The sequence below is a fragment of the Perissodus microlepis genome, chromosome 7, assembly GCF_051167445.1.
Source record: "Perissodus microlepis isolate ML-2025 ecotype Zambia chromosome 7, ASM5116744v1, whole genome shotgun sequence".
Lineage (NCBI taxonomy): Eukaryota > Metazoa > Chordata > Actinopteri > Cichliformes > Cichlidae > Perissodus > Perissodus microlepis.
In genome coordinates this window covers 48,015,366-48,303,723 of record NC_140467.1, presented here as the reverse complement: position 1 = coordinate 48,303,723, position 288,358 = coordinate 48,015,366, and the positions used below count along the sequence as shown (strand labels likewise).

Sequence of the window (288,358 nt, the reverse complement as noted above, 5' to 3'; positions counted from 1 at the left end):
ATAATGAATCCTGTTTGGCATATCTTTGGTTATTACACTGCGTTATTTATTTAGTTTATGTAAAGACACAGGGCTCAGCACTGATCAGTAAAATGAGGAGTTTTACTGATGAGGGTTTGACCTTTGATGTGGTGATGGGGCTACTGCTGAGACTAATATTGTTTTTCTGCATTTTTAATTAAAATAACTATGAAAAATACATATATACATGTCATGAATATGTGAAGAAGTATATTTAGTTGTTTAAAGACAGAATTTGACTTAATTCATTTACTAAAATATAAATTTTTTTGGTTTGCTGCCTCGGGCCAACTTTATGCTTTTATTACACTTTTCCTTGGGCAATAATGGTAAAGCCATGCTTGGTCCTCGGGGCTGCTTGCTTTAGGTTTTTGGGTGCTTACCTGGTTCAAAACACTTGATTCAAATGCACCGTGACATCAGGCAGAATCAACATTTAATGCTGAGTAAGTCATTTGATTTGTTGGAGCAAGGACCAGGATCACGAGGAGAACCTCTGTATGCAAACCAACAACTGACATGAAGTTGTACCAAATTACAGGAAATGGGCAAAATCATTGTTTTTATCGGAGGAAAGAATGTGATTGGTCAGTTAGGGTCACTCCCCCTAACAGTAACTTGATGACATACAGGCTAAAACATCACACACACACACACACACACACACACACACACACACACACACACACTTATTGGTTGTTATTTATCATTGGAATACATTTTTTAGTTTTCTCATGGATCTACTACATGAGTACAGACAGGAAACTGTGACATTTTGGTACCCTTATGGCACATTGTTGTGCCTGAGGCAGCAAACTAATTTCTGGTTAAGGGGGAAGGTGGGGACTGATATATCAACAGGGACACCCCCAAGCTCTCAAAAAGTAGGGTGATTTTTTTTTTTAAAGAAAAAGAAAATTCACACTACCGTGCAGGGGTGTCAAACTCATTTTTAAATAATGGGACATAAACAGTGGAAATGAAAGTATTTAATAAAGGCATAAATATGAAAAATTACAGAAAAAGTTCTGGTAGTTCAATGCCCAGACTGTCCTGTACATATAAAGTATATAAAGTTTTTTTGTTTTAGTTTTTTTCATTTTATTCATTTAAACATTTAATCATTAGTAAAGCCTAATGTATCACATTTGAGAAGTGTGTTATCGAGTTTTTGATGTTCAATAAAGATTCTATTTTTAAAAAATTCTAAATTTCTGGCAATTTTTTCATGGTTCAGGCTTTAAAGGGGTTTTACCTGTTTATGTGTTAGTTGATAACTCTGATGTAGTGTGATGGTGATTGGGTGGAGGTCTTTCTCAGTAGGAAAAACTATGAAACCTCAAAATCTATACACTCCTTCATGTTTTCTAAAGCAGTACACTGGGCCAGATTTGAGTCTTTGCAGGGCCAGTTCTGGCCCCCCAGCTTTATGTTTGACATCCCTGTACAGATGGTTAATTTATAGCACATTTCAGTACCTGTGTATCACATACAGATGAGAAAACTCCTAACATGTATCCATGATCCGCTGTGATGACATCTGTAATATATCCGGGTTAACTGCTGTGACTCTTCTCAAAACAAAAGATGTCTCTCTTGCTCACCCTCTGCTCTCCCTTTTGTTTCCTTGTTGCAGAGCTGTAACAACATTGTCACATTTTAACATATTGGTTGTGAGGAGAGTGGGTGGGAGCGCTGATTCTTCTTAAGAACTTTTTTTTTTTTATCCATCTATTTGTACGGTGATGTTTCTTCTCAGCGTGCTAATCTAGCAGTCAACAGTGGTAAAGCTGGAGCCGTGTATTTCACAGACCCGGGGATCTTTTGATCAGACCAGCGCTGCCTGCTGAGCCCCCCTTTCGCAACCCTACCGAGACTGGTTTGCAGCTGCACGCAGTGTGTGCACAGGCCGCTGCATCAGTAGATGCTCGCACACAAGGTTTCTCACTGTGTGCTTCTCACACACTCGCACACCTGTGTATTGATATTTCTCACGCACACAAAAAGGAAAACTTCCATATTCTGATTATAAAATATGTCCGGCACGTGCTAAACATACCGCGGTTTAGCTTTACCATGCTCTCTTTGTAGGGTTGACACACAGCTGTGAACACATACACACACATGTGCACACACACACATTAGGGCCCACTCACTGACACATGAAAGCAGACACAGAGACGAGCAGCCTCCGTGGGCCTCAGAGAGCTCTAATGGCCTTGTAGAGTGCAGTCAGGGAGAGTGAGGGTGAAGAGCAGAGCAAGGTGAAGACACACACATCCACTTCCAGATTAACACACACACATGCACGTGAACATCTGTGTGCTTAGATGCACTGCACACAAGCGCGGTGGAAAAAGTACAGCGATGAGAGAAAGCGCACAACTAACAAACATGCCACTACAAGCAGAATTCGGCGCATCACATACTCTGTTTCTCTCTCTGTCTCACACACACACACACATGCGCACACACACTGCATTGCTACAGTGAAGCAGCCCTGTCCTGATGAAGCTGCTGTTTCTAAAAGGAGCAGAACATGAATTATGCAGGTTCGCCTTCACATGAGGGGTTTTTTCTCCTTCTCCGCCGCATTCCTCTAAGCCAGCTGTTTTCTGTTTCTCCGCCACTCTCTCTTTCGCTCTTTTCAACTCGTCTTCTCATCTGAAACGCTTCTATCTTCTTTTTTCCCCCACTTTATATCATGTCTCCTGAAGAAAACTGTAAGTCTCCCCCTCTCTTCTCCTGCGTGCTGCCCCACCACCGCTAACATCACCCCAGCCCCCTCCCTCCCTCCCTCCTCGGGCTCCCCACGCTTCTCCTGCTCTGCTCTCTGCTGCACCCACTAACCCTTTTTCCATCTCTTTATCTTTGTCTTGATGTTACACACACGCACACAGACACACACTTCTCTCACTCTTTCTCTGTGTTTGTGCTCACTTTTTCCAGTGGATGGAGTGCTGAGCAGAGGAATGGGGGAGAAAAAAAAGGGGTCCGGTGCTGCTCCAGTGGTATTGGATTCACATAAGTGTGTGCAATAAGAGATGCGGAAGTATTGCTGTTTGTCATCTGCCCCCGCTACTCAAGTTTCCCCCATTAAAGAAGCCTATGACAAATGTCCAGAATAAGCTGTAACAATAAAACTGTGATTTGTGAGGGAGATGGTAGGATGTGATAGATTTTGTGTGTGTTTGTTAAGCCTCTTGGAACATTGAAAAATACATATAAAACTTTTCATGATTTTTCACGACATTTGTTGGGATTTTTAGACTAGCGGCAATACTTTTTTCTCCCACTTTGTGTTTAAGGCATAAGAAAATATCATCTGCAATCACAATAATGGACATAACCAAAAATAATGAGTGACTTTAAAAAAAATCCAATAATTTTTATGCTTTATTTATGCTTTTGCAGCCTTTAGTGGAGATAGTTTCCAAGTCGACTCTAGTTAAGTATTCTGCAGGCTTGAAAAGCTGGCATTTAGGGAGAGTGTTGATGAATGTGATGGATCAAGGGGGGGGGGGGGGGGGGAATAGTGGTTATGGTGACGTGGGAGCTGTAGTTTTTCACACTGACAAATTAATCATTGATTATCTTGTTAAATTTTCCCACTTGCTGTTATGGTTTACCAAAATAGCAATTCAAATGCAGAATTATGGACCAAAAGGGATTTAACAGGAAGTTTATTAAGCCTACAGAATGATAAAGAGAGGGCAAACTTTATAAGGAAGTATTCAATCAAAACAAGTCCTGGAAAGGTAGGAATGAGGAACATGAGACAGACAGGAAAGGAAAGGAAAGGAAAGTGTTTTCTCTCTTCCAAACCTGTGACTGAAGATAACTCACATGTAATAAGTCAATTTGTTAATTAATTGTAAATTATTAACAACGTGGTGCTCTATTGCGTTAAAATACATTGGGTCAACATAATTCACAGTGCCCTTATGTATCACACACTAAAAGGACAAAAGTATTGGGTCTTCTGCACTATGCATACAGATGTTTTTATGACATCCTCTTTAGATGCACAGGCATGAGTATGGAGTTGGTCCCCTCTTTGCAGCTATGACAGTTTCCACTCTTCTCAGAAGGCTTTCTACAAGATTTTAAAGTGTGTCTGTGGGATTTTTTTGCCCATTCATGCAGAAGAACACTTGTGAGGTCAGACACTGATGTTGGATGGGAGGTGCCTGACTCGCAGTCACCTTTCTAGTTCATCCCAAAGGTTTTGGATGGGGGTTGAGGGTCAGGGCTCTGTGTTGGCCATTCAAGTTCTTCTGTTCCAGCTCGGCTAACTCTGGCTTTATGGACCTTGCATTGTGCGCTGGGATAGAAAAGTGCTAAACTGTTCCCACAAAGTTAGAGCTGTCCAAAGTGGGAGGAACTATGGTGCCCAGGACAAAGCCCAGAAAAATGTTATCCCACCTGCACCGATGTGCCCCATTCCCTACAGGTGACAGCCATTGCCACTGCTCCAGAGCGGCATTGCATAAACTACTCTGTCCAATGCACTTGGTGATATAAGGCTTACATAAAGCTGTGTGTCCCTGGAAACCCATGCCACGACGCTCTTGGCGCACAGCTTTTGCACTGATGTTAATCCCAGAAGAGGTTTGGAGTTCTGCTGTCACTGAGTCAGCAGAGTGCTGGCGACTTGTATGCATTATGTGCCTCCGCCCTCGATGACCACGCTCTGTAATTCACTTTGCTGCTTTGTTGCTGAGTTGCTGTGGTTCCTAAATGCTTCCACTTTGCATTAATACCACTCATAGTTGATCTAGGAGGGGGGGAAACACTTCTCTCCATATAAGGAACCATGTCACCAGAGGAACACTGTGGTAGTCCTTGTTATCTTTGCTGGCTTTTGTTCCGTGTTGCACTTCCAGCCTACCTGTGTCTCATTCCCTAATCAGTCCTCTGTGTGTATTTAGTCTTTCTTTTTGTCTCTGTCAGATAATCTGTTTAACAGCCTCTATTTCCTCTGCTCCGGTTATTCCTAGTTTTCCCAGTGCTCCTCATTGTTTTTGGGACTCTTTACATTTCTGGACTAATCCTGCAATCCTATTAAGTGTGTTTTGCCTGCATTAGGGTCCTCATTTTTTGAACTGCTAACCATACCTATAAGGCGATATTTATATCACTACTTTTTAGACCACGCTGGGTGTCTATGGAGGTAACATCTGTGAGTAGTGGAAATTAATTATCCCTTAATTGCTGTAAGCAGTACAAAACAATGCCCCTTAACTTGACTGTAAAGAGTTAGAAATCTCAGAAGCTGCTAGAATCCAGAGACACACAAGGTCACCTACCTCTCCTGTAGTGTGCTGGGAAGTCACCTGCAGGCCAGTAACCAAGGCCATTTTCATCTCTCTCTTAAAGCATCTGCTTTGTCCTTGCGGGATCGATCCAGAGTGGCATTGTTCGCTGTGCTACTGTCAGCCGGGAATCCAGACGTTCCTAACAGCAGAACATTTCCCCAGCTTCTGTTTAGGGTCCCGCTCCAGGACGCATGTGATCCGGCCCAACTGCCACATCTTCAGCAACAGCAGCACACACGACGGCAGCAGCGAAGTCCCATTGGGTGACGGTGTGGGGATTCTCGCAGCCAGGGTTTATGACCTCGTTTGTTCCTCTGGGATGACAGAAGGCTCGTGCACTGGGGAGCTTTTTCATCACCGCTTGCAGCGAATAAGTTTACCCCTTTCGTTCTTCAAGGGCAATATTTGAGTTTAGCTAAGATTGACATTCTGCCTGTGTCGCTCGCGTTGTTGTTTTTAACAACACGGAGGTCTTTTGTACACAGAATGACAACGATGTTGAACAGAGAGCGTCGTGATGATCTGATTTTTGTGCAGCTTTCTTAAGCAGGGAGGGGGTTAAAAGGACAAAGAGATGAAAGACAAGTTAGAGACTGTTAAGATTTCTGCATTGTTAACCACACAGCGTTGTAGACGTGCTGCCTTACATTGATTCCCAAAATCTTACCAGACCCACTGGTGCCCCAAGAATGCTCAAGCTCAGACATTTCTCTAATGTATTTAGGCACAGGTTTGCAAAGTTATGTGCAAGGGTGTAGTGTGGGGTCTGTTTAGCTTTAAGTTTTCAATGTCACCGATATGGCTCTGTTTAAACCTGGCTTATGCTGCATATTTAACCTGCTCTGGAGAAGGTTATGATCAGATCTTTGGATTACAGTGAACGATATACAGCACCAGCATTAAGCCCTCCTTGATGATATTGTGTTTGAGTGATACAGATTCTTAGCTGCAGTAAGAAGTGTTGAAGTCCACATTAGCAGTGCTATAAAATGAAGCAGTACACGTAAACTAGATGAATAATGTCTGCCAGCGTTCTTTCTCAAACACACCCTTTTGTGAGATTTAGAAATCCTGGCTTAGCAATGAAAGTTGATGTTGAACCTTCTTCACAGGACACCCCCTCTAATTTACTGCTATAACCCTGTTTCACTCATCTTTTCCTCTCATTCTCACCCTCTGGTCTCCTCCCGGAGCAAAGCTTGTTGCGCAATGGACCGTAATTTTTTTTTTCCAGCTCGTGTTTGGACATCTTTTTGTGTTTAATCGTGGGAGATTGAAAGGATTAAGCAGGAGATTACGTATGGCGGGATTACACTGACCCCGATATCGTGTGGCCTCTGGGACGGGATGAGGGGGAAGGAGTGCAGAAAGGGAATCAGAGCAGCCATGGGACCTGTTGGGTTGGATGAAAGATAAGAACAAGAGAGAGAGATGGGAGGGGAAAAAACGAGAGGTTGAGATTTGGAACATAATGACTGAGAGATGTGTGAGGAATGGAAAAGATGGTGGATTGACGGAGGGAAAGACTTGTAAGACTTGGGTTCATGTGAAAGGAAAAGGAGGAAGGTGATACTGTTTTTTGGAGGGGTGACACATGGAGATGGCTAAAGGATAATTTTGGATTATGCTTTTACTTTTATATTTGGAGTTCTGGTCATTAATGCTGTCTGTATTAATGACCAGAACTCTGTAAAGTATAAACAGTATCTCTGCAGCACATGTTCAAAGATAAAACCCCAGCAGTAGAGAGAGATCCCTGAATAGAATTTTTTCTTAATATGATCATTAGTTAATAGAAAATGGAAATTAGAGCTCCTTTACCTTCAGTAATTTGTTCATAAGAGTCAAATGGAAAACGTGGACTGTCTTTTTCTTTTAATTAGCCCTTTACATAAGTCATAGATGGAAACCTGCTTATGGTTTGATGGATGGATTCAGTTTTTTTTGTAAGTCAATGTTCTTTTAATCGTTAGCCCCAGCTGTCATTAGTAGATCTTTTTTGTGAAACATGACAATGTTGTTTCTTTGTTTGTTTGTTTTTAAGTTTTGTTTGCTTGTTTTTTGTCCAAACCTATTTAAATGATAACCATATTACTTTAAGAGAACTAAATTAGATTTTCAAAACAGCGATGTGTGACAGTGGTGGAAGGTGCTGAAAAATGTTGCAGTTCTGCCAATACTAAACTGCTGTTGTTCAATGCCTGATGTTCTTGTTCTATTTTATAATATTTGGCATTTGAGAAAACAGTCACCTTGCGACAGACCTGTCCAGAGTGTACCCCACCTCTCACCCTATGGCAGCTGGGATAGGCTCCAATCCCTCACAGCAATCCCGAGTTGAACATTCTGTAGTAGATTTACTTTATATTTTAGAATCATCAAGTCTATAGTGATGCAGTCTCTGTAAGATATGATAAGATAAGTCTTTATTGTCATTGCACATTCATACTTATAGAATAGTACAACAAAATTGGAAACTGTCCCACTAAACACAAAACATAACATAACATAACACAGTCAACTTTAAAGTGGATAAAACGTGCAAAAAGGTATCAATAATAAATTAAAGAATAAATGTTCAGTGCACATTATTATGTAGTCAGACTGGATGACTCCACTCATACAGGCTTAGAGATACAGTTTTTCAGAGGACACTATGCAGTCCTTTGAAAAATTTAGTACATCCTTATTTATGTCACAGCCAGGTGTTGCTAATCAAATGTCCTTGATTAACTGCTCATCAGCAAGTGTGAGCACTCCTATAAAGGGAGTTTGCTAGTCTGGAGCATTCAAGTGTGTTAATACAATGTCACAACATTGCTCAGAGTGGACGTCCCAACAAATTCACCCCAAGGTGTGACCGCACAATGCTTGGAGCAACAGCAAAAAACCCAGATTCTGACTCTGCTCGCCTCAGTTAGCATGTTAAACTTTAAAGTTCATGACAGAACAGTTAGAAAAAGACAGAGAAGTGTGGATGTTTGGAAGGGTTGCCAGGAGAAAGCCTCTTCTTTGTAAAAAAGAACATGGCAGCGTGGTTTAGTTATGCAAAGTTGCATCACAACAAGCCACAAGACTTCTGGAACAATCTCCATTGGACAGACTAAAGCGGAGATGTTTGGTCATAATGCACAGCGTCATGCTTGAAAATCAAAACATAACAGATCAGCACAAACACCTCATACCAACTGTCTCCCCAGGGATGGAGGGGTGATGATTTAGGCTGGTTTTGCAACCACAGGACCCTGGCATCTTGCAGTCAGTGAGCTGACCATGAGGTCATCTGTATACAAGAGTATTCTAGAGTCAAGTGTGAGGCCATCTGTCTGACAGCTAAAGCTTGGCTCAGCCTGAGGCATGAATAGGACAATAATCCCAAGCATCGCAGCAAATCTACAACTGGATGGCTGAAAAAGAAAAGAATCAAGGTGTTGCAATGGTCCAGTCAAAGTCCAGACCTCAACCTGACTGAAATGTTGTGGTAGGACCTCAAGAGAGTGGTGCATAAAACAAACCTCAATGAACTGAAGCAATGTTACAAAGAAGAGCGAGTGCAATTCCTCCAGAAAGCTGTGAGACTGATAAAGTCACACAGAACACAATTACTTCAAGTTATTGCTGCTAAAGGGGTTCTACAAGCTATTGAATCATAAGGTGTACTTCAAGTCCTGTGATGATCTTTCATATTCGCCTAACTGTACTTAGACTACTACACTAAATATTCTTTCTTTGCTAGTGCTTCTCATATCTTTATTTCTTCCATCACATTTTCCCAGTCATAATTACATCACACCAAAACACACATTAGAATTAGCAAAATGCTTTAAGTCATCACATTTCACATTAAAAGTTACACTACAGTCGGCGAACTTTTGCATGCTAACACTTTCCGCTTCTCACATGCACAGGCACTTGCACATGCACACACGAACACATATGCCCATACAGAGTGGTTCATTACAAATATCCCATATTGTGGGATTTATTCATCAGATTCTGTGTCATCTCTGCTTATCCATGTTTCATTCATTTAGAGCTGCCAGTTTTGGTTTAACTGGAAGTCAGAACAGATTTAACAGCGTGTCATTATAATGTGTGTGAGTACAGAGGGAGAAAGTGAGAGAACGGAAGCAAATGGGTAGACACTACAGTGGTAGTGGATGGAGACCTTGAGCCATCACCATCATTCACTCACATCAACAGTCATTGACGATGAGTAAGAGCATATTCATAAAAGTGGCACTTAAACTATCTATTGTTTCTCTCGTAGGTGGTAGATTGATAACACTTCATGTTAAAGTTTAGTCTTTCATGCAGAAAATAAAACATTTCTTTTACAATCATCTGTCATGTGAAATATGTCGCAGTTATGAAAATGTGAATAAAGAATACAGAAATCCATATGGGCAGGAGTGACAGGCGCATCCTTTCCTACTTGTTTACTCTGAAGGCTCTCTTTCGCATTGGCTACAATACTTTGATGTCACCCATCGATTGTCAGCAGTTGGAAAGGCGGTGCAGTGCCCTGATTAGCATACAATTAGGACTGACCTGCTGCCCCTGGGACTGGACGTGGCGAGGGATAGATGGAGGTCTTTCGAGGAAGGGAGGGACAGAGGCAAGAGCAGCCTGACACAGTGACTTCTGTTTCTGCTGACACACACAGGACAGTCGTGGGGTCTCAGAGGGCACCGCGGGCCAAGGTGTGTCAAACCTGTATTGACGTTTGGGAGAGGTGTCTCGGCCTCGCTGACAGACGCGACTATGAGGGCTTAATGACTGTCCCACCCAAGGATGTATAAATGTATGTGTGCCTTTAGCACTCTGCTGTGTGACTCTTAGAGAGAGGAAAAGAAGGAGAAATCCCGCATCATTTTTGGAAACTGTTATTTGGATCTAAAGGTAAATGCGATGTAGGCATGCCAATCAGTTGGTACAGCACACTGACACACAGACGTCAAGTCAATAGTCTTGCTGATGGTTAAATCTCTCAAGTAAAAATACATCAAATGTTTTCTTTGTTCTGTTCCTTGGATTATTTAAAGTAAATAGAAATAGTAAATAGAAAAATAAAGTAAATAGAAATGACATAGAAATAAAAGTAATTCATGTCAGTCTAAACTCTTTTTGTTTGAGGCTTAGCTCAGAGCTTAGCTTAGCTTGTTAGCGTCTTTCCAAACTGAGATTGGAAGCTGTCTGCAGGCCCCAGTCACATAGGTCTGGAGACAAGTTGATGACTGCCTGTCAATTGCTGGTTACAAGGGGAAAATGTGTATACCACTTGCAAGTGGTTACGATCAGCCACTGTGAAATTGATTGCTAAAGTCCTGTTCACACCAGAAACCTCCTTGCAATTGCTTTGGTTGCTACCAGATTGCCACAGTGTCTCCAAATACTTGCCAGTGACTCACTAGCTGGTAGTAAAACTATAAAAGCCCTTTTGAAATATGTTGGTTTCAGCAGCAAGGCGCAATTTCCATTTAAGAGGCAACATTCTCTGTTTCTGGTTTGCACTTTTTATTAGTTTCACTGCCACTGTGGTTATTTAGACAGTTTTTTCCACGCAAGCTAAAGGTTACTGCAGACACAGCACATTCTTTATTTCAGTGACAGACAACAAATGTTGCCAACCAGTCAAAGAATACACGTTTTTACATTTGTTGAATGGTATCTAGGTCTGTGTGACTGAATCCTAAGAAGACCACGGTGAGGTCAGACATGTGAGAAGGGTGGCACTTCACAAGGAGATGACCTTGGATGCACTACAGCCAAATTTAAATGAGGTAGTTTGTAGCAGAATATTTTAACCACACCTTTTATACATTATATGATGTGTTAGGCAATGTTCCCTCTAAGCTACGCCCGTGCGCAATCGCACACTCCTGGCACGGTCTCTGCGCACAGAAAATCTGCGTTGCACACAAAAGAAAAAATCTAACCTGAATTGAATTAAAATAAATATCTTAACGATTCCTTCTGTTTTGCAGTGTGAGTCAGTAAGTGACCGGTGGCTGGCTGCTCCAGTCAATGATGCAATTCACATTCATATACACGCAGCTAATCAACATCGTTGACAGGCTATGACAGCGTCCTTATGTGCCGACACCGGTGTTTTAGCTAGCAAAGCGGCGTGGCTGATGTGGAGTGAATCCACGTTAATGACGACGTGTACAACCATTGGAGATGTGAGCAGGACAGACGGAACAATTGATGGAAAAAGTGTGGACTTTATACCAGTTTTTACATTGTGTTGGTAGGTCACATAAAACCAGAGTTATGATAAAAATATCTGCAGTGTTTGTTTGTTTTTCTTATATTTACTGCAGGAAGAAACAGTAAGAATGGCATTTAATAAGGAAAACGCTCAAAAGCACTCTCTGCCTGTGAGCAAAAACAAAACCAATAAAAAACCCACCCTTTCCTATTGGTGTAAAAAATGGACCAGGTCGACCAATCAAAAAATGATATGGCAACGTGGCATTTAGTTGTTTAGGAAGAGGGGGGAGTTTTAGGAGTGACAGCGGTGTTTTGAGATGTGAGAGATTTGCAACGTTTAGCGCAAATCTTGTGTAGTTAGTGTGTAGTCAATAGTTTTGTTGTGTGTGTCAGAACAATGAGGCGACTGCTGAATGTTACAGGTGTTACCGGAGTGATACATCTCCTGTTGTCAGGCCTGCAGGTATCAGGCTGTCGTTCTCCTTTATCTCATAGTGGACAGAAATTATTTTTTTGGAGTGGCACAAATAATTTGTGTGGCATCAAATTTGATGCAGAACAGCTGACTGTTCCTTAAATAGTTTGAAATGTTTATTTTAAAAGCTGCCTTGGCTGCATTTTTAGGTAAACAGCTGAAAAGAACTTTATTGTTTGCAAAACTCAGTAACTTTTTTTGAAGAAGTAACTATATAATTAATTGCCCAACATTGGTCATTATATACTGTATTTTGCAGACAGGACTCTCTCCCAGACCACAGACTCAGACTCATAATACAAGTCAGAGCTTTATTTTTATTTTTTTAAAGAAAGTTGTGTTTTCAAAATTGGAGTTATTTTTACTTCCAATAGTGTTAACATACTACACAAGATCATGAACAAGATTTTTTTAAATTTTCATTGTGAGTGGGCTAAAGCAGTTAATTAAAAGTAGTCTAACATAAATGTAAATGCTGTAATTTGATTATTTTAATAAACCATGTAACTTGGATGGATTCGATGCTGCCGTGACCACAGTGCACACGTCTGCTGTTGCTCACAGTGGTCCACGAGATCGCTCAGGGAGTTTGTGTGTTTTCTCAGACACATGAAAAATTACAGGGAACATTGGTGTTAGGTGACATTTTTTGCCCCAGTCTTGTTGTTGTGTCCCAATCAGCACATTTAAAAGTAACAAACCGGATTTGTTACAATCCTGTGTTTGGATTCTCTCACCCACAGAGGTTTTACAAATCTCTTTATTTCCGCTTTCACAAAAGAAAAAATTGGCTGGAAATATTTATAGCCCCCATGCCATTAATTAACCACCTGTACCAGTAGAACACCATCACTCTAATTTCTAATATCTGTCATAATTGTTAAATGGCAAAAAGATAGCCAGTGATTAATCTGCAGAGCTCTTACTGAAGTGTACTTTACAGCAATTCTGCATTAAAGGAAAAGTTCATTAACAGAGAAGTTATGGCTTGAATGTAAATTAAAGGAATAAGCTGTATTGCTTATAAATAATTTAAAATGCAGCTTATAAATGCAAGTTACATTTTACAGAATCGTGTAGACTGCAAATTAATGACACAATCTGTAAAACTGAAAAACAACTCCAACTCAACTCAACTTTATTTATGTGGCAACTTTCCTGTATGCATGCAGTCCCAAATGCTTCACAGACAGAATATAATACAGAAAAATGAAAAATAATTCAATAGCAGTTAAAAATTTATAGATTATGCCAAACTTTGACAACAATAAAAGGGTAAATAGTTAAAAATGTTAGCAAACACAAACAAGGGATAACTGGACAGTTATATCGCTCACCTTATATTTGCACATTAATGATGGCTACTCTGTTTAGTCTAGAGGGCATACAGAGTGGGGAATGATCATTAGATCCTTTGCTGGATTTGTCAACTTCCAAAAAATGAACAGTCTTTAATTACTCTGTTGAGAAAAATATCAACAAAAAAATCTAAGGGGAAAAAATGCATTACATAAAATTGACCGGGTGCCACTGATTAGCTGTATGCCCATGTGGGACACAGGTTACAATCACTCAATCAATTAGAGGTCTTCCTGATTTCAACTCGATATGTATATAAAACACACCTGTCCACAGAAACAATTTCTTCCATTCCAACCTCTCCATGTGCAAGACCAAAGATCTCTCAAACGATGTCAGGGATAAGATTGTAGACATGCACAAAGCTGGAATGGGCTACAAGACCATCGCCAAGAGGCTTGGTGAGAAGGTGACAACTGTTGGTGTGGTTATTTAGAAATGAAAGAAGGATAAAATGACAATCAGTTGCCCTTGAACTGGAGCTCTATGCAAGATTTTGCCACATAGGGTGAGGAGGCTCATGGGAACGGTGGTGGATATGCCCAAAACTACACAGGAAGAGCTTGTTATTGATCTGAAGGCAGCTGGGACCACAATCACCAAGAACACCATTGGTAACACTCTACACCGTAATGGATTGATATGTTGCTGTGCCCGCAAGGTCACCCTAGTAAGAGAAGGCTTGTCTTAAGTTGGCCAATGAACTTCTTTTGAAGGGTTGAAAGAAAGTGCTGTGGTTAAATTAAACCAAGATTGAGCTCTTTGGCATTATCTCAACCCGCCATGTTTGGGGCGATCGTGGCTCAACAGTTGGGTGTTTGTCTTGTAATCAGAAGGTTGCCGGTTCGAGCCCCGGCTCGGGCAGTCTTGGTCGTTGTGTCCTTGGGCAAGACACTTCACCTACCGCCTACTGGTGATGGCCAGAGGGGCCGATGGCGCGATATGGCAGCCTCGCTTCTGTCAGTCTGCCCCAGGGCAGCTGTGGCTACAACTGTAGTTTGCCTTCACCAGTGTATGAATGTGAGAGTGACTGAATAGTGGTATTGTAAAGCGCTTTGAGGGGTCCCGAAAAGCGCTATATAAATGCAATCCATTATTATTAAAGGAAGAAAAATGGTAAATGTGGCCCAAAGAACACCATCCCCACAGTCAAGCATGGAAGGGGAAACATTTGTGGGGCTCTTTTTCTGCTGAGGATACAGAATGACTTCAGTGTACGGAGTAGCCAGAGGATGGGGCCATAAAATCTTGGATGATAACCTCCTTCCCTCTGTCAGAACACTGAAGATAGGTCATTAATAGGTCTTCCGGCTTGCCAGTGGCCAAAAACAAACCGCCAAGGCAAAAAAGCGTGGTTAAAGAACAAGCGCATTGAGGTCAGGGAGTAGCCTAGCCAGTCTCCAGACCTCAGTCTGATAGAAAATATGTGGTGGGAGCCAAACCTTTAAGTTGCAAAGCAGCAGCCAAGAAACCTAAAGGATTTAAAGAGTTTCTGTAAAGAGTAGTGGGCCAAAATCCTTCTTGAGATGTGAGAAACCTGGTGACCAACTGCAAGAAATGTCTTACCGCTGTGCTTACCAACAAGGGTTTCTCCACCAAGTACTAAGTCATGTTTTGAGGATCAAATACTTATTTTACTCAGTGACATGTAAATAAATTTATGATATTCATGTAACGTGTTTTTTCTGGATGTTTATTTGATATTCTGTCTCTCTCCATTAAAATGAAACCACCATAAAAATGAGAGACTGTTCATTTCTTTGGAAATGAGCAAACAAACTCAGCAGGGAACCAAATAATTATTTCCGCTACTGTATGTGTAGGCTTACCTTTAACATTCAGCTGTATCACTCTGCACTGCCTGTTGGTATCAAAATTAATATTAAAATAAATTAAATTTGCTGACAGCATACTCCGCGTGTATCTGAGTAACCTCCCACAGTCCACTGACATGTATGTTGTAGGTTAAATTAACCTACAACATTTCTCTCTTTGTTAGCTCTCAGATCGACTGGTGGCCTGTCTATATCTATATCCATCCATCTTCTGGTACTATATCTAATCGAGGGTCATTTGGGGTATCTATACCCATCGTGACCTTATTGGATAAAAGGTTAAATGATGTTTTCCATTATTTGTTCATCAGAAGTCTGCATTCCCAACCAAAGTCAAATGAAGTAAACTATTGTCCCGTCACCTGGACAAAAGACTTGTGCCTATGCAAGTAAAAGGAGAGATATTTGTCCAAATAACCCGTGTTTTAAAAAGTTAATGTGGAGCCCTGTAGTGCAGCATGACTTTATCCACTCAGTGCGATGAAAAACACTCAGATTATCTAATATATACGGCTGAAATTGAATTTTTGACCATTAGCTTTCAAAGTAGGTGCTCTATGATCGAAGCTTGCTCCTGTTTTTGCGAGTGCATGTTTAGTGAGTCACTGCAGTGAGGATATGCAGCAGTGATTTTGGTTAACTGTCCATGAATTCGTATGAGCAGAGGTTACTAAAATATAAAAAAAAATCCACTGAAAAGAAGAATTGCCTTGGAAAACTTTTGTAAATCTCTCAGTGGCATCTTAATAACTTCACAAAACATGCCCGTGCTCGTCCGTTTGAAGATTTAACCTGCCATGCGTTGTCATCTCCCTCTTTCCCACTCTCCTCTCTTTTCCTTGTCCTCACCTGACACACCCACAGCCAGGGACGGCTGCTCGGTAGCTGCAATACAGAAGCCCTAATCAGCGGTGAGTATCAATACTATTGAACCCAGAAATCTCTGTGTCCTATGGCATTTGTTCTGATGCATTGATGTGCTATTGATAGAAACAGGATGGTTAGCAGTGACAAATTAAAATGTCAGTGATGGCAAAGGTGAGCCTTGCCTCTCCTCTCCTCGCCACGTCCTTAAGGTGGTGGTGGTGGGGGGTGGGGGGTGACAAGCCACTCGCTGAACGATTACTGATAAAATGCTGACACCTCACTCGTGCACACATGCACACACCAACAAGGACATCGGTGACAAGGGGAGTTGCATATTGAAAGGAAATGAGTCAGGTGAGAGGACAAGTAAGGGGATAGACTGTGACATAATGGTTTAATGGTAAAAATTCCCGCCGAGTGCTTTTTAACCATCATCGAGCTAAAACTCTCAGAGTGCCCATTTTATAAAAGGGGCTCCAGATTCAGTCATTACAGCATGAGCTACAGTATCAGTTATTTAGCCACTTCTTTGCATCTCAATAAAATATGATTAAAGGCTGTTGATGAATGCTGTAATTACACAAATGAGAGCGTTTTCCAAGAATCAGACAAATTGTGCTGCTGGTTTGTCATTAGGCACGAGTAGGCCTTATGCGCATTGATTTCATGCAGTGTGTTTGGAGGAGTGAGCTGAAATGAAGACAGAGTGACGGAGGACACGAGCACTAGGCATGCTGTCAACATTTAAATATCATCAGGTCTGTGCGTTCACACCCACATCCACCCACACACACACGACACACAGAGTATGATAAATGCAAAGGGGAAAAAAAAATCTCTGATCAACCTCTGAAAAAACTTAAGCGTCCGTGTCCTTACTGGCTCTCTGACTATTTCGACACTCTGTCTGGATGTAATTGTGGCTACTTATAATGTAAGTGCAGGTGCATTAATCTGTCAGTGTCATTCTCCTGATGTTCCAGCTGTTCTTTGTTTGTAATGCTGCCCCACGGTTGATGAGCACAGTTCTGACAGCCAACTGTCCAACTAGCCCAGGACGGCCACCGCAGCCTGGCCTCTGGAGAAACCTCGTCAACCAACTAGGGTCAAGGACCGCCACTGATTGACAGGTCAGTTTGAGTAAGATGTAATACGTTCAGTCATTGTGTTTACATGACATGCATGCTAACTTTGAGGGACTAACGAGTGCCTCAACTCGTGAGGGTTTCTGGTTGCCCAGGCCTGAAGATTACTCTAATGTCTTACTGCTGTAAGTAATGGATGGAGGGAGTGGTGCTGTCGGTATCAGATTTGTTTTATTCATGTTCTCTGTTGCAATATTAAGCCTGCTATCGAGCCATCCTTGACTGACCCATACTGGTGGGAGCGTCTGCAGTATGAGCACACCATCTCTTTGCCTCGCTCCTGTGAGTAGCCCAGATTCTGTCTGATCAACTTCTGCTGTAGTCTAATTTATGCACCAGCATGCGTCTTACACAACAACCATTAGCATAGCATCTGTCAACACAGTACTGTACATCATGGGTAAAATGTTTGTCCTACAAGTATAAATCTGTTTCCTCTTAAATATAACTTGTGGTCTCCAATTCAAAAATGCAGCAAAAGACAAACAGGTTAGCTCTTTCGCCCCCGAACCACCTTCAGTCTCCCTTACTCAGTCTTTGATAGGCACATGTTTTTGTTGTTTGTCATCTCCTAAAAGAGAATAGTCAGTCTGACTCAGGCATGCTTTAAACAAATCAATATTTTACTATTATAATTTAGTCAATAGGCTGCAGCATATACAAACTGCGTTATCAGCATGTAAAGAAGAGTTCATTTTCTTTTCATTCAGTCTGGTTGCATCAACTTTGGCTGAAACAAATGGTGACTGTTTAATGATTCAGTTTAAAGTGACTCATCCATTCATCCATTAGTGATATGCCATTTATCAGGTCCAGGTTGTGAGAACAGCAGTCTAAGTGGAGACGCCCAGACCTTCCCCTGTTCTCAGCCACCCTTTGAGGATGACATTTAGGCACATAATCTCTCGAATGTGTGCTGGGTCTACCCTGGGGCCTCCTCCCACTTGGACATGCCTCAAATATTGTATAATGTGGATTGGGTAGTGGTCGGTGGTAGAGTCCTTGGCGGTCCAGCCGCTGCTTGCTAAAGTGACTCGTATTTGTGATCAAAGCAAATAATTTTGATTGAATTGTTGTAATTTCTTCTCAGAGTGAAAGGAGCTTGTAAAGAAAAGCGTCTGGACTTCTTTAAGTTGCTTGAAGACGTTTCACCTCTCATCCGAGAAGCTTCTTCAGTTCTTCAGTCCAGACGCTTTTCTTTACAAGCTCCTTTGACTACGATGACCTGGATGACTGAGAACCTTCACAGACATATTCTCAGAGTGAAGTAACTCAAGGTCACACTTTTTTAGGATTTCTACTGCTTTTGACCAGCGAAGACTTTTAAAGCAGCAGGAAACTAAATTTTTAATAAAAGCAGTTATTGTAGCTCATCAGCCCTTTTTTTTTAATGTGATACTGGATTGCCACAGGTGTGCAAAATGAAGCACCTAGGCATGCGGCATGACTGATTCAACAAACATTTTTCAAAAAATGGCTCACTCTCAGGAACTCAGTGAATTCCGTCGTGGTGCCATGATCAGCTGTGCAGTCCAGTCGTCACATTTCCTCACTACTAAATATTCCGCAGTCAGCTGTTAGTGGTATTATAACAAAGTGGACATTATGAAGCGGTAGGCCAGTCAATATCTGCAGACCTCCAAACTTCCAATCATCTCAAGAGTGCATAGAGAGTTTCATGAGATGGGTTTTCATGGCTCAGCAGCTGTATCCAAGCCAAACACTTTGCAAAGCTTTAGATGCAATGGTTTAAAGCACGCCACCACTCGCAGTTTTCAGGAGAACAATACTTGACTAATTTCAATATGCCAAGTGTAAAGTTTGGTGGAGGTGGGATTATGATATGGTTGTTCTTCAGAAGTTGGACTCAGTTCTTAGTTCCAGTCAAAGGAACACTTAATGATTTAGCATACCAAGATATTTTAGATGATTTAATGCTCACAACTTTGAGGGAACGGTTTGAGGATGGCACCTTCCTGTTCCAGCATGACTGCGCACCAGTGCACAAAGCAAGGTCTATACAGGGAGTGCAGAATTATTAGGCAAATGAGTATTTTGTCCACTTCATCCTCTTCATGCATGTTGTCTTACTCCAAGCTGTATAGGCTCGAAAGCCTACTACCAATTAAGCATATTAGGTGATGTGCATCGCTGTAATGAGAAGGGGTGTGGTCTAATGACATCAACACCCTATATCAGGTGTGCATAATTATTAGGCAACGTCCTTTCCTTTGGCAAAATGGGTCAAAAGAAGGACTTGACAGGCTCAGAAAAGTCAAAAATAGTGAGATATCTTGCAGAGGGATGCAGCAATCTCAAAATTGCAAAGCTTCTGAAGCGTGATCATCGAACAATCAAGCGTTTCATTCAAAATAGTCAACAGGGTCGCAAGAAGCGTGTGGAAAAACCAAGGCGCAAAATAACTGCCCATGAACTGAGAAAAGTCAAGCGTGCAGCTGCCAAGATGCCACTTGCCACCAGCTTGGCCATATTTCAGAGCTGCAACATCACTGGAGTGCCCAAAAGCACAAGGTGTGCAATACTCAGAGACATGGCCAAGGTAAGAAAGGCTGAAAGACGACCACCACTGAACAAGACACACAAGCTGAAACGTCAAGACTGGGCCAAGAAATATCTCAAGACTGATTTTTCTAAGGTTTTATGGACTGATGAAATGAGAGTGAGTCTTGATGGGCCAGATGGATGGGCCCGTGGCTGGATTGGTAAAGGGCAGAGAGCTCCAGTCCGACTCAGACGCCAGCAAGGTGGAGGTGGAGTACTGGTTTGGGCTGGTATCATCAAAGATGAGCTTGTGGGGCCTTTTCGGGTTGAGAATGGAGTCAAGCTCAACTCCCAGTCCTACTGCCAGTTTCTGGAAGACACCTTCTTCAAGCAGTGGTACAGGAAGAAGTCTGCATCCTTCAGGAAAAACATGATTTTCATGCAGGACAATGCTCCATCACACGCGTCCAAGTACTCCACAGCGTGGCTGGCAAGAAAGGGTATAAAAGAAGAAAAACTAATGACATGGCCTCCTTGTTCACCTGATCTGAACCCCATTGAGAACCTGTGGTCCATCATCAAATGTGAGATTTACAAGGAGGGAAAACAGTACACCTCTCTGAACAGTGTCTGGGAGGCTGTGGTTGCTGCTGCACGCAATGTTGATGGTGAACAGATCAAAACACTGACAGAATCCATGGATGGCAGGCTTTTGAGTGTCCTTGCAAAGAAAGGTGGCTATATTGGTCGCTGATTTGTTTTTGTTTAGTTTTTGAATGTCAGAAATGTATATTTGTGAATGTGGAGATGTTATATTGGTTTCACTGGTAAAAATAAATCATTGAAATGGGTATATATTTGTTTTTTGTTAAGTTGCCTAATAATTATGCACAGTAATAGTCACCTGCACACACAGATATCCCCCTAAAATAGCTAAAACTAAAAACAAACTAAAAACTACTTCCAAAAACATTCAGCTTTGATATTAATGAGTTTTTTGGGTTCATTGAGAACATGGTTGTTGTTCAATAATAAAATTATTCCTCAAAAATACAACTTGCCTAATAATTCTGCACTCCCTGTAAAGACATGGATGAGCGAGTTTGGTGTGGAAGAACTTGACTGGCCTGCACAGAGTCTTGACCTCAAATGCGAACACCTTTGGGATAAATTAGAGCGGACACTGCAAGCCAGACGTTGTTGTCTAACATCACTGTCTGACCTCACAAATACAGTTCTGGAAGAATAGTCAAAAATTTCACTAACACACTCCTAAACCTTGTGGAAAGCCTTCCCAGAGGACTTGAAGTTTTTATAGCTCCAATAAGTGGGCCGATATAATATTAAACCCTATGGATTTAGAACAGGATCTGTGTGTCTGCGTATCATATCTCACACGCATATGAACTCAAATTCATATGCGTGTGAGATAAGTGAATGCTTTTGACAGTTCAATGTATATATTAGACCTGCGATAGACTGTCAACCTGTCTAGAGAAGTGAGGTGTACACCACTTCTTGTGTACACCACCTCTGAACCCTCACAGCCCTCAGTTAGATAAGCGGCAGAAAATTGATGGAAGGATGGATAGATATCGATAGATTTGTCTTAGTGGCTTGTGTAACATAAATTTAAACATGCAACCTAATATGATCAAGATTTACAAGACTGGTGGAGTGTGAAATGATGGTCAGATTAAGTTTCAGGTCATGTTAAAAAAGTTCTCAGTTTCTTGAGTTTCTCCTCTTTTGACAACAAAACAAAACAAATCAGTAAATTAGTGCTCACTGAACAAGAAGCAAGTGAGTCATTGTTTTCCAAAAGCTCCATTCGCCACAGCCAAAAATCCGACCACACACATTTTTATCTGGATATGTTTGAGAAATGCTAGCATAGTGCGGCCAAAACAGAGAAACAATCAGGCTCATTGTACCAAACTGGAGGTACACAGGTGCCACTGATACATTCACATGCCCGTTTCTTTTTCACTTGCACAAACATATTCAGGCTTCTGTTTTTAGTAAATGTGTGTTTAGCTTGTAACTTTAGCTTGTAACTAAACAGGACATTATTCACTAAGGTTATTACATCTCCAGCAGATTCACATATTCTTTGATTTCAGCCACCTGTAAGTTTCAGTCCAGTATTTAACTTCATTTGGATCTTTTTTTGATCTCTGTTACACTCAGCAAAAAATGTCTGACTCTTAAGCTACTCAAGGAGCCACTTCTAATGTTTTATGCTGCAAAGGAAAGGTACAGTGGGTTTTAGAGCATTTTAGCTTAAAAAAGTGGCTTATTGTGGTTGAAGCTAGTGGGAGCCTCAGAGGCTATAAAAATGAAGAAAGTCTGTCCCCATAGACTGATGTTAAAATGCTGAACTTTAAAGTGGAATTAAACTCTATATTATACTACTGTTAGCTAACTTCACTGTAGCCATTTGTAATAACTGTATCGGGGTGACTTTTTGGAGAAAACATCTATTGAAATGTTGTATTGTTAGAAGTCTTTTAAATGTTTTCTCTTTTTTTTTCATGTTTGTTTTTCATTTGTAACATAATTATCTTCACGGTATGTAACCTGACACGCTCCTTGACATGTGCAAAAATGGGGGGGGTAGAGGAAGAACATTATATATATATAGTATATACATGAATGTGCAGTAGTAGCAGCAAGCAGGTGAATTCTGTACATTAATAAGAATAGACATCTGACTATTTTACAGAGTAGACAATTTAAACATATTTAAAATTAAAGGAATTTGAAATGTACATTGTGCCTGGGTTTAGAGTGTCTGGAAGAGAGTCCTGTCTCAGTCAATTATAGATGATGTAAGAGGGCGGGTGTGTGTGTGTTTATCTGATGAATAATGTGGTTTGCTTTATGGTTAATTAATTAACTAATAGCACAATTTCTATTTTCCAGTTTTGTTGTTGCTGTTATTTGCTTTCCCTTTATCTTTTACCTCGGTCACAAAAAACAAGATTGTCAAAGCCATAAAGTTAAGGCCTTAAAATTTGATTTTACAAACCAGTGGATGACGTCTCAGGTGGGATAAATCCATCAGAGCAATGAAACCAAACTTTTCACTATGAACAACTTCCTTTACACCAATGTTTCTAACAGTTTGATATGTTTGTTAACAGAAATATCTCATCACCTAATCACACGGCAGAAACGCGACGCATTGAGGTATGCAAACATGGCCAAGATGACATGCTGAAGTTCAAACTGAGCATCAGAATGGGGTAGAAATGTTATTTAAGTTGGTTTGAGTGTGACATGATTGTTGGCATCCAACGGGAAAGTCTGATTCTTTCAGAATCTGCTAACCTGCTGGGGGCAAATGGTGTAAATGTGAATGAAAATGATCATCTGTCTCTCAGTGTTAGCCCTGTGATAGATCACCCAGGGTGTATCCTGCCTCTTGTCCTATGGTAGATATGATAGGGTCCAGGTACCCTAGATGGATGCTGGTATTTTCCCACACAGCCATCTCTGGGGTTTATAGAGAATGACCTGAAAAAGCAATTCACAGTGAGCGGCAGGTCTCTAATCAAAGATGCTTTGTTGATGCCGGATTGGCTTTGAGCTGATTGGAAGGCAATAGTAACTCAAATAACCACTTATTACAATCAAGGTATGCAGAAGAGCATCTCTGAACACACATCAAACCTTAAAGCCTATGGCAGCAGAAGACCACATTGGGTACCACTGTGGTACAAGAGTTTGCACGGGCTCACCAAAATTAGGCAATAGGAAATTATAGAAAAATGTCACCTTGTCTGATGAATCTCAATTTCTGCTTCCACTTTAGGATTGTAGGGTCAGAATTTGGTGTAAACAACATGAAAGCATTGATCCATCCTGCTTTGTTTCAACAATTGAGGCTGCTGGTGCAGGGGATATTTTCTTGCCACACTGCAGACTTCTTTGTACCAACTGACCATTGTTTAATGTCATAGCTTACCTGAGTATTGTTGCAGACCATGTTCATCCCTTTACAACTGCAGTGTACCATCTTCTCATAGCTTCTTCGAGTAATATAATGTGGCATGTCACATGAGTTCATCATACTCAAATGTCTTCGACAGTCACCAGATCTCAATCCAAAAGAACACCTGTGGGATGTGGTTGAATGACAGGCATGGATGGATTCATATGTGTGCAGTGGATGCGATGACATCAATTTGGACCAAAACTCTCTGAGGAATGTTTTTAGCACTTTGTCGAATCTGTGTAATGAATAATTAAGGCAGTACTGAAGGCAAAAGGTGGTTGAACCCTGTATTAGAAAGTTTTAACTAATAAAGTATGCAGTGAATCTGCAGTGAATCTGTGTAATATTTGGGTTACTAGCTTTAAAAGTCATATCATTCACCAGTCCTAGTGACCAATAAAATAAACGAGACAGCAAACATATAATTCTGTTGACCTATATTACATGCTATGTGTGACCTGTCTTCTAAATATTTCTGTTCTGTACACATGAAGTTTACCACTACATTGTGGAGACCTAAATGGTATGTTAAATAGAATTACACTCACATTCACACTACATAATTTGCAGTGAAGCCTTTCATCGGCGCTTAGTCTGAGACCATCTCCTCAGTGTCACAACAAAGTCTGCTCTCAGCCTTGTTACAGAAAGTAATTCCTGGCTTATTCCCCTTCATCTCCATCATCTCTCATCTTTACCATCTTTCTCTCTTGCTTTTCTCCCTGCCTTGTCTTCATTAGCCCCTCCCTCCTTTGCAGATTCGCTCTCTCTCATTTATATCTTTAGCTCTCCACCTGCCTTTCCTCGCTGTCTTCCTGGTGGTTGGAGGTACGGCCCAGACCAAGCAGTCACGGGGTTCCAGATGGTCCGACTGGCAGAAGGTTCGGAACTGACACCTCGGCAGCTGATCCCATCCTACCTGTAAACCCCGGGGGGTCTGGGAGGGAACATGTGCATCAAGAAACATGAGAGGGGAAAGGACAGGAGAGGGACTGGGGGGGTGAGGGGAGGGGCATTACATAACAGCCGAACCTGTCATTTACTGCAACTCATCCTCAAACAGTGCAAGGCTGTTTCTTTGAAAGTGCCTGCACTTCGGAGTTGTTTGAAGCACAGGCATACACACTTTGCTATCACTCAAGTGCTGCGCAACGAAAAAAAAAACTGACTTGAATAGTTGAGGGAGGGAGACGGGGAGGAAAAATAACAGACAGATCATATTACAGATAGAAATGTGAGGAAGAATTCAAGACAATGAGGGAGGGAGAATGGAAAGGAAGACTCAGCGAGGCATGGATGACAGCTTGTGACGCCGCATTAGTCACTGTGCAAGAAGACAGAGGTGTCTACACGGCCTCTTTAGCACTGTCTCCTCTAATGGCTGTGTGTGTGTGCGCCGTGTGAGGAGGTGCAGTGCCCACAGTCTACATGGCACGTCCCGCCAATGCTGCGTGTGTTTAGACAGCGGCTGCAGCAGTGTTGATGGAAACACACAAGGGAGGGAGGGGCGCTGACGGGGAGGAGAGCAGGACAGTGCTAATTGGGACAGAAGATCGGGGTCAGGAAGAAAGGAGGAGGAGAAGGGAAGAGGAGCAGAGGAGAGACGGGGAGTCCTCAAGCCCTCCGGTGGCCCACTCTGCTTAATGATGCGTCTCTCTCGTAATTAGCAGACGGTAATTAACGCTCGGATCACCTGGGTCTCCGTGGGTCACTTTCTCCCTCTCCGCCACTCCACGCTCCACTCCTCACTTACAAACTCAACAGCCGCACTCCCCGAGGTCCAAACCCCCGAGACCTCCCAGCAGTAACCCTCCCCAGCAGCTCAGACGGAGCCAATAAAAGCACTCTTTCCATATGGGACGCGCACTTTATGGGTAAATCTATGGCTTCCTCTGTCTAAACCAGCTTGTGTTTATTCTTGATTGTACGTGTTTGTCTGTCTCAGCACTGCTGCTGCTGGCGTGTGCGCGTGCGTGCGTGCTAAGCGAGTTTGTATGGGAGGCAGCCAGTGTTTTGTACACACGGTCTGTCAGGCTGCGTTAAAGCGGGCCTCACCTCCAGGCTGGTTTAAATATTAAGACCGAGTGGTGGCTCAACATGCATATTTTAATACGGGGCCCTTGTGTGGAAGCACGAAGTGGCACATGACCAGTTTTTCGGCACCACAAAACTTTGCGCTCCAACTTTGTGATTGATCCGAAGCAGCCACTTACCTGACCTCAATGAGCCGAGCGTGGCGAACGACGGAAACAGGCGCACGTACACACACACACACACACACACACACACACAAACACAAACACATGCAAATAAAAGATGCACACAGATGGTGGCGCAAGACACAATATGCTTTTGCTGGCTCGCTCCGAGACAGTTAATAAAACATGGAGTTGGTAAGAAATTCATCCCAGCCAAACCCATCTCCAAACAAATGTGGTTAATAATACAGATATGAATTTATCCGTTTCTTTTCATTCCCATCCCCTGGGATCGGACCACGTTGACTTTAGTCCAGCACACCCCCACCAGCCGTCCACGGGTGGTGACAGCTCATGGGATGTTCGCTTTGTTATTAATTGAATTTTAAAGTAACCTTGCCATGATATTGATCTGCATTCGACGAAACCCCACACAGTCACTCACACGGGAAGCGTGGTGCACGCACATCCATCGCGCCTCGTGCATCCTTTGCAAGCTCAAGGTTAGCGCGGCAGCGAAAAGTAAGCAGCAAGCGAGAGTGCTTCGTTGTGTGGAATATTTGTCAGAGTTTGAACAGCTGAAGTTTGGGAGTTGTGCTGAGGCGTGCAATAAAGGCGGGGAGGGGCCTTCTAAAGAGATGAGAGAGGAGAAGAAGGTGGAAGAAGGAGGCGAAACGGAGTGTGAGGAGGAGAGGTAGGAAGGGGGGTGGTGGGTGGGGGAGCAGGACGTGGCCTGTACAAAAAAACGGCAATGTGAAGTTGGCTGGGCAAAAAATGGCGAAGAGGGAGAAGAGAAAACAAACAGTGTTACTGTTTTACTGGATTTACAGGACAAGAGAAAGCAAGCCAGGTGTGTGAGGGAGAAAGATTTCACTGACCTATTTTACTGAGTTTGGATGCTGCTTGGCCCCAGCTTCCCCCACTAGCAGCTCCCTCTTCTGGTCCAAAACCAGAAATACCACCAGAAACTAGCTCTATTAAGTGTTTTCATTCCTCATTAGCTGCAGTGAAAGTCAGTTTTTTTTACAAATTGCTTGCTTCTGAACACACTCATCCATCACTTTGCCCATTAACAGCAGCTGTCAGGCTGAATTTAACTTTTCAGACTGAAGCCCACGGAAGCTGCTGATGACTCTGATTGCAGGAAATGGTTCAGAGATGCTCTCAATCGTGACAAAGATCAGATTTTTTTTTTCTGGGTTTTTTTCCCACCTTTTTAACGCCACGATTCTGTTGGATCACATCCTAAAACATCACTTGTTGCATGTATCAGTGTCACACCCGCCAATGTGAGAATGATCCAGCAACTGTGTGTGTGGGTGTGTGTGGCCGTGCGTGGGTGTGCGCTCGCCTGTCTGTATGGGCAATGCAAGGGTGTGAATGCTGGAACGCTCCAGCTTCGTATCTAATTTGACTTCCACTCCTTTCCTTTATGTTTGCCTCCTGTTTCGAGAATGTTTTGCTCTATGCAATCAAGCTTTGCTTTTTGCTTTTTTTAAATGTCATAATGTGCTATTAGTCAGGCCAGACATGGGAGTCAGGTTAAACACACTGAATCACAGATTTAAGCTTGGTGACATTTCAGAGACAGAAGGTAGTTAAAAAGCCTCCAGTAATTTCAAGCATTCATCACACAAACTGTCGCTGATGCTTAACTGGTACACTCAGGGGTTAATGGCAATTGATTGCTCGCCGTTAATCACCGTGGTTTTGTGATTACCTGGCAGGGTCGTATCGATTGCTCATTGATCAGCGCATTTCTGCCGCTTTCCCCACTCTGTCTGTGAGCTCACTGTCATTTAGCGCTTTGCCGGTGCAATATTGTCATTATGACACCCCAGGCGTCGGTGCTGCTCAATGACTCCCTGGTGGCAAATGTCTGCTGAGTTACAGAAGAGACCAGCCGGTCAGCCAAACTTTGATTTACGCGGATGTGGCACGGAAAAGTGACAAACTTGGAGATAACGTATCTGAGCTACAGGCGATGTGTTTGCCCCGCGGCCTCCAGGCGCTCACCCCTGGCTCATCACAGTTAAACGAGTTGTTTCTAAACTCCCTCATACGAATCAGGGCTGTGGTCAATTCAAGCGAGGGCGCTGTGTGAATGAAGAATAAAAGTTTACACCTCTCTCTTGCCTCTGCCTTTGTCCCCCATCTCATTCATTTCTGTACCTTAGTGTGTCTGGCTCTTGCCTCCATTAAAAGCCTTGTCCAAAGTAATGAGTTTAAAGTCAGAGTGCCTGTGTCAGGAAGGCAATAGAAACAGTGATTGTGTGTGTGTGTGTGTGTGTGTGTGTGTGTGTGTGTGTGTGTGTGTGTGTGTGTGTGTGTGTGTGTTGCTGCACACCAAGGATTTTGAGAATAACTGCATGTGTTTGTGTGTATATGTGCTCACGTAGGCTTTGAGGTACGCTTTGACAGCTGCGGATTTAATAAGCAAATGTTAAAGGTAGGAGTTGAGGGGTGTGGGGTGGGTGTGGGGGAGTATGGATGGGGCTTTGCTTATAAAATATGAATGACTGTTTCTGCATCTTCTTCAGCAGGCTTCATAACTCCGGTTTGCATTTCCCCACGCTCCACTCAGAACAGAAATGCACAGTCCAGCAGAGCTCTGAGAGAAGATGTTGAATTCTATATAGATATCGTCCCTCAGCCTGACAAAGTGAGCTGCGCAGTTTTAATAGGCTGTGTCATGTGTTAAGCTGAAGCGGTATTTCTCTTTGGTGGAGGACTTTTACCTTTTAGCATGCGTGCCCCGGTGTGGCCGTGTTGAGTAAGTCACCAATACTATGTTGCCTCAAATCGATGCCACACACTTTGTCCCATCATGAAAGTCTGCATTAAGATGAGAAGTCAGCTAAAAGCAAGACGACAAGGACAAGCTTTGTCCTGCGCGACAACTATTACAACAGGAAGGTGTTTCTGTCACATAAAACAAACGTGGCATTAATTGTTTCCTATTAGAGGAAGCAGAAGATTCAAAATTCTTCAGTGAATACCTTAGAGATCGCGTGTTACACTGTGGCATTGTGGTGGAATTAAGTATAAGATTTGTAGAAAAGAGAAAAAAAGTTTTACAAAAATCTTTTGAAAACTGTCTGAACAGATGGTGTCTAGCATCCAGGGATTGTGATGGTGTCAGCTGCATCACTTTTATGATTTTTTTATGGAAAAGAGAATAACAGAGGGTGCAGCATGGTTGAAATTTGTAATCATTTAGTACGGAGGGCTATTCTTCACCATTGTAGCAATCCATTTTTGGAAAGTTAGGAATCATAAAAGGATGGATACAATTTGTTTGACAGTTCCTGGTAATGATTTTGATATTGATATTATCCATTTTCTTCTGTTGTTGGCTACAGGTTTTGGATACTTGTGAATCGTTACCAGCGTAACAACTCTGTGATCGTCACGTCACACCTGAGCAAACACACTATCGCAGATTCTTTCTCTGTCTCTCTCTGGCCGACAAACTACTGTGTAAGACGCCAAAAAACAAATCGTCACATAGTCATCATCAACACGCCGGCATTCATTTTTCTACAAATGACAGAGAGCAAGGTCAGGAAGTACAAATGATATCAGAATAAGCAGCGGGGTGTAAAATCATTGAGTAAATGTTTGCAGTTCGAATTCAGCTGACAAGAATAATGGATATTGCATTAATACAGATGGGTTTTGTTTCACTGTGACTTAAATATATAGTGAAACTCTCTCCAACTATAAATAAATGTAGTGAACACATGCATGCTGTTTAATGCATTTAATGCAGGTGATTTTATAAGTTAGGTTTGTCTTTGTTGTGGTATGTCAGTGTGGCTGCTGTCAAATGAGGCTCATAGAGCATAAATTTACATAGATTTCAAGCACTGAAGTGAAAGGGGGAAAATTAGCTCCCAGATTTAATGAAATCGACAAAATATATTGTAAAATCTATAATTGATAGTGACAAAAATGACCCACAAATGAGGAAAACGGAAACTGTATATGTAAAGGTATACTACTGAAAGATAGGAAATTGTAGTTACATTATTTTCCAACAGTTGGAGTTAACAGAGTATATCGTTGCTCATCTTATATGTCTTCTTATGGAATATTAATGTAATTAGACCTACACATACATGAGTTCATATTTGAACAAATATGCATGGGTAAATGTATCAGTCAGTGAAAGTGAAGTTAGCAGATATGTCTTGTATTTTTTTTAGTGTTAGTGTTTGCTTTCTTTCATGTGTGTTTGTTGTTTTTTCATCTTTCTTTTTCAAAAAGATTTAAAGATTATTTTGATATTTTCCCCCATGAAGCGTAAATGTGAATGCAATGTGCGTATGAGAGTAGCTTTGATAAAAACAAAAACTGCAGGTGGGTAAATTTAGCTCATATTCCAAGTGTATAGTATTTCCAGATACAATCTTAGTGGCTTTAAGGTCCAACAGTACTAAATCCTACATTTCCCATAATGCCAGTCACTGCGGCTTCTATTTTTAGGGCTTCACTGCCTGGTATATGAATGTCTTCCAAACTTGACAACATCATAACAACATGATTTAATTACATATATTAATTAATTCATTAATTAATAACAATAGTAATAGTAGTAGTAGTGGGTGGTCTGAAATGCCCCTTAATTCCTTTATTTTCTAAGACTTGACACCTGCAGCATAAAATAAATCTTTATACAAATGTTTTTACAGGCTAAGTATTCCTCTATATTACTAATAAAATGACAGTAATTTAGAAAACAGCCATAATTAATGACAAATGAATGTGCTGATTCAAGTGTTACTCATGTAGAGTGCAAAATAAAATTAAAAATACAAGAAAAGCTACAGTATGTATAAGATCGGCCTTTAAAAAGTACCTTTAGATACAGAATACATTAATATAGTCTGCTGACTTTTGTATCACATGATAATCAAGTTTGTAGCATAAAAAGAAACTTTAATGACTTGTTTTTTTTTCCCCGAATGTTTTTCTAAATGGAGCCTTATCTAATATGGATAAAGTTTTAGATTGCAAAACTGCAAGATTGCGCCTACTTTTCTACACCTAAATGTAATAACCTAATGGTATCCCCGCTCTTTTTTCTTTCTTGCCTCTAACTGCACCCCGGCTCTTTCTGCGAGAGTTCGGTTTGTTATAATATCTTTAGAAAATAAGCTTATGGAGTACGCACAAACAAGCCTGCATAAATTCTGGCTGTCCTGCTAACAGCTCGGTTCTGTTCAGTAAGCTCGCACTGACTGGATATTTATTCAAAAGCACAGAAATACACCAAAGGATGCTTCTCTTTTTGGTGGTGCTGGGAGACTACAAAGAGCAGGGAAATTTTAATACAAGGAAACATTTGTTGAAAATATTTTCAGGGTGTTCTGCAGATCACGCTAAGAGTGCAAACTACAAAGGTAAAACATTCCTTCAGAATACATTTCAGGAACCGAAGCATGATGACCCAACTCTCTGAATCATATTCAGTGAGAAGGAACACATCAGATCAACAATGATCATACTGAGACCAGCACCAAAATTATTATTATGATATTGTTTAGCTGGTGAGCTGATAAAACATATCTGCTTCTTGAAGCCTGATGAATCTGCTGTGACATATGCTGTGTCAGCACAAAAGATTGGACAAAGGTTTAGAGCTGAGGAGCTTTCTCTAAACAAGTGAAACCACTTATTCTCATTCTTTGGACTTCAAACACTGCCGTTTTATAATAAATAAGTCGCTGGTGCACTGAGTTCATGGAACACAATTCATTATTTTTGGATGCTTGTAAAAATTTTTAAAAAATGTTGCATTGCTTTTAAACCCAGTTGGTTAGCTTAAATTTTAGTGTGTTTAATGTTGGGAAAGTATCTCTTTGAATCAGTTGGTGCAAAATGCAAACCAAACAGTGTCAGTCTGCTAGCTTACGAAGAATTCTGCTTTACTGGACAGTTGCTTTTAATGTAAGGTTTCACTTTACTACAAAGAAGTCATTCCAGAACTTGCTAGTTAGCTACTGTCCTCCACAGCACGGCCTAGCTAAGGGAGTGCTAACCCAAATATACGGTGGCCCTGAAAGATCAAACACACTGCAACTTAAGAAAACTCCAGCAAATAGAACAATGCTGTAAAAGAACACAAAACACAACAAAAGTTGAATAAAACTCAACAGAAGTAGAAAAGACACTGAAAAAGCTAAAACAAAACACAACTGAAGTGTTTTTGGGGAGACGTTCAGTTGCGGAAGTGACAAGCTAACAATAGACGGCTATTAGCAACCATAAAAAACTAAAAACAGTATTAAATCATGCAATTAGAACACACATTACCTTACATTTTTTCCTCTCTCACAAAACCAAAGTATCCTCCACTTCTTTTAAGCGTGTCTCAGTGCTCACATTTTGGTTTCAGCTGTTCGTTTCAGCTAATGTGTCCCCAAAAAACACTTCCGGTGTGTTTTGTGAGATTTTTTTTCTACTTCCGTAGTGTTTTAGTCATTTTTCATTGTGTTTTGTGTGCTTTGCAATACTTTTCTATTTGCTGTCATTTTTTCTTGCATTGCAGAGTGTTTGATATCCTTTACCTGTTTTTCCACATAGTTTTGATAGTGCCTCCTGGTGACAGTAAATAGCTAGTTTGTAGGAACAGTGTACAACCATGCCAGTCCCTTTACTCTCCTAATCTGGAGTCTTCAAAGGAGGTCCTGTACGGCCAGTGCGTCAAGGCAGAGCCAACAAAGGACAGCTTGTGTGTATCGCACACAGTCAGCTCCTGACAGAACAGCAGTTTGACACCTTGGGACGAAGAGGTGTTGCTTACACTGTGAAACTGTACAATAGCCTTATCAATGTATTGTGAGGGCTGTGTCAGACATTTACAGTCTCAGTAACACAGGAGGCGGGACTGAGGTTTCAAAGTAGAGTTCGTCTTTAAGCACTTTATCTGTACAAGTGAAGTAAAGACAAACAAGGTCATGGGACAATTAACTTCCTTTTATTTCAATTTCTATTCCCCCCATTTCCAATGCATATTAATTCCACCCCCTCATCCTTAAGATGAGATGCCTTTGTCCCAGCAGAGGGGTCCTCTCCTCCCTCTGTGCACTATAGCTCTAAAAAGATGATGAAATGGAAAAGAAAGGGGCAAAGAATAAGAGCCAAGTCTCTGTTTCTGTGCATGACTGTGCAGAGAGAAAAGCCTTCCCTCATCCTTTCTCCCAGATGTCATGGTTCTCCATAGTGTTTAGTTTAACCTCACTATCCCTCTTACTCAACACTAATCACACACACACACACACACACACACACACACACACACACACACACACACACACACACACTCTTTGATAACTTCCACAGTTGCAGAGAACTGCCTGTGTGCTCACAAGGCTCAATAGGCTGAAACTGATGGTGTTATAAGCACATACAACTGCTCTCATTAGTAATCTCACTGATAATGTGGCGATGAAAAGATCCTGCACCCTTGTGTGTCCTGTTCTGTTTTGTACTGGCTGAGAATGTGTATCACTGAAGCTTTGAGAGACACACATCAGTAATTATGCAATTGTTTTGAACTGCAGTCCATCCGGGAGAGAACACTTTGGTTTCCTTTAGGACAGTGTATGACTGGAACAAACAGCCTTGTCTTTGTCTCGTTAGTGTATTTGAATTATCACACTACTGCACCAACCAATATATAATTATTACATCAAATTTTGTATTTTCCTATGGTTTAATTTATTATTAGTAGTATTAGTAGTAGTAGTATTGTTATTATTGCTCTAGAACACGAAGCTGTGACCAACTATTTTCTATGGCAACAATTTGCTGAATATTTTGATGTTTTTGTCTAGACAATGCAGGAAAACTCCTAAAAAATCTGCATTTGTTTTTGTCCTCATACTATACAATAAAATACTACAAAACATGGATGTTCTTTTACTTAAAAAAAATAAAAATCAGTCTCAGTGACTCTTCTTCTGCTGTGTAAAGGGCAAGTAGCACTCTAAAGACTTCAAGTCACATGTGTGACTTCAATGAAGCCTCTAGAGAGGCAGAGAGTCAGCTGACAGTGTTGAATATCCCATCACACGCACGTCAACACAAAATATATGGACATCTTTCAAATGGACCAGGCATTCCACTGTTTACACAAACCGTGTTATTAGTTTAAGACTCCCTATCTCATGAGATTTGTGGTAAACACAACAATGAATAAAAAGAATAAGGCTAGATATTCTTACTTCAATTTTTAAAAGCTGCAAAAAGAAATGATCATCATTAGTGTGCCACACACTAATGATGATCATTTCTCTTTTGCTAGTGCAAACAAGCAAATTAAACAGCAATAAAATGGCGCTGAATAACTAATTATAAGTAAACAAATTTAAGCTGAATAACAAAGAAACTACTCACATCTCAGCAAACACAAAGATCTTCCAAAAGTGACAGAAAAAAATCACAACTCTGAAAAAAAAAACTAAATACTGACTTTGCTGTTTATCATGGAGCCCTGCAAGGGACATGGGAGAAACAAAAAATTAAGATGAACCTTTGCGAGATCTCGCAGATGTTTGGGACACATCCTTCGGAGGCCGCCAGCTTGAAGCCAACAAGGCACGATGTGCCGGGAGTGCGGTGTTCCCCCCAGCTGTAGTGGGCCTCGACCTCTCGTTAGCTTCGAGATGGTTGGTAACAGACGTCTCCAAAAACTTCATAGAACTTTTGCAAATATGTGATGTCTTGATAAAACGAGCAGATATTTGAAGTTTACACAGCCACATTCACGCCCGAAAATATCTTAAAAATGTATTTTGTGACCCAGAAAGAGTAATATTAAAACTAAGTAGCTGCCACCATTGTTAGAAACGAATTGGCTGGGCCGCGCTATGAATTCTGGGATAAGTTGGGCCATGAAGGATACACCTGACCCATCCTTAAAATCTGGGGAAAAGGAGGACGCATTTGTTGGCCGCATATGGAGGAGTCTTCGAATTTGGACAGCCGTCGCGTCGCTGTCAAGTAATCAGCCTACAAATGCGGCCTCAGGAGGATGCAGCCTCTGAATTTGGACACAGCTTTTGTTGTACAGAATAGGAGATGTCACCACGGCAACCTGGATTTTTTTTTTTTTAAAGAGTAGCAATCATGGTGTTTAAAGTCAAACCACTATTTTTTTTAAACCTGATAATAATAATTAACAACGTGCTTAACAGCCACACAAATTATATGTATGACTCAAATATGGGTCATGAAATTCTGATGTAGAGCTGCGTTCAGGGGCATAAAATAAGGTTGTGAAACCCTGGTTATCCAGCATATCCACTCCAGCAACATGAATCAATAAATTAAAGGTTGTGATTATATCACAAACTGCCTGTGAGACCAGGTTGTAATATTGGCCCCACCAATAAATCATTGTGACTGTACAAGTAAACATCATGCTGTTTATAGGCAATACAACACTGCTGGAGCAGTTTCATGGCTTAGATCAGTTAAATCGTATAACAAAAATTAAATTGTTACACTGGAAAGTAGGAGGTTCTTGGAACGGGCCAACATGCAACAATTCATGTTTGGATTCTTGATCCAATTTGGAAGTGTTGCACTGTATTATATTGAGAAATCTAAAATTAAATTCAACACCATTTTGGTTTGTGTCCCTGACCAGCATTTATTCAGAGGTTTATGAATTTTTACTTGTCCACCATGCCAAAATGACAGAAGGAATATGATTTCTGTATAGTTTTCCTTCCTGAAGATCTTTCTTAGATTAATTTTATTTTCTTTGAAGATTTTAAAAGCCACTGTGGTGCTGATGTGATGTACTTCCTCTTTGGTAGAGAGTTACCCTTCATAATCACCACTGCTGAGGATCTTGGTATGCAGATTTTTTAGATGTGGGTAGGATTGTGTGTATGTGTATTTGAATACATTGATCTATTTATATACGTATATGTGTGGGGGTATGTAATTCATACAGGAACAGCACTGTGCAGGCAGGCATTTATTTAATACAGTATTGTAATTTTGCACAGTTTACTAAATTAAAAAAAAATAACCCAATGGACAAATGGACTGAGGGGGAAAAAAAGTACAAATCCCTTAAAGTCCTAATATTGAACATTTTAAGTAATGCAGTGCTGAATGGCACATTTGGGTGTGTTTTATATTTTTGGTCCCTTTCAAAGCCTTCCCTGGATGTGGGTGGAAAGCGCTTGATCTTCCCTTGTTCATATTAAATAAGTCAGATTCCAGCCCCCACCTCAAAAACCTATACTCACATTTACACTTGGGCTTATTAGATGTGAATATGAGCCTGTGTGTAGCTTTCCTTTTAGCTCAGGCCAGAGAGTTTGAGTCCTTTTGAACAGGCAGTAACATGAGGCAACTATGACAGGCAGGACGACCCTTGATCACTGTTAATTATCTAAGTGGACGTGAAGCTCCCAAACCACCAGAGCGATGCAGCTATAGCACTCTACATCAGGGAGGTTCTGCATATTTGCTTCCAGATCAGTGTGGGTGTACTTGTGTATTCATGTGCATCTGTGCCTTACCATCATCGATACCATGTGACATGTTGCCCTTCAAGTGCACGTCATGGTCGCATGAAGGCAAGCGTGTTCTTCATCGTCCTTCAAAAGCAAAGCTGAGTTCGTCAAACCTGTCAAACACAACAGCGCACCAAGGAACTCTTGAATAGCATGTCTTTAATGAACCAGGGGCCATTTAAGATTTATGAAAGAGTTTTAAAAATCCAACTACAATGGACTGTCATTACACTTGAATTCAAAATAGTTGCATCATCTCTTAGGAAGTGATCTGTACTTGCATTATGAAGCTGATGCACTGAATTCCCCGGTGATTAAAAGTAAAGAACAGGAATGGTGTGATATCAGTTTTATTCATGCTCAGAACTATTACTACGTTTTTAGATCTTGTGACATGAAAAGGAAGGAAACTTATAACTAACTTGATCTAAAAAAAAAGTTCCTCACACCAACTTTAAAAGTGTCCTCAGTCCATTAAATCATTTATATAATGAGTCAATATTATGTGTTAGTGAGCAATGACAGTTCAGTCTCTCCAAGCACGAGACTATTGTTCTCAAAATGACCTCAGAAATATTGACTGCATTAGCAACATAGCACTGATAGACTAATTACAATCTTTTTTTTAATTGTTTGCTAATAAAATAAAATAAAAACCACTGTGGGCAATTACTGTACATGTTTTATTGTTTTGCCAATACTACTACTCTATTCTATTCTATTCTATTCTAACAACGCAGCATTTATTTGTGCTTACTTGTGTTATTTTAATATGTTAAATCCACACAGCACTATATTATAAGCTACATCTTAAGCAGACAAACACACAATTTAATCTAAATAAAACCCTAGAGAAAATGTCCTCCTTAAAGTATCAGCCTCCTTTTTGGCTTCCTTTGGCAAAAAGTCATTGATCAAGTCTTCAAAGTACAACTGCCAAATAGTACTGCTTCAGTGTTCATAAGTGACAGCCTGTTCAAGGGACTCGGTGTTATCCTTAGTTTATTTCCAACATCCTGGACACTTATTTAAAAAAGTCACAGATGATAACATGAAGCATAAAAACCTTTCTATAATCCTAAATCAGTCATTGTTTTCCTCCACACAAAATATCAGCCAGCACAGTCAATTGTCTAAACTATCTAAGTTCAAACAGTTTGTTTTTTTTTTTTTTTTAAATGGAAATAGCTGCTTAACATATTTGGGCCTCATAATAAAGTTGCTGTGTCCTATTAAATATAAATTAGTCTCTTAACATTCCCAGTAGGTGTAAATCATTAAGATCTAAAGATGTGACTACTCCGCAGTGGGCTATTTGTGATGGTTATGTACTTTTAACTTATAATTCCATGTCTCTGCTGCATTTATGAATTTATAGAATTAAAATAATGAAAATACTTTATGCTAATACGAACAATACAGAACAATTATCATGTGGACGAAGAAAATATTGTCTTAGCATGTTTGTGCCTACATTCAAAGAGTAGCCTCCTAGCTATACATGTTTACAATTAGATCAAATTAACAACCCATATGGCAACGATAAACTAAAACTGAAACTTTGTTTTCTTGCATGTTCATATTGAAGACACGGGGAGATCCTGGAGATGTGCAAAAGAGTCACAAATTCAACTTATTCTAAAAACTTTTCAGTGAACTTAATGATCAAATAGTAGATTATTTTAAAATCTGCCATCATCATGTGCTAGCTTTACCTATATAATATTTATCTATATAATATTTCTATGTCAGAAACTTTTATCAAGAGATGATGACAGGAAACGATTTAAAAAAAATGTTTTAATGCTATCAGTTTTAATCTCGTTAAAATGACGTTAACGCCATAACCGCATTAACACTACAAATCTCTGTTAGCGAGTTAGCGTGGGGCTGCAATACGTCAACACGTTAGCGTGGTTAGCTCATTAACGCATTAGCGCAGTGCAGCCCAACACACAGGGCGATCCGCTCTAACTGGCTAACTGAGATAACCGCATTAACGTCATTTTAACAAGATTAACGTTGACAGCACTAATTTTTTTCACAGCTTGCTGCTAGCCTGGCACCTGCTACCTCATTTGTTGCTGATACGGTCTGTCTGTAGCTTTTTATGCAAAAACATTTTTTTATGTTGTATAAGAATAATTGCTGTGTTTTTGATTTTCTGCAACATTGTCAATAAATGAGCCACAGTTCATGTTACCTGGTTAACTTACCTAGCTAAGATTAGCATAGCGTAGCAAAACTGTTACCTTTACTTCAAGTTAAGAACTGATCCTTTAAACAAAATATTTAACTTGTATATATGAATTTATAGCATTAAATATACATTAAATAACATTAGATCTATTGTTTAATAGGGCTTTGGGTTTGGATGTTAGCATTTATTTTCTTTTAACAATTTTGTCGGTTCTATCTGTTTTTTTAAACACAAAGGGAGAGTGAGAGCATTTTCAAATGTCTATATGGTAGCAATAGTGGCACTAATATGATTCGATAAACTTGTACACATTTGAAAACTTATGCAAAAATAAGTAAGTATAAAAGTGATTAGAAAAAGTCACTCGGCTATTTCAAATATGTATATTAAGTAACAGGATTTCACAATACCATCATTCCCAATATACATTTGAAATGTGAAAGAAGTTTTAACACGTACTGCAAGTTGTTTAGTCAGTTCTACACCCAAACAGTAGTTTAACAAGTGGGAATTTCCTGTCAGGTGCTTCTATGCATTATACGCCAGGCTGTCTGACTTGGAGATAAAAAGTCTGGATGTCTTTAGATCCCCTAAAAGATGTACTGTGTCGAGACCAGAGTAAACAGAAGTGCTCCGTGACAACGACATCTGTGCAGACAATTCTGAGGCAACTTGTGAAAAAACTATGGCTAAGGGAAAATTACATCATGCCCATGGACTTGCATCTTTTCTTTTTTGCGGGAAAGAAAGAGCTTACTGTGCCAAAGGCCCAGAGCTTTAGTTACAGCAGAGCTCAGATTCTCATGCTGGCATGTGGTACAAAGGCTTCTGCAACCTTTAAAAAATTGTGTAATCCACAAATGTTATTGTAACATCAAATTTGTGGAGTTAATATGTATAATAACGCTTTGGGTTTCATGTGAACCTCATTAGGTTTCCTTTCAAATGATACATTAAAGGGTTCTGTCCCTTCCTAGAAGGTCGTGCTTATTATTAAGCATTATAGTATACTTGTGTAATCGCACCATTGGCCAAATTTGTTTGTCAGTTACACTGTGTGTGGAAAGAAGGAAAAGGCAAGTGAGAGATAGAGGGAGAGAGATGCTCGGGGAGAGCAGAAAACAACACTATCAAAGGAGGGCTTCAAAGACTATCAGCTACGTCTCCTGGGTAATTTGCGATCCTGCATTCTTTCGACTTCAAAGGGCCGCTGTGTGTTGGAATACTGCAAGTGGGAGAGTGAAGGGGGGAGACGAGGGAACGGAGGAGGGGGAGAATCTGATTTCTCTAATAAATGCTGACACCAGGCCTGTTTGATATTAGATTCAGGGAACAGTTTGATTTGTTATCGCCTTTGAAACTCTTCGGCTGTCCTTCAGAGAGGCAGGATGGCTACCACCGCATCCCGAGTGCGAAAGGGGAGAGCAGTGAGTGCCAGGCTGCGAGGACAATGGTCCTGCTATAAAGATGACCATTAAAGGGCTATTGATTAGGAGTCTCTCTGTCTGACTTTTTGTCTGTCTCTCTGCCAGGACTCATTCTGTATACACCTTAATACACTACAGCAACTCGATGCGCCTGGAAAAAAAAAAAAAACATTAGAAGAAGCCGATTAGTCTGACTTATACTAAAGCGGTGTGTTGGACAGTGCGGGGTGGTCACAGGTCACTCTCCTTTTTGAAGCACTCACGGTATACTTTGAAAAATCCACTGAAAATAGGAAAAATAAATAAAATATTCAGAGCCCTCAAGAGATTTTTCTGACCATGCAGAGCTGTAAGTGAGCAGCAGGGTGGAATATTTTGATGCCCACCACTGACTGCAGGTGAAGAGTGGAAGAGGAACCTCCCAGGGGTAGCCTGGAAAGTACTTCTAATGGGTTAGTTCACAGCTGCAGTTTTTTGCATATCTGCAAACTTTAAGACATTTTCTGAAGTGATCTTACTGCGTGCCTGCAGATTTGGTGCAGTGTTAACCAACTGTCCATCATTAAAGGTTTTTTTGAATGGGCAGGTGAAGAAATAGAGTGCTGGAAAATAGCTGTTTTTATTCAATAATTTGTGGAAAGACATCTAAAGGGAGCCTGCTTATTATTGCCCTAGGTCCCAAATCACACTGAAAGGGTTACAATAATAATTTTTTATCGGTTTTCAGAATAATGCTATGAAGGGAAGAGAGCCTGATGTTCTCACACATGGTGAGCCACGTAGCATAAAAGATGTCAGATTTGAATACCAGATTGCTTCTTTTTAGAAGAATAACATCAAATGTCAGATGTGGATAAGCTGGAATAGAAAGGTTTTTTGTGTTTTTTTAAGTCACTGAACAAGCAGTTCTGATGGTATACTAGCCCACCTGCAGGAAGTGAGAAAATCCATACGGCAGTCATACTTTAATAAACATTAGGCTTGACCCATTCTGACATTCAGACATTTCTCTCATAGACGTTGGCTGTTTTTCTTTTTTTCTTTCATAAAAGGCCCCGAAGTCACCCTTATTAGACTTCTCACATCATTATCACTTTGACATTGGAACTGTAGACACAGATGGAGAGGGGCATGCGAGACACAGTGAACTTGGTCACCACGCCAAGTTCAGACAACTCCCAGAAGAGGTTATGAATAATATTTTCACTGCATGGGGCCTGCATGGGTGATTTCTAACTTACTGGCGCTCACTGGTTCTAGTCGCATTGCATACTGCATGTACAGTTATCTACATCAGTTCTACAGATAACAGACACAGTGAATGAACCGGGAAGCTGAAATCAGCGTGATCTAGCAGAAAAATCCCAATTTTTGCAAAAGACTCCGGCAGTTTTGAAAGTTGTTTTCTTTCATTGAAACATTTGTGGTGTTTGATCTTTGCTATATTGTTATATCTCTGGCTTGTGACGATAAATCTGCTGGCACTCCCTCACTTATAAGGCCATCTTTAAGCAGCTTCCATTACATCTGTCCTCATATTTACTTCCACCCCCAGTGTCAGGCTACAGCCTGTGCTCTCGAAGCTCTCTGCTCTTATCTTTACCAAGGGTCCATTCAGAGCTTAGTGAAAGGGCTTTTATGTGGGCAGCTCCATCTGTTTGGACTGAACTACAAAAATTTGTTAATTTATTAGACACAAAATTACAAATATTTCAAGGAGTGAGATGGGGAAAGTGTTTATTTATACTTTTCGGTTCTTCATTGAGAACCAATGTGTTAAATGCCCTTTTGGCCTCCTTTCCTTAATGTTTATCTAACTGTAAATTCTGGGTTTTTGTGTTGGTCTCTGTAACCTAATTATTTTTGTACAGAGAATTGCTTTTAAAAAAGACGAGCCATAGTGCCTCAGTGAAGGTTCATTTATCACGTGCAGTTTAAAAAAGTTATTTTTCTTCTCTTTCTTTATTTCTTCAGATATGTCTTTAAATTAGTTTATGTGTGGAGTGTGAAACGCAGACGCTCTAAAGCGTTGACCTCTGAGTAGGATTTTGGCACCGTTCTATCACCTCGGTCACAGAAGTCACATTTGTATATTGTTATCTTCAGACCTGTACAACACAGTCTTGACAAAGCCATTATTACCTGAGGCTTACAAGACTTTATTTGTTCAGGTCTGTTTGAAATCAAGATCTTATTTTAAGTATCATCATGAAAACATTCAGTTACACAAAACAGCCGTCACATGTGAACTAAACAGTCACATCGCACAGTAAAACACTAAAGTCTGACAGAGGAATGAGTTTGTCTTGCTTCAGCATGTGATTTGAGCTTCATCCCAGTACCTTTGTCGACAGTTAAATAGTGTGAACTCAGTTGTTGAATTTAAAAGAAAAATGTGGGGTTTCACAAAACACTTTATTCTATAGTGTATTATTGAAGGTGTACATTTCCTATGCATTCAGATTCTGCATACTTTATTTTTATGTATTGTAAAGTCCCATCGTCATATAAAGTGTCTTGCCTATTAGAAAGGAAGTAGGAATCAGGTGATAACTGACTCATCAAAAGTGTTATCCTTCTTAAGTTTCTTACGTAACATCATGTGCATGCTTGAGGCTTGTCTGCCATTTTGGATGTGATACAGTCACTGATTGGGAGGAAGCAATGATTATCCCCAAACTGGTTGGTAAATGGTTACTAGAGGTTACCAGCTGCCACTGATGTGTTCACAAAGAGAGTGAAGCTCCAAAAACTTTCTTGTGATGATTTTTGTCCTTAGCAGGCTGCCATAGTCGCCCATAGTTTGCATGCAGGACACTGTCCTGCTAACTACTAGCCAAGTTGTGATAAAACTCTTAAACTGTGATGCAAACAGGAAACGGGGAATGGTCAAAGTTGTGCATCAGGACTGTAGCTAACATGCTTTAAAAGGCAAAACCTTTGCTTTGAAGGTGAACGTACCAGTTTGCGTTTTACTTTCTTTACCGTTTCACTACGCAGAGAGCTTACAACGGTTTGCAGACAAGTTGTTACATTTTCCCGCACAACCAATGGATGCCAGGTGGACATGGACCAGCCTTTAGGCCAGTGTGTGACTGGGGCCTTAGTCACTTCACCCTACAATGTCACACATCCAAAATGGCAGACAAGTTGACATCATATGATTAGAGGTCATGTGACTGCTAACCTCAATAGCCTTTAAGATGGTTAAGGTTATATAAATACTTAAGCTCATGTAGTGTAGTAACGTTAGTAGAGTACCTGGCAACCATCCTAACATTTCAGTCTGTGTCGTATTAACAAAATACAGTGGAACCCCGACTTACGAATACCACATTTAACGAAAAATTCAAGTTACGAAGGCACTTAACGACAATATTTCTGCCCGAGTAACGAAATCCGCTGGCTCTGACTGGCTGATCCCAGAATGCCTACAATGCCCACAATGCCTTCCGAATAATGTGACAACCCCCTTGGCTTTCGTACTTGCGCTTCGCTGTTCCACTTGAATGACGTATTGTTGTTGCAGTTAGTGATTAGCCTATAGCCTATCGTTCACTCAAAAGGCACGATCGGTGCTTCAACTTACGAAAATTTTCGACTTACGAAAGACCCTCGAGAACGAATTAATTTCGTAAGTTGGGGTTCCACTGTATAATGTTTTAAATGAATGGTCTGACTGAAGTCTAACTACAGACTTTATGTTTAAGTACTGTTATCATTTTGTTATGGTATTAAATTTGGTATCAAGAGTCACGTAATTCTATTGTTATCAGTTATCCAACTGCTGTATTTTTGGTATTTTGTCATTCCTACTATACCCCTCAAAGTGAGTTCCATTATATGTTTATTAGTTACACTTTTTTTTATAAGATTTAAGCAATAAAATTGACTGTATTTTCACTTTGTATATCCATATCATATCTCTGTAAATTAGAAAAGATAGCCATATAAGAAAGTAAGTAAGGGCTGTTTCATACCATCGACTCTTTCTCTCTTCCACAGAAGTGTCTCACATCTTAGTTTTTAACTCCAGTTATCATTCATCATTGACTATTTATTAGGTTTACTCAAGGTCACTCTCAAGTCTTACATCTGAGTTCAAGCAAGGATTTTTTTGTCAGTTTTAGCAAAAATATCTACAGTAAATATACTTGCTGCATATCCACCCCACCCAAAGCACCTACACACACTCTCATACAGTAACTCATCAAAGTGGATGTAAGCAGAAAACACCTGCGGTGTCATCCACTTTCCCCACATCCACAGTATTCACTGACCCAGGGGAGAGCCATGCTGTTTGATTATTCTGCAGGGTGATTGATGTGTCGCACACCACTGTGGTTTGTATTCATAAGAAAGCACGCATCACCATTGATCTATTGATGCACGGCATTGTGTAATGAATATGCAAAACTGCACTGTACTGCTGTACATCCGAGCGATTGGCTGTCAGTGACATCATCTCCAAGTCGCAAGTCTTTGATTCGTGCTGCCCAGATAGGATGCCGGAGAATTGTAAATGAGATGTAATCAGTACTAACAATCCTGAATCTGTGCCAGCTGAACCCCCCCCCCCCCCCCCTCCCCCCCCAACCCAAAAAGAAATCCTCGCCCCTCCTTGTTGCCCCTGCCAGAGTCCCTCCTCTCCTTTTCCATCTCTCTATCTTCTCATTAGTGCTGGGTTTGGAACAAAGAGCCATCTGAGCATGGCTACCTGCCAGCTCAGGTGGGCCTTTACACATACAAGACAGCTTCTCTTCAACATCTGTCTGCCAAGATCAAAGACATCTCTGTTTACCCCCTAAACTCCCCCTCTTGTGTTTCTCTCTCTGCCTCTCTCTGCTTCTCCTTCCCTTCTCTACCTCTCATTTTCTAATTTCCGCAAAAAGTTCACATACATTAGAAAGGAAGTAGACTAAATGCGGCACCCTCCTCCCCCTTAATGTCTCTCTCCGCCTCTTTGTCACTTCGCAGCTCCTCTTTTTCGCCCTCAGGGTGTCATGCAGTCTCCCAGACTGCTTTGTTTTGTGTTTTCAGCTTTTTTTAGGTAATTGTTTTCCTGTGTATATGCTGTGGGAGACATAATTTTTGAAAATTCTCTGCGCTTTGCATCTCAGCAGTCACTTTACAAATATATCAAGCTTTTTTAAATGTTTTTTCCCCTGTAATTGTCGACTCCCGGTAGCCTTGGGCTTTAGGTGCAAACATTCAGAAGGAGAAACAAGTACTTCTCAGCTCTCACAGAAACTTCTCACATTAGCAGCTAAAAGTAGAGGTGCCATTTTTATGGCCCTTTGTGCAAAGTATCATAATGTCCACCAAGATCGATAAACATGCTGAGCTATGCGTGCTGATGGTAAAAAAAAAAAAGATTTACAGCTTGTAATCAGATGCAGATGGGTCCCTAGTCCTTCTGTGACTGCACTTTATATCATGGAAAGTATTGATCACGGGTTTCAAACATGAGGCCCAGGGGTCAGAATTGGCCTGGTAAATATTACAATCCGGCCCACTGTATGAAAATGTGAAGTAGGGTGTAAATTAGTAATTTTTTTAACTGTTTTTTATCAGTAGGAAAGGTTTTACAGCTTTAAGACCCCCCTCCCCCAAGTGTCCAGAAACGTTTCCTTATTTTACACATTTAAGTCTCACAATTTTTAAACCAAAGAGTCGTGCTGACAAACTTCTTTCATTTATCCAGCAGCATTTCTTTATCATATTTAAAACCCAAGACTTCCTGCTCAAATCGCCATTCTTTTTACTTGTACTGAAATATCTCAGGGATTAAATGCCTAGTTAAACTTCTTTCCTTGGTATTGATGGTTGTTTTGTTTTTGTTTTTTCACTTTCAGAAAGACAACACTGGCTGCTTTTGCTGTAGGTAACCCCTCCGTGGTTACAAGATGGTGTATTCAGCTGCTCCGGCATTGTAGATACAGGGATCAGGGAAAGTGTTATCCTTTAAGCCAGGTGCTGCTGTTCAACACAGCTAGTTCCTGCTGACTGAAAACCTTCCCCGCACGCTTCCGTCTGCTCGTCTGACTATTCTCTCACAGGTTCAGTGTGCATGTGAAGAGGTTAGTCAGGCCCTCCGTGTCAGCTATGAGCGAGTGTGCACAGTATGAATGCGGTGGCGGTGTTTAAGCACTGATACAGCCTCATCGGTGCTGGGCTGGTGTTGCTGCTGTTTTTCTGTTGATTTTTTTTTTTTGTTTGGTTTGTTTGTTTTTAAGCCCTTTGCTCAGAACTAATAAAGATTGATTAGTCTTCCGTTCAAGATCAATTGCAACACTATTTTAGCTATGCCTGTTTGCCAGGATGCATTCTGATCAATGGCAAAGCTATTTTTTGTGTCAAGGACAGAGCCCAGTTTACTTCAGGCAGGATGAGAGAGAAAGGCTTGACTGATGGACCATTCATAGACAGAAAAGGTCCCTCCTCCTCCTTCTCCTCCTCCTCCTGTCCCCCTGAATAGCATCCTTTTCTGAAAGTGTTGATAGTGAATTCATTTTGAGAGATTTCACATGCTCTGTGTCGCCCGCATTACCAGCAGGGACAATTACATCACTGTCAGATTACAACTTGCCACCCACTGTTCTACCAGTTCATAAAAAAGAAAGAAAAAGAAAACACTTCTTGGAGCCCCAGGCTGGAATGTCACATGTACTACCCTCCACGCCCACCTTCACCTCCACTTCCACCTCCACCCCCTACCAACCTCCCTCCCTACCACTTCTCAAGCAGAGGTTTTTCTGCCGCATTTTCTTGGATCTGTGGGTCTAGGGGGTGGCGGTGGGGTCATTGTCCGTTTTTCCCCGGCACGATGTTCAGCAGGAGACAGCTAACTGGAGCGTAAAACAAGGCTGCAGTCTGCAGGTAGCCACCAGCTAAGCTCACCTGCTGCTAAATTCACTCTGACGGGTGAGATCACAGCCTCGTGGCAGGGCACCGGGCCCCTACAGGGAGGCGAGAAACATGTGGGTGTGGGAGCTCTGCCTTACAAGACCCTGCCTTTGCGCTACTGCTCAAAGGAGCAAGATAGTTAATAGAGAGAAACATGTCATGGATTACGAAGCTCTCTCTCTGCAGAATGAAAATAATAACGCCTCACCCCTGCTATCAGCGAGGTAGGTTATTGGCCAGATTGTCCACGGAGTTACTTTTGAAAAGGGAATCGCACTGCATCAATAAAAGATTATGAGTTTCATTAAAGGTAGCTCGCTCAACACAAGCATGAAGCACACTGTAAAAGTAGAAGGGAGGAACTTAATGAGTTTGACCCATCCTGGTTACATGGGATAATATGTCACGCAGAATATGACGGGTGTTAGAATTATAAAATTAACCTGCCTGTTTTAAATGATGTCCCTCTGTGCGCTCTTAATTAACAACAAGGCATCGCGCATGAGGTACAAGCTGTTTTTTTAGTGTAAATATGATTTTGTCTGAAGGGGTCTTTAATCTTTCATGACCCAGGGGAAGCTAAAGCCTTCTGGTCCGAACGAGATAGGAATTAAGGTAAAGATAGGCTGGATTTTAGGGTCATAGCTATTTGTTCGCCAGCAGGGGCGTCACAGCACAGTGACCACACTTCATTTCATGGACAGAGCAGAAGTGCTAGTTTCATGTCAAACATCTTTTCCCCAGTGATAGCAGATTATTTTTATGTTGAGTATTTTATTTATTTATTTGTTTGTTTGTTTGTTTTTGGTCGGATGGATCTGAAGTGAAAAAATCCAGGAGTTCCTTTAGAAATGGCTTCCTCTTAAAGTTTGCAGGGCTTGAAACAATAGTGTTTTGCAGTACACTGGTGTGTGTGTGTGTGTGTGTGTGTGTGTGTGTGTGTGTGTGTGTGTGTGTGTCACATTTCTCTGTTGCCAGAGTGTTTTTATTTGTTTCATTCAGGTGCAAAACACACCACAAGGAAAGCGCACCCCTACACACACACACACACACACACACACACACACACACACAATTCTCTCGACTCGAACTTATCCCAGCTCCACAGCTGCAACTCAGCAAATGTGCCGGGCAGGGTTTAATTTTCTGGCCCCCCACCTCATGCATTTTTCATCACAACCGTCCTGTTCCCACCCAGCCACTCCCGCTGCACAATGCTATTGATTGGTGATTAAGCCATCAAACTCTTATAAAGAGCTTAATATTTTAAAGCTGTTACACCTTTCCACCCTTCTTACATTGTGTACCCTGTACTACAGTTGCCAGTGAGGGTTTTTTTTTTTTCAAGTTTCCGCTCTTATGCAATACCAGGTTATGAATGTTTGATGTAATGCAGACGACAGTAGGTTTTTTTTCCCAGCACTCCCACACAATGCATGCTCCGGCACGGAAGCAGTGTGTTCGATCAGCTGACTGCGCCAAAGGTCGAGGGGAGCAGCGTCAGTCAGCACAGAGACTGGGTTGGGACATATTCTGCTACTCACACGTGGGATATGTCCTCTTGCTGACCAATTTGTTTATGGTAATTCTAATAGATCTCTTGAGGGGGCTGGTCTTGCCTAGCAATATTGAGGGTTCAGTGTTAATTGTGACCACCAGGCAAAAGAATCTGCAGTTTCATCCTATTCTAGCAACTGATAAGCATCTTATGAGTTATTTTAAGGTGTCACGAAGAATTGCATGTATTCAAAATGCTTAACAATATCTGCCATTGTACATGAACCCATCACTGTGTCATTGCCACCCGTCATGTTCCAATTATGCTGATTTTTAACAGACTGCCAACTGCATGTTACTTAACATGATGTTAATTTCATACAAATGGGTCGTCGGTTTTTCACCAGTTTTAATCGACTTCAAATTTGACAGGTTAATGTGCCAAAACACTTATCTGTTTTTAACAGCTGAATTTATTTTTTCTTTTACTTTTTCTGTCTGTTTACCCGAAGCTTTCAGTCACTTTTGAGTGAGCGCAATCTTAATTATTTTAAATGGGAGAACAATAGGATGTATATAAAAGATGGGCACACTGTAACCTCACGGTTGAAGAGTGGTGTGGTGACAAAAAATTAAATACATTTTTTAAAAATCTGACTATATAGAAGACTATAACAAAACAACCCTGCTCACATTATCTGTAAATATTTGTAGAAACTTTGAGTTTATGGTCTCAAACTGAATACAGCATGGTGTTTATTTTGTGAGTCAAGGTTCCATTTATGTAAAATACACAATAAAGATGGATATATTTTAGGGGTTGACGAACATGCAGCCAGTTTTGTGGTCATTACTTAAAAAATGCAGGACAAAGTAGTTTGTTACACCACTGGTACTTTATTGTTACAATGCAACGTGACCTGAATTGCATTGTCACAAAATTACCAGTTAACAATATAAACCTGAGGTTACTGTTCCACGCACCAACATAAAACCCTATACTGATGACGACAAGCATAGAATCGTTGTTTTAGTATTTACCTATGAACACAAAGCCGACAACACAAAGCAAAGTTGAAAACCAGCTTAAAGACGCTTCAGTGCGATCGCCACGGTGATTCTACTGTAGAAACATGAACAGGTAGAAATGGAGGCTGCAGCCTGACTGCTCATCACTGCCTTTGTGACCTGTTAAGATTCAGGCTCTGGCTGCTGGGCTGGGGTCAGCATACACTTAGCTTTAGCATAACTCTGGGCCCTTGGCTAGCTTTGTGTTAGCATACTGTCTGTGCAGATGTTGCAGTATAATGCAGTATTTCTGTCCTGGATGCAGTTCCCTTTTTACCAACATGCTCTTGTCCTTTTGTGCAGTAAAAATAAAAGTAATGTCCATGTCTGTGCCCCTGAAAGCTGCAGACATTTACCTACTCCTGCACAGTAACTGAAATCAGCTGACTGTAGCAGTGTGGTACTCATGATTGTTTGTGATTTGTTTGCTTTTTAGTCAACAAAACTAGTGTGCTTGAGAGAAAAGCGAGGTAGTGAAACAAGGACTGCCATGGGTGTTAGTCTAGCAGGATCCACTCCAGTAGTATAGGTTTGGGGACTTCAGGGCAAGAATACAGGTGAGCACAGAGGGGAAAGCAGCATGCCACAGTTGCGCAAATGAAAGACTTTTGAGTGCAGTCTTTCACTTTGACTCCGGGCCAAGGTCAGGTTTCATGTGCAATGCCTCTAAACTGACACAACTACTTACCGTCCACTAGCCTAAATGCACTCATTTGATATGCGGCCTCTCAGCATGTCAGTCATTTCTTGCTCCGCTTGACAGTGCAGACAAGTGACTCATATAATAAGAGCGGTACTCTCCATTAGTGCCAGTCAGTTTGTGCTGTTTAAGTCCTCATGGTGCTGTCCTCCAGTGCTAAGCTGGATAACACGCTTGAGCTGTGTCCCAATCACGGTGATCACCTGTGACAAACCACACCAAGACCCAATCAATACATTACTCTCCCGGGGGGCGGAGGCAGTCAAGGAATTAATGTAACTCGGCTGCCCCACGTTCCTGTGTGTGAGGGTGTGCACACACAGGAACGCATGTGTTCAATGCATGTGTGTGTTCACTGCACCAAAATATATATAAAGATTATGAGATTTATCAGTAAAAAGAAACATTAAGACATATCAGAACGATACAAGTAGACATAGCAAACAATGAATAAGAAAATAAGGATGAAAGCTTAAGAAATGAGTGAAAGAGACTCAAAGGAAAGCAGTGTGTGGGAGATGCGGCACAGGCGGAGGGGAAACAGAGCTCAGTCAGTGGCTCCTGAGGGAGAGTATATACGGCTATATCAGTACAACACAGAGGGGGTAGTCAGAGAAGCTTTGTTTGTGTAGGGCGAAATTAACACGCCCTTACCATCATAACAGTCATGTCATTATAGAAGGAGGGTGAAGAGCCTGATGAGTGTTTATGTCAATGTTTTTTCTCGCGCTTAATGAGCTGGGTTTCCCCCCTGCAAATAAATTAGTTGATGAGACTTTAGAGTTGTTAGTGAGGTAGAGAGTTTGAGGGGGTTTTGTGTGTGTGTGTGCTCTTTCATTCCTTTGGTCTAAGAGTAAGTCTGACATACACGGTTAAAACAAACACACACGCGCACAAATGTACACAATGTACCAGATGTCCAGCTGTTCTCTGTCTTCATTAATCTGTTGCGAGTTGTGTTTCTTTTCTTTTTTCTTTTTTCTTTTTTTTCTGACACTTGTCCGCCACATTTTGGTTCTGCTCTTTGTTCCATCCTTTCCTTTCTCTTGGTCTTTATTTCCTCCACCTTCCTCACGGCTCATGTTGAACCTCCTGCTGCGGTTGCCTCCAAACGCCATCCACCCACCGCCACTACCCCCATGCCTGCAAGAGTTTGTCTCTCATTATCGGTCGTTACCGCACCCCAACCAGCCTACCCACCCAGCATGGTGTCATAGCTTCAGTACAGTATTGTCTCATTATCTTCCTAGACACCAGAGAAGCAGACCAATATGGGACATTAAGACACTCCCCCTCGGTTAGAGGCCCAAGGGCCACTGACAGCGCCGGCAGGTGATTAAGACGGGCCAAAAGTCTTATCTGCCCTTATCAATACAGCTAAAGTGGAAGCTGAACAAGCACTTTGCAGCTGACTGGCTCATCTGCAACTGGTTATTAATTCAAAATAAGTCTGCAATCAAAATAAACGGGTACAAAATGATTAAAAGAGAAAAACTGATTTACTAGTGAATGTCCAAAAATTTGAATAGTGCGAAAAAGTTTTTTTTTTCTACTTTGATTTTTTTTTTAAGTAAAATTTGATAAATTGTACACTGCTCAAAAAAATAAAGGGAACACTTAAACAATACAATGAAACTCCAAGTCAATCACACTCAATCAAACTGTTCACTTAGGAAGCAACACTGATTGACAATCAATTTCACATGCTGTTGTGCAAATGGAATAGACAGCAGGTGGAAGTTATAGGCAATTAGCAAGACATCCTCAATAAAGGAATGTTTCTGCAGGTGGTGACCACAGACCACTTCTCAGTATCTATGCTTTCTGGCTGATGTTTTGGTCACTTTTGAATGCTGGCAGTGATTTCACTCTGGTGGTAGCATGAAACGGAGTCTACAACCCACACAAGTGGCTCAGGTAGTGCAGCTTATCCAGGATGTCACATCAATGCGAGATGTGGCAATAAGGTTTGCTGTGTCTGTCCGCGTAGTGTCGAGAACATGGAGGGGCCACCAGGAGAAATGACCTCCTGCAGGCTACAAATGTGCATGTGTCTGCTCAAACAGTCAGAAAAAGACTCCACAGACCCCACATCCACAGGTGGGGGTTGTGCTTACAGCCCAATACTGTGCAGGATGTTTGGCGTTGTTTGAACATTCTGCTGCCTGCAACATCCTCCAGCATGACCGGTTTGGCATTGGGTCAGTGGGGTGGCATTTCTTTGGGGGACCGTACCTCACCAGAGGCAGCCTGATTGCCATTAGGTACCGAGATGAGATCCTCAGACCCCTTTTGAGACCATATGCTGGTGCAGTTGGCCCTGGGTTCCTCCTGATGCAAGACAATGCTAGACCTCATGTGGCTGGAGTGTGTCAGCAGTTGCTGCAAGACAAATGCATTGATGCTACACTTGAGTCGCTTGAATCCAATTGAGCACATCTGGGACATCATGTCTCACTCCATCCACCAACGCCACATTCCACCACAGACTGTCCAGGAGCTGTCGAATGCTTTAGTCCAGGTCTGGGAGGAGATCTCTCAGGAGACCATCCGCCACCTCATCGGGAGCATGCCCAGGCATTGTAGGGAGGTCATACAGTCACGTGGAGGCCACACACACTACTGAGCCTCATTTTGACGTGTTTTAAGGACATTACATCAAAGTTGGATCAGCCTGTAGTGTGTTTTTCCACTTTAATTTTGAGTGTGACTCCAAATCCAGACCTCGATGGGTTGTTACATTTGATTTCCATTGATAATTTTTGTGTGATTTTTGTTGTCAGCACATTCAGCTATTTAAAGAAGAAAGTATTTAATAAGAATGTTTTATTCATTTAGATCTGGGAAGTCTTATTTATGTGCTCCCTTTATTTTTTTTGAGCAGTGTATATTCATTGCATATCAAGTAAAATATTTCAAATCCTTTTTTGTTGTTTTTGTTCTAATTGTGTCAATTATGGCTTATAAGCTCATGAAAATCCAAAATGAAGTGTCTTGAATTCAGAGGATTTTATAGCAAAGTCAATTCAAAACCTTGGGAGGGCTTCCCGATGAGTGGACTGAGGCTGATTTTGGTGAATCAAGAGCCACAGATGTCTTCAGGAAAGGAGCTAAAACTAATATCAGCCCAGTCCTGAACCAGAGACAATGTTAGAAGCATATTACCTAGGCCAAGGGGAAAAAAGAGCTGGACTATTGCTCAGTGGTCCAAAGTCTAAATATTTTTGCATTTCATTTGGAAATCAACTTCCTACAGTCTGGATGAAGAGTGGAGAGACACCAAATTCAAGCTGTTTTAAGTCCAGTGTGACGTTTCTGCAGTCTCTGATGATTTGGGGTGTCATGTTATCTTCTGGTGTTGCTCGTGATTGGTGCACCACGTTTTATCAAGTCCAAAGTCAACAAAGCCTGCTACCAGGAGATTTTACAGCACTTCATCCTTCCATCTGCTGACTGGCCTTATGGAGATGCTGACTTCTTTTTCCTCATAGGACTTAGCACCTGCCCACAGTGTTAAAACTGCTACCAAATGGTTTACAGGCCATGGTATTACTGCGCTCGGTTGGCCAGCTAACTCACTTGACTTGACCATGATGAGGAAGATGATAAATACCCAACCCAAAAATAGCTAGAGCTAGCTAGAGATAACGCCTCGTGTCACTGAATGTCACTGAACACCTCCATGCCGTGCTACACTGACACAGTAAGTCATGGTAAAGGAGGACCAACCAAATAATAAATGTATGTAGGTATAGATTTGATTGAACTCAGGAAGCATTAATAATTTGCGATACTGGACTTCTGAAACCAAAATCTTTTTTTAAAAAAAGGCTTTAAATACGGACGGACCGACGGATGGACAGATAGATAGATTTCGCTTCTCAATGGCAGCTCTAATGTATCCCATCAGACAGTAAAACTGGTTGGGAGTCGCTCAAAGAGCCTGAGGCAAGAAGTGGCCTCCAAACACACCAATATCAATGTGCAATTGAATATAGATAGAACGCGCTTCAACGAGTCTGACCTACATGTGCCCCACTCTGTGACCCACAGTACCCTAAGAATCCACAGCCACTCTGTGTTCACAGGTTAGAGCTGTTTTTGGAAGCGTGAGGGAAGCATACACAATATTAGACAGGTGGTTTTCATATTCTCTGCCTGTTTTGTTTGCTTGTGTTTTTTTCACAGCTCCAACGTCTACATTTAGCTTTAGCTATTCAAAACAAATGTAATATTTCTGCATGGAAACCACCAACCTGAAAAGTTCACAGTTTACAAGCAGTAAGGCGAGCTCGACTTTGCTTCAAGCATACTGATGTAAGGAGCAGATTTATCATGAACTGACATGTATGACACTGAATACATTCATCAGTTTCGTTTCATATGAACAGATGGTGCTAAGGTTCAGAGCGATGCAGTGCAACAGTGAGGTGTGCTGGACAAAATATATGAGATGAAATCATTTATATTATGCAACTGGGTTTTGTAACAAACTGCGGTAATTTGTTTAAATTCTGTCCTCCCCCTCCTCTGTGTCACCTGCAAACCCTTTCCAAAGATGCTATAGGTCCAGATTATCTAAAGAAAACTGTGGAATCATAAATAAATCTTTGCTCCATCCTCTTGATGTATGGCAGTAAAAGCACTTGGCTCCTCGTCTCCTCCTTGAGTCATCGCTCCAAATTCCTTCTGTCTTCCCGGAGCTTCAAAATGCAACACGTAACGGCCGTGTTTGGCCTGTTATTTCTTTATTTTTTAATTTTTTTTCTCTTTTTTTTGGTTTCAGGATGGGGGTGGCGTGGCAGAAGAGCGGGGCTGGCGAGGACACAGCGCTAAGAAGAAGGAAGGAGAGGGGGTTGTCTGTCCTAGGAGACAGATGGCGCGGGGGGCTGGTCCATGATGGGCTGGTGCTGGACAGGCTCCATGTGCTGTAGTGGGTAACTGGGGCCCAGGGTGGAACGTAGGCGGCACTCTGATCCTCAGCGCCACAGTATTCCTCAGGCACAGGAGTCCACTTCCCCCGCCCATCTGTTCCTTCCATCGCAGCTATGGCAGACGTTCCTGTGCACACATGCAGGCACATGAAAATATACACAGGCGAGCATACACACACGCTCGCGTTCACACGCATACGTCAGAAACTGCCCCCCTGCTAATCGGCAGCTTTGGGTTCAGTTACAGTGCATCATCAGCTCTTCCCCCAACATCCCTCATCCCCATCTTATAAAATTAGCCTCCACGTTTGACCAGATCCCACCAGCTTCCGCTCCCATTTCCATGTCACGCAGTGAGTGTATCTGCTGCTGAAACTTCAAGGTCTCCTGCTTGAGCGTTTGTGTGTGCTACCACTTAATATTAGACTAGTCCCACACGTGCTTGCTGATGCCCACAACCTTTGCTGTAAAGTAATCCTGGCATCAGGGAATTAATTGCTTCTCTATCACCTGTAAGTGGGGGCGGGCGGTGTTTAATGGCAGGAGGGAGCAACTAAGACTGGGAGACAGAAGCCAGACGAGGAAAAAGGAAAAAAAGAAAAAGCTGGCATGGTTTTAAATGACAGAAATGTTGCCATAAGGTCTGCAGCGCAGGCAGTGCCATGATGTGTTGCTGTGACTGATACATGTCCTCAGAGAATTTTTTCACAAATCATAAATGTTTTCATAATCAGCCGGGATAATAAACATGCCAACACATGTGCAGCAGATAATGACTTGAATGGGAAGTTTGACATCAGAGTCATGGTCAAAAGGCTGTTGGTTAGTCAAGGTCAGATGGAGGCGGCGTGCAAGATGTTTCTGTGTTTCTGCAAGCTGGAGGGCCTGTGATTATCAAGCGTTGCACTGGGGTTTTTTTCTTCTTTTTTTGTTTTTTGTTTTTTTAATCGGCGCTCCAGGATGAATGAGCAGTGATACTGTAAATGGTGAGTCATTTGTTAATTGTCTTCCTCCGGTTCTTCCTTTTACCAGATTGTGCTGTTTAGACAGCTGGGAAACACCCTTGAACAGGTTGCCACTATTATCGGTTCAACAAAGGCACACAGTCACTTATGATCATGTTTATACATACAGTGCAGAGCAATTTGGAGTCCATGTGGCCTGTATGTGCTTTATTGGAAGAAAACAGAGCAGCTGGTGGAAATTCTCAAAGAGAAATCACAAATTTCCAAAAAAGAAAGGCCACATAATTCAACTGTACATTTCCTGTGAGTCGATACTGCTGTAACTACCAGGCTATTTTGCACTGCTAATGTGACTGCCCCTATACTCAACCAGGTTTTCCCTGCCGTCTCATGTTTCAAAAGGAAGCTCAGACATTATAGCATGGGCCTGCATATCCACATAAGTGATTATATATCCAGATATAGAATACATGATGGAGATCATGCCTCACGTGTTAAAGTGCGCCTTTCTGTATTTAAGTTACCTTCAAAGTGTACACAATGATTTATCCATTAAAGCTGTATTTTGGTTGTTGATGTTGTGTTTTTTATTCGCACTGAAATTGCACAGAACAGAGAGAAGGATGGGAAAAGTGTTCTTTTACATGTGAAAACATAGTTTGACATTAAAGCAAGAGGGAAAACAGTCATAAAGTCTTGGAACTGAGTATTTTCTTAAAGCTTGGCTAACGATAGCTCCCATGTGCTATTGGTCATACCCAGACGACAACTTGGGTGGGACTGAAAAAAGCTGTCGAAGTTCTAAAAATCCTAAGTCAAAGGCCAGTAGTGGGTGGTTCCAAAAGCAAGTCACTACCCATAGACTCCTATGTTAAATGACAACTAGTTTGGCGTTATGCTTCACTAGGTGCATGGTCACTTTGAGTGACAGATGGATGCTGTTTTATCATTTAGTTTTATTAAGAAACTCACTTAAGGACTGGCTGTTTCTCTCATGGTTGCGGTTTGTTTAGCCACAAAATTAGCATCCAAGTTAATGCACCCCAGGGAACTGTAGATGCATTGTTAACCAAGCTAGCTAAATGACAGCTACCTTCTTGGCCAACCTGGAAAGTCAGTGACATAGTGGCTCATTCATAACATAATCCATTACAAATCCACAGGTTATGATAGCGTGTGAAGTACAGCAAGACAGTTATAAGCTTTATTGTCATTGGTTGGCTGCACTGCAAAAACTAATGACGACAGACTTTCCACAACAAATGAATCTCATTTCATTCAGATCTCCCCGATGTTCTATGACCGGGGTGTCAAACTTATGGCTGGGGGACCAGCCTTCAACCCGCCCATCGATGGCGCTGTGGAGGAAGGCATATATTTTGGAAGTTTAACTGTATTTTCATACGTTTTCCAGCTTTAGCTACCGACATTGCCATTCATACAACACTGCAATATCTAAGTAATAGAAAAACATTTAAATAGCATGACATGTTTTTTCATCATCTGCAATAGACATTTCTATTATTTATGGTGGGTCCATTGTTTGTTTCATTCAATCAATCACTGAATGAAATAAAATAATAATAATAATAATTTTGCCCATTTATTTCTTATAATTTGGGAAATTAAAAAAAAAAAAAGCTGTGCTGTCTAAATTGCATTTGTTTTTTCTAATGCTCAGATATGTGAAGTATTCAATGTGAAAAAGGAAACACATCTATTAAACTATAGATTTGATCTCAACCATACGTATAGTTTGAGTGAAGACCAATTAGGTGATCATTGTGTGCAACTCTAACCAATACTTTAGGAGGAGTAGTGATTCTTATGAACTGAATGAAGTGACGCTTCATTATCGCATAAGCTCATCTTTCCTTTGGCTGGGTGAGCTAAAAATCATGAAGGCAAAAGAAAAAAGGCATTAATTACACTTATTTGTTCATCATAAATATACGGTGGCAGTTACCTTTTATGTCTTCAAGTAATCTTTAAATAGTTTCATACACATGAGCCAATTAGATAAATTGCATATAGTATATATGAACCAACATGTATGACATTCCACTGAGTACTGAGCCTGACATGCTTTTAGAAAGAGCCTCTTAGCCAGCTGTCTGAATGCCAGTTAGGGAAACATTAGACTTTAAATATTAATGCTGTAATATGGCATTGTTGGAATGCTTACTGAGCTGTGGGTTCCAGGCCTGCTGGGTTATTTGTCACACTCCAGAAAACTCACAGCAGCCAGAAGAGAAACCTCCATGATAGGACATGAGCTTACACTGCCTTTTGTACCTTTTAAATTTCCTGATTTATTTATTTAAAAAAAAGCTTTAAAGTTGTCATCCTTTTCCCTTCCCCTTTGCTCCTGGACTAATACCACATTTATCGATCTTCTACAGTTCTCTTTCTTTTAAAGCAATAAATTCAACCAACACAAACGAATGCAATGTTTGGCTTCAGACTGAATCAAACGGAGATTTTACAAATCAAAAACAGGTACAAACTGCATTACGCTCAATAGTCAAAGGAGCCCTCCCCTCTTCTTTCTCTCCCTGTGTGAATCTTCCAGCAACAGATGGCCAATGGAGAAATCAGCAACACATTTATTTTCTGTGTCCTTTATTTTAACAAATATGTGTCATAATTGGATGGCTACCCGAACGCACATATTTTAGTATATATTGGTTCTGTTCCAGCTGAGATATTTAAATCTGACATCATTCAGAGGACTAGGCGAGGCTTTGGGAGTAAGTCACTTTTTAATAACAACTGTTTTGGAACATTTGGTCTTTTTTGAAATCTAAACATCCAAATATGAATAGAATATTACTCATAGTCACCAAACTCACAGAGTTAACTTTGGAGTAGCAATGATACATTAAACTCAGCAAGATGTGAGGAGATGAAATGGATGAAGATACATTAACAGGTGTAGTTTAACCTCCTAGAAACAGTGAGATCAGTTTGGAGTGTATATGTATTTGCAGAACTATGCGCACGTGTCTGCGTGTGTTTATTTGCACCTGAGGTTATGGTGGAGCTCGACATCTGCCTAATTGGATATGTAAAGAAATGCAAATATAAAATCCGGGCTATGATACTGGCACAAGCTTGCACCTCGGAAGAAGGTACTGTGCATAGTGTGGAAAGGTCGGGGACACGGGTGGTGGGGTCGGGGAAAAGGGGGCACTTGAGGTGAGGGAAGGGGCGGGGTCACTGATGTGAATTCCATCGATCGCAGGCTTCATGACAAGTGTTCAGTGATTTCCTGTCCCTGGCAGAAATATTGTGCTTGTTAATCCATTTGAGTCAGAGTAGCAAGGGGCCTTGGTAAAAGAGACTGAGCGTGTGTGTGTGTGTGCTGGTAGGAAATGGTGGTGTTAGTGGGTGAGTGGGGGGAGGGGGTCAACGCAAACAGGATGCTAATGAGCCTGCGCTAATCAATGTGTGCTTAATCAGCTATTCAGCTGTGAGTGGCCACGGGAAGACTAGAGGAGCCGAGGGAGCGGAGAGAGAGTGTTGGGAGGAGTTCATGAGAAAGTGCAGGCCCAACCTCTGATTCACTCCCTTTGTTGAGAACACTGGTTCTCACCAACTCCTTGATGAATGCACATTTACTTTCCTTCAGACAGCGGAGCAGCCAGTGTGTTGTTAAGTTTATGAATCAGCAGAGCTCCTGATTCACACTCCTAATTTAATGATACGCAGTGTAAAAGATGATGACGTTGTGATTTATATCAACCGAGGACATTAAAATAAAATATTATCTAATATGTAGCTCTCTATGGTGTGAATTTTGTTCATTTATGTACTTATTTCATTATTATTATTATTATTATTATTATTATTATCAGGATGTGGTTGCATCTAAGGAGGTAGAGGAGATTGTCTACTAATCAGAAGGGTGGTGGTTCAATGCCTGGCTGCTTCAATCTCCTGGAGCAAGATACTGAACCCCAAGTACCAGACAATCAAATGCACTTGATTAATTGGCCATCAGCATGTGTGAGCACCTCTATGAAAGCCGGGGTTTTAGCAATTTGCTGGACTGGAGCGTTCAAATGTTTGTTAACACAATGCCAAGGAGGATCAGCATTGTTGTTGTTGGGCAATAACAATTAGAGAAGTACTTGGTGTTGCCTGGAAAAGACCATTAAAAAAATGGAAATCAGCCTAGAGTCATAAAGAGTATTTACAGTGTCTATTTATGTCTGTCTCCACGTTGGGTGAATGTTGAGTAATTGCATATGAGAGCATGAGGGTGGGAATGGATGTTTGTATCTGTGTGTGCCTGTTTGTCTGTGTCTATATGTCAGGTTGGGTATCAGATGCCACCTCTCTAGGGACATCCCAGGTCCTCCAAGGTATGGAGGCCTATCTCCCCCCACCACTTCCCCTGCCAGTGGCAGACGCCCTCAGACATCGGTGCGTTGGTGGTTCTTTGTGTCCGGGGGTGGGCGTCCAGGTACCCACCGGCTCACTCCCGGTGGCTGCTTGTCGGGGATAGTGGCGCGGCTGCCCCTCTGTTGGTCTTCCTTGGTCTCTTGTGCTCTGAGGGCCTCTGGATGTCTGGAGTTTTGATCTCCTCCATACCTGCTTCAAGCCCTGGAGGACGGGGCTGTGGCTCCCCACACCCTCTAGCAGATCATTACATGTAGGAACCTTTTAATACAAGCGCGCTCACGCTCACAGGTGTACACACGGGTGCTCACACACACAAACGACACCCTTTTTGGCTCCTACCTCAAAGCACACTGTGTGCTGTCGATCTTACGTGTTGCACAATAATGTTTAATATTTAGTATTTACTGTTATATTCCCATAGATCATCGTAATGATGTTGTTTATTATATTGCTCTTTTTTTCTGCTTGTTTTCTCTTTTTTTCTTTCTCAACAGGTGATCCAGGTGATTGATTTATGTATTTTTTGTCTGCTTAATTTGTTGGTTTTTGTTTTTTTGCCCTTTATCCCCGTCCCTCTTCCCCGCTGTTTTTCTTTCCCTCTTTCTTTCTCCCCTTTCTTTTCCCCAGTAAAGTCTGTCCCGTATTTAGCAAGTGAAAATAAAATAAACAATAAAAGGCGAATCAAATAGACCAATACAGCAAGGCTGGGTTGGTCGATTTGGTAAAGTAAATCCGTTGGGCATCTTTCTTCGCCTTTAGACAACAATTCTGATTCAAAAGAGCCAAACGGGAAAGGCCAAAAAAAAAAAAAAAAAAAAGAGTACTTACAAGTAGAAAACATTCAAACAATCTTTCCAGAAGTGGCTGTCACTGAAAATTTAAACCTTAGTCAAACCAGAGAAAAACACTGAACAAGTCAGGCCTGTTTGTAAGTCTTACCAGCAGAGGGCCTATTCTCTCTGAAAAGAATATGGCAGCAAGGCTTAGGTTTGCAAAGATGTATCTGAGCAAACCACAAGACATCCAGAATAATATCCTTTGGACACCAAAGTGGAAATGTTTGGCTATAATTTACAGTGGCACATTTGATGAAAATCAAAGAAACGACATCAATTTCATCTTAAGCACGGTGGTGGAGGGGTAATGATTCAGGCTGTGGCTGAAAAACAAGCAGTCATACCAAAGTATTCTAGAGTAAAATGTGAGGCGAATTATGGGGTGTGCTTTGTTTTTCACAGGCCTGTATGATTGACCATTAACTGACGTCTGACCTCCCAACTCTTTGTCAAACTTCATTCTGGGGTTCTCTCTTCCTCACTGTCACTCTCAACATGTGTACTGTCCTCACTGTCAGAGGGAATGACTCTATCTGCCTATAAGATAGAACAAGTCCATCACATCTAATTCAGATGATCAGCAAAGGTTGGAGTAATAACCAACAATGTGATTTATTGCAAGACAGCAGCAATCCTCTTAACCATCTACAGGTTAGAAGGAATATATTTCCTTAAAAATGATACCTCACCACATGCCTTGTCTCGGAACTTGATGTAATTATGCATTTATTGCATTTTGTCTCTGGCCTTGAACTGCCTCAGAGAACAGTGCAAGAAATGTGTTAACCTGTTGCTTGTCAATATGGTTTAGCTATAACTGTAACTGTGTTAGCTGTAAAGTGCTTACTATTAAAGGTAATGTTAGCCCCGTTAATTGGCTGAAAATGCTTTACATTTCAACATTTTTCAATTTTAACAATATAGGCTTTTAGGATGAAGAATAACCAACATGTTTGCCAAACACAGGTTCATTAACGAAGTGCTAGATAGTAATTTATTGCTCCCACGTGGCACTTTGCTCTTTATTTGGTTTTGGAAAGGCTATGAAAATACACCACCCTATAAACTTTTAACATGCAGACCATCGCTTTTAGCAAATTAAAAGTAAAGTAAATTGCCAAGTAAGTAGCCAGGCATTGTTTTTGTGCTATTATTGAACGAGTAAGGCAACCAGCTGACCAAAAGATGAAGTTGTTGTCTTTTTCTCATAGATCAAGTAAAGTAAACTTTGTACTGTAAAACATAATTGCACATATGTTTAGCATGGACACACATATCATCCATAATCATAATCAAATAATCAAAACTTGCAAAACATTTTTTTTCTTTTGAATAACTCTACACAAAATAAGAATGACATATTTATTTTTCTTTCCTGGTATTGATAGAAGACAATTTTAACCAGCTTGTTCTCCCCACCCCTAAAAATACAATTTCACTACGAACTTTTATTCTTTTATGTATGCTCACAACCTTCTGCATCCTGCTCACTTTTCTGGCTGATTAAAAACACAATTATTTCTATAGTTATTATCAAAATATGTAACATTAACTGACAATGATGATTACTAGGAAATTTTTTTTGTATATTATTCAACCATAAAATCAGTAAAAGTAGAAATACCATACTATCGAAAGACATCACTACACATAAAGTGGTAGGTTGGCAAATTGTCCATATAGTTGTAAAAGTGAAAGTATTTGTTCTGAAGAAAGAAGTTTCCCGTCAGTGTTGTACAGATCAATACTGTTGCATATGTTTAAGGTTGAGCTCATTTTAAATAATTTATATCCTGCCGGTTGAGTAAAGCATCATATACTGTAAATCACATGTTTGCCCTGGCTGTACTGTATGGACCACCATCTCTGAACAACAGCTTTTAATGAGCTCAGAAAAAAACAGACTCGGGCCCCTAAAAATCCCAGCTAAAATAAAAGGCTTGAGCATTATGCAACATAATCTGTAAGCAGCTGCATTATTAACAAAATACCAGTCAAAAATTGACGTGGTGTGTTGTTGACAAATCATCTGATGAAACTTCATGACAGATTTAGGAGATATGGTCAATCAAATTATCTCTCGTGGATGCTAATCTGAAAGTGATGGTGGAACCTGAACCTTTTCAGCTTGACCGTTTAATAACCGACAAAGACAGGAGTCAACACCTTCCCCCGTCATGGCTTTCCTTAATAAATAAATGGCTAAATAAACGACTTATTAAAACTGTATTTACACTACAGTCTAACTTCGCTACATCGCACGTGCTGGCCAAGGTGGTTAGTAAGAGAAAACTTAGCTGTTAAGAGTGCTCATTAACTTGCTAATGCTAGCTTCATTTCCACACAACATGGCAGCAGTAGCTTATCTAGCATGATGGCCTTTCATCAGTTTTCTGTCAAAGATCACAGGTTTATCCACCATGCACATGCAGAAAAAAAATGCTGCTGGCTTCACAGCTTGCTAAGCTACAGCCATTATTAATGGACACAGACATCAAAACAACACAGTAGATTCCAATGAAACTGGAGTCAAGAAGAGTTAATCCTCCTTCCAGAGATAACTGCAACCACAAGATGGCAGTAATTTAAAAGATGAGTGTCAAAAGGTAAGAAGCTTCATGATACAATACAATGTGAGAGAGAAATGAATTTTAATTGATGGCAACTTTTAGATTTCACTGGACAAGCACTGCTTGTCTTGCTTACTCTGATGAAAATATGCAAACTGCCCATCCAACCATCCATCCGTTTGCTGAACTGATTACCCAGTTCAGACTTGATTATTAAATGTGCCAAAGTGAGTTTTCACTTTTAAACTTTCTGTCTGGATCAATACCAGTTTAATACCTAGTTCCCTAGTTAGCAAACAGTTGCTACAATTGGTACTGCAAAGCCAACATGTAGAGCAGACTGCAAAGTTTTCCAGAGCCAATGCATCAGATGAAGACAGTGATACTCGCAGCTCATCAGAAGGACATCATACCTGAGTTCTATAAAACACGGTTAAACGTAATGTTAACTTCCAGCCGATCAAGTAGAAACTTCTGCATCTGTCTTGGGGTATCACCACTCACCACTGCAGGAAAGCTTTGCCTTCTCTTATTCACACAGTTTTAGATTCTTAGATTCTTTTAGTTTCTTTCTTCTTTGAGTGGCATGAGGCTGCAGAGCACTGTTGCTTCACAGGAAGCAGGTCGTGGCTTAGAATTCAGTCTAGGTCTTTTCTGTGTGCATGTTTTCCCTGTTTGTGCTTAGGTACTCTGGCTTCCTCCCACAGTCTAAAGTCATGCATGGGGTTAATTTGTAATTATAAATTGAGTTTATGCATGAATGTAAGCATGAATTGTTGACTGTTTCTCTGTGTTAGCCTTGCAATAAATAGTCAACCAGTTGGACTCCAACCCAGTGTGACCCCCTGAACTGGATAAGCAAAAGAAAAGGGATGGATGGAAGACCTTCTACTCTTTGGCTTTTTTCTCCTCAGTCATCTTTTCTTCTTGCCAACGCACTTAAGTTGTGGAGTTTTGCACATCAGTGCCAGATTCACTGTCCCTCTTATTCCCAAAGCTCCATTTTCTCTATCCCCCATCCACCTGTCCTATGCATGAGCACAAACGCCCCCTGTTGCTCACCGAGTGGAATAGTGGTGTGTGGATCAGTCTGAGCCAGGGCTTTGTACAAACACCAGAATCTTTTTTTTTCAGTGACTGCTCAGAATGAACTGCTGGCAGACGTTGAGGATTGCTGAATTTGAAAAATCCCGTAGAACAAAAGCTTAGTCCTGGTTTCAGTACTTGTTCATGCAATCACATCATTCCAATGATCATTTATTCATTTTTAAAAGGTTGCACAGGTTTTTTCATGCGCTTGCATTCCCTTGAATAGGTGCCCATCATAAAGAATTAATAATATAGTTCTTTTGTTTATACACCTTCATTATTTAACCCTCTCCCACAGGACATTTTCGCAGCTTTTATTTTGTCTTTTTTTTTTTCCAACGTGCTGTTTTCGAGAGTTCTGCATTAATCCTGTTCTTTACCCACTCAGAAAAAGGCCACAACTCAATCAGTCTCCCGTCCTGTGGAACAGCAGCCTTTAAAAAATGACTCTATACCCTGAGTTGACAGCCCAAAGATGGGAAGAGAGGAATTAATCTCACAGAAAGACCCGGAATAAAAAATAAGGAGGGGAAAGTGGAGGGGGCTAAAAAAGGTTTGGGGTGGGGGTGACAAGTCACGCAATTGGTGAATGTGGGAGTGCTCAAAAAATTGTACACAAATTCTGGAACACACGATGTAGGTGTGCACAAACGCACACACACATACGCACACAAATGGAGGATGTGTGTGAGCGAGTAGAGGCTGGTGGAGGGAGGGAGAGGGAGCAGGGATCAATCCATATTTAGGTCTAATCTGTATCACCCTGGGCTGCTGCAGACGTAGAGTTTTCGGGGACTTTATGAAGTCTTGTCAACATGATGTCATTCCAATTGGAGCTAGCCCAGGAAAACAGGGCCACTGCATTGGTTGTTAATATTATAAAGCAGACCGGGCCAGATTAACCATAGGACACATTATTCGGTTGCCACGAGGATGTGAAGAGTTGTGCACAGGGTGAAGATGCACTTAGAAGCAAATAAGCAGAGAAGTGCTCTTTCCCAGCAGTGGTTAATGTTGATGCCCACATGGAGTGTGTTTGCACTGGTGTGCGAACTGTATCCGAGTTTTTTGGATGGATAACAGAGGCAAACAGGCAGGCAGATTTCGAGGGGGATAAATGGAGAAGAAGATAGATCGCAAAGGACCATGCCAGAATCTCAAGGCTTTGGAAGGGGAACGTCTCTCTGAGGCCATCCATTGTGAATCACGGATGCCAGTAAATTTATCACATCACAGCACTGCAACACTCCTCATTTTATTCCATTGCTCCTCTTGATCATTCAAACCATTCATCCTGTGAGACGGTGTGTGGGGTGTGATGTCCATTTGATTTACTGTTCTGGAAAAATGCGCATTAACATAGCTAACAGTTGTCACATGCTAAATCTATGACTGTAATTTAAACGGCTCAGGCCTGATGGGGTGTCATTCAGCTTATGCTAGGGAATATTTGATAAGGCTACATCATTACAAACCCCCCTATCTATCTATGTATCTGTTCGCGTAAATGAGCAATGGCTCTCGTTTGAGCCGGAAAGCCGAGCTGTCATTAGTCTGTCTCCAAATACACCCACTAGCTCTAATGATGCAAAAACATGCCTGGTTATGCTTGAGCACGAGCCGTTTGAAGAGTATGAAAAAAAAATGAAATAAAGAAGATTTGAAGAAAGATGGATGTAGCAACGTGTATGTCTTCAGGTGGAGACAGTATTTCACCATAGAGACATGGGGTGGGGTGGGGGGGTGGGATCTTTTCGTTGGGTGTGGATCCGCGCGTGCGCCTGTGTTTCAGTGTTATTTTCTTTTTAAAGGGGAATGGGCTTTTAACATGCAACTCAGAATCTGTCTGTCTGTCAACCACTCTTTGATGTCCTGCCGCCTTTGAGAGGGCTCGGGTATCATTAAGCACTTCCAATGAGTCCCACGTAGAGAGATGACTGGATGCGTAAAGTTTTTCATCATCAGTAAAAATAAAAAGCCTGCCTCTCCTCTAACTGGGAACTTCAATCAACTTTAATTCATTTATTTGTCCATAAATAACCTGCCTGTGATTAGTCAATGATATTTTTTAAGCGTTGTTAGAAAACGCCGCCGCTGCCCTCCCTTTCTTTTTTCCAGGGCTGTTTCATCACAGCAAGGTCGGGTATGTGCTTTCTAATGACGTGCAGGTCCACCGTGCTGAAGTGTTATGAGGCTAATATGTGGAGAGTTAATATATGCCTGTCACCAGTAAAGAACGAGCACGAGCGCTCCAGAGTGCGCCGCATGCTGAATCTGAACGAGGGGGAAAGACATTAAATATTCTTTTTGATTGCATATCCAGTTGCATATTCTCACAGAGGGATTTTGCTTTTAACTGAATGTGCTGTACACAAGCACTTTGCAGTTTAACAAATATTTTTCCCCTGGCAATGTCTCAGCCCACCGGTGGTTTAGTACTTAATCCTTCCCAACAAATCCAACTACTAGCTCTACCCAGGGGTGGGCGGGGAGCTGCCATCTCTACAAAGGGAATTATTGACATTATTAAGCTATCTGTTTACACTAGAAAAAAATATTTTGCATTATAAACAAATGTATAATATCAATCCCTGTAAGCCCTTTGTGGGCTATATAACTTAGCTCATAATGATGAAAGTGACCTTGCTCTGGAGAGTCGGGTAGGCAGGTTTTACTAACATAGCGGGGAATACTTAGGGGAATACTAATGTTAGCTGAAGTAACATCTTAGGCCTGCTTATAGTTGTTCACACCCCAGGTTTCGGTTTCCCCCCAGCATCCGCTGCCCTTTTTGAAAAAAAAAAAAAAAAGAGCCTATCTTCTCATCTCTGGCTCTGTTCTGAAAACTCATTAGGACCAGAGATCAAAGAGTAGGGCAGCCGGCCTGTGAACTGGGCACTGTGGGCTAGTTCCATCTATTTATCACTCATACGGCTATTTTGGCCCTCACTGGAGGTGATCTGAATCCAGATCGCACCACAACTTTCCTCAGTAAGCGTGCCATTTTGGTGACATCCAGCCGCAGCTATGCAGAGTTCTCCGAACCGAATGCCTGCCCCCAACAAATGCTGCCCTGCATATGAAATGCTTATTCACAACTTCAAGTGACAAAATAGCTTTAACCATTTCCATATTAGAAGAAAACCTAGAAGAATGCACAGAATAATAGCGCAGATCCACACAAGGCAAGTGCAAAAATGGCCTTGCACCTAAATTACCATCCAGCCTTATACTTTTTGGATATTACCAACTGCAAACAACCGTATACACATTTTACCTCTATTTGACAAGATTTAGGGAAAGATCAAGATTTGGGAGAAAAGTGAGGATGTCCTTAAAAAGCTAAGGGTATTGAAACTGTAACTGTGCCTCAATCCAGTCCAAATACTTGTATCGTGAAATAACATACGAATTTTTTGTTGCTTTTTTGCATGACATTTAACATCAAAAATGACTAATGTAAGATTTGTAGACAAGACGCTTGCCTAAATCCATACTGTAGATGTATAACTTCACTTCCTACATTTTATCAAAGTCATTGTGACCAAGGATTGTGTCTTATTTATTTTCTTCTTTGTCTTTGTAATTGAATTTCTCTGCAGGCTGTGGTTTTTAAAGTTAATTGCATTAATGCTGAGCCATTAGATTGTTAAACCGCATTCTGCAACATTAGTGACATTAAAATTGTATGATCTTGTCAAGGCGATCTCATTTACTGGAACAGAGGTGTACTGGGCTTGATACAGATTGCTAACATTTAACTCATCATTCTCCTCTAACTCCCTCAATACTTCATGTCTTGTATATCCACTAAAAGACAGTACAATGTATTTCATGCTTCAAAAGTATTGGACCACCATAAACTTGAGAGACTTACAATAATGCAGTGCTCCTTTCATTAGGCTCTCCCTGCCAACCACAGGCTCAACATCCTCAGTTTGCATTAAACCTCTCTCTAACGCGCTCCCTGATGATATAAACATGATGACATTGAGGGGGTTATTTTCTCAAACCTGACAAAGCTCCTACAGAGCCGCTAAACCCATAAATGACTAATGACTGTGTTTAGCTTGTTGAGGAAAACTCCCTGAAGATTTTTTTTAGAGGTGGAAAAACAAAATTTGCTCTGGAAACTGTCAAAATATGTAGACATTTAAAAAAAATAAGATGTGTTATATATTTATCACGCCTTAATTGGTGTTGAAACATTAATGGTGTTTAAATAGCTAAAAACTACAACAAAGTGTCATATTTGTTTGTTGTGCTCAGACAACACATTATTGTGAATTAAAGTCTTTTGAATCCAGGGCTACAAAGCTTCTGATGAAACGATTAAGCAATGTCTGTTCAGTCATTAGTAACACAGGGTTAGTCGTGTCACAGGCATCGTGGAGATGGGGTCTCTTATGATCTCAAGCCAGAAGGAAAAGACAAAACATGCACTCAGTGACCAGATTTACTCAAGTAAGCATTAATTATGTAATTGACATTTATGGAGAAATAATAATGGCGTCTCTATGACCATAAGTTTCCATACATTTCATAATGAAATTACACAATCCTTCTATAGACAATAATGAATTAAGTCGTCATAGAGCTATTTCCATAAACTGATCTCATTACAATGTGTCATCTGTCCTTTGACTTTTCCATTTAGTTTAGACAGTGATGTTGGCCTTTCTGCTTGCTTTTCACCGGTTTCCGCTTTGTGGAGCGTTATTTACCTCCGCCTCGGACTGGATTCCAAGTGGGTAATTTGATCAGCTGAGGATGACGAGGGCAAGGACAAACAACGCGCTTCCTGTCCCAACCTGTTTCCTGCTTTGTCAACGGCAGGCCATCGCACCGACAAACGTACATGAGCTTAAGCACACATTTGTTCAATAAATGACCTCAGACAGCCCAGAGCAGGTGATGAACAGGACAAGCGGACCATCTGTCTCCTTTTACAGTTGTTTAACTGTGACGCTGCACCACCACAGAGTGGAAAAGCACCGTGACGAAAAGCGACTGGTATTATTCGTTTACTGATCCTGTCCCTGAGTGCTGAAATTATTGTGAATACAAGAAGTTGTAAGATTTGTAATCTTAAACTGTTTCCATACGTTGGGTTTATAGTTTCCGTTTCACAACCAAACAAACTCAGAAGGGGAAAAATAAATAAATCAGGGTTATATAGAGGGTGGCACAGTGGTTAGCACTGTTGCAAGAAGGCCCTGAGTTCAATTCCACTATTCTGTGTGGATCGTGGGTTCTCTCCGGGTACTCTGGCTTCCTCTCACAGTGCAAAGACATGCAGTTAGTGGGGATAGGTTAATTGGTAACTCTGAATTGCCCATAGGTGTAAATGTGAGTGCTAATGGTTGTCTGTCTCTATGTTCTAGACTGGCGACCTGTCCAGGGTGTACCCTGCCCTTTGTCCTAAAACAGCTGGGATAGGGTCCTGACAAGGATAAGTGGAAGAGGATGGATTATATGGAGAGATGGACAAGCCATAAGGGAGAGTGTGTAATAGCAATAGTATCGATACCAAAGCAGGTATTGGTATTGGATTGATACTAGCATGATAGGATAAATACTTTGTTTCTGTCCTCTAAGATTTTTTATTCATTTTTATGAAAAACTCTGAAAATGTCTGAACATTTTTTTTGTTTTGACCCTCATGTCTTTTTTGTTTATAGCATATACCACAACAGAAGTTGGCCCAAAGCGCTTTGGAGGCATCTACATTTTGGTGTGTTATTTTGTTTTAATTACTGTGATTTTGTGGTCATTAAATGTCTTCAGAATTCGCAGATTAATGATGAATAATCTCAGATGTCATGTCACACTTTTCCTGCCTTTACAGATTAAAAATACCAGTATTGGTACCAGCAATAGTTGTCCTGTATTTACATGGTATCGGACAGATACCAACATTTGCAGTATTGCACAGCACTGATATGTATTTGTGTTCTCTCCTTAATGCCACAACGATACAGTGCAGGAGCAAGTGTTGTTGCTCTCAAAAGCTGTCCAGGTATTTCTGTCACTGAAGGCCTGTCTCAGTTTTTCTGCCTTTTACGGTACAGTTTGTGTTTATCCTTTTCTTCTTTTAAAGAAGCTGTTCATTTGCTACATACCTCCGAGAGACTGAGACAGAGCGTGTGAAAGAATGGAGACAAAAAGGCACTGACTATGTGTCTATCAGATTCAGTGTGTGTTTGTGTCTGCATTTGCAAAATTTGTTTTTGCCAATTAAACACACACTCATATCCATCACAATGCCTGAGCTGAGGAGCTGAGGGGCTCCGGGGTTTCAGGTCTCTGTCTTTGCAGCATGCAGAGCAAACTAGGTTACTGTGTACATAAAAAAAAAGTTGACTGCAGCACATCAGAGCAAAAGGAGCCTGAACAACCCAATGGTTGTCGTTGGAGCTCAACAGATGTAGCTTCCTTCACTAAATCAGCTCTTGGAAAGTTGTTAACACAGCTCTGCCAGAACTGCTGCCTCTCTTCTTCCTGTCTGTTATAGTTGCCTTTTTTCTCTTTGCCTCGGTGTTTAGTGTTTGCTGACTGACTGTAGGAGAAATAATGAGGAGGGTATTCTTTCTTTTTGTCCCCATGTCCATGTCCTCCTTTTTCACGGCAACACAAGAAAACACACTTCACAGGATTATTGTATTATGTTTGACTAGTCTAAGTGTCTATGTGCAGTAATGCAGAGGAACGAAGTTGGGCGAGGAATGTGTAACACACCTTGGAACTGTGCGGTGGATCAAAATCTGACAGTGCTTTTGTGTGTTCATGATTATATCGGTCTTAACTAAATCTCCAACACCTCTGACCGAAATGCTGCTCCAAACCATGACAGAGCCTCCACTGTGTTTGAGAGATGACTGCAAAACTCACACTCAAATTGTTGTTCCTCTCTCTTTATCTTCTCTCTATATATTGACAGTGATAAAACCAAAAATTTCACATTGTAAGGAATTGAAAGAAATGTGTGTTTTTGCCACGCGCTGCTAGTAACAAAGTGCCTAATACAATACAATTTCAAATGGTTTCTATGCTGAGTTGTCAGCTTCTCTGCTTAGGTGATGTTTTTTTCTTCATATTATTCATGGGCCAGTGTTAAGTGGCTTAAAAAAACAAAAATCATTCCTCTGAAAATAATCAGGTACAAAGACGGGACTGAAAGTGAGTGAGAGAAAGTAGCCAATAATAATTTTGTGTTATTGAATTAATACATGATAGTCTAGCTCCTTGGAAAGAAAATAGGGGTAAAAAATGAGGAATGGAGGGATAGAAGACTTTTGCACAGAATTGTATGTATACTGCATCAGTGGTGGATGCTTATTAAACATGGCCAAAGATTCAGTTAATGAGGTCAGCATATATATATATATATAAGTCATCCTTACAATGCTTGAGTCCAAGAATAAAAATATGGAGGTTGAAATACACTTATTCTGTCACTTGTAAAGTGACATTAAATGTTACCAAATCAGCAGACACGGGGCAGCATTTGCATTCATTTACAATCACGTTTTTGTCCACCCAACATATGTAGCTCCAGTATTCACTCCAAATTTAGGCCTTTGCTTGCCTCCATCAAGACTTGATTCAACTATCCTGTTGTTTAGTTGCCAGTCCTCCACCATGTTCATTGTTAGCCTGTCATTAGCTGTATCTTTCTGCCATTTGCCATTTGCTGGGCAGGTAGTACACAATAGGTTTATCTGAGACTTTTCTCTGAAAACAGCTGCCTGTTTCAGCTGGAATAATAGAAGTGTGATAAATGTAGCGAGAGTGCACCAAAACAATAAAGCTGGGTCATAAAACCTAAACAGTTAAACAGAGTTGAAAGACTGTGAAAAGCTCAATAACATTTGAGTGTTTTTTTCTCCCACAGCATACCAGGTCTGGACCTCTAATGTATTAAACATTTTGAGTGCTTTTCACCCGACTGAGTGCAGGGCAGACTAACATAATATGATGTTATCCAGTGGAAGTAAAACAATAGAAAAAATGAAAGCACATTTACAGAGTGAAAATACTTTTTCACATGTTCTGCCTGAAGTAGGATTCTGGTCATATTTGAATGTCTAGTAAAAATATATATATATATCTATGTCAACAGGTTAGTAATGGGCGGTATGAGGATCGATGCAGGCAATTAACTTTATGTTAAAACCAACATTAACAAAGCTCAAAATGGGATTGAACCTGTAGGAATCGATGGCAGAGGGTGGCACTTGGTAGGCGACCTCACTACTCGAGGTCCTAGGGTTGATCTTGAGCGAGTGGTGCATTCTGTGTTTGCTCTCTCTCTCTGTTCATGCGAGTTTCTTCGAGATACCCTGGCTTCCTCCCACAGCCCACAGACTCAGAATCAGGTGGATTAGGGAGTCTAAATTTCCCACAGGAAAGAATGGGAGTGTGTGTGTTTATCTGTCAATCTGTGTTAGCTCTGTGATAGACTGGCAACATGTCGAGGGCTTTCCCTGCCTTCTGTAGTATGTGCTGGTATACGATATAAGCCTGCTCCATTATTAGCCCGGAAGAAAATATGTAAGGAAATAGTGAGTCTACCCATGAGAGGCAACATTTGGGTCTTAAGTAAGTGAGTTAGATGTTAACGGGGTGTATGTGGGATGTGTGCATTCGCATGTGTTTAGAAACAGGGCTGGTCTACTTTAATAATGGCTTGTTACAGTGTATTGCTGACGCGGAGGCAGCAATTAGACCTTACCGACGTTGTTTTTACAGCTAGCGTTGAAGCTTTGTACAGATAATAATTCAACTCTGTCGGTCATTGATCTCGGTGTGCCGCTTCCAATTTCAAATTTGTAATCATAACAAGCAGAACGCGACATACTTCCCCAAACCTTTAATTCTAATTTAATACTCACGAAGCTGTTACCATCATCCAGGATTTAGGCTTTGCCATCTGTGACCTCCAGTACTGTGCAACTCATAATCATCAAGCGTGTATAAACTGATATTTCTGAGTATCACAGTTTTTTGGTGTAAACATTGCTAGTTACCGTGTGGAACTGGGAGCTTTATTGTCAGTGCATTTCAGGCCGCACAATCACAACACAGCCTTTTGATCGCGTACTTTGCATACAAACAACCAACTTAAACTGCTCTCCTGTGCTTTCCATCAAAGGTAAATGTGGTTTTAACTTCATTGGATGGCGAACTCTATCGAATTATCTACATTGTGCATAAATATGCATGCTAAGAGTCCTAAATGTAGATAAGGAGAACCGAATAGTGTGACAAATTGATGCCAATGGTCATTTATTTATTGAAGAAAATGTTAAACATATATCAACTCTTGTTTTGAGTATCTGGTATGATCCCTTGTAGAAATATCTCCACTATAAATGTTTTTCATCACCGTTAATCAGCCCCGCACATCAGCTTGGGGGAATTTGTGGCCCATTTGTACAGAACAGCCTGAAGTCTGACATGACAACTGCTCATTTTAGGTTCTTCCACAAGATTTCTGCTTGGTTTGTGTGTGTGTGTGTGTGTGTGTTGTTGTTGTCCTAAACATTTTTATTCTTCTTTTAGCATTCTTTTGTAGAAAAGCTTAGGTGTTGTTGTTGTTGTTGTTGTTGTTTTTAAATTGTGAACATTTGCATGTGATCTTACCCAGTATCCTATCCCTAATATCCATTTCCCTTCAAAGAGGGCAAAAAGCACCACTGTGAAACAAAACACTTAAACAAGGACAGAGATATGAACTGAAACTACAGGCAATGTGGTGATTTATGCTGCGAGGACCCCCCCTGCTCCCATCAAGTTCACCAGAGCCCAAACAGCAGAGCATAGAGCAGTGAATAGAACTCACATGACCCCAGAAACTAACAGCAAAGAGCAAGCTGCAGTGGACATCAGTGTGCCAAGCCACAAACATTCAGGAAGGTCTCCACTGGTGCCTGGGGCCCCCACTGAGACCCAACAGAGGCCTGACAGCACATCCTGGTCCCACCCAGAAAGAGGAGCCCACTACACAAGCCAAGGAACAGCAAACAGACCCAAAGCTCAGGAAGGACACCAGCCACGATAACCAGGGCACCGGGGCTCACCCACAACAACACAGGACGACCCAGCCATCCCTCCATCCCAAGACAGAGCAAAAGGTGCCCCACCCCAGAGGCACCGGGCTCACAGGAAGGGCCCAGGACCCACACCACGCAAACTACCATATGCAGGGAGGCAAAACAAGGGATAGAGATGGGAAGGAAACTGAACGGCACGTCACTCCGAGAACGGACTGGAAAAATGGAAGTCAAAGAAAACACTTAGTTACATTTAGTTAAACTAAAATGTTCTATTGGTATATCACTCAAGCAGCCTTCTGACTTGACCACATGTTCTTTAGCAAATTGTATATAGGCACCAATGTGCAACCACTTGAGGGTAGCAGTGCCCTTAAATTTCCTTAATTTGTACATAAGTATGTCTGTCTGTGGATTATTAGAGTACAAAATGTTCAAAAGAAAAAAAAAATCCTGTAACAAATGGAGCGAAGCCTGTGAGGTAGTTCAGGCTGGAATCCTGAGCTGCACTGCAGCTGTATGTCTCACACCCCTCATATATACCAAACACATCGCAGCTCTGACATGTCAGTACCTCTGCTGCCTGTCATCGCTGCCTGTCGTTTCAACACCTCCACTACCCGAGAGTCCACCTGTAGACTCCGGGGTCATATGTGTCATGTTCACGGAGAGTGATGAGCTTGGAGTGTGCTGCTGTAATAAATCAATCCTTTCAAACGGGGGTGTTTGGAGAGAATTCTTTCTCAAGTCCTCAGACATCTGCTTTGTTTTTGCCGTAAGACACTTCCACAAACAAGGACAGTGAAGAAGATAAGACGCTGACAGATGGCTGCTCTTGAAACAAAAATGGGTCGCCTATTCACACCTGTTTGTGAACCCACTCATCGGAAACACGTGACCAAATTTCATCTTCTTGTTAGCTTGAGGTTCACATACTCTTAACTGTCACAGATATCCAAATAGTTGATCATTTTCCCGTCTATAAAATCAAAAGTTTTATTGAAATCTAATGTCGTTATATACATTTTTCAAGATTTTTAAAGTTTGTATGATGATAGATACAAAAAACAGTTTGAGCTTGTTTAATTTTGGTGAAAAGTGATTCAAGGTACACACACAGTAAAATGTGAAAATCAGCAAAAGTTTTTTATTACCCGCAATTTTTTATGGCTCATCTTCAAACTTCACAACAACATACTAGGTCTTGGGGGACATGAGTACCTAGGCTGGTTAAGCATTTAACCTTGACCTTCATTAATAGCATCCAAGGTCAAAGTTGACAATTGGGAAAAAAAAATCAAGAAGCCATATCAAGTTATATATCATATGAAAGGACATGAAGAGAGCTGTACAACACACCTTTTAGTTTTTAAATACAACACCCTATGACGTCAAATTGACGCCATAACAGACGGACCTCTGTATGCTGTAATAAAAATATCATAAAGTTTTAGTGTAGTGTAGGTGCAGTTTCCGAGTGCTGTTGTCTTAGCTGCATTGTCATAGTTATGCATGACCCATCAGTGATTATACTTCTTATTTTTCAAAGGTGTATTTAAATACAGCAACATGTGCTCACAAGGTTTTCAATAAACTTGACCTCTGACCTTGACCTTGAGGTCAGAATAGAACTCATCTGACATCTTTAGTAAAAACATCTATGGTATCAGCTTGAATATCCTACATTCTTCAGTTATGTTCACAAAGTCGGGTGTCCCCACTGCCTGCCTGCTTAAACACAAACTTACACAGCTCACTGTATCCAAGTCTCAGTGTAGCAGCTTTAACTTCAGGCGGAAAACACCTAATTCGATTAATGAGTTTTAACCACTGATCCTGTTAAATGGCCCTTGTGTGGATTGTAAAGTTGGATAGCGATGCAGCTCAGCCATGTTGCAGACTCTTCAGGCTTTTAACAGTAACCCCCTCACGCAGTGTGATACCCACAGACCAGACTGTCTCACTCTGTGCCTAGCTTATAATAACTGCTACTGTGAAAACTAGGCCAAACCAGCAGGAGTAGACATTGACGCATCCCGCTCAACTGCTAATATCCACTGATAACACTTGCCAGTGTAAGGTTGACCAGTATTATGCATGAAAATGGCGCGATGGCTTGTGTGAAGAGGCGGCCGCTCAAATGGCAGATTTTCAACTTAAAACGCACAAAAATGGGTGCGTGGTGAAACTGGAATGTTACAAAACCACACGGTACGTTTACAGGGTACACACAAGTATGATAGATCTTATTAGATAAGATTTGCAGGGGGAAAAAAGTAAAAAATAAATGCTGGCAATATCCTCAAAGATCCCTGAAATGCCTCTGACCTGCTGAGCAAAATAAAGGGAAGGATAAACGCTGACATTTAGCCTTCTAAAGGAGAAAGCATAAGAAGTAAAGAAGGCCAAGCCTCACTGCAAAGATGATCATCTGAAGAACCGTAATTGTTCTCTGCATCGTTACATCTCATCCCGACCTCTTTGTGCTTTCACACTAAGGAACTGTGAGCTCACCTCTCAGGCTGAGGGCCGCCTGCAGTTCCCCCAGGGGACTTCAGCGACTAATGGAGGTGGGCGACGGGGGGGGTGAGAAAGGGAGTGGTCAAGTCTCGGTATGCACCCCCACGGCCGTTCTCATTTCATGCTCTTTGGCCCTCTTTACCCTATCGTCGGACTTAAATGTCAATCAGGAGCACTGGAAGGCCTGGTACAGAGGGCGAGGGAGGGTCCCACCTCGAAGATAGGTCGACCCCTCTATTTAAAAGTGCCACAGAAAATAGGGAGAGGAGGGGGTGAGTTTAGACAGTAAGACCTTCTCTGCCATAGTGACAGGACGGAGTGATCTTGAAAGGCGAGCAGCTGGGCTTTCTAAGAGCCAGGCCCGCTGTCCCGTGGAGCTCTAAAGAGCAGCTCGACAATGCCTGCCTCAGCACATAAATAATTTCTCTGTGTTTATAGCGTGGCTGCATCCACGAATGTTTGCAACAGTTACTGTATATGTGTGCGTTATATACTGTGGGAAGCAAATCTCAATTTTAAGTCTGAATATGCAGTTTTAGTGCAAAGATTTAATGCAGCACTGTTTGTTTTACCATGACAACTGTTGATGGCCCCCTCTCTTCACCATCTGATTTCTCCTAACCTTGTCGACATCTCTCAGTGTGTTTGTTTGTGGCAGTGACAGATTGTTCTATTCTCATGCAGTATTGAGTAGGTTATGACCCAGACACCTTGTCCTCTTTGTTCGACGCTTCTCCATCTTCTCCACCTCCCACCCCCGGCCCACCGTTTTAATCCTATCATGAAAACCTCTCTTGAAAATCACTGTACGTTAACAGAGGTCCAAAGACAGAGGACCCTGATTGTTGTCAAGGTAGGCCTTCCCCCCGCTCCCTCTCAATTAAAATGCATTTCACTCATATAAGCCTCGCTGATCCCCTCCTTCTTTCTCCAACTCTCAGATGCGAGACAGACAGAACGGTGCGACCGCTGGCCAAGGTTAACCAAGTCTTAAACTGTGTTTGAGCACTGCACCACCGCGAAGATCAAACCCCATCTCAAAGCTCTCGCTGACAACTCTCAGCTAACAAAACTCTCCTGCCTCTCCTTTCTTTGCCCCGTCTAACGGTGAACTGCATCCAGCGCACAGCTGACCTGATCTTGCTGCAAGCCCAGAGTGGAAATTTCCCAGTGTGAACCAGTATAAAGCTTCCCACATTCATCAGAGGTATCGACCCTGAATATCTGAGCGTGGTGATGGATTAACCTGCTTGCTATTTCCAAACATTTGTCTTCATTAAGGGGAGTAGTTATAACTTTAAACAGTGGAATTAATTTGTGGATTTTTTTTTTTAACTATTTGGTGACTTATTAAGATGATCATACAGATTTATTTTTTTAATTCCTGCCCTCAGTGAAGCTCATCAAAGAGCTTTATCATTGTATTACCATATTCTGTGACATTTACCCGCATGTACAGCACATTACTAGAAGTGTACCACCACGGGGTCGTGAGGCTGAGCTCCAGCATACAAGTATGATCGGTGGACCAAGAGCACCACTCTGTGGCATAAAGCGGCGTGACTCGGTGTGCTTGGTTTACTACGCAGCCAACGGATGTCAGCAAAGGGCTGCGCTGAGGCTTAAGTGACATTTAATGAAAAAAAGTGAAAATGATATGAAAGAAAACAAAGACAAATGTGAGTCATGTGACAAAGCAGTAAGATGTAGAAGACTCCTCTAGTTATTGCTGTGTATATTTTAAAGTCTTGTCTCGTTAGTAGAGCCAGCAATCAGTTGTCACTCGTGGCAGAGAGGCTTTACGCTGCCTTGTGAAGCTGAAATTTCAAGCCCCAAATTGAACGTGGTCATTAGATGAGACAGCTGCTTGGATGTTTCTGTGGGAGACTGAATGCAGGCTGTCAGGAAAACACCAAGACGCTCTAAAACAGACCAACTCTGACTGCGCTGTGAGGCCCTATCCTGCCCTGACAAGTCTGGCATTGCTTGGCAGATCATTGTCTTCCCTCTGTGACTTTATCATAGCCTCGGGGAACGTATTCCACTCCTTCCCCTCCTCCACACACACACACCCACACACCTCTCCCTAGCACAAACACACAAAGCAAGCACTTTGCACTTCTTATATGGGTGTGGCTTCTGCTGCGCAAGCAAGAGCACAAGGGAGCAGGCATAATGACTGCCAGTGTAAATATGAATCCTTGACACTCAAGGCCTTTCTCTGATAAGCGATTAAATCGGTCGCTGATGAGGTGAGCGGCACCAAAGCTCAGAAGAAGCTGCCAACAGTGTGTAATGAACTCCTTATCTCAGTAGTTTAATGCATGCCTCTGCGTTCACGGGCGCACTGCGAGTGTATGAGCTGACCCACATCACTCACGGAATGTAGATCACTCTGTCAGTCAGATCAATTATTCATAAAAAGTTGATATGGCATGCTCGCTTCGTCTTGGTACACTCAAGACATAATCTAGATGGTTGCACTTTAATAGAGAGGATAATGTGAAGCACTAAGTGAGCAAAAGCCATAGTCAGCAGTTGAAACGAGCATCAAATTAGAGCCATGCTTCCCCTTTCTTCTTCTACTCGGCCTTTAATTTTCCTGTCACATGCAGTACATGAATGGTAACAGGGAGAAAATAAGAAAAATGTAGTTGTAGTATATGCATCTAAGCAAGGTTTTAGCGTTCCCAACAGGGGGCTGTGTGCTTCCATTTAACTTGTAAATGGTTCAAACTACTCTGTAATTACAAAGCAGACGTTAATATATCCTCCCGAGAACCGAGGAACAGTGAATCTTTCCACTTTTTTGTGATTTCCTTCCTTTTGGAGCTAAAAGACGCCCCCAAACACATGAGATATCAATGGAAAGCCCACGATGTCCTCTATTTGGTACATCAGGACTTATTAGGATAGCTCAAATGAGCCAAAAGATATCGACAAAAAACAAATGTCTATGACAGAAGACATAGATATTATTGAAATATTACAATTTTCAACTACCACTTTTAAAATCACAATTCTTGCTTATTTAAAAGAACTTCTGTGAATGCTGTTATTTACTGGCATTTGATTAGAGATCAAATGTGGAAAAAATGACAGGTTCTCCTCTAGATATACAAACTAGAGCTGATGCTAAATGTTCAAACGGCCAGTAGTGATTCAAAACACTCGAAGCATAAATCACCTCTGCTATGTATAAAACATTTATGGGGGAAAAATCTAATTAAGAGTTACTCTGGCTGTTTTCCGTACCATTATCTTTTGACTTAATTGATTGGAGGATGAGATGCAGCCAAGATGTGTGGGTCTTGCCAGGCTGGTTTCCTGGTCAAAACACTGCACACACTGAACTCTAGGCAAGTATGCTAAATGATAAGCAAAAATACAAGAAATCCTGTGCTGTGTTTTCAGAGTAAGAGCTGCCCTGAAAGTGCCTTAGAGAGGAAAAATGTGTTCCGAAATACACTAACCTTAACTGTAACCGCCTAATACTAGAGGATATGGAAAGTAAAGACCCTACAGTACTACAGAGAAACCCCTCCAACCAGAGACCCTGTGAGCAAGCACTTGGCGACAGCGGAAAAGAAAAACCCTCTTTTAACAGGAAGAAATGCAAACTAGTGTATAAACACGCAGAGTAAAAAGACATGTGCAAAGAAAAAAATGCAAACCAGTTACACTTCCAGAAAAAAGCTGAGAAGTGTCCATGCATTTTCTAGCGCTCACAAGTCTTTTTAGATAGGTTCCTTCATTTAACCAGGTATTGTACTTTTAATCGTTATGTGCTTTTCAACTTTATTCCAAAACATGTGAATAACATAGATATTAACAAGAAAAAAGAACCAAATGTCTGTGAGTAAAGCTTTAAACCTTTAGATCCCTTGCAATCTAAACATCAGTGGCGATGTAATCTTTTTAATTTGCTGAAACTGATTATTAACCTTATATTAATTATTATATAGAGACCCATTGCTTTGTTTTGATGATCACACCGATCAACACCCCTGATCTATCTTTTTGTGCAACACTTGATTTCTTCAGGAGCTTTTACTAGTTTTTAAGACTTGTTCTGTCTTTTCGGCCATGATGCTGGTTTTGAACCGAGCTGCTGAAATGGCTGTTTGAAGCCTGCGCACTCAATCATTTCATTAGCCTTCTGCTGCTAAAATTGATGAGGTTAAAAAAAATCGCTACCGTCCAGGCTACTCTGCATTTTTTCCATCTGCGATAGATTGATATATGGGTGAATGGATGATTGGTGAATTTCCACATTATTATTATTTAATTGCATGACTTAATTTATGAGACTGTGTGCAACAGCACTTGCAAAATCAGTATGGATTACATTCGTGGCTTGCTTTAACTTTGAACTGAAATCGAAACACGCCCATGCTCTTGTTGACAGATGGCGTGGCTAATTCCTGACGCAAGGGGGCGCTGTTGCACTGGATGATAGCCTACCCTAGCCGAGTCTCCGCTCAAGGCATTAACGTGAGCGTAGTGTGTGTGTGTATCCAGTGAAAATTACCCGGAGACGGACGGAGGCAGTTTATAACCGTACCAATGTCTGTGGCCTATAAATATATTATATTAACCGGGGCGGAATCATCTCGTGGACACAACAACATATCGAAAATGAGGGAATAATCCGAGGAGAGGCACGGCGAGGCTCGTCTGCAGCTACGGTTTTGTTGAACTGCGAGTGGGATCACAGCTGCTGGCTACGAAAATGTCGAGAAAAATAGAGAGCAAGCAAGGTAAGTCCTGCCCGGCTAGACTGAACCTCACCGCTCCACCTTCGGGATACTGTATAACGGTCTCCCTTACACGGGGCTCGGATGGATCAAATTATGGGGGTCTGTTGACCAACACATACGCCAACAAAAAAGGGGGTGCTCCAGATAAAGCTTGGATGAGTGTGTTGGGTGTAAATGGTGGTTTAATTGGGCCTCACGGATTGTTCTTTTTCTCGGCTATCCAGTTAAAATAAAGCGTCTGCTAGCTGGTAGCGGCTAATGATATTTTCATATTTTTGTCCCGTTTTTAAACCAAAAGGCTGACTTAAGGAGAGCTGGTTAACTAATCCATTAGTTAAAATAATACAGCTTCTCGTGTTCAAAACAGTTTAGCGAGCTAGTCCGGGGAAATAGGTTTTTTTTTTTTTTTTTTTAGAAAAATCGTGCTGGCTTTTCTTCCATGGTACTACACCGGCATTTCTCCATTCACTCTCGGCACGGGGGTCGTAAATACACCATCCCGGTTTGATTGTTTGCGAGCGTCGCTAACCATCTCGGGACAAATCTCTGAATTTCACTCAAGAGGAAACACGTGTGTTTCGCCTTTTTCCCCTTTGGAAGACGCGTAAATGAATGAATATATCGTGTGACATTTTTCTCCTGCTTCCCAATTGGCCGTCCGCGAACATTTAAAGACGGGTTTAGCTAGCAGCAGCTCAAGGTTAGCTTTTACTGGCTAAGGCTAGCTGCCTTGTTACCCCTGGAATGGGATTGCGTTCACGCGCTGGGCTGCTGGGTGTGTATTTGTGTTGATTTTCACTATTGTGCACGTGGCATTTTTTTGTTGTTGGTTTGACCCGTATTTTTATTTGTATTTTTTTTCATTTTGTCTACTCGTGTCGCTCACTTTCTCACTTTCACTCTCACTGCGGAGCACAATCACTACGGGAGGAAACGCAGTAGTGTTGGGGTATGGATGGGATTTTGGGAAGGAAACTTTATACCCGTCAGCTACACTTGCATCCCATTCCAGCAGCTGTCTCCTTGCTTCGCTCCACATAGTGTCCTGCCCAGTGTTGCCTGCAGTAAGTGGGCGAAAAGGCGAACACACACACTGAGAGCCCCCAGTAACAGGAGGGGAGGGAGTGTCATCCACCACTAGCTCAGTCATTCTTCATAGGCGTAAAAGTTTCCGATTCCTTTCGTGTCTTGCGGACAGATGACTACATATGGTCACAACTAAATGAAAAGTCAGAGGCAATGCAAGAGTTTTTTATTTTGTTTTCTTTTTTTGTAGACTCGTTGCTTAACTGATAACTTAAAAGCAAGTACCCAAACCATCACTTCTCCCCTGCTTCCATTCTTCCCAGTTGTGTTTACTTGTTGGTCTGTTCTCATCTGCCTATTGATCCCAAATATGTCCCCAAGGACACACTGTGGTGGTTGCTAGTGTAATGGAAACAGGGAAGGGCGAGACTTGGGACTCAGAACAGAAAACTCTGCAGTAGGCAGTGCTTGAGTGTGAGAGAAAGTGTGAAAGGCTTCTCTGGAGACTGGATAGAAACAGGGTGACAGTTTTAGTCGCTGGCAGAATGGTGCCTTGAGGAGCAAACACATGGACACCAAATTCACTAGCTGCATCAACATACTCCTCCGATTACCGGGGATGGTATCACCCAGTCACTAATTTGCCCTTCCCGCGGGAAGCAAAAGCGAACCTCATGTGCGGTGGAGCCCAGGCGTGTCACCTCTGATGAAATCAGATGGATGGTTCATGCACTGAATCCCATTCTCTACGTACTCACCGACATGACTTCATCACTCAAGCAGCCCAAAACTGAAATCCATAAACAGATTCAGTGTGTTGCGGTGTTTGTCCCCCAAAAAACGTAACAGCAGCCAGACAGCCGAAGCTGTTTCTTAATGCTTTTCTCAGAAGGCTTAAAAGCTTTGAGTCTGTGTAATCACATTTTGGTGTAAGCTAAAACTTGAAGATGCTGTCAGGTAGCCTGCCTTAATAATAGTACATGATGTGAGCTGAATGACTAGGTTGGTGTGCAGTGTCAGCACATATTAATAGCTCCAAGGCATCTTTTTTTTTTTTTTCTTCTCTTTTTCCTGTCTTTCAGTGCATTAAGCAATTTAAGTTTTCCGAGTGTTGCTAAATGAGCTCATGATTAGTAGTATAAATAGTTGTGGGGGTGCTGACATTGATCAAAAGTTAAAAATACTTCTCATCCACTGCTTATCACTGGTGAACGATGCATTGTTGACGGGAATTATTTCTGGCTGGTTTTGAGAGTGCTGCACTGTGACTTGCAGACTCTGCTCAGACACATTCTAATCCCGCAGCGTTTTATGTAGGTACCGTATGTTTACTTGTTGGATGTCATACTTTAAATGACCCACTTAGAATGATTCCACTGTTGCAGTTAAATTAAGATGTGAAACATTTAGCGCAGCAGTCCTGAAATGGGATTTGTTGTTGCCAAGATGGCCTAATTTTTGAAATGAAGGCGATACAAAATTTTAAGAAAGAAAACCCATTTAGCGTCACTTTGAAGAACCAACCCAGAATCCACTTTTCAGGAAGATCTTCCACATAAAAACAGAGACACATCACCTGGGATGAGTTTTCCTTCGTTCGACTTCCTTCGTTCGTATTTCCATTCTTGTTTTGTCTACATGTGTATGAAGCCTTCATTCACACAAACCATTCTAAAACTGCACGGGTCAATAAAAATCTGTTCTAACTGCTCCCCGTTGCCAGGATATGTGCCCTTTGTACACTTTAAAGATTGTTATTTTGCTCAAACCTCAGAGTTCCACTGCTCTTTTCACCGGTGTCTTTTTCTAATAATAGCAGTCATAATAATAACTAGTTTTCATGCACTGTCTCAGTGACAGTACAATCAAAGGTGATGTGAGAGACAGTGCAGCTTTTCGATATCTTTTAGTATTTGTTTTTGTTTTTAGGTAAGTTAGCTACATTAATGCATTAACATTACTACTTCTTCAGCAGCAGAGAACAGCATCTGTTCTTTAGCCACTGCTTTCTAAAACACCATACCAGCTCTGGGTTGAGTTATTGTAGTCACTTGGCCGGCGTTAGTGCAAAGTTTTGTAACATGTTTTTGTGGTGGGGGTGCGTGTGTGTGTGTGTGTGGGGGGGGGGGGCGGCTAGCTGGGCTTGTTTGTCAGTGCTTAATTTATTCATTTCAGTCTGCTAACATTAGCCTGTTAATGATATACAAAATACTGAGAGATGTCTTTTTTTTTTTTTTTTTTTTTTTAAACAAACATTTTTATTATAATATCAGGTGATCACGACTAAGATGTGCTGTATTGCTTTTTTTGGCTTGAGGTTTTTTTTTAAAGATGAACTACAAGACTATATTTCTATCCCATGAGCAGCATTTATTTCAAAGATGCACGTAGTCATTTGTGAATTAAATAGAAAATTTATAATTTAATAAAATTAATTTAATAAAAAATAAATAAAAATGAAGTAAAAAGAAGAACAGTTCTTTTTTTCTCCCACTCGCATTAGGCTTGGATGCTGTGCACACTTTACAGCTCAAAACACACATTTAAACACACCAGAAAAGCTGCTTATGAAAAGATCATTGAGATTTTCACGGTTGCAAAAATTTCCCTCATGCAGACTGGGGTTGTGACACGACACATTTTGGCACACCAGTGTTGGTAAGAAAGTCGTGAGAGCAGCAGTGCAGTGTTTTAAAATTAGCTTGCGGACTCTTCTGTTACTGGACAGTCAATGGTAGTAGCCAGTCGCAGCGGCAGAACTGATCCATCAGTTCCTTATTTTAGACTCCCTGCACCCCCCTCGCTGCATAGTGTGGCAGTGCGCATCTGTGGTTCACCCTTTGAAAGGGTCTTAGCTGCACTGTTTACTGTCAGGCATTACAAGAGCTAAAACTAAAGTGTGTGTGTGAAACTTCGATGGCCCTCGTTTGCTAAGCGGTTAGCTCGTTGCTTCAGACTTAAAATAGCTTCTTTTTCCTAATGTCCGTAAATGCCGAGCTCTGCATGCCTGGGTCAAAAAAACTCTGAGCAAGAGCTAAAGTAGTCCTGATTACAAAAGGGTTCCCCGGGATAACTCGGTCTGCCCACATTGCTGATGAGTGATCCCACTGTTGCACAGAGCAAGCTATGAGCACTGGTTTGTCATGCTGCAATTTTGAGGTTTGATGGCAGCAAGCATTTCACCCTCCCTCTACCACAGAATGAGAGGCTTGCTTTTCCCATATAGGTTTAGCTGTGTTGTAATTACATTTTTTATTTATTTTTTTGGTGCCGTGTATGGGAAAGCAAAAAGAGGGAGGGAAAAGAGCTTGGGAAGAGAAAGGGAGAGGGTGGATAAAGTCTGTGAGCAGAGAGTGAATCGGATAGAGAAATGGATGGATTACATGTGGCGTAATGGCTGGACCAGGGCAATCGATGAGAAGCGAAGGGAAGTCTGGGTTTTTGTAACATGAACATTTTTAAGGTGCTTTCATCACCTTCCAGGTGGAGCGAAAGACTGCAGTTGAGATAATTTTCAGTGGTCTCACGTGTAATTCAGTGCAGCAGTATGTCACTGGCGGGTCATATTCCCCATCTCTCAACTTCCACGTGTGTTTTTGAGAGACTTTGTTGAGGTGTTGAATCTATCTCAAAAGGATAGAAAGAAGATGCTTCCCCTGAGTTCACTGCTGCGTGTTGGCCTACATGCCAGAGAGCAGGTCGTTTATTCCCGCAGGTGGCCGTCTCATTTCCTTATTACTGTTGAGTGCATTCTCCATTCCAGATAACTGTGGAGTGTTGGACTCTCTCCAGGACCAGTGACGACACCCACTCAGACATCCTTCCAGGATTACTTAAGTCAAGATTTATAAGAATATGAATATAAAACACATTGGATTTGGGAAAAGCACAATGCTTCTGGACTCCTCCTGACTTGTGTCACTGCTATATGTGGCTCTTCCTCTGAAGTCCTGTGTAACGTGGCTGAGTCAAGTGAGGATGATCATGAGGCTAAGTTAGTTATGACTAACTCTCAGCAGTGCCTTTGTGAGAGAGAGCTCTAAAAAATGCCACTGTGACCTACGACACAGTATACAAAGGGCGTAAGCATCAGTATCACCTGGACTAGTCGCTGCGTGGACTGTTGGATGGGCAATATAAGCTGGAGGAGCCAGGCCTCCTCAGAGGACACAGACTCCTCTCTGCAGGGTGATTTAGATGAAGACACAGGTAAAGACAGCACACAGCACTTTTGCTGGTGATCAGTTGTACATTTGTTTTACTGGAGAAACAAGCATGTTGGGTATTTTAACTTATAATAACTTCGAATACCCAAAGAAGAAACTAGACAAGGACATTTACTTTAGCAGATGAGCATTACTAGAAATGTGAAGTGTGGTTTTTTTTTTTTTGGTTTTTTTGTTTTTCCCTCATCAGGTTTCAAAAGTTTTAATGGCGTTACACTCATTCTGCAGTTTATGTTAAAATAAACGCATACACGCATTGCTTTTTGTGACGATTATTTGTCTGAGTCTGCGGTGGCAAGCTGTGGAGCCTTAATGTAAAGTAGGCTCTGCTGGTGGAATAAAATGCAGGGGACATTCCTCTCTGTGCTTTTTGTGTCGTGTGGCTTTATGGAAGGTGCTCATTTGCTTTGCTGAAGCTTTGGGTGGACCCAGTTTGAGGAGGCAGCTCTGCGGGGCCACAGCCTTCAATCACAGGCTTCCTCTTTGCCTTATTTACCCCCCCCCCCCCAAAAAAAAAAAAAAAAAAATGTAGCCATAACTGCTCTAATCCTGGCTCATCAGGTTAGGATCTGATACTGTGCCTGCATGCTTTGGTCTTAATCCTATTACACAATACAGAAAATGTGCGCCATGGAGCTGTAATCTTGGTATTTTAACTCCAAGCTGCCTGCCTCGCCTCACCTTGGTAACTGGGTATGTTTGCTGACCCACATGTTGGGGGTTAACCCTGTTTGATTTTTTTTCTTTCCTCCTGCTAAAGCTGCGTGAACAGATCCACCCTGATGAGCTGGTATAACATAGAGGCTCCATAATTAAGGTAGCCGAGTCTATCACTGTGTAATTACACAGTGCCGAGTGCCATAATACCTTGTTTTGAAAACACACAGTCTGTGGTGCGCTCAGCCTAATAAATCTATGTATTTCAACCCAGCAGGCAACAATAGTCAGTGTTCACTGTGTGTATTTTGTCTGTGTACCCTGAGCTGCCCAGTCCCTGTAGTCATGATGGCCCTCTGCAGAGACCGTAGCGTGAGTAATGTGTTTCAAACAGATGCACAGAGGCCAAACACAAATAGCTGGTCATACTGCAGAAGGACAATATTTTGTAGTTATTCATCTATTAGCTGCTGATTTGACTACAGAGGCTTTAATTTCAAAATAAACAGTTTCTGGATCTTATTGTTTATGTTGTTTTTTGGTTTTCACTTGGTTTGCACACTGCCTAAAAGTCTTTTTTTGCTGCTTCAATTCGCTCGTCTAAATCCAAATCTTTGTTATCCGAACGATCGCATCGTATTAAATGGTCTTTATAACCCATCTGCCAGAACCCACAGCATCCTCTCTCAGACTCCTGGTGTTTGTGATGAGATTGTAGAAGTAAAAGCGGTGTGACAGAGAACCACTACTGAAACTCCAAATGTGTCCAATGATGATGTCTTTCAGTTCTTGTTTCGGACTGAGTTACAATAGCGCTCTAACGCACTATTGTAACGCTTTGTAACTCTAACACTTTGATATTATGGAAATTTGATTGAAGGGAACAGGGTATTTCGTGTTTTGTGTATCCACACAGGGGACTGCACTGTGTGTGTTGCAGATACAGTACTGACCATTGCAAGGATGAAGGAAAGAAAAGAAAAATCTGTCTATGTTGAGTTTTCTATTGAAGAAAAGTGAGCAGCAGGGACACAGAGAGAGAAAAGGCGAGTGGCATTGGTGTGCCTGAAAGCAGCAATCTCAAAGGCGGAAAATGTAGAAATCTATTTAAAGGCGGGGGGGTGGGTTCTGTCAAGCTGCGCCTTAGTGTGCATGTGTGTGCGTGCCTTCCTGCGTTCAGTGTGTCAAATCATGTAGACCCCAGGGTGGCATGGCTGGGTCAGGGAGCTGGCATACAATGAAGGGGACGTCCCACAGTTGCTGCCAGTTTCCGACACCAGTCTAAATCAGGAATGGTAAGCGAGAGAAGTTGACATTGCTTGCAAACAAGTCAGCCTTGTTGTCAAGGTGCATGTGGGTGTGTGTGTTTTTTGTTTGGTTGTAGATGAATGTGAATCCTTGGTTTGATTTCTTTATATTAATCCCAGAGTGTAGATGAAATGCATGCAAACACGCACAATCTTGACTTCGCCAGTGACTGAATGAGTTTGTAGCCCTGTGGACAAAATCCAGGAATTTGTGTTTGTTTGTTTCAGTGTTCGCTGACCCACTTCTGCTTGGATGTTCATTCTTATACAACCTGAATGTGTGAATATGCTTTTAAAACAGCAATGATGAACAGAAATAAATGGAATGTTTCTGAGGTTAAAGGCAAAATAATCACATAATTAATCAGCTTTGGCCTGAGAAGACTTTGAGTTGTTATTTGACCTGTTTCTCTTCATATGACTGATATCTCACAGCAAATAATGAGTTAAATTTCACTGATTCTTTTTTCCCCTTAAATTCTGTTACAAAAGCCTCAGCATCCAAAATGCTTGTCTTTAGACTTGTCCATGCTGATTCTATCTTTGGAAGCGTTCTGCCTAATTTTCTATTATTTAAAACATAAACATAAAATGAAGATATCATTTTATAGCGTCAGATGTATTGTAAAGGGCCCACCATACTATTTTTGGAAGTGCAGTCATGCTGTCTGCTGCAGTGTGTCTGCATACTGAGGAAGAACAGACGACAAAAATAACAGCACATCAATAAAACCCTGGAAGGTGATATGCAGTTATGTAGAGGCAACTTTCCTCATTCATCTGAAACAGTAATATGTAGCTTTTTCTTTTTACCCGTGGAATGTCAGATAAGTGGACAGACATCAGCTGAGCAAGTAAACTGGTACAGATGACAAGAATGAGCTAATAATAGCCTGCTTAACAGTTCAAATAAAAAAATAAAATAACAGTTGTAGCTTTTGTCTGGTTTAAAAAAAACTAAAAAACAAAACAAATCTCAGACACTTAGAGGCAGCTGACACTGACATAAACGATTATGCGCGTTGGGAAGTAACTAGGAAGTGACTATTAACATAAATTTTTGCCAGACTACATTTCACTCATTAAAAACGGTGATTCCTACGATGCCCTTTCAAAACCCCCATAAAAACATGTATAAAAGCCTGCAGCTAATCACTGACTGACAATATTTATATCCCGTGGCCCAACCTTAGCATGTAGACTACAGATCGATCTCTGTTTTCCAAAAATAATATAAAATTGTGTCATCTTTTTCCACAGTTGGAAAAAGATGACACAAAAATGTGTTATTACGGATTAATATAGAAGTAATTACAAAGTTGCATTTAATTTTCTTTTTGTGTATGAGTGATTCAAATCTCTCTAGTACAGTTTAGACGACCGCTGCCTAATTATAAGTGTCTATACGTGGGCAAGTCTTGTCTTTGTAAAGGACACGTCTGTCATCCAAGGCTATTTTTAAGAAGCTACATTTGGACATTTTTCGGAAAGTTTGGTTTGCCAGGGTGCATTTGATCTGTAAGTTTAGATATATTATGTGGCATCTCTCTTTCAGTCTCATCCAGTGCTGTGTTTGTGCACAAAGTGTCAAGTGGATGACGAGTGGCCCGCTGCACAGACAAGATCGGCTTTGTGCGGCTCTCTAACATGGAGAGCGTGGTACCACTCCTTGCTGTTGAGGCCATTTACTGTTTCCTGTGCTTCTCTGCCTCTCTGTATCTGTCTCTGTCTTGTGCTCAACAGTGAAGTGATCGGTTCTCTTGTGGCTGTTTGTCTGTGTGTAGGATCGTTCTCGTATCTCAAGTGCTTTATAGTGCCTGTTTGGCAAGAGGCAAACAGCTGCCGTTCTCTGAGAACTCTGAATTCATTCTCAGCAGATCACAGGGGTTTTTTAGCTGTTGCAGTGTCTCTGTTCTGGTGCTGCTTGATGTTAGAGATACTGACAAGCTGAGTATTTATAGCACTTTGTGCTTCTTAGTCTATCGGTTTCACCCCAGGTGAACCTGCTGCCTGCCACACGGTCTGTCTCACTTTACTGAAAGAATCGGTTCAGAAAGCTAGCTTTAAATGGATCGCTAAAAAATGCAGTAAATTGCTGCAGCCCGAAGGTCAATTGAAGGATCAGGCTGATTTGAGCATGTTTGTGTTGGGTGGTTGTGTATCGCAGTGAGCTGCTTTGTGTCGTGTGGGTTTGTGTAAATGTGTGTGTCTGTTAGTGATGTGCTATTAGGCACCACCTATTTTTATAAGGTAAGTTGTTATGTGGGGGTTAGTTACAGAGTCCAGGCTGCTCTGTGCTGTGAAGAGGGGAGGGAGTGAGGGAGACGAGGGACAGGAAATCATACCAGTGACTTAGGCGTCAGCGGGGAAGGAACAGGAGGGGTACCCAGGATGGTGTGTAAGTGTATGTTGTGTGAATTCCGCTCCCCCACCCCGCTATTAACCCTTTCCATCATACTGACTGCCCCTGCCCTCCAGTAAAGATTTAGCGTGCTGCTCTGTGGCCTCGTTTGCCTCTCACATCACATTAATGGAATCATTAGCTAATACTGCTATGGATTCCTAGATGACAAAACCATCAATATCACAATTAGGTGCTAAACTAATGATTTTTTTTTCCCGTTGTAGATTAATCTGCTGATTATTTTCTCAGATAATCGTTTGTCCTTCTGGAAATGGGGGAAAAATGACATCATGAAGAAATCAACTTGTAGTTGAAAAACGGTTGCTCTAAAACTCCAAGGAAACATTGTTCTCTGTTACTGAAGACAAACAAAAAGATGAGTTCATCACTGTCAAGAAGGTGGAATGAGCAAATGATTGGTCATTTTTGTTTTAGCAGGAAGATGACTCGCATTACAAACTAGATCTTAAAATAGCTGCATATGTAAATAAAAAGGAAAGCTACACAGTAGCCAGAGAACAATTCTGAAACCTGGTTTTGTATATTTTTCAGTTTCAGCACTGTGTTATGTGATGTGCTGATGTCCTCTGGTCTTAACACAGTGTGCACGAGATGTGAGCCCTATTTGTCTTTCCTGAGTTTGTTTTTCCCTCCTCTCAGTCATGCACATGGCAGCTTTTAACATGACGTTTCTAGATTTTGTAGCTAATTTCTGTTTTGCAATAATTGGCAATATTGCCGTAACTCTTTTGGGGGGGGGATAAGGATAAATCAATCCTTATACTGCTTCATGAACGTCCTGCTCCCCCCGTGCTTCACACTGCTCTCTCTCCGGTATTAAGGCTGTGCACTGGCTGAGATGAGATTGCTTCTCTTCAGGATGTTTGCCGGCTGGCTATCCTTTGTCCACCATGCTGCCGTCTGTTTGCAAAACGTTACACCTCCCAGTGCATCTAATGAACATCGTGCTAACTACATCACTACCGATCATGCTTTTGCTTTGTACGTGAAAAGCTGGACAGTTTAAACAGTGCGATAATTTATTTATTTATTCAAGCCCTTTGTCCCCTTTTGTCACCATTTTCCCTTTTTTAAATTAACAATTGGGTCAGCAGAAGCTTCCAGCATGTTTTTTCTGTGCGTCGATGATGCTGTTGAAAATCAGACCTTAAGGCATCCCCTCTGCAACCCTTTGTTGCTCATGGTTGAATAGTTTGGAGAACCTTTGTGTTTGTGACTGTGGATGCTGGTGTGGGTTCCTGCGCTCTGACACAGAGGACAATTGAGTCAACTAGACCTTAGGGCTCACTCCATAGCTTTCAGTACAACCTCTATGAAATTCTCTGCCAAGCGCTTCCATCAAATAGCTCCATTAGCTCATCCCCTGCCTGCCATTAATACACAGACCCATACTGAAAGCATCCAAGAGTGAGGATTATACTCATAATATTGCATAGCCAGTGCAGTATGGTATTATCCTTGAAGCATATACAGTGTATTGCAATAATTGTTTTTAAATGAATCATACTATTGTGAAGGAAGCGAGTCAAAGGGAGTGAAGAGGATAAATGAGTGTGTAGCGTTAGTCATAGATCTACAGAGTGTGGAAACACAGACAAACAATGTGACAGACATTATCAGCACAAAGTAAGTAGAGAAGAAGAAATGCTATCAGTAATGAACCACCTTCCTATTGCAGCAGCAGAGGGGAAAAGGTTGTGTTAGCTCCAGAAACACAGAGCTTTGGAAGATTGAGTTCTGCTGGCTTTATAGTTAAACAGAGGAGGCATTGAGGCTCGAGACTTGTAAATGTTTATGCCACCACACAATACGCGGGCCTAATGGTCCCACCCTCTTCTGAAACGCCACCATCGAGGCCACCAGGCTACACAGGACCTGCATCAGTTGAATAGTATACGGCCTGAAAATCCATCCAGCGTCTAATCAAAATGATCAAACATTCCTTAAAAACTACTTAACCAGAGCAGTTAATGGAATGACTCACTTTTGACTCATGCTGTGTTAATAGCTTCATTTACAGAAAAAAAGACTTCCTTGAGCGTATCTGCAGTGAAGTCGGGATCGTGGTGGCGTTGCAAGTCTTAAAGATCTGTCGCTCTTGCATCCACAGTATGCAAGGGTTAGACACCATTACTGTGACATGTATCGCTTATAAAACTAAGAAAAAAAAACTGTTTTACGTGCTGCAAAATATACAGTTATTACCAGTCTTTAAACAAAGAGCGCTGCATGAATGAACTCACTGACTTGCAGCATGCCAGCATATCCAGAGCTCCACACTGACCCACTACCCTGAATAATGTTACACATCATCTACCGCATCTCATCTGCAAGCTGTGTAATTATGGAAGCGTGCATAGTCTACTCTAACCTCAGTAGCCTTAAATGTAGATGTGTTAAATTAAGATGTGTAAATTTAAGACTTTTGTTTTGAGACTATACCACTTTGTTTCCCATCATTGTTCTGTTTCAGAGCGTGTGTGTGTGTGTGTGTGTGTGTGTGTGTGTGTGTGTGTGTGTGTGTGTGTGTGTGTGTGTGTGTGTGTGTGTGTGTGTGTGTGTGTAAAATACTGCCTCTGAACATTGCTTCAAGCTACTTTTCCATGAAGGATGATGGATCGAGAAGTCAGTGAATAGCAGATTACTATCTGCTTCAAAGTGGGTTTAAGATGCACAGCTCATTTCAGATCACAAACAAACAGACTCAAGAATGCAATGTGTCACCAAGAGATTAGGCTGGATTTTTCTGTTTCTTTTTGTGGCCTAATGTGACATATTTTCCTCCCCTCTCTGATAATTATAGTTTCAGGTTACTTTGTAGATTCTTCACACCTTTTCTTTTCTTTCTTTCTTTCTTTTTTTTTTTTGCCATTGTTTGTCATATTGGGAATCAGATCGTATCTGCATGTTCAGTGTTATCCTACGCCTTTTCTAGGCTGCCGTAACTCCAAAGTGACAAAAAAAGGCGAGAAAGTGGGAGAAGGTGCTTTTGATATCCTTTTGTCTCTGCAATCTTGTGACTCATAAGGGTAATGATGCCTCTCTTGCAAAGCAGGAGTTTCCCTTTATAGATACCGATTCAGATATAGATAGTATTCTTAATCATAAGCCTATTGTGTGCTGTCTGCTTAGATCTGAAAGCAAATTGCACAAACAGTCAGGAAACAGGAAAGAGACTGTCTTTTTCTCTTTTTTTGTTATTGTTGCCCTGCTGTCTGTTGTTCACTTGCTCATCTTCATGTCGCATACAGATGACCAGCCACAACCTCTCTAAACAGTTATGGATCTGATTAGCTTTTTTGTGTTATAGATGTGCTTTATAGATTGCCTGTGTTTGTGCGGTCACGCTCTGTTAGCCACGGTTGACCAGGCCTTCTGTTACCATGCAACGCAGCACCCAGAGCACCTCCATCACCACACTGATATTTGCTCCTGACCAGTGACCCATGGCTGGTGGGGTTTGCGTTCCTGGTCACTGACATACTGAAGGGCATGCTTATGCAAGTATCGGCTGAGGCGGGCTTTATTGAAACAGAGATTGACTTGGGAGGGGATAAAAATAAGCGTGTACTTTTGTGTGCTTAGAAATGAAACGTGATAAATGCTTTGCTTTGGTAAAACGAATGTGATGTAATGTGAGAAACCCATTTGAGTTTTGTCGCTCCAGTTTTTGTGGAGTAATTGAATTCTACAAATGAGCTGGAAATGTATCACTTGAGCAAAGTATTCATTTAAATATAAATTAACTTTGAAAGTGTCTCATCAGTCTGTCAGCTGCAAATTAGTTGTAGTTGGTAGTAATTCTTTTTTGTAACTGTTCTTATGCCAGTTCAATTTTTTTTTTCTTGCCCGTTACCTTTTACTTTGCACTTCAGAATTCGGTTGAGAATTGAATGGCCAAAGAAATTTGTCATTTATAATTGCATTGCACAAGCAGAAACCATCTCCCATGTCTCTTATGCTCATTTGTTAAGTGGACTGCAATAGATAGTAAATGGACTCAAGCACTTAGTATCTGTATCTCATTTACTTACTGGTTGAGTGGATTTGATGATCTCGGCCTCACTGTGGCTCCTCGTCGTTGAACTTCATGCTCAAACAGCACAGCTGGTTAACTATGGACTCCACCATTGCACTTCCTCTGTTACTTTTAAGTTAGCTGTTAGCCAGTGCCTCATTACTGTACTGTGCAAAAATTCCTCATTTCTTTCTATTTTGCTTCCAGGTGGACTTGAGCAACAGTTCTCCAGGCATTCTGAGGGTCTTTCAGAGTTTTTCTTTGACTGTTTGGTCTTCTTTGCTAATTTTCTGTCCAGTCCAGTTAAGCCACATGACAGACAACTTGACAAAAAACAATTTTAACTGTCTTTAGGCTGCTAGCAACAGAGTATCTATTGCAACAACACATAATGTATTCCTTTATATTTAGTTTAATCTATTAAAAATGCCAAAGATAAGAGTTTGATAGGCATAAAACAGTATTTTTTGCAAGAAGGTGTTTCCAGAAGAGCTATCAGTGAAAAACATGGCATAACTCAGCATGACATTCAGTGTCCTTAAAAACAAGTGGAGGACAAAAGAAGATGTGGAAGGCCTAAATAACTATCTAGAGCAGATGAACAGCATCTGAGCATCAAGTCTTTAAAAAATAGAAGACAAAGAAAACAGCAAAGACCTGAAACAGGACCCGAGATCTGGCTATTCAGTTCATCCACCTGCTTTCCTCATCAGAATTGGTGTCAGTGAAAGTGTGGCTGTCAAGATGGAACGAGGAGAAAAGACTGGGGAATGCCAACTTATGCAAGAACTGGAATAAAACTCAGTGGAAGCACATCGTATAGAGTGATGAATCCATATTTGAAATGTTTGGTTCAAGTCATTGTCAGTATGTAAGAGGAGGTTAGGAGAGAGGTGCAACATAAGCACGTACTGCCATCTGTAGAATATGGTGGAGGCTCTGTCATGTTTAGGAGCTGCTTTTCAGCCAGTGGTGTTGCGGACCGTGTCAAATTGCTGCAACACCATCTGGAAAGCATTTGATTGGCAGCAGCTTCATTTTTCAACATGACAGTGATTTCAAACATGCTGCCAATGCAGTAAAACCATACCTGGATAGAAGAACAGACAATGGAACACATCAGTCAGAGCCCGAACCTCAACACTGTTAAACCAGTGTGGGATCATTTTGATAACAACACAATCCAAAGAGCTTAGTGTGTCCTTCAAGGAGTCTGGAGAACTATTCCTGAAGACTACTTAAAGAAGTGGCAAGAAAGCTGTCTAAGAGAGTTCCTGTTGTGTTGAAGAATATAGGTGCTCATAACTAATGTGAACTTAAAGTTCATTAGAATTATATAAATTCTGTTTTTGCCTTATATATAGTATTTTTGTGCATCTTTAAACAATAAATAAATCACTGCATTTACTTCCCATTTTCCAAGCAAAATATGAAGAGACTGAGAGGTAGCTCAGACTTTGTCACAGCACATACCAGACCTTCCTACCTTCGTCATCCTTGGACTGTGGCTTGACCTGCAACACACCCACCCACATACACACGCATACACACACGGAGCCTGTGGTTTCCTATAGCGCTGCATATTAACTGTGGATATAAAGAGGATTCCTATTGAAAACTGAACACCGCCAGCAGGAAATAACCACTACAATTGAGAGAATAAATAATTCACTAAGCACTTAAATATTTCCTGTTGAATTTTTCTCTTTCCTCTCCATTTTTTTCTCCCTGCTGTTCATCTTATGTGCCTCAGGCTAGCATCCCCCCCACCCTTTGCTCCACAGCAGGTCTTACTTCTTGTTCCACAGTGTAACAGACAGCAGTTAACACTGTTGTCATTTTCATAGGCAAATAAGAGCTCAATGTAAGCAGAGTCGCTTATAAACAATGACATGGCTATTTACGTGTATCCCATATGGTGGGTTTCTGCTTAAGTGTGCCAGATTCTTTGTCTTTATTTAAAGAAGGCTGCGTAAACAGTAACAGCTATAGCTTAAAAGGAAAGTGGGATTAATGTGCATCAATTTGTAGAGGCTCTTTTTTTTAAATCGAGCAAATTTGTGGCTGTGTGCATTTTTATATTTATGTGGGTGAGAGGAACATACCTATGTTAGATCTACAACCCCATCTAATGCATCTTTGTAAAAGGGCACTTCTTATAGAGAACTCATTTATTTACATCCAATGCAGGGGTAATGTCGTGCTTCCATGTGACTTAACTTTTTAAAAATCATTTTAAGGTATTTATGGGCTTTTTTAACTTTTATTATGGCATGACAATTTAGAGTTGACACAACAGCTAGGAGAGAGCATAAGGGAACATACACAGCAAATGAACTGGGGTAGAGTTGAACCATTTCCAGTCTGCATTGCAACTTTTTAGATAGTGCAAAACAGCTGCAATGCTGTTTAGCAAGTATTTAGCGACTTTTTTCCACACAATTTGCCATCTTCTATATACATTACTGAGCGCTGCAATCTGCTAGTGACCCAAACAATTGCAAGGAGGCTTTCAGTGCAGTGCTTCATACCTCTGTGTGACAGTTTCACCTAGCAACTGCAAGCAGCCTCCTACAACTATTTGCCAACCAGCTGGGGAATACACCTTTTTCCCAAGTGACCAACGGTTACTAGGGGGTCTATAGACCAGTTGCTACTGGTGTTTAGCGATCAATTTGACAATGACTGGTAGCAATTTCCAGCAACTGCTCATAACTGTTCAAGGATTTTACATTTTACTTTAGTGACTGGTGGTTACCATGCTAATGCCAGCTGGTTTTTATGCCTGTGATTGGGGCCATAAGAACATGGATCCACACCAACCAGTTTTCGGACATGATGACAGAGTAAAGGTTTACTAAACTGAAACATAAAGTAAGCTGACAGTCACGATTAGGTGTTAGTAATGGCACAGTTCTTAAAGCCTGTTTGATGTAACGCTATAACCGGTGACAGTTTGGTCAGATGACAGCTTATTGAGTTTATTAAGACTGTCCCAGACAGATGAAAAGATGCCCCAGCTAGCAAATCAAGTTAACATTGCTGGTACTGTGGGTCTTTGCTTCAAAATGTGTGCAACAGAAATGCCGTTATAAACTCAAAAGCATATTAACACACTGATGGACTGAATGAGTCCAGTGTGAAGGCTATGTATACATATACTTGTAGGTTTTATCTCTCAAGGAGTCTGAGTAAAGCAGAAAAAGAACTCATTTTTGCAGTTCATTCATCCTCTAAACATTTTCTATGCACACTTTCAGATCAGTTTTCCCCCCCACTTACCTTTTTCGTATCCTGAACAGCTGCCACAGTGACCTTTGTGACTCTCGTAGCGGTCTTCTAACAGGCTAAACACGTCCGCAGAGGCAGGGTTTGGGGACACTTTCACTGAGAAGGTCCTCGCTGAAGGGGTTCAGCAGGAGGTGACAGCTGTGCATGTAACTTTAAGCACAGCCTCATCTCTGCCTTTCCACCCTGTTTCGTCTTACTCTAAGCCTACAGGGCCAGTGAGAAGGGAAGAGGCCACCAGCTGTCCTGTATAGATCACACCTGTACTGAACAGGAACCACATCAATCTGCCAGCCCGTCACACCCCGACAAACACATATGGCACCAGTCGTCATGATCAGCAATACAGAACGGGTTTTTTTTTCTAATTTGGAAAATAGATAAATAAGATAAGTACAATTAAGAAACAAGTTGTTCCATAAATTGCAGTTTTTCACACTACACAGACTGCCATTAATAGCAGGGGTGGAATTAACCTCCTCCCACTCAGAGATACTGTATTATAAATAGAAAGGGGAGAGAGGAAAAAAACCCTCCTAATTCAATAATATTCAGTTTATGAGGAAGCAGCATTTCAAACACCTTCAGGTATGTCTTTTTGTCTGACAGCCTGTCAGGATTCCAAATAAAACTCTGTTTATTAAAAAACCATTTGCCTTGCGATTTGGGAGGGTCATGAGTTCAAGGAAGTTTTTCAAGATATTAATCACACTGATACAGAATCATGTTAGCCTGGAGGGATTGTGCTCGTAGCTATGGTTCATGTGGTGAGGCTGACAAAACCCTAGACTGGCTGCCTTTCCAGGTGGAATACTAAATAAACTATTTCTTATTCTAAATGAAATGTTCCTGGACAGCAGGTGTCTGTGGATTGCCTTAGGGCAGCAGAATTAAATGCAGAGGTCTTTTCAGGCTCCAGCAAATAAAAAGCGAAATATACACAAAATTAATTTGCGGTATATTGCATCCACTTACCTCTTTTTGCCAGAAGCATCCATAAATTTACACCCTATGTGTGTGTGTGTGTGTTTTTTTTCTGTTTGCTTATTGTGTAACAAAGCCTTCAGACAATTCAGCAGCTAGAAAGCTCCCAGGGAATCTGTTAACACAGCAGAGCTGGATGAGAACTCTCCCAGGCTTTGTTGAAGAGTTGTTCAGACTCAAGTGTTTGCTTTAAATGTCCCCAAGGCCTTTAAGAGCAGCAAAGTGTCTGCAGAGTTTAAAAGCCTCCAAAAAATATGTTTACTTGTTAAATCCTTCGCTATTTAGTCTTAACAATGTCAGTTATAGTCATTTTTTCACATATCCTACAGACTTGGATTTTTGCTACCAGTACTAACACGAACCGATTGTCATAAGGTTTTACCACCGTGGCGTTCACATGAACTGTGAACTCATCGCACTGGGGATTTTTTTGCGGGAGGTTTACGCGTAATTGAGAGTTTGCAGTGTGACGTGAGGGTTTGGGGGTTGTTTGGTTTCAGTTCTTCATGGGACTGAAGCATTTTACAATGTAAGAGATAAACCAAGATTTTTTTTTTTTTTTATGGAAGCCTAACCCACTTTGATGTTTGTCAGTTAGGCTCTGCTGTTTTATTTTTTCAAGTTTTTACTTTTCACTAAAATGAATATGGAAGCCACAAATAGAAATCAACAAAGGCAAGGCATCACATATTAAATCTTCAAATTAATTCTTCTTCTTTTATCCCCTTGGTCTCTCAAAGCAGTTTTAAAGTAGTAAAAACACAAGTATTGGCTTTGAAGTAACATTTGAAATGGTGTAAAGCTGCGTAGATTGATATGTTGAAGACTGGAACCAAATTGTGGCTTTTAAAAATTGTTTAAAGCCTTCAGTATAGCGGTTGCACCAATTACTTTGATCCGCAAAATGGGGTCCTGGGTCCCCAAGGTTGGGAACAAGGTTGGTTTTATAGTTGTTGAGACATAATCCAAGTCCCAGTTTGGCCACTTATGTGCTCATCATAAATATGCCTAAAAACCTGAGAAAATAGAGGCTGGAAAATGTGTTGCATTTTATGTAAAAAGTAAAAACTGGCAGAAACTCTAATAAGGTGGATCATGGGATGCTTTGAAGTCTTTTTAGTGACGGTAATCTAACAGTGCCTCAGGTTGTTCAAGAGTTAAGTGCATAAATGTGCTTCCATTTGGACTTATTCATGGCGCTTGAGTGTTCGAGGTGCAGAAATGAATAGTCTCCAGTCTCAGTTTGGCACTGAGACAGTTTTACTGTTCTCCAGGCTGCCAGAATCTACTGGTAGCAGACGACAACAGTATTAGCGCCTACACAACTTCCAATTTTATCCCACCCCAAAACGGTTTAACTGTAAAGTTTCTTTCACTGTTTTGTTTCGTCGATGACTCGTCAGATCTGTCTGAGACATTACAACCAATGACATCATAATTCTGGCCAGCAGCAGGCAGGAAGCTGAGGAGAGGACCTGGCTGCGCACTCTCTCACAGAGGAGGGGAGGGTGGATACTTAAGGGGGGGCTGCATGACTATAACAGAGCACTTCACTGTGTTCTCCCTCTCTCTCTCGTGCTTGCTGACTTTAACAGTGTCCATTTCTTTCTGTTGATGATGTCATTTTCATGCTGAGCCAGACTTCCAGTTCTTTCTGCTCCCAAGAACTAAAGAGGAAAAAAAAGACTGGGTTGAGAAGTGAATAGGGGAGCGGAGGATTGATGGAACCAGCCCTGTGCGCCTGATAAACAGCTGAGCCTCGGGACCGCGATGTGGCGTCTGAGGTCACCAGCTGTATCGATCGTATGCACTCATTGTGCTCGTGTCATTGCTTCTCAGCTCTGGGGCTGGGACGATGCTGAGTTGCAGCTGTAAACGCGGACACAGCTCTGTGTAAGCTGCAGTTGAGTGAGAGGGTGCAGCGTTTTTGTGATGTCCGACACAATCCCCTGTGCACGCTCCCAGATTAAGGGGATTCTGGGGGGAGGTGCTGAATTTATATGAAGGCTGATGTGCAATCAAAAACATACTCACTACTCTACATGTAGTCTGTGACTCTGTAAAGCGAAGTCCAGCCAGGAGAGTGTCTTGGCTTGTGACAAAACTGACTTAACACTGTATGTACAGCCTCGGGGTGTAAAATAATCTCTCATGCTCTTCTGGAGCTCTGAAGGACTACATCATCCCCTGCGGCGCGACTACAAAGTGTAGATCCAGACAGCAGTGCAGATGAGAAGGTTGTCTCTTCCTGCAGGGTCTTCATCACACCGAGTGACTGCTCTGTCTTCTTTGATAAACTTGTCTTCCTTCTCCTTAAATCCTGCCCAGCTGACTAGACGTTGTTATTTCTTTACTCCACTGACTGTGTGAAATGAAGAGGCACAGCATACCAATAAAATATGCTATCTCTGTCACACGGTGGCATGAATTTACTCTCTCCCTGGAAACAACCGCTCATGAAGTTACATTTGAGTTAGTTTGTTTTTACCCCAGCAAAGCAAACACGTTGAAACATCTATATGTGATTGATTCAACCGATTTGGATATTAGAAACTGGGTCAAATTCAGATTAAAATTGATGAGCAGTCATGAAAGAGATTTCCAGCAACTCTGCGTTTTGCTCAATCCTCTCTCTCTGCGACACGAATAACTTACTAATGCTTGCCCCATCCCGAAAAAAAAAATTCACCTGGAGTTTTTCTTTTCTTTTTCTTTTTTTTTGTGCGTGAAGCTGGGATAAAAATTTTAAAAAATCTGCATAAGAACAAGAGACGAGGGGTCACGCATGCCTAATCTCAGGAAATGCTACGGCAGCCGTTCTCACCAACATTTTTAATGAGAACACGAGGCCGTCCTTGGCCGTCTTGGCGAACTTTGGCTTTGCGCTGGGTGTAAAGGATGATGGGGATTAGAGATAGAACAGTGGGGTGGATGCTTGCGTGTCGTGTCGATCAATGGTGCAGATGAAAGCACGGCCCCACTGGAAGTCTGATTTGTGGCTCTTTCCTGCTGTTGATTGCTATTCTGCAGTCTTTTTGGTTGTTTTCCTTCACGCTGATGGCCCCAGAATGCCACATCCCGCCGTTGCGGCGGAGATTAAAGCAGATAAAGGTGTCATTTTGTCGCTGATAAAAACCCACACTCGTCCTGTCAGCTCCCACTGCTCTTATTAGTATTTATTTCCTGGTTCAGCTTCAGATAGGAGGGGAGAGACAAAGAGGTGAAAGGACAACATGAGGGAGCACCTTATTTATTTTAAGGCTCTGTTAATCCTGGGATCAACTAAACCCTCACTGCTATGAACTAGTTGGAATTCTGCTAAATAACTCATCTATTATGAAGCTGCTGTCTCTGTAATCCTGTAAAGTCATTTTCATCTCTGCACTAACTAGCAGAGGCACACTCGTCTGCTTTGGCCTCGTCTCCCTCACATCTGTACAAATAATGAGCTGCTAGATGAGCTTGAGCAGCAGATTTGCGTTAGCATGAAAGACTCCAGTTTTCCTTTTTGGAGTTTTGCTGGTGCTCAACTCCTGACTTGAGCACCACTGTGTGATAGTGATATCAGCACTTCACTGAGCTTGTGCCATCTGCTTGCATCTAATTTCTATCCTCAAACCCCCTTCCTCACCCCCCACCTCCCCCTTGAGAATCTCTCCTCCGTAACTGACCGTTCAACTTCCTGTGTTTTCCCTCTCTCGTCCACAGACTCGCAACGGTCCCATCTGTCCACTATCACCATGATCCTGAAGGACAAGTTCCACTCTCCCAAGATCAAGAGGACTCCATCCAAGAAGGGCAAGCAACTGCAGCCCGAGACAGCAGCCAAGAGTACTGAGAAACCTACTAACAAGGTGTGTGTGTTTGTGTGCGCCAGCAGACATGTGTGTATTGTGGGAAATCCAACGCTTTCCCGCCTATTCCGTGTATTTGTTTGCCTCCTTGCGAGGCGATTGTTTTCCTGTCAGATGTTTTGTGCTCCTCTATTCCATTGTGTCCGCACGTGGGTTTCCCTGCTGGTTCCCACAGCCTCACAGTCGCTGTGGCGGCTGGCTGTGCTTCAGCAGGTGTCTAAACCTATAAAGGCGCGAATGGAACCGCGCTGCGTCGTGAATGAACTCTGTTAGCTCTTAAAGGCTTTTGGTGTAATGAGTATATTCCTCAGCAGTCCCGCTGTGAAAGACTAGAGAGGCTCAAAGAGCTCTTTGCAGGAGCACCAAGATCACTCAAAGCCACATCACTTGATAGATGATGCTTTGAACTGTGAGCAAACCACAGGAGTAGCAGACCCAATGCACAGAGCCCAGACTAAATAGTAACTATTTACTTCTCTTATAAAAATGAACTTTGCAGTCTAATCCTGAGACACTGTTTTGTGGTTGTGGGGTTTTTTTTTTAGAAGGTTAGTAGGCTGGAGGAGCAGGAGAAAGAAGTGGTCAGTGCCCTGCGCTACTTCAAGACAATCGTGGACAAAATGGTTGTGGAGAAGAAGGTTCTGGAGATGCTTCCAGGCTCGGCCAGCAAGGTGCTTGAAGCAATCTTGCCTCTGGTGCAGGTAGAGGCACGGATACAGCACAGGTGGGTAATAGAAAATGTAGGTCAGTGTTATAATATTCTTTCTGCAGTCTTTTTCCCCACTTTAGATTTATATTAGTGACACTGTATCACTTCTCAGTTTATTCTTATTATTCTTGCCTCTCGAAGCAGCTTGTAAAGTAGCTCGGTCACATGTTCAGACTAGAAAGACGCTGGCTTCCTGTCAGCGAGGAGCTTGTGAAGATTGATAAGTTCGCAGGCTCCCCTCGAGGCTCCCCCGATTCGAAATCTGAAGTTGCATAAGCTCACATCACTCGCTGCTCTCTCTCTCTCCATTAACACATTTCTTTTCGTGGAACAGAAATTAATTTCAGCTTTGAGATATATCAGCCCGTAGCACGAGTCAGTTTGCTTTATTTCCCCTGTGTGTTTGTTGTTGTTGTTTTTTTAAAGTAAGCCCGGCTGCAGTTTTTTGTGGACAGCTTTTGCCAGGACATGTTGGAACTTCTCTGTCTTTGTCTTTGTGCCTTTTTTCTCACCCATCGTTACAGATGAAGTACGGAGGTCAAAGGTCAGAGCACTGTGTTTAGAAGCAGTTGATGGATTGTTGCTGGAAAACTGAGCAGCAGCCATATTTTAAGATTTGAACTCAATCTTACCGAGTCCAAATCTCGATAGATCGCAGTAAAAGTTTACATTATAGTTACTTTACAGCTCTAAGTTGAATGTCTTTTGGCAAATAAGCTACAGTAAGTAAATATTGTTTCATAATATTATCTTTTAAGTTTCCATTTTAGCGATTAAAACCGTTTTTCCGTTGGCTACATGTGCGGTGTATTTGGTTTCAGGGATTTAATTTAATTTGAGTCAAATAGATGTAACTCCAGTGAGAGTTAAGTAGAGAGCTTATTTGCTAAAACTGTATTAGTATATACAAAGTCTAGTCAGCCACATGAATTATAATCACTCTAGATCTCCTCAGCTCTAGCGTGATCTACGTCCCATACTTGTCCAATCCACCATCTCCCTACTTCTATAGCTTCAGTTCTCTCCCACTCGCTTAAGGACTAAGCCGTGCAGAGACATTGGAAGGATATTCCTGCACTGTGAATCAGTCGCTGCGTGTTGGTACAGGCCATTGCCACACCTTAGTGTTAAGTCTCAAAGTATGATTTGCTAAATGGTGAAACAACACCCACTTCCCTACATTCTCCTGTGAGCTCTAGCAGCCTTATTCCTAGCCTCAAGCTTGTAGCCTAAGCAATTCCAACCAATCCCCCCCAAAAATGTTTGTTGATAGACAGTAGATAGAATGTGTCTTATTTCTGTGATTTTTCTCACTTGCAGCCTAACATGTTCCCCCTCCCCTCCTCCTTCTCCTTCTTCACGCCTTGCTGTTGTGCCCTCTTGGATCATTCTCCTTCCTCACTTTTGCTCTCCCCTACTGTGCATGATGTGCTTCATATCTGTACTGTACACCACCAACCCCCCCTCCGAATTCCTCTTCTCGTCAAACAGTTCGGCGCTGTCATCTTGCCACAGCCGCGTATATCAGAGTTTGGCCAACCTTATCCGCTGGGCCGACCAGGTGATGCTTGACGGGATTGACTTGGACGATAAGGAAAATGTGGCTTCTGTCACCAATGTCATCAAAGCGGTGCTGGATGGAGTAAAGGTATGGGCCCTGTGCTGAAAATGATGTGGCAGTGTGCTAAAGTGGAGTTTTCAGAGGAGACTGAGACTGGCTGCGTTGTCTGTCTGTGAGCAGGAGCTGGTGAAGCTGACCATAGAGAAGCAGGAACAGCCGTCACCTACCACACCTAATAAACCAGCAGCACCTGCTGTCACAGCCGAGAGGTGAGCGCAGAGCACACTCGCAGGATTACGAAGATTCAGGCGCTCCGAGTACGTCCCGTCACTCAATCTGCTTTTTTTCTTCACGTACGCAGCAGCGTGTCAGCAGAGATGCCCCTGATAGATCGGGAGCAGGAGGTCTCGAGTAAGCCGGCTCTGGCAGCCGCTCCTGTGGAAGCTGCCCCTGAAGTACCAGATGTGGAAGTAGCACCTCCCAAACCCCCACTACCAGAAGCCAAAATGGCTGAGCTCAGGTGAGGGTGAAAGCGCTCCAGCTGCGGGTGTGATATTGCGGCTTCTCTGTGTTTAAGTGAGCAGGGCTACAGTATCAATACTTCTCCCAGCTGAGCAGACGTTGCTGAAGCGTTCGCTGTGGCGATAAAGTCCGTAGAAACCAAAGGATTTCCTGTCGCCTTATTTTTGTTTGGTGGCTTTGAGGCTGTGCGGTCAGAGGTCACCGAAACTATTTTGTGACCATTTGTACCGTCGCCACAAAGCATTTATTCGTTGCAGCTGTTTCAGTGTAACTTGTCTTTTTTCTCAAGTTGTTTCACGAGTAACAAATAAGGAGTAAAGGAAGCTTTTGTGGTATGGAATTCAAAGGGGTTTTCTTTGAGGTTTGAACTATTAAGACTTTTTATACTCGAGCCTTAAAAATCTGAATCAGTAGTTTGTTTGTTGCTCTTCCTTCCTTACTCTCTCTGCTGTGTCTGTCATTTTTTTTGTATTTATTTATTTCTTTTCCCATTTTTTGGATTCTGGGAACAGAGCACAGTTGAGTGCCGAGGCTGGCCAAAGGAGACCCTCTCAGAAGGAGAAGTATGTTAGCCCCATAGGATCATCTGTCTCCATAATAACATCCCACCCCTCCCCCCTTCCCCATAAAACTTCTGGATTGGATGAAAGTGCTTTTTGATTTGCATGGTCGCGTTGTTTTAAAGTTTGTGTCATCCTGGGTATTCCCTGAAGACCTTCCCATCCAATCAGAAGACCGCCCAGTGCATGAGAGTGTATGACTGACCCTATGAAGTGTCCTTTTTCGCTGGCCTCCATGTCATGGTCGCTTCTGTTCGCTCGTCGCCTCATTTGGATGATATTAACTCACTGAGAGAATTTAGGTTTGACAAGCAGGAGAGAGCCTAACATGAAACACTCTCACTTTTCATCTCACTGTCCAGAGGAGGGATGATAATGTGTGTGTGTTCATGTATATATACATCTTTTTGTTGTTGTTGTTTTTTATGTGTGTGTGTGTGTGCGCATACATGTCAGGAACCGCGTGTTCTGCGTGCTTGCCTGATTGACCTCTTTTTAACTTTGAGACAAAACGCTCATTGTTCCTGTTTTGCTTTCTTTCTTTTTTTTATTCTGCTGTTCTCCATTTATCCGTCTGTAGTCCTCCACCAGCTCTTCCTCCTAAGAAGCGACAGTCAGCCCCTTCACCTACACCAGTGGCAGTGGTCGCCCCGATGAGCCGTGGCTCCAGCCTCCCGTGTAGTGACCACAGACAGGTGAGGCTTTAACGTCCAGTGACCTACAGTACTGTGCAAAACTCTTGAGTCACCCCTCATTTCCTTATATTTTGCTTCCAAGGCACCTGAATTTCTTGTCATTTTGAGCATTAGTTCTCCAGACTTCCATGGCTGTTTTTTCACTCTTTTTCAATCCAGTCCTTGTACCTGACCATTTCAATATGAATAGTTTTTTGTTTTGTTTTGCTCCGTTTTTTAAGGCATAAAATAGAATTTTTGTTTTTTCACCAACAAGGTGAGTCCAAATATCTATTAGTTGAAAACCTGGTGTGGAGTATCTGAAAGTCGTGTCCTTAAGAAATAAGAAAGAATCCAGTAAAGACCTGAAACAGTACCCTGCCATTCAGTTCATCGGTCTGCTTTGCTGAAGCCTCATCACAAATGGTCTCAGTGGAAGGATGGTTTTCAAGATGCCATTTATAATGAAGGAGGACAGGGAGAAATGGATGCCACGTTACACAAGAAATGGACTGAAAATTAGTGGTAACATGTCAAATGGGGTGATTAATCCAAATTTGAAATTATGTATTCCAGTCGTCATTGGTATGTACATGAGAGAAGGTCACAAGAGGTGAGGGTCTACAGCCGTCTGCAAAACATGTTACTGCCATCTGTAATGGTTTGGGGCTGCATTTGAGCCAGTGGTGTTAGAGATCTTGTCAAAGCGGATGGAATTATGAACGCAGAAAAGTGCAGTCAGATTCTGATCCATCAAACAACACCATCTGGAAAGCATCTGATTGGCAGCAGCTTCATTTTCAGCATAACAACGATCCCAAACACACTATCAGTCATGGAGTCCAGACTTCAACTTTATTAAAGCAGTGTGGGATCAACCTGACTGAGAATGCAACAAAAGGCAGCCAACATCCAAAGAAGAGCTTTGAATGTCCTTTGAGAAGCCTGGAGAACTATTCCTGAAGACTACTTAAAGAAATCAGAAGGAAACTTTGCCAAAGAGAGTTCAGGCTGTGATCAAGTATATCAAGTCATATTATATATACTTGTTCAAATGGTACAACCTCCATTTTTGCTTTGTGTACTGTATTTTCATGTATGTTTGCACGTTTCAATAAATCACTGCACCTGTTTCCCATTTTCCTACAAAATACCAATAGAAAATAATGGCTCAGGACTTTTGCACAGCACTGTATTATAGCATCCCATTAGTTTACTTTAAAACCCTAAATGCAGTAGGTATTTGTAGGAAGTAAACTAACCTTTCAGTGTCTCTGCAACAACAGGAGTATGAACAGGAGTTCCTTCAGAGGCGTTTCTCTGGGGGAAGCCACTCGTACGGTGGCGACTCTCCCCGTCTTTCACCATGCAGCAGCATGGGAAAACTCAGCAAATCCGATGAACAGCTTTCTTCCATAGAGCAGGACAGCGGGCAGTGTTCTCGGAACACCAGCTGTGAGACGCTCGGTAAGAAGTCCAGCTATTCAGCGCTGAATTGCTTATTTTATTTCTTATGCTGGTCAAATTGCTTGCACAAAATACTAAAGATGGGTGCATATTTAAATGTTAACAATGTACAAAATCAGGAAAAATCTGTGCATTTTTTTGCACAAATAGTTGACAGAAAAGTAAAAAAAACAGTCAAAAGTTCAACTGTGAGGTAATTATGCTGTGTTGGCTCCTGCTATTATAATTGACTAAAGGGGGTGGGTTCCTTAATATTTTCATCACTAGTTGTTGATGAAATATGAAGAACTAAATAAAAAAAATAAAATGTAATGTAAATAAAAATCATCTTCTCTTTATCTTTGCAGACAACACAGATCACTACGACCCAGATTATGACTTCCTCCACCAGGACTTGTCAGCTGGGGAAAACCTGCCCCCAATACCAGTTGGGGGGTGCCTCAGCCCCCTGCCCGAGTCTCACAGCGAGTCCTCTTCCCCCGTTCCTGGACAGCACCCCTCGCATCCACGCTTCAGCGCTCCCCCACCCCAGCACCAAGATTACTGGACCTCCCAGCCCAATCAGTCCTCCCGCATCAGCGCACCCCCTGCCCTGCCGATGAAGAAGCGGCGCAGCACCCAAACGTCGTCCTTCTCCGACAGTGGGTCCAGGGTGCTGTACGAGCGATTCCCCTCGCAGTACGACAACCTGTCGGAAGAGGAACTTCATCCCACGCCACCGTTCCCCCTTTTCACACCCATCTCACCCATGCCCCAAACAAATGGGGGCGTGTTTGTTTCCCAGTACGTTGCCAGTGAGAATGCAGATGTCCCCGCCAGCCCACCGCCACTGCCAGAAAAGAAAAGCAAACACAGTAAGTGAGGGGGGAAGAAAAGGGGCAGGAGACATTATGATGCAGAGGTTAGGTCTAGAAAGAAGGACGACCTTTAAATGAGTAAAGTAAGATTAAAGGTTAAAGACTGAAGTCGAGATTTGGAAAAGGACGCTCAGTGCACTTTGTCATCCACTTGTTGCACCGCAGTTTATGTCAAGGAAATATTCCTCTGTGAATAGAGGCAGGAAGTGAACACCAGGATGTGCTACAATGGGTTCGGCTCCAGGGGCACAGAGGGCAGTGGATGGTCACTTCCTCGCCCGACTGCTACATCACTTCCTCTCATGCTACTGTATTATGTCATTCCCAGCAGCAGACTGCCCTTCCTGCTTTTTTAATCACATTCCAGAGTCCTGGTTGATGTAAAGCGCAGTATATGCACACTACTGTTAACCCAGTGAGAATCACTGTATAATAAGGTTTGTGTCATTCGAGGAGCTTTGTTAAACCCAGGAAAATAACTGATGATGTCATAGTGATGCATTCATGGGCTTTAGGACATTTTTAGCAAAATGTCTGAATCACCAGGGTGTTAACCACGCAGACGGAGTTTAATGAAAAATGTTATTGTGTGGTTGCTCAACACTTCGCTGTGACACGCTTACGTTTTTTTTCCTTTTTAGATCTCTTGTATTTTATATCTCCCATCTTGCATGAGCAATACTGATTATTTACACTTGTTGTAGACGTCAAGGTTAATTTCAAATTGCTTTCAAATTGTATTACTTTACAGTAATACAGAGAAAATCACAACAGTCAAATGACCCCCTATGAGAACGCTCTTGGCAACAGCTGGAAGGAAAAACTCTGTTTTAACAGGAAGGAACCTCAAGCAGAAAGAGGCCTATGGTGGGGCAGCCAGCTGCTGTGACTGGTTGGGGAGAGGAAGATGAGACAAAAGACACACTTTGGAAGAGAGCGAGAGAATAATAATAACTATTTTTTCTTAAAGTTGGAACCTTACGCAAAATAAACAACGCATGTTTCCTAATCGAATCAATCTCTTTCCTCTAGTCCTTCAATACATGCAGTTTGTGGAAGACTACTCGGAGCCACAGCCCTCTGTCTTCTACCAGATGCCGCAGAGCGAAAGCATCTATGAACAGCGCAACAAGCGCTTCCAGGAGGTCTACGGCTTCAACGACTCCTTCAGCAGCACCGACTCAGTGCACGAGCCGGTGCAGCCCCCGGCTTTGCCACCAAAGCAAAGACAACTGGTAAGAGACCTCTGTACTTCAAAGGGCCGCGACCCCGAGCTCCTTTAATATTTCGCCACATCTCATAAATTCTCAAGGCCTGAAGCAGATAAAATAGCCGGGTTTGCTCATTTTGGCCGGGTGAGCAAAGCTGTAATTTAAATTCCTGGAATCATTCAGTTCCGTCTAGAGCAAAACTTTGAAGCGGTGAAGTGTTCGTTGATGAAACTGCAATTTATGAAATTACACCTTGAATTGCTAAAAAGCGTCGCGAGCCCGTGTGAAGAATACAAACAAGCCGTCTGCAGCGGTGGTGGTCCCTGCCGGCAGGAAGCAAAGAGTAGCTGCAAGTGCATTCCAGCGGTAATCCTCATCAATTTTCTCTCAAGCCTCCTCTTCTCTTGTTATCTCCCTCACCTATTCGACTCCCTCTCTTTCTTCTCTCTCCATTTCTGTAACCGCAGCAGACATCTGCACATACGTGGAGGTGTTTGGTTGTTAGTTGGAGATAAGACCGGCCTTTATCAGATCCAGACCACTTATCTTAATCTGGGTCGGCGTCTGGGTTAATTGAGACAACCGTCTGACAATGAGTCAGTGGGGAGAGAGTGGAGGAGACACACACCAGGATAAGTCGCAGCAAAAGAAGGGCACACTGCTATCAAGCAATGCGTTCTCACACTAGCACATTATATACTACCAAACCTGGAACATTATTGGTTACTTTCCGTGTGATCTTAGTTATTTTCTCTGTGCTTCTCTAACGACTTTAAATTGAGGGGCTTTTTGTGCACCAGTCACACTTTAACAGCTTTTGGATTGTAGTTTAATGGCAGTTATGAGGTGGGGAACACACAGTCCTAGTGAAGCAGATCAGCTGAGTTTTTGGCGCCTTCATTTTTATGTAGTGGTGAAAATGTTTTGATTTTTAAAACAAGGGTTTTTTGGGGGCCTTTAATGTTACTTTTATTAAATGTTTAACGATCACCACTAGAGAGCTTTATAAATATTTTGTGTTCACGGTAGATGATCCGCATTTTGCCACATTTCCAGAAACACAATCGTCTTTTGTCCACAAATATGACTGCGCATTTGTGGACAGTAAGCAGATGACATGCTTCTCCGGGATACAGTACAAATTCACAGAGAGAGAAACAGACTTTGTGGCTGAATGGCTGCCTACACAGACCCACCACCTTCATCCGCTGTCCCCTTTCTGCCATCGACCCCTGTGTATGAGCCAGGCGCCCAGCTTTTATTTTTATCACTCTTTTGTCTGAGCATACAGTCAGGCCGCGCTCATCTCTGCCTTCCTGCCTCCTAGGCCTAATCTGGCCTCGTGTTTTGGACTTGATGAGCTCGTGGCCCAGTGGACTAAGCCTGTTTGCCTCCTCCATAAACCCATGTTCCAGGCTTTACACGCTTTGGCAACTTTACAGGGCTTTGCAAAAAAAAAAAAAGAGTCAATTCAGCCGCTGTGTGGATAAGGAAATGGGTGGGGAAAAAAAAAAAACTAGAGCGGATCATATTGGCTCTGTTTAGAGCGTGTTGCAGCTGGCCTGGTTTCTGTAAAGCTCTTAAAGCTCAGGACATCAAAAGGTGTAGTGGGCTGTCAGAGTCTATATAAATGCGTGTAACCTGAACACGTCACGTGTGCTGCAGTAATTAAGGTTTTCCAGGAAAACACAATAGAGAAGATTCATAATCAGACACATTTTCCCTTCTCTTGTATTTCCATCTGCAGCCAATGAGCTGATGCTTCTCAGCTGTACTAGAAAAACCTCCTACGCTTTTACCACTTAACTTCACTGCTCCACTGCTGACCTTTGATTAAATCTGCTCTAATACAGTCTCGCTTCCTAGTGTAATCAACTGTCCCCTCTTCTCTTTTTCTCTTTTAACACCCTTTTTTCTCCACATCTGCACCTCTCCTCAACCCCGTCTTATTCTCACTCCTTCTTTCTTCCTTTCTTTCTTTCTTTCTTTGTCTTCGTTTCCCTCTCAGGCCTCCCACTCCTCTTCCCCTTCTTCTTCCTCCTCCTCCTCTCTCTCCTGCCACCTCCAGCCGTCTGTGGCGGCAATGGAGGAGGCGGGCTCTGGGCTGGGCCTCAGCATATCGGTTTCTAACTCCTACCTGATTGGCCAGGCGTCCATGACCACACCCACGGTAAGTCTCCCCCCCCCTTCCCTTCCCTCCTTCACCCCGTGCATTTGAACTCTCCATTCTCCACTCTGGCTGGGTGCTGTGTCCAGGGGTGGCTTGACCCTGTGTGTGTGCTCCATATGTAAATACAGTCTTGTTCATCTACGCCTGCACCATTGACGTTCCCGACGACGCCCTCGGGCGTTTGTGATTTGTTTGCTGTGCAGTTAGATTTGCTGCTCCACCCATCCATGCGTGCATTTGTTTTAACTGTGTGATTTTTGTTGTTGCTTTAAAAAATATATATTGTTTATTATTGTGTGCTTTGCGTGGTAATGAGTCTGTGGAGTAATTTGTTGTAGTTGAGTGCAGCTTCTTGCTAGCAAAGCTTGTGAGTTTGTGTGCAAAGCCTTCCTCTACAGGTTGTATTTGATCCTTTTCTTCTTTTCAGTGTGCCTCAGTTATTGAGTTGTAGGTACAAAGCAGCCCATCGGAACATCACATGAGAGTGTGTCAGGTCGTTTTTTGTTTCATTTCAACCATCAGCTTCTTCTTTAAGGGTTAGCTTGAGGCTAATCAGTGCTGTGTTCAAGTAAGCACTTTGTAGTAGATTTGGGATGTGTGTTACAGCCTTCCGGTCAGTATTTTTTGGAGGGTTGACCCATGGTGACCCCTCAGTGTGTGAGGCACGCTGAGACATGGTGTGGGTCTCCCTCAGGGTATGTCCAATGGAATGCAGCAGCAGATGGATCTGATGGAAAACACATTCCCTCCATTTCGACTGCTCTTCCTTCCACTCCTCCTACTTCACCCTCCACCGTGAAGCCTCTCGACTACTAACCCCGTCCCTCTCACCTCCGTGCTGGGAGCGCCTTTCGCTCTCCTAAACACATGCACACTTCCACATCTCCCATTTGCCAGTTTCTGTGGAATGTTTGCATTCCTCAAATCGTCAGGGCATGATGGTTTTTGGGGGAATGTCAAGGGGGGAGGAGAGCCTTCCAGGAAAGCAGCTTTGCATATGTCGAGAGGGATGACGTGTTAAAGGAGCGGAGAGGAATTTCACACTTTTGGGAGGATTTTCGAGATTTGCGTTGCAAAGTAAAAGAAGAATGAGATTCTTCGGTTCCGGTTTCTGTTCGGCTGTGCATGAGCGTGCCATTTCATTTGTCTGCGTGTTTGCCAGTGATCTATGTGTTTGCACCACTCTGTGCTGGTATGCTGAGACAGGGCTGCTATGTGCAACATGTTAGAACAAGTTACTGCTCCCTCCCTGCTGCCAGGCATCTATTTAGTGGCCACATGAACCACCAAACATTTAGACATCGCTTGTCGAAACATAGATGCACACTGAGAGCTGATGCTGGCTTATCCGTGTCCTTGTTAAGCCAAGCCCTTTTTATAGCTTCCATGTTACCCCTCTGGAAATGTTTATGTTGTATTTAGTTTAGGTGTGTGTGTGTGTGTGTGCATGTGTGCGCGCAATTCATGTTCAGGCACATCACTCCCATAGTCAAAGGCTAATGGAAGTTTTGGAGGTATGAGGTGAACACGCCCCCCTCCCTCGCTGTCTTTTTCCCTTTGTGCAGAATCTTTTTCTACCTGCTCTGCCTCCTTCTTTCTGATCTCTTAGACCTGTCTTTTTCTTTTTTTTCCTTTTCATTTTTTTTTGTCTTCTTTCTTGCTTTCATTCTTTTCCACCAATCACAGAGCTTGGACCAGGTTGCCTTGACCAATGCCACCATTCTGGATGGCAGCGGGGGCGGGCCCAACGGTTCCCTGGCTGGCTCAGTGGGTTCTATGGCTGTCTGTCTTCCTTCTGAGTCTTCTCTCACTGACTCTCTCCACACCTCAGCGGTGAGCGTACAAAAAAAGGACAGATGTTGGAAGCTCAAGCAGGAATACTTTTGAACCAGCTCTGTGAAACAGATTTAAAAGGGGGGAAAAAAATGTGATGCTGGATCCCTTCCCCTGGCAGATTGGTATTAGATCACAGCTGTTTGGCGTACAGTATTGTTGCTCATATAATAATAACGCAGTGACTCATTCTCTTAGTGGTATCTTGTTGTCATTATCACTGCTCACAAGCTGTCTGCTGTCTGATTATTGGTCCTTAAAAGAATCCCAGTGGAGCATGTTGCACTGCATGTTCTTCTTGCCAGTAAATATTATTACCTGTTTGTATCTAACGCACTCCAGCGCCACCTGGTGGTCACAAGCAAGCAGAACTGGAAAGCACATCACTCTGTAGAGCGCCAGACCTCGACTAGACTGCTATCTCTCCTCCTTAGCCACACATTCTCACTCGGCGTCTGCTCCACCCTTAGCGAACACTCTCTGCCGCCCTCACACCTCGGTTTGTGTCCCTCCTCTCTTCCCATAGAGCGAGAGCGCGAACGACGAGGGCGGGGAGGGGGAGTATGTCAACTTGTACTCATCCAGCCAGGCCAATGGGGAGCTGCCTCACTCCCTCGGAGTAAGTAGCTGACCGGCACGGGGTGGGGAGGTGAAAGGTCAATTCCATTTGCACATCCCCATCACTTCAGGGGTATGAATCAATTGGAGGGATTTCGAGCGACGGTCGGCAGATGTCAGTCTCACATCTGTTGCGCGCCGAGCAGCTTTTATTGATTCACCTCCTGGAGCGATGGCGAAGAGATGGAATGTGAACATGGCCAAACCTGACTGAGCATGACTTGAGGTTCACAGGGTTTTGCCTGCAAGGGACTCGTGTGCTCCGGCTGGTGTCTGTGGGGGGAAAAAAAAGATGTCCATGTTGTGTATGTTGTTATGAATGCCTGGCTGCTGATTGCCACCCCCCTCTCTCTCTCTCTCTCACTGGCTGCGCTTTAACTGTAACAAGCGTTTAACCATGTTCAAATCTAACACCTAACATGTCGCTGCTGAGGGATTCTCAATGGCTTCCAGTAACACTTCTCATAACAGTTGTTGTGCACCTGTGCATGTGCGACAAGTGTATGTGCGTGCGTGTACAGTGGTGTTTGTATTCCTTTGGGGCAGCTTGTGCATTTGGGATTTTAAGGCATGTTGGGGTGAGGTGAGAAAGAGAGAGGGAGAGAGAACAAAGGATTAGGATGATGTATGGAAGTGTGGTTGTGTTTGTGGTTCTACATTTGGTGCTTCTACCCTGTGGTGTTGTTCTGGTTTGGGTATCATGTGTCGGGTTTTTCCTTACTCACAACGAAGGAAAGCTTCATTATTTGACCCCCCCAGCTCATTACACCATATCTGCATCAGCACTAATGGGGACAACATCCTTTGTAAACCTTGAGATAAACCATTCGCCATTTCTGCTCTGCCAACATGTTGCATGAGGTCCTAGTGGTCCCTCTGATGCCATCAACAGCCACGCAGCCTCCTGTTGCTGCGTGGGGGTCATTCATCAGTGATGATGTTACAGATGCTTATTTAATTATTTATTTTCCCCCCCTTTCCACAAATAGGACACAATCGTGGCTGATGATGTCCTTCAAGACCCCACCCCTCAGATGCCATCCACCAATAACAAAGAGGATAAGGAAAGGTATTGCAGAACGGATGTTCTTCACATTTGATGAGCTAGTTAGCACAACTGTGAAATATAATGTTTTGCAAAATAATCAGTTGTTTCCACTCTAGCACACACTGTGAATTTTGAACATGTTTAATGATGGCTGTGTGTGTGTGTGTGTGTGTGTGTGTGTGTGCGTGTGTGTGCGTGTGTGTGTGTGTGTGTGTGTGGTTTTTCAGAAGGCAAAAGGCAACTGATTCAGCTGGGAGCGATGAAGAAGATGTGGACGAGCTCGCCCTCATAGACCACAAGGAGATCATGAGCAGGATAACACTAAAACAAGAAGTAAGGGGACAGCTGTTTGAGGCCTGAGTGCTGTTTTTAGAAATCCACCAACAACAGAAGTGTGCAGCAGCACCAGCGTACAAAGCACGCTTCATCCTGTTAGTCCAGCTCAGGGTAAAAGGTCGCCGCGAGTCATTCAAATGTGAAATCAGATCCCGAGAGCAGCCGTGGCTGCCCTCTGGAGTTCAATCTCCAAAACTGCAGATCTAAAAATTGACTACTCTGCTGCTGCTCCATCCTCCTCCTTTGTCCTGTGTGGTGCAGTGTGGGGGTTAGATACAGAGATACAGATGTGTGAAAATGCTGTTGGCCACTCTGCAAGGTTAGGGCCAGTGTGACAGCAATGCTTTAATAAAGGAGACGGGGAGCGATCAGAAATGTAAGGAGGAAAGGTGTAAAGCTTTGCTGAGATTTAGAGATGTTGTGCAAGAAATATCGCAGCAGAGGCGATCTTTGTCACGCACAGATCGAGACTTTTTCTCCGTCATCAATTAGGGAGCTGGTGCAGGACAGGAGGGGTCGGGGAGGGGGAAGGAAATGTGCGTGCTTCATTTTGGGCTAGACTGCATCACTCCATCCCAAGTCTAACCACTCTTTTCTTCTTCTCCTCCTCCTTTCACTCTCACCACCTCTCCGTATTTCTCTGCCGCACCTCGCCCGCTACTTAATATTCGCAGAATGACGACGGCCCCGACGTCCGCGCCGGATCAGGGGACATCCTATTAGTCCACGCTACAGAAACAGACCGCAAAGGTACAGTACAGCACACGCAAAGCATCGCAGTCGTTATGTTGTGCAGTGTGTCACTGTGCTTCTGGGTCACTGGCACAGATTTGTTTTGCCAGCTTTGACAGCTGTGCGTTTACATTAGAGTCAAAGACAGATTTATGTGTACTTGTTTAAATTCGACTGCTGTGTTATTATTTTTCCTCTGAACGGTGTTTTAAATAGCTTTCTGTCTCTTTGCGGTTCAGTTTTTTGCAGCGTGTCAGCCCTTCACGTTTGATGTGCTGTCAGCTTTAATTAAGTAACTGAAAACACTGGCTGCACATCGACTGAAACACGCTGCCTTTTTCCCTCTGTTCTTGCTCGACAGATCTCGTTTTGTACTGTGAAGCCTTTCTGACTACATATAGGACTTTTATAACCCCAGAGGACCTCATTAAGAAGCTACACTACAGATATCCTTTTCAAATAACTCTACATGTCACTCTGACCTTTTTTTTGTTTGGTTGTTGTTGTTGACAGAGTGCTCTTTCTCTCACTTTAATCCTTATTTACCAAGGAGACCCTTGTTCATCCTGCTTGCTCATTTTAGAGCTTTCACTTAAATTATATTCATACTTTTTTCCTATATTTTATTTCTTTATTTTTTATTAATTTTTATTATTATTTTTAATGATTAAAAAAACTGAGACATTAGGGGCAGTGTGGGTTCTCTCAGGTTAACTAGTGATTCTAAATTGGCCATAGGAGTGAATGTGAGTGAGAATGGTTGTCCGTCTCTTTGTGTTGCTCCTGCAACAAATTAGCGACCTGTCCAGCCCTGTGGTACCTCGGACAGGGTCCAGCCCACCTCCTCCAACCCTGAACCGGACAAGTGGAAGAGGACGGATGGATGGATTTTAGACATCACATGTATTGGACTTAATATTTAGCACTCCACTGAAGACTAAACACATTACTTCTGCAGTGTTTCATCATTAACTTTATATGGCCAAACTTATTATTTGGACAAATTAGGAGATGCTTTAACAAATCATTCTTAATCATGTGTGTTGCAGACTTGCGTCACTGCAAACCTACTCGGGGAAATTTTGATAAGCTGTATTTTGTCCCGATGTCTTAATGACTAGACAGTTAATCAACTGATTGAGCATATCATCAGTGGAATATCTGATAATAAGTTAGTCACAGCTCTATTGTTTTTACTGCAGGAATTAATTAGCAACGCGGTAATGACAGTGATTACTGCCTAATGACGATCATTGTTTATACAAGACACTGAGGCTCACAGAAAGCTAAAGGGAACAGGCAAAAACAGTCTTGTGTCAAACACACATGCCTTTGAATTTTAGAGAAAATGTGTATTTGTTATGCCATTGTGATGTAGTCACATGATGCATGTCTATGTAGACATAAAGCGGTCCCATTACACTGTCTAATCAGTTACTTTGTTTGTTGTGTTTTCTGAGTTCAGACAGGACAAGTCAAAAAAAATCATCACTTACATCTGCAGAACTTAAGCAAAGCTCCAGGTTGAGTTCAAAAAGGTGTTTGTTTTTTTTTCTAAGCATGGTGGATATGGGGAGGCTTGCTTTGCATTAGCTGGCCTGCCAGAACCTAAAACTCCAGTGGGAGATCGTAAGTGTCACAATGGTGGTTATCAGCTTTGTGTGTTAACCCAGGCTTTCTGCTTCAGGCTCCTGTAAAAGGGATGTTTGAAGTGTTGTTTGACTCTTTCTCCACAAAATGGATCATAAGACTGTCCTGAAGACCGGAGAGTAATGCTGCAGAAAATTGCACATTTCATGATTTGTTCAACACAAGCGCACAGAGGGGAAATATAAATATGTTAATATATTTATATTACTGCTCTGTGTGCTGCTGTAACTGCTGCACATCAGAGCTCTGAAACTTAAAGGCATAAGCCTTAAAGGCAGATCGATGTGTTCAGCTCTGACTCCGTCTCATAGCCTTATTGACTAAATAGGAATTCTTGATGATACATAACCAATAAAATCTATGTGGTCAGTTTTCTGATCTGTCTTCTAGAAGCTGCAATTCCAGCAGCATAAGGAAAAAAAATCAACTTTATTTAAATAGAACCTTTGAAAGATCGAAGTTATAAAGTGCATCACAAGACAAACAGAGATAAAAGTGAAACGGTGATAGGTGTAAGAATACTGGCAGCACAAGGAGATTAAAAGTGAGCAATAAAGAAAATTAAAAATAGAAAACAGGTAAATTAAAAGCAAATATAAAATAATTAAAACATCATTGCTGGGGAAAGATGATACACTTTGGTGTACACTTTGTAACCCACAGCACAATATAAGTTAACACAATTATAAGTTAGTGTTTTAGAATTAGCTGAAGAGAAGCTAAAACAGGGGTGATGTGTTCGCTTTTTGTGTCGTTTTAGTAAAGAAGTCTGGCCACTGCATTTTAGTCCAGCTGTGCTCTGTAAACGTTGTTTCCACAAACAAGTGTATAACAAACTGCAATAATCTAACCTAAAGGAGATCAAAGCGTCTATACTTTTGGATAAAATTGATCTGACCTTGCTGGGACTCCTAAGCTGCATAAAACAAGACTCGACAAATTATTCAGGCTCAGGCGATTGTCAGAAATGATGATGAGGTCTTTACAATATTGGCTCAACTTTATAGACAAAGAGCAGTTGTCAATAAAACCGTTAAAAGCTCTGCAGGTATTCTGGCCATGTGTTGAGGCTAATGACTCTGCAAAAACGCCCTGCACCATAGTTCAGCATTCAGAGTGGGACACTAATTAATAAAAGCAGAGTGTGGGAGACTGTTCAGCAGATTAGGACCAAACATAACAAGAAATTAAAGAATTTCTGTATTGCAAATTCCAGGAAAAAATGCGATGCATGGTTTCCACTGCTGTAACTTCAAAGCTGGGCCTCATGGTTGCATGTATACATATTCCTTGTGTAGACTTACAGGATGCTGTTTGAAATAACAGAGAAAATGTGGCACCCACAGTCAATTTTTAAGCCAAAAAGCTGAACACACAAGTTACCTTGGTGATCTAGACAGGTACCCATTATTCTCACCTCACAGTACAACTCTTAGAGCAGGAATCAAGGAAAACAAGAGAAGCTGAAGTGGAGGTGGGTATCAAAGTGGCTTACAGCTCTGCAGTTACAGAAGTCGAGCTGAAGCAAACAGCACTCTTCATATAAGATTTGCCAGCTGATTGAGTAGAAGGTTCTTTATCCAAAGCTTGGCTCAGTGGCCTGTCTGAACTAAGGTGACTCTTGATTTCTTCAATGTACATAACATACCTTTGATGCCGATTAATAAGCAAATTATTTTGAATTTATTTACTACATAAATGGAAAAGAATGTGACTGTAAAGGGAAAACCACACCAAAGCTGGAAAAACATCTGCAAACATGACTTCAGTTCTATTTAGGAATCCTTACACAAAATAGTGGGAGCATTATCTATCTGTAAGTATCCCTACAGTACACTGCTGTTGCCATGACAGTTTTTTGTAAAGTGCTCTTCACTCCTGACTTTGTCCTTATACTTAAATATTAAAGAAAGATGTTGTGTATGTACTCCTTGGTGGGATAGGGCTAGATATGTGGGCGTGTGTGATTACTCTGCACCGTGATGTTGCAGAGTAATGCAGAAGTGATATAACAAGCAGTGTAACTGATTGAAGTAAATGAGTGAAGAAATGCATTGTTTTTTAAAAGGGAAAACATGTAATATGTTATGTATTCATAGTTCACTTATTTTGGGTAAAAACCGTACTGGGACAAGTCCCTGATGAATTGATGATTCATTCATCTGCCACTTCTTGGAAGTATCATGAAGTATCAAGCTTTTTCTTTTTTTAATTCCACATTAAACACTGTTGTCACTGTCCTTAACCACAAAGCACATATACCACGTTCTGCCATAGTCCAGACACCTTCAAGAAACGAGTCAGCAAGAACACGTTCTTCGTGCTGGTTCGTGTGGTAGATGAGCTGTGGTGAGTAGTTATTGTTCCCCGTTGTCCTTCTTTTGTTACCTTTTGACTGCTTTATTGAGCTGACAGATTTCTTTTGTCCCTTCTGTGTCTTCCAGCCTGGTAGAGCTGACCGAGGACATTTTGAAACAGCTCATGGACCTGGTGTTCACACTAGTGTGTAATGGCGAACTCAGTCTCGCCCGTGTGCTCCGCAAGAATATCCTGGATAAGGTGGAGCAAAAGAAGCTGCTGCGTTACACTAACTCACTCAAGCCCCTCGCGGCACGAGGGGTCTCTGCAAGGTACTGTGGGAGTTTCAAGTCAAGTCTTTTTGAGGCGTGCATGGGGATGGGGATGACGGAAAAATGCAGTGCTTCTCTTATAGCTCTGTACCTTTAAGGATAACAAGCAGGGCTGGATTCAGTGCCTGGCAGACTTGCAATCAGAAACCACAAGACTGCAGTCATAGAATCTTAAACCAATTTAATGATTCCCAGATGATATCATGGCTGCAGTTAAACATTTGGGGAGTAAAGCGTTGTGTACTGAGATGTATCTTAATATCAGATTCCATTTTAACTTCATTAAGCAGCTATTTTATCGACACAGGGTGCTGTATTAAAATAATTTCTCTGTACTAATTAATAATCAGTCAACCAGTTTGAGGTAATATAAGAAATAGCTTAGTAATTCTGATGAAAGTGAAGATGATCAGACAGTCCAGGTAAATGAATTCTAATGAGCAGTGGAAGGTTGAAGCACTGACAGTTTGGCACAGGATAGGTGAACGGTGACAGCGCTAACAGGAGTGAAGCCAGGCGGGGACGATCAAGGACACAAATAAAAATCGGAAAGCGGTGCACAGTTTTTCTGTGGTTTCTGGATTAAACAACGTGTCCCTCAAGTGGTGTGAAAGATTGTGCAATGGCTTGTTTTCTCTCATTTGGTAGCTGTATCAAAAGGGTTACCCAATCAGCAGCTATGTGTGCACTATGTATCAATCCGCTATATTAAAAAGGCAGAGTTAGTGGCTCAGCTGTGTGCCACAACAGTGCACCATAGTTTCCATTTAAATTGTTTTGTAAAGTGTTTTGGAATGAATTGAACCATAGCCTGTATATAAATGATGGACATAGCCGCAGTGAGGTCACCCATTGATTCTGGACTCTGCAGTAACACTGAGGCAAAGTTGAACCCAGGAACCCTGCAACAGTCTTCAGTTCAGTTTTATTTTATTCATACAGCACCTGAAGGCGCTTTATATTGTAAGGTACAGACCCTACAATAATACAGGGAAAGTCACAACAATCAGGTGACCCCCTATGAGCAAGTACTTGGTGACAATAGGAAGGAAAAACTCCCTTTAAACAGGAAGAAACCTCCAGCAGAAACAGACTCAGGTTCAGGGAGGGCTGCCATTATGTGGATGGTCTACCACTCATCCACACGACGTATAGCAGCACCCACTACATCCATGTTTTATGCTAGAACTACAGTTTTGGCGGTTCTGCTTTGTGTGTGTTGTATATTTGCCACCCTGTCACCTGTCAATCATTGGTATCCTGCGATCTAATTGGCAGCCATTTCAACTATCCCCCTTGAAGTTGAGGAAAGTTTCATTTGGTACCCACCCACTACACGTGACACGTAGTGTTTTTTTGCCTGTGGACATGTGAATGTCATTGACTTTCTTTTGTCTCTGCTAGTCACTTCCTGTGGGGATGTGCCTTGACATATAGCAATGGCCATAAATGCAGTTTCTTCCAGTTAAAAGGGAGTTTTTCCTTCCCGCTGTCACCAAGAGTTTGGTCAAAGTGGTTGTCTGATTGTTGGGTCTTTACCTTACAACATAAAGCACCTCGAGATGACTGTTGTTGTGTTTGTAAGGCTTTTTTGCTCTTCGGGACAGATGGGAAAGTAGGAGGTTGTGTCGCTTCAGTTTCAGACTCCATCTAATGATTTGTGTGTTTTTCATCAGGCCTGGAACTCTTCACGACTTTCGCAGTCACGAGATCGCCGATCAGCTCACACTTCTCGACGCTGAACTTTTTTATAAAATTGAGGTACGGTGCCTTCGTTGCTGCGTTAAATCTTTCACCGATCTGCCGCTTATTTGTGGTTTGACACATAATCAATCCCAACCTTGTGCTCTGCTCTCCTCTGTGTTTTCCTTCAGATTCCCGAAGTTCTACTTTGGGCCAAGGAGCAGAATGAGGAGAAGAGTCCGAACCTGACTCAGTTCACAGAGCACTTTAACAACATGAGCTATTGGTATGACAAAAAAAAAACTAAACACAAACCTCATCAGACACTGTAACGCTTAACTCAACATCTCCTCCCCTATAATTAAATTCTGTGGCTTTCCTCTCATACCATCTCGCCTCAATAAACGCCGACACCCCACCGTGTCTCTCTCTTTCTCCTTGCAGGGTTCGCTCTTTGATAATTCAGCAAGAGAAAGCTCAAGACAGAGAAAAGCTGCTTCTCAAGTTCATTAAGATAATGAAGGTTGGTTTAAGTCTTACAAACCGTACAAATCATCAGGAGTTTCCCTGTTTAACAGCATTTAACAGTCATATTTATTTTTATTACAGCACTTAAGAAAGTTGAATAACTTCAACTCCTACTTGGCAATACTGTCTGCTTTGGACTCGGCCCCCATCAGGAGGTTGGAGTGGCAGAAGCAGACCTCAGAGGTGAGACGATTGCGAATTTAGGAAGAGAAATTAAAAATCTCCTCAGGTATCAGAACTGTTATTTAATTTAATAAACATCCCCAAATCTTCTCCCTCAGGGATTGGAGGAGTATTGCACGCTGATCGACAGCTCCTCCTCCTTCAGGGCATACAGAGCTGCACTGGCTGAAGTGGAGCCCCCGTGCATCCCTTACTTGTGAGTAAATGTGCATGACTCATCGAGATGGGCGTCTACCCACGACTGGTTCATTTATTCCTTCCACTCTTCTCCACAGGGGTCTCATCCTCCAGGACCTGACCTTCGTCCACCTGGGGAACCCTGACCTGATCGACGGGAAGGTCAATTTCTCCAAACGCTGGCAGCAGTTCAACATTCTGGACAGTATGCGGCGCTTCCAACAAGTGTAGGTCCATCGGAATAAGTAGGATTTAATAAGAAGCCACTGAACACATCAATCGCAGCAATAAATGTCATCATCGTTTGCCACTGGAAGGAACGCTAATGTGTTCCTGCTTTGTTCTCCATTAAATTTTAATGTCATAAAACATGGCTGTCATCTTCACACAGACTGCTTTGCTTTCTCAGTAATGAATTACCTCTTCTCATCTCAGGCATTATGAGCTGAAGCGCAACGAAGACATCGTCTCGTTCTTCAACGACTTCAGCGATCACCTGGCCGAGGAGGCCCTCTGGGAGCTGTCGCTGAAGATAAAACCCAGAAACATCTCGAGACGCAAGACGGACCGCGAGGAGAAGACCTAGGGCCCGCGGAGGGGAGGAGGGCCTCCAACACTGACCTCCAACTGTGCTTCATGACACTAACTCCACTTTACTACAGACTGAAAGAGAGACGAACGGAAGCTACCCGCCGAGGCTGATGGGAGACTCATTGTGGGTGGGGGGAGGGGGTTGAGAACAAACTACAGACAACTGAAGCGTCATCGAGGTTTACAAAGAGCTCTACTGCTCGGGGAGATTATAATTGGGATTATTGAAGACATTCTGTGGCTGCGGCGAGACAACAGGTAGACCGGTGCCAAGGAGGGGAAGAATCACAGGGAGACACTACGGAAATGACCAAAGTCTGCTCCCTGGGCTTTCTGTTTTAGAGTGGAGCTGCTGCGCGAGTGTGTGTGCGCGCGCGCGCATGTGAGTGTGTGTGTGCGCGTGCGCATGTGAGTGTGTGAGCTGAATGGTCCATTACTCTCAAGCCGCTCCTTCCTCTTCCTCATGTATGTGCCATCTATTGGTTTTCTTCAGCCCTCTCCCTACTCGAGTTCCCCTCAAACGGCAGCCTGACACAAACTGTGACATCTACGGGCGGGCTGCAGACCCCCGAGGGCTCGCTGTGGGCACGTGGCTGGGAGGTGGGAGATTTGGACTTGGAGGAGAGGATGGCCATGATAGACTGGAAACCTATGTTTTGCAACATTTTTGTGTAAGAATCATGTATGGTTATGAAATGTATTATATACAGTGCTCCTTTTGTTCTTAAAAAGGATGTTTATGCTTATGAGAAGAGCTCTGCTTCTCCCAAGTGCCATACACGTGCACTTGAAAGAAAAAAAAAAAAAAGATAAGCAAAGCAAAAACACAAAAAGATAAATAACTAAAGATGCTGTGATCTGTGTACATCATTCTGAATCATCGAGTGCCGTGTTCAAGTGTAGAGAAACCATCAGGCAATCACAGTCACGTCCCGGTCATGTTAGTGTGTGAAAGCGGCGCCTGTGTGTGACTGAAGTCCTCTGTGACTTGTGTGTGTGTGTGTGTGTGTCATTCCAAAAATGTGCTGTAGTAAAATCATTTTTTTTATTCCTTTTTGGGGATAAAACCAACACATCACACTGTGCTCTCAAACTCCAATAAAGCAAACGGCTCTTTCTATACACACTGTGTTGGTCACAAGATCCACCACCCCCATTCCACCCCACCCTCCTTTTCTCAAATCGACTGACACTTGAATAAAGTTTAACAGTTTCCGTTTATTGTCGTACACAAATGACGAGTGGAAGTAAACAAATTAAGGCATAGATCCATTATTAAATAATTAAGGATGTGCTCGATATGAAACTAGGTGCAACACATCTGGCTCTGACTTGATTTAAAAGAGAAACGTACAAGACATCTGCATTATTTCAATATATTAATCTGAAAGCAATAAAGACGCGTGACTCAGTTTAACAGTAGGGCCACTCCAAGTGCAAAAGCGTGACTATAGGTCAGCATCTACTGTACAGAAACACTTCCTACCCTCAATTATAAGACCTCCAGTCTCAGACACAGGTCACATGACTGGACTTAACACTGAAAAAAAACAAAAAACAAATTAAAGCATCATGGAAGACTGCTTGTTTAAAAACAAAAAACATATTCAAGAGTTTGGTAATGCACCAATAACTGCAGTTAAATGGGAAAGACGTTGCAGCACTAAATCCCTGCAACATGTGATTATGGGTAATATTTTAAAATAATGCAGAGCGTGTCCGACACACTTCACATTTAGAAAAAAGAAAAAAAAATTAAATACAATCTGTAGCAGCGATTAAAGCTCAAAGCCAATCGATTCAAATCTATACAGTCTCAGTGAGGCCGACTGCTGGGCTCCAGGAGGACCCTCTTTCCTGGGGCGTTAGCGGATCCGTTCTGTAGGTCACCTTGCTCAGACAGGACCCGTTTAAGAGCACGTGCTTGGCCGTTCACGGATCCACGCTGCCATTTGCAGATTTCGCCATTTAAAATATCTTGGATATGCTGCACAATGAGGTTAATGGCCACTGATGGATATAAAAAAAAAAAAAAACGAGTTGGGGTTTTTCTGGTTTTTGACTCTACAGAGAGCAAGAAAATGCTGAAATGTATTTATTTTCTTAAGGAAAAAGCACTCACCCATATTGTCGACTCCTCTTGGAATGATGACATCTGCATACTTCTTAGTCTGGGAAGAACAAAATGTCTTTAGAAACAAATGTAACGCGTGTCTGCTTAACAGAATAGGATGCTGAACAAATAAGCGCATAATCGGGGCTGACCACCACACTTACAGGCAAACAAAACTCTTCAAAAGCTGGCTTCACAAATGTTGTATACTGACTGAGAATCTGCTCAAGGTCTCTCCCTCTGCTCATGTCTCGCAGAACTACAGGAGGAGAAAAAAAAAAGAAAAAAGTAGGATATGAAGTAATATCAACTGTAAAAATGTGACGCAGCATATAAAGATTAGACCAAAAACAGAATCCCAAAGACAAGTGATGATGACTTTCCCATATTTGTGTTCTCTTCATTTCACTGTCTGTAATATCTATTAATATTACTATGGTACAAAATTTGAGAGTCATCCTCAGTTTCTTTATATTTTGCTAGAAAAAAAATAGGAAATGGGTACAGTAATTTATTCAAACTTGCATGGAAATACCCGTATATAAAGAAAAATTGAGTTCTAGTGATTTGGAATATTAGTTCTGATGAACACAGGTCTCGCTCTTGTAATTTCTGTAAGTAGCCTGCAGGAATAGTGCTCCAGGCTTCTTTGGGTGTTGGCTGCCTTTTGTTCTGCTCTCTGTGAGGAGGATCCCACAATGCTTCAGTAATGTCCAGATCACTGGGGAGGCCAATCCATGACCTATAATGTTCCATTGTATGATTGTTTTTTAATCCATCTGTGTTTTTGCTGCATTAATAGTTTGTTTGAGATCATCGTCATGATAAAAACTCAAGCTGCTTCATATCACACATTTTCCAGATGGTTCTGTATGTTCGATCAATTTCTGACCGCAACTTTCTGTGTTCATAATTCCTTCAATTTTGACAAGATCCCCAAAGCCACTGGTCGAAATGCAGCCTTAAACCATGACAGAGCCTCCGCTGTGATGGGCAGATGGCTAAACGCTCTCCTGACCTCCTCTGTATATAGACAGCCATCTAAACCTAAAATTTAGAAATTCAGATTCATCGTGCCTTAAGACCTGTTGCCACTGATTTACAGTGTAGTTTTTCTGTTATTTGGTATACCTCAGCCTTTTCTTCCTGTTTCCCCTCCTTAACAACGGCTTCTTGACAGCCACCCTTCCACTGAGACCATTTCTGATGAAGCTTCAGTGACAGATCTATTGAAGGGCCAGATCCTGTGTCTGGCTTTTGTTGGATCTTTTCGCCCCATTTCTTTAGGACATGACTTTCAAATACTGTTCACTGCACCACAGCAAGATATGCCAGCTTTTCAGCTAATTGATTCTGATGTAAGGGTTGAATGCTCAGCCAAATACACCTTTGGGCATGACCTGGCCAGTCAGCCAACAAAATGAGCCCCCTTAGTTCTGCTGGCAAGTTTTCCATTTTTGGCCTCTGATGATAAAGCTTTTTATGGATTAGATCATCGTATTGTTACCAAACCACAATAATCCCAACAAACAGCACAGTTTGACATCTTAAACTTAAAAATTAATAGAAAATCAACAAAGACTGGTAAATGAAAGTTATTTTGTTCATGTTATTTTGAAAGTTTTGAAATCTTAGGAAACATAAAAAAGTTGTTTTGTTTTTGTTTTTTTTAAATAACAAATTTTTGGTCTGGTTTTCACATGTGTAAGGGAGTCACCGATACCTCTGCGAGACAGTCTGACGTCTGAATCTGTATCCACAAACAACTTCATGTGAAACATGTCGCGCACTTTCTGTGGGTAGAAAACGAGGATCCCCTCAAAGAGGACTACGTCCGCCGGGTAAACTGTGATCCTCTCTTCCTGCCTATAAACACAATAAATGAGGTGAGGACAGAGGACTTTATTTTTTTATAAAGAATATCAGGGCTTAGAACCACGAAGAGTTTCCTTCCTACCTGGAATGGGTGACAAAGTCATATGTCGGCACTTCGACTACCCTCCCCTCCACGATATCCTTCAACGTTTGGTACATTAACTCATTGTCAAATGCCTCTGAAAGACATTAAACCGAAACACTGAAGGACTAGCCTTATGTGTCTAATTCACTGTATAAAACAGCAAAAACATGATTAAATCAATAAATATGTGAAGTACATAATACGAGGCATGTAAGGAGCATAATTTCACAAAGCCCATCTTCAGCATTACCCACTAAACCCACACGTGTTAACACAAGTGTACTTAACTAAAGCACTGCTTCCAGCCCATATATTGTCACCTGCTCAGAAATAGCAACCCCAAACTCTAAATAAAATTAAGCATTGCAATTCATCATGTCAGACTTTGAATTTTCTGTTTCTGTGGTTTTTTGCTCATGATTTTGTTTTACTTTTTTTTTTCCTCCACAGGACTTTTATATTTACTACAGATGTTAGATCATCCAGTAACAATATCTGGATGTCTTTTATAATTAACAACACCCTTAATACAGCATAACAAAATATATATGCATGTTATTTTACAATACAGGTAGGTCTTTAACTCTCCTATACCTCTATTAGAGTGATCTTACAAATACACTGACTGGGTCTGTCGTGATCAGATTTGGCAGAGGGGAAAAATATCCTACTTGTAGCATGAGCCTACCTGGGTGATCGAAGTTGTACTGGCCTTTGATCGCTTTGGCTTTTTGATCTGGAGTCAGGACCCTGTAGAAGCAGTCCTGGCTTATAATTGCCACCTTCCTCTGGCGGTGGTCCACCTTGTTCTGACCCAGGAGCTCCATGATCTTTGCACAGACGGTCGACTGTAAATAAATAAATACAAATCTACTATTGTTGTCGGTAATGCCTTTGATTGTATTAAAGCACAATATTAAATTCTATTTTAGGTGATGTCCTGAGCAACAGTCTGAAGTGAAACGTTGTATAAGTGACCTCGGTATTTATTAGCTGACTCCTGGTCTATAAAGAACTGACAGTTTCATTACAGCGGCTAGTTAGCTGGACAAGACTTGGGCGCCACCAGGTCACAAATATAGTATGAACACAGCAGACATGTAATTATGACCAACATACGTATTTCCCGGGTAAGTGAGTGTGACATTTGTTTTTGTCAGGTTGATAAACGCTAATATTGGCGCCAATAGCAGAGTACGCAAAGCTAGCCGGGATGCTAAATCACATACAAGCCCTAAACATGACGGACCTTGCCGCTGGCCGTTCCTCCGCTGACCCCGATCAGGAAAGGCCGATGGCGGGGCCTGTCCGCCTCGTCCTGGGCTCCTGCAGTGTCCATTGCAGTCAATTCTATAGACTGCAAAATATAGCTAGCTTAGCTGAGAACTACTTGTCATATATGTTTACACGTTTACTGTACGCGACAATGCGAGATGTCGCGAGATTAGTCGTTCCCAACGGAACGCCCACAGGGTCATTTGGAGCGGAATAATGTTTTAAAAAAATAAATAACAACAACAACAAAAATAATAATAATAATTTCGATGTTTTCCTATACACACATTACAGTTCGGGATAGTTAATTTATTATTTAATTAAAAACTATTCTTGCTTCAACTACAGTTAGTTGTTGGATTTATACTTCCAGCACCTTCTTTTGAAAGCTTATCATGTACACTAAAATGATCAAAATGCACGATGAAAAAATAAAAGCAATTTCAAAAAATGCGATTTTATTAATAAATCAAATATAGCAATTTTACAGTATAAACATTACAGTACAAGCAGAGCGTTATCATTTTTCTGGATCACTGCTAGACTCCTCTGTGTCTTCAGCACACTGTGGCTTGTCTTCTGTGGACTGATCCATCACTATCTCCAGAGCAGCACTTCCTTCAACCCTCTTCACTGTCTCTCCTTTGGCAGCGAGGATTTCCTCAATGTTTCTGAAGCAAAAGACCAACACTGAAAATTATACTGAAATATACTGCAGCAGCAGTCGTTGGCTGAAACAGAGACATCGATTACCTGCTGCGATTCAGACACGTCTCAGATATTATATTATGATGTTGCTGTTATGTTAAACAACACGTAAGAGTCGGTATTAAAAGTTTAAAAAAAAATCAGACATTACTAATTACTGACTGATAAACTCGCCAGGTTAAACTAATAGTTTTACAATTATATTGGTGTTTATACATACCACTAAAGTAATATAAGGCGATACAGTCATGCAGTTAATACTGATTCATGGTGCTTTTTCATGCAGACAAATGATTGTCAGGTACTGGCTCTATATACAGTAACTCCAAGGAATAGTAGATATTAATAGATGGATGCTTCTCAAGTGGTTCCTACAGCGGACGGATCCACATATTTGATTTGGCACAGATTTTGTGCTGGATGCCCTTCCCTCCACCAACAGAGCCACTCTGAGGCTCTGTTTGTCTGTCCTCCAGCATCTTATACATGTAAGGCAAATTATTTAACCACTACACAACAGAGCCACTCCAGGGAGAAAACTAAATCTTTTCAACTGATTTGTTTTGAATTATTATTTTACACTCACTTTGTATGGAATCTTATACATATTTGTCTGTACCAAAAAAATCTTTACTGCACACAAGAAAATAACTTGATATTAAAAACGTTCAAATTACCCTACAGAGACTTTGTACTGTACACTGTTGGGCAAAAAACATCAAGAATTTCATTCATGTTTAAGGCTAAGTTAAATCATTCCCCCCTTCTTGCAGCAGAGAAGACTGCTTTAAAATTATTCTGGGATGCTTATCATTGTTTTATTATTAGATCAGACGCTCTAATCACATGAACCGCAAATACTGCCATATTAAAGGACCCAATACACTCTCGGGATGTTGTTTTGAATCAGTGAGGAGTCCACGGCACTACCAACCTTTTCCCTTCCAAGTCGGTGAACCATTTGAGGTTATCGGCTATGATGTGGTGATTCTTGCATCCTGAACACGTGACTATGACGACACCTTTGTGGTAAGCCAGCTTAGAGATCTTCTGCATGGATCTGGTGGAGCAAACCTGCGAACAGGACACAGTCTGCGTGTCATATACATGACTTTAAAAGAAAAAATAATCAAAAACTACCTCAACACTGTGCGTGTGCGTGCGCTACCTTGCACGTGTAAACGAGGTGATAGTGTGTTGACTGAATTTGCCCCAATGCCTCACTGCTGACACTCCGAGAAATTGAGAGTCCTCGGTAACTACTAAGATGAGGTGTGCACCTGTAAGCGGGTGACAGAAGACGAAAACCTATGTTGTCCTGTGAAGAGAGCAGCCCTGCCCCGCCTGTCCTGGCTGTGGTTGGACAGTGAGCCACAGCACAGAGTCTGCGCAAAACTGAACGGTTACAGTGAGACCAAAGAGAGCGGCTGACCGCTCGCGCAGTGCTCGAAGAATAACTGAGTGTCAGACACTTCTGTAAAAACAACATTTTCACGGCTGTGTTCAAACGGTAAAAGTCCATTTTCAGTCGCAGATGAAATTGCTAATGATTTCATCAACGTGGATGTTGTCGCACTCTGATGACATCACGCACCTACATTTTCAAAATAAAATGCATTAAATTATTTATTTTTCCTACAAAGGCAAACATATTCCCAAATGAAAGCAGTAACGTGAATTTCTTTTGGAGACATCTCAGTTATGTTTGAGATGTGTTTAGTGTGTTTCTTTGTTTTTTATTTACAATAAACATCTAAGCTGACAACAATGTTCACAATCTGGTCATCTACAGGTATTTTTGTGTAACTATTATGCTAATTCAGTTCAGGTCAACTCAGTTTTATTATTTATCAACAAATCACAACAGCGAGGCCCTTTTTACGTTAAGGACCGTGGGAAGGAAAAACTTCTCTTTAACAGGGAAAAACGCAGAACCAGGCTCAGGGAGAGGCAGCCATGTGCCAGTTGGGGATGAGAAGAAACAAAGCAAAACAAGGACATATTCATTATTTTAAAGAAAAAACAACCTAAGCTATTAGTTTTAGCCAAAATACATGGGACACAAAAAAAATTCCATAGAAAAACGGAAATTGTCCTGGCAATTTTCTGCCAGTAGATTATCCATTTTTTCTGATCTATTTTATTGTCTTTCCATAAACCCATATCCATATCCATATTTTTATAGTTTATCTTCTCTACCATTTACTTGAAGTTCTGTAAATCTTTAAGCAAAAAATTCACCATATCCCAAGAATTTCATTAATTGAGTTTGAACCAAAATGTTAAACTAAAGATACAAGTGATCTATGGAATTATTTTTCTATCAGTTTGAGAAAATAATTTCATTTCTGACTTTTGCATTTCCACGCTCATGTAGCATCTTGCAGTTTTTGCTTACAATGACCTTGACCTTTGACCACGGAATTATAATCACTCAATCCAGCAGTTGGTGTCCTACAGATATTGTGGTCATATTGTGAGACTGGGACATATGGACATCCACACCTCAACCTGCAAGGAGGAGACATAAAGAAGTATTTACTATAAACAAGACGTTTGTTTAAAATAACCAAATATTAAGATGCATATGCATTAAAAACATTGAACATTAAACAGCTGCAAATGAGCTGTAAATATAAGTAACACTTCTGAAACACAATGAATTTGTGATATGGTCTATGTCCACACCTTACTTCCTGATAGACCTTCGTCAGTCAGTATAAGCAAATACTGATTCTTGCGGATTTCATGAGCATGATGCATTACTATATAATAAACATCTCAGATGTCTATATAGTTATTCAAACTACCCCAAGCTGGACCACCTAGCAGGTTCAAATTCTGTTTGCATACACTGAAGGAAATTCTAACAAAGTTCAGCTTCTCTGGCTAAGGAGCTAAACCTGCCAAAAACCTACCGCAAAGCCCTCCACAGCAAAGGTTGTTGTTCATTTATGACAGAAAAAATAAAGTTTGAATTGCATTGATTATCTGGAGAGGTCAGGCATTTCTGTGGAGTCACTCACATGAGGGTCAATACAGTCTTGAATGTCTCAGATTCAGATTCTGCACCTCTGGGATGGCCATTGTTTCACAAATCCAGAATCATATATCATATTATTAGCATTAACTGAGTAGTTCACAGACACTTTTCATCACCTCATTGTTTCCCAAGGCTTTAGTGGGAATTGAAGTGGTAAGGACACAATGTATAACAAAACTTTTTACAATGTTCCAGTAGGTTGTGGCCAAGGCTGCTGCAGGCCTGTGGAGGTTAATTGAATGGCAATAAGCACAAATGACCAATGCACTGAGCCGTGTTGGTTAAGGGAAAGGTATGGATGTCTTAAAAGTGGAACTCGGTGGCACACTATCTCTGTGATGGGTCCATGTGCAGTTTCTGGGTATTATAATTCTTTGTTACTGTGACAGAGCAAGCACAGGGCTCACTTGTATGACTTGTGATACAGATGAACTAAATAAACACATTTCTAAACTAGAAGGTTTTAGTGCTGTGAAAATTTCTTATTTCATACTTGTCACATTTGTCACAAGCTAAGTTCAGTTTCGTTAACTTCACCTAGGCCTGCCAGACCTGTTGAATCAAAAAACCACTTAATAGTAATTGTCTGACAAAGTGAAGTAGGCTAAATAATCTCAAAACCCAACACGTTATGCCACGACCTAAAGAAACTCAAGGGCAGCTGAGAAAGTCATTCTCAGCCTGGAAATGGATACAAAGCCATTCAAAAATTGAATTTTGTATTGTCTCAAGTTATCTTTGTCTGATATTAAAATTTGTTTGATGATCTGAAATATAAGCCTGACAAATATGCAAAAAAAAAAACCCCTAACAAATCAGAAAGGGGGCAAATACCTTTTCACAGCAAGTATTTACACCTTAAAATATGTTATCTCTAAATGCTGTTTGTTTATTAACATGTTATGGACTGTACTATATGATATTCTGCACAAATGATCATTACAGGGAGGATTCATACCTTATTCATAAGCCCTCACTTTAGGCAAACATGTATTATTCAGTGGGAACAGTTCCATCTAAAGTTTGATTTGAAGGCTTTTTGCATCTGTTCTGAAGTGAATATATAATGCTTGGAATGAGGTTGAGCACATTTCCGATAATATTTAGACTTGAGGTGCCCCAAAGTCAATCTGGGATGTGGATGAACAGACACAAGCAGCCCAGTCAGCTTAAAAATTGAAGAAATGTGACAAGTTCATCTAAAATTTTTGGAATGAACTACCTAAACTACCATAAATTTATGTGCAAGTGTACCAATGAAATTAGATGCTGTATGTGGGATAGTTATTAAAAATGTATGCACAGTTCCACCGTGCAATCACTGCAGAGATTTGTGGAAGAGCCGAAAGAAGAAATTGCTGGTGAATCAAGATGAGTGTGATTTTTTATTGTTGTTGCTATTTTTAAACCCTTAAAGTTACTGTAAATGTAAAAAAAAAAAAAAAAAAAAAGGGGGGGGGGGGTTAGATCGCGTAAAGTATTGATTTGAATTATTTCACTGTTTACATTTTTTTTTAACACATTTATAACTTATTCAGTTGTGTTTTGTTTGTCAATTAGCAAAACCCTTCTCTTTTATAATTACAGGACATTCTGACCAATGAGCAATGTGTAATTTTACACATTTATTTCCTACAATTTACAAGCCCAAACAAATGGACTGACAGCGTTTTTTCATGTACCAAAGGAGCCCTTCTTTATCATGTAGAAAAACTGAGGTGAATTGCACTTTTTATTCTTATCTTAAGATATGTTAAGTGTGTAATTACAATTCTTTACACTTACAGAAATGCAGACTTTCACTGGCCCACTTAAGTTTAAAGAGGGCTGTAGTTCAGTTCAGTTCCGTTGTATTTAATTTTATTTCTATTCAATTCAATTCAATTTTTCAATTCAATTTTATTTATATAGCCCCAAATCACAACATTTGTCTCACAGACTTTATATTGTAAGGTAAGTGTGGGAAGAAACCTTTTGACAGGAAGAAACCTCCAGTAGAACCAGTCTCAGAAGGGGCAGCCATCTGCCGCGACCGACTGGGAGTAGATATATATCTAACCTATTTATCTAATTTAATAAAACTTAAAAAGGAAAGCTAAAAGAAAATAGGGAAAAACAGAAGTGAGAGAGACAGAGCGAGAGTGAGATGAGAGGGTTGTGCTTTTATTTTGAAAAACGGTATAATTTCGTACTTTCCCCCGTCCCTGCTCGGACAGAGTTCTTTGTGGGAGCCGACGGTCCCGCACCGCTCTAGCCTTCTTGCGGGTTTCTTCTACCGTAGCAGCATAACGGGGCTCCGGCCTGATGTCCGAGCTGCCTCAGCTTCTGAAGCCTGTTTGAGAAATGTTTCACCAGAGTGCGGAGGAGGCGAGAGACACCAGCTTTAGCAAAACAGGTGGGTCTTTTGTTATTTTTCAGGGTGTTTGATATATAACCAGTTAGCTGCCGCAGACTGCTAACTGAGCACCGACATGAGACATCGTTTCCCGTCCCTGCTCTGCTGACTCTTGCTGTGGAGAGGACCACCTAACTAAAGGTCGCTCTGGGGGGTTGGATTACATGTAATTTTATCTGACTGTGTTACCGCCTCGGATTGATTTTTTTAAGCTAATGAAATATTCTCGGTCCTGTTTAAAGGCATTTTTGTCCACAGCTGAAGGCCAGGCGAGGTGTTCTGGGATTTTTAGCGCAAACAGTTTTTTGCTGATAAAACACTGAAGCTATAAACAGCAGATTAAAACACGGAAGTTTTCCCATCAGCAGCCGCAAAGCATGTGCATGCAGTGGAAAACAGGAGAGCTCTGTTTTGTAACTCGATGTTTCTCGGATATTAAGTTCACAATGAGCTGTTCTTCTTCTCATTTTTATTACTACAGAGTCACAATATACATGTAAGAGCTCTTGTGATTTTATCGCATTGCTGTAGTAATATTGCCATTGGCAGGCTAGGCACACAAATGTGGTTACAATGATTAATTTATAAGATCAGGATATGTCTTTATAAAGTAGTTTTAAACGGTTTATGTCTCAGACCTCTCATTACTGTGAACATGTGTGAGAGCATGACATCACTGGTGTACATTCTTTGTGAGTCAGCAGTTGTTAGACCTTGTCCTCTCCATCCCTTGATTTGATGCCCCAGGGCTGGGCAGATGGGCTGAGATCGGAAGCTGTGATAATTCTGCTTTGTACAAATGGGCTGTGAAGAACGATCTCAACTTTTTGGCCTGAATTTCTTTTCTTTTCATTTTCTTTTCCGCGTTCTAGGCAACAGTTTTGTGGTCAAGGACCTCTTTATAAAGTGTGAGTGGATCCATCAGTGGATTGTGGCTTTAGAAAACACTGTCACTGCTAATATGTAGTGCTGATGTAGACTAGCAACTCAACTGCCCCATAACAGCCTTATGTAGACTTTTATCAGGATTTACTAAATATTAGCTAAAATGGAAAAATAATAACGGGAAACTAATCAATGTCTTTGACTTGCTGGATCCAGATCACATAGTTATGTAGTTATTGCCACATAGTGCTGGGAAGTGCTGGAAAAATTGTTAAGTGCAGGGATCCTCCTTTGAAAAGCTAGGATCGGACCAAGGTAGGATTAGTCGGAGCAATCGTGGCTCAAGAATTGGGAGTTTTCCTTGTAATCGGAAGGTTTCTGGTTTGAGCCCCGGCTTGGACAGTCTCGGTCGTTGTGTCCTTGGGCAAGACACTTCACCCGTTGCCTACTAGTTGTGGTCAGAAGGCCCGGTGGCGCCAGTGTCCGGCAGCCTCGCCTCTGTCAGTGCGCCCGAGGGTGGCTGTGGCTACAATGTAGCTTGCCATCACCAGTGTGTGAATGGGTGGATGACTGGTTGTGTAAAGCGCTTTGGGGTCCTTAAGGACTAGGACAGCGCTATACAAATACAGGCCATTTACCATTTAGTCTTTTCATATATGATTTCTCACCTCATTATCTTCAAATGATACATTATTTGTACCACACAGTGTCAAAATATGGTGGAAAAAAGCTGATTTTTGTCGCTTAAAATTGATATTCAACTCCAGCACATTTGGAGCATCAAGCCTGGACTGGATGCTGTTGACACAACCCTGAGATCTGGGTGTAATACTTTCAACAACTGTGAACTGATGAAGGGATCCAAAACACGCTGTTCCTTAGTCATCTCTGCTGTATGGTACGTGATAACAGGGCGTAGAAGACGTTAGTAAAGTGATGCTCTCTGTTGCTTTGGAGGTCCTATAAATGTTTGCGGCACTTAAATGGAAATTTGTGAAGTAGTTGCCAAGGGAATATTGAGAGATGTTTCAAACACAGAGGAGTTTATAGCGTGTATCAATCTAAGTGAATGTAATAAAACTTCCTGCCTGCAATAAGTGCTGGCAGCACTGATATCTGTCCATCTTTCTGTCCACATGTGTACAGTTGCAAGAAAAAGTGCTGACCTTTCAGAATTAACCAGAATTAATTAGTTGTGATGTGGTCTTCTGCTAAGTTACGCTAATAGGCCGTCATAATCTTAACTGGAAAGACACAGTCATGAGTGAGATGTCATTACTGTGCAAGTGTTGAACCACACTTCATTTCTTTAGGGGTGGCTTCTAATGATCTTGAAAGTCAATATTTGGTATGACTACCTTTGTTCTTCAACACTGCCTGAACTCTCATAGGTAGCTTTCTTGTAATTTCTATGGGTAGTCTTCAGGAATAGTTCTTCTGGAATTACATGCAAAGCTCTTCTACGATGTTTGCTGGTATTGCATCATGGATCAAAATCTAGGGGCACTTTTGTGCTTTCATAATTCCATTAGTTTTGATAATATTCCCAACACCCCTTGTTAAAATTCAACCCCAAACCATGACTGAGCCTCCACCGTGTTTTGGCTGTACATACTCCCAGTTGTACCTCTCTCCTGACCTCCTCCTATGACACTTTGACCCCAAAGCTTCAAATTCATCACTCCATAAGACCAGCTGTCGCTGATTTTTAGCTGAGCTCATATCTACCTCAGCTTTTTCTCCCTGTTTCCCTTCCTTAAAAATGGCTTCTTTGCTGCATTTTTTTTTTCATTTTCATATACTGCAAAATTATTTTTATGCCTGAAACTTCTACTTTTGTCCTCCGCTTGTGCAATTTCTTCATGCTGATGTATGCCAAGTTTTTAGCTAATGGATATTTGGCAATCAACTTGGAGCAAAAATAGTAACGAACTGTCGAAAGATGCAATTTAAAATGAGTTTGTTGCTAAGTTGTCTGCTATGTGTAGACACAACACTCGTTCATCCCTTGAGTTAGGTGTCTTGTTTATGCTTGAGTGGGTCAGTGTTAAGTGAAGTAAATAAACAAATAAATGAAAATAATTTCTCTAAAAATACTCGGATACTCAATCAATCAAAAAGCAGCCAGTTAGTTAAGAAAAAAGTTTTGAAAAACGTTCAGAAAGCCTGGAGAATTGTTGCTCATGACCACTTTAAACAGTTACAATAAAGTCTGGCTCCTTGGAAGCAACATTTAAAGAAATTCGTGGTGGCTTGAGACATGGGCTTATCTTTATTTTTTTTATATGTTTTGAATCAGTGTCCTGTTGTATGACCCAGCCTTTCAAAATCTTCTGCTCGTAGACTGCTGAATTAAACACAAAAATTAAATTCAGTGTTTTCGATTGGAAAGTCTTCTGAACTTGCAAAACAGCTCCAACCCATAATGCTGCCTCCACCCTGCTTCAAGGTTTGGATTAACAGGCATTTCTAATCAAATATAATATTCTACAAAGACGTCCTTCCAACATACTCCTCTCTGATGACTGTTGTATAGTTGTGGCAGACTTGTGATATGCTAGCTTTGCTGCATTATTTTTTAAGTTCTATTTGAAGGTTTTTGACAGCTCTCACTGTATTTGGCTTTGCATGTGCATTACCATCCCTTTTGGGTGATAGTAGTGTATTATATCCTTGCAAATGCCAGTAAAAAAAAACCAAGGAATTATTAAGGCATAAAGTATCTCATTTTTTAATTACTATTTGAATATTCAAAAATCATATCAGTTTTTAAATATCCAGCCTAGTTGAGTTGAGCTTTTAGCCTTAGTATAGAGTGCCCTTTTCCCTCAAAGCATGTTGTTTATCTTTGCCAACAAGTTCAACTTTGTCTCTTCTGTCTACTAAAAGTTTCTCCCAAAGGTGTCATGTGCACATTCAGTGGGCTTCAAATCACATTGGAGACATGCTGTCCGTCGTTAACACCATCTTGTTCAGTGTTTTCTCATCATGGACACATAACAAAGATTATAGCACGTTTTTCTTTTTCCTTTTCTTTTTATTTTGTTATCATTTTGGGGTTTTTCTCATCTCTTTCACGATTGCATGCTGTGCTCTGATCTTTGCACTACGCACACTCTTGTCCTGCGCTGCCTGTATGTGTACATTGATGATGACCTTAAGTCCTTAGAAAGTCCTTCAGTCCTTTATTTTTTTAAGGTCTTTGAAAAGTTGTTGGTATTAAAGTATGCCTACCACCAAAAATCTATCCTAAGGAGCAGTAGGGAGTGGCACCCATACGAACCTGCGACTTATTCCTGTGGGATTTTAAGTTTAAGCCCCACAGGAAGAGGGTTTTTTTCCCCTCACTGGAGTTCATTTAGTTTTTGGAGATTAGCTGTCAGATATCACTTAAAGCTACTTGGGGTTGCTTGGGGTTATTTTAAAGGAAAGTCCATTATATACTGCAAAAGAGGCATGTCCATTTGTTTTTGTGACAAACCAAATGGACACTAGTGTCCTTGAGGGAAATTATTTCTGGCTCTGTAATACACTGGCTGTTTCGGTGGTCAGGTTCACCTGCACTTCGCCTGCACAAAGGCATCTCTGTTTGAGAAAGAAAATCAGGAGAAATGTACTGCGGTGACATAGCAAACAAGAAAGAACACAGTCACTATATTATCCTGTCTTGACCTTTTTTATTTTACACCAGGGATAGTGACAGGAAGTCCTTAGTTCCTCAGAGAAGTCCTTGGTTGAAATTATTAGAGGGATGATTTTGGAGAAGTGTAGGGTGGTTCAAGGTAAGCTGCTTGCAGACTGGTGTTTATTTTCCTGTGCCAGGATGAAGTGAAACAAACCTCGGATGTTCTTTTGAATTAAAGATATTAGTGGCACATTGTGACCTTACCGGATCATCCATTATTATTGTTAGGGTTATTTCAGAGCCTGGTGTGAAATTCTTGGAAGATCTTGGCAATTAGTTTATGTTACATGGAACTTGGAGTTTATACTAGCTTATTGTGGCAAACTTGTGATCTAAGCGACACACCAATGACTTCAAGACACGAAAGTGAAAATATGCAGCAGTTTCACTGTATTGCAAAACCAGAATTTCCATCTGTCACATTTTAAAGTTGAGCATGTCAAATGCTTTTGGGTTTGTCATGAATCTGTTGTGGTACAGGGAAGTGTACACTGCATTGGAGTCAAAGATAGCCTGTTGTGGAATAACACCATCTGACTGGTTACAGTTAAGGGTATTGTGGCAGCTGTTGGGGTCTCAGTGTGCTGTAATTTCTGTGTTAAAGCAAAGCAGAGGCCTAACGAAGGAGGCCAACAGCGACTCCGCTGCCATTCTGGTTTGAACTGGATAAAAAACAATGCTTTTTTTGTGAGGACTTGCACAGCTATCTTCTTTCACAAGGTAGGGGGTGGTTGAACAAACAGGGAGATGCAGTTTTTGTTGTTTTTGATTCTTCCTTACTGTTATAAGAAGAAAAATAAGTAGTACTATTACAGTTGATTTGTTTTTTCTTCTACTATCAGATTTGTGTCCACATGAAACTGTATTTCTGTGTAGGAGGTTATACTTGGGCTAATATGATCCTTTAAAACATCTTGAATTGTGAAAAAAAAGCTGCTTTGACTGCTCTATTTTTTTATTGTTCACTCTATTGTTATTTACTGTTTGAAAAAGATGCCTGATTGTGGTTTTTACACACATACTCAAGCCTCAGGAGTTTTTCACTTTGGGGGATTTGTGTTTTCGTGTGATCAGCAGCAGCTTTGTGTTCAGTAATGGGTTTAGCATCCATTTTCAAGTTGTTTTTCTTGATTTTAATTTAAGTATTCCTGCTTGTTCGGATTGTTCACTTTTTGGGGGAAAACAATCAGGAAATTTGTTGGTTTTGCAGGATTTTACATAGCTTCTTGGGAGAATACATTCCTTCGTGGCCCTTTCTGTAAGGAGTAACATGTTAAAACGTATTCATTCTGAGAAAGGGCTACGTAGCAGTACAGGTGGAGACACCGAGTCTGTATGAACATGCCTGCTTCGGGGTCTGTGCTGCTATTGCCTCTGCAATGTGCTGTGTCCCATGCAAGATGCTCAGAGGATCTTTTGTTTAGTTGTAGGACAAATAGCTATCAGAACTATCGTGTTTTGTGTGTTTCTAGTCTGGTAACCTCCACTTCTTTGCTCATAGGTGCTTGTTGGGCTACATCAGGATAAAAGGCAAATTGTAAGTTAGTGCTACTTGTGTGTGTGGCATTTATTAATTTGCTGTCTGACTTTTTAAAATATTCACATCAATATTGACATAACATAAGAGCAAGAAGGCAAGACTAAAGCAAGCTTCCTTCTAATTGTGCAGTGTAAAATGAAAGGATTGTGTTTATCCTGCTATATGAAATGGTGATGTTATTATGGTATCCATTTAGTACTATTTTCAGTGCTGTGATATTCTCCAAGACACATTGTGGCAAATATGTTTGATTGCTGTTGGGAATATGGGTTTCCACTGTATAGATGGTTTAATAATTTGAATCATATTTCATGCAAAAAAACAAGACATCCAAACATTTGCTTCTCCAGTGCACCATCAGACTCTCTCTGGTTTATGTATTTGTAAATTGACTGTGTCATAGTTTTGGAGTGTAATTTGTAAATGTATCCTTTCAGGAAACCGTAGTGGACATTCTTCACTATTTCATGGCATTTTAGAAATAATGAATGAGGAAATAATTAGAGGATTAATTCCTAATGAAAACAATGGTTGGCTTAATCCCAGAAACTGGCATAGAAGCTATTAAAGAAAAACAGAGCTATTCAGCTGGATTTCATAAGGAAAAAGCTTAAAATATTCACAACCAGCTGCCACAGTCAGCTGCCAACAGGCAGGAATAATATTTTGAGTGTAATTTATGTAAAGTTTTGCCCCAAAGCATTAAGGTTTTCAAAACACAGTTTAACCTAACATGTCATGAACTAATCCTCTGTTGTCTCTGCTTTTTTAGATAAACCATCATGATTCCCGTCACAGAGCTCCGATACTTTGCTGACACCCAGCCAGCGTACCGCATCCTGAAGCCATGGTGGGACGTTTTCACAGACTACATCTCAATCGTCATGCTGATGATTGCGGTGTTCGGCGGGACGCTGCAGGTCACACAGGACAAGATGATCTGCTTGCCTTGCAAGTGGGTCGTTAATGACTCGTGCGAAGTCATGCCCATGCCGAATCTGACCACCCACTACGCACCGGAACCCAAAGGCATTCAGTATGACCTCGACCGACATCAGTATAACTATGTAGACGCAGTCTGCTATGAGAAAAAACTACACTGGTTTGCCAAATATTTCCCCTATCTGGTGCTACTCCACACTCTAATCTTCCTGGCCTGCAGCAACTTCTGGTTTAAGTTCCCCCGCACGAGCTCTAAAGTGGAGCATTTTGTCTCCATCCTCCTCAAGTGCTTCGACTCCCCGTGGACAACGAGAGCTTTGTCTGAGACCGTGGTGGAGGAGAGCGACCCCAAGCCTGTGGGGAAAATGAACGGTTCGATGGACAAGAAGGCCTCAAGCGTGAGCGAGGATGTTGAGGCCAGTGTGCCCATGCTTCAACGAACAAAGACCAGAATTGAACAAGGAATTGTTGATCGCTCTGAAACTGGAGTTTTAGATAAAAAGGAAGGGGAGCAGGCCAAGGCCCTTTTTGAAAAGGTTAAAAAGTTCAGAATACATGTAGAGGAGGGTGATATAGTGTACCGCCTTTACATACGTCAGACCATTATCAAGGTAATAAAGTTTATACTGATATTTGGCTACACAGCCCACTATGTAAAACACATCAGCTTCAATGTGCTGTGCACAGAGAATATTCAGAATCTAACCGGGTACAGCTCGTTCCATTGCGCTCATCCGTTAGCAACTCTTTTCAGGATTTTGGCCTGTTTCTACATCTCCCTGGTGGTGGTTTATGGACTCATCTGCATGTACACTCTTTGTTGGATGCTCAGCCGCTCCCTGAAACGATACTCCTTTGAAGCAATCCGCGAGGAAAGCAGTTACAGTGACATCCCAGATGTAAAGAACGACTTTGCCTTCATGCTGCACATGATAGATCAGTATGACCCTCTTTACTCCAAGCGCTTCGCTGTGTTTCTGTCAGAGGTGAGTGAAAACAAGCTGAGGCAACTCAACCTGAACAATGAGTGGACACTGGAGAAGCTACGGCAGCGTATCACCAAGAACTCCCAGGAGAAGCTGGAGCTGCACCTCTTCATGCTCAGCGGGATTCCAGACACGGTGTTTGATCTGATTGAACTAGAGGTGCTCAAGCTGGAACTTATTCCAGATGTTACTATCCCTCCAATCATCGCCCAGCTTTCCAACCTAAAAGAAATGTGGCTCTATCACACCCCGGCTAAAATTGAGGCTCCAGCTCTGGCCTTTCTAAGAGAGAATCTGAAGTCCCTCCACATTAAGTTCACTGATATCAAGGAGATCCCCTTGTGGATCTACAGCCTGAAGAATCTCAGAGAGCTGCATTTAACCGGGAACCTGAGTGCTGAGAATAATCGTTACATTGTCATCGATGGGCTCCGAGAGCTCAAAAGTCTCAAAGTGCTACGGCTTAAGAGCAACCTCACTAAGCTTCCCCAGGTGGTAACGGATGTGGGTGTGCACCTTCAGAAGCTCTCCATCAACAATGAGGGCACCAAACTAATGGTGCTCAACAGCCTGAAGAAAATGGTCAACCTGACTGAGCTGGAGCTCATTCGTTGCGATCTCGAACGTATTCCGCACTCCATCTTTAGCTTGCACAACCTGCAGGAAATCGACCTGAAGGACAACAATCTGAAGACGATAGAGGAGATCATCAGCTTCCAGCACCTGCACCGCCTCGTGTGCCTGAAGCTGTGGTACAACCAGATTGCCTATATCCCCATTCAGATCGGAACACTCACCAACCTGGAAAGGCTCTATTTGAATAGGAACAAGATAGAGAGGATCCCCAGCCAGCTTTTCTTCTGCCGCAAGTTGCGCTTCTTAGACCTGAGCCACAACAATCTGACCAGCATCCACCCAGATGTGGGCTTCCTCCAGAACCTGCAGTATTTTGCAGTGACAGCAAACAGGGTGAGTAGCGAAGAATTTCTTAAATTATTCATTGTAGTAAAAGTTCTCAAGTTCTCTCATTCTGCAGTCATGTTTCCACCCCTTTATCTTTCTCATAGATGTCAGTAAGGTTAGCTTAAAAACCCGATAAGTTGTTGACGAAGGTCAGCCATTATAAATATCTACATGTTCCTGGTGTAGAATTATGCCTTTGAAGATAACAGTAGGACTGTAGTGCTTCCCATACAAAGACTTTACTTAGGTGGACCACCCAGGTATATTGACAGCTGTCCAAGTCTTTGTCTAAGGGTGTTTTTATAGTTTGTTTACGCTGGTCTAAATTAGTTGATGAATTTGTAAACTTGTAGCTTTTTCCTGTGGTTTGGCTTCTTTTCACACACAAAAAAATCCAAGTGAACTCCAAGCGGACCAAAATGTGTCATTGCTATGTATTTATTACAAAGTGTATATGGTATTATTTGTATAATGTGTCGCTTTTCTCCACAAATCTAGCCTCCCTCACTGTGTTAAGGTGGCAGATTATCATAAACTTGGTTATTTTTCATTAACATGTTCAATCTTGCTAAAAATTCACAGTTGGATTGAAGCCTGTGGTTTCTGGTGAAGGAGATCATTTAAGCCTTAACTCAGTTATTTGCTTTGGGGCATTTCATTCACATTTGTTTACTGTGAGAATTTAAAGAAACACTTGGTGAATTCTCCTGATAATACTGTTTTGAACACTGAGCATGCATACAGCATCATGTGTTTTTCAGTAAAGGTTATTATTACTGCTGTTTTACTAGACTTTCTACTGCGCTTGCATGCTGAAAATAGCTTCCAGCAGGTTTGTGTGCGGCTACAAATAGCTCCATTAAATGGGGTCCTTTTGATGTTTCGGGCTCTCGGGGCCTCTTTTCCTTAAAATCCTCTTTAAACTTCCAGCACATTATCTATCCAAATAAAAAAAAAAAAGGTTTTTAATGTTTAGAAGTTTTTAACAGAGTGTGACTGCATTGTTGTTTTCAAACAGAGGTTCATGGTACACAAAGTAAACTCAAGTCCTAAATGTGTTCAAACCTTTAAGTCTTTAGCAGACATGCACAAATTGTGAAATTCTTTGCCTGTATCACATTCTGGTGGTTACATCGCAAACCCACTGTTATTTTATTGTTCTAAATATCACATTTGAGTGAGATTAAATTCCAGTTTTACGTAGTATTGGGTGTTTGCTCCATAGTGTAAGTCGCTGGGTCAATTCAGAATGGAGACTAGCCTCTTTATGGGGTTGTGTCAGGAAGGGCATCCTGCGTAAAATTCGTAATCAGATGTAAAATTGTTCTGTCAACCCGTAGCTTTATTGTTGAGTGCAAAACCCATGACGTGGGAATGTTTCTTTTAGCTAAGCTTCGAAAAACCTGGTTGCATACATTGATTGGTCAAACACATGAATGTAGTATCGCTTTAAAAAATCCGGTAAGATTTGAATAAAACATCAGCTGTCTAAACATCACCTGTCCTCTGCTCGGTTGATCCTGAGTAATAGGACAAGTTTCTTTGTTAATAGCTAGCACTCCAGCTACCTAAACTAAGCTGGTTAAAAATGCACACAGTAGTTATATTTAGTAGAATTGTGTAATAAGGCTTTAACAAAAGATTACAAGTAATCTAAAATGATGCCTAGATTCTGTTTACTGGTGTGATACTCAACTCTCAGAGCCGGCATCCAAGAACAGCTGAAATTAACCAAACCTGGCAAAACATTTGAACCAATCAAGTCACATTTAACTCAATGCTGTTTTGGAGGTGGCAGCAAGAGATTCCTTGTCAGTCGCCATTACAGATGCTTTATTTTATGGTTATCATAATTAAAATAACCCAGCTGTTTAAAAGTCTTTTATCTCGTTATTAACCGTCTTTAAGTTGCTATAGTAAATGTTGGATCTGCTCATAGCAGTCACCAAAGTCGATACTGGCCTACACCGTGTTCACCCATATATAACTGCAGGCCTAGATTTAACCTAGTTTTGATTTTGTTCCTGTGATCCTGCCTGTTTGTCGTAGTTTTAATTGGTTAGCATCTGAAATTAATGTGATCTACAACTGAGCTGCTTATTATGTGAAACATGTTTTGCTTAGTAACTGCCTCAGCAGGCCAGGGTAACTGCAACCTCCTCCTTTCCTCTCCATTTCAGATTGAGACGTTGCCCCCAGAGCTGTTCCAGTGTAAGAAACTTCGTACTCTGAATCTGGGGAACAACTGCTTGCAGACTCTACCATCACGTTTTGGGGAACTGACCGGGCTGACTCAGCTGGAGCTGCGAGGGAACCGTCTGGAGTGTCTTCCGGTGGAGCTCGGCGAGTGCCGACTGTTGAAGAAGAGCAGCCTGGTGGTGGAGGAGGACCTGTTCAACACGCTTCCCTCAGAAGTGAAAGAGCAGCTGTGGAGGGCCGATAAGGAACAAGCCTGAGCCGAACCACTGTGGACAGCTGCAGAGGGGAGAAGTTTGATCAGAGGAATGAAGAAGCAGTGAAATTTTGTGAAACTTTGAAGGAGATGCAGCAGTTCTGGCCCAACAGGCACAGGAAAGTGATGGCTTTTGGAATTGTCTCATGCCTGCCAGTGGAATAATCTCATAACCTAGCTTGGCGATGAAAGGTGGTTTGGTATTGTGGCCTTTCAGTGTTTCATCCAGGTGATGTTGAGTATGCATGCCACAATAGGAACTGTCCAAAGCAAACCCGTTTATTTAAACTTGCACGATTCAACCTTGCCAGTGATCTACATGTGCTGATTATCACTACTTTACTATCAACAGGAAATATGCACAGAAGAGTGTTAGCCTGACGTTCTCTGGCCTCGAGACTGAAAATCACTTTTGAGTTTTATACGGTTATATCTGCAGATGAGGTGCAGCGTGCCTCACTGTGCTAGCAGATGTAATCGAACAAATTACAGCGCAACTGATAGCCGATGTGTTGAGGCATGAAGCTTCGCCGTGTTGTTTTTCCTTCTGGCTTTCTTTATGCTCGACTTACTCTGAGGCATTTTTTTTACTTAGACAAAATGACTTGATGAAGATTAGCAAATCATCTCACGGGTGATCTCACAGCTTAGGCCTTAGCTCAGAAGACGAACTTCAAAGAAACAAAGCTGTCAAATATTCAGTGGAAACAAATGGGAACACACGCTACAGTTCAATGTCTAAATACCCTGCAGTTGTTAAACTATAACATCAGTCTGTGAGGCAGGCTGTTTGTTAACTGCATGGGAAGCTATGGTGGAGAAATCCATCTTCTTTCTTTGAATCTTTCTGTTTCAACGAGCATTATAATTTTTTTTGAGTGTGTTACTTTATCAGATTTAATATGACACCTTGTAATGTGTTGGGAAAAGGCCAAGAATTTATTTTGGTGTACTTTTAAATTGTACCATACATTAGCATTATGTTTGGGCCTGTGAGAAGGGCTGTTTTATTGTGAATAATGGAATGCAATGTTATGCACAATAGACGTGTAGTTTTGGTTTTGCATTTATTTTAAAAAGAAATTGTCAAAGCTATACCCATATTATTGTTATTTTCTTTGCTATGTTGTAATTACATGTAATTATGTGAGGTTAGCTGTCCTTGCATTACAAGTCACAGCGGATTTCTTTTGGTTTTGTTTTGTTTTGGGTTTTTTAGTTAAAATATATGGAGCATAGATACTGCTAATCGCACATCGAGTAGATAATACACTTAAAAAATGAACAAGAATGAAGGTACTTCTTTCTTCTTTTCTTTATTCCTCTTTTTTAAATGCGCCATATGATTTATGAAGCTTTAGTCAAGCTTTACATGTGTGGGACTCCCAAAGGAAATGAACTTCAGATGTGATAATGGAAAGTTTAGATACTTCCTGTTTGAGAAGAGTTGAGTCAGGCTTCAAAAGCAGACACTTATATGTAATCTGTTTATCTAAGTGACAGATGAGGACAAACAGGAAATGGAAGAATGGAGAAACATTTAGATCAGACAACAGAAGGGAAACATTTGCAGACAGAGGGAGAGAGAAACCGAACATGCAATATGTGATTCCCACCATCTATGGACCAAATTAATGTAACATGCGTGGTTAGCTTGAAACACTTTTCTTATTAAGGCCTTTGGTTTTAATAGCATCATTTGGACTAATTCTGCCATGTTTACCCCAGCCAAGCATCTCTTGCAGCTAATATGGCCTTAGATTTTACAAGCTTTATACCCCAGGAATGATTGCAAACATCACAATCTTGGCTCGTTTTTTATTTCTTGTGCTGTAAAATGTATAGCTGAAATATTTAATGTGTTTGTTTCATGTGTACCGTATTCTTCCTACCTGCTGTTTTTCTCTTTTGATTCAAGCTTTTTAAAGGAAGGTTAACTCTAATGATACAATTATACCTTTGTTCACGGTATATTTTGTTTACTGAGGCCTTGACTGAATCCAAATGTCCTTGTAGGGGGAACTAGTAAAGCGCTCCCATGCGGTATTAAAAGGCACAAATAGGAGCTTTAGCTTTATGTGAGCTGACGAGCAACTAGTGCTAACATTGCAACAGAGATTGCAGATGGAAGCAAAAAGGGAATAATGCCAGAGAAACAGATTCATCCACAGGAAATCTCAGCTTTCCTGGAAAGGATTGAATGCTTAAATTGAATTTCTTGCATACTGCGGGATAAACGTGAGCAGTGCCAAGTATGCGGATAGGGACTGTTGGCCTGCCGGCCTGCCAATCAATCCACAAAAATAGGCAAGTAAATAATGTAGTAACATAGAAATGTGTATGATGTTGGGCTATAACTGGCAGTTTACTCTGAGTTAGCCCATCTAGTCTGATTATTGATTGTTATTATTTTTTTTAAAACAATGTATCATGTTGTTCTTCATTGTTGCCAATACGTAGCGTTCCTGTTATTGCTAATTAAGGTTTTTATTTCAGGAAAGTGTCACTTTCAAAGCACTAATAACTGGCCTTAGTCAACTTTAGGTTGTCTGTAAAGCTTTCTGTTTGCACACAGCACTTAAGCAGTGTACAGTGGTACTAATGGTAGACAGGGCCCGACCGATATTGATACCGATATTTGGTGACTTAAAAAGCCAATACTCCGATATTTTTCTTTTCTCTTTCAAACGCACTAAACATAAACAAATTCTCCTGATGTATTTTATGTGTCGTTATTTATTCACCTCCACTCTGCTGGGATCAGGCGGCTGTTGTGTTTGCGTCGTTCCAAACACGCGTTGATGAAAGGGAAGTTGCAGACTGCCCTCTGGTGGACAATCTATGCAACATCAACACTCATGACATGGTTGAAGGATGTTTCTCCTGTCTCTTCTTTTTTAAAGTTTTCATTTATCAACAACACTGTTGTAAATGCCAATACCGATACATTGGCGAATAGCTAATATCGGGCAATAATATTGTTGTGTTTTAATGGCAGACTTTAGATTTACAAAGCACTGGTTGCTTGATTTGAGCCCAAGGATAACAACTGTATGCACATTTTTTGTTATAAAATTTTAGCCTTAACATGTGGGTCACATCATTAGTTCTGGGAGTTCAGACATATATAAAAACCTAAATTATTTCCTAGTAGAGCCTGTATAGTCAGTATAACTCGCGAAGATGGATGGTGCTCATTCGCACTCTCTCACACTACTTTGTCAAAATTCCCATGAATATGTTTTTATCTGGTGGTTTGTTTGTTTTTCGTGCGTATGTTTAGACACATACGCACAAATATTATGATGACGAGTTGCCTTGGTCATTTTTGTTCTGTCCTTCGAGCTGTGACTCAGCTCTACAGTCCTTCACCGTCATGTCCCTCTGAGTCATGCGTCTAATTTTCAGCCCACTCCCTTTTCTGTTAGTGAATCAGGTGAATGTCCGAGGAAAAGGTCAGTCAGACATTCCCACGAAACCAAAAGGAGGAAGTTTTGATGACTCATACGTGCTCCTTGGTTACAAGAAAACTCTAGCAGTTTCAGATATAGTCTCAGCCCATTTTCACCCAAACACATTAAGTCAGTGCGTCTAAAAGCTTTTCTTGTTTTTGTTCTTCTTCTTTTTTGTTATTTTCCAGCTTTTCCCAATTCCTTTTGTGTGTTTCTAAATTATGTATCACTTAAGCAATGTTTGTGTGAAGCAGCGTGACTAGTCAGTTTATTCTTGCTCATAATCATCATTCATATTGCTGCTGGTTTCCCTTTGGACATTGCTGTTTTTGAATAAACAAAACAGGACTTCACAACTGAGCAGAAACGACTCTCGACAATCTTGACTTACTGTAAATGGAGGTGAGCTCACCCTCCAGCGTGGGCATTGTGTACATCAGTATATCATCTGTTAATATTTCCCAAGATTGTACATTTCCAGACAGTTTCATTTCCTTTTCATCGCCCTAGATTTTTCTTAAACTGCCATGGTTGCATTATATTTCTGCCTGTGTATGGAACATAAATCATGATTGTATTTGCTCTGTACAATTCATCTCTGTATTCTGATGCCTGTAGATCAGGGAAAACGGTTCATTTCCATCCATTTCATTTGAAACCATGTGTGCGTTGATACTGGAAGGAATGCTTTTAAACCTAAGCAGCGATCACGTTAAATGTAAACTAAAAGTTGGATGGACGGACTTGTTTCACTCAGCACTGTCTGTATCACAAGGCCTTTTACTAATTGTTGCCAAGTGGACTGAACACTGGCTTTTTAAGTGGGACGTCTGTAACAATGGACAACTGAACTTTGCCTAATGTTCAGGCTCTCCTTTTGTACCATTACAATATATGAAAATAAAATAAAGTTAAAATTCTGTTTCTTGAGTGCGTTGATGATTGTTGGTCAAGTCCTGAGCGCTATGTTTGTTAGACCTTTGCTACTACTGACATCTGACTTGCCTTTCTCTTCCTCGGAAGTGGAACATCCAGAGTATGCAAAATCATTTTTAGCAGCACACTGTGCACCCACTGACTAAGAGAAGGACAATTTGTTGTCAGTGTTCGCCCTTTGCTGCACTTCTTGTAGGAGAGGTTGAGATGACCCTTGTTTGTATCCACTCTTACTGAACAGTTTTTTCCTTCTCTGATATTTTTTAGCACATTGTAAGTACAGATTATAGTAGTTTTCTACTTTCCAGTCCTGTTAATCATCTTGTGATTCTTTTAGAGAGATGTATTAGAGTAGAGTAGTTGTTCTCAGTTTATTAAGTAGAATTACGGTTACATGCGTACATGGCTATATTCAGCAGTGTGGGAATCACCACACACCCCATGATACTTCACTTATGATACAGTATTTTGCAGTTTGCAAAGTATTGCAGTAACATATAAATTGTCTTCAAAGTTAAACTTTTTCAATATCTGTTTTATTTAATTAAAATGTTTTAATTCATTTTACATTTTTTATTTTAAAAATGTAAAATGAGACAGTCAAGCACACCGACACTAACAAAAAAACAAATGTCGCCATATGTAGGAGTCAGTCGGCGAACAAGTTGAATGAGGTCAAGTTGGCAATTGCGTGAAATGTTGATATTGTGATAAATCATCAAAGCTCACATTTCATTTGCTGTCTAATTCATATTTAACTAATTTATTAAATTTTCGCTCAGCAGTCTTTCTGTTCTAAAGGAATACAAGCAGCTGGCAGCCAGCTTGACAAAGGGCCATTCAGACTGATGGCGACATGCTGGTAATCTGTCTGCATTCAGAAATAAGACAGCAATTATTTTCAAAACTTCAAAAATTTGTCTGAGAGTAATTGCACACAGTCCAAGTCAGACTGCAGTTGTTAAATGAAATGCAATCATCAGGCAGCCACCAAAGTGTTTTTTATAGATGGAAGGAGGCTCATGTCCTACTCGTGTGACTGAACCGTCTGCTTGCGCTGAGTTAGGAGGCAGCTTTGTAACCCGTACCTTGACATTATTGAACAAGTGTGGGATCATCTTGACAGAGATTGGAAAAAGAAAACAGTCATCATCCAAAGAAGAGCTTTAAATGTCCTGCAAGGAACCTAGAGAAATATTCCAGAAGAGTATTTAAAGAAATTAGAAGAAAAGGATAAATGTGGTCATACCAAATATTGAATTTCAAACTTGTTAGAACAGTACAAACTGTGTTTCCTTTATATAGTGTATTTCCATGTGTATTTGTACATATTTCAGTAAACAGCAGAACTGTGTGTTCAAAGCATTTATTAAAGCATTTATTCTTTTAATAATCATCTAAAATTCACCATTTCTCAGATACTTCTGGTGAATAATCATGATGCAATACATTGAAGTATAGTAGGTAGAAATCTGCTCATGCATCTGTAATAACAATAAGAAAATGACTGTTGGTGGCTGCTTTGCTATTTTTACTGAAGTAAAATCTATAAGTAGGCCTCCTTCTTTCACCTCTACTTGCAACCCCCTAAAGCAAGTCCCGACTTGGTGATTGGACAAAATGAGGACATCTATTCTGTCTGACAAGACAGCAAGGGATGGAAGCTCTTTCAGTATGTAATGTACACTGTATCTGCTCTGGTCGGATGCTTTTATTTGAACTTTATTCACATGACTGTTCTTAGCATATCATTAGATTTAACCAGTAGTACTTAATCATATGAAGTACAAAGGGAAATGTTTGGGAAATATATTTTAATATAATTAGCAATAGTGTTATATAAGAGTACTCTATTGTAAGCATTGCAAGTTTACTTTTAATTGTTGTATTGTTGTTTTGTTAATGCATATAGCACGAAGGGCCGCCAGTCGGCGCTGTGATTCACATGTTCGTTTAGATCAGTGACATGAGCGACACATAGTGGTCATTCCATGTTACTACGGCGCAGTGTAAGAGTTATTGGCTGTATCCCAATTCAGGGTCTGCAGCCTTAACGGTCCACAAGGGCCGCGTACTCAAAGACCGCTAAGACCGGAAGTGAGAGGCTTGTGAAATGGGACGGTCTAGCCTCGGTCGCGCTGCCCAGGTTGCCTAGCAACCATGATACTAACCGCTGGAAACGTTTCATACAGCTTTGTTTGACAGAAATGAAGGAGAAATTTTGTTCATTTGTTTGTTTGTTCTTACATGAGCTTTGTTTGATTTGTTGAGTATCTGAGGCTGAAAAACATGATTGTTGGGCTTCATTTCTGTACTGAACAGTCATTTTAAGATTAGTTAGTAAATAACAATTAGCTAATGTTGTTCATGAGACTAAAGTCATCTCACTTTGGTAATGTAAATATAATATGGCCAATATATTTATTACTATATTAATCATTATTAGTTATTACAGCAGTGAGCTTGAACTCTGTGTCATTCACTGAGCCTCAGTAAAGATTCAAGTTGCATTTATTCAAATTTCCTATCACCTTAAATCTTCACTTAAAGACAAGTATCTTTGACAGTGTATATATAGATGTATTATATATAAGAGACAAATATTGTTCGTTTAATATGTTGGCATTACTAAATTTGGCTCAATGCTTACATATATGTGTAAGAAGAAAATGTACGAGCTGTGAAAACTGTTTCTGATAGAATAAAGAATAGACTGATATATTAAATATTCCTTTATCGGGTGAGAAAATCAGACCATGTCATAACTCCTTATGTCATACAGAATAGATATCAGAGCCTTAAACAGGCTGACTTCTGCTAAATGGAACAAACTGGGCAGAAAGTATACAAACACATAACATCCTTATAAAATATGATGTAACACTATAGATCAACTTACCTCAGAATATATAAAGCATATAAACAATTACAGCAATATGATGCAACAAACACAGCAGTGCTACTAATCCAAAATACTCAAAGCTTCATAGAACTGAAACAAACACTTATTTTTAGGTCCATTCTGCTGCTGATACATACTTTAGGTTTCTGAATATTAAACTTGTTGCTGCCTTTCATAGTGTGTAACCTGAAGGCCCTGAGTACTTTCTCCCACACTGAAAACACTGGAATGATAAAATGATTTGAACATTACCCAATAAGACTGATTCAGGACAGACAATTAGTTATGTTAAACTTTTCTAGCAGTCCTTCACAAACAGGGAACAGTCTGTCTATTCTCTCCATCTGTCAGCTGCTGCTGGCTCTTCCTCCTCCTCTTCCTCACACACTGCTGAGTTTGTCCTGGTGGATCATCAGGGGTGCAAAGCCTCACAGATGATGTGCAGCAGTGGGTCCCTCAGTCTGTCCTCACACATGGAAATCAAATGTGTGATAAGCTGCAGGATTCAAACACAAGTGTAACTTATAAATACATGTTCATACTTTTATTACACAATCAGAGAGAAAGAAAAAGAGAGAGTGCAGGACAGACAGACAGGTGACAGTCTCAGGTGTACACACTGCTACAAAACAGCACAAGAGAAGGAGGATTTAGTGTTTGTGTTATTACGAGTGCTAAACAAGAAGAGTTCCCAGATGGTACAGTGGACACATGTGTGACTGCTGTGATTAAAGCATCTTTCTTTCAGCTTAACGAGTGAACCGTCAGCTCGTTCAAACACACGTTCAAGTCCGTTTGGCTCGACACCACCGAACAGAAGCAGCAATATAACATAGCTAACATTAACAGTGCAGTGAATCCTGCTTGTGCCGTGATATTCAGGACTGCAAACCGAGCAGCATCACTGACTTTCAGCTTGTTGTGTTTGTGGATATATGACTGCAGGGGCGATTTTAGCCCATTTTTGGGGGTGCTTCAGCACCCCCAAAATGAATCAAAGCACCCCCAAAGATTTCTTACTTTTTTTGAAAATATTTGCTGTTTGTGGGACACACTACTAAAAATACAAAAAGCATACAGTACTTAATTGAGATGGAACATTTTAACAACAAAAGTATAGATACCCCCCTCCCAAAATGGTTTGTTCCAGCTCGCCTCTCCCCTGCTCTGGCTCTAGCGCTGTTGCTGCCAGAGCAATGGTGGCTGAGACGCAGCGGAGCGGAGGTGTAAGTGCCTGGCTTAAAACAGGACCTTGTTAGCTGCCTTTAACCTTCAGTTACTCTTTATATAGTTAGGTAGGAGTTGGTAGGATGTTTCTTTTTAGCTGAAAAACATTACACCAGGTAACCTGCAGTGTTGAAAACTTGTTTTCCGACGATGTTTGTTACCCTACAATCCGTCCTGCTCTGTCGTAAAATCAGCGACATTTGACCGTCCTGTTAATCTCATTGAAATGTATACAGCCTATTTAAAACCTAAAACTTAACATTGTCCTTAGTCTGCTGTTGTCACCACTGTTGCTACAACGGTTTGAAATGTAATGAGAGAAACTGGTTATTTTGTCATATGTGCCGATATTAAACCCAAGGTACTAACTAGCTAACTGACTGGATTCCCATTAACCTTATAACTGCTGGTGTGTGTGTGTGTGTGTGTGTGTGTGTGTGTGTGTGTGTGTGTGTGTGTGTGTGTTTGTGTACAGAGAGACAGCCAGGGTCATAATGGATATGAAGAAGTTTTTTCAAAAAAAAGGAGCCACATTCAGGTAAAAGTGTAAAATCAAATGATCCATCAATGAAGGATAATGTTGGATCAGTGTTTCAGTATTTATATCTTTTATGTGGTTTGGTTATTTGCCTTTTGGTTGAAAGTACACTGAGAGAGGACTTTTTTATTAGTGATCTTAATAGTATTTTTTTTTAATCTAATTGAATACAATCTATTTGTGTATGATTGTCTTGTCAGTCCAAAGAGGGAGAGAGGAAAGAGGGGAAAGTACAAGGTCAGGAAGAACCAGGTATAAGAAAACAGGCAGGGAACAGTGACAGGCACAACAGAAACTGTTAAACTGGCAAAGAAAAAAAACAAAACTAATTTTACTCGTACAATCTGGAAGTTGTGTTCTCCCTATATTAAAGCTGCTATACAGAGTCTGCAAAACAAACTGGGTTGTCAGCCCTGGCACTGCATTACCATGTTGAACTTCAGTCAGAGGAAGTCACGGTTGCCAAAGACTTTTTGAAGCTCAAGAGTGAGGCTGGTGCCATCCCAGATATGTTAACATTGTACAATCTTCTGGATAATCAGATCTTCCCCACACTGAAAACTGTTATTCAGGTTGCCCTAACAAACCCAGTTAGCAGCTGTAGCTGTGAGAGGTCTTTTAGTGTCTTGAGTCAGCTCCATACCTGGCTGAGAAGGACCATGGGTCAAAGCAGACTCCAGCACCTGGCTGTGATGTCAGTTGAGAAAGAGATGCTTGAGAGACTTGACCACCAAAATGTGATAGACAGATTTACCAACCTCAAGGTGACATAGGATAAAAGAAAAGAAAAAATCTGCAGAGCCATAGTAGTATCTGCACTAAACATCTTTTTATACATTGTATACATTGTACCAAAGGCCAAGGTGTGTCATTTTTTTAAAAAAATTTTTAATAATATTTTGTATATTTCAAGGACTCTATTTTTGGAGCGTATTTTTTTCTGTATTATATTATACATACACTTTAAAAGTGAATCTCTGTCCAAAAAATGCACTCAGTTTACTTTTTACTCACTATGAGAATCATTTTCATCATCAGTTTTTGTTTTTGTTTTTTTCAAATTCCAATCCATTCTTCTTTAGCAGCATTTAAATAACCTTTATCAGATTTGATGGTTTTGTTACAGACTGGTCAAAAAAGTGTTTTGCTTTTCTTGCACAAATGTGGGATTAAATTGTGTTAAAATGTACAAAACAGTGATGTCATGTTTTGTGACGAGGACCCAGGCACAGAGAGACTTGATGAATTTAAGAATCTTATGATTTAATAAAGAAATTTGCAGACTTGCACAGAGATGGTAAAATTACGATGACTGATAATGGAGATGAAGACAACAGAGGATGAGGACAGGGAGGAACAGAGGGAACTCGGGACAACTGGAGACATTTAGGGATGCAGGGACTGACAGAGACAGGGAAGAAGGCTCATCGTGATGAATAAAGTTTACCTTGCCTGGCTGGGCAGCTCTCTGGGTGCTCAGCACCCCCAAAGCTCTGATCCTAGAATCGCCCCTGTATGACTGACTTTAATTATCCACAAAATCATCAGATTCCCTGTAAGATTAAGGTCAACTATCGAACGGCGTATAAAGTAAAGGCTTTAAAACCAAGTAAACGCTGAAAGTACAAACATCGCTAATGTCACATAACTTTGCCGACATGTGGCCAACAGTAATGTTTTAATGTTCTTCATTATTAAACATTTGCACACAAATAAGTGGCATAATATTCAGTACTTACTTTTGAAAGTTTACTCCTTGGCCGCTCCGCTTCCACCGTTTTTTTCGGCAAAATTATCCACAGCCACCGCCGCACTATGAAGTCTGGAATATGTTGGGCCATGAAGTCTACACCGCTACATCCTTAAAATTCAAGGAAATGAAGGACGCATTTGAGGGACGCATTTCGAGCAGCCTGTCAGTGTGCTCTTGTGTCACTACACAGCCTCTGAATTGGGACAGCCTTCGTCGCGTCGCTGTGACGTAATCGGCCTTAAACTGTGGCCTCTAAGGCTGCAAACCCTGAATTGGGATACAGCCAAAGGTCCAGAAATCCTATTACGGTCTCTGTATGATAACGCTTTAATTTAAGTAGACACGTCACGTGGTCGGATGCGGACATGCTGTGCTTCAACCAGGGGGAGAGACGCAGGCGCATCGGTCCCGTGCAGTGGATTTCTCCCAGCGGAACGCCATGGACTTTATGACAGATCAGGATGTGCAGAGGGTGAGGATTACTTTCACATACCGATGAAAATGACATGGAAGTGCAGTTTATAGTTAAATTACCAATGCTCAGTTAAATAATTAGCAATTTGATCACTGTTTGCTTCGAACAGAAAACAGTTTTACTTTTGCAATGTCAGTTGTGCATCAGAAGCCTCTTCCGTATTATATATGGTAATACGATTGTATTTTGTCGCTGTATTCAAATGAAATGCACATTTCAAGTTCATTGCACAACACCCTGCAGCCACAAGTGGTCCACTGACGTCAGCAAACGGCCCCTGTTTCAGCTAGGAAAACACCATATGTGCCCTCAGGAGTAAATTCCCCATTTTCCAACACTTACTCTGTTCTTGTAAGCTACAGAAAGGCAGGAACTAACCGAGGCCATGCTGTAGTCTTGTAATCTTGCCGTAGTTTGCAAGATTATAAGAGAATATTTATAAAATATATATGTACTTAAACTATCCGATGGCAACTATTTTTCAACACATTCTCTCCGGTTGGGTTAAATCCTACGCAGCAGAAAACAGAACAATGCTGCAGGGCGGACAACAATTAAAACATGGGTTTTTTTCCTCTTGTTGGATTATGATGCAGCTGTCATCCTTAAGAAATCAGTAACATAAGACACTCATTAGCCAAGAATAAAAAAAACAAAACTCACATATTTTATGCAGCTGTTTTAATGTAATTATGCAATTTTAAACTGGGAACCGGCCTTAATATGTAGCATGTGTTTCACGTCTCATGGCTGTGAATTAAACTCTGGGTGTGACTTCAGTTTGAAATGTGAAAGAGACCTTTGTGTGAAAAGCAGGCATGAAAGGTCATTAGGACGAGCCTCGGTGCTTCAGTTATTGCTCCTTCTGTTCTGTAAACGGCTCAAACTGAATTTCCTTCGGCTTGACAGTACCAGGAGGATGGATACGTGATTCTGGACGGGCTGCTGACCTCCCAGGAGTGTGATGAACTGAGGCAGAGGATGGCAGAGATTGTGGAGCGGATGGATGTCCCTGAACACTGCCGTACCACCTTCTCCACCTACCATGATGAGCAGCTAAAAAAGCAGGTGACCCAATGACCAACGCTGCACAGGATCTTTAACACTGTCAGCTTTCCTTTGAACAATGTTTCTTTCACATGCTTCCAATGACATCACCATTTGCAGATGCAGGTAAGGCAGCTGAGGGCGCACCCTCCTTAGTGATCACACCCATGTAGTCTTTCTATAAGTTAGCTTCACATTTACAGTTATTTGCCTCGACCTCTTTGACCCTGCAAGCAGACTCTTATGTCAACAGTGTAGTCAGTGTCGGTGTCTTTCCCCTCTGACCTGCAGGGAAATGCTGACTATTTCATCACAAGTGGAGATAAGATCCGATTCTTCTTTGAGAAAGGGGTTTTTGATGACAAAGGTGAGTTCCAGTGAAATTCTTTCTACACTGTCTTTCATTTCTCATGCTGTGAAACTCCAAAATGAGATGATGATTTTCTCACCTTGCAGGGGAGTTTATTGTACCCAAGCAGCGGTCACTAAATAAAGTTGGACATGGTGAGCTTTTGGGGTTTTCCAACAACACGTAGCCTATAAACTGTTGCATAAAAATCTCCTAACTGCTAGTTTTTTTTTCTTTTAGCACTGCATGCCTATGAGCCGTTGTACGAAAAGGTTACACATTCGCCCAAAGTCCAGGTGAGCTAACAGGTTGACGGAGTGAAAGAATGATTTACTGAGTCACAGAATAACTAACTGTCCAATGAAATGTCATTCTCCTAGGGCATAGCTAAAAAGCTGGGCCTAGTGAGTCCTGTGATTCTCCAAAGTATGTTCATATTTAAGGTAAATGGCCTTATACTGCTAGACAATGCTACATAATGACTTATTAAAACGTAAAGATTGAAATAAGAACCTTATCTTTTACAGCAACCAGGCATCGGTGGGGAAGGTAAGAAAATTCAGCAGAATATTTTTGTCAGTAATGAGTACACATTTCCCATCACATTTTTTAACCAAAGATCCCTTCTTATCCTTATTTCTGTCTCATATTAAAGACACTCAAATTTGGTATAAAAACACGAAAGTAAAAGCAAAAAAACTGACATAAAAACCTTGTAAATAATGGAATATTTGCACCTTGGCCACATTATTAGGAATACCGGTAAAATCTGTTTTGCCATGAATTCCACCTTTTGTGAAACTTACATCTTTTTGCCTTTTGTTGATGGTAGTTTATGTTAACGGGGTGCCAAAATACTGCCATGACATTTCATTCTACTGAAAGTGAGGCATGAAAGCGACTAGCCTAAACACAGGTTAGCATTATTCTAAATCCCATCAATATTTGTTTTGTAATGAAGCTGAATTTAAGTTGCAGTTGGAACCTTGTTAAAGTTTAAAAGGTTCAGTGTTTTCCAGATGCTGTATAATATGACCTATTTTTCGGGAGGCCATCCCATGACTGAAAATGTTTAATTTTGAAATGTAGCCCTAAACAATGACAGAGCATCCACCATGTTTTACAGCTGGTTATGCGCACAGATTTTAGGTCTGCCACTTCTTTCTGTCCAGTTTCCTCAAATTCTTTAAGGACACACTGCACACTTTTGGCTGATAGCTGATTGGGAATTACAGTGTCACTGACAAAATACAGTTTTATGGAAAGGAAATTAGAGATTTATTTTATGTCAGGCTTCTATTAACAAAGTAAATACGGTTATAATTTTAAATTATATCCATAGCAGATTCTCATGTGTTTCTTAGTGACTCCACACCAAGATGCTACATTTCTGTACACGGAGCCCCTGGGCAGAGTTATGGGGGTGTGGATTGCCCTGGAAGATGCTACTATTAACAATGGCTGTCTGTGGTTTATCCCAGGATCACACAACAGTAAGTATCTACCAGAATGTCTTTATAAAGTGTATATGTTATCCAGCTACTGCTCTGCCACATATTTCTGAAATAGTTTTTAAGGTTTATTTATTGCATGTTATAATTTTATATTTTCTCTTTTTGCCCCAGGCGGTATCACTAGACGTATGGTGCGTACTCCAAAGGGCACCTTTCCCCTGACCGACTTTATCGGTAGAGAGCAGACATACGATGACGAGAAGTTTGTTGCCGCACCAGTGAAAAAAGGTCTAAATTTAGTCGGTGATTGATGGACACATTTTTGAATTTTGTGACATTTTGCAACTGAAATTGTAAAAAAAAAATGTTGTTGCTTATAAAGAAACTTTTGACCGTCGACAGCTCAGGACAGTTCACCTTAGATTAAATGCCTTGAGTTTTTTTCTTTTTCTGCACCGTTATAAAAATAATACACACCAACCACCATATTGACACTTTTTTTTTTGTTTAAATTAACAAAAAAAAGTGACTTATCAAACTCTGGAGGTTCTGGTAGTTTAAATTAGATTTTTTTACATTTGGAGTCTTTATGCTAAGCTAAGCTAACTGGCTAGCTGCTTTAAACATGCTAAGAATTGCATTAATCTTTATATTCTCTACCTAGTAAACTAAGTTCAGTTCAATTAAATGTTATTTATATAACCAAGTCACAACAATGTGCTTTATAGTGTAAGGTAAAGAAACTACAATATTAGAGAGAAAACCCCAACAATCAGATAACATCCTGTGAGCAACGCCCTTTGCGGCAGCGGGAAGAAAAAACTCCCTTATAACAGGAAGAAACCTCCAGGAGAAGGAGCCGTCTGCTGCGACCTGCAAAATGTTTTCAGGTCTTCAAGTCTGAGGAAATGCTGAAACAAAAACATGACTGTTAGAATAATTGGTCATAAAAGTAGAGTTAGCACTGCATTACTGAAATAAAACTGTTCAAGTTGGTCAGCTGTTGCTCATTCCCTTGTTCAGGTGGTGTTATCCTGATCCACGGACAGGTGGTGCATCGAAGTGCTGAAAACACCTCTGAAGAGTCTCGTCATGTCTACACCTTCCACATCATGGAAGCCCAGCAGACCCGCTGGAGCCCTGACAACTGGTGAGACTTTGTGGGCTGGCCTTGTGATATTTCTTTTATTTGACTACATATTTCTGGCAAGTGATTGTCTCAGTTAACATGTAGTCAAATAGAGATGTTCCTCATTAATTTGTTTAATGTCAGTTTTGTGTTGATGCACACGTCAAGTAAACTTCAAATAAGCACAGATTTGTTTAGAGCAGCCCTTCTTTGTTTTCATACAACATATCTAGATTTGTATATGTCAGCATTTAGTTTTGTATGGAAAATCAGTGTTCTCTCATTAATGCAAACTTTATGAAACAAGATGCTCCAAAGAAATTTCCCAAGCCTGACCTGTCCATCTTATTTCTATCTCTTTGGTCCTGTAAGGTTGCAGCCCACTGAAGACCTCCCTTTCCCACCTCTCTACACTTGAAGGATTCTTTGGCATCCGGTGCTGCTCCCAAAGAATAACCAGAATCTATGATATTTTCATCAAGGAAAAAAAAATCAGATAATACTGTTTCATTAACTTCCCAAAGAATGGCTGTGCTTGCAATATTCTTCTGATAAGGGTAAAAGGATCTTATTACACAAGAAAACAATAGGCTGAATCCTGAGCTCAGGCAAAAAATAGACATGTATAAATAAGATATACTACCAGTCAAAAGTTTGGACACACCTTCTGATTTAATGGTTTGTCTTTATTTTTATGGCTGTTTACATTGTAGATTCTCACTGAAGGCATTACAACTGTGAATGAACACACATGGAATTATGTAGTTAACAAAAAAAAAAAAGTGAAATACCTCAAAACATGTTTTATATTTTACATTCTTCAACATAGCCACCCTTTGCTTTGATTGCTGCTTTGCACACTCTTGGCAGTCTCTCAATGAGCTTCATGAGGTTATCACCTGAAATGGTTTGTGTCCAAACTTTTGACTGGTAATGTAAATCCATCCATTTCTCTAAACTTGAACAATTTGGAGTCACTGGGCTACTGAGAGGTGGCTACACCCTGGACAGGTTCACAGTCTATTGCGGTCTATTCACACCCATGGTCAATTTAGAACCACCAGTTAACCTAACTTACGTGTTTTTGGAGTGTGGGAAGAAGCCGGATTACCTGGAGATCACTCACATAGGCACAGGGAGAATAGACAAACTCCACAGAGGTGGTCCCCAACCCCAATCATAAACCCTGTGCTGTGCTGTCTGCAAAACATTTTTGTTAATATCTTAAACTTCCAGAATAGTTCTTCTGGGGGACATTCAAAATGAATGTTTTGATATGCTTTGCCACTCAATTCAATTCTGTTTATAAAGCACTAAATCAGTTTTATATTTATATAAAATATAGATTATATTTTAGGGTAAAGACCCTACAATAATGAAGAGAAAATCCCAACAATCTGATGACTCCCTATGAGTGAGTACTTGGCAACAGTGAGAAGGAAAAACTCCCTCTTAACAGGAAGAAAGCTTCAGAATTACCAGGAGCAGGGAGGGAATGCCACGACCTTTAGGAAGTGAGGGAAGGAAGACCCAGTTGAGCATTTCTTTGAAATGGTGTACATCTGGGAAAGAGGGTTTGAGATACATTTTTTTCCTTGGTCATGTCAAAAGTGACACATGCTCATCACGTGTATAGTAACCATATATTTAAAGGAAGTCCAGGCCATGGATTAGCTGCTGTGTTCTCTGCAGGTTTCAGGCTGTTAACAGCAGCAGGTTTGCAGTTGAAAGACTACACCTAAACTTTCTTGCATGCCTCAAGAAAACAGCTCAACACCAGACTGATTTTGCAGCATGCAGCATTATAATTATGTTAACACTTGAAACCATGTTTTAATAACATTGTAATAAGTCTGTTAACTCCATATTTAACCAGCTTTCCTTCCTGGCTTTAAATAGACTTTATTGATATTGCACTTTTTCAGTCAAAACACTTAAAGCACACACACACACATTCATAGGATTTTTTTTTTTAAATTACATACTGTACAGCGCGTTTTCGATCACAGTCTCACACGCTGCTGATTTGGCTGCAGCAGTGTTGCTTTCATCCGATATACTGTGTTTGAAATTTTTGCATTTTTGTGCCGTTTTGATTTGATCATCCTTGGGAAAATATACTGTTCTGCTGCCAGTATTCCGGTTTGACGAATTCAGTCTGTGCATCTGCTTAGCCAGTCTGCTTATGTTAAGTTATCACAAAAAGAGGGTAAGAGAAGAATTAAACTAGTTTTATAAGAAAAAAAAAAAAAATCGCAAGCTTGGCCAATCTCTGGTTCCTTACTAACCAGCATTTAGACTAATAATTTTTTCTAACTTAATTATAAATTTGCTGGAAAAGTGTTTTAAATTGTGGCTGAAATTTTTTTTTTTTTAAATAAACATTTTTTTGATCAAGTCTCCATGGAGATTTCACTGTGCAACTGACATTTCCACCCACCTTTATTAAGCATTTCTTCATCAGCATTGTCAACAGCTTTATTCTTGTGCAAGATCTTTTTAAATGATTTGTGCCCAAATAAGACAATGAATTCCTCCATTTATAGACAACAGCGAGCATCTCTGCTTTCAAGTATGTTCATTTTAAGACCCAACTTAAAATGAAAAAGACAAAGCTTTATGTACGTGTAATTATTAAGCGCAGCATTCAAACTCCTCGTGTTAGTGTCACAAATCAAAGTGAAAAAGTGAAGGGATAATCTTTGTGTTGTTAAAATACAGTCGCTCACATAGGTCCTACATCTCAATCCTCAAAAAAACAAACAAAAAAAACAACAACAACAACCCCCCCCCCCCAAAAAAAACCAAACAAAAGCTTTGTTTGTTCTCAGATGTTCTGAAACATGCAATACTAAATTTTCTTTCAAAATGTAAGAATGTTGGAAAAAGAAACACACCAGCAGGATCAGGCTAATAAACATCATCAGAACATTAAAAACAAACAAACAAAAAAGAAACACTTGAGAATTTTTACAGATGAACTGAAACCAGCTCCATTTCCTTATCTACAAATGACGAGATCAAACCCAATAAAAATTAGAGTATATTGCTATAAAGCATATAAAACAATAATTTAGAAGTAACTCTTGCTGTAAAAGTTGCCAAAACGTAAAGGCCTGTGTGCATGGGTGTGGCCCAAAAGCATATCTACAATGTCCAAAAAACCCCCAAAACACTAAAGGCTCAGTATTACAAGGAAATGTAGATATTTAAGGGGTGCAGGGTCCCATTAAACCACAAACCGGTAAGCAAAGTTGATTTATCTGACAAAAATATATGCGGTAGGACAACCGGCATACACATTACAGTACTGCATTATCACATCAGTCTCATGCAGGAGCATAGTGTGTTTCTACCATATATAAGTATAAATCAGCCCTTTAAATAAGAGTTGAAATGGGCTGCCATGCTAGCGTCTACAGCTTCTATTATGGTAGGTTGTGTGTGATAGAAAATAGACTTCTTAAGGCAAGTATTTTCAGAAGAAACTTCTTCATATTGCCATCAGGGAGGCAAACATAATAATAAAGATGTGAGAAAGTTGATTAAAAGACATATCAATAATTTAAAGTTAACTTATGTTCTTCGAAAGGCAATACAAGGCATGTATCTGTTTACAAAATAAAAACGACAGGACATTTTGTGTATTTCTTGCCGATTATAAAAAATGCATCCAGGATTTCTATTTAAGAAACCCTTTTTTCCCCCTCCACACTCTGCTAAACTGAGTCTCCCGTTGCATAATTTAGGAGCTGTTGGTGTCGGTGGCAGAGAAAACATACGCCACCTCTGTCGCAAGGCTCAGACTTGATCTAAAATGTTCTACTGGTTATTGGAAAGGATACTGAAAATGATCTAAAGACAACAGACTGTCATGCCAACACTGTCGCATGTAAAGGTTTGTCGATATCCTGGTCGGTTAATCTGACTGCTTTCAATCGCATTGTGCTGGTCAAAAATAACTACCGATCATCTCCACAGACTACGAAAGACAGCTTTTTTTTTTTTGTCCCAAGTTCACCACCAGAAATGGCTGAGAAACAGGCAGTGGATCTGCTTGTTTGTATGATTGGTCCATTCAAAGCAACAGGAGGATGAAGAGGTAGAGTGGAAGCAGCAGGTTGTCTATTTGGGAGGTGTAGGCTTCCAGCATGGCCACCAGAGTGATGGAGCCAACAATCCATGAGTAGGTAGTGTTCAGATTGATGCTGCTGTCAAAGATGAGAAACATGGCCACGGCGATGATCTGGGCGAACACAGATGTCGCAGTCCCCTCTAAGGTTTTCTTGGTGCCGGGCCAATGGATCTCCCCCATGGTACTGCCAAACACAGAGGCCACAGTGTCTCCAACTCCCACCGCGAGCACACCTGCATAGGGCACCAGGCCACCCGCCCCTGGAAGTATTCCCTTAGGGGCACAGGGTCCAGGAAACAGCCAAATGGGCAAAGACATGCCCAGTAGCAGGTAAATGTGGGTGAGGATGAGAGGCCCAGAGTCCCGCTCGTCCAGGAACAGAGTGAGCAACTGCCTGAGCAGCTGACCGAGAGGCCTGATTCGAAAGTAACGCACATACTCCAAGAACAAGAAAACCGCCAGGCAACCCACAGATGCCACGTGGAGCAGCTGCCTGTCGTAGATCAACCCTGGAATGTAGGTGGCCACTACAATCAGATGGAAGTACTTCCTGACGATGGTCGACGCCTGGTGCTTCTTGGAACCCGACTGGCGCTGATAGTTCTGATGTAGCACAACGCAACTTGCCACGACAGACAGAAACACCCAGTACGCCAGCAGGCAGAGTCTCCTGTCATTCAACGTGATGAAGTCCAACAACCACATGAGGGGGTGGCGACCGATGAACAAAGACAGCCAGGGCATCAAGATCCCCAGACCCAGAACGGCTGTCATCATGTGAAAGAAGAGCGATGACCCCCAGCTCTCAGACTCCATGAAACAAAAGAGCAGGGCAAAGAAAACGCCCAGCAGCAGCGAGCCCACCACTAACACCGGGAGGAAATAGTTCACCGGGTCACCTTTGACCTCCGCCAGGTTCAGGGAGCGCTTGATGAGCTGGTTCACGATGAAGCTGATCCCACCGACAATGAGGAGCGCCTCTCCGGGCGTGAAGCAGCGTGGCAGCAGATAAAGCACAATCAGGCTGAGATAGACAAAGATCAGCAGCACCTCCAAGACCTCTATGACCTCAGACACCGTCAGGGTCTGCTTTGTGGTGTAGAGAATTGCGCTGCCGGCCATCCCTGCAATCACACAAGTGTTGGTGGGAACAGGTCTTGTGATTCCCAGTGCAATCAGGGAGAGGAACAGGGCTAGCATCATGCCTGTGATGGTGACCACCATGGAGAAGCGCTCAAAGTAGACATTCCCTGAGGCAGAGCACTTTTCTCTCAGTGCCAGGCCCAACAAAGGCATCACCATAGAGGCCGGAACGATGCCGCTGTTCGCTGAAGGGCGAAACTGGAACACAGCACCCCCAGACCTGAGCAGACGGTCCCATTTATGCTGCACATAGAAAGCCTGTATCACCAGGGCTATGCTGCACCAGGAGTGCTGGTTCCAGACCGCCATGTGGACACATAGTACCACTGCCAAAACTACAGTGGACTCCACGTGCACCGGGTTGATTTGCATGGCTGCAGGGTGGGCGCTCACAAAGAGGGAGGAGGGTTGATCTGAACAGATGGTGTGCAGCAATGAAGGCCTTCTTCTGTCACTTCCTCTCTCTCACAGGCTTCATCATTTGGAAGGTAACTTCCTTTGCTATGGATGTCCGAGGAAAAAGGGGAAAAAGTGTTAGCATTTAAGAGAAAAAAAAATACAGATCACAACAAACAGAATAATGTGAAAAAAATTACAGATTCAAATGCTACTGTACTGAATGCTGAGTCTTTTCTTGCTTATTCTAACTCTGAACCTTGATCATGCTTTATCTGCTTCCTGCCATGAACTATGACCACACTGAAAATTCACCCCGTCAGTGAGAAATTCACACAGTTCAGATAGCACGAGTTAAAGGCCACACATGAAACACATGTTCTTTCCACATCAGCTGCAACCTTTTGTTCCTGTGGGGGTCGGAGTTTGAGCTGTCTGTGTAGTGTGAGTTCTGTGTCAGCTATGGAGGCTATGCTTAACAAATGGTTATGAAAGCTGAAGGATATTTTAGGGAAAGAAAATCAAAACAATAAAACTCCAGTTTATTTCATTCATTCATACAGCCCAATGGGGCCAGATAATTCTCCCTACACCGAGGAACGCGTCTCTCTGGCAGCCGAGGATGCTTTAACCTCTGACGGCATCAAGCTAACGGCAGATTAACAAGCACACTGTACAGAGCTAGCAAAACGCCAGCAGTAACTGCTGGCAGCACTGACGCACAATACAGGCTGACAAAGACAAGCGTACATACCATACAAGCGCTACGTTGTCTGAGCGGACGTGTGCAATGAATCGCTATGAATCGCTGCCGTCCTTTCTGGACAGATTTGTTTCCTTTGTCAGCTGTCGGTCCTCTCACACCCAGTAGGAGGGGGCCATCTTTGACAGCCGGGTCACGTGGTACACTAAAAAAGTATCTCTTAAAGTCGTTACTTTTAAAGATTGTTTTAAATTTAATTTAATTTAAGTTTTTAATCTTAAAATTTGTGAAATAATTATATCACTGTAAAGTACATACTTTAAATAAATACATAAAAATATGTATTTATTTATTTTGGTCAAATTCAGACTTCTCCGGCTATTTTATACATGTAATACGTGAATAATTATTTGTAAAAATTAATTACCCGTAAGTCCAGAGGATCGCTTTGATACATGATATACTGAATTATGGAGTTAGGGGGAAACACAGAAGTTTTGCCAAAATGTAGTATAAATATTTTCGAAAAGGTATGGAGGCGATAGGGATGTGTTTATTTTACTCCAGAGGATGGCGTTAAAGTTGAACTCAGGACGCCCGCTGCTTCATGAAGAAGAACAAGGCTCCCAGCCGTTGGCTCCGAGGGTGACGAAGGCGCTTTCGACGTCACTGACGAGCCAGCACAACAACCAATCACATAGCAGACGCGAAGATGGCGGAATCGGAGATGAGCGTCAGGTAGGCACATAGCAACTTACTTTAGATAAAGTGTGCGTTGTTTGAATTATTTTTTCAGCGTTTACCAGTGGGTATCATTTCTACACAGCGCTCCTGTTTACTAAATCAGACCAGCAGTGATGTTTATATTTCACTTTTTGCGTTTGAGCAGTTAGCACCACGCTCACTTAGCTTAGCAAGTACTAGCCGCTAAAGATTTGAATGGCTTTTCAGTAGCGCGGTGTGCCAGCCGCATGTCAACAACAGCATACCGCCACTGCAAACTGTTTACATTAGATATTGTATTAACGGCGCTGGTTTATTTAAAGACAACGTACTTACAGCGAGATAAAGCCGTCGACTCTCCGTTACATTCAGTAATCGCTGGGCTTGCTTAGTTTGTGTTAATTGAGAAGCTAACTCTACTGTTTTGATACGGTCAGGAAAACAGCTGAGTTAGGTTTAAAATCTTTAAACTTGACCTCCAAAACAAACCAAAAAGAGTTAGACTTGACAAGAAATCGCAAAAGCCTATCCATCTCTGTAAGTACAAATAAACTAATTTAGTTTTAGGGAACGCTGATGAAGGGCTATCATTGAAGAGAGGTATTTAAAACATATCCATGAATATCATAATAACAAGACAACAGACTCATATTGAGGACCCCAACAAATGTTTATGTATGCAAACATGTATTGAGCTTTAAAGTACCGGTGACATCTCAAGTCTGGTCAAAAAGTATGCTGCCATGGACAGCATTTTTATGTTGTTGTCTTAGTACCTCACCACAGTAGATGTAAAATAAATAACTAAAATGTCATCAAACTGCACACTTTGAGTTTTAATTTTGCACAAGGTTTACCAAAAAGTTGCATTAACTGTGTAGGAATTACAGTGATCGCTTTAAATAGTCTGTCCATTTTCACACACTCTAAACTAACATGATTGGAAATATAAAGATAATCGTTATTTTTAATGCTTCCATGCAAATCTTTCTGGACCCTATGGACATACTGAGTTTCCTATCCTTTTTTTTCCTTCCCACAAAAAGTGAGTCATGTATGAAAATGGGGGAAGTGTTTATAGTTTTGGGAAGTAGGTCTGTCTTTTTGTTTGATGGCATCAGGGCAAGTTTGTTTTGCTTTGTTCAGTTTCTTTCAAACATGTAACCAATTCATAGAAAGTTATTTTTTTAAAATTGAGCAAAAAATTGTTGTTTGTAAATAAACTAAAACAGGGTACAATATTGCTACACATTTGCTGATTTAGTTTACATATTTGAAAAAGGGTGGACAGAAGTGCACACTTATTAAATCCCACACATTCATCCCTATTTAGTTAAAAGGCTCAGTTCTAATGTAGCAAACTGTAAAAACTTTAATGCATTAATCCCAATCGTTGCTTTTCTAAAATAAACCAATTTGTTTCCCAGGAGCTGTAGGGAATTATGGACCATATTGCTGGGGAGGTCTGCGTTGAGAGAGCCGGTATGTCCTTGTTGAAGAAAAGTGTCCAGCACATAACAAGTGTGCTGGACTCTTTACTGCTCCAAAAAAATAGCTAGTTGTAATGTTTTCTTTTTTTAAAGGTAATAAAACAATCACAGTGATTTTTCTCTCTGTTATTAATGTTGGATGGTCACAGGCTCAGATAGAGGTAGAGCTCGACAGACACTGGGATAGACTCCATCAAGGACTTAGTTACTACAAGCCACCCAGGTATAGTTACAGTTATTTTCACATCAAATGTACTGTAGTTAATAACCAAAAGGTAACTGCAAGCATCACCTGTTACAGCTCATCCTCTGCTGAGAAAGTAAAAGAGAAGAAAGATGTTGCACAGCCCCTGAAGGACTTTGGTCTAAGGATCAGTAAATTATTGGTAAGACTTCAAAATGTCAATCAAGAATGATTTCCAGTCTTTATTTTGTAGTGTGTATTTAATGATGATTTCATGTTACAGAGTCTCGATGAACAGCAGAGTGTTCAGCTTTTGCAGTGCTACCTACAGGAAGACTACAGAGGAACCCGTGATTCATTAAAGGTATCTGTCCTGACAGATATTTTCATTGTGAAATCTGTCTGAACTCGTAGCTTTCAGTGAAACTGAGATTTGCATCACAGGAACAAAAATTGTAAGACCGTAAAAAGATGTTGTGAAAGATGTTTCGATGTTAAATGAATACCTTTTTTTTTTGTAGGTTGTACTCAAGGATGAGCGGCAAAGCCAGGCACTACTGCTTAAGGTCAGTACACGGATCTTCTGCTTTTCTTGACACAGCACATGTTTAGTTCAGTAAGTATGACAGCTTTTGTGTTTGTTTTTGCAGATAGCAGACTATTACTATGAGGAACGCATGTGTTTGCTCAGATGTGTCCTTCTCCTGCTCACATACTTTCAGGATGAGCGACATCCCTACAGGGTGAGAAGCTCCAGTCTTAGCATTACTCACTAAATTGTGGAACGAAGCTTTTAAAAAACGAATTGTGCTTGGGATTGTTGTTGCTTTAGTAATGTAACCTTAGTTATGTTATGTTGTTTAGGCTGAGTACAGTGACTGTGTCAAAAAGCTGGAGAAGGACCTGGTGAACAAATACCAGTTGCAGTTTGAGAGTCTCTTCAAGGCAGAGGCACCAACATGGGAAACTCACGGAAACCTCATGGTGATGACACAAGTTTGGTTTGCGTTGGCTTAATATCCTTCCTATTGTGAGGTAGCTGTGGGAGATATTTTCCTGTCAAGGATGCAAAATAATGTAGATATTATTATTTTTTCAGACGGAGCGGCAGGTGTCAAGATGGTTCCTGCAGTGTCTGAGAGAACAGTCTCTACTGCTCGAGATCATTTTTCTGTATTATGCTTACTTTGAGATGAACCCATCTGACCTTCTGAACTTCACCAAGATGTTCAAAGAACAAGGCTTCGGTTTGCGGCAGACTAACAGACACCTGGTAGATAAGAGCATGGATGCGCTGGTCGACCGGATCGGGTAAGAGGCACAAAGTTTATGTGCGAGTCGTGTCTTTCCCAGATATTTTTAATTGACAGACATTATGAAGACATTTCAGTATTTTCATTATTACAGTGACATGATGTCTTCCTATACAGAGAGTAATATTCACTAGACTTTTTTTACCGGATATGTCAGAAACCTAAATATTTCATTCCTTCTGTAGTTTATGATGTCCTGTCTGTCTCTCTGCCTGGCAGATACCTGAGCGCGCTCATCCTGGTTGAAGGAATGGACATAGACTTCCTGCACAAGTGTGCTCTTGAGGATTGTACAGATCAGCACCAGTTCTCTAGTGCTCCGGACGTGGTTAAGGTTCAGTTTGTTTTTTGGCTGCTGCATTCATAGACTTAATGTTAATATTGGTTCACAGACTTGTCTTACAAAGTAAAACATTTAAATAAATTAGGCTAAAATTGGCTAAGCTTCTGTTAACTCACGCAGAGCATATAACGAGAATGTGTTTAAATACTCATAAGAATTGCTGGCTCTTCTAGGAAACGGATCAGCTGCTGCTGACATTTGGTGACATCCCTCATCACGCACCGGTATTGTTGGCCTGGGTCCTGCTAAGACACACACTTAGACCAGATGATACCAGCCCTGTGATCAGGAGGATAGGCAACACCGCCCTCCAGCTGGGTGTTTTCAAGTACCTTTCAACAATGCTCAAAGGTCTTGGAGTCTCAGGGAACAATGTAAGATATTTCAGATTGATTGACCCTTTAGAAGTTTATAAGAAGCAAATTTGCAAAAAAATTCTGTTCACTTAAAGGAGAACTCCCTCTGTCATCTGTTATGCTGCCTCTGTTATCTGACATAGCTTTAAATTATGTCCTGCTGATACACACCTTTGTTCTTTCACAAATCATAAGCCATGCTTTAAATAAAGTCCATGCAGCATGAGCAGTAGTGGTAAAGAACGCTCAGGGTGCTTCTGTTTGTCATCAGCAGCTAATTAAATCACTAAGTGCGCAGATCTAAACCAATCTATAATGAAGTGTCCAGAATGAAAACCTCCTGTTACAATAGTAATGTATTATACTGATCATCATGCATCGGTTTCCTTGTCAAGACCTGTGCTAAACTTCAGACCTCAGGTTTCATTATGATTTCCTTCAAAATCTGTAAAGTAATGCTGCACTTTTACAAATTATAGATAGAAATGTAAGTAGCAACCAACATTTGCTCAAAGAGTGGTGACTGTCTTATTGTTTTCCATTAAAATTCCATCATTTTTTTCACTTTTTATTTCTTCAGTGTACAGCAAGCACAGCAAAAATGTGCGTCTATGGTCTCCTCTCATTTGTGATCACCTCTTTTGAAGAAGAAAGTTTACAGGTATGCACCTTGACTCTACATGTCTTGATCCTCACAGACCTATTTATAACATGTGGTGATAATTTGCTTTCTTATGATGTATATTACAGACTGATGGTGTGGCGACTCAGAGCTCCCACCTTATCGATGCTGCCTGTGAGGTCCTTTCTGCTCCAAGTCTGGCTGAAATCTTTTGGGAATTGGTGGGAAAAACACACAGAAGAGAAGCTTCTATTAAAAATAAAATGGAATTATAAATGTTGATGATGTATCTCGTTTATTAAATGTTTAATCCAGAAGCCAAACATGGGATTGGGAATGATCCTGGACAGCGCAGTGGGGATGTTTCCTCATAAGATCGGACCCTTGCTGCAGCTTCTAACTGCACTGCTTTCAAACAAGTCGACTGTTAAAAAGGTAAATGGCGCACATGCACACACATACACACATGCAACGTATCTTTCTGTAAATGATTTATTGATATACTTTGACTTTCTTGTGAAAGGTGTACAACTTCTTGGATAAAATGTCCTTCTACACTCAAGTTTACAAACATAAGTCTAATGACATCATCTCCAATGACGACGAGACACTGTGGAGGAGGCAAGCTCCCAAACTCCTCTATCCTCTCGGTTAGTGTGTTATTATTACTGTTAAATCTGAGTATAGATGAAAGTTTTCCCTGTGTTTCTCTTGTGTGACTAAATTGGGATGTCTGTTCTCAACCATTAGGCACAGGCCAGACAAACCTGTGGATGCCACAGGGAGTGCTGGGCCAGGTGATGAGTCCAGGTGAGCAAGGCTACGTGGTACGCTGGGAGTATTCCTACAGCTCCTGGACTCTCTTCACATGCGAGGTGGAGATGCTGCTCCATGTTGTTTCCACTGCAGGTACATAGCAGTTAATTTTGTTTATAATCGCAGCAAAATCTGAGGGATAAATCTGTAATTTAATGTTATTGTTTGCTTTGGATTTTTTTGTTTTTATACATAGACGGGTAGGATTTTTTTTCTTTATTATGGTTACAACGTCTTCCTTAAAGATCTGGGTAATACAGCAAACATTTTTGGCAGCATATTCTGCCAGTGTGGGATATGCCTGTAAAAGAAAGTCTGTATTTAGCCCTATGATGAATTGATGATCTGTTGTAGAGCCAGAAGCAGGGTTTACCCTGCTTCTGGCTCTACAACTAGTATAGGCTTCTGCACTCTGACCAGGTTGGATAAGGAGAAGAGGATGGAGGGAGGAAGGGAGTCCGTATTTATTACGAAAGAATAACAATGTGACCTACGGATGTGTTTAATTATTTATTTATTTATTTTCCATGTGGTTTTATTAACAAGAAAGAAGAACAATATCAAATACACTTATGCTTTATCATTGCTGAGAGGACAGTTGAAGGAGAAAAACTAACTTCTTATTATAATCTCAAGAACACAGCTTGGTCTCAGATTTGACTTTAGTTCAGCCTGAATCTGGGACAAAGTGCAATCATCACAAGAGTCAGAGTCAGTGTGATAAACATGACAAGAAATATGGTTATTTGCATTACTCGTAACATTCACAATATATACCTCATATACTCAGTTAAAAATTATTAAATACAGTTCTGCTTGAGTTTCTGGGAAGCAAAACAACTTGATAAGACTTGTAAATCCATAAGGCCATATGATCATGTGGTATGACAGTGATTGTAAAACCTGCACAACAGGTTTAAAATAAGTTCAAGTATCACAGAAAAACAGATCCTAACAGTTACACGTAAAGATTTCCACTCAGTTACACAATGATTCAGTAGCTGATGTCACCAGTTACTGGAGTAGCCAAATGCCTAAAAATGAATTGTTTAATGAAGAAACACATTCATCAGCTGATTGTTGATCACTGACTGATATTTTTACCAGATGTTTTAGCCCACTGTGCCCGCGTGAAGCCCATCTTGGATCTAGTCCATAAGATCATAAGCACAGACTGGACAGTGTCTGACTGCCTCCTGCCTCTCACCTCACGCATTTACATGTTGCTGCAGAGGTAAAGTAAACTTTTGAGTGACACAAATTAAACTTTTTGTGCTGTTTGCTCTGCCAGAAATAATCTTGATATGACTCTGGTATTATAATCTGTCTTTTCTCTCAGGTTAACATCCGTCATCAACCCCCCAGTGGAAGTGATTGCTTCCTGTGTAAACTGCCTTTCTGTGCTGGCTGCAAGGATGCCAGGGAAGGTGGGTGTGCTCAGTGCTCGCAGTGTGAACATGAAGTAAAATGAGGGATTTAAAGCCAGTGCTTTTGAACTTTCTTCACCCAGTTCATATCTTATTTATTTATTTATTTATTTAATCAATCTCCAGGTGTGGTCCAGTCTGCACCACACTGGCTTCCTCCCCTTTGCCTCCAACCCTCTGACAAGCATGGCCCAGTGCATAAGGTAAAGAGGCCAAACAGAGTGCCACGTATTACTTAATATGCCTTGGATATATCAGCGTTTTACTCAACTTTTTTTATTTTTTCCCCTCAGTGCTGAGGGGATGAAGGCAGGTAACTATGGCAACCTGCTAGTTCAGATTGAGCAGCCCAGGGGAGAATATGCTGTGACTATTGCCTTCCTTCGTCTCATTACAACTCTGGTTAAGGTAACATTTTTTAAAAGTTATGTAATCTTTCAAAATGTTGTCCTGCTACTATAATGTGCATCATGTGTACTTATTTTTATCATAGGGTCAGCTCGGCAGCACTCAGAACAAAGGTCTGATCCCCTGTGTGCTGCTGGTGTTGAAGGAGATGCTGCCCACGTACCATAAGTGGCGTTACAACACCTATGGTGTCAGAGAGAGGATAGGTGAGGGTGTTTTTCCCTTTGCTTCTTGTCTGGAGACAAATTTAACTTCTATACAAACTGGCTTCTCTGTGCTGCTGCAGGTTGTCTTATTTTGGAGCTGATCCATGCCATTCTCAATCTAAGCCCAGAGGGAGAGGACCAAGGCAGGTAAGGAACAGTGTCTGAACTCTGTCACCTGCACATTTTCTCTGATGTCACAATGCTAAACAGTCAGGTCCTACAAACAGGCTTTTAAGGGTAATAACCTTAAACATAACAAGGGTGCTTATATGATTCTCTAATACTGGAATGGTGTAAAATGTGCATTAATCTTTGCAGTTTGTTAAAATAAAAATATTTTAATTCCTTCTTGCTATTTGGGAGCAAGAAGTGGACCATATTTGGATGAGAGGATGGGAATCACTAGCCAGCTTGTTTAGGGAGATAAACAGCTGTTAATGTGTGTTGACATACTAGAATGTCTTCTTTTCTTTTTCTTTTTCTTTTCTTAAACACAAACATCTCTAGAAAAATGTCTGTTTGCTCTAAATCTGAATATTTTACAATGGAAGTCTGAGGATTGATTTGCTCTTGGTGTTAAGTGGATCTCTTTTGGCACTTCTGTGTGGATTAAAGTTACACTTTACAGGCTGTAACTGCACCTGCTTTGTGCCTGCCCAAACAATCATGAAACTAATTGTCGATTAATTAATAATGGTTGCAACTAACAGTTGCCTTTTTACTCATGTAGTTGTTTATTTACTCCTGTCCTTGTTAATGCAGCACTCCCAGCCTGCAGTCTCTGTGTATCTACAGCCTTGCAAATACAGAAGCTGGACAGGCAGTTGTCAATATAATGGGAGTTGGAGTTGACACCATAGATGTGGTCCTGGCTGCACAACCCAGCAGGTGAGCAGTTGGATGTGTTCAGTCAACCTTTCCTCATATTAAGCACTCAGCTCTCCATTATTATTATTTTTTTTAACTGACATTAGTTGTATTATATTTTTTTTCTTGGTGCTGTCCAGCTGTGGCTCTGAGGGTCCTGGTCAGATGCTCATCCAGACTGTCAAACTGGCCTTTTCTGTCACAAACAACGTAATCCGTTTGAAACCGCCTTCGGACACAGTGTCCCCACTGGAGCAGGCGCTGACACAGCACGGTGGCCACGGCAATAACCTAATAGTCGTCCTAGCTAAATATATCTACCACAAACACGATCCAGCACTCCCTCGTCTCGCAATCCAGCTGCTCAAAAGGCTCGCCACAGTAAGACTTCCACTTTTAAACAATATGTGAATATGTGGTTGGTGTTTTTGTTACATAACTAAACACTGGCGTTGACCTCATGTTGCCAGGTGGCTCCCATGTCGGTCTACGCTTGTCTCGGGAGCGATGCAGCAGCCATCCGCGATGCATTCCTCACTCGGCTGCAGAGCAAGACGGAAGACATGAGGATCAAAGTCATGATCCTTGAGTTTCTCACCGTCGCTGTGGAAACCCAGCCTGGCCTCATTGAGCTTTTTCTCAACCTGGAAGTCAAAGATGGAAACGAAGGATCAAAGGTATAAAGTGCAGGAAGTAACTTTGGTTTTACTTTTCCAACTGCTGCAGCTTCATTAAAGACATCCTTGTTTTAAACTTGTAGGAGTTCCTGCTGGGTGAGTGGAGCTGTCTTCATGTCGTGTTGGACCTGATCGACTCCAAACAGCAGGGCAAGTACTGGTGCCCCCCGCTGCTACACCGAGCAGGTCTGGCCTTCCTCCTGGCCCTCTGGCAGGATCGCAGGGATAGTGCCATCTCTGTCTTACGTACAAAGTAAGTAAATGTTCTCAGTCTCACTTTGAGTTGGAACAACACGTGAAGGTGAAAAACCACATGATTAACATGCTGTATGGTGTTTTTTTTTTTCTTTTCTTTTTTTAAACCAAAGAGAGAGGTTTTGGGAGAATTTGACGACGCCTCTTTTTGGAACCCTCACCCCACCTTCAGACACCACAGAGGTATTTTGCTGTGTTGCTTAGTTACACTGTTTCCATGAGTACTTAAAAGTTAGTAAACGTGTGAAATGATGAAAATGTAACTTGTCCCCAGCCTTGCGTTCTGGAGACCTGCGCTTTTGTCATGAAAATCATCGGCCTGGAGATCTACTATGTTGTCAGGTGATTTCAGAGTCCATATTAAATAATAATAACATTATTTTTTAATATTAAATACATCTTTGTATACATATCCCTTTATTTACAATGATGTCTTAGATTATACATATTTAATGTTGATGAATATTTGTGTTATTGCAGCGGCTCTTTGGAACAGTCCTTGAAGGACGGGCTTCAGAAGTTCTCCAACGCACGACGCTATGAGTACTGGTCACAGTACGTCAAGTCACTGGTGTGCCATGTGGCAGAGATGGAGGAAGAAGGCATCTGCTACTTCACAGAGGCCCAGATGTTGATCTCTGCCTGGCGGATGTTGCTGATTCTTTCCACTAACCACGTATGTTCAAGTACACACAATCATGGCCCGAAAGTTACGTTTAAAAGCCGAAACATTGATGGTACATGATGGTACTGCAACCTACCTTCCTTCACTTGCATTTTAAGTTTAATTTCTGTAAATAATGATATTATGTGTACAAATTTTCTGTAGCTGTTATACTACGGTAATATTATCATCATCAGATTTTTGACAGTGTTAATCAAGTGAAAATTTGATGATGTGTAAGGATAAAAAGAAGTATCATTATTACTATTTCTCCTCTGCATACAGTCCTCACTCCAAGCTAAGCTAACAGGCTTTTTTTGCTGTTTAGTCATATTTAATGGGAGTTGAGCAGTACTGATCTTCTCATGCGCCTCTTGTAGAAAAAAAGAATTTGTGCATTTCCCAGAATTTGAGACTTTAACTGCCTCTTGATAATCCAGTCTAGAACAAGCTCAGATGAAAACGATGTTTGATTGTGTTTTATTTTTTCAGTCTGATGTGATGCACTTAACTGAGGACTCAACTAAGCTGACCCTTTTCATGGATGTCCTAGATGGGACTAAAGCTGCTGTAAGTTACCGTAGTATGAAATATTTTCCTGTAATCTGTGACTTTTTATTTCTTCTCTTATCACTAGTTTACTTTTTAAACTCTTGGTCTCTCTTTCAGTTGACAACGCCCACGTCTGCGCCTTGTCTTCGACTCGGATCCATGATGGCCACTTTACTTCTCATCCTCCTTAAACAGTGGAGAAGGTGTGTACTCATGCCTTTGACAAGTGAAGGCCCAGCACTGCGCACTAGCTGTCTCCTCAATCCTTTATCTTCTCTAAATCTTTACCTCCAGTGTGGTAGCTTCAGCTCCGGACATCCTGTCTCCCCTCTCCCTTATCCTGGAGAGTGTCCTGCAGGCTGACCAGCAGCTGATGGAGAGGACCAAAGCCAAAATCTTCTCCGCACTCATTTCTGTGCTGCAGATTCAGGGACTGGACGGTAAGAAGCACACATCTGATGTTTGTCTGTGTTTGAAGAAAGTGTCGGAGCGGTAATGACTTGGTGTGTGTTTTTTGCCATCTAGGTGGAGATATTTCCCAGCTGCCCCAGTTGTTGCTGTCTGTATGTGAGACGGTGAAAGATGAGGCCCTGGCACTTATTGACAACATGCGACACACGAGCCAGTTGGGAGACACGGTGGAGGACGAGGACAGCATGGAGACGGACTCTCCTCGGGGCCCACAGAAGGACCAGAGAGACGGGGTAAGCGTGGCGAGGTTGTTGTTGATGAAGGTTCAAGTTTATTTAGTTTTCTGATCTATTTTAGATCAATTGTCCCAACATGTACTGTATAAACATACTTTTTTTTTTTTCCTCCCTTTAAATCAGGTGTGTGTTTTGGCTCTCCACTTGGCGAAGGAGCTGTGCCGCACTGATGAGGATGGTGAGCACTGGGTCTCAGTGATGAGGAAGGTCCCCCTCCTCCCCTCAGTGCTCAGTGCCGTTGAACTGAGCCTTCGCATGAAACGCAACCTGTACTTTACTGAGGCTGCACTTCACCTGCTGCTCACGCTGGCCCGTACTCCGCAGGTAAACACAAACACACCTTTTACGCTTTAGTACTTTAAACCCAGTTTATAGATCAGAAGAATTTGAGCAGATGTTGAGGATGTTGTCCGTTTTCCATCAGGGAGCAGCAGCTGTGGCAGGAGCGGGAGTCACTCAGACCATCTGCCTGCCTCTTTTGAGTGTGTATGAGGTCTCACCAAATGGCACATCACAGGTGAAATATTTTTTTTTTTTCCCACCTTGCACATAAAAGCATGGATTGATGATGGAGGACATGGTGCATACGTGTCAAGTTAACATAGTGTGTACATGTCTCTGAGCAGAGCTTCTCCCGGAAGTCCCAGGATTTGGCCTGCTGGCCCGGGGTGTACCGCCTCTGCATGTCTCTAATGGAGAGTCTGCTTAAGACGCTGCGCTACAACTTCATCAACGAAGCCCTGGACTTTGTCGGAGTGCATCAGGAACGTATACTACAGGTGTGACTGCAGTAACTTACTGTGTTAACAAGGGAAAAGACAAAAACATGTCATCATGCTTGTCTTCTTTTAGGGCTGCCTCTTAAATGTGTCTGTGGGTGTAAAACTAGAAAGACACCCATCGAATTTCTTAACCTCCTAAGACCCGAACTGATTTTTGTTTCTGAGAGAAATGAGATCCACATATAAGGACATTTGTTTTGAATTTAGATAGAACAGTGGCAGTATAATGTCCTCGTATCTGGATATTAGGCCCTTGTAGAGCAAAATGTATTATTTTGGTCTGGACATCCCAAAATGTGATGTCCACATATGTGGACGCCAGGTCCTAGGAGGTTAAATCTAAAGATGTCATCTTCAGCCTGCCTGTTTTGTCTGTCTAGCAGTAAAGTATTTCGTTTTAAATCAGGAATTCCAAATATGTGCAACAAAAGTATCATTGGGCCCCTTAGTATTAGCCAAGCATCCTTTAAACACCACAGCTTACCTGAGTGTTGTTGCTGTCCCTGTCCTTTTATGGACAGTCTTTTATGAGCACAGCACCTGACCACCCAGTGCAGTGCCTGGTGAGTCCTCAGTCCCAAGTGCTCCAGCAGTTCCAAAAATAAACTGTGGACCTGTTAAGTACACTGAGCTTCCTGACCCTTGGACAGGACTGTATTCCTGTTATGTTGTGTCTAGCTACTGCCTGCAGTCTTCTTTTTGTTGGCATCTTTTAAATAAAGTCATCACTTTCTCTCCCGCTCAGTGTCTGAATGCAGTGAGGACCGTGCAGAGCCTGGCCTGCCTGGATGAGGCCGATCACACAGTTGGTTTTCTGCTGCAGCTCTCGAGCTTCTGTAAGGAGTGGCAGTTTCACCTGCCCAAACTGCTCAGAGATGTTCAGGCAAGTCAAAAGGAAATCACCACATCAATGAGGAGAGCACAGCTCCAATTGTTGTTCAGCTTTTGGTAATTTAGTGTTTCTGTTTCCATCTCTTCAGGTAAACCTTTGTTATCTGTGCCAGACCTGCACCCATCTGCTCCACAGCAAAAAGATGCTTCATCACTACCTCCAGGTCAGAAACTTAATCTTTTTTTCTTCTTTAATATAAATTTGTAGATTGTTGTTTATACATTCAGATAAATGGCTGATTGTTTTCTGTTGTTCTTTCTTAGGCTAAAAACGGTGAGGCTTTGCCCCCTGGTCCCTTACCCAGGACACAGCGGCCCACTCAAACGTCAACTAAAGAAGCAGCAGGTGGAGGGGAAAGGGAGGAGGCGGAGCAGAAGGCACTGCTAGCTGTGCAGTGCAGTCTTCTAAAGATCCTCAGCAAAACCCTGGCAACTCTGCAGCACTTCACCCCAGACTGCTGCCAGATACTCCTGGACCAGGTCTGTTTGTTCCTGCTGCATGGTGACATTTCTGCAGATCTTTAAAAACAGGGTTTTTTTTGTTTGTTTGTTTGTTTGTTTTTTAAGAAAAAAGAAAAGGTGATGAGATGCTGACTGTCTCTGTGTTTGTATCAGTCTATGGACCTGGCTGAGTACAGCACGCTCTTCGTGCTTAGTTTCACAACTCCGGCTTTTGACCCTGACGTGGCTCCTTCATTTGGGACCCTGCTGGCCACCATCAATGTCAGCCTGAGCATGTTGAGCGAGGTAGGTGTTTATATTCTTTATTATTATAATCAAAGGTCATTACAGCTTATTGCATTCGCATTTTCTGCTGTTTGTTAATAGATGGAGAAGAAGAAGGAACCGGTTTCCCTGAGTATAGCATCACTAGCTTCATCAGAGGAGATCCAAGCGCTGAAGTGAGTGATATGGCGTGTAACACTAGATATGAAACACTTTCAAGGAAACAGACTGTGGGAAAATGAAACTGGGGGTTTTGCTTTGAGTTAATGAGAAAATGAGACACTCTGGTATGTGGCAACTAAGAAGTAATGTGGAGCCGCTTGTTAGTTTAGCATCTTAACCAGGCCAGACCAACGAAACTTCCCCCACTGTCAGTGTAAAGATGTTTAGATGCACATTTAATTTCTGACCTTTATATAGGAAAATGAAATGTGATTTTACATCTCAGTCTTTCTACATGATTTAAAAAAAAAAAAAAAAAAAAAAAAGCTGCTGAAGTAAATAAAAGACATCTGTCAGGATGACGCTTTGGGGTTAAACTGAAATATGTGTATGTGAGTTATTTCTTCTTCACATTTTCCAAAGCTGCTCAGTGGGCCAAGTGTTCGGCCTCCAGGCCTTATGTTTGACACCTTTCCAGACACATATATCTCTCATGTTGCATAAGATGGCCAGCAACTGTTTCTCCTTACAGGTTGCTACGATAAGCCAATTGCATCTTTTCCAAGATACTGTTTGTTTTACTGTCAAATACAAATATTGAAATGATTAACTGGTGTCTCCCCTCCAGGTCACTCCTCATGTTCACCATGGAGAACTGTTTCTACGTGTTGATCTCTCAGGCTGTTCGGTGCCTCAAAGATCCTTCCATCCTCCCTCGAGACAAACAGAGGCTCAAGCAAGAGCTCAGCTCAGAACTGGTGAGACGGCACATCTCTTCCAACCCAAAGCTGTTCAAACGTTTTGGGTTTTTTGCTATCAAACACAAGAACCAACAACAAGTGTGTTTTTCTGTGTATCTGTGAAAAATGTATGAATTCTATCCAGTTATTGCTAGTGTGTAATCATGAAGCTGGCATTAAACTGCACCTTGTACAGTATTAAAACATGCCTCCTCTCACCTCATCTGTCAGACATAAAATAGCAGCAGCCTTGTATTATAAAGGATGCTTACTTGCTCTTAGCATGATGCATTTGATTGCGTTTCTCTTTCAGAGCACTCTTCTCTCAAGCCTCTCCCGCCATTTCCGGAGGGGCTCGCCATCATCTCCTGCCAGTGCCATCCTCCCCTCTACCCAGTCCAAACCACCTACGCCGGGCTCCAAGGCGAGTCATGAGGGTCAGGAGCCATTCATCCAGCTTGTTCAGGCCTTCGTCAGACTTGTGCAGAGATAGGTGTGGATATCCATAACTTAGGCAGTTTTTTTTTCTTCCCCCTGAACAAATAGTTGTTCTGCAGCAGCCATTAGTTCGTACTTGTTCTAGCTGCACAGAGGACGTTGTCTAAAACTCGCAGCCGAATTTTGCCAACTCTATTACATGACCACAATGAAAACATTTAAAAAGTCAACACAAGAAGCTGCCTGATGTCTTCATCATTATGAAGAGTGAGTCTTTGGGACCTTGGTGCTATGACTAAACAATAAAACATCAGCGACTGTGGTCCCACGTTGTGACCTAGTTTTATAGGTCACTTTGACAACCTGGAAGGACCAGACACATTTCAAGTGCTACTTAAAAAAAATCGACCTTTTATCACTTGATCTTTTTAGTCTAAGTGTAATAGAAGAACCCATCCTGTAAAACGGTTCACTTTTCTAATTCTCATGTCTTTGAAGTCGTGATCTTTGCCATTTTCTTTTTTGTGCTTCTCAGTGTACGGGTTTTGATGTGGTCGCTGTGATTTCTACTTCAACAAACATATGCTAATAAAGGAACTTTTGTACCACAAGTTCTGATTAGAATTTCTTTTTGAATCCACTTTGTAAAATCAAACTGCTGCAGACTCGAAGGCTTCAGCATTCAGTTTATTTTACTGCATTTGCACATACTTGCTAGAACACAGTTGATCTAAACAATCCTGTACATAAACTGACAGGTGACGACAACAAGTAAAAACTGGAAGTCAGTAATAAAACACAGTCATGTTGTCATATGCGTCATATAAAACGAATAAAAGGAAAATATCTGAATCGCACAGATTATTATTATTTACAGAGGCATACTCTTGCGTTTAAAGAAAACTTTTACAACTTCAGTACCTTTTATAGAAATCAAAGTAAAGGCAGGGCATGTGCAATAAGGTAGGAAAAGCTTAGCTTTCTAAGGTTAAGGTGACAGTTTTACAGCAGGACGGAAAGGCAGGATGCAGACTGGGAAGCTGCTGCGTCGGTGCTTTGCTGGCACCTTTAGTAGCTGCATTGCAAAGAGTTGTCGCTGTTGGGATCCTCCGAGGATTCAGAGTGCCTCTCTGAAGTCCGCCTGGAAACTGGGGCATTCGTCTGCTCAGGCTGAGGGTCTGTAGTGTCTACTACTGGCCATTGACTGGGACTTCCTGAAAAGAGAAGTTGAGGTTGTACAGTAAAAAAAAACAAAAAACAAAACAGCTGGCTTTAATGGTCACTTTACACCTTTGGCCACAAACATGCAGGATAAACAAAAACAATGCTTAAGGCACAAAAAAATATTTCAAGTAAGTTTTCCAATCTTATCTCCAGACACATGCATCTGTCATCTTGTTAAATGAATAGTTGCAAAGTTAAAAGTATGTTTGCTGTAAGGTCACGCAAAACACACCCCTGTGAGCGTAAATCAAAAAGCCTAACACAGTTCATACAGTGTTAGGAGGACACAGTTGTAGGCCTGATCCTCCCAACAACTGTGTGTCTCATTACATGTTTAAATTCTGGTATTTGCTTCATGCAGGAGAAACAACCAGAGCAACGCATCCACACTAACCTTCGTCTGGTCCTCCAGACAGGCCTTTCAGGCCAAACTGGGTACAGTAATTTGTCTACCGATATTTCACAGAGAGGAAAAAAGGGGGGAAAAGAGGAGTAATTCACTAATGGAGAAAATACCACTGTGGGTAACAGCATTAGTCTGACATATTATAACTGGGTCATACACTTCTTACTGTAGGCGTACCTCTAAATTCCCCCTGGCTTTCTTCAACACTCCATGGGTCAGAGACACTACAAAGGACAAAAATAAAACAATTCATTTCCACAGTCTTGTATAATTATACCGGTATCAAGATTTGATATTTACTTTATAAAATAATATCACACAAAGAAAAACTACAAAACAGGAGCAGAGAGACTGACTTGATAAATACTTCCATCAATAAACTCAAATAGCTGCAAAACTGCTTCAACCACACATTTCATCTTCTGTGCAGTTTAAAAGTAAAAGCAGATGAACTTACACTGATCGATGATGACTCTCTCCATTCCCTCTTTGAGCTGGTTGGTGGTGCGGAGACGCTTGATGGCTCCGCTCAGCATCCTCTCCTGCTGGGACAGCCGGCTCTTCAGTCGGGCTATCTCATTTCTCAGCAGCTCATCCTGATTTGGAGGATAGCAGGAAAGAAAGGATTTGGTCTGCAGATGTTTAACTGGACAGCCCGGATACACAATGTGTGCTGTGCGTGTGTTTACCTGCTGGTTGTTGCAGCTGTCTCTTGCTATGTTCCCAACTGGCAAAGATACTCTCCACACCAGTTTGAGCAGTCGGCCAGCCTCCTCCAGCACCTGGTGCATGGTGTTAATGCTGCAGGATAAACTCTTCAGATGCTGCTGTTCAATCACCTACAAAGATGTGGACAGGCTAACATCACGTTTCTACTTTCTGTGAAGTTCGGTCTATTTAAATCTCACGATGAGCTCCCCACCTTGTTGTCACAGCCCTGCTGTTGAAGCGTGTGCAGACACTCCTGCAGTTGCGTGTCCATACTGCGTGACAGCTTCCGGCCGTCTGAGATCTGCTTGCGGAGCGCGTTGTAGTCTTCAATCAAGCCCAAAATGTGGCGCCCATTGCGGCTCGCCCACATCCGGTGACCCGGCACCAGCCGAGAGGGAGCACCGGAAACGCTGTCCCCAGAGCTGCTGCTGGCCGAGCCACCATCCACCTCTGAGAGAGATTGATATCTCACATCTGAAAAGATCCAACATAGCAGATCCAGGAGAGTTCAAATGTCATCAGTCTGTATTTGCTTTCATAGAAATATGTGATTTGGCTTCAGGACCAGCTTTGAAGAGCTTTTCTTACCGTGGTGGACGCTGGTGTGTTCTCTGTGAGTCTGAAACGAGTGATGGACAGTGTCGCAGCCTTCTCGGCCCGGCGACCTGCCCCCTTCATCTAAGAGTGATAAAAAATAAATAAGCAAATGAAACACCTGACCTGCCATGACCTGGCAGTGCCTACGTGGCCTTCTGAATCCATCAAAGCTCATCGGCATGCAGGAACGTGCTTTCCGTTTACCTGGAGAGGACAGCAGGTAGTTAATGTTGATGGTTTCAGAGCGGCCGGGTCCTCTGAGCAGCTGCTCCTCCAGTCTCTGCCGCAGAGCCGTGTTGGTCTGGATGCTCCTCTCCAGCTGAAGCCTCAAGTGTCTGATCTCTGACAGCAGCTCGGCCAGGTCCACAGAGCCGGAGGAAGCGTGAGTGGACGGCTCCTGGGCCACCTCGCTGGATTCTGCACGCCGAACAAGAGAGAAATATCCTCCTGTTAGTGACGCTGAGGCTGAGAACTGCTGCAACCCCACAGGTACATTTCTACAAACTTGTGGTCAGATATTTTTATTCGCATGTGAGAAATAAGAACAAAAGAATTAAAAAAAATCCAAATCAAACTGGGTCTGAAAAAATAAATGCTGCAAAATTACACGTCTGGTGTGTAAAGGCCTTAAATTTGATCATGTCAGCCAACAGGCACATTACGCATATAAATTGTTGTGAATGTTGGCTGATAAGGGTTGAGAAACTGTAGTGCAGGAATTCCAAACAGGATTTGCGGTTAATTGAAGTTTGATGGTGTCACCATTACTTAGTTTATACAGTGTCAAATCTGGTGGACAAAGTGCAATCAAAAGATTCTGCAAATACACCCATAAATGCTAAAAACAAAACTGAATACAAGTTTGGAGGGTTTCCTCTTGAAGATGATCTCCCTATCTTCCTCTTTACTGCCCCCATGTGGCCATGTTTCATCCAAAAAAAACCCCAATACACCAGTTATTAGCCAATATCATTAGACATTCTCATTACAATCTATCATCTTGTCAGTACACCAATCCAAACATGATCCAAAAATTTTTCTACACAACAAAAAGTAAAAGTTTCTTCCTCCAATACTTGTGCAAGCTGCTGGAAAATCTGACTACAGCACAAACATTTCAGAAGAACTCCAGCTACTGAAAAACAAAAACATAAATTGTGCAGTACCGTTGTGTTTGTTAGACTCGCTCTTTATTTTTTCGTAAACTTGCAGCTCCACCCGCAGCGTCTGGAGGAGATGCTGGGAGTCGGACAGCTGCTGCCTCTGGAGCTTCACCTCGCACTGCAACCTGGAGACAGTGATTTAAAGCGCAGCCAACACTTATTAAAAAATTCAGCCTAAAGTGATGCCTTGCCTTTAAAATTTGATAGATTAAAAAATATATATATCTCTATCTATCTATCTATATACACACACACACACACATATAAAACAGAAACACTACCTACAACAAGCCTAATGTGTATACATTAGACAAAGTGACACACTCGGGTGAATGAAAGGGAGAGGAGATGTGATCTGACAGTAATCTACACTCCTGGTTTCGAGTGTCAGCCTCATGTCAGCAGGACCCGTGGCAAGAGGTCACATACCATCACTGTAGCATCGTGTGCATGTGTGTGTTCACGGATGAGCCTTCAAGTGATGAGCTCAGGTTTCAGAGACGTACTAACAGTAAGGAATAATGGCAACAGTAATGACTTTTTAGAATGGCCATTAGTAGCTATGTGGAGTGTCAGGTTACACAAATGAGTGCTTTAATGACATTAAGCGTGTAGTGTAGAAATGTGTGCTCCCCATCAGGACTGATGTTGTGTGTGTGTACCTGTGCAGCTCCTCCCTGCTGCGGTGCAGTGAATCCTGCAGCTGGGAGTTTTCCCGGCTGCTGTGCTCCAGTCGCTCCTGCAGTTGGCTGTTTTCCTGCCTCAGAGCTTCACACTCCCTCCTGCTCTGCTCCAGTTTGGCCGTCCGCCTGGCCAGGGTCTCCCGGAGCTTCTCATTCTCCTTCTGCTTGTCTGGAGGAAATAAAGTTTGTAAACCTTGTTAAGTATGTAATTCCCGGAGATAAAGGAAAAATATTTAGGGTATTATAGATCAGCATCAACAAGGACAAAAAAAGAAATTAGCATCCGTTTCTCTCCTCTTCTTTTTTTCTTACTGAAAATCATGTGATTTTTAACTAAACATAAAAAGAGCGATACCTCTGGATGCCATGCTGAGCTGTTCCTTCAGAGTTTGGTTTTGTCCCCAGAGGAATCGCACCTCCTGAGTCAGCTGACCCTGCTCCTCGTTGCCGTGGATGAAGATGTTGGTGGCTGCTGAACATGGCACATACACATGTTGGACATGTGGAAACAAAAGACCCTAAATAGTCAAGGACAGTTTTTTGGTGTGTACCTGGGTCTTTTTCCACTTCAGCTAGTCTCCTCTCCAGCTGCTCCCTGAGACGGTCGTTGGTGCGAATACTTTCCTCCAGACGTTGTCGCAAAGCTCTGATCTCCTGTAGATGCTCTGCCAGCAGGTCTAACAGACACACGTGGATAAAGCACATTTAAAGGGATATTCCATGTTGTTTTTTCACTTCTTTACATTAGCAACAAACTCACACAGCTCATATAATTAACAACATTTCTCTATATAATGTAGTCATTAACTGACATGCTAATCAGCCTACTATTGCTTTATATTTACCTGAATTCATCGTATGAGGCTGTTCTCCAGCATTCCTTTGTGCGCTCGTGTCTCCATCTTGTTTCTGTGCCTTTGTTTGAGGCCCTGAGCCCTCCTGGTCGTGCCCTTGTTCCTGCTCCTGATGATGGGAGGTGGTCTGGGCCATGATAGAGCGATGCAGCTCCAGTTCGCTGCGTAGGGTGGCGTTAAGCTCCTTGCTGCTCCTCAGCTGCTCCTGCAGCCGCCCGTTCTCCCTCTGCAGGCCCTGCAGTCTGCCGCCAGCATCTCTGTGACCGGACACACCTTCGTCCTGAGCTCCTCCTATAGGTGACACAGTTGCACCCGTCCAATCAGAGTGTAGTTGTTGACCTGAACGTGCACAGGAAGACAACAACACATGAGTAATCCAATACTTCAATTCCAAATTGCATATTATTATTATTCTTTGTCTCCAGGTGCTTCTAAAGGACTTCACTTGTCTCTGCAATAGCCTCTTGGTCACAAAATATCAGAAGATTGAAACAGATATGTGCCACTGAATAATGCAACTTTAAGTGGCAGTGGATTGAAACTGGACACCTCCTCTGGCATTGGCTGGCAAGCTTTGTCCTGCAGAACACCTCACTGCAACAGAAAGGATCTGAGTGGACAATAAGTGGTATTACAGGCAGGCACTAGACTGCCTGTGCACGTAGAAGAGGAGCCGTTTGATCTCAATGACTGTGCAACGGGCAAGAAGGGAAGAAAATATGCATTTTTAATGAAGCAAACTGAATTAATCCTAGTCTGGCACAAAATATCCAGCAGTATCAGGGGTAAAACTCTGACAAAAGGCTTCTGAGACTTAAAGCATTGGATCCAGAAATACTTACTGTGGGTTCGATTGCCACCTTGTGTGGTTGGGCTGCTGTGGCAGGAGGAAGAAGTCCTGTCTGAGTGGGACAGATCAGAGTGAGAGCTGTGGTGGCTGCTGAGACTCTGGCGTCTAATCTGGCTCTGCAGGCTCTGGATGAGACGGTTCTTCTCCTGCAGCTCTTTAGCCAACCTGGAAGGAGAAGGAATGATGCGTGTTAACACCAGTCGGGAGGCCTCGGTATGACTGCTGGGAGAGAAAAAGGAACAGCAACCCCAAAAAGTAAAGAAAACTATGTTCCTATAACCAGCGGGCTTCAAACAACACACAGCTGGGAAATTTGACACAGGAGCTCACGGCAAACGTCATGCTGTCTGGATCAAACCCACTCACAGGTCCAGCTGCTCCCTGGTGCAATCAGCCAGGGTGAGGTTTTGCTGGACGAGCAGGGCGACGTGCTGCTGCAGCAGCTCTCTCTCACCCTCTAGCTCCAGACGCAGATAATCTATCTCCTGCTGGATTCTACACAAGCTTTCAGGAGGACCTCTCATGCACTCCTCATAGGACAGCAGTGATTGTGATGTCTGCTGAAGCTCCCCAAAACTGCCCACATCAGTAGTAATATGGATTAATGCGCGTGGCTCTGAGCAACCTTAATTTATAATTTGATACAAGTGTGTGGTTAAAAAATGCATTACCTATTCATATCAAGGATGGAAGGATACAATTATTGTACTGTGTCCAAAACAAACAAATTGCAGTTTTGCAAGTCTACAGTTATTATTGTTGTATTAACTGCTCACTTAGAGCATTTGCTGCCAATAAAAAGGTAAAAAAATCAAAGTTTAAGATGGCTATGATGTGAAACTGAAAGCATGGGGAATACAGAGTGACAATATTGACCCAGTGATGGGCAGCAGAGCCTTAATTTACTTCTGGCTGACACAGAAACAAAATAGGTCAACAGCAGGACAGCTATTCACGTGCACAGCCCAGGGTCATAATGCAAATAGCTGGGGGCAGTTTTAAAAGGGTCATAATATGACAAACATCTCAAAGAGCTCAGCTAATGACCCAAAAATACAGTCGCACATGTGACCTTAACAAAGGGACTACAGTCTAGGTCACTAGAAGGATGGAAAAGTAAACACCAGCTTTTTTAAAAAAAATCTAATTTCTCATCATATAACATATATATGTGATAAATGTTTCACCCACTGTTGCATACACTAAAAATAAAGAAATAATGTATTTGTACCTGCGAGACAATTCAAGAGCTGGCACATCCTCATTATCCAGATGAGTCTCTCCTACAAGACAGAAAAAGACGCTGTCATGGACGTGTCTGTACAAATCAGTTACGAGTGGCTGCTCTTCTGTCTTTGTTTCTCTTCTGGTGGCGTCTGTTTTCCCCTTGTTAGACTGTCATGTCAAGTTTGTACCCACCCATAATTTTATTATGACTTAACAACTGCCTTTAAAACTACTCTTTGATAATGAAGGAAATCATCAGTAAGTTAATTGATCACCATATCAAGTAATTTCTTTCATTAAAATAATGCCCTCCATGCTCTAAAATGGCTCGTTATACTACCACGGCACTAACACACATCCTCCAAGCACACTAAGTAAATACTGTCGCAGTGATGGCAGATACTACACGAACAACACCTCATCATGGATCTATATAATAATTTAGGCAAAGCAACTACTACAATTACGATGACGGCAGCAGCTACCTTTGTCCAGCCGTCCCTCCAGCCTGTCCAGAATGCTCAGGCTCTTGTCCAGCTGCTCTTTAACCACCTCTCCCATGTAGCAGTCGACCTTTTCAGCCTGCAGCAGCTCTTTGAAGGCCTGGTTCAGCTCTTCCAGCTGCCGCCGGTGCAGGGCTCCCAGCCTGCGGCTCTCCTTGATCTGCTGCCTCAGCTGCGAGAGCTCTCGGGCCTGTGACTTCACAAGGGAGTCCAGGCTGTGGAGAAGACCAAATTAGGGACAATTTAAAAAAAGAAAGAAAGAAAAAGATCATGCAGATTTTCCTTAAAGTAAAGAAGGTGAAGTACTAATAAAACACTTCAAAGATGGTTAACCTAGCAGGTGATGTGGAGCGGCTGCGGGATGGCTGTAGTTGTTCACTGATGCTTCTGTTCAGCCTCCTCTCTCCTTCCAGCTCCATATTTACCCGGCTGCTTTTATCCTTAATTGCCTGGTTCTCCCCAGCCTTCTTCCCCCTTAGCTGCCCACTTCTGTGGCTGCCATCTTGACTACGGTCGTCTTTCTGTGCACCCTCTTGATCCTTGATCACAGACGGGTCTGAGGTGTTGTTGACCAAGTCACTGGAGAGGGAGTTCCTATGCAGAAGGCTCTGCATTTGGAGGATTAGTTTTGTCTGGTTTTCCAGCTGGACCTTGAGCTCTTTGACTTGTCCCTGAAGCTGCAGTGGGTCCTCAGAAACACCATACTCACTATAGACCTGCAGACCTTTCAGACTCACCTAAAAATAAAATAGATGGAAGAAGGTTCAGATTTTTAAAAGTGAAAACTAATGTTAAATGGAATCAAACCAGTAACACATGCTGTAACTTCTGATCATTGTTGTTACACTGTTGATTCTCACAAAGCTGTTTAAAATGACTGTAATGTATGTAAATGTTCTCAAACACACCTTATTCTCATTTCTTGATACATGTATTTATTTTTAGAATCTGCTTGAGTTGCCTTATACAGCCATCAGTTATAACATTATGACCACCTGCCTAATATTGTGTTGGTCCTCTTTTTGCCATCAAAACATCTCTGACCCGTCAAGGCATGGACTTCACTAAACCCATGTGCTGTGGTGTCTCGCACCAAAAGATCCTTCAGGTCCTGTGAGTTGTGAGATGGGGCCTCCATGGATCGGGTCTTTGGCCAACACATCCCACATATGCTCACCTATATTGAGATCTGGGTAATTTGGAGGCCAAGTCAACACCTCAAACTCATTGCTCAAACCACTCCTGAACCATTTTGGGAGGACGCATTGTCCTGCTGACGGAGGCCACAGCCATCAGGGAATACCGCTTCCATGAAAGGGTGCACATGATCTGCAAAAACGCTTAGGTAGGTGATATGGATCAAAGTAACAACCATATGGATGGAATAAGTTAAGTTTTCCCAGCAGAACATTATCCAAAGCATCACACTGCCTCCTCTGTGTCTTCTTCCCATAGTGCATTCATCATTTAAAGTGATTCATCAGACTGGGCCATCTTCTTCCATCGCTCCACGCTCCAGTTCTGAGGCTCACGAGTCCATTGTAATCGGTGATGGACAGCAGTCAGAGACTTGAGCTACGGTAGCTCGTTTGTTGGACTGGACCACAGGGACCAGACTCTGCTTCCCATGTGCATGAAAGAGCCTTGGATGTCCACGACCCTGTTACTGGTTCACCACTATTCCTTTCCTTCTGCTTTTGACAGATGTTGCTACTGACCACTGCTGACTGGGAACCCCCCACAAGAGCTGCAGTTTTGGAGATGCGCTGACTGTGTCATATAGTCATCACAATTTGGTCCTTGTCAAACACGCTCAAATCCTCACGCTTGCCCATTTTCCCAAAATGTTCACTTGCTCCCTAATATATCCCACCCTCTAACAGGTGCCATGATGAAGAGATAATCAGTGTTATTCACTTGACTGCTGTATGAATAATGGTTCATAATAATGTATTTGTCCTACACTAGGCCTTGGTAAACCTCTAAGACCCAGTCCTCCTCTATTCTGATTGGTCGTCACTCAACAAACAGAAGGTTTGAGCAGTAGGAGGACTCCTGTGCTCACAAACACAGCTCTGCATCTGAGCTAACCACAGTAGTGACATTCCCCATCATTCCCTAGTGAACTTTGCTGTGGAGTGCTGGGAGTGAGGAATAAGATAATAAGCAAATAATAAGATAAATACCTTGGCTGAGCTGAGAGCTGGGGAACTAGGGTATGGGGTGCTGGAGGTTGAGTCCAAATTTTCAGTAGAGGAGAAATTGGCCTGTTCGTGTTTCAACAGGGAAGGCAGGCTGGAGCCACTGTAACTAGGGTTTACCCCAACCTCTAAATCTGGCAACACAGGAAGCACAAAAACATTAGACTATGGGGAGGAGTCCAGTGCAAGTTGTAGAAAATAAACAGTGTTTGAGCAGTGTGAGGAAAGAAGTCATTTGTGATACAGCCAAATTTGAATAGGACAAGAAATCAAGGTAAAAGGTTAATGAGTGCTCAAAAGACATTCCCAAACCTTAAGTGAAAACATGCATGGATAGAGACAGCCCATTCAAATTTAGGAAGGGTGAAGAAAATTCCACAGTTAAAAACCAGAAAAAGACTGTGTGGTTACGGAGACCCAGGCAGAAAATATTTTTCAGAGACAGTGTGCCTTTGTTCACTCCTCATGCATACATTCTACATTAAGAGAAGCTGTCCACACTTGAGATTAGTATCCACTCAGCAGACAGACATGCAGAGTCTGTCTGAAGGCTGTCTACCTGTGCTACTGCTCTCTTCCCTATCGTTCTCACTCTTGCCACTGGTTTCGTAACCCAGGTCCTGCAAATCCACCTGCACGCCTTTGTCATCCTGCTCAGGAGCTGGCATTGGAAGCAATATACGTTTGGTTAGGAAGAAATCAATCAAGGAGTTCACATATGTCTCTATCCTTACTTATGTTGTTCCTGACCAAACTGGGATTTGCAGTATCACAAAATCGTTTGAATTACTGTGGACAAGCACATGTAGAAGAAAGCTGCTCAACAGCTTACCTTTCTTTATCATTTCAGGAGAGGATGTACTGGTAAGAGCAGTGGCCAGTTTCGCCTCCAGGCTTTTACATGCCTTCTTCTTCTCCCTCAGTGCTTTGTGCAGTGTTTCCAGTTCAACCTGAACACTTGGCGGTAACCCTTTGCCGTCCTGCACTGCCCTGTGGGCTTCCCTCTCCATTTTGTGACCCCTCTCTTCTTGCAGGGAAGCCTGGAGCTCAGATATCCTCTGAGAGTAATCACTGAAGACCTCATAGAGAAGACAGAGATGGCGATGAAGCTCTAGTACCTTTGTTCCAGTTGAAGCAGTAGACAGGTTGTTGCTGGGTTCGGAGATTGGTGGGGCAGGTTCTCCAAGTTGCTCCCGCTCTTGGAGGGCTCTCTGAAGTTTGTCTAAATTTATCTGCAAGTCAGAGCTGATCTGGGATCTGCCAGCAGTCACGGAGCCAGAATTTGTGCAGTGTGCTGCTAAAGAGGCAACAGCGGACTCTGTTGCACTAAAGCAGTTCCTTAGAACGTCAATCGCCTCTTGATTTAAACTAGTATCAGGACCGTGGTGTTCCTTTTCCTCATTTTCTTTAAGTGACTCTGCTGCTACTCTGTCACTGGTGTATCCATGTTGTGCAGTAGCATTTGTGGCCCTCAGTTTTTCTTGCAGCTCTGCATTGAGCCTATTCTGCTCCCAAAGTGCTTCTTGCAAAGAGTCTGCATGACGCTGCAGCTCATGCAGAGAGTCCTCGGTACCTTGAAGTACCCCTCCGGTGCTTTCTTCCTTTGGAGAGCTATGCAGCTGCTGCAAAGCTCCCTCAATCCTTTGACAAAGATCGCTGATTTCAGGATTCTTTTCTTGGCTTTCTGCAGAGCTGATGACTTTCTCTGCCAAATTCAGAAGCTCTATGAGCTGGTTGTTGAACTCCTCTTTCTGCTGCAAGGCTTTCTGCAGCTCAACGCATCTACCATGGAGAGACGCGTCAGAACCCACAGAACCAGAACCTGTGTGTGAACCAAATCCACCCTGGCTGTCCAGACTGCAGGCAGTCAGATAAGCGATGGTAGATTCTGCTGCCTGTAAAGCCTCTACGTACTGGGAGTTCAGTCTGTCTTTCTCCTGGAGCTGTGCATGAAGTTCTTCCCAATCAACAAGCTGCTCACTCAGCTTGTTGATCAGTGCTTCTTTCTCCTGGCACTCCTGGTGGAGAAGTTCCAGCTGAGTATATAGTGCAGAATCATCTTGGGTGTGATCCAGTGATGCTCTGGCTTCAGAGCCCTTGTCGGATCCCACTGGACTACAGCTACGATTAGGGTATCCAAGGGTGGCGGAAGGGGAAGTGCTGTACTGGAGTGATGTGTGAGTGTCAGAGTCTGTGTGTACATGCTGGTCAGACCAGTAGACATCATCTGAATCAAGGTGCTGAAGTCCATCAGTTTTGAGCTGCTCGGAGCTTCCAGGCTTCCTGCTGCTGCTGTTAGACTCCACCCTCAGCCTCACAGGCACAGGAAGGCGAGATCTGCCTCCAGACTACAATTTAAACAAACACAAGAAACAGACATTAAAACCCCAAAACGCCTTCATGCAGGAAAGAGTGATGTCTTTTTATTTCTTCTGCAGTACAAAACTTACCCTATGTTTTGCAAAATGCTGTTTTTCACTGTTGCTGTGTGGCTGGCAATTAGTTCTTGGACTCTCCTCGTCATCTGCAGTGCTGACATTGGTAATGGGACTCTCCCTGTCCGAAATCTCATTCCACTTCTTCCCTCCCTTCTTCTTTGACAGTTTGGTGACCTTTGCATCTTCTGTGTCCAGTGCTTCCAAACTCTTCCTCAACTCAGCCTGTCCCTCACTACTGTTCCCTGAGGCATCGGTGCTCTCTTTTTCTTTGTACTCAGACGATTTCTGTTCCTTCAGGAGACCCCGCAGCTCATCATTTTCTGATCTGAGCCTGAGCATTTCCGCTCTGTAATGAGAAACATTCGACCAGATTACAGTTCAGACCTCTAACTACCAAGTAATGGGGAAAATAAGGAGTAGACTCTGAAAGAAAGACCTACCTAAGGTGCGAGACAGATGTTGACCCACAATCAGCTAATAGGGATTTAAGTGCCATTAAATCTGTGTTCATCTCCCTAGAATATTCCTCCCCAGTGTCCAAGATGTCGCTGCTAGAGTGAGCACGCTCTCTACTCTGGCTGAGGCCGCTGTCCATGCTCACATCACCCAAAAGCTTTTCCGACAACATCTAAAAGAGCGATTATTTAGAAAGCAGGTTTTATAAACTCTTCAAATAGTACTTAAGCACTCAGTTGTTTAATGACCATCAGTTTCATACCTGTCCTAGTTTACTGCATGTCTGGCTCTCTTTGTCCTGACCAGGGAGATGTGTCTTGTTACTTTGAACCAGAGGCTGCTTCTCAAGCGTCTTCTTGAGCTGCTAGAGTAATGGGATGGGAGGCGAGTATGACACACATGGCTCGGTAAAAGAAAACTTAAAGTGGGAACAGAATCCATAAAGCACAGCACAGCAACAGCAGAATGGCATGATGTGTCTAATGTAGCATGGCGAAGAGAGACCGTTTTATGGGACACAGAGATAAAGATAAAACAGGGACTGATTAGGAAAGATGAAGGAAAGAGAAAGAGGGTACTTACTCTACTACATACAAGAAACACACTTGTTAAAAAATTCAGACATTTAGTACCACAGAGGGAAGCGAAATTAGCAACAGGTTAGACAGAACAGAGGTTAGGCTATAAGTTCTAAGGTTAGAAAGGAGCTATTACAGGAAGGATGTTAGACAATGATTCGTGATTTCTCAAGTATTTTCTAAATGTGGACATACTCTGGAAGAAACATTACTAATAAATGACAAGACGTGTACTCTTTTGGAAGACCTAAAAAAACCAAACAAAAAACAACAACTTTGCAGCCATAACTTTGTGTACAACCTCGTCTCTTTGCAGCTGCTTTTTGCGGTCTTTGTCTTCTTTGTCATCAGTGTCACGCTCTGACTTCTCAATTTGTGAAAGTTGGCTCTGCCGTTCACCATTTAAGGTCTGCAGCCTGCTGACATGGTCTTGCAGCTCAAGCACCTTAACACAGAGAGAAATCATTTTTACACATTTTTACAGTTGGTACAGTGACACATGAAGCACACTAATTAACTTCAATGTGACACTGTATAAGAATGAGACAAAAAGCAACAAAATGTAAAATACCTTCTGTTTAAGCTCCTGAGCAGACAGATGAGACAAGCTGTCATCCAGTCCCTCTCCTACACAGATACTCATGTAGGAAGTCTGATCTCCAATGAAACTCAAAGAGTCGCCTGAAAAACGTTAAAATAATCTTATAATGTTGTCTGTATATAAACTGGAATATGACATCTGGTGTCTTTTTCTCGTCTTACCTCCATCGTTGGCTCCACCGACCCCTCCTCCACGGTTCTGAATTGCTCCTAAGCGTGCCTGCAGAGATGCATTCCAACGCTGGGCATCTTCAAGCTGATGTCTCATGCTCTCTAGCTCTTTAGGATCAATCAGGTCCATACCTGAAACGATACACAGAGGGTTACAAAAGGCCACGCATGACAGGGCATTACAGCAGCTCCCATGAGGCACCATTAACTTAAGACTTCATGTGCATATGTCTAACATGTCATAAAGAGGGTGCATACTTCAGCTCTTTTTCACAACTTTAAAAACAAACACAGACCAGCCAGGAAGCTGAGGTTTTACACCGCAGCACACACACCTTTGGATTATACCTTTCACTTTCATATTTTTCATGATGTCTACAATCTAATGTTCTTTAATTAAAATACTGAAAAAAAACAAATAAAATAAAAAAAATCCTTGTAAATGAAAAATGTAAAAAAAAAAATATGAAAAACAAAAATGGTGGATTTACATTGTGCAGTTAGTGGATCTTGGCTTGCTAAAAAAATCCAAGTCAGATATGCAAAATATATGTAGAGGAGCTAAAATGCACACCCACAATATACACAATCACAAAGTATGATTATTATTGTGCTTTTTCATAAGTGTGTAAACATGTAGCCTATGCACACAAATCATAATGGTTGGTTATATAACCAAAGCATGAAGTGTGCAAATGTAATCAGTGACAATCATCCTGCTACGTCTATCTTGCCAGTCAGTGCTAATGTGAGCTGCGTCCCTGTTACTTACAGCTGACCTATTTTTACACCTGGCTCTCTGCAGGCAGGGGTGTGGGGAGGAGCATGCACGTGTGTGGTCGCCTGAGCGCACACGACAAGTGGATGGTCCAAGTTATTTGGCTTAGACCTCAGCGCAGAGTGACACTTTTAATCTGTTTTAAGGCTGTGCATTAATGCCACAACAAATCTGAAGGACAAACTGTGCTGAATTACATTAACTGCATGACGTCAAAGGAAAATAAATGCCACACTTTTTGGATTAGGCTCTATTTTCGGAGAGCTGCTCTTTTAATGTGGTACTTTGCACATTAATATCCTTTATTAAATCATTTGAAAATGGCACAACCATGCTTTTAAATGTTATTCATGTGACAGACGGCTGGATGGGTTGGATTAATAACCAGAAGCGTGCTAAAGTGATGCAATCATGAAGCAAAGGGACAAAACAAAAACAAACAAACAGCATGTTGAAAGTGAGAGACAGAGAAGACAGGTCTTTATTTATTTTTTATGAAGGACAAAGAGCAGACAGGTGTGAAATCAATACATTTACTGAGAGACAGTGAAAAGGGGAGCGACTGTGTTATAGACAAAAACATGCAGATAACTGGGTGATGATGAGAGCAGAAGAGACAGAAAGCAGACAAAGATGAAAAGTGGAGGGACCAGGTGTGCATGCTGAAGAAGAACACAACAAAAAGTAGACATGGAAGTTGTCGGCAGGACGAGTAAACATATTATATAAAGATGACCGGGGTTTAAGGGTTCCCTTTAATGATGAGTTATATTTTCTACCTTTTTAACTACAATAAATGATAACAAGCACTTCTTTTCTCATTCACTCCTTTCTAATTTCTTTATTTCTTTCCCTCTCATTCAGTCACCATCCTCATCTACAACCAAGTGTGTTTTCACTGCACCTTCTCTGAGTTTGGCTCTGTGTATCTCTCTCTCCAAGTCACCCCTTAACTCCTCATTAGTTCTGATGCTCTCTTCTAGCTGCTGCCTGAGAAGCTGCACTGCTGTCAGCTCCAACTGTAGAGCATGGAGACGCTGGGCACTGCAAATCATCCAAGAGGTCTGTTAGCGCAAAGCATTTGTTTCTCCTTTTTGCATTAAAGCAGCTGTTGCACATAACTACCTGTCTTGCTCCTTCACAGTCTTTACCAGGCTGGAATAGAGCTGCTGTTCAGCCCTCAAGGCTCTGTTTAGAGCATCGTGCTCATGTTGCAAAGCTGTGAGGTTGGGCAAGGCCTGAGGAGAGAAGAGAAACTATCTTAAAAGACAAAGCATCAAGATTTTAAAAATTTTTAGAGCAAAACATTACAAAGCAGGTCATCTTTACTTCTTGCTGGCTGTCTCCACCGATCATGGTACTCTCTCTCTGTGGAAGCACAGGCAGGGACCTCTCCATTCCACAGACAATGACGTGATCCTGGGTATGATCAGGCCGTGTGTGGCCTCTCTGACTGAGGCGCTGCTGGAGAACCTGCTCAAAGTCAAAAGTTAAACATCAGAAGAAAAACTCCTTCACTTGCTGACACAACTTTGACACTGTGTGGAATCCTTACACTGATAATCTCATCCTTGGTCTTTAGAGTTGCAGTGAGGGACTCAATATTAGCAGCCTGACCTTCACTGTGACCCTCCAGCTCAGATAGCGCCGACTGAAGCTCAGCCAATGAAATCTAGAAATTGGGATGTAGGGAATTATGACTGACACTTTTAAGAACCGTATCCTATTATGGATTCATTAAATGCTTCTAACTCACTGACCTTCAGTTCATTTTCCCTTTTCAGTGCTTTGTTCAGTGCTTCAGTTTTCTGTGCCAGCTCCTTCTTCAGGACGACCACTGTTTTCTTGGAAAGTGGATTGTTCTCCTGGCTATCCTCGCTGTTTCTCCTGGACAGCTCAGCTTCAGCACAGACAAAACAAAGTCAAACGTAGCACCAACATGCAGTCTACCTTTAAATAACCTGCGCGAGGGTGTTACAGGTCTAAATCCATTACCTTCCCTCTCGTCCAACTTCTCTTGCATGATCTGAATAGTTTGTCTGAGATCCAACACTTGATCTGGCTCTGCTTTCTGCCTCATCTCTGCCAGAAACTGGTCTCTCTCCTGACCACGCTGAAGAAGCTTCTGCCAGTTTATAAAGATATAAAATCAGCACATTCAAATTTGTACAGGTAATATCTTAAAACACGTTCAAAACAGGGCATAGAATTGGGGGGCAGAATGTGTTATTCTCTTTGGGAGTTTGGATTTCCACATATTTTACAGCTGAATGGCTGTGCTGTATCCCACAGGATCTTACGTTAATAAGGCTGTCTTTTTCAGCAAGCAGGGCTTTGAGCTGCGCGGTCTCTAAATAACTCTCCTGGGCTGTTGAGGAGCTTTGCTTCTCAGCAGTGGCAAGCTCCTGCTGCCTATCAGACAGCTGCTTCTTCAGCTCCTGAATCTCCTGAGCACGCTCAGACAACATGCGATTGTAGTGCTCTGCAGACTCCTGGAGACGACAAAGAGTCAAAGTTAATAGTGTTAGCGTTGTTTGTGCACACTCTGTCGTGCCCTGTTGTCATAAATGCTAACCTTCAGAAGTTGGTCTTTGCTGCTAATTGTAGCAAACAGGCTTTCTACAGCACTCTCATTGTCAGCAACCAGTCTTTCCCTGGCCTTGACAGCCTCAGCCAGCATGGCTTCTGTGACCTTTAACCTTTGGCCCATCTGTTCAGCCAGATCACGCGCATGGCTCTGTGACTGGTTCAGCAATGATTCAGACATTTGCTACGGACAGAGGGGGAAAAAATAAGCACTGAAGTACAAATGACATAAACCAGAACAGTAAAAACTATAAGGAACCTGGCCTTAATGAGTGACTATTTGTCAGCCAACCTCCATATCCTTTGTCTTGCCCTCCAGGGAGAGCTGCAGCTGGCTAATGATGGAGTCCTTCTCCCTCAGTGATCTGTTCAGGTTGTCTTCCACATCTTGCTTGGCTCTTTGTAGGTTCTTTAGGGTACTTGCAAGATGCTGCAGCTCTGCATCCTTCTCCTTAATCAGACTGTCAAAATTCTGCAAAGAAAGGAGTAGAAAGGAGTATGCATAACACTTAATCACAACTATGTGATTATCAATCAATAGAAAAGATCCCAGTTCCGGATACTTACATTGATAGTTTCTTCATTATGAGACAGCAAGTTGTTGAGTCTTTCTAGGTCTCTTTCTTTTTCCCTTAGTAACAGCTGCAGGTGGTGTATCTCATTGTCTTTTTCTTCAATAGCAGCAAATTTCTCATCAAGTGCTTGCTGTAAGAGAACAAACAAACATGTCAGAAACCAGGCAAAGTCACCATGGTTAAAAGATTGCAGTGAAGGAATATCCACCTCCAAAGCCTTCTCCTTTTCTTTCAACCTTTGCCGCAGTTTGGAGAGAATACTGTCGTTACTTCCTGGACTTTTGCTCTGCTCAAAGTCTCTGACCATGTTCATGTATTCCTGACAAACACATAAAAACAATGTTACTAAATACACCGCACTCAGAAGAACTGGATGTCACTTTGGAGCACCAACTTCTCTTTGGCTCTGATTGTTTTCATGACATGCTTATAATCCAGCTGACAGGCTTTACTGCAAGCTAACTGCTCTCCTATGATTACTGTTTTATCATGTGTGGTGGCTCTTTGAAGGAGAAGAAGAAAAGAGAGCAGAGGAGAGGAGGAGCAAAACAGCAGTAATGAGCTAAAATTCAATTTTTACACATACTTAGGCTAAGTAAAAACTCTTTTTTTTTTTTATCTTTTGAGCTAAAGTCTGCCTGCATAAGTTTAGTGATGATGTGTCACCTGTAGCTGCTGCTCTTTATCAGCCAAGGTGGATGTGAGACGCTGGATGGTGACCTCATGGGCCTGCAGCTTTGTTTTGGTTTGGTCCAGCAGCTCTTGGTACTGCTGCTCCAGAGCACTCTCCCTTTCCCCGATCTCCCCACTCAGCTTTTTCAGCTGATTGTTTAAATCCTTGTGGAGGAAATTATAATAATGTCACACAAAAGTCAATATTTAAACAGATAATGAAAAAACAAAACGATTAACAGGAGAATGCCTGCTCCTTTTATTGTGGATACTGTGAGTAACAGTCCCTGTCATCCTCCTATCTTACATTAAGCGCTTTGTCTCCTTTCTTTTTCTGTTGTTGCAGGTCCTCCAACTCCACCTCAAGCTGATCCTTTGCCTGCTGTAAGTCAGCCAGCTCTTGCTCCTTCCTATCCAGTGCTCGCTGCAGTTTTTGGGCTTCAAGCACCTTGGTGTGGTGTTCCCCCTGTAATTGGGCCAGCTCTGTTTGCTTTTCCATTAATAGGTTTTGGTGTTCCTCTGCTCCCTGAAGGAGAAAAAAAATATTGACTTCTATCTGTTTAAGGCACATATAGAGCAGGGGACACATTGTGGTAACAGTATTATGAGGAATGTCTTTGTATAAAGTTTGGTTCTATATAAAAGGTGTATATAACATACCTGGTATTTCTGCAGTTGGGCTTTATGTGCTGCATCTCTAGCTTTGGCTAAAGCATCATCTCTGTCCTCAATCTCATGACACAGCTCAGCAATCTGCAATACAAAGACAGACAGGTTGGGCCTGAAACTTTGCATAATACAGAGAAGAGATACAATGACATTAACAAAGTAAGTAATAAATGACCTCTTTTTCCTTTTCTCTGAGGACCTGAGTGAGTCCCTGGATGGTTTTATCTCGCTTTAGAGCATTTTTCTTCTCAGAGTTTAGTTCATTCTCCTTCTCCTCTAACATCACTGACAGGGTCTGTTTACATGAAGCAGTTAGTGATTTCATACAGAGTAATAGATCAATACAATTTAGGAATATTTATTAGAGGAACATGTGAACTACCTTGTTCTGATTCTGGGAATCTTCCAGGGTTTTTGCCAGACTCTCACTGGTGCTTTTAACCAGGTTCAGCTCGTCCGTCAGCAGCTTATTAATCGACTCCAACTGATTAACATCACTCTTCTTCTTAGCAAGAGAACACACAAACAACAGAACAGGAGAAATTAATTAGAGAAGTGTGTTTATCAACAAAGGTACCTGGGACAGATCATTACCAGTGCTACAGTGGTTTGCATAGATGGTGGGATTACTGAAATGAACTACCTTCACTCTGACAGGAGTGTATTCATCATCAAATTCCTCTGAAAGGTCATGCAGAGACTTCAGATCTACTTCTCTATGTTTGCGCTTGGCTCGGGTGCTGACAGAGCCAGCATTTAACCTCTTCAAGACAGGGATGTGACATCCTGCTGGGGCAGACACCTGCTGCTTTGAGATGCAGCGCAGGACCTGAATCAGGTCAGAGATCACCGAAGGTTGACTTGAGGATCTTCGGAGCAGTGCTCTGGCCTGAGCCTTTCCTCCCGAGTCATCAGTGGCCCCATACCTTGCAAAAAACACCCTGGCCTCTCTCAGTTTTCGTTTGAGCAGAGGATCTGTCGGGGTGTCTGAGGAAAGCTCTCGATTCAGTGACTGCAGTGATGTGGAGCGGCGGCTGAATCCGGGTCTAGCCAAGGTTCCCTTACGCTGAATCAGGTCAAGGTACATACTTTGAGAACGGTGGCGTGTGCCTCGGAGCCCAAAACTTCTCATAGTGCTGTCCAGCCCCGCCCCTGATCCCAGCCTACTGCTCCTTGAGCTCAAACGTCCGGAGAATGCCCCTTTACTGACAATCCTATCCAGACTCACACACCTTCTCATGCGATTCTCCACATAACAACTTTCCCGGAACTGCAGTCCTTCATGAGCCACCTGACATGCAGCTTCATCATCAGGACTGCGGACCCCAGAAGAACTGAGCAAAGCCTTGGAGCTTGCATTTTCCCTCTCACTGCTCTCTGGGTTGTTTTTGTTGTAGATGTGCACGATGCACTGGATAAGGTGTTCCTTCTCTGCTTGCAGCTTTTGGATCTGATTGCCATGTTCCTCCTGCAGTTTGCCGATGTTTATATCAAACTGCACAACCTTCTCCAACCGGAACACACATTTTCCACAGAGGAACTCTCCATGCCCGTCACGAGTCACCTCTCTCCCCAGCACATGGGACAGGATGACTTGTAGCTTCCTCTTTCCCGATGAGCTGAAAATCCAGCGACACTGGCTTCCCACCAAACGGACACCACATATGCGACATGGATCCCTCATGGCACCTTAGATCTTCCACACTCGCCCACTTAAACTGAGTCCAAGAAATCTGTCACTGACACACCAACTGTCTAGTGACTTAATGGCCATCAGCTCGCCAGACAGAGCCATCTATCATGTTCTCTCAATACACCAGCAAGCGTAGCACAGAGGAGAAAGACTGAGAGCAAAGCACTGTAAGCCCTAAGCCTCAATAATCCCCGCTCCCGCCTCTATTCCACTCTCCCTCATGCATGCAATCAAATCAACAAATCCTCTAGGACTGCTGCAGTGATCTGTGTTAGGGCCCATGCCAGACCATCTCTAGAAAACACTCTCCCAAATACCTTAAAAAAGGCATCAGACACAAAAGCTGGCATCAAGCAGGTAGTGATGGCATCAGCCAATCACTCTGATAGAGCTGATCCTTCCTGGCAGTACATGGAAGATTTAAGATTACAGAGTACTTTCTGGTGACTGTTACTTTGCAATATTCCATTACATCTTTAACTTACAAAAATCTGTCAAGCATCCCTGACAAACAGATTTTTCCCCAGTGTTGCAAAATCCTTTACAATGAATGGAGCACGTTCAACTGTTTAGCCACAGCTCATGAACACCTCTTGCCTACACCATTTTTCCACTTACTAAAGAAAGAAAGCCAATAACAACCCCCGGAGGAAGCGTCTTCAGACAGCAAACTAATCCAGCCTTAACCCTATGGCCCGAGTCTTACGCCAACGCCTAAAGAGGAACCATGGACACTGCCCAGCTAACAGCTTTCTATTTTACACGTCAGCAACACAGCAGCCTGCACAACACTGTGATTAAATGAGACACATTCTCTCCACGCAATCATTGCTTCTAAATGGATAAAATATGCATTTGATATTTAACATCTGTGCAACACTAAAATACATCACTTTACCACCATAATTAATTATTTTTGTTTGACATTTCAATGTTAAACAAAGCAAGTGTCAACAACTAGTAGCATCATTAGTCAAAGGCTTTACAACCAGCCACTACACAGATGCATTTTTTACACTTTACTAGATGCAAACTTTCAGCTTTTTAAATGAAGTTGAAGTTTTTTTGTGAAATTGTCAGAAATACTACAACAAAAGTAATAACACCTTCACACTAGAGCAGGGAATTCATTTGAAAAAAAGAAATATGGGAAAAAAAAAAAAGAATCCTAGACACTCATTTTACACATTTCAACTATCAAACCGGCAACAGATGCAGAGAAAAGCTTCTGTGAGCTTAAATGATCTGATACATGAAATGACTGTTAAACAAAAAAAGCTTTCTGTGTGTGGCTTAACTATTACAACAAAGCAAAATAACAAGGCAGGAACACATACAGCAAAAAAAAAAGGTACTTTTGGCTGCTCTCTTAGTTCCCAAGGGGTTACCACAGCAGCTGGATCTGCATGTTTTGATCTGGCACAGATTTTTAGGGCAGATACCCTTCCTCATGCAACCCTCCTGTTTATTCAGGCTTGGAACCAGTGTTAGTAATACAACATCTTGTGACCACCCTGAGCTATGAATGGGGATTTTTGGTGTGTAAGGCAAATGTGTTAACCATTACATCAGGAAGCAAAGGAAGAACGAAAGCTCGAAAAAAAAAGTTGAAGAATCGGACAAAAAACAGGAAAGCGATTCTAAGTAGCCAACTGCAGTCTGTGCCATTGCAGAGTAGTTTAAGGTAGTTTAAAGTTTTAGAGGGACTGTATCAAAATAGAACCAACCTGATGGTCCGGCTGAGTTTTATCTCTCTCTCTATCAAGCTCGTCCCTCAGTGCCTGGAAAACAGTGAGAGTTCACTTAAATATTGCTTCATATTGGAAGCAGTGTAGAAACTAAGTAAACATATCTAAAAGTATTTAAGTAGCCTATTATTGCTGTAAATGACAAAAACTGAATATATGCACAAAACCAGTAAGCAACCTATCTCTGAGGCATCACTGAGAAAAACCTCTTAAATTTCACATCTTTATGAACATGTAAGCTTCTCACCTTAAGCTCTTGATCTTTATCGGCTATAAGAGCAGATAGCTGTTTAACAGTGTCGGCCGATGGAGCATCTGTCTGCCTGTCTCTGCTGTTTCTCTGATGGATCACAGCATCCTGGTTCTTTAAAGTGATCTTCAGCTGCTCAATGATACTGGGATGAGTAGAAAATGTTGAAAATGCTTAGGTCTTTCTCCAAAAATATATTTTTCTGTATATACACATTGTCTGTTTTTTTTTTTTTGTTTTTTTTTTTATTTGTCCCTACTTGTCTTTCTCCTGCAGAGCCTGCTGCAGATCTTGGACGGGGCCGAGGACTGGACCAGTGGTTAAAGTGCTGGGTGTTCCCAAGGCTTGGAGCTGCTTCTCCATGTTTATATTCTTAAGTTTCTCCTGCTCAGCGATGGCGGCCATCTTTTCAACCTCTTCCTCTGCTGTTCGTAAACACTGGCATGATGCAAAAATGCCAAAAAACACAAAAGGCAACACAATTATCACCAAAACAAGTGAAACTAACAGCAGACACAATTTGGCTAATATGAGCACTGAACCAAACGAAATATACACAGTGAACTGCAATATCAGGATTTGAAAATTAGCGCTATAATGTCACTCACCTGTTCTAGGTCAGCTATCCTCTTGCTAAATGCATCTCTGAGTGCATCCATCTCCCTCTGAGCTTGCTCTTTCACACGCTGGGGTTCTCCCGATTCTCGGCCAGCCAGACTCTCCAGCGCTTTACTGATGAGCAGTCACATACAACAATAAGTTTATCAGCCTACATATTTCTTAAATGCTGACTCGCATTACTTTGTGCTGCCATTTATGTATGTCTGAACCAGTGTTAATTTTGTTGACCGATAATGTTTTGTTTTTTTTCTTCAGACAAAAACAGGGCGACAACTATTTCGCGAACAAAAGTACTAACACTTTTGTCAACAAATAAAAACCAGGTAAATTATCAAAAAGAAACGAGATCCAATCAGAACTAATTAAGTTGTGTCAAAAGGCGGGACGAGTTGGGAAGTGATCCAATCAGCAGTGATCTAAATTATAACTAAAACTAAGTGATGTTTTAGTGAAAAGACTAAAAGTCAATCAAAAAAAATCATACTGTCAAAATTAACACTGGTCTAAATGGCATCATGTGTGACTAGCAAAAAAACGAATTAAGAGAATGACACATACGATGCAGACACGAGTAACTCTTGTTTCTCTGCGAGCTCTCTCTTCATAGACTCCAACTCCACCTTCAGCTCAATATTCTATAAACAGACAAAATTTCAGTAAAAACCTCCCATCTGGAGTCATCTCAAACACCAAAGCACAAAAACAAGGTCGGGGAAGCTCCCTCTTAAAGATGACAATTTTTAAATGACACTTTGGGTTAAATGTGCTCACTTAAACAAAGCTGCCACCATAACAATAGTTGAAAAAAGACAAGACAGCTGTTCCAAGGTCATGAATGCAAGATGCTAGCTGAATAAAATCCAGCTGCTGTTGCTCATGTTGTGATCTCATTTCAAACTTGAGGGGAAACACTGAGTCACATGAAGCTTTGCAGGGAGTGGTGTCAGACAAATGTAAGACATTCAGAGTAATGCACGTTTTGTAACACTAAAATAAATACAACACCGTTCTGAATATGTCCTCAGTGGAGTCGTCACATTTCTGCTGCATGCGCTCCTCCATGAAGTAAATGCGCAGCTTCAGGTTAAAGTTCTCTTTCTTCAGAGCTGTGATTTGCTGGGGATCAATGTAAAAAAACAACAACCCATAAATATGCAATCAGGCAGTTGAACAACTGATGCATTTCTAACTTTCATCTAGCTGCAATTTAATTTGCATTTCCTTGATTTATTTTAAATGCAAAGAAAACAAGTTGAGAGAAAGAATTGGGCTCAAAGAAGAAATATGAGCACTTCATTCATCAAGAAAAGCTACCCGACATGTTTACACTGCGGAAAGGGGCCGTGTGTGTATAGTTATTTTTAAAATGCTTATGTGTGTGAAGTAGACTGTGCATCATTGTGCTCTAGGCTCAGAACAGCATACATCTGGTAGTGGGGGTTGGGTGGACAGTCAAAGGGAGGAGTCAGAACTCTGAACCCCTTTGTAAAAACCTCTAATCATGCAGGCCAGACAGCACGGGCCCGAAATTTTCAAGCAAGCATTCCAATCAAATGCTGAAATATTGACTTCAGCCCACCTCAATCCTCCTTCTCCTCCTCTTGCACAAAAACCGCATCACTAAATTTCCTTAAATGGTCAATGTGGTTTGGTTTTCGGCTGAATGGAGAATCAGGTTTTTATCCTGTTTGTTGTACAGGAGGAAAAGTTGACTGCCTCATCCAGACAGCTTATTCTCTGAAGCTACTCGTTAAAAAGCTGTAAATATACAACTTACTGCAAGACGACAGTATCACCACATAACCTATATGCAACATACAGAACAGAAAGTTGACAGAAATCACTTACATTCTCATAGTCCTTCATGGTGAGAGCTTTAACAGGAGACATTTTTTCAGGGAAGGATGGAGCTGTAAAAACATCAAGAAAGCAGTTTTACTAAAATGAGTCACAACTGCAAGTATAGGCTGCATAGCTCAAAGAATCTCTCCTGCTTTCAAGAATAAGTCATACTTGCTGCTTTCACATTTATCCTCACTATGTTTATGTTGGAGAGATAAGAGACACAGAAAGGAGTTTTCACTGCACAGGCATCAGAGATGGACGAGCTCCCTGAGAGCTGCCCTGTTTAGACCAGTTGAAACAGCTTACAGCTGATCATGTAACACTAGTCAACAACAAATTTCACAACACAAACTCCTGATTCATCATTTGCTGCTGCTTCACAAGAAAGCCTCCGTCACACATCACTCTTAAAGTACTACTTGTTTATGTTCACATTATTTCAAAAGTTTAGAGAAATTATGTTGATTTTTGTTGAGTATGCTAGTGTATTCAATGAAAACATACCTCTGAAGCTCTATAGTGGGGTTTATTATTATGGTAAAACCATTAGCTGTTTTCACACATCCACAGTCTGGTTTAGTTCCAACCTGATTCTTCTGACATTTTCAGGAGTTCATTCAAAAATATACTTCAGGACGAGCTTTATTTTACTGGATTTTGCACTAAGATATAATTAGTGCTTAAAGACTACTCCAAACTACTGCAGCAAACAAACACTAAATTAGCTTTCTTAAAACATTAATGCACTGTTTACTTCATTAGGGGTTTTTTTTCTCCAAATGAAATACTACTTATGACATTGTGGGTGTCCATCCACTCATAAGAGCGTCCATTCATTTCCTAATAAAGATTTGTTATTAGGAAAGCTGTGGACAGCTCCAAGACTTGATAAACACTCAATAACTATGGACTCCTCTAAAACTGAATGGAGATGTGAAACGAAGTTAACTGATGTCTGCAGAGCAGGGGAAGGCTAAAAAAAGATATCAAAGTGCGTTCAACATGCAATTTCCTCTGTCTGAATTGTCATTAAGAAATGGCAGTTAAGGGAAACTGTGGGAGTCAAGAAAAGCTCAGGAGGAGAAAAGCTTTCTGACAGGATAAAAACTTCTGGGCAGAAAGGACAAGGAAACCTTCAGTTTCGCTGCAAAATGCATGTAACAGGGATATACTCAGTGGTAAATTCTTTTGTGCCTTTCAGCTCTTTTGTAGACTATTTCTGAACACAGAGCCAGCACAAAATTTATGTGACCTTCAGATAAACACTGGCTGCTGCCAAAGGCAAAAGTCATTTCATTCGTATAGTCAACAAGGCTGATATTAATGCTCAGCCTATATTAGTGCATATTTAATGTGCAGTGGTTTAGCTTTAGTTGACCTGTTCACACTTTACTGGTGTTGATGCACCAACAGCGAACAAGAAAGAATTATTAAAGCTTAGGAAAAAAAGAAAACAGACAAATCTGTAGGATTCTGGATGTAATGCTATCTCTAAACTATCAGCTATTGTCTCACAGTCATTTAGCTTTCTGATTAGATTATTTACAGTTTCTCTACATTGGTAAATAATGATCGGGGCAAGGAACAGGAAGGCTTCAACTCGATATCTGTTATCCAAATATTTGGCTACAGCGGAAGCCCCAAAACACTGGCCACGGTCCACAAAGGCCAAGTTAGGAGACAGTTGAGTTCCAGGACTGCATAATGACTAAAAGTATGATTACATAAAAAAAGAGCACCTGTGATACCAGAAAGATTGCACAGACAGAGAGAAGAAAGGAATCCACTAAGTCAGTAGTCTCGAACTCCAGGCCTCGAGGGCCGGAATCCTGCAGGTTTTAGATAACACCCTGGGTCAACACACCTGAATGAAATGATTAGCTCATTACCAGGCTTCTAGAGAACTTTAAGACATGTTGAGGAGGTAATTCAGCCATTTGAATCAGCTGTGTTGGATTAAGGACACATCTAAAACCTGCAGGACACCGGCCCTCAAGGCCTGGAGTTCGACACCTGTCCTGTGCACTAAGTATTAGCAAAATCTGGACGCAAACATCATCCAATCAGTCAATTCAAACTAAAAAAAACATCACAGAAGCCATTATATAACTGAAAGTTTACCATAAATATAGCACAAGCTTAAGCTTATTTGTTTGACTGCACAATCACCTAACCTGAACATGAATACATCACTCCATGAAGTTATGTGCACAAAAAGTCTGGGGAAAAAAATCCTTTACTAGCTGCAAAAAACATTTGCAATATCTGCTATTTACATATCGTACATGCCAGAGTTATTTCTGTTATTTGTTTTCAAGTATTTAAGTGAATAAAAGGTAACGGCGCCTTATCATTTTAGGAATGCGGTTTGTTTTGAATATGGAAGCCTATCCAAACCTATGGATTTATCTATAAAACTGTTGTGATGTTTAAACATCTGCAGGTGCTGCTGAAAAAAATGTATTTCACTTTATTTCAGATATTAAAACATTTGCTAACAAGAACAGTCGTTTTATCCAGTCGTCAAAACAGTGTGATTGTTTGTGTCTGTCTGAGCACTGCAAAACAGTCGGAATATAGGTCAGATGCTGACCTATATCTATAAATTAACCATTTATTGGCTTGTGTGTTTAAATCTAACTCTGTGTATATTTTTGGCATACATCAAGAAGAAAGTATAAATGGGATTAGCTTATTATCACCATCCAGCTATTCCCTCATCGCAGCTCTGAAAACAAAAGCCATGGGGTGGGTGACAGCAATGATTCAGCAATGGCATTAATTAATACACATGAGACGAACACACCTGAGCATGAAAAATGAACAGAGAGGAGAACAAAAGAGAATCTTACTGTACCTGACATGCTGTCTGCAGAAAATTCTTCAGCACCTATGGAATCAGGCAGCCGGCAGCTGGGGACACAATCATTTGTTATTCATCCAGCCGAGTCACTATGAATATCTGACTAAATATCACTGTCACACTCCCAACATATTTAACAAAAAAAACGCATATTTAAAAAAAATAAAAAGAACTAAAGCTCTCAAACACAGCAGACGCCGATTCATGTGTTTCAGAAAAACACAAATTCATGGTGTTCACACATTACTCACGCTGGCCAGTTCCACTGAGCCCCAAGGATGCTCCATAAATAGCTTAAGAATGACTCTCTGCCTTATTTACATCCACTATGGTAGAGCTGCCTTTCAGTGTGTGTGTGTGTGTGTGTGTGTGTGTGTGTGTGTGTGTGTGTGTGTGAGAGAGAGACCATGTGCCAGTGGCAGCCTGGAAGACAGAGAAATCAATGGATGGAGATGGCTTTCATTTGTGCACAAGCAGAGCACTGTGGCTCTGATCAGCTAAGCGTCACACAGTGATGGGACGGTGGCGTCACTCACTGACACAGTATAATACACCAAACACCAGCAACACACACATCTGGAACCAGGAATGCACCGCTACAGCACAACCGGGCATACCAATAACTATCATGTGCATAAACAGAAACATGAACTATCTGGGCCCAGGTTCATGTTCCTCCACCCTGACCTTTGCATGGAATAGCATGAAGTTCAGCAGTGAATAACTTCCTCTAAAACCTCTCTGCATTAGAAAAAACACAGTGCTACTGCTTCTTCGTTGAATTCCCCTGAGTCGATTTACAATTCTAATCAGACAAATATGACATTAAAATATTTTGTCCAGGTTCAGTCCTTTTCCAGGCTTTCTGTGACTCTGTGGAGACTGAATGTCCCTGCTATAAATAGGCTGTTTATTGCTTCTAAAGTTTCAGACTCAAACACAATGACACTGCTCTTTCCCATCTTTGTTTTGAGGAACGGGTACATTACAGTGATTTAACGAAGACCCGACGTCAACTGAAAATAGTTATTATTATTATAATTTAGAATAGCAAATCACAGCTGATGCAATTCAGCAACCAGAAAACAAATCGGTCAAATACTGCTTGTTGATGTGCATGTGCATGGATAAAAGGAACACAGTATCCCTCCACAAACACACTGAAGGTCGGTAAAACTCTGCTGACAAGTATTGCATCACTGAGGTTTCACATGCCAAGAAAAACCCCTTCCTGTGTAAATGCAGAGGGAGCACTCTACAGCAACAAGAGCCATAAACACGTAAAACAACTTCCAAAAACAGCATCTCACATTAAACCTTCCCATAAAGAAGCCAAGACATTAACACTGACCCCTTTGAGTGGTTTTGACAGAGTTTTGACAACGGTTCAGTTGTAGTAATCCCTCCAGCACCCAGTGGAAACAATGTAACAGCATGTAAACAGTGACTTCCTCTTTTTCTCACTTTGTTCAGCTGCTACTGAAAATCATGAACGCGGCTAAGCTCACGCACAGTAATTATAAAAAAAAAACCCCACAACATTAAGTCGAGCAAGGTCACAATTTCGAAACTAAAAGACTAAAGTGAGTCGGGTTTCAGAATTACCCAACAATGCACACCACACATATCAGCTGACATCTTGAATTACTGAGGTACGCTTACCACCTGGATGAAAGCTTTTCCACCAAACACAAGCTGTGCCAGGTCCTTAAAAAGGAAACTAACAAGGGGACACTAAACGCATTAAGGCAGAGATGCGAAAACTAGCTTATCTGTAAGAATGAAAAAGAAGCTGTAAACTAGCTACATTGTTCAGCACTACCCAGGAAGAGCACAGTGCAGCAAAGCTAATGATGAACGTTTCACCTACCACAATCACGCTCTTTCTCCACGTAACGGAGAGCACGCGGGAAAAAAGGAAAGGAAATAAATATAAAAATGTTAACTCCTCATTTTGTGACAATAGTGGCGGAGACGCCGCTGATGCAGTCTGACAGTGCTTCTCATAATTTCCGCTTTCTTTCACTCTCTACATGACAGCTCAACACGTCGTGCTGCCACTCGCGGCAACATCACAGCAACATCGACAGAGCTGAATATGATTCGTAACCGTGCCACAAGCAGTGGTCAGTACAGAGCATCCTTTCTGGACCAGCGTTCACAGCCTATCAATTCAACCCCCCCTCCTTCATTGGCATTTTCTTCCCAGCTAAACGAAACGTTACTACCGTTAGGTACGCATTTAATGGACTTCGATGTTAACTGTTTATATGAGTAGTATTTTTCCAAATAGTGTGTATGTCAATATGACCTGCTGCAGACAGACAAGCAACTTAAAGTGGGAAAACTGTGTATATAGCAATTATCTATGGCAATTATATATTTAGTAGCTTTTGTTTTGTTTCCGTTATTTCCCCAGCACATTTTCATAATCAAATCTATATTACAGATGGCTACTACAACATGGAAGCATAATTTTACATGTACGTATGATCCCCTAAATAGAAGATGACCTAATATTGCTACACCCAAATTATAAAACAGACGTTTCTTGTTAAACCTACAGTAATAAAAGCTAAGCAAAGACGTTTTCGCAGAAGACTGTTAAAGAACTTAGTTTAGTATCGTTGTGTGTCTAAAACAATACAACTCGAGAGCGTTGGTCTCATAGGCAGGCCCAAGCAGCGGTAACTATGTAAAATATTGTTTTCAGAAGAGCTAAAACATACAGTAATGCTCATACACGCTAGCGTTAGCCCGCTAGCTTTTGTTGACTGTTTTACCTTCCGTTGATGTCAACGGGGAGCGTCACATCGTCCCCCACGACGGAATCCATAATTGTGGTTCACTTATTATTTGTTCTCGCCAAAGCAATAAATCATTTTACCGACTGGACGCAGTGTAAAGTTCAAAAAGCGGGACGGAATTCAAAATAGTCCAGGCTACCGCCATCATGATATGGTAAACGTCACCATTGTGCACGTTGGAAACTGGTGCTGCCTTTAGGCGCTGTAGGAAATATTTGAAACGAAATCTAGCCTGTGATACACCGAAATGATTAGTATTATGATGTAAAGTTACAACAAGCCAGACTGTGTTTTCTTCTTATTTTAAGCTCCACGTTAACATTAGTTCAAAATACAGTTAGGTTCAAGATAATTATTGTTAATGACCTCAAAGTGGGGATATTTTTTCGAGCAGGTCGAAAGGCAGCATGGAGCTGGGTGGATATAGAGACAAAGCGATTGGCCAAAGCAAACACCGTGGGAAGGTTCATAAAGGCTCAAAAATACACACGCTGTCAGCTTGGATGTTTTTTTTTCAACTGTCATTCAGCCAAAGGTATATTTCTGTGCTCGACAACTCCATTGTTGGAAAAGACGACTTTTTAATTATATTGCCCAATAATCCGTATCCTGTTGACTTAGTATTGATCCAAAACTTCCACTTTTGGATCATTACCAAGATTGATCCAAAAGAGAAAGCGCCAGCATTGATCTAAAACTGTAAGTTTGGATCAATGTTGGCGCTTTCTCTTCCCGAGAGCGCATTAAGACTAAACTAATTTTACTAAACTCCAAAAGGAAATGAACCAGATGACAGATTTGTGTGTTTTTCCGCATATTTACTAGGATGGTAAAAACATCCTTTAGGATGATTTATATGTGTGTGTGGTGAGTGGGACGCCGGGTGTGTTGCTTGATGCCGCAGCATAATTAACATTTGCTCCACTAAGTGGGCTAATTACAACATTTAGTTAAACGACCTTACAGTAATGGCTTCAGTCTCTGTATTTTATCGTCCATGCAAGTTCTGAAAAACATCTATGCCCTCCCTTGTGTAAGCATCTGCTGCACATGAAATAAATCAGAGAACAATAGCGACAGCATGTGGTGTAATTCAAAACTTCAGGCTGTATTCATTATTATTATTATTATTATTATTATTATTATTATTATAGCTCAATCTCTAAAGGCTTTCAGTTCTTTGCGTGTCATTTGTTTTGGATTATGTTATTCATTCACATTTTGAGGTGAATTCATACAAACACAAAATGGACTACAAATCACTAGATTATTTTCTTTTTCTATCAAAGCGCATTAGTGAAGAACGTTTTTCCACCATCAGAGAACTACTTGCTCTGGATTTGGAGACCAAAATAAACTAATCCCTTTAACTTCTAAGGTTTCAAATATGTGGACACAGAAAAATCATCTGATCATCAGCCGGTCTTAAAATTGAGTAATTACAATCTCACATGAACATATTTATGGGTATTATCATGTCATTATCTAAAATGAGGGCGGCTGTGGCTCAGGTGATTGAGGGTGTCATCTACCGATCTCTCCCTGGCTCCTCCTGTCCATATGCTGAAGCATCCTTGGGCAAAGTATTGCATCCATCAAAGTGTGAGTGTGTGAATGTTAGATAAACAGTGTATATACATACCAGTCCATTTGCCAATTATTTATTTAAGAAAAACTAAGCCAAAATACAGAAGTGGTGTGAGATTCAATACACCTTCACTTTTTCCATTGAATTAGGAGGGTAAGTAGCAGCCTGGTGCTGCTAATCAAATGTATTTGATTAACTGATCGTCAAAGGCGTGAGCACCTCTATAAAAACAAACATTTTGGCATTTTGCTGATGAGGAGCATTCAGGTGTGTGTTCACATAATGCCGTGGAGAAAAAATATCATCTATGACAAGAGAAGCGATTATTGCTGCTCATCAGTCTGTGAAGGGTTATAAGGTTATTTCCAAATCATTTTACAGTCAGAACAATTATGGAAAATATTCAGGGCAGTTGTCAGTCTTACCAGGAGTGGAAGTTCAGCAAATTTACCCCAAAGTTAGACCATACAAAATTTAGAGAAACCGCAAAAAACCTGAACAACTACATCTCAAACTCTAGAGGTTTTAGTTAGCAGGCAGTGCAGTGAGAAGAAGATTGTAGTGATTGTTTGAACGAACATGGCAGCATTGCTGAGGTTTGCATGGTTGTATCTGAACTGTGCAAACCACAAAATGACTGGAACAATGTCTTTTTCAAAGATGACAACAAAGTGGACATGTTTGGCCATAATGCATAACACCATGTTTGGTAAAAACCAAACACAGCATATCAGCACAAACACTTTATATCAACTGTAAAGCATGGTGGTGGAAGGGTGATGATTTGGACTACCATGGGTCCAGGGCACCTTGGAGTCACTAAGTGCACCACAAACTCCTCTGTATAGCAAAGTATTCTGGAGTCAAATCTGAGGCCATCTGTCTGACAGCTAAAGGTTGTCTGGAATTAGGTCATGTAAAAGGACAGTGGTCCAAACCACAGCAGCAAATCTACAACAGATTGGCTGAAGAAGAAAAGAATCAAGGTGGTGCAATGTTTCAGTCAAAGAGCGCAACCTGGCAGAAATGCTGTGGTTGGGCCTGTGCAGAAAAAAATTCCCTCAAACCTCAAGGAACGGAGGTGATGCCCTCAGTGAGGTCCAGACTTCAAATGGTCACTGACTACAAATTAATTGCATCAAAGTATTAAAGCTGTAAACCCTGAGCCATCAATAATTGTGCAGTTCATTTAGGTTTCTTAAAAACAAAACACATACACACTGATGATGTAGAGGTATTTAAAAATGATGTATTAAATATGATTAAACCATGATTATCATGGTTAAAAACAATCCCTACATTTGGATTTATGTTACTCTCCGTTTGGAAAATTTTGAGTCTTTAAAAAAATTTATCAGTTTGTTATTTTTTAATTTGTCCAGAGAAGCCACTGCCCACAAGACCATGTCCAGAGGTAAAATGACAAAAATGGTGTCCATGTTCCAATACTTAGGATCCTGAAGGCCTCTACTCAGGTGTGAGCGATGAATCAACTCACCACGGTGTCACCTTGTGGAAAAAGTTACACCCATCTGGAGTCATATTGCAATGTCGAAACGCTCTATGTGTTTAATTATAGCTAAGTTGTGCAACCAGTGGCCCGAAAAGCCTTTGTGTCCTTATAGTTCAGCACATATAGATTGATGATATAGAGTGTCGATATTGTTTACTGTATGTCAAAGCCACACATTTTTGCAACTTTATTAGGTTGGTAAATAAGTAAAATATGTTTTGCATCACAGTTTATGGCCAATGGTTAAAGTAAAAATCCAGACACAAATTAAAAGTATTTATTTAACAAATGGACACCGAACAATGACTAAAGAGTAGACAGAGAAACGATGAAGGCAACAGAAACCGTCTTGTTCAGAGTTGGAGGACTTACTCGCTGCATTTGGCTGATATTTCCGAAACAGATTTGAATTATAAAGGCAAGAAAAAACCGTTTGTCCAAGTCCTGCGTAAAATTGTGAGGTATTCTTAGCTTCTTGAAATGTCTACAACAGATTTACAAAAGGAAAAGGAAAATAAAATTCACATATTTGCATAATTTCTTTAAAAACACAAGTGATAGTATAGCACAATCCTGGTACAGTACATGTTTGATTATCATAGAGGAACATAACGGGAAAAAAAGTTACAAAAATAAAAGAATTAACATTGCAATAAATTTGTTCTCTGGAGTCCCAAATTTACACATAAAACAAATCTATAAACTCCAAGACCAGTTGGGATAACTGATTTTTCGAAAGTTGTCAGAAAGAGTAGTATTGCTTCAACCAACAGAAACTTGCTTCAGTCAGCAACCACATTAACAACATTAAATAACATTAAATTAGCAAGAGGGGATCCATTGTATACAGCAAGGTTTACACAATTATACACATTTGTGTCCAGCTACATCAAAGAAATGTTTTTTTAATTAATATTATTATCATTTAGTAAAAACTATCTCCACTAGTGTGTCTCTACACTTAATACATACAGCTGTGGGAGAGAAGGGGGTTTGTACAGAGAAAACAATTTTAGCCTTAAAAAATACTTCAAATGCTGAGATTTATGCGGGCATGCAAAAGCAGAAATGTTTTTGGTTTTTTTTCAGTAATAAGCTCTCTAATACACCTACAATTGCAGCACTGAACACATTTACATAAATGACAGATGACTGACTTTATGGGAATTCTGTGCTAGATGGGATATCGCTATTATAGTGCATTATACAGCTATGGCAATATTTTTTGATTTGTTTAAGCATGCAAACACTATAAACATTGGGATATTTTTGCACAGTGGTGTAAATACAGCACTATGGCTAGCACCTTAAACAGTTTACCTAGCACTAGGCAGTAGAGCGAGGACAGGCTTAGAAATGGAGGTTGATTTGGATTCCTGTATTCACACTACTCTTTCATGTGGCTCAGTTCCCCTCTAAAGATTGCTGTATAGGTGGGGTAGGAGAGGTTTATGACTGATGCTGATTTAAAAAGAACACCTACCTTTTACTGTAAATGATAAATAAAGAAGCAAGGACACTCCACAGTTAGAGAAACACTACTGAGAACCTGAGCTCCATAGTCTCCCTAAACCTGACCCCTAATCTCCATCTAAATTCTCCCTAATCATCAGTGGCATCTGGTCTAGTAAGTATTTAATATACCCCCTGTGGATAGGTATTGGCTTGTGGCTTTGGATGTAATTTACTGAGGGCTGACTGTGTGCCACTGGGTGTTTCCCACATCAGGGAAATCTCCCAATGGAGTAAAACAAATATAAATGTGACTTCTGCTCAATTTAAGCAAACAACTCTCCCTCTGGATTGATTCACCTATGCTGGATCACGAGAAGATGAGCACCAAAGGCAAAAAAAAAAAAAAAAAAAAGGCACCCCTGACAAATCCTTCCATATAGATTTAAAACACCAAATTATCTTCTCGTTTTCTATTGCACTTAAAGATTATTATTATTATTATTATTATTACTATTATTATTAATTTACATAAGATATACAGGTATAAAAGTTAATTATAAGCATATATATAAATATGTACATTGAACTAATCCGGATTACTTTAATTCTTTTCTTCTAGCAGAAATAAATTTCTGGTATTTCTCCCCCAAAAGTACGCTCAGTATACAGACTGTATACAAAAATAAGTTACTATAATGTCCACTGATTAACTTGGCCTTTGTCTCCCTTCACTTAGAAATGTTCTGGAGAGATTTTGTGGCATAGCGCCTTTATTTTCTCCAAGTAAGCGTATATGAGAAGATCCTTTTCGAAGAGCCTGAAGAAGGTTGTAGTGCGAGAACTGCCCTGTTCTTTCTCAGCCCTTCTTTGCCCCCTGCTCCAGCCCGAGGTCCCTGTGCTTCCTCCCTCTGTGTTTGCAGTCCAGGGAGTTTGGCAGAGCGAAGCAGGATCTGTTTGGGGGTTGGTGGCATCTTCTTGCTTGGACAGTGTTTGGCCATGGTTTGGTTGGTTTGGAGATTGCGCCATTCTCCACCTATGCAAATGTATCTTGTTCCATCCGTCTTTGCTCTGAAGACACAGTCTCACAGGAAGCAAACAGGGCTCACTTCTAGGTGGTAATGAGAGCCGGGACTAGCTTTTGGCAGGTTGTAAATGTCAACCACAGGGAGGAGTGTGGGGTCTAGGGAGTGGAACACAAAATGGGTCTGGTGCCAGCGTCCATCTTTTATCTGAAATATTGAAAATATCAGAATTAGAGCAACTTTTTTATACCCACAGTTTTTGGTATGCTTTGAATGCTTGAAATTCAGTAATGATATAACATGTAATAAACAAGATAACTGGATCTCAGTCTTACCCAGCAGGAATCCTCCAAGACTTCTGGCTCCAGCTCTCCTCCCACCTCAAACACCTCCCCACTCCAGGCCTTGAATTTCACAGACCCCTGTTCAACAGGCTGATCCTCAGCTGACCTCCAAATAGAGACATCCAGGCAGTGGATAATGATGTGCTGCACAGCCTCTGAGCTCAGCAGGTGGAGGAAGTTCATCTGAACACGACCAACACTGACTGTTGGCTAGAGAAAAGGAGATGGTTAACAAGTTTATTTTATGTGTAACCTTTATAAAGATTTTATAATTTTGTGGAAACTGGGGGATATCACTATCTCATGCATACTTTGGACACTGTTAATGGTTTCAGGCAAGTCTGTCCACCTCCGGTAAAGTTGCAGGTGACTTCTATTGTGTCTGACATGCAACCCAGGTTGGGGTCAATCCAGTACGTGCCTGAAAATAAAAACATGTTTTAGGATCATTCGACTATCTATACACAAAACTGTTCACCCTCTGTGCCGTGCACACCATTCTCACCATCATTTAACTTCTGTTCACAGCTGTGCAGGTCCCTGCAGATACGGGCAGGGTTGGTCCGAGTGCCCAGTGGGTTCTTCAGGCTCTGGATCAGGTTACTGAGGTAGTGGAGGGTCTTGAAGATCTCTGCACCTTGGTCCAGCATCGGCAGGTCCATCACAGGCTTATTCTAAAAACACAAGAGTCTTTTAAGTTGTCAACAGATTATAAAGTATAACAATGGGGAAACACTATCAGCATTTTCCACTAACCTCAGTCCTGAGTGGGGTGGGAAAATCCATAAACAATACACCATCTTCTTTCTACATCAAAAAAACCCAGTTTGAATTTAATCAGTGACATTGTATCTTCTAACACATATCGGGTGTAATGAAACCAGCAAGTATAACATGTCTTACAAATGACAGAGGGACACCTGGAGGACCCTAAAGGAAATAAAAAACAGGCATTAGGCATTAGGCTTGCATGTGTCATGCAAGCTGGAAAATAATATTTGGTTAAACGCTGAGGGAAAAAAAAACTTACTGGATGTCCAGGTGGTCCACGAGGTCCAGGAGATCCCTAACAGGGAAGAGAACATAATTTCTATATTAACTTTTTGTCATTCAAGTCACCACAGTAAAATTAAAATCCATTGTAACAGGAGGGAAAGACGATGCTGTGCAAACATACCCTTGGACCTTGAGCTCCCTGTTCAGAGAGAGAAAAACATATTTTTAGCCAGAATTTTGCCATCAACTCTGCTTTTTGCACTCTTAATGTAAACAAATGGGAAAAAACAAGTGATAGATATGATAAAAGACAAAGAAAACTCACAGTCTCGCCACGATTGCCTTTCTTTCCTCGAGGACCCTGTAAAGTGTACATAAACCAGTGAGTATGCTGAAAGACATCAGTGCAGAGAAATGTCAAAGCTTCTGTCATGTACAAAACGTACTGCTCTTCCATTGGGACCAATAATTCCTACGGGACCAACAATTCCTCGTCTACCCTAAAGGAGAAAAAAAAAAAGAATGAGCATTCCAGAGCTTTTTATCAGAATGATCTAAATCATCACGTTACTTACCACTGATCCTTGGGGCCCTTTTGGCCCTCTTATGCCCTTTGGCCCAAAGTCTCCTGGAGGCCCCTGAAAGTGATACATATTTACACACAGCCATTACACACTTTGTCAGTTTGGCCTAAAACATATGTTTACACTAACCTATCTCTGACTATAGATTTTGCTTCATCTCGGAACACTGGATAAGCTCTGATGGCTTCAATATTGAATTGAATTTAGGAAAAATGAGCTATAGTGGTCTTCCCCGCCATGTCACATGATTAGTCACACATCAGCTGACATTAGTTTATTTGATGTTTGTATAAAATGTGATTTATAGGTTTATAATAGTACACAACACAAACTTGTGCAAGCACCAACAATTTCAGCTTAGTCAGGGCCAGGAGTTGAAACATCTGGTCTAGACCTGAACAACAAATCAAGTGTAGTGTTAGTTCACACAGGGCACCAAGTCAAGTTCAGCTGAAGTCCTGGCAGATCAGATGATGGCTTACCCTTCAATGATTTCAATTAGGAATTATCATAAAGTGAGTACTGTTTATGCTGCTTGAGTTTGCATTTGCTGTGCAACTGCAAGCCGCTTTGTAACCCACCCCCATCTGAGCTCCTCCTTTTCGTTCTTTTCCTGTCTTAATCAATGTCATTGTCACGTGTTGTCTAAGTTACCTGCACTATTCTGTCCTGATCTAGATAATAATGACTGTGTACTGTAAATGAACTGCCTCAAATATGTGTGGAAAATTTTATTAGTGTTTTGTTGTACACTTACCCTTGGTCCAAAAACTCCCAGAACTCCTGGAAAACCCGACTCTCCTGTGTCACCCTGAGTGAGAATTTAATGAAGAATTAATTTAAAAGGAAAATTAAATATAACTCAACATCCACTCCTTGTTATGCATACTACTGTATCTGTTGCTGACACTCACAGGTTGTCCTTTAGGTCCTTTGTCGCCCTGTGGCCCTGGCAATCCCATTCCACCTTTGAAGCCTCTTTTTCCGGGAGGTCCACTCTGACCCGGAAGACCCCGCTCACCCTGAATGGATGAATGACTGCATTTTTATTAAGGCTGTCATACTGTACTAGTATAGTATATTGTACTAGTATATTCCTTATATGAGGTAGCTATTGCTAATTGAAAAGAACATCCCTCCTACCTTTGGTCCAAAATCTCCCTGATCTCCTGGGAGTCCTGGAACGCCAGTTTTACCACGCAAGCCAGCTTTTCCAGGAAGACCAGCCTCCCCATCGTCACCATGCTCTCCCTAGATTCATTTTTAGAAGGTAAAATGAGGAAGAAGAACATGTTTAACTGAGCTGATAAAATAAACAAGGTTTTGTCCTGATAGTGGCATTAAGAAGACAAAATTCAAAAGCAAATTCATCAGGCTGTGTCGCATCTGTGAAACGCATTCCCTGGTTGGAAACAGGATTTAATGGCCACTAATGAAATGAATAATATGATTTCCTTGATCATCTCACCGGGATTCCTTTACTGCCATCTTTTCCTGGGACTCCATCCACCCCGGGTACACCCTCCTGACCTTCTCGGCCCACCACACCTCTAGGACCAGGAGGACCACCTACACCCTACAGAGCAGAGCAGGCTCATCAAATAACTACAGCAAATCCTGTGAAATGCATAATTTAAACTCATTTTACTTGACAATGAAGACAATTCATTTTGCCGAAAACACATTTTTTCTAGACAGATAATTTGCGAAAACGTTTCTTTTTAATTAAACACTAAATGAACCTGCTGTGGGTGTATGAAAACAAGTCACTTACTTCTGGTCCTCTGGCTCCTTTTGGTCCTGGCTGACCCTGTTTGCCTTTCTGACCCTTAAGAATGAGAGATAGAAAGTGTGCAGTTACTGAACAGGTATTGATTATTAAAGGTGTGTACTGACATTTTTAAAACACATCTCTGGTAATATTAAATGCTTACTGGGATGATCTTTTGTTGTTAGCCCACATTACACAGTGCTGTACTCTTTGGTAAATTTTTCTGATCATGCACAACATCAGCTCATTTTTCAACTTTTGCAGAAACCTGCTGATCCTTTTGCAGCTATTTATGTCTCTATATAAATAGAGTTAATATGATGCACATTTATATGAGGTAATTACTTTTTATGCACTGAACTAGCATCCTATAAATGTTTTTATTAGCAAAACTGTTCACATTATTTATTCCAGTAATGGAGTAAGTACTCCATCCTACCACCTCCCTACACCAAAGTGCCAAAATGTTACAAATATGTCATTTAAAAATTGTACATTGATAGTTGCATTTTATATTAGCTTTGTATGTCAAAGGACCCATTATGCAGACTGGACCATTTCCCAAGCTGTAGACCAACTGTAACATATCGCTGAGAACCTTGAACCCCACACACATCATCATTTTTGTTTCCCATCCTTACTTGATCTCCTTTGCCCCCTTTGGGTCCTTGCTGTCCTTGAGGTCCAGGATGTCCCTGAAATTGACAATTGTGTTAATGAAAGCATGTAAAGACAAACCAGGTGACTGTCCCTGGTGTTTGTATGTCTGAAAATCACAAGTTTTGGCACTTACTGGCAGTCCGGGAGCACCGGGTCTACCTCGCTCACCATCCACACCAATTTGCCCCTAAAACATAACAACAGATTATAAAACAGATAATCACAAATTAATATTATAAAAAATCAAGTGGAAGGACGGTCCTCACTTTGTACCCAGGATCTCCTGGCTCCCCTCTTTCTCCTCTGTCCCCTGGAGGTCCCTGATAAGATACAAAGTCTATTAATAAACTGAAAATGACACGATTTCTGCAACTGTATAAAAGACAAACACGAGAAAGAGAAAGGAAAGTAAGTTGGGTGTGACTTACCATGTCACCCGGAGGACCAGGAGGACCCTCTACCTTCCCATCATCCCCTTGTTCGCCCTAAGCATAAAAGTAAGAAAAATTTTACCCAAATGTTTTCGAGTAATACAAACTTTCTTGATGATTTAAGCTTTTTTGAAATGCCCCCTGAGTGTTACATATTCAGCTTATTCCAGGGGCACAATAAGGATTTGGCCTATGATACAGTGAAAGAGTAAGAGAAACACGCCACGTAAAGTGAGCAATGCGTACCTTTTCACCTTCTGGTCCCTGAGGCCCTATGGGGCCTTGAGGTCCCTGATGGCCCTGCAAAGAAAGTCGCAAAAAGTCATATTATCTAAACTAACTATAACAAATGCTTCATTGTGTTGACTCTGTTGTATAACCTTAACAAAACAATCTTACCTCATAACCTGCAAGACCAGGCTCCCCCTGTTGACCCATTCGACCGGGAGCTCCCTATAGAATACAAGTGTTGCATCTTCAATTGTTTTATCTATTAAAGGATTATTACGCAAAGTGCTTGTGATTTACATCATTACTATTCCACCTTACCACATGACCAATAGTTCCTCTGGAACCCTTTGGCCCAACAAAACCTGGCGGTCCAGTCTTCCCCACTGACCCAGTCTCCCCGAGGTGACCTTGATTACCTTTGGCACCCTAAACGTACAGGATAAGAAGAGTTAGAATATACCTGAGCACACAGCATTTGTGTATTTGTTATTATTTGTGAATACTTGTTAGGTTATTTGATGCTAGCACCTTTGACCCTGGTTTGCCTTGTTCCCCAATTTTGCCAGGCTTCCCTTCTGGACCCTACCATGAGAAAAGGTTTAGAGTGAGGTTTAAAAGTCTGTGCGTGTGTGTATGAATTTTAAAAGAAAGACAGGTGACTTACCCTGACACCAGTGAATCCAGCACTTCCAGGTGGGCCCTCCTTTCCCTTTTGTCCGGTTTCACCTTTTTCTCCTTTGTCACCCTCCTGACCCATGTCACCTTTTTCCCCCTGAAGGTGCACGATGGACAGCGGCACTCTTACACACCAAAACTAATGCTGTGGTTTGGAATACAGCATGGAGGACAGTTACATCACGAAAGGGAAAAAACATCTCACCTTGGTTCCATCAGGACCAGCCGGACCAGCTTCTCCCTCTAGACCTGGCTCTCCCTGCACACACACACACACACACACACACACACACACACACACACAAATATATAAATATATTATGCTTATGAAAGAAACAAGAACAAAGAAGACTGTACAGCATAATTCAGATAAACATACCCGCTGTCCTATTAGTCCCTGCTCTCCGATATTCCCAGGAAGTCCAATGGCTCCCTGACACATAAACACAGATAGCTCTTAAACTTTGATATCCTGTTTACCACTACAGAGTAAAAACATAGAGCATGCCCAGCTAAAACTACAACAATATTATTCTCTCACCTTCTCCCCTGGCTCCCCTGGCAGTCCTGGTTCACCCACTTTTCCTGGAGGACCCTTGAAAATACACAGAAGATGAAAAGAGGAAAACAGCAGATGACTCTTTGACATTTCATATGAATAATATCTCAACTTTTGTGTATGTATTGGCAAAAGAGAGAGGCGAGAGAGAGGGGAAAAAAAAAACCCTTTGTTATGTAGCTGACTGATTAAATCGGACAGATTAGTTAAATTAGAGAGCATTATTGATCTACTGGGGTAGGATGAGGAACAGATGCCACATATTTATTCATTTAGTTTTCACAACACCCTTTTTGTGCATGCAAATAAATAGCGTGACCTTTTGCATGTGGAATATGAATCCACACTTGTCTGTAAGCGAGGTCTCTCACCTTTTGACCAGTCTCTCCCAAAGGTCCGATAGTCCCACGTGGCCCTGCCGGTCCCTAAATGACAAGAGAAATAGAGATGTTTCAGCCTAATTAAAATCAACTAGATTGTCATGTGCACAGAAAGAAAAAGAAAAAGGAACCTCTGGCTGATGTTTACTGTGAGTTTGCCAGTGGCAGATAAATCAGCAAGCTTGCAGTACCCAGTTTGGCTCTGAATGCAAAGACTAATTGTGTCACTGATCCAGCTTCTTAAATGCTGATGCTTTGGCACAAAAACTTCATAAATAATGTCAGGGTACATTGCAGACCTTCTAGCTACAAGACTGCAGCACAAGAAACATAATTATGAAGAATGAATGGAAAATACGATTTTTCTCTGCTCTGTGAAGTATACAGCAAGAGAAATTATGTTAGTGATCAATTTTCTACTTAAACAGGAAACAGGAGAATATCAGCCTGTAACTCTGTCATATTAATGAAAACAAAGAGGGATGGGGTCTCCAATGCTGCTGCGGGAAAGTCAGTATGCATGCAAACAGACACATTTCTGAGCCTCTATTTGTGCTCTGCCTGTCCCGCTGTTCAATAAAACAAAGCCGCAAGAAGGAGAGCAAATCTTTTAAAGTAAAGACTGGATCTATTATAGCAATAGCAATCACGTCTACTTCCCTGCAAGTTCAGCAGTTTAGCGCTTCTATAAATGCGGAGTTTCTTTTTCAAAGATCAATCTTGTTTTTTGTCACTACAGAACAGATGTGCAAAGAATGAGACAATTCTCTGGCTGCGCCAGAGGAAACATTTAATACAGGCGAATATATTTTTAATAGGCACTCAAAAATGTCTCATAAACTACCTCCTGGCGTATGGGAGCTAACAGGGCTGGGCAGAGTGAACTACTCTACCAAAAAGAATTATTAATATTAAAACTCTCAGAAGAAGGGAGAGGAAGTTTGATGAGCTGCAATGAAAATATGGCAAAAGACTGAAAAGGAAGGAAAGAGACTGTGGATGGTCGGAGATATCAAAACAGGAAAGGTATAAAGATGATGAAGGAATACAAGAGACATATTTGAGAAGATGGAAGAGGTTCATACTGGCTCGCCCGCTATTCCCTTGTCCCCTGGAGATCCAGAAGGCCCCTGGATACCCTGAAAATTGAAAAATCACATTTAAAAATCAAAAGAATGGCACTGTATTTCAGGTGTGATGTCAGATACAGTATATTCAGAAAATGACATCAGCAACTATAAAATAGAGAGAGTGGAGTTTCATGACTTCATCTAATCTTCCTCAGTTGTATTTGTTCAACATTCACATGTATGATTATAATGAACTTACAGAAAATCCTTTAGGTCCGGTTTCTCCTGGTTCTCCTTGCTTTCCCTGGAAAGACATAAAAAAAGAATTAAAACAAAATGGTTCAACAGTGCATATTTATAAACTTATGATGTAATAACACATACAATATGTTATTTGCCTGTCTATCCATACAAACAAGTGTATCTTTGTGAAATCTATTACACTGATTCCTTGCACTGATGTTGCATTTACAACCATCACTATAAATTAAGTTCACTACAAGGTACTGCAACAGCTGCTCAGATAAGTCTCAAAGTCTCAAAACAAAAAAATCAAATAAAATGAACAATAAGTTGTCATATATGTAAATCTAGGCCACAGACTGTGGGTCTCCACACTGTCGGTATCATGTATGTCCTCTAAATTATGCTGACGTCTCACTCCTCGGGAGGAACATAAGCACCAAAAAAGTACATGAGAGGAAGAAGTGGAAAATCAGAAAGGTACCGCAGGAGCTTTACCTGCGGTCCAGGGAAACCTAATTTTCCTGGAGGACCATCAGGACCCTGCAGAAAGGAAGAAGGATGAGCACTAGCAACTGTCCAGACACATCAGTTTATTTCATATTTCCAGGTTTCAGAATGGAAAAAAGAAGATGTGTAGCTATTTTTTGTGCTGATCGTTGCTTATTTAGCAATTTTGTTCTCTTATATGCTTTTTTTCTGAACTGTGTCTGCGTGATTTGATAAAAGTATATCCCAGCGTCCTTACCTTCTTGCCCTCTAATCCAATCTCTCCAGCTGGACCGTCAGGCCCTTTCGCTCCCTGAAACACAAGACAGCTGTCACTTCACCAACAGAGGTCACTGTAATACTGCCAGAAAGCCACAACATACTGTAAACAAACATCTCTGTACACTTTGACACCAACACTGCCCACATGCTAGAGGCCACATGAGGGTTACAGTGGCCTGCATTTATCAGGGAAATATCAAAAATAAATATATCTGTGTGCTTATAGTTAATGTATGTACATGTGCACAGAGCCTTCATGTAAAACTAGCTACTTTGCTGTATATTCTCACTGATGGCACTGAGGGTAACTCATCTATAAGACGCATTATTTCAATTACAAGTCAGGGCATGCACATATGCATACTGCTCACACTTAAACACACACATTTTTAGAACAGCTGTCTCTTTATTTTACTTGTATCCACCTGTCAAAGATAATCATTGTAAATCCACTAAAAGGCCTGCTAGTCCTGTGAGTAGTGAAAATAAATAGGAACCAGGCAGTATACCAGCGCAGTCCATCTGCTCTGCACCTGCATCCAGACCATATCTGTTGTCAGCGCTGTGGAAAATACTGGCTCACTAACATCAAGAAGATGCTCACTGACTGTGACTGTGTGACACCACACGGGTCAGTCGGATCTGATCGGATCTCGGTGGCTATAAAGAGTGAGCGTTTAACTGCCCCTTTCTCAGGATAATTGAAATATTTTAGAGTGGAAATCAAAAAGCCTGTAACATGACAGCCCCACAAAGGAGGCCCTGTTGTGAGAGTGATTGATGACTGGGCACAGTGGGAGTTTGGCCCATGCAGAACAACGCTAGCTGAAGTGCTATAAGCCTATTATACATGGAGCTGGATGAGCACTGCTCATTAACATTCCTGTCTGAGGTACCTGCTACCCACTGGTTACGTTTACATAGACTAATTAGCTGACATGTACGGAAAATATTTTATTCTATCTAGGCAAAGAAAACATATTTATGCCTAAAACTTGATTAACCACATCAAAAGAGTCAGCATCTATATGAACTGGCCGTCTTGGATGGTGCCAAGAGGGAGGGATGATGAGATGACTCTTCAGTATGGAAAACATTAGCAGAGGATTTCTAGTGATTAGAAGTCATGAGGAGTTATTAGACACAAAACGTGATTGGGTGACTCCTTGTGGCTGACATCTGCAAGTTTTACTGGAGTTTTTCTTCTTTTTTTAAACTAGAAAATAAAAACAGACACAGAAAACGACAGCAGTGGCACTAACGCCCTATAGGCTGATGTTGGCGTGCAGTTTTATCTCCCTCTTTTTGTGTTTCCACAATATATGCATGTCAGAAAACAGTCTCAGCAGAGCCAGATGTCACAGTTCACAAGGCCTCGTGCTTCAATCCAAGTAGGGAAAATCTAAAACACATATGCTGTTCAAATGGTAGTTGTATGCAGTCTCATTTCACACTAAGATGCTTTATCCAAGCGTGACAAAGTCTTTGATACAGAGCTGTTACAAAACAGCCTTACTTCATTTTCTTCTGTCCAACGGGAACATTAAATTGCTTGTGTCAGCTCGGACTTTATCGTGCCAATCAGTTTGTGTTTACTTGCTTCAGTAAACGTGGTGAATGCTGAATACACTAAAAGCTTTTTATTTTAAAAACTGTTGCTGGGACTGAGCTTGTGCGCATTTAGACAGCGGGGGTGAGATATGAGCGTCTGCGGTCGCACACATAAGATCACAGCTGCTAACAGAGTCTGTGAGAGAGTAACTCCTGGCTTGCAACGCTCAGGTTCTAGTCTTGGAAGACCCACTGTACTAAGTCATGTAGCAGCAGGCAGATTTATTGGCAGTGGAAGCTGCTGACATTAGTAATAACTGAAAACACAACTTGAGATTTTAGAGCGTGGCCAGGCCCATCTCCCATAGATTCTTCAGATGAAGAAGCTCAACGCTTTTTTTACTCCACTTTCCAGCTGGCTCATTGGACCCAAAGCAGTAAAAAGTTCCCAAACTAAAAACAGGCTAAAACTGAGGTACGTTCACAACTGTGAAGTAAAACTCACTGTAAACATAATTGTAGAAATTGTCCTCATTATCTTACTCAGAATTCATTATTATTGCACCTGAAAGCAGATGTTTAAGTGGGACTTCAAGAATTTATTTGCTTCATGGTGTTCCAGATGTCAGATTTTATGAGCAACATCAATTATCGAGGATTGAAATTTCTCTTGATGGTATTTATCCAGATACTATTTCAGGTCTTAGTCCCTGTTTGCCTGGTTATCGTCTTTCAAGAAAGCACTCTGGGGTTTTATGTGTTGTTTTATTGTTTTATTGTTCCCACAACGCTGAAATTGAAGAAATCGCAGTGTTGTTACTGGCATTATCTGTGTCTGCTAATTATCTGAAGTCTATTTGCATAGAGTTTGTTGCCACAACACTGGGGAAGTGTTAAACAGGTCGTAACAGAGAAAAAAAACACAGGTGCTCTAACTTCCTCTAGAGTACTAAGCAGTGTAAAATAATGTAACACGCAGGAGTGTCTCCTTTCCTGCAAACTGCCCGGAAGCTTGAAGGCTTTGCTTACACAGTAATTGCGAAAGAACAAAAATTAAGTTAGCCTTTGCTCCATCATTTTATGGTTACAATAGAATGGAATTATAGAATAAGACAACATCCATCATACACATCAACATAATGAATATTAAATAAAGCGATGTAAAAAGGCAAGATTAATCCACTCCATAATGTGGCCTGCACCATGATAAGTAGAGCGTGTTCATGATGTAAGATGATGAAATATTGTTTCTTTTTCTGCAAACTTAGCATGAAATTGCGCACTACTAATAATTGCTTATGCAGTACTTAAATATTGTTACTTATTCTAGTGTTTTTAGTGTAATTTCAAATAAAATCCATTGAATTTCTATTTAATTACAGGGGAATTACTCCCTTAGTCACGGGTCGTATTATAAAGCCTCAGCAGTGGCATTTGCGAGTGATGTGTCAGTTTGCTATTAAAGCAGAATAATTCAATCCAATCTTAGTTAATCATTAACATAAACCCTGCTTCCCCAGTTTACTATATTTATCTGCAAGCAGCTTCCAGATGAGCAACAAAAGCCAGATCCCATTTTCCAACCACATCAGAAGTGATGTTGGACTAACAATGACTCGTTCTCATAACCACCAGTTATTGTTCCATTTCTATGGAATGAAGAAAAGAGCATTTGGTTTACATCACCAGAGCTCTTCTAGTGCTCATAATGAGTTCGCTCCCCCCCCCCCCAAAAAGGCTGAAACATTAATTCTTCAACTTTGAAACTGCATATGTGTGCAGAAGCACCCGCGTCCTTTAAGACATCTATAACATCAGCTCAGATCCCGCCACACATCACTTCACCTTATTCACCAAACAGCTCTGAAAGCAGTAGCACAGATCTCCTATAAAAACACAGCAGAGGATACGCAAAACAGAAAATGGTGTATATACACACTCTTCTGCCAAGTCTATGATCTGTTCTCAAGGCTGGGATCTGTGACACAGTGACTGCAGAACGCCAGTCAACACCTAAGCTGCAAAGAAAAAAAAACCCAACTAAACTCACGTGAACCTTTCGACTTACCCGCAAGCCTTTAGGCCCTCTGGTACCAGTTGGCCCAGTCGCTCCAGGAGGGCCCTGATAAACAAAGGAAAATGGGGGATAAAGAGAAAACAAGGGGGAGGGACAGAGATACAACAAAGGTTTACACTGACAGACCACAGAGCCCCCTGGCTGTTGACCTTGCAGGGCAGCCTGACCTCGGGAACACACTATAGGGTTTGTTGTTAGATCTGTCACTCACACCAATTAAAGGGTCTGCTCTGGAATCCTGTCCTGCTGCACCCCAAATCCCCCATATTTATATTTGTTTTGGTGGCTCAGTGGCCCCTGCCTTCAACCAATGATTGGCCCGCTCTGTCAAAGCCGGCCACGGCAAAGAACGGGGGGCAGGGGAAGCTTCTAATTGGTTATAGGTGTTGGGCTTTTGACTGACAGGAGGGTAATGCACATTCGGCGGGAGGCTGCCAGGTTTTATAATGCTCAGAGAAACCTACAGAATGTGGGTAACTAAAATTACTTAAAATATAATCTACGAATGAATGAAATTAAAATACTTTAAAAAAAAATAAGAAAAAGTTAATTGATTAATATTTCAAATGTCTATGAAACAGACACTTACTATTGTTAGTAACCACTCACTGTCATCACTATGATTAGAGAGGATTATATACAACTATGAATGAGTAAAAAGAAAGTGCAAAATATGCAGGATGGTGACTTACTGGTCTTCCTTGTGGTCCAGTAGGTCCGGCCTCACCCGGTCCCCCCGGGTGACCCTGGTGTGCAAACATAGATAAACATAAACTCAGTACATCGATTACAACTGATACACGTCAGGAAAAAACACAAAAACAACACAAAATGATGATATTCTGACACTTTCACCTATTACAAAATAAGTTTATTTAAGCAGAAAGGTGTTGACATAAAGGCCAAACTCATTCTCCAAATTGCACTGAGATGTGTTTGAAGCAATAAATTGTCCGTCTTTCACACCCTCACTGGTAGTTCAAACATACATCTGGAGAAATGCTCTGTCCGCTGGAAAATACGTTTTATGTAACGATGAAAGAGAAAGCGGAACAGAAAGAAAATAGACAGCATGAGGTGATGATTTTATGTAGGAAAACATACTACTTTTGGCTGCTTTTCTCTCTTCTTCTTCTTTTTTTTTTTTTTTTTTTTTTTATAGTAGCTCGTTTTTGGCCAGGCCATTTGTAAAAGCATAACTATATAATGGGGAGTACTTCAGTCAGAACTACTCAAGACAGCCGAGTGCAATAAAAATCTATCCAATACACAAACTTATAGCACAGTAGGCGGTTCTGATGTCATGCAGGAATAAAACAAAGAAGCCTACAGTATGAGCACTCTGTTAGTGACTATAGATGTCTGCTGGTCAGCTCCCCTCACATTGTATGATGCAGACTTTTCCAGAGGGTCTGTTTCTGTTTTGTAGCTGGCCAACACAGAACTTCCTTGTGAGTGAGTATGTGTGTGTGTGGTGAAGTCCTCTGAGAAATCTAACTGGCTGTCAGCCAGCAGGAAAACCTTCTCTGCTTGAGCAACAATGATGACTAAATTCTTATCCACTCCAGCAAGTCGCATACATTAGACAAGTCCGTAAAAGACCCTACACGATAAAGAGTCGACGAACTCTGTTTGAAAGAGCAGGTTAAGCTAAGTTATCCTTTATTGATCTTCCTCTCAACGCTCAACGCATCCTCAGTATTCAGAGCAGCGTGCAGCCACTGTGTGGAGCTCTAAGCCGGCACCTCAGTCAAATCCCTTTGGGAGAGTTTATCTTGTGATATTTTCGATGGCATTTTGAACTTAGGACCTGAGGCGACAGTACTAACCACTGAGCAGAGATGTCAGACTAATTTTAGTTCCTGGGCCACATACAGACCAATGTGATCTCAAGCGTGCCAGGCCAGTGAAACCATTGCATAACAAACTATAAAAAAAACAAAACATCTCTAAATGTTACCCTTTCTTTTAATATAATGGACTACAATCACTGAAAATGAATAAACCGGCCATTTCCCCAGTGACTGTCTCACTCCACTGTCATTATAAAGAAAGGCTACTGTAATAACGTTTAAACTCTGCAAAATCCTACATTGGTTCAGACTGGATTCCTTTGGCGGGCCTGTTCTGGCCTGCGGTCTGTATGTTTGACACCCCTGGGGTAAAAGAAAGTGCACAACACTGAGGGAATTACTCAGAGGTCCTGCAGATGGTAGAAAAATTATCAAGCGATGTCCGAAAAAAAACAATATCCTCTTTCTATTTTTGTGTTTTCTTTTGAAAAGTTTCCAGCAGGACTGTCAGCACTTTTCTGACCATTAATACCATCACAGAGGTAAAATATCACAACGGATTCACTGGAATTATTTCCACCTTTGTTTGAATGAATATTACAAGCTTTGTTCTCCAGTTAAAGCCCTCTTGTCAATTGCCAAACCACTGCTTAGAATACAGGGTTTAAAGCTGCCTGAACTGTGACGACTGAGCTGTGCTTTGAGGAAAAAAACAACAACATATTCTGTCATATTCTTGTGGTACATGTGTGCTTAATCCCTCACAGCACTATATTCCCATGGGAATAACAGACACAGTTTAATCTAAAATGACCATTTCTTAGGATTTTTAACAAAGACAAGATACCTTCTTTGGAAATGTAATCTTAAGGTCACGTTTTAACAGACTCAAACGTCATTCTTTCTCAGTGTGAAAGCCCTCCACACTCTAGCTGTCATTCTGTCTTACCGTTGGTCCCTTTTCTCCAGGTGGTCCAGGAAGGCCCATCTCCCCTCGATCTCCCTAAAATTGCACAAGTCCAGTGTTTTCTCTTCAACGTGATCTTGTAAAGACTATTGAAATAAATTCATGGAAAAAAAATGCAAATTATTACCTTCTCTCCTGCCAGTCCCGCCTCTCCCACAGGTCCAATGAAGCCCACCAAGCCCTGAAACATGTTGAATGGATGAATTAATAGATGTTTGAATGAATGAATTGGTAAAAAGCAGCCAAGCCGCCAAGGGTTTCTTACTCTCTCTCCCATGGGTCCAACTTTTCCAGTGATGCCGGGCTCTCCCTGCAGAGAGAAATATGCAATTACTTAAAAGATTAGAATAATGAATTTAATGTTCTTCAATATATTTTGCCAAAAAAGCAATAAAAAAAAAAACATAAATAAAAGTGGGGTTTTTTTTCACCTTAACTCCCTCTGTACCGAGTATCCCAGGGAATCCTTGCCTGCCCATTCTACCCTGAAAGATTTTAGCACAGGATGATGAATAATGAGGGATGCACTTGCCAGTGAAAGCATCATTAATGTTAATCCCAGATTCTCAGCGAGGATAAAGGATCTTTTTCCTGTGAGATGACAGCTTGAGGAGAGAAGCGGGAAACAGTCGGTTCACCGTGCACGTACATATGCAGTGCGGTTTACAGGTATTGCTGACAGTACATTTTGGCGAGCTGTAAAAAAAGTCAGAGAATGACTAATGCTCTTCTTGCACAGACAGTCACTCCTGGTGTTAAGGTGGGTGAAGGTAAGGACGTTTCGGGGGGGGGGGGGGGGTGACTCAACGGTACCAAAGTTTTACTCAGGTTTGCTCAGCTGCTTTTACAACGCAGTACTGGATAAGGCTCTAAGATACAAAGGGTGAAGGCAGATTCTTGCAGTTAATTACAGATTTCCGAGAATTCCTCTTATCATCTTTTTTAGATTAGAGGAAGATCATTCATTGTGCAGAGAGAGAGACAAATGAAGAGCAAATGAGAAGATGAGGGAGAGGATAAAAAAGAGAGAGGCTAATGCAGTGACACCGAGGCAGAGTGTCAGTCTGTGCTGAAGCTGAAAGACAGCTAGCTGATGAGGTGGAGGAGTAGGAGGACCTGCGGCACCTGGCCAGAGATCAATCACAACTCCCGGAGGAGTCGTACGGCGCTTCCCCTCGGAAGGAGCACAAAAAGGAGGTTAGAGTCTGATGCAGGCGAGCAGGTGGGAGGAGGGTGAGTGTGGAGGGAGTTAGGCTGAAAGAAAGTGCAGATGAGTGGAAGAAAGGATGGGATGACAATTACTTAGGTAGCATCTGAGTTTGTTTTGCTGTGAAGCGTAAGCTTGACCAAATATTTATTCTGAAAATAATTTTTTAAAAATTTAAGTCATTTCAAAAATATTTTAATAATCACAATCACAAATCTTATGTTTCTGCAGTGGCCCATTACTGTCTTCAAGCATTTTATGACACCTATAAATCGTTCCACCTATAAACATGGTGATGGCAATTATTGCCCCCTAGTGGCCATGATCAAGAATTGCATGCACCATGAGTAAAATCTCCTGAGGCTACAGGAGGCTGTGTAAGACACAGAACACAAGACTTCTGACTTGTCCAAAGCAAGAAAAACCCACAAAGAGAGCCTACTTTATCACCGTTCATATGATCTCTAACTGTGGCACAGCAAATGTTGCGCATGCATAAAGCTAAAGCAGTGAAGTTAAAATACGTACGATGGAGCTGGCTGAGAATTAAAAGGAGTAACACATGATTTAAAGCAAGCCACATATTGATCTTGTATAGCTCTTTCTGTCTTTGTGGTTAGGTTACCGTCTACTCTGTAGTAAAAGTTTAACCCTGGGGTGCAAACACCACGCTAATTTAAACAGTAAGTATTAATTTAGTTGATTGTCAAGCTTGGGGACAAATTTAGCCTCACATTGCAATGCTTTTCACAGTCTAAGTGATAGCTCTGTCCCTTCCCCTCCCTCTATCTTTGGTGAGGAGCTTACCACAGATAGAAATAGGATGCTTCTGCATGGGATACAATTTAGACAAACATGCTAAATTATACGATACAACTACAGAAACAGGCAATTATAGCCCTTGTTTTTCACTGATCAAACATGCACACATTGTGTTATTCTAATTTACGATACTCTGGTGGAAAGTAATGAGTCTTGTTTTATGGCCTACATGAGACCTGACTATCTTTCTCTCGTATCCTCTATTTTCATAAGAGCAGGTGTTTAACCAATAACTCACCTCGAGTCCTGTTAGGCCCGGTGGTCCAATAGGGCCCTCGTCTCCCTGGAAACAGAGGATATTGATCTTAGCATGGCTTATGTTTAGGGACATTAAGTGTTCCTTAGCAAAAAAATAAAAAATTCCTTGTGCCATAAATCTTTGAATGCCTGTCAGGCACAGTGGGGTCATTCTTATGTGGGTGGCGTCTGAGAGTCTTACCTCCAAGCCAGGGATCCCTCGTGGGCCTGGTAAACCTCTAGCCCCTGGTTTTCCCTTGATGGGTAAAAGACAGTAAAACAATTGTAAAAGTAATTGTAGCATTTACATATGTGTTTTGAGCCACAGTAGCAGCACTGTTATGGGGAAAATGATATAGGTCTGTTAGTTAGATTGGATGGACAGCCATAAAAATTTGAGACAGACAACAATGGGCCCCAGAGGACGAATCCTCATGACTCTGGTGTTATGGGACAGTTCCTTGGTCTGTATTTGTATAGCACTTTTACTTAGTCCCTAAGGACCCCAAAGCGCTTTACACAACCAGTCATCCACCCATTCACACACTGGTGATGGCAAGCTACATTGTAGCCGCAGCCACCCTGGGGCGCACTGACAGAGGCGAGGCTGGCGCCACCGGGCCCTCTGACCACCACCAGTAGGCAACGGGTGAAGTGTCTTACCCAAGGACACAACGACCGAGACTGTCCAAGCCGGGGCTCGAACCGGCAACCTTCCGATTACAAGGCGAACTCCCAACTCTTGAGCCACGATCGCCCCAATAAATGCTATCATCTACTGAAACTTTCTCCAGATGATGTTTAGTTTATGATCAAGTATAAGCAAAAGTAACGCTCAAAACTAAAAAAAGGCAGTGGTATTACTTAAAAAAAAATATAACAACATTATCATCATGTGAATATTTGGGGGCTGGCGTTATAATTTAGCTCAAGAGCCACTGTATGTCTCCCAGTGTTGCTGTGGAGCACTAGCCAAGTTCTGTCCCTGTTTTGAATCATGAGTTAGTTTAGGGACTGCTTAGCTTAGATCATGATTTTACTAACCTTTGGTCCTTCAAGGCCGTTCTCTCCTGGTGGTCCCATGTCACCAGGAAAACCCTATCAAGATTAAAAAGGGCATCGATTATTAGTCTGTCTGTGAAATACAGACATCAAATGCAACAACAAAGGAGTAAATACAAACCTCAGGGCCCGGAGGTCCGGGGGTACCATCGGGACCTTTCTCTCCTGGCTTTCCCTGTAAAACAGAAAGACTTGAAACAGTTGGATGTGATAAGAAATAAAAACTCATGCTGAAAATGAGATGAGAGGATCAGTGACATTTGCAAATGTCTGTGCATTTGGGACAGCCAGCAGCTGAGTCCTGTACTACGAAGCAGGATTTGGGCTTATCCATGTAACTTCAGTGTTACCACTTGTTTGTCTGTTTTATGAATGTGGTTCACTTATTAATGGGGTGCATTGGCAAGGCAAAAGACCTAACTTTTTCTGGAGCAGGTTATGTTTGAAATGAGCTCAACAGGTACGAAAGCACTGCTCACTGATCAATCAAGTCTCAGCAAGTTGTCCACGTCCTGAACCAGCAATGCTGACCATCACACTACCACCACCATGTTTGATTGTTGGTATGGTGTTATTTATGAAATGCTGTGTTAGTTTTACACCAGATGTAACGGGACTCAAAGCTTCCAAAAAATTCAAAGTTGGTCTCGTCAGTCCACAGAATATTTTCTCAAAAGTCTTGCGGCTCATCAAGGTGTTTTATGGCAAATGTGAAACGAGTCTTTGTGTGTCTTTTTGGTCAGCAGTGGTTTCCTCCTCTCTTTTACAGATGCCATTTTTGACTAGTCGCTTTCTTATTTTCAAATCATGACCTCTGACCTTAATTGAGGCAAGTGAGGCCTGAATGAGTCGTTGATGTGTTCTTGAAGTAATTTTGATCGGGCGGTCACTCCTGGGAAGCTTCACCACTGTTTCAAGTTGTGAATAATGGCACTCACCGTGGTTTACTGGAACCCTTTTCCAACTGACTTTGTTTCTCAGATGTTTCTTTACATCGTGGCATGATGTGCTGCTTTTTAAGATCTACTTAACTTTGTCAGACAGGTTCTGTTTAAGTGATTTCTTGATTCAGCAAGTCTGGCATAATCAGTCCTGGGTGTGGTTAGTAAAGCTGGACTTAACTTTCTGAGAGACTGAAATGCTACTTTCAGCTGCTCCCTTAGTCACAAGGGATCGCTACAGTGGGTAGCTCCACATGTTTGATTTGGCAGATTTTTTACATCTGATGCAACCCTATAAAGGTTTGTGCCTCCTTCTGGGATCAGACTAGGGGTCTCTCACTTGTTAGGCAACTATAGAAACCACTACACTATAGAGCCACTTGACCTGATATAATGCTGGTGACAGTTTCCTGGCAAAGAGCAGCGACTTCCTGGACACTCTAATGGATGCTTGTAAACCTCATGGATAGGAAATTGTTGCATCAGGCCAAGAAATAGTCCTGGACATAACACGCTATAAAAATAGTTATGTTTACTGTTGATTAAAAAAAAAACCCTACTTTAAACATTAAAGATTACATAATCTGCAGGTTTTGGACCTTTTGACACTGCTGAGCTTGCAGTTTTCAGCTTTCTGCTAAGTTAACTGGTATGTCTGTTAGCAGAACTAATAGACATATCTTGAGTTTTGTTTTCTGGCCAAACTGTTAGCACAAAGGCTATTAAGGAAATAGCTTAAGGACCAATGAAGGCAAAAACAAACAAACAAACAAACAAACAAAAACTAAACTATTGCTTATCTAATTGCTTAACAGTTAAATGTATTCCTGGTTTTCATGAATACATTCCCAGACAAGAACTAACCTGTGGTCCTGGTTTCCCACGGATGCCTGGTATACCTGGAGCCCCCTGGACACCCTGTCCAATACAAACAAAAGTTAAAAACTCAGAGAGACAGTCAGACAGGATCAGAAGTTTAATTTCTTTTCTAGCAAAGCAGACATTCGACATGCATGACTCTCTGTTCAAGATTGTGCTATCTCTTGGGGCCACTCTGCTCTGTGATGGATTTGAATTTTGCTTACACACAGAGACAAATGTGGAGGGTGAACACATGAATTTCCTTAAGCTGAACAGCAGACATCTGGAAAAGTCATTTTGCAAAGACAAAGGCTGTGTAACACGAGTGTACTGCAGGTAGCGTTCCGTACGGCGGCTGAGGAGGTCAGAAAGCAGGGAGATAGAGAGCGTGTGCATGTGTGGCGTGCACAACTGTGTTGCAAAGGTGACGTACCTTGTCTCCTTTGAATCCAATCTCCCCTTGCTCTCCAGGAATCCCAATTTCACCCTGACAGAGAGAGAGGAGGAGACGAACACGCATACATAGGTGGATGGATGAGGTATGGACAGAAAAAAAGAAAAAAGAAAAATGGAAACCATTAGGGGGGAATGAAATGTTCCACTTTTCCAAATACAAGCGTTTATTTATTTATTTTTTTTAAACAGACAATACTAATTAGCAGTTTGCACTTTATGAATATCCACACACAGCGAGTGTTATTTACTGGATTAGCCAACTATTCCATGTGGTGTCAGTATGTATTATGAAAGGCATTGCTGCAGTTTGCCACACCACATGTTTCGCAGGCCGTTCCAGCACAAAACAAATGAGTAATAATGAGTAACTGCAGTAATTACAAATGCAAAGTGAGAAGTGTCCAATAAACCAAATTTCAAACATGAGGCCTCTGATGAAGGTCTTTCAGTCACTTTCAGATCTGACTATTTGTGCTTTACCATCATTAAGGTATTGTGCACTGTTCTGGTTTTAGTAGAGGCTGCCAGATTTTACTGCTGTCCTTAAAAGGCCTGCTAGTTGAGCCTCCTTAAATCATCAGTGCTGAGTGGTCTCTTCATGCTGTGTGTGCTTTTTTGTTTTAAATTTCAAGGACAATGTCTGTCTACTTTTCTTTCATTTTCTTCAATAGCTTGGCTGGCTGCTTTAAATTAAAATGCTTCCATAATAGATTTCACAAAAATATGCATATGGAAACCTCATCTACACCAATAGAAACAATCCTCAGAAGTTTATATAAGTTAATTTGCAGGTGACACCTAATGAAAGCATGCTGTTTAAAGTCTAAACTCTGGACAGAAATATCTACGGTAGGATGCAAAAGACTACATATCCATCACATGCTGCTTAAACACAGGTCAATAACAGGAATATTCAGATCACCTTATCACCTTTCAGTCCTGGTTCTCCTGGATTTCCAGGCACCCCCTGGAAAAAGCACCAACAAACTGGTTGAAAGGCACCCCAAAAGCCAAATTCGATCAAAAGTGCATCTTTACGGCACATAACTGGCAACTAATCCAAATTCAAAAGCTTAAAATAGGCCTTCTTAAAAATCTCTTGTTTTATTGCATATACAATAACTGATAAAAATAAGACAGTGAAGGCAACAGTTTCTATCTCTATATGTGTGTGAGAGATTACCTTCAGTCCATTAGGTCCTGGCGGGCCAATCTGTCCCACAGGTCCCATGTCTCCCTAATGCAAGAAGATGGGATAAACAAGAAACACATTAATAAATAGTGATATCACATGCATAACGAACAAAGATGTGGCCCAGGCCCCATTCATTAATCTAAAAAACACATATACAATAAGAGCGCTCTTTGGGATTGATTAAGAATAAATTCACTGTCTTGCTTCCAGCCTCGCTATCACATCACACACAACATAAAACAATGGATGATAATATATGACTGACACCGGGAAGAATGAATAGATGTTGTGGTCAGAAGCCAAGATTGTGCATCTGAAGCTTAAATCAAAGAGTAGCCTTGGCTTAGTGTTTCTAACATTAGCCCCAGTGAATAATCGACAGAGGATGTTATCAAGTATAAGCTGCAAAATTGCACCTCGGAGCAACTCACTTAATTTGGTATTGCGAGTTAAAAGGCAACCTTCCCCCCAAACTTCTAATCTAATGGAATCTAATACCTGATAATTAAGTCATATCCTGCTGGACTGATCTGTCTCTAAAACAACAAGATCTGCTCTATAGTTTCAGTGCTCTAGTCTCACACTTAAATGTTAATTTCAACGGCATATTTCCTGCTCACAAATTTCTAGAAATGCATGAAGAAACACATTAATCTTAATTTCAATGAATTCTTGTTTATTATCACTCTACCTGAACTCTCACTTGACACTTAGCTGCTCTCTTAAAACAGCAGATTCACTTCTGTATAGACTTTTGTTCCCCACAAATGAACTCTGAAACTGAATTTTGCACATTCAAAAGACACAGATTTGCAGTATTGGGGTATTCAAGTATTCAAACCCAGTGGTCACTAAGAGCAAGGTCCTCATGTATTTTTGTGTGTGTCTCTGTGTGTGTTTTTGGAGGATGATGCTGCAATGAGAAATACTTGCCTCCGTTCTGTGCACACATTGAAATCCATCTGTCTAATGCATCTATAACCTGGATTTTGCATTTTAACAACTATAAGACCTTACAAAGGGATCGTATCATTTTTATTTCCCAAGCATAACATCGTATTCTGATTCTGATTCATTTGTAGCATCAAAACTTCAGTTATGCATCATACAATGAGATGCCAAAAGGTTGCCCAGTAACCAGCTAGCAAAAGGCTAAAAAGGCCTGTTTTTGTATTTATGCACATATGAAACCCTATAAAAACATGTCTTGATGCATGCTCAATCATCCAGGTAAGTAAATCGCAAAAGACTGATTCTGTTAATAGCGTTTTGATCATGCAGTGGGCTAGTTTCAGTTATTGTGCAAATGTACTCTTTATAAGATCGGGGAAACCTGCAGTAAGCTGAGACTGAAGAAGTCACTTGGATGAGTGACGAAACGTTTCTCCTACTGAAAACGCTACGTCCAGATAAACTGAATCAACCTTTTGGGACTTATTGAAAAAACATCCTATTGCACAGACATGTCAAACAGCATTGTAGCATGCACTTGTACTAATAGTGAAAATGCATCATAAACAGTCAGCGTATTGCAAATAAAACACAGAGATGGTGAGATGTGATTACATGTGATGTGAGATGTGATTTCAGCTAATGGAGAAGACTGATAATGAACTCCAGTGATTCCTAGCATAATCATAGACACGGAAACATCATACTGGTGAAAAACTGCCACAGATGAGGCTTCATGACATCAAAGTAGGCCTTGTTTGTATTTCAGAATGGCAGTATTTAACACAAAAAAATTTGGTTCAGTTTTTTTCAACTGTTAAATATAAGGAAAAATAAGAAAAGAGAAACAATCTATCTATTTTGAGTGTATTTCTAAGTGAGAGTCGTTGTCTAGACATTTTCTCTACTTCAGTAGTTGCCAGCCTTCACCCAAAGCTTCTCAGCTTTGGAGTCCCCAGAGAAGAGTGACTGTATATTTTTATCTTTGTAGTGGCGCTCCGTCCTGCTCCTACGTACTGTACATTATGCTGACGGATAAGACGGATAAAGAGGACACAAAGCTCAGACTAGGGCTGTAATCAGAGTCCTTCAATTACAGGCCTACTACCACCACCGGTGGCCTAGAATAGGTCAGGAGGAGTGGCAGCAATGGGTGAAGACGGGACGCAACAAGAGAAACCAGGGAGACATTATAATCATACACAATTATGCGGCTGTCGGGCTGGGCAAGCATGGAGGGCAAGGTGATGGGTGGGTGGGGGGCAGCTCTGTTCTAAAAATAGTTATTAAAAGGGTGCTTCAAGAGGAGGACAAGATGCACTGTTAAGGTCTGTGTGATTGATAAACTGCACACGAGTGCCTTGTTCTTCATGTGAGAAAATAGCAGATATAAACTGCACAATTCAGGCTTTGCACTCACTGTGAAAAAAGCCCTGGCGTCTAAGAGCCATCCACATTCACCTAATATCTATATTAAATATATGAATTAGATTCCCACCAAACTGGCAGGCGACATAAATGCAAGCTAATAAATTTTCTCCTTTTTTTTCCCAGTTTTGCAGGTATATTCAGTTTCATTTAAACATTTGCAGCCGAGATTGTGCACAGAAAACACAAACTACAACTCACAATAAGTCCAGGAACTCCGTTTGGACCGGGGGCTCCCATGTTACCCTAGTTGGAGAGGAGGAGAGAGAGAGTTAGTGAGATGAAGAGAGAGGGAAAAGGAGCAAGTTTCATGGGTTATTGGCCCTTTTTTTAAACAAACATGCTCAGAAGAGTGGCTCAGTGTTCTTCGCAGCTTATGAGAGGGGGCTGTGTGCATGAATATGTGTGTGCATATTTGTGTGTGTGTGAGGGGTCTCAGGTAGAAGTAAAAGGGATGTGAGACCATCGTCCCACTGTGGCTTTTTCAAATATGCAGGTTCTACCTCAAAAAAAGAAAGAAAAGAAAGAAAGACAAGAGGACAGAGACTGTATCCTAATTAAGGCCATTAACAGGTTTTACTTTAACCCAGTGAAATATCCAGGAGTTAGTACAGTATACCCATTCAGTGTTAAAGAAAATCTATCTCACTCATTTTTGACTTTTATTCATAGACAGCATAAAGAAAGTAGTTTCTTTCACTAAACTTTGGAAACGTGAAGCCAATGCAAAGGAGACCTGCTTTCTTTTTAATGGCCAGCAGGGGGCGACTCCACTGGTTGCAAAAAGTCTTCCAGTTGTGTAGAAGTCTATGGGACTTGGCTCCCTTGTTCTGTGACCTCAGTAAACACTTTCCTGATGACTTAATGGTGGTTATATTGAAAACACAAAGTTTAATTTGTAACTTATGGAAAATTATAAACTGGATAACCTCATTAGCTAATGACAAGTTTCCTATTGCTCATGATGCCCAGTTTTAAAGCACCAACATGGCAACAGCAAAACTGGTGGCATCAAAAGGCGACAACATTAAGCAGTAGGTGATGTCATTGTTTAAATGGTATTTTCTTTTATTTACCACCATCATGAAGTTGACTGTTTTAGCCATGGCCATGGTCATTTTTCTTCAAAGGATTACTTATTTGGTGACTTATGACACCATCACCAACACCATCATCACAGCAAATCTGATGACTTCCCAATAGGCATCATAGGAGGTTGATGGTAATCTCATGGTACACCCATCTACAGGACATTTCTCTACTGCAGCTACCCATAAACAAATAACAAACTATACATATCTACTGATGATAGCTTTCCCTCTGCATGTGAAATTACTGATAGCTCAATGCCCCCCAGAAGCACAGCTTTGTTGAGTCTGACTTTTCCAGTAAGCATCTAAGATTAAATAAGTATATTCTGCTTTTTTCCCAAACATTTTAAGCTTCATCAAGATTTGAAGACAATCTGCTTGCTTTGCAGGAGTAAAATGCATTAAACATGTCGTCACAAGTAAAGACAACAAAGAGTGGAGAAGGAAAAAGCAAAGTATATCTAAATATATTTTCATATATTCCATAAGCTTGCCATACTGATTATTTCATAATAACATTTGATAAATCTAATGTGTAATCCACTTTGGAAGATGGGTCTTTTTCTCAGGAAGAGAATAAACGTCAGGCCCAAGAAAGGATTTATTAGCAGTTCAGCTGCCTGCTCTAAAAGCCTGACTCATTGGAAAAGTCAGAAATGGATAGGTGAAGTGTTTTCTAGAACATAAACCTTAACTTCACTTTTATTATGCGTAGTTCAGTGTGCATCAAGTGTAACTTTTTATGTTTTTGTTCTAGAGTTTTCACTGACGGGCTTATGAAGTCCCAAATTTGTAGGAATATCAAAAATAGTGGAAATGCTACGGTCCAATTATTTGTCTTCCATATGGACGGAATTAAGCCACAGACTGGGTTTTGCTGGTCCGTCATTAATGAATGGGGGGAGTCATCAAAATGGCATCCTATTACATCATTTACTATTCTTGGATATTGCCTTCTCATGGCTGTGAAGCAATACGTGTGTTGGGACCCAGTTTACAGCGGCGAATAGGAAAAGCTACATTTAATACAGCTTTTTTCTTTTTTGGAAAATATGTGCCAAGGAAAATGATCTACAGCAGCTGGAGGCATGACACGAAATGAAATGCAATAGCGATGCTTGTCGAGAACAACTTCAAACAAAACCCAAACACGGAGGCAAACTGCTGGACCAACTGAGGATTTAGCCACAAGCACTGTGAAAATGTTACAGTAAACATCAGGGGTGTGTGTGTGGGTAAGTAAGCGTGTGACATACTGGCTCTCCATCTGGCCCAGGTGGTCCTCTCTCCCCAAAGTCACCAGGAAACCCCTGAAAACAGAGAGAGGAACTTTAATGTTGGCGACATACAGCAACTCAAACATAGGTATTCAGAAATGTATGTCCTGTTGCTTTTAGTTCAGCTCAGAGACAACTGATTTTTGGGCAACTTGGGGGAAACGCGCAGATGTGAACACAGCATTCAAATTGATTTGGTGAGCAGCTCCTTATAGACACATCCAGCATTTATGGAGGGACACAGCTATTCATTATAGGAGTGGTTCTGGCCATGTGATGCCCACTGTAATCTGCCCCCCCCCTCCAAATCCACTGATTCACTAACTGAAGGAGCCTGTCATAGCCTGAGCAGGAAGTTTTCAGTTGCTTCTTTATTGGCCAAATGACACATTGAGATAAGCAATGAGAGAGAACCAAAGCAGCACATTTAAGGAAGCAAAAACAAACCAATAAGCTGAAAGATGGTATAAAGCTCTTCAGAGATAATGATCACTGGAGATGGATGATCGTTCTCTGGAGCGTCATCTCTACAAGTCTACTGCTGTAATAAGCATATTTAGTTACAGTCACTTTAGTGCACACAAGGCAATTGTATTTGCATTGATTGTGCAAATACTGATGCAAATAAAAAAAGAAGTGCATTGTAGTCGGGGGAAATATACCAATGCGAATGGCCTTAACCACGGAGTCAAGTGAACAGAGCACACTTTTACAAATACTGCTGACTGTTGCACAGCCAAGAGTGCTGCTACTGTAATAGTGCGGCAATTATAACAGTTTCACAGAGTCAAATATAGCATTAAATATAAAGTAATTTGAAATATACGCAAAATAAGAGTATAATGGCTCCATTAAAAGCATTAAATCTATCAGCTGTAGGCTGTGTGTAGCCAACTGTTCTACTGTTCTACCGTAAGCCAAGTAATTACCCTGTCCATTTAGCAGTAACAGGGAAGCTAATCAGAGCTTTGCTAACAGTTGGTGGTTTAGCGCAGAGAAACCACATCTGCATAAAGCAGCAGAGCCAAGGCATTTTAAACCAAACCATTCAGAAAGACTCATAATGGCTAGGTTCTGCTATTCTGGCCTCAATGCATTGTTTCAAAATGCCAATTACTGTTACCTCCTGAAAATGTCAGTTATTTCTGCAAGAGTGGAGATGATTTAGATATACTGCATTTAAATCTCTGTCTATACTTAGAAGCAAATTGTGCTGACTAAATGCAACTCCTTTGCAGGTTGTTTCTTGAAAACAAAATGCCATTTCAACCTCACTTTTAGACAATAATAAATCCCTTTGACTGAGGTTTTCTGAATGTTTCTCCTGAAACTTTGCATCAGGTTAATGAGGCGATCCTAACAGCACTAACTGCTGTAATTGCACATTGTTTCTGTAGCAGGTGGAGTACCATGCTACCTAAAAACGAAGAAGAAGAAGAAAGTAGGGTCATTGTGCTACAGAAGCCTGCTTTATAGCACGATAAAATTGTGAGCGCTGGGGGAACACACATCTACAAAGGATGACAGTGACCCAAATAATGAATCATGTAGCTGTCGCCGCTGCTGTACGAGCTGAGGACAAATGTGGGAAACGTGGATTTGCCAAGTACTTAAAAAGCCTTTGAGGAGAGTCATGTGAGCCTTTAGTGTATTTCTGCTTTCACATTATGTCAGACCACCCTTTTCATCAGCCTCAACCTTAAAAAGGATCAAACAACAGCAGCACTTACTGCAAGATACTCAGAGGTGGAAAGTAACGAATTACATTTACTTGCGTTACTGTAATTGAGTAGTTTTTTGTGTATTTGTACTTTTTAAAGTCATTTTTCAAGTCTGTAATTTTACTTTTACTTAAGTATATTTTTTAAAAAGTATTGTAGTTCGCTACGTTTTCAATCACACCCGTTACTGAGTAAATTAAAAATAAAAAAAAAACCATTGCGCTTCGGAAATACTGCAGGGAATGATGGGTAGTAGAACAAATTGGCGCTAAGGTCACGTTAAAGATGGAGTCTGACATCGGTGTTACGGATCCAGTGAAAAAAGAAGCCCCGTCGAATTCTGCTGACCCTGAACTCGAAGAAACGGATGTGAACCCCTGGCCGTATTTAAGGGACCATTTCGGCTTCAAGTGCAAGAAAGGCAACAGCTTTATTATGCAGTGTAAGCTGTGTTTGCCCAGAGAGACCGAGTTAGCAGCTTTTAAAAATTCCACATCAAACCTGCGCAAGCATGTAGAGGTAAGTTAAATACAACTCGTACCGTTATGGTAGCAAAAAGGCTGTGTTCAAATTAATCACATTAAGTTAAGACATCTGTGAAGAACAGATAACGTTGGTTGGTACTAGCAACTTGCTGTAATCGGGCACGTTGTTGTCCACGCAACTTACATTTTTTTTTACTGGGTTGGTAAATTGCCAAAAGAAAATGTGTTTACCTACGTTTTACCTGTTTGTTAATAATAATAATTTATTTTAAAAAATAGTTAAATTAAAGACAGAAGCGGCTACTTTCTTACTTAACCCACATATGTTCTCACTGCAGGCTAAAGAATAACAGAGCGCTCACTTACCTTAGATTAGTCAAAGACAGCTGACTTCTGTTACTTGTTAATTAGCACTTGCAACCTCCCGTTAACTAGCCTGTTACTGTCCAATAAAAAAAACAACACGAGGTATATTGGTATAATTTACCAGCGGTAGCTATGTAATGCATTGATGTCTTATTAGGGACGTCAAAAAACTTTCTCTCAAACTTAACACTGGCCTGCCTGCCTGTCTCTTTAGCTGTGCTGGACTACTGTTCACTGCAAAGTGAGCAAGGATGAACTCTACTAACTTTGAAAATCAACTGCTCCTCAAAATTAACAGGAAGTTCAGAGAGTAACACTCTAGGATGGATACAAAGGAACTTTATTCTAGAGGTACAGTAGGGCAGGGCCAAGTTAAAAAAATTAAAAAACATTTTTAAAGCAGCTGCCGTTCAGTTCAGTACTTGTTCTCTTATTTGACAGTTTAGAACACATTCTCATGTGAAAGAATGATATGGTTTTGTATTGAAAACACTGTGATACCTGACAGTTTGGTTGATTGGTTTGGTGACCATTATCCATTTTCATGTATAGACTTGCAGTTTAACTGCCACTGCACTTTAATTTGTAAAGTTTTTCTTTTCACTAAAAAAGAACTACTTTGAGATTTATATCCCACTGTCTTTTTTTGCACTACTCAGAAGCGGCTGTCCTCCTGCTGACAGAAAAGTAACTATGTAACTTTTACTCTGAGTACATTTTAAATGAGCTACTTTTTACTTTTACTTGAGTACATTTTTAGACAGGTAATTTTACTTGTACTTGAGTAAAATTTCAGCAAAGTAATAGTACTTTTACTTGAGTAAAATATTTTAGTACTCTTTCCACCTCTGAAGATACTGAACTGATATATAAAAAAAAAAACTGCAACAGATGAGCCTGATAAAGACAACCACCACCAATAGACAAACACAGCCAAACAGAAAAAAAGGTTATGTAGAAATGTTGGCAATGCACTTTGGAAACTTTTTAAGCTTTCCATGGTTTTAGATATATTCGCTCTTGCCTCATTGGTAGATGGCAAACTGTGCGTCTGTGTGTGTGTGTGTGCTTCCTCGACAGAGTACAAGTGCTCTGGTGATGGCCATTAAAATGTCTGGCTCATGTTCTTGTGGTTCTTCTGTTCCATCAGGGAGCAGAGGGATGATCTCTGAGGGATCATCTCATTAAGCGTCCATGCTTTCCATTTTCCATACAAAAGCACTGAAACCAGATGACAGTGATTACGATAGGTGTGTGTCTTTCAGTTGCTTTTGCAGGCCAGAAATGTCCTTAATTTCTAAATTTACTTCAGTACATTTAATGCTGTCTTTTAAGGATGTTATGCATAAGAAATGCACGGATATTGGTACTAAACAGACCAAAATAATGATATTTTTATATCCCTGTGCCGTTTTCATGGCTGTAAAACTTATCTTATAATGCAGGCCTCTTTAAGTGAGGAGAGCACCCACGCATACAAACTCCAAAAAAAAAAAAAATGTAACGCAATCAAATCAAATGCAAAAGGCCCCACAAACTTCTGAAGTGCTAAATTTGTATCTGCAGCTGCTTCTTAAACAATTGCCTAATAACAGAATAAGCATCTACTTCTAAAAGCCTCACAATAGTGGACACTCGCTTGCGTGTGTTTAGACGTTTTGGCCAATAAATGCCTTATTTACTGAAAAGCCAATAAGCAACAGCTGCAGAATGATCTCAGCAGTGTGTGTCGGGGGTTACACACTCTTTCTAAAACACTCTGTCAAACTGACTTTGAACACTATATCTGACACACACAACAGAATCAGCGGCTTCCTTCCAAATGGCTTGGCTCCATGCTGGGGGGGACCGAAAGCCCATTACTCCAACAAAAGCCTTTTTCTTGTTACATCCAAGACCCCGACATGCGGCTGGTGGGACTCCACTCTATTCAGGCTGCAGTTAACCCTTCCAACAGCCATGGAAATACTTAGCCGATTGAAAGAATGACGCAAATGCAGACCTTATAAATTTTCATATGTGTTGGATTCTTTGCAGAAAAAGTTTCGATCTGACCCAAATACAGGAAATTTTTCTTTTTTTTCCCCAAACTTGTCTCTGAACTGTAAGGTTCTAAAAGCTATAATCAGCATCCATAACAAAGCAAACATTCAAAATGAGCACATCCAGCACAATTTATCACATTCTTGAAAGATTATCTGCAAAGTATGTTGAGACAAAACTTTACCGGCCTACCCATCTTGCCCCTCTTCCCTGGTTCGCCGGGTATACCCTGAAAATCCAAACAAGATAGAGAGAGCAGAAGTGGAAAAGAAAGCAGAACAGAAAGGGTGAAAAGAAGACAGAAACAAAGACGAAAGACACAGTCAGACATTATGTAAAAAGCCATATCAAAATCAAAACATAGCACTTTTGGGTAGAACTGATTCAAGCCCAAAACACACTATTAAAAAGCCATAGCCATAAGCCTGTCTCCTCTCCTGCTTCAGCAGATGTGAACAGCAGCTGACTGCAGCCTAGCCTATATTTTCTAACCTATTATGAGAGATCTAGGCTTCCATTGTGCACATATGTCTATTAAATGAGAAAAAGAGTCTGCTGGAAGAAGAGAGCTATGCATAGTCTCTGCTTTATGTGTATCTTTCTGGCTACAGATGGTACAGTCGTGATTACAGCCTATCCTGTGCTGATGCAACCTTCTGGACCGTGTCATAAGTAGGCAAATGGCTGTACAGAAGTAAGAGGCCTTAGTGAGTTCAGGCAGTTCAAAGGCCTTAAAAGAGGGGCTTTTATTATGAGTCATCAACACTCCCACACAACTTTATACAGCAGCATCTCGGACAGCTGGGGACTGCTTCTCGTGTTATAACAACAAGACAGCTGAATGTACAAAATGCAGAAGAAGAAATGCTGTCCTTTCGCAGGCCCATTAGCTGGATTCGGCTGGTCCGTGTACATTTTCTGAGTTACCGATTGCTTGAGAGAAATATACATTTGAAAAGGACTCACTCTTTCGCCATCAGGACCGGGCAGGCCAAAAAGGCCTGGGATTCCAATGAAACCCTGAAGGAGAGAAGAGGAGACAGGAGGAATACGGATGAGCATTTGGATAGTATAAAAGCAGTAGGAGAAAAAACCCTAATGGCTCTGGGGCTGGTTTTCAGTGGATGATGGTCCACCACGGACTGGGTAGGCTTGCATGAAGAACCAAGCCATGAGGCAAGTGTATATGCCCATGGACTGCATGGTGCTGGCTTCCACGATGTAGTCCAAGGGCACATACCCTCACGCCAGGGATCTCTGAAGATAGCCAGGACATCACACTGGGCTGTCAGTATGGTGGAGACACACACAGACGACAACAAGCAGAAACACCACAGTTGAACGCTGGAGGAACAGTTCAGGTGCTAGTTAGAAGCAAGGCGTCAGATGAGTTTACACAATACGTAGTAGTCAGCAAAGGAAAGAGAGCAGAAAACAGAGAAAGGTAGTGCAGTGAGCAAAAGGGGGACTAGAATGCCTCCTTAAGACAGCAGGGCCTCAAACTGAGCTTAAACAGGAAATTCCAGCCAGTGGGGGCAGGGGAAGGCTTCGGAGCAGCCAAGGGAAACTGATAAAGAACCTTTATTGAAATGCAACATAAAAATCAGTTTGTGTCACCCGCGTCTGTTTTTTTGTTTGTGTGCCTAAAGGGTGTTGGTTTGCATGAGGAGGCTTATCAACAGGCAGTCTTTGAATAAGAGTCTGTATACAGTAACACAATGTTTGTACTACAAGGCTCCTAAGTTTAGCACACTATTAACAGTGGTACACACACTAGTTGAGTGTGTGTTTATTTATGTGTGCGGTGTTGGATGCTGGTGCAACTGCTGCCATGCATGCTTTCATACATACTAGCATTTGGCTGGTGTTGCATTCAAATAAGTGCTCATCCAACAACAGCTTTCTAGCACAAAATGCTAATGCTTGTGAGCAGGCCCTTAATTTAGCAACTTCTTTGTGCATTTCTTTTTATAAATGTCATGATACGAGTAAGCATATTCACTGATCCTGTCCAAACATCAATACTGGTCATTTAGACAGATCTAAGCTTGAGCAGCACATTTGTAGAGCAGAAAGTTGACTCCTTACCCGAACGCCTTTAGGCCCCATTGGTCCTATAGGCCCAGGTAAACCCTGAAAATCAAAAAGAGGAATTTAATTTAGCAGCCCTGCACTTGAAGCTGTGCCTGAAGTACTTCATTTGGGTTATACCAAAGTCTACAGGTTTAACTTTAGAATGGAATGTTTTAAAAAGCAATGCAACAGAGATACATCCTAATATTATAATTGGTAAGGTTTATTATAAAAATAACAGAAACCTCCCCAATGGGGAAAGGTGACAGGACACAATAATAAATACTCCTGTACAAAAATACACTGCCATACATTTCTGTATAGCAGCTATGGCTTAAATACTGAAGTGGATCTCTATGTTAATTTCTGAGTCATTTATTTTTCATTTTCTTCTGTTTAGTATTTACCCAAATATGTTTTTTTCCTCCAGGCCATCTGCTTAGCATAACCTAATTCCTCTTGGCCCTCTGCCCTTACTACGGCCCTGACTACAACTGTACCAGTCACAGGAGAGGATTTACTGCACCTGCCTGCCAGGATAACCTTTGGCACCTGGGCTCCCGACTGGACCTTGCTCACCCTGCGGGGAAGAGAGAAAGAGAGAGACAAATGAGAAGGTGGAGGAGAGGGAGAGAGCGGTAGGGAGGGCAATCAAAATTGCAGCAACACAAACACACACAAGCAGGCCATTCATAGCAGTGAATGGTTTCAGTGAGGTAGACAACGCAGATGGGATGAAATACAGTGATTGATAAGTATAATAACTATATGTCTCCAATATGTTCTTTTTATTAATTAAATTTAATGTCATTTATTTATTTATTTATACATATAGTGTCAAATCACAACAGAAATCACTTCAAGCTGTTTTATGTTCTACGGTAAAGACCCTAAAGTAGTACAGAGAAAACGCTAACAATCAGCTGCCCCCCATGAGCAAACAGTTGGTGGCAGTAGGAAGGAAAAACTCCCTTTTAACAGGAAGAAACCTTCGGCTGCGTTTTTTTTTTTTTTTTTTTTTTTTTTTTTAGAATTGTTTTGATTTAAAAGATCATATTTTATTATTATGTTAAAATGGCAAGGAAATAAACACTCTAGAAAAGTATATGTACCTCAAATTGGTACTTAAGTAGAGTACTTGTGTAAATGAACTTGGTGACATTCCACCCCACTGAATTGTTCCCACTGATTACCATGAAAAGCTTTTTTTTTTTTTCTTTCACTCCTCACTTTTCAGATGTGTTCCAGACCATAGACCCTAATTAGCAGTTTGGTTTGCATGCATGTACTGTATATGTCACTGTCAAAAGGCATAAGACGTGCACAGAAGCAGGTTGTGTTTAAAATTTGCAGAGAACAAGCGTTTGTGTCTTACTTTCCTTGCCATTCCCTCTCTCGGATAAATGCGGTGTATGATGCTGCCAGTTAAAACACGCCATGAATTTGGCTTTGTGACATTTGGGCCTGTAACTGACCAGCTGTAGGTTTAGGCTCTGAATACAGCCTGTGGTGCATTACAGTAACACAGTGTCATCAAGACACTGTGTTACTGCACACAACAGTATGGTGATTTACATTGTGATCATCATCAAAAGGAACCAGCTATGTGGGAAACTGGGGCGCTTGAGGATGAATCGAGTGGGAGGGCATATTAGTAAAAAGTACCTTCTCTACAATGACTAGAGCAGGAACTCCCCAAACTGATGACGTCATCCTGAGCACAGCTGTGACAGTGAGGAGAAATTTCCACTCCTCTTTTCATGACTAAGATCGTTCTTTAATGCAAACAGCAGTATGACCTTGCCCAATTGAAAATAACTTTGGACGCAAGGCTGGATGCTCCATGCTTAAAAATAGTGTTGGGCTGGACTAAACAGCCAGAGTCATGTCTTCCGTCACTTAGCAGTGAATAAAAGACTTAATTGAATGGATTCCCACAGATTAAGGAAAGTCAAACAGATGAATGACCTGGGAAATATGACAAAGAATAAAGGCCTGCTAGAAAATAGCATAGCATGTCATAGTGTGACATGCTGTAAGACAGTGTGACGATTGAACGATGAGCCCAGAGCAGAAGAGACACACACAAAGGGAAACTTTCTCCAGGACTGCGGAGTAGCAGCCACTGAGTGTGTCACTGTTGGCCTACTTGGCTTGTCCCTGTTTCTTTTCTCTCTATTTTTTCCTCTCTTTGGCATCACGTTCTGATATCATGGAGTGCATCGCTTTAACACAGTGCTTTGGCCAGATGTCTGTCCTCACCAGTGCTTTATAACAGGCTAATCTAATCTGGCTGCCCAGCTGGCATCCTCTGTGCGCGCACACATACACACAGAGTGAAAGGTTGAACACCTGGAGTGAATGACGACTGAGTTTTGATTTTGAAGAATGAAGCGAGAGCAAGGGTTTAGACTTGAGTGAGGTGGACGTGAATGAAGACAGACGTGGACACTAATGAAGGCATGGCATTGCAGATAATGTGATGTACACATTATCTGCATTGCAGATAATGTGTAGAGAGAAGTGCCTAAAAGAAAAGAGTTCATCTGGGGAGATTTAAGGTTACAGAAGCATATACAAGATATAGAAATGAACATGGTTTTTTTTCTGTAAGTGTGAGGGTGGCTGTTGCAGAAGTAAAAGAGAACACCTGTGAAAATACTTACAGGCTCTCCAGGGAGTCCGGGTTGGCCAGGGAAACCTTTCTGTCCCTAAAGAAACCAAAATATCACATGATAAGTGAGTATAAAAATAATAACAGAAAAAAAAGAAAGAGGTGGGAAAGTCTGAAATGATTCACAGTTGAGGAAAAAGCCTGACAAACACAGGAGCATGTGTGGGAATGACAGGTGGAGTGAAGTGGTAACGCGAACAGCACCAACAGACAAATTTGGTGCCATATGCGGTGAGGTATTAATCTGCCCTTCTGTTAATGGATCAGACTTTCCACTGGCTGTGTTCGCAGGGTCTTTGGAAGACTATTGCCAAGATCATGGCATGTTGAGGATATAAATGCCTTCCTGTTTAAGTCAGATAGCAAGGCCCTCCCCCTGCAGCAGGCCAGACTGCAACACAGAAGACAGCCTGACATAGTGCTTTCCTGCAGTTTTTGCTGACTCCAGCACCACAGACCCCCGACAAAGACTGGAGGAAAAAGAAAAAAAACTAAATCAAAGGTAGGAAGACATGCCTTCCCAGACCACAGTTTGATAGAGTGAGGGAGCAAGAGAGAGAGAGAGAGATTTTTTTTTTAAAAAAAAGGAAAGAGGGGGAAAAAAAACAAAGTAAAAACAGACGGCCGAAGAAAGGAAAGACTCCTGTTGTCCCGTTTTCCTAAACCACAGCTTCAGCGTTCCAAGCCAAGGCTCCCAGAGTTCCTGTAAACTATCCACTGCTCTGTCAACTGACTGCAGCAGGAGAAGAGGACGCAGCATCCCTCTTCTCATTACGTTACATGATCGCTCTTGTCGGTCTACTACGCAGCAGCACTTTAAACTGCCGTTCCCAGCATTTTAAACACCACCTCCTGCGCTTTAATAGGTCCAGCAACTGTGTCAGCAAAGAGTTGTTTTCTAGTAAACCTTTTTGTAATTGTCATTGCAGATCTATGTTTTTTTTAAAAGTCTGCTTTCATCTGTGTCTAACACACATATAAGCCCTGTGTTGTGTTGGAAAACATTCACCTCACATCATCTGGTGCACATCATCAAAAGACCACTAGGAGGAGATGCCTTTGGCTGAGAGGAAAATACATGAGTAACACAAATAAACAAGTAGAGATGTTAGCAGGTGCTGACAGACACAGTGACACAAGCTTGAATTTTTGTGGGTTTTCATATTTTGCAAAAGTATTATCACTAACCGGTACACAGAAGAGAGCAGATGGACTCAGAGACACATGCTGCACATGTCTGAAAACTTCCCAATTATAAAGTGCAATATTATGACGGTGGTCAGCTGGTAAATGTTTGTGTTTTTCTGATGATTACCTACATGTGTCCAAATATATGGTCTGTTTATACTGACACAACCACTGGCTTTTAATTACTACTTAAAATAAATTTCTGTTTTCTATGCACTTCTTCGCTAACATATATTCTCTGAAGAAGCGGTGACCTAAACCCTCTCTCAAGCTTGGAAACACATATACAGGTTCACAAATGTGTGCACATTCGCACAGATGGGCACATGCACAATCACACACGAAGATACATGCACCTTATGCACAATATACCCCCCATCTTATTACATGGCTTACTTGTAGTACAAACATGTGTAGTGGCTTATGTTCCCATGGTGTACTGTGAGGTCCACTAACCACAAACACACACATGCACAGATGCCGTGGTTCCTGTGTATTAACCATAGCCTCTCAACCTCAGCTAGACCATCTTAGATCCTTATCTCGCTCATTATGAGCTTGCTAATGAGAGTGGCCATTCCCGCCAGGCTGCCTGTGTTTACAATGCCACTTGTTTAACAAGCATGTGTGTTCAATCAGATAAACCCACCAGAATGCTTTTCATTTACAGCAGCCTCCCGGTAGCACTCTATAAGCACAATCCCTCCACCCAGCTAAGCCTAGGAGTGCCCCGGGGGAACGCTAAGCGCATTTTGGCAGAGAGAAAATAAAAGACACATTGTGTCTGCTGATGACATGTCATTCCTTTGACTTGCTGTACCCACATTGTGGGTGTTCAAATGAGTGCCAACCTCATGTGTGCTTAACAACTGTACTCCACAAACAATGCGTATCTGACTGAACTGTGCAGCACCCTGGTAGCAGAAATATACCACTCTCCTTATTAATCTCTGCTTTCATCTCTTCAAACCCTACAGAATGGAGCCACATGATTGCTCGGCGTAATCGTCTGGCTCCACGTATACATTGAATGTACAGGAGAACATAAACGCTCCACGCAGGGACAGACAAAAAACAAACAACTGTGCGAAGGAACTGGACAATTTGGCTGAAATTTAGCCAGTGGAAAAAGATTCCTCATCTCATCCCTGTCTGCACAGCAATTTCAGCACAATGTTTCCTTGCATGCAGTATCACTGTTACTGCTACCAGAGGACAGATAAGTGATTTGTTGTAAAACATGCAAAGAAAATGATGGTTGATTTGAATTCTCTCATAATTATGATGATGATGAGCATGTGGAGCATTTGTTAGTTTGAACAGTGAGCAGGAGCTTAATGGAGAGACTTTGGTTTGGAACGGGACTCCAGACAGATTAATGTCATACAACAAACTGCCATGCACAAATAAGGGAAACGAGGATGATTAATACATTGTCTGGAACTGGGAGTGAAATGCAGTATATGATTCTACCTTTTAATTATAGGCTACTTCTCCTTTTGGACTTCATTGAAAAGGATTTTTTTGTATAAAACTGAAAAACATCAGAGTATCCAAACTTTGCTTGCTGTAAAACAATCACATATTTGGATAACACGTATGTGAAAAGCACAAGTACAGAGACTTTTTATAAACACCACAAAGTGTCTCAAGACAGTCACATTTTCCCACAATGTTGCATAACCACTGAGTCGACAAGAGTGTTTATGGATTACTTTCCGGCTGTCTGGATACATATTGACTGGTTACATATTTCTATTTTTCAGGCTCTCGTAGTCTTTAAAAGTTTGCACAATCTCTGGCAAATTATGAACATTTTCAGACGATTCAGTTGCTAAAAGCAACGATGACAGTGCTGATTAACATACCCATTACAGCTATGTTCAACATACATGGTTTGTGTGATGACACCTACATCACCCACAGGACATAAATCCTTTATTGTCCTACAGTCATTAACAGAAAACTTTAAGATGTGGAAAAGAAGTGGAAAGTGCAGGTTTTTGCTATTTCATTGTGCATATATTCAAACTGTTGTGTTAAATGGTTTTAACCAGTTACTGTAATGTACATAACAAAGTCCTAACAAAGTAATGTGAATTTAGAATCCTCATATATCGTTCCTTACATCCCTATAGGCTGTCAATGCAAACAATGTCAATAAGAAACATAGTTTTAAATAGCTTCATATGGCATGAAGGCCCAGCAAATAGATATTGCTCTGCTCGACGGTATGTCTCGACTTTCAGGTGAAAAAAGTATGGACACTTTAAGAGACAGGCAGAAAGTGAGGAGAGACGGATCATCTAGTCCTGGGATGAGACACAGGGCATGCAGGCAGTAAGGTGAGACGCGTGGCTTGTACTGTGGATTTGTAGTTGAGGTTTGGCCCTGTGTATGTCCCCTATCCCTGACCCTGCCTCGCCATACTGAAAAACCATTCAGAGCCTGCCTGCTAGAACAAATGTTGTACAGAGCGGAACATATTTGGCTTGTCTGACAGTGTAAAATCACACTCTAGTATCACACATTTAAAGTACCACTGTTTCCTCCATTAAAGTTTCCACGGAAAAAAACCCCCAAAAACCCAGAAGCCAAATTCCAGAATTCCCGGTCGAAACATCACGGCTAAGGATGAATTAGAGGCTGGATATTCGTGCGTGTTTGTGTGTGAGACAGAGAAAGTGGAGAGCAAAAATACAGAGCAGAAGAGAGGAAAAGTTGCTGTTGTCCTGTTTTCCTAAACCACTGAAAAACAAGCAAACGATGACAGAGAAAGTTAAACAACTAGAAACACAAGAGCAATACGAAGGTGTTTCAGGGTGGCCTATGAGGGAAATGCAATGCCCATAAATGTTGTTATTTGTTTTCAAATATTGCATTCTCTTTGTATTCATCTGGCTTCTGTGGAAATGGAGAGGTCTACATCAGGGTGAAACGCGTCTGGGACTTTCCACCTTGAAAATGAACAGAACAAGGCCTGTTTGAGGAGTACCCTTTGGAGACTGACTCACACGCCTGTCACAGCGTTGCATTAAGGATGGAGATTCATTTAAGGAAACTGCTGCTACAGTGGATAGCCGATAACTACAACAAGTTATTGTGCTTTGTTTACTGCAGGAAGCGGGTTAATCAGCTTCTTTGTGTTTGTGTACGGAAAGGAAGTTGCCTCCTTGTGCTTACTTTAACAAGTTTCCTTTATAGTCAAGTTGTCTGTGGTTCATTGACCAATACCTGAGGCATGCTTTGGTGATGTCAGTCTCTGTGTATGTGTATGTGTGTGTGTGTGTGTGTGGATGAAGTTGCTATGGTTACGCCCCCCTAGTCAAGAGTCTATGATGTCATTCTGATAATTCGAGCTATAATGTGCCCTTGGGTTTTATTAAAGCAGTTTGCTGCACCTCTGGACTGCATGCAGATAAGCGGAAAGTGCTGTCGAGGGTAAAAAAGTAAGTATACAGTGCATACTTTAAAGTGATCTTACATTTATGCTAACAAACAAATCACTGTGTTAAATAATCTGACCTAATCTGTGTAGTCACCCTTGGCCAAGTTAAAAGGCACTAACTTCTTGATAAATCTTCAAATTGCTAGTTTTAAAGGTATCTGTGAATGTTTTCCACCAGCCTTACATTTTTTTTTGTTTCCATTCTGGCTGAGTGTGTGTGAAAGAGAGAGGCAGGGACATACAAATGGACCAAGACACACACACACAACACACACAGAAAAGCAGACGCCTAACAAAAGCCATATGTTGAGCCCGAGGTAGCCATCCAGCTGAAGTCTGACACTGTGTTACAGAGCACTGTGGCTCTGGGAAGAAAGTAAATACAGCCAGAAGTGCTTTACACCTAGTCTGAAAGGCATACAGTCAACCTGCACTATTCAATTACTGACCTAATTTGTTTAAGACATGTGCATGGCTCAGCTGCATTTGATGCATGATGTGATTGGAAGCTTTTAATAGGATCTTCTTTTCGTTTATCAGACATATGTTTGCAACAGTTTACTTGGAATAAGGGTGAAAGGAACTATTTCGATGCTGACTGGAAGCGAGCACAAAGATTAAACTGAAGTGGTTCCCAACATTTTTCTGGCTCACATGCGGTCTTTGTTTATATCTGTCGTATTTCAGAGGTATTCAATTTAATTAACTGCCATCAGCTGGAGTTTACTTGGCACTACTATATGAAACTGTGGGTCAGGCTCCACTCCTTTATTCTAGCTTTCGTAGTTTATTCACTGTGTTATATGACTTCATAACTAAGTTTACATTGTTTACAAGTTAAAGTCTTTACAGCCAAAGTTTTGTTCCTCAATCTGCCCTCACTCCTAAGTCATTACAAAGCGACACTTGATCAGGTACCTAGCATATTACACTGTAATAACCTGTGCAATTTTTACATCGTTTTGCAACTTTTCAGTGGAGTAGAGTTTAAAACGCTGATTAAGGGGAAAAAGCAGTCCACTGACGTAGTCACTGTTACAGAATGGGTAACTATGTTAACCAAGGATGCGTAACCACGGTATCGAAGGAAACCTGACGCAGATGGGAAAAATGGGGCTCTTAGTGTGTGTTCAACACGACAACCCTAACTTTCCCCCTGAATCTAACCACAGAGTTTAGTTGTTTGAATGTAACTGCAAGTCAAAAATAGAGAGTGAACATAAAGGAGCCCCAGTCATTCACCACCCAACCTACTTTTAAATTCGGACCCTAAATTTTCTGTTCTTCTCACATTGGCAATGCTAAAACGTAACCCTGTATATTGGAAAATGATGTTAAAGGTGGTTCCCCTAGAGTTAAAATATGACTCCAGGGAATGGGAATGTGTTGCATCCTTTCTCTAACCACTAACCAAGAAACCACATTTAATTCTGACACATTGCATTTGGCTGATTGTTTGTATCTTTTCCACATGTACTGAGCCAAAATTCGTTCACTTAAACTTCAACTGCTGAAGCGCCCTCAGGGAACAAGTATTAACAAGTAGTAACACACGTGCTCACAAAGATAAGCACACAGGGATGCATTCATGCCCACAGAGACGCATACACAACCCAGACATTCAACTTGGTCTTAATCTCAGTCTGTGCTTGTTACACTTCTGTCTACCAGAAAGTCTTCCCTACATTTTACTTCCTTGGACTTATGAATCACTCAAGCCGTGCCTTAAGTAAGATTTAAGACACTAGCAATTTGATGACTGAGTGCATGATTCCCATTCTCTTTTCCCCTTTGAAAAAAAGTCTGACCCCTTTATCTCCTGTGGCAGCTTTCCTGCCAGATCCACTAAACAAACTGGTGAGCACAAAAAGGAAAAACAAAAATGGAGAGAATTGGGAAGCAGAAGATGAGTAGAGATACTTTTACAAAGATGAGCAGGTTATACACAAACAACACCACACACAGACACATTACGAATACACATTGTGACTCATGCATTGCCTCGGGCCTCGCTGCTCATAGTTTGCAGATGCAAACGCTTTGCTCACCTTTTAGTTGGTAAATAGGCATTTAAGAACAATTCACTTCAGTTTACTGAGAGTAAACTTGATGAAAGGGTTTTGAGAAGCTCTGGAAGGACATTAGCAGTTCAAGTCTTACCTTTCGACCTGGCTGGCCAATCATTCCAACTGGGCCAATGATCCCCGAATCTCCCTGGAATACAAAGTGGGAATGTTTAAAGGCCAAGTGTGGAGGAAAGTGAGGTCACACACACAGCAATCAGAAATGCGCTTAGAGCCAAACAGAACATCATTACAAATTAATGGGGAAAATAAGTATAGGGAGGATATTATACCTTCTCTCCTTTGGGTGCTGGTCCAGGTGAGATTCCAGGGTCACCTTTGTTCCCCTGGGAGAAACAAACAATTCACCAAACTCACACGGTGAAGTCAATCATATTTATCATATGAATAAAATATGAACATATTTTCTTTTTGTGGAAGACTTAAAGGACATAAAGGGGTCCCTCTATATATCACATACTTAAAGATAAAAAGTAAAGTCTTTGTAGTGTGACAAATTTAGTAACACATATGCTTTACTTAGTGGCCTCCACACACACACACACACACACACACACACACACACACCAAGCTTCATTGTCAGCAGGTAACAATAATGGTGTTTCAGCACATCAAAGCCACGGATCGGAAATTACACTGAGTGCTGACTCCCTCTCTTTCCCCTTCGGACCCCTGCCATTTACAACTCTGTCTCGTTTATTAATGATGAAAGAACGAAGATTGTGGTGCACCCCGAGACATCAAACACTCCATAATCTTTCTTTCAACACACTTGCCAGGAAGAAGAAGCTTGGCCCACACCAGTCTGTCTCACAATATACCGAAGTTCTCATTAAACCTTTGCTGCTGATCATTCCATCGTGTTTGTGTATGCCTGACCTTATCTGTAACTCATGAGACTTAGAGGTGCTTTAAACAGTTTGCTTATGTTTCCAGTGTTGTTATTAAGCGTGCTAACCAGCAGCCTTTCTTACACTGCAGAGAAATCGCCCTTCCAATCTACCTCTCAGCTGGAAAGCAACAAATCTGAGTGCAATCAATAAATAAAAGGGTATGATAATAGCTTGAAGGTTTGGAAAAGTTTCCATTTTTTTTTTATAATGCACTTTAGGTGCAGGCCCTCACTCTACCATGTAAGCACACAATGTCAGAGGTTAAGGGTATTTGCAAAGGCATAAATCAATTACATCAGGAATGAAGAAAATATAATATAGAGAAAATATTATATATACATATATTTATATATTTTCTCCTTAAAGACCTCAAGACCTTTCAACATAAAAACCTCAGTCGCTTGCAAAAGTCTGCAGAACAATTCAAGTATAAATGGGAATCCTAACATTGATCTCTTCAGCACACATGCTAAAGTGAAACAGCTTCTGCACTCCAGCTGCCAGGTACTTGCAGCCCTGCTGTGAACTGAAGTTTCCTTTATTTTTCTGCCATCAAACTCCATTACCGTTTTGCTTTGTAGGGGTTTCCAGCTGATATAGAAAAATGTAAATCTAACATGTTCTCATGGGATTATGATTCACATTACATCATAGTAAAATAGCAGTATAGGCAAACCCAATCGTGTAACCACTTCATATGGGAAAATCAACATGGCTGGATCACGCAGGACCAGAGGTTAGACTAGATGTGTACCTTGAATCCAGGTGGACCGGGTCTCCCAGGGTTTCCATGTGGACCAGGGGGGCCCTGTGTTGAAATGAGAAAGAGTAAAACACAATCAAAAGGTGATCAAGATCAAGATCGGGCATTTGCATAAAAAAAAGAGCTGATGCAGACTGTGACTTTGCTTCTGTGAATGAGACCAGGGATGAAGGTGGGGGGTAAAGACTGTCTGGAGAAGCTCAGCCTCAACCTGTTTCCCTATAAATCAACTGTGTGTGTATGTGTGAGTGTGCTGATGAGGTATTTGGCGTTGGTGTTGGGGGTAGATGCTTATGAAAAAAATGGGGCTCTCAGGAGCTGCTTTACCATATGGATGTGGTTTTCCTGCCCCCACTTGCCACAGACTCCACAAGCCCTCCCCCAACACACACGCACACACACACCCGCACAAACAAACACACATTTTCCAGGCATCTTAATGAGTAATACAGATCATCTCATTTCATAACATTTTGAATTCGATCACTGGTGTGCATTTCTGTCTGCACTGGCTGTTGGTGAGGAAATGAGCTCAAACAAAGCAAGATCTACAGCGGCGGCACATTTGTAATGTAAAACCATCTCACTCTGTCCAGTAACCCCCACGGGGAGGTTTAAAAGAAGATGTTGGAAGCCAGAGAGTGAAAACACACCAGTTTTTCTTGGGTTTGAAAAACAGCCTGCAGAAAAAAAGCATGTGAGGCTGCTATGTCCCCGTCACTTAGATAGCTGTTTGTCTTTCCCTCTCTTCTTCTGAGTTACAATTTACTGTATAATGGTCACTCCTGCCCTCCAAATGGTGTGCCATTTTTGGGTCCATGACCTAGCTCTGTCCTGGGTCAGGGGCTGATCAAGTCAAAATGTGGAAAAAGAGCAAAAACTGCTTTAAGAGCTGGGTCAGCGGGTTTTACTGAGGTGGCTAAAAGCAAATCAGGAAGTTATTATGTAAGGCAGGTGTGTCAAACTCCAGGCCTCGAGGCTCGGTGTCCTGCAGGTTTTAGATCTCACCCTAGGTCAACACACCTGAACCAATGATTAGTTCATTACCAGGCCTCTGGAGAACTTCAGGACATGTTGAGGAGGTCATTTAGCCATTTAAATCAGACATGACATGACAGTATACAGCAGGCCTTTGATGGAACGGTTCTTTCTATTAAGGGACAGTTTGATGAAAGTGACCAAGAGTTTGTGATGGGTGAACACGGCATCTTGGTGACACGAGGTTCTTATTAAGTAACACTCAGGAATTTAACTTTGCATTAATTCGTTTGCTGTAGCTCAGGAGGTAGAGCAGGTCATCTACTAAGGTTCAATCCCTGGATGCTCCAATCTACTTACCAAAGTATTCTTGGGTAAGATACTGAAGTTACTCTTTGATGCATCCATCAGAGTGTGAATGTTAGATAGAAAGCACTTAGGCATAAAAAATTTTGTATGAATGTGGATGAATGAGGCATGCTGTATAAAGCGCTTTCAAAGCTCAAGTAGAAAAGTGCCATAGAAGAAACAGTCCATTTACTTTGCATGATTCACAGGTCAAAAGAGTCCCCGGGTCTTACTGGGTCTTTGTGCATCCGTCCTTTGTCTGAAACAAACTGTTTTACAACCCTTCCACTGCCTTTAAGCCAACGTTCTTCTGATTGGTTGCCCCTCACAAACAAAAGAATTAAACAAATGGGGCTTCTCTTATGCTTGGGATGACCTTGGTAAGGATATCATACAGAGAGCCATGAGTAAAAAAACAACAACAAAAAGACCCCCTAAACTGAGTACTTAGAGCAGTCTGAAGCCTGAGCTTTTGGCTTACATGCATTATTTGTACATACGCTGAACTCATTATTTGAATTTTTGGCCATGTTTCAGATGAGCACATGCAATTGTAGCAGTAAGCATCTGACAGAAAATAAGAAAAAGTACCATTTTGAAATACTCTCATTCCAAGCATTCTCAAGTTAAGACCTCGCCTCTTGTCCTCCCACATGCTTCCCCTTTCATTTTCGGTTTTGTTTACAGCTGGCATTCCTCGAGAGCTGGTCTGTCCAGACAGCATTAAGGGTCCCTGTTGTGCCCTAAATAAACTTACACAAACAAGACAAGTTTGAATTACATGATTCAAAATTAACCCTGTGGCTTACCACAGGTTGGTCAGTGCTCTAGTAGGCATGGGCTGGCACTAACATTTGCTGCAGTGCTCTCGCCTCCGCGTCTTGCTCCTTCTCTCTCGCAACAGGTGTCTAATTAGAGAAGACCAGGGTGGGGCACACACAAGCTAAGGGCTATCAAATAAAAAGCCACCAACCTCTGAACAGCAATACAGGGCGTTGCTGTGGTTCCTGCGGTAATAGTACTGCTAGCTCTGTGTAATTTATTCCAGTTCTTTGGAGACAAAATGGTGAAAATCTAAACAAATGGTAGCTTCTAATGTTTCATCATATGCTACCATATTGTATATAAATACCTATGCTTAAATATACCAAAATGCCCAACAACATATGTGCAACTTGAAGCCAACACATGCACCATACACACTTAAAATTGGATACGTGACATCACTCCCAAAGTCACGTTCACACGTAGAATATTTTAGATGAGGCCTTTTGATGGGCTGTGCTGTAAACATACTCTGACTTTCAACACTAGCTCGTAAAAGAGACTTTAAATGTATGTACAGCCACCATATTAAAGATAAAAGAGATTCTGTATGATGCCGTGCCAAATGAGAGCAGACGGGGCAGTGTCTGATTAACTAACATTAGATCAAGAGAGCATGTGAAACTGCTGGATGTCCTCATAATTAAAGATTCCACCAAGCATTCACAGACACTCGAACCTTTGCCCCTAAAGATATTTCACTGTTTGTTAAAAGTCTGAAAACAGACCTCGCCACTGCTGGATAAAAAGAGTGGAATTTGCAGCTTAATGCCACATGAATTACATTCAAATGCTATAATAACAGAAGCAGATGGGGATGAATGAACTGCTTCTGTGCCAACATTTTTAGCATATGAAAAAGGAAATAACGAGTAAAAGTCTAAAGTATTATTTAGGTATTTAAAACAATAATAGTAATAATTAATAATGTGAATGACAAGTTTGGAAATTAAGATGGAAACCTAGATGTGTTTTTTATGCCAAAACAAAGTGCCCAAAAGGGGATTGGTCTGTGATTTTTATAGTCCCAGAGCTCATTACAAAGTTGTTCCAGAGGAAAGACCCGTTTACACAGTTTACTCTAGGGATTATAAAGACCCTTGAAAAGCTGATCTGTTGCGTGATGTTACCGAAAAAGCCCAACAGAGGAGCACATGTTTTCATTTGAAAGTTCTTTAAAGTTTTCCAGGTTCCTATTCCGTATGCCGATCTGGGATCTGAATGCATACAGGTGAAGCAGGGTAGGGGAAATTTGGTTAGCGACAGAGGAGTGGTTTGGAGGGAATGCAGGAGGAAAGATGGGTGACAGAGATATTTTCACCCACACAAAGGCCCTTTTGACCCAGCAGTTTCCAGATGAACACACAAACACACACACACAGGCTTCAGATAGATATAGGCCTGTGCGCTGACGATGCATCCACATTTCCACTCACACCCTCCTACCATCGTCGTCATTATATACCCTCAAATACACTCGAAAAAGTTCGGCCCGACTATTCATGGGTACTGAGCAACGGTCTCTGTACTCACATCTGTTGCCATAGAGATGGCATCTCGCACTCTCATGTGTGGGATGAGAGGTCAAGGTTCATGGTTGGTTCTTCTTGGGCTCAATGGTGCTCTGTGTGTCATCATGCAGACTTCCAGTAATCCCAGGCTACAGAAGGTCAAACCCGGTAGAGCTCTTTTATCAGAAACTAGTCTTTCAAACAAAAGAACCTACCCGTGACCCTGCAGACTAAGCAATCTGCACCATATATTCAAATTTTTAAGTGATCAACAAGTAAATTTCCCTTCCTAAATTGAAACCACACATACATCTGGCTAAGAGGGGAGAGTTTGCATAGCATGTCTTTGCGCGGAGTGCATGTTAGCATGTGTGTGTGTGGCTTTCTATGTTTGCACACACACATGGCAGCAGCAGTTAAATTTGATAAATGCTTTTGTTTACAGGAAAGCGCCATAATCTGTCTCACTCTTTATATAGGCAGTTTGTAAACTCACCCACATACGGTATGTCTGTGCTGCACGGAGGGATTAGTGTTGTAGCACGCATACAATCCCACGTGAGCGCTTATGGGCCCAAGTGTGTGGGTTAAACTAAATCACACTGGCAGCGCGTTTGCAACTGACCCCTGTTAAAGCGGAATCAAAACTGATGGCCTTTATAAATACATCCTTACTGAAAATGACTTCTTTTCATTGCTTGCCCTTTGCAAACCAACCACTTCCACTGAGAATGCCACCAGCAGTTCAACATCTCTCTTGACATAAGCGAGATGCTGTTGCTGAGATAGTTTATTGAGCTTGACAAAAGCCACTTCTAAGCTATGATGATGGTAAGGGGTCACTGCCATATGCTAAAGCTTTATCAAGGGCAAGTTAGAGTTGAGAAGTCCAGCCCAGCCTGGGATCCAACCAGTGATTAAGGATTATGCTGCAGCACATTTTTCCTGCTTAAACTACTGAAGTTATCAAAGTTATCCTTCTGTTTATTTGTATTTATCTTACGCGTTCATTGCTTACGAGTCCAAAATAGAGAAAGTGTTCCTTAGGAAAAGCTTTAACAGCTCTCCTTGTAAATTTCCAAAATACATTTGGAGGAAAGTTTCAGCTTTCTTGCGCAAAACATATTTCCACTCAGACTCATGCTTGGCTTGACTGGCTTCACGCAGCTCTCTGCTTAGATTTTTAAACCCTATTTAGGATTCATTCCAGGTAAGTTTGATTTGGATCATAAGAAATCCCACAAGAGGGACCAATGTGGTGAAACTGGTACTACAGACAGAACGGGAGGTGCTGATTGGGCTTAAATAGCTTTAATTAGAGCCAGACAAAGAGCTTTTCATACATATGTAGCGGCGCTGGGGATCGCAGAGACTTTAGCTTAACGGTCTTGCAGACATGGAGGAACAAGCACGTAGTACATATTATACTTAAACAACAACAAATAAAAATATAAAGGATATCTGAAATCACTGTGTAGTGCATAAAATGTCAGACATTTATTTTTTTTAATGCAGGTTTGCAGTACCTTCCTTGTAATTAACAGTTTAACACCAAGAACAAAAGGGATACCACAGGCACAGCTGTGCTAAGCGCTAATATCAATGAGGTAATTGACATTAGGGGATAATGCAATGTGCTGATAGGATACAACAAGTTGTTGATTGGTGGGGGTGATGTAATTTTTCAGACAAAAACAAAAGGAGAAAAAAATTGACACCAAAATTGTCAGAATTCCTCTGAATTCTGATTTTTTTTATGGTACATTTTATGTAAATCAACACAGTATGTGTTAAAACTGCTACTGTTTTTTCCCTCTATGGGTACTGCTGGATAAGAGGAACACATTTTATTACAATCCTTTAAAGGGTTATGATATTTCAGTTTGGGCAAAAGCCATCTATGAACAATGCAATGCAAACGTGCTGCCGTCATGGTTACAAACAAATGTCAGGCTGAACCTTTACATTTTATGGGACAGAAAGTGAGAAACAGAGGAAGAGAGCTCCTGTAAGAAGACTAGATTTATTTAACTTCCTTGGAAAAAAGAAATCTTTCATTAGCCCAGAATGGGATTCCTATGGAGTGTTGGTGCAGTCTGCTGCAACAGTTCAGTCGGAAGTAGAAAGTCCAGTGAAGCCATGTGTTCTCTGTCTGTTTACAGTGCTTTTATTAGGCATCCTGTGGCACAGGCAGCCTTTTCAAAGACCGTCTTTATAGAAGCTTTCCTGTTTATGCTCAGGGGTGGGAGGTCAGCACTCGCATCCCCATGCTGAATATGGTCAATCTGTCTGCATAGGAAGACTTTATGTGTGAGTATATGTGTGAGGGACTTGGAAGGCTTTTATTTTCATGACTGTCTTGTTTGGTTATTGTGGCTGTTTTGCCTTTGAGGTTTAGGTCAACAGGTAGGATAAAACACACACTCATTTACATTTATAAAAGAAACCAAACAAACAAAAAAAAAAAACCCTCAACAACAGACAGAATCGTTTTTTATGAAAATGTGTTCGATCTGGTTGGAGGTGTCAGGGGGTGGTCAAAGACACTTACCCGAGGACCCCTCTTGCCTAGCACGCCTGGCTTCCCTGGAGGTCCAGGCAGCCCCTACAGAAAGATTATTTGGTTAGTGTTGCAGTCTGATACACCATTTATACAGCACAATGACTAAGTATATTCATTTAGCATACACTGACAGAACCAGACTCTCTTCCAATGCATTTTCTCGGTGGATTCATCTACATCACAGAGGCTGCCATTCATCCGCAGAGTGAAAAAAACCGCACACAAAGCGACACCTTTTCCCTCTGAAGTAATTCCATCTCAAGGTGTTGAGAGTTCACCCTTAGCCATCGAGAGGATTTGAGCCCTTGTGGCAGGAAATCGTAGAAACACTAGAAATAACAGGTCATTTCCTGCACCGCTCAATGCCCCTGTGTGTCTATATCAGGCCCGTGCTCATTTGTTTTCTTTTAATTGAAAAAGGGGGAGAAAAAGCAGAAATGAGGGAAAACAGTATTTTTGGTCATTTTGGCAAAACAGGCCACAATGTGGGCTTCTGGTTGTTAAAGCATCTTGTAGTAAAGTGTTTATATAACACGTTTTACATATTTTGTCCTCAAAAAAAATCGATAAATAGTCAAGTAGTAAAAAAGAAACAGCATCTCGCTTTTTGATATTGACTCATTTTAGTTCTCAAAAAGAATTTAAGAAACAAGAGACTAATTCAAAAACAATTGAAATAAAGAAAACCACAACTCATTCTTTACACACACAGACACACACACACATGTCTGACCCTCAGGGTTATTCTAATAATAGTCACTACCTGCATAAAGTGTGTCTGTCTATTCTCTGATTTATTTATTTATTTATTTATAACTGTGCTGGAACCATCTCCTCGTCCGCAATGACCTCCTAAGTAGAGACCACCCTTACTGTTGCAGGTGGTGTGCCTTATGGTGGCCTGAAGACCTGTCAACGTCAACATACACCACTGTCCGTCTTCACACTTACACCCCCTGCCTCGGCCTTCCTTTCTTAGCCTGGTTTGTTTATTTACTTCACCGTCTTTTCCTTTTTGCACCTGTCAATCTTACCTCATTTCTTTTCTCTAAGACAATTTGTTCAGGCTTCTGGAAAGGATGCTTTCAGTTATGCTGGCTGTGCTCGTCTGCATATATGAATCGTGCATTGCTGTGCACAGAGTTGTCCTTTGATACACGAAAAACTCTGTTTCTAAGTTTACAGCGATGAAAATCGTGCTTGGCGAGTTTGAAAAACACACTTTTAAGGTTTCCTTTCTAAAAGCTTATATATAAAGTGCACTTTAACTGAGCACAGAAGTATGTTTCCATACAGTCAATTCAGATTCAAATTCAATCTCAAAAAAATGCAGTGGAGCAGATGTCAAAGGAAACCATTTTTCATGGTAGGAGTGAGGCGCCAAAGGTGCTTCAGAAGAGCAACCGCAGCATGTATATGTGCCTGAGCTGGATGTTTCTCCTGGCAGCTGGAGTTCTGTTTCTGTGCAACAGGAAGTCCAAATCACACTTCTGCTGTAACTGTTAAAGGCTCTTAAGGTGTGCAAGAAAAGCGTGCACATAAAATGTTGTGCTCTTGGGAAAAGAGTTGGCACAGTACACTAATGGCATGCGTAAAAAAAACAACAACAAATCAAGATCCATACTGAGAGGAAACCATAACTGGGTTCACTTGGGATCTCTGATGGTACTACACAGTTACACAGAGACAGAGAAGGAGGCACGTGTATGTGCAGGCATCCACATTTAAAATAAATAGGTCTTCCAGTCTCATAATATCTTACCCAGTCATTGAAGTCAGGCAAAATGCACATTTTCATGCACTTTTAAGATAAAGCCCAGAGCATTTCTATGGCTTTATTGTACTTCAGGGCCAGAACTCCACCACAACCTACCCTACATTTAGTGCAACTTAACCTACATTTAGCATAAGCCCCAGCACAGTATCAGCACTTGTGGATATGCCAGACAGTCCTTTGGTAAATAATCTTCAAACTTCCCTTACTGATCCTTCTACAATTTATTTTCTTCGGTAAATGACTGCACTTCATATCAAGATTACAGGTCCTGGTTTCTAAATGCCAGCAACTTGGCCCACCTTAATGACAGTAAAGCATCTACTGGACATCACTACAGAGGTAAATTAGCGAGCCCTAGACACACTGTATTCTGCAGTCTACAGCACCAAATGACAGGCTGCTGCAAAGAATAAGCAAGGCACACGTATCAAACAAGCAGGCCCTGCTTGCACTTTACACTAAGATGACTTAATCACAGGTACAAGTATGAACACACCCAAGAGACACTGACAGAGACATTGTGGTCTGATCATTCTGACCACATTTTGAGTTGGGAAACTGTGTAGACAGTTGTGTACACAAAGGTATTCTCTGCTTCGTGGAGACAAGCACATTTTCTGAGACGTGTTCTGATGCTGAAGGAGGGCCTCGCCTAACTTAACGCCTGTATTGGGAAGCTGTATGTTTGCTGACTGCTTTAACCTTTGACCTGGACCTGGCTTTGAAACGAGACCATGCAACCTCCACCAGAACTCTCTGAAAGAGGAATCTGGTGCTGAGACGGCAAGGCGTCAGACCTGACATGTCACAGCCAGACTGGAAGGCTCTGTGCATGGAGTAAGGTGAAAAGAATTAGAGAAATATAGCAGGGCTTCAAACCTCTGTGGCAAAGGAGACTGTTCCATATTAACCTAAATATCTGTGTGGTCTTTTTCTAACCCAAAAACACCTAAATCAAAACTGCACTGGTCTTTGTTACCGGTGACAAAGACCAAGGCAGACTGGGATGAGCTAAAAGAAAAGCTCCATTCACTTTTATTGCTTTACTAATGTAAACTTGCCACACACAGCTGCAGGCACAGAGATGAGACATAGTCTGTGCACTGCTTGCTCAACTTGATTTTGCAAAACACCAGTGCTGATATAGATTTTTTTTCTTGTAGCATTTGCACACAACCAGTCTCACTAAACAGCTCAGGTTGACCAAAAGTTCTTACCTGCGGTCCTACATCTCCTTTCTCTCCCTTAGCTTCTACCAGCATGGAGAACTGCGTAGGTGGCACCTCCCAGCTCTGGAAGCCATCAGTAGCAGGTGGTGTAACTGGGTTGTATGAAGGTTTAGTAGGTCTTGGGGTGACTGGAGCCTTGGTGGTCATTGGTTGCTTTGTTGGCTTAGGGGTTTTAGCAGCTGTAGGTTTGGGGGTGGCTGATTTTGAGCGGTTGACCTTTGATGTTGTTGGTTTAAAAGGAGCATCTTTTAGAGAATCTGGTTTGGGTTTGGACGGAGTGGCTTTCGATGATGTAACTTTAGACTTGGAAGGAGTTTTACTGGCTCTGGTGGGTTGGGGTTTCTTTGGGACTGCACCTTGGTCTAATAATGCAGGTTTAGGCTTTGTCTTGGAGGGTTTGGTGCTGGTACTGACTGGTATCGTAGGTTTCTTTGAATTGCTTGTTCCCACACTTGCATTTTTTGGGTTGTTTTGAGGGGTGGGTTTTGACAGAGTGGGTTTAGAGAGTGTGGGTTTTGAGGGACTGGGTTTTATCGGACTGGGTTTTGATGGAGTGGGTTTTGGTGGACTGTGTTTTGATGGAGTGGGTTTTGGTGGACTGTGTTTTGATGAAGTGGGTTTTGGTGGACTGTGTTTTGGGGGAGTGGGTTTTGGTGGACTGTGTTTTGATGGAGTGGGTTTTGGGGGAGTGGGTTTTGATGAAGTGGATTTTGATGGAGTAGGTTTAGAGGGTTTCTGATTAAAAGCTTTAGGACTGGAGGGTCTTGCCGTTGATGGTTTTGTGGGTGGTGCTCCTGTCCTGAGTGGTGTTGTGACAGTGCTGGTTCTGGTCTTGAGAGGTGGTGAAACCAAACCAACTTGGTCTGTAACTGGTATCACAGTTCCCAACAGGGTCGTTGGGATGATGGTCCCTTGGTTCGGTTTTATCGTTTGGGTGGGGGCCACATATCTGACAGCTGAGGCTGCAGCAGCAGCGCTCCTGGCAAGGCTGAACCCTGTGGTTTTCCTGGCGGTTACTGGGCTTCCACGTTTAGGGGTAGCAGCAGTAGCTGTGATGTTTCTTTCTCTCGGTACGATAGGCAGCAAAGGAGAAAGGTTAGGCCTGTACGTGTCAGCTTCCCTGCACTGTTTCTTAATGTACCTGCAATAGTTGTGAGCTGCCTGTGCAGAAGGGACCAGATCAAACTGGCAAATGGCTCCTTCAAAGTGTGCTGAAGTTTGCTGCTGGCTTGTCCTCCCCAGCAGCAGCGAGCCATGGAGCTCTGGAGCCAGCCCCTTTTCACTGTCCCACCCAAAGTCTGCATGAACACTCTGCCCTCCGCAGGAGGCATATAGAGTCACTCTCTGTCCATTAATTCCCAGACCCAGCTGGTGCCACTGGCCATTGTGGGGCTCATAGGGCAGTGCCACAGAGGTATTTGGTCCCGTGTGTAGGACCAGGTTTCCCGGTACAAGCTGTAGACCAAGAAGCAGCTTCTTGTGGTCTGAGAGCAGGGTGAAAAGGAAAGCGCTGTTGATACGGTGAGAGCGTACACTCAGGACCAGCGTGAGGTTAGGCCAGATGGCCGGAGGAAAGATTGATCGCAATGGAGCCTCAATATGCGCCCGCTGGTTGAGGATGATCCCCGATCTGAACGGAATGACTCCTGCCGGCAGACTGCGTGATGTCCTCTCTCCCTTAAGCCCCAACTTTTGGAGAATGTCCACATCTGTAGAGGAGGAAAAGGGCTGTGTTAGATAAGCAGTGTTTACAACATGCTTGTTTGTGATGTTTATGGTTATTATTATCTCATATTTTTGGTACCTGGTAATCATCAGGAACAAGATAAAATAAACAACATAGGAAACTTTAGAAATATAAATCAAACATCACGCAAGAACTACAAGAGAACACACTGAGATCTGGACTAAACTTTTACTGTAATTTGTGCCCAAACTGTAACATGTTTTAAATGGTTGTGGAAAAATAATTTAAATCTCAATGAGACAATTTGAGTTCTTGCATAAGAATTTGGTGCAAAACATTTCACTTTTTCAAAGTTTTGTTTTAACTAAAGACTCCTATGCTACGAGAGGCTTGCATCATGTCCATATTGCAGCAGTTCACAAAATACTGTAGCTTAAACACTGAAGGGTGAAGAGACAGGCAAAAAGAAAGAAAAATTCAAAACAATAATGAACTCAGCAGACTTTGAGCACATCTAAGTGCTTCTGTAGATGGTTTATAGCAACTATAGGCCAAAATAAATTTATGTCCAGACAGGCAGGAGTATGTAGCAATCTTGTTTCTTATGTTGCTGAACAGCACAGAGGTCTACTTCAAATGTCAGTGGCTTTGCTAATTCACATTGCTCCAATATTTCTGGCTTTTGTGATGCCTTGAACAGCTTAAAGTGTCGCACAAGGGCAGCGTGTGTACACCACATTCTGTACTGCACTCACAGTGAAATATAATGTTGATCTTTGCCAGTAACCTAAACCTTACTGAACCCTATAACACTAAAACTCATAGAGATTCATCTCAGCTTACTGTGATTAGAGTTTAAAAGGTCAAACGTTCAACAGGAATTATTAGAAATCCTTTGATAAGACAATCCAAATGTGTTGCAGTTAAACCAAAACACCTCTCCCAGTGTATGCCTATTATCCTAATTTTGTCTTTCCTCTGGACCCCATAAACCTCAAATGAAATTTTGGTTATATAGAGCAGAAAAGAATGGATATATGGTCATAAAAAATAGAATGCTAAACCAATTAAGCATTGCACTCACTGCAGGTGAGTCAAGGCTAAAGCATCCAGCCAGTACCAGGAACGTACAAGCAGACTAGAGGACCTAATCCTTTCTTAGTAGCCACCTGGCCAACGCACTTGAAAAGCAAAAGCGAGGTCACTGCATGCTTTGTAATGCTGACAAATATGTGTTTGTTGCAAATGTGTGTTTGAGGCACACATTTTATTCATCTCTGTTCATATTAATGCATGCATGCTGTACTGTAAGCTAATGTTCAAGTGCTGACAATGTTAGCTATACTGATAGACACGTTTCTTTGTGTCTCTTTGTTTTTAAGCCTTTAATTTGCGAGGGAATGAACTAAATGACATCAGCGTCATCATGTAACCTCTTTCCCATCTCGTCTCTGTCCTTCTCATCAGTATGTAGTCAGCGTGGACATTCAGAACATGGCCACAGAAACCACAAGTGAGTACAACATCTCTCAACTCGAGAGCTCGGAGCACAGTTTCCAACCTTTCAGCCAACTTTGACTCTCTGTTCAGAGTTTCAGTCTCAGTAGTCCCACAGCCCTCATTCTCTCAATGACCTGTGATCTCAGACCTAGGCCCCTCACCATTTTTATTGTCTGTGGGCTCACTCTGACCTGTGGTCACTGGGGCCTGTCTAATGGGGACATGTGTATAGAATCCATGGAAAAGCAGTGTTGATGAGATACCAGAAAAAGTGGGAAAGACAGCTGGGATGTGCTGCACTGGTAAACTATAGAGAGTGAGGACTTGAATGACATGCTTGTCTTTCTATAATACAAGGCTTGCTTTATTAAACTGTTGGGCCCCAGACTTTGAAAATACATATAATTGCAGGGAAAGTTTGAAGGAATATTTGAGCTGAGAGAAAAAGAGGTTTAGAAAACTTTGACATTAAACATATGCAAACTCAAAACAGAACCTTGAGTTAAACGACTCTTTCTCCGCTGATTGCTTTAAGTTCTTTATGGTCCTTACGTGCTATGTATAAGGCTGTAAGACTTCCCTTTAGTTCAAACCATTAGAGCTTTATAAAACAGGAATAATATTCACACTGTGCATGGTGTATATTGCTCTCTGTGTGGTCTCTGATGCATTAAAGGACAACAGGAACTTGGCAATGAGGCAGGCGGGTACATTACCTCTATCTGTTCTGTACATTGTCTCCAATTCTTCTATTCTACTGTTACAGAGGCATAAATTAACAGCACAGTCTCAGATACAAAGCATACTGTAAGTGTCTGAGCAGATGCATGTTTAACACGTGGCCAGAGTTTATAGTCTCGCAATGTGCCAATTCAGTCAAACAGGATAGAGTGAAAGTCCAAGGCTCTTTTCTCTGATCGTATCCCTTGTAGAGGATGAAGTCACTGATTTATACTGAAATAATCCCTTTCGGGCCGATCTGTGCTACTTTACAATAGTTTATGATATTTCCTCATCATCCCCAATCACCAACACAGCAATATATTGCCTGAATTCCCTGAATATCATATTTGGAATCATCACTTATTAGACTACTGAATATGTTTAAAACGTAAAACTAAGTCTTCGTCTTATGATCAATGCTTAGATAAGGGACAGAACATGGTAAAACATGGTTTATCTGGAATTTTCCTGTTTTTCCTCAACCTTCTGGCAATTTATTTATTTGAATGTTTCAGGAGACACACAGACAAGGATGGAGAGCTGAATGGGGAGTCATATGATTTGGAAACTCAAGAATGAAAGTGAGGGATGACGTGCAAATGCAGATGTTGTTCACCATAATCATTACCTGGCTGTTCCCCTTTTACATTTTAGTTTTAAAATTTGCTCCACTGCAGAAAAAAAATGCTAAATTTTTTCCTAATAAAATCATGTCAGTGTTCAATATACAACTTAATCCTTGACTCTGGCCTCCAAAAGAAGTCTTAGGCTGCACTGAGGTATCCGTGTGCCAGGAGACAGTGAGTTGCTCACAGGCTGATCAGCAAGAACATATTGCTGAACATTCCTCCTCTTATTGTTCATCCTTTCACAGTTCATTGCATTTCACAGTTCAATACAGAGACGATTTATTGAATAAAAAGGCTAATTAGAGGATGAAACTGAGCCTAAAAACTAAACTCGGCTTTCAAAAAAGGAGCCAAACATGTCCAACTAACTTTATTAGGTCTGACTACTAAATTTTACACCTCTGGTGAATTATCGCCACCAAGACTTGTTATGTTACATTAATTGTTAACACCAGACACTTTAAAGAACGGGTGTCAGCTTTTCAAAGGCTTATTTGCAGAGCTGTGACTGTGGAAGAGCGTTGATGTAATGAACTGAAATGACATTTGGTTTTGTCGACCATCAGTTTTCAGTCACTGCTTTGTCGGGCCTACTGAAGTCTGTGTGCTGTCAGCCTCAATCATAATGACTAGAGCAGGGGGGTAGTTCACTGGACTGTATTGATAACTCTTCATCAGAGGAAACTTCCAAATGGTACCAAAAGGAGATCAAACAGAAACACACTCAACATTTTCAATTAAATCTGCAATAACTGATTTTTAAGGCTACTTGGATGCAAAATTGTGAGTGTAACACTGACTTAACATCTCGGTTAAAGGCAAGCCTGTTAGCAATCAGCTGAAAATGTTTTAACATCCTGCATTTATGGAGAAACATTACTGGATAATGACTCTGCTTGCCTCATCAAAGTCCTTATGCAGTCTTTTTGATCAATACCAGTGGCTTAGATAGCTGCAAAATGCTTGACTATATTGACCAGCAAGCCTGTAACTGTTCAGTCTGCTGTTTGCTGCAGAGAAGGATGTCTACGGTAGATGAAACGTGCCTGCAAAAGAGCTGAGCACAATAATAAGGCGCATAAAGTATGAATAAAACTGAATTAACTTAACTGTATAAAATGTTCTGCAAAGTGGAGGCAAGCTCCTGATTTAGGCATCTCTGAATTCTAGTACACGTTTCACATCGTCAAACTTTTCCCTTTTGCCCTTGTCAAGAATATTAGCCTTTACAAATGCTTTGCTAAGTGGGGTCTTCAGCAGTGCAGCTGTCCAGACAAAATTTTGACTTTAACCTCTGACTGACATGAGATTTTACATTTTGTTTTTTAGATTAATGGTCGACATTGGATCGTTGAATGGTTGAGCTGATCACTCCCTAGATCCTTGGACTTAGCTTACTCAACACCTGTTGTTATGGCAACGGCTGGCCCAATTCTCTTAGCAAAGTGTTTATGTGCTTGGGCCTTGACCAAAAAGGCAAAGAATAACTGCAAAACCTCACCAGTGTTCCTTACAGAGTCTTACAGAGTTGGGGTTTTTTTTTTTCAGCACAAACAAAAGAGGTCAGAAAGTGCAGTACGTGGAGGTGAGTATGGAAAGCTTACCTTCAGAGGGTACTTGTGTAAGTCCCAGGTAACAAGTACAATATAAAATGGTACAGAGCAATAGGGCTCTCCTGGAAGAAGAGAAGAGAAGGATGTCAGAGAGAGGCAACAATCATGTGGTATTGGACAGACTATTTAACTCTTTTTCTCATAGTTATTCCTCACTAACTGTATCCATACTATGATCAATCAATCAAATGTGATTGCTGGCTAAGGCAGAGATGTTGATCATATTGGCACCATGAACTGAGTCATAAATAAAGCCAGAAACTTCTTCTTCTTCTTTTTTTTTCACCATTAACATTAAAGATGTAATTCTCTCCCTATTCATTTAGATAGAGCCTTGGCCTCATTAACCCCAAATAACTACTAAGAGGTGTTGCCAAGGTAACTGCAGAGCCTCATATTGCTTCTAGAGGTACTCCAGTCCTACGTTTAGGTCCCTGATGGACAAACAGTCTAACAAGTCACAACATGAGAATGCAAAAGTCTTTGTTCCAGCATATAATAAATCCACAAATCTCAATTTACAGATACATTGGACACCTGTCTCAACCCTGACAAAAAAGTAGTATTAATGAATGTAATTATTTGCGTTTAACCATGCCTTAACATATTCAATAGTGACACAACTGTTTACAGTAGGAGGGCACAAGCAGGAGTCTGCTAAAGCACTTAGATCTCAGCGAGCCTCTATCTCTCTGAAACACAAGAACACACGCACGTTGTGGTTTTGGAGACAAAAATACTGTAGTAGACTCCCAAAACCAACAAAATGTGCATGCATGTGCGCTCGTACATACACACATGTGCAGAAAAAACAAAAACAAAATGTCTCTCAGCACCCTCACCGCATCCAGGTGTGCAGCATAGCTTAAAGAAACTGACTGGCAAGTGGACTGAGATCCCAGTAGGGGTCCAAGATCTGGTGACAGGCTGGGGGAACCACTGTTTACCGCTGGAGGTCATCCAGGCACACATGGTCACGCACAGACACACACACTGGAGGAGGAAATGTGTATAACAGCTGTTGCTGGTGGGCCACAGTAGGCAAACAGGGCTCCAAATACATAAATGTGGGAAAGACGGTGACTGTTGCATAAGCTGAGCGATTTACATTATCCCAGACAAGGACGTGTGTCTGCCTCTCTTCAGAAACAATTCTACAGCTTCAACATTAACCAGTGTGTGTGTGTGTGTGTGTGTGTGTGTGTGTGTGTGTGTGTGTGTGTGTATCTGAATGCACGTGTGCAACAGTGTGCTCACATCCATGTTTGTGGTGTCTGTGTCTCCAACCCTTCCATCCTCTAGTTGCTAATAAAGCGTCATCACACTCATCCACACACACAGCTGGCTGTGGTTACTCGGGATGTGTTTGTGCTTGTGTGTCACTGTGTGTGTATGTGTGTGGAGTTGTGTGACTCAGTGTCTTATCAGCGGAGGAAGAGATCCGCTTTCTGAAAATGAGTCATGAATGCTGAGGTTTTTACTGCAGCCCTGACAACTTTTATTCTACTCCTCGGGCTGTTTACATCTGTGGAAACTGGACCGGGTTTCCTAGGAAACAGCACCATTTTCTTTGGCTTTTCACATTAAAAGTTCTCAGTAGCTTGTTTAGATTTTCATTAGGAGAGGGGGCTTTTGAAAGGCATCTGACAGGTCAGGATTTTCTTCTGTGTGGAGCATTTGAAGGTGGCTGTGCTGGAGAGGGATTTGTATGCAGTGGATATTTAAATCAAATAAACTGACATCTGTACGCTGACCCTGTGTGGTGTGGTTTTCATACTGCAACAGCGAGCTATGACATGACTCCCTGAGGGGATTCTTCCCTAAGCTGAGTGGACAAAATACAGACTGGATGAGCAATCCCTCCTCCTAAGTCATCCACTGCATTAGGCAGCCTAACACACATACTGTGCGTTAGGCTGCCTAATGATACACTGAAGTCCCAGCACAGAATGGGGGAAAAACTGCCATGCACTGCTGATAACATCTTTATCTCCAGATTAAGAAGTGATTAGCCCACAAATCTGCCATTTTAAGAAAAATAATGGTAAGAGATCAACAACCAATTTAACAGAGTGATAAACTGTTGGAAGGAGTGAGACATTGAGTGAATAGAAACTGTTGCAATCTTTGTACAATTCCCTAATCTAATAAATCTGCAAACTTCAGACAAAAACAGACTTCCTTTCAGTAAATATCCTCTCTTCTACGATATGTTCTCCTAATATTTCCACTGTGTTCTTAGACACCCCCCACCCCCCCACCCCCAGCAACCATGACAAACCCTTCCCCAGAAACATATACACAGAAGCACCAACCTGTCTGCAGTTATAGAGGGAAAAAAGAAAAAGAAAAACACAGAAAGGCCAGTGTAGTTTCCATTTCTATTTACAATTTTGGCCTTCTTATTGATTCTCTTGAAGGATTTCCCAAAGGTGATCCTTCCCCCTGACTACAAACTCATATTCACACACAGTGGAAAATTCCTGTGGATGAGCTGACACTAACAAGGGCTGATGATGAGGAGGAGGGTTTAAGAGTGTCAATCCACTTTTCTCCCTGCAGTCAGCTAATGGCTCACTTCAGACAGTTTTTCAAATAATCCACACCTTGTTCTACAGAGTACTCAAGCTCTGAGCTGGATTTTGGAAGGGACTGCAGTTAATCAATCCTTTGGTCAATGAGTCGTTAATTAATCATTTTAAAACTTCATATTTTCAGTTTGATTTCAAGGATAAAAAATCATGCATTGCTGAGGATTGATTGCGTGTGAAAAGTAAAGAGCGGGACACGAAGGGAGACACCAAGTGGACACACAGAGAATGAAACTCTCTGCACACATCGCAGACAGACAGACTCGACTTCATCACAGTCCATAATAATGCAGTCGTAGCGCCGTGGAGTCGTGACTAACACAGTGTGGAGGCAAAGCTTTTGAAAGCGCGACAGGTAGGTGTGATAAACCGACACAACCTGCGCCAATTTGTTTTAATGAAAAACGAGCAGACGATGGGTCAACTGTCCGGACTTTCCTACTCCCTAAATGACCGTACGGCTGCTATCTCGCCAGCAATCTGTCAAATAAACCAGCTGTTCAGTACTCAATGAGGTTAGAATCGCGCCTGCGTGCACAACTGAATGCAAAAAAAGAAATGGATCAATGGATGACATCTAAGCTCAGCAACATTAGGCTGCAGCATGAACTTCACCAAAAAGTCAACAGTGTAGTACAGACGGCTTTGCGCTGCTCCCATGTGTACTTACTGTCTGTGGAGACCTATGCTGTAAACACGTCCATAAAACATCTGCAATTTATATCACATTCTAGTAAAGCTCATATCGGTTGCAGATGTTTGATTAAATACTTTAAGGCTGTCGCAGAAACGTATGCGTTCGTTTAGGCTTGTTTGTTTGGGGAAAACGTTTTTTAACCATTAAAAAAGTATCCCTTTATTTAGCCTTCGTAAAAGTGCCATGTGGGGAACGCGTAAACGGAAAAACATGAAAAGCATGCGTAATAATCTACCAAACAGCTTAGTGGATGCTGATGGACCTCTCATGAAACTTTATGGGTAAGAATGATTCCCTAATTTGCTTGCTTTGTCAGATGAGTCACTTTAGTGAACACTTCCAGTAATGTCAACGAACTGCGTGCGGATATTAAACACGACCTACGCAAACTGCGTCCGAATGAATCGGTTCTTACGTGGAAAAAACGTAAGAACCGATAATGGGGAGGTAAAAATATCTGCACGAATGGAGTTGTTTGGTATTCCATGCAAATAACAAATTACACCCATGGTCCAAACAGACCCCATTCAGAGACTCAGCATTCCCCATGTGGACATAATTTCTTCACTGTGAGCTGGATAACAGCCAGCCGGCACATCATCAGGTACGCACATGGAGGCATCCAGGTCTTTAAACTGTTTTTCGGTACACATCATGTTTTGAATATTCCCGTTCACATAACACAAAAAAGTCGTTAAAATAAAATAAAACAGTGATAACAAATGTCACTTACTTTGTGTCTAGATGAGAGGTTCTGCAATCTCTCCTTCGGGTGCCTAAATTCATTTGTATTCATTTGTCCTGGCAGTCAAAAACCTGATCCTTTAATCACAGTGTGACTCCTTTGCAAGGGGGGCAAAAAAAGACACCGGTCGCCGCTTTACGCATTTGACAAGCTTGAGGTGAAGTTCCAGAGGAAAAAACTCATGTTGAATTGCCTGTCAAGTCCAGTATAAATTCCTCCTGACAGGCTGCTTTGACAGAGAGTTTTCCTGTGCGGTTGTCTGTCGATATTCCCTTGTGTTTCATTCATTTATGCCGATCCAGTTTGGAGGGACGCACGGCCAGAGAGAGAGAGGGAGAGCGAAAGCTGGGTTCTTTTGAAAGGGGGTTACGGAGTCAGGAGCGTTGGACTCATCCCTTTCCTTTTTAAATAGGCTTTCTGTGGGTAAAGCGATGGCAAATGCACCGCACGGCCAGGTGTCAAGTTACAAGCCCAGCGGTTGCATCGAGCAACTACACGCCTTCTCAGGGGGTGGCCACAAGGATCGTACCCCAAATCCAAAGCACCGGCTAACCATATGAATGAAGCACGGTGACACGATGGGAAGGACTTCACTAGAAAGTGCCAGAAAGGAGCGCCTACAGCTACAGCTTAAATATAATAATAATAATAATAATAATAATTATTATTATTATTAGTATTTATTTATTTTTTTATTAATTTATCTATCACACGTACATGCTAACCCTCCCGATTTTTCCGGGAGAATCCCGAATTTCAGTGCCCCTCCCGAAAATCTCCCGGAGCCACCATTCTCCCGACATCAAAATTGGAAAACCATATCCCAGATTGGCCTAGCCAATTCCAGTTTCCAACAATGGCTACTACTACTGAAGCTATTTAGTTTTAATATTACTCTTATTACTCTTTCTGGTTCGCAAAATAAACTTTTAACACATTTTCAGGCGAGAATATAGCTGTGTAAACTTCAAATATCTGCAGCAAACTCCCGGCACATCGTTTTCAAACCCCCGCGTTCTTTCGCTATTCAGGTTAAACATGATATAAACGTCACTTTTTCGGTGTTTTATTTGTTCCTGAGTAAATAGTTAAAGTTATTAGATTAGACTAGATTAAATAAAACGTTATTAATCCCTCGGGAGGGTTCCTCTGGGGTTTTCACACAGCTGAATAAAACTGATTAAACAGAAGTGTGAGATGGTCGAAAATTTACGCCAGCGTCCGGTTATATTTTAGATAGAAAGGAGCAGACGGCAGAGCTTCACTCCACCTAGAGAGCTCATGACGTAATCCTGACCGTCCAATTTCACAGTCGCTCATTTCCGGTCTACCCGGTTTCGGGCCCACTTAGGCTA

General features: G+C 41.5%; 9 protein-coding genes and 1 long non-coding RNA gene across 25 annotated transcripts; 4 read left to right on the top strand and 6 right to left on the bottom strand.

The window, feature by feature from the left end:
• The first annotated feature begins 82,118 nt into the window (after nt 1-82,118).
• Nucleotides 82,119-127,058, top strand: rapgef1b (Rap guanine nucleotide exchange factor (GEF) 1b). 6 transcript variants are annotated; one of them, XM_084935587.1, is made up of 27 exons: nt 82,119-82,411; nt 104,051-104,196; nt 104,742-104,920; nt 106,397-106,553; nt 106,647-106,735; nt 106,828-106,986; nt 107,501-107,551; nt 108,129-108,243; nt 109,509-109,689; nt 110,037-110,543; nt 111,579-111,781; nt 113,766-113,927; nt 115,614-115,760; nt 116,287-116,379; nt 117,368-117,447; nt 117,654-117,759; nt 118,437-118,512; nt 118,856-118,944; nt 122,405-122,493; nt 122,589-122,774; nt 124,451-124,535; nt 124,649-124,743; nt 124,902-124,980; nt 125,067-125,168; nt 125,267-125,364; nt 125,444-125,572; nt 125,781-127,058. In XM_084935587.1, exons 1-27 carry the CDS (start codon nt 82,384-82,386, stop codon nt 125,929-125,931), a joined length of 3,582 nt encoding a protein of 1,193 aa, XP_084791713.1. In that variant the 5' UTR covers nt 82,119-82,383; the 3' UTR covers nt 125,932-127,058. The 6 variants fall into 6 exon arrangements, with proteins under 6 accessions (XP_084791713.1, XP_084791714.1, XP_084791715.1 ...); XM_084935588.1 differs by lacking the exon at nt 107,501-107,551; XM_084935589.1 differs by lacking the exon at nt 115,614-115,760.
• A 76-nt stretch (nt 127,059-127,134) lies between these two features.
• Nucleotides 127,135-131,466, bottom strand: uck1 (uridine-cytidine kinase 1). The gene is made up of 7 exons (XM_084935594.1): nt 131,259-131,466; nt 130,698-130,857; nt 130,007-130,103; nt 129,773-129,915; nt 128,214-128,308; nt 128,059-128,107; nt 127,135-127,946 (listed from the first exon to the last, which is right to left on the bottom strand). The coding sequence occupies exons 1-7, from the start codon at nt 131,346-131,348 to the stop codon at nt 127,753-127,755; spliced, it is 828 nt and encodes a 275-aa protein (XP_084791720.1). The 5' UTR covers nt 131,349-131,466; the 3' UTR covers nt 127,135-127,752.
• Nucleotides 131,467-131,725: 259 nt separating this feature from the next.
• dnlz (DNL-type zinc finger) lies at nt 131,726-133,582 on the bottom strand. Its single transcript, XM_084935595.1, has 3 exons — nt 133,161-133,582; nt 132,927-133,066; nt 131,726-131,955 (listed from the first exon to the last, which is right to left on the bottom strand). Exons 1-3 carry the CDS (start codon nt 133,512-133,514, stop codon nt 131,805-131,807), a joined length of 645 nt encoding a protein of 214 aa, XP_084791721.1. The 5' UTR covers nt 133,515-133,582; the 3' UTR covers nt 131,726-131,804.
• Nucleotides 133,583-137,240: 3,658 nt separating this feature from the next.
• Nucleotides 137,241-153,255, top strand: lrrc8aa (leucine rich repeat containing 8 VRAC subunit Aa). Of its 2 annotated transcripts, none has more exons than XM_084935585.1 (3): nt 137,241-137,430; nt 144,313-146,437; nt 148,612-153,255. In XM_084935585.1, exons 2-3 carry the CDS (start codon nt 144,323-144,325, stop codon nt 148,885-148,887), a joined length of 2,391 nt encoding a protein of 796 aa, XP_084791711.1. In that variant the 5' UTR covers nt 137,241-137,430; nt 144,313-144,322; the 3' UTR covers nt 148,888-153,255. The 2 variants fall into 2 exon arrangements, with proteins under 2 accessions (XP_084791711.1, XP_084791712.1); XM_084935586.1 differs by lacking the exon at nt 137,241-137,430 and adding an exon at nt 141,990-142,720.
• A 2,733-nt stretch (nt 153,256-155,988) lies between these two features.
• Nucleotides 155,989-159,786, bottom strand: LOC146383965 (uncharacterized). The gene is made up of 2 exons (XR_014800792.1): nt 159,678-159,786; nt 155,989-156,669 (listed from the first exon to the last, which is right to left on the bottom strand). It is a non-coding gene; the product is annotated as an uncharacterized LOC146383965 (long non-coding RNA).
• Nucleotides 159,787-159,926: 140 nt separating this feature from the next.
• phyhd1 (phytanoyl-CoA dioxygenase domain containing 1) lies at nt 159,927-166,543 on the top strand. Its single transcript, XM_084935584.1, has 11 exons — nt 159,927-160,163; nt 161,076-161,234; nt 161,505-161,580; nt 161,670-161,717; nt 161,803-161,858; nt 161,943-162,005; nt 162,090-162,111; nt 162,927-163,055; nt 163,188-163,304; nt 164,040-164,166; nt 164,518-166,543. The coding sequence occupies exons 1-11, from the start codon at nt 160,131-160,133 to the stop codon at nt 164,561-164,563; spliced, it is 876 nt and encodes a 291-aa protein (XP_084791710.1). The 5' UTR covers nt 159,927-160,130; the 3' UTR covers nt 164,564-166,543.
• A 26-nt stretch (nt 166,544-166,569) lies between these two features.
• On the bottom strand, nt 166,570-170,713 carry dolk (dolichol kinase). Its single transcript, XM_084935583.1, has 2 exons — nt 170,574-170,713; nt 166,570-169,924 (listed from the first exon to the last, which is right to left on the bottom strand). Exon 2 carries the CDS (start codon nt 169,793-169,795, stop codon nt 168,224-168,226), a length of 1,572 nt encoding a protein of 523 aa, XP_084791709.1. The 5' UTR covers nt 169,796-169,924; nt 170,574-170,713; the 3' UTR covers nt 166,570-168,223.
• A 435-nt stretch (nt 170,714-171,148) lies between these two features.
• Nucleotides 171,149-186,482, top strand: nup188 (nucleoporin 188). The gene is made up of 43 exons (XM_084935582.1): nt 171,149-171,260; nt 172,673-172,727; nt 172,885-172,958; nt 173,037-173,121; nt 173,203-173,283; nt 173,441-173,485; nt 173,570-173,662; nt 173,784-173,903; nt 174,019-174,230; nt 174,452-174,566; nt 174,749-174,949; nt 175,512-175,592; nt 175,682-175,774; nt 175,869-175,988; nt 176,077-176,203; nt 176,304-176,462; nt 177,477-177,603; nt 177,709-177,796; nt 177,923-177,999; nt 178,090-178,204; nt 178,290-178,410; nt 178,491-178,557; nt 179,173-179,298; nt 179,418-179,658; nt 179,748-179,954; nt 180,038-180,207; nt 180,323-180,392; nt 180,484-180,551; nt 180,690-180,885; nt 181,366-181,443; nt 181,543-181,628; nt 181,720-181,865; nt 181,951-182,129; nt 182,256-182,456; nt 182,557-182,649; nt 182,759-182,911; nt 183,660-183,797; nt 183,895-183,969; nt 184,070-184,285; nt 184,421-184,552; nt 184,634-184,707; nt 185,322-185,451; nt 185,747-186,482. The coding sequence occupies exons 1-43, from the start codon at nt 171,235-171,237 to the stop codon at nt 185,924-185,926; spliced, it is 5,241 nt and encodes a 1,746-aa protein (XP_084791708.1). The 5' UTR covers nt 171,149-171,234; the 3' UTR covers nt 185,927-186,482.
• A 63-nt stretch (nt 186,483-186,545) lies between these two features.
• On the bottom strand, nt 186,546-217,818 carry cdk5rap2 (CDK5 regulatory subunit associated protein 2). 10 transcript variants are annotated; one of them, XM_084935576.1, is made up of 51 exons: nt 217,617-217,818; nt 214,828-214,883; nt 211,974-212,035; nt 211,131-211,241; nt 210,684-210,760; nt 210,113-210,236; nt 209,764-209,942; nt 209,502-209,649; nt 209,234-209,287; nt 206,196-206,318; nt 205,989-206,108; nt 205,805-205,897; nt 205,452-205,670; nt 205,139-205,309; nt 204,681-204,791; nt 204,465-204,602; nt 204,190-204,369; nt 203,887-204,081; nt 203,612-203,803; nt 203,307-203,436; nt 203,072-203,211; nt 202,867-202,983; nt 202,641-202,784; nt 202,437-202,549; nt 202,216-202,355; nt 200,525-200,665; nt 200,334-200,443; nt 200,064-200,207; nt 199,447-199,548; nt 199,169-199,356; nt 198,741-199,074; nt 197,123-198,638; nt 196,850-196,951; nt 196,276-196,424; nt 194,423-194,826; nt 194,072-194,304; nt 193,591-193,642; nt 192,352-192,524; nt 191,501-191,848; nt 191,207-191,332; nt 191,011-191,127; nt 190,635-190,824; nt 189,976-190,097; nt 189,014-189,226; nt 188,801-188,890; nt 188,424-188,686; nt 188,191-188,340; nt 187,959-188,097; nt 187,679-187,725; nt 187,490-187,544; nt 186,546-187,085 (listed from the first exon to the last, which is right to left on the bottom strand). In XM_084935576.1, exons 1-51 carry the CDS (start codon nt 217,667-217,669, stop codon nt 186,940-186,942), a joined length of 8,844 nt encoding a protein of 2,947 aa, XP_084791702.1. In that variant the 5' UTR covers nt 217,670-217,818; the 3' UTR covers nt 186,546-186,939. The 10 variants fall into 10 exon arrangements, with proteins under 10 accessions (XP_084791702.1, XP_084791703.1, XP_084791704.1 ...); XM_084935577.1 differs by having other exon boundaries at nt 206,196-206,315; XM_084935578.1 differs by lacking the exon at nt 217,617-217,818 and adding an exon at nt 216,704-217,554.
• A 3,186-nt stretch (nt 217,819-221,004) lies between these two features.
• Nucleotides 221,005-287,507, bottom strand: col27a1a (collagen, type XXVII, alpha 1a). The gene is made up of 61 exons (XM_084935570.1): nt 286,992-287,507; nt 282,962-283,032; nt 276,807-278,527; nt 273,801-273,854; nt 267,579-267,632; nt 266,204-266,257; nt 266,008-266,061; nt 259,204-259,248; nt 257,064-257,117; nt 256,553-256,597; nt 255,431-255,484; nt 254,649-254,693; nt 249,829-249,882; nt 247,683-247,727; nt 245,091-245,144; nt 244,830-244,874; nt 243,885-243,938; nt 243,455-243,508; nt 241,771-241,824; nt 241,632-241,685; nt 240,790-240,843; nt 240,589-240,633; nt 238,753-238,806; nt 238,587-238,631; nt 238,449-238,502; nt 238,304-238,357; nt 236,254-236,307; nt 235,553-235,606; nt 231,911-231,964; nt 231,661-231,705; nt 231,179-231,223; nt 230,935-230,988; nt 229,841-229,894; nt 229,452-229,505; nt 229,290-229,343; nt 229,116-229,169; nt 228,900-229,007; nt 228,764-228,817; nt 228,554-228,661; nt 228,404-228,457; nt 228,251-228,304; nt 228,002-228,058; nt 227,840-227,893; nt 227,707-227,760; nt 227,555-227,608; nt 226,917-226,970; nt 226,611-226,718; nt 226,286-226,393; nt 226,057-226,164; nt 225,900-225,953; nt 225,134-225,196; nt 225,005-225,058; nt 224,884-224,919; nt 224,740-224,757; nt 224,593-224,628; nt 224,466-224,492; nt 224,319-224,369; nt 224,068-224,236; nt 223,874-223,983; nt 223,554-223,772; nt 221,005-223,425 (listed from the first exon to the last, which is right to left on the bottom strand). Exons 1-61 carry the CDS (start codon nt 287,042-287,044, stop codon nt 223,279-223,281), a joined length of 5,505 nt encoding a protein of 1,834 aa, XP_084791696.1. The 5' UTR covers nt 287,045-287,507; the 3' UTR covers nt 221,005-223,278.
• Nucleotides 287,508-288,358: the final 851 nt, after the last annotated feature.

What these genes read in the sequence shown, in the direction of transcription:
- uck1 (XM_084935594.1), bottom strand. Translation starts at nt 131,348, where the DNA reads ATGGACACTGCAGGAGCCCAGGACGAGGCGGACAGGCCCCGCCATCGG. An exon ending in GTACAACTTCGATCACCCAG is followed by an intron (nt 130,104 to 130,697) that starts GTAGGCTCATGC and finishes AATGTCTTTCAG; the next exon opens with AGGCATTTGACAATGAGTTA. An exon ending in GACTTTGTCACCCATTCCAG is followed by an intron (nt 129,916 to 130,006) that starts GTAGGAAGGAAA and finishes TTGTGTTTATAG; the next exon opens with GCAGGAAGAGAGGATCACAG.
- dolk (XM_084935583.1), bottom strand. Translation starts at nt 169,795, where the DNA reads ATGCAAATCAACCCGGTGCACGTGGAGTCCACTGTAGTTTTGGCAGTG.
- lrrc8aa (XM_084935585.1), top strand. Translation starts at nt 144,323, where the DNA reads ATGATTCCCGTCACAGAGCTCCGATACTTTGCTGACACCCAGCCAGCG. An exon ending in TTGCAGTGACAGCAAACAGG is followed by an intron (nt 146,438 to 148,611) that starts GTGAGTAGCGAA and finishes TCTCCATTTCAG; the next exon opens with ATTGAGACGTTGCCCCCAGA.
- cdk5rap2 (XM_084935571.1), bottom strand. Translation starts at nt 207,497, where the DNA reads ATGAGGGATCCATGTCGCATATGTGGTGTCCGTTTGGTGGGAAGCCAG. An exon ending in GTGGAGACAGCCAGCAAGAA is followed by an intron (nt 202,550 to 202,640) that starts GTAAAGATGACC and finishes TTCTCTCCTCAG; the next exon opens with GCCTTGCCCAACCTCACAGC. An exon ending in ACTGTGAAGGAGCAAGACAG is followed by an intron (nt 202,356 to 202,436) that starts GTAGTTATGTGC and finishes GATGATTTGCAG; the next exon opens with TGCCCAGCGTCTCCATGCTC.
- rapgef1b (XM_084935587.1), top strand. Translation starts at nt 82,384, where the DNA reads ATGTCGAGAAAAATAGAGAGCAAGCAAG. An exon ending in AGACCCTCTCAGAAGGAGAA is followed by an intron (nt 107,552 to 108,128) that starts GTATGTTAGCCC and finishes ATCCGTCTGTAG; the next exon opens with TCCTCCACCAGCTCTTCCTC. An exon ending in AACAAAGAGGATAAGGAAAG is followed by an intron (nt 117,448 to 117,653) that starts GTATTGCAGAAC and finishes GTGGTTTTTCAG; the next exon opens with AAGGCAAAAGGCAACTGATT.
- dnlz (XM_084935595.1), bottom strand. Translation starts at nt 133,514, where the DNA reads ATGGACTTTTACCGTTTGAACACAGCCGTGAAAATGTTGTTTTTACAG. An exon ending in ACCTCGTTTACACGTGCAAG is followed by an intron (nt 133,067 to 133,160) that starts GTAGCGCACGCA and finishes TCCTGTTCGCAG; the next exon opens with GTTTGCTCCACCAGATCCAT. An exon ending in ACCGACTTGGAAGGGAAAAG is followed by an intron (nt 131,956 to 132,926) that starts GTTGGTAGTGCC and finishes CTTTTGCTTCAG; the next exon opens with AAACATTGAGGAAATCCTCG.
- phyhd1 (XM_084935584.1), top strand. Translation starts at nt 160,131, where the DNA reads ATGGACTTTATGACAGATCAGGATGTGCAGAGG. An exon ending in CAGATCAGGATGTGCAGAGG is followed by an intron (nt 160,164 to 161,075) that starts GTGAGGATTACT and finishes TCGGCTTGACAG; the next exon opens with TACCAGGAGGATGGATACGT. An exon ending in CACATTCGCCCAAAGTCCAG is followed by an intron (nt 161,859 to 161,942) that starts GTGAGCTAACAG and finishes TCATTCTCCTAG; the next exon opens with GGCATAGCTAAAAAGCTGGG.
- col27a1a (XM_084935570.1), bottom strand. Translation starts at nt 287,044, where the DNA reads ATGAATTTAGGCACCCGAAGGAGAGATTGCAGAACCTCTCATCTAGAC. An exon ending in TACACAAGTACCCTCTGAAG is followed by an intron (nt 278,528 to 282,961) that starts GTAAGCTTTCCA and finishes CCTCCTCTACAG; the next exon opens with ATGTGGACATTCTCCAAAAG. An exon ending in AGGGAATAGCGGGCGAGCCA is followed by an intron (nt 229,895 to 230,934) that starts GTATGAACCTCT and finishes CTTGTCATTTAG; the next exon opens with GGACCGGCAGGGCCACGTGG.
- nup188 (XM_084935582.1), top strand. Translation starts at nt 171,235, where the DNA reads ATGGCGGAATCGGAGATGAGCGTCAG. An exon ending in GAATCGGAGATGAGCGTCAG is followed by an intron (nt 171,261 to 172,672) that starts GTAGGCACATAG and finishes TTTGTTTCCCAG; the next exon opens with GAGCTGTAGGGAATTATGGA. An exon ending in GAACCCGTGATTCATTAAAG is followed by an intron (nt 173,284 to 173,440) that starts GTATCTGTCCTG and finishes TTTTTTTTGTAG; the next exon opens with GTTGTACTCAAGGATGAGCG.